General features: G+C 41.5%; 8 protein-coding genes and 3 non-coding genes across 15 annotated transcripts; 9 read left to right on the top strand and 2 right to left on the bottom strand.

Annotated features, from left to right (window-relative positions):
* Nucleotides 1-2,175: 2,175 nt before the first annotated feature.
* LOC117271052 (SH3 domain-binding glutamic acid-rich-like protein 3) lies at nucleotides 2,176-4,446 on the top strand. The gene is made up of 3 exons (XM_033649137.2): nucleotides 2,176-2,334; nucleotides 2,591-2,758; nucleotides 4,158-4,446. The coding sequence occupies exons 1-3, from the start codon at nucleotides 2,290-2,292 to the stop codon at nucleotides 4,218-4,220; spliced, it is 276 nt and encodes a 91-aa protein (XP_033505028.1). The 5' UTR covers nucleotides 2,176-2,289; the 3' UTR covers nucleotides 4,221-4,446.
* Nucleotides 4,447-10,981: 6,535 nt separating this feature from the next.
* rps12 (ribosomal protein S12) lies at nucleotides 10,982-15,814 on the top strand. The gene is made up of 6 exons (XM_033649336.2): nucleotides 10,982-11,090; nucleotides 11,214-11,259; nucleotides 13,228-13,344; nucleotides 13,553-13,655; nucleotides 14,811-14,912; nucleotides 15,727-15,814. The coding sequence occupies exons 2-6, from the start codon at nucleotides 11,246-11,248 to the stop codon at nucleotides 15,787-15,789; spliced, it is 399 nt and encodes a 132-aa protein (XP_033505227.1). The 5' UTR covers nucleotides 10,982-11,090; nucleotides 11,214-11,245; the 3' UTR covers nucleotides 15,790-15,814.
* On the top strand, nucleotides 13,057-13,132 carry LOC117271327 (small nucleolar RNA SNORD101). Its single transcript, XR_004502873.2, has one exon. It is a non-coding gene; the product is annotated as a small nucleolar RNA SNORD101 (small nucleolar RNA).
* Nucleotides 13,398-13,482, top strand: LOC117271332 (small nucleolar RNA SNORD100). The gene has a single exon (XR_004502878.1). It is a non-coding gene; the product is annotated as a small nucleolar RNA SNORD100 (small nucleolar RNA).
* On the top strand, nucleotides 14,630-14,712 carry LOC117271330 (small nucleolar RNA SNORD100). Its single transcript, XR_004502876.1, has one exon. It is a non-coding gene; the product is annotated as a small nucleolar RNA SNORD100 (small nucleolar RNA).
* A 2,035-nt stretch (nucleotides 15,815-17,849) lies between the features above and the next one.
* eya4 (EYA transcriptional coactivator and phosphatase 4) lies at nucleotides 17,850-97,973 on the bottom strand. Of its 5 annotated transcripts, none has more exons than XM_033648654.2 (20): nucleotides 97,569-97,973; nucleotides 91,829-91,889; nucleotides 59,346-59,395; nucleotides 55,553-55,674; nucleotides 49,832-49,915; nucleotides 48,032-48,109; nucleotides 47,269-47,335; nucleotides 46,994-47,136; nucleotides 44,815-44,958; nucleotides 44,490-44,572; nucleotides 41,598-41,772; nucleotides 40,279-40,415; nucleotides 39,932-40,015; nucleotides 33,585-33,674; nucleotides 33,057-33,115; nucleotides 31,740-31,900; nucleotides 27,647-27,761; nucleotides 27,027-27,148; nucleotides 20,965-21,065; nucleotides 17,850-18,714 (listed from the first exon to the last, which is right to left on the bottom strand). In XM_033648654.2, exons 2-20 carry the CDS (start codon nucleotides 91,859-91,861, stop codon nucleotides 18,634-18,636), a joined length of 1,929 nt encoding a protein of 642 aa, XP_033504545.2. In that variant the 5' UTR covers nucleotides 91,862-91,889; nucleotides 97,569-97,973; the 3' UTR covers nucleotides 17,850-18,633. The 5 variants fall into 5 exon arrangements, with proteins under 5 accessions (XP_033504545.2, XP_033504544.2, XP_078029902.1 ...); XM_033648653.2 differs by lacking the exon at nucleotides 20,965-21,065 and adding an exon at nucleotides 20,779-20,879 and having other exon boundaries at nucleotides 97,569-97,972; XM_078173776.1 differs by lacking the exon at nucleotides 49,832-49,915.
* A 16,548-nt stretch (nucleotides 97,974-114,521) lies between these two features.
* Nucleotides 114,522-118,469, top strand: LOC117270576 (zinc-binding protein A33-like). Its single transcript, XM_078173775.1, has 6 exons — nucleotides 114,522-115,347; nucleotides 116,596-116,691; nucleotides 116,771-117,001; nucleotides 117,107-117,129; nucleotides 117,347-117,465; nucleotides 117,637-118,469. The coding sequence occupies exons 1-6, from the start codon at nucleotides 114,943-114,945 to the stop codon at nucleotides 118,134-118,136; spliced, it is 1,374 nt and encodes a 457-aa protein (XP_078029901.1). The 5' UTR covers nucleotides 114,522-114,942; the 3' UTR covers nucleotides 118,137-118,469.
* Nucleotides 118,470-125,530: 7,061 nt separating this feature from the next.
* LOC144466527 (zinc-binding protein A33-like) lies at nucleotides 125,531-129,687 on the top strand. The gene is made up of 6 exons (XM_078173774.1): nucleotides 125,531-126,384; nucleotides 127,809-127,904; nucleotides 127,984-128,214; nucleotides 128,320-128,342; nucleotides 128,565-128,683; nucleotides 128,855-129,687. The coding sequence occupies exons 1-6, from the start codon at nucleotides 125,980-125,982 to the stop codon at nucleotides 129,352-129,354; spliced, it is 1,374 nt and encodes a 457-aa protein (XP_078029900.1). The 5' UTR covers nucleotides 125,531-125,979; the 3' UTR covers nucleotides 129,355-129,687.
* A 7,067-nt stretch (nucleotides 129,688-136,754) lies between these two features.
* On the top strand, nucleotides 136,755-147,904 carry LOC117270640 (E3 ubiquitin-protein ligase TRIM35-like). Its single transcript, XM_078173773.1, has 10 exons — nucleotides 136,755-137,598; nucleotides 139,023-139,118; nucleotides 139,198-139,428; nucleotides 139,534-139,556; nucleotides 139,774-139,892; nucleotides 140,061-140,239; nucleotides 146,040-146,270; nucleotides 146,376-146,398; nucleotides 146,616-146,734; nucleotides 146,906-147,904. The coding sequence occupies exons 1-10, from the start codon at nucleotides 137,194-137,196 to the stop codon at nucleotides 147,400-147,402; spliced, it is 1,923 nt and encodes a 640-aa protein (XP_078029899.1). The 5' UTR covers nucleotides 136,755-137,193; the 3' UTR covers nucleotides 147,403-147,904.
* A 35,681-nt stretch (nucleotides 147,905-183,585) lies between these two features.
* LOC144466473 (complement C1q-like protein 2) lies at nucleotides 183,586-185,639 on the top strand. Its single transcript, XM_078173535.1, has one exon. It carries the CDS (start codon nucleotides 183,876-183,878, stop codon nucleotides 184,611-184,613), a length of 738 nt encoding a protein of 245 aa, XP_078029661.1. The 5' UTR covers nucleotides 183,586-183,875; the 3' UTR covers nucleotides 184,614-185,639.
* Nucleotides 185,640-193,711: 8,072 nt separating this feature from the next.
* tcf21 (transcription factor 21) lies at nucleotides 193,712-195,478 on the bottom strand. Its single transcript, XM_033648357.2, has 2 exons — nucleotides 194,935-195,478; nucleotides 193,712-194,187 (listed from the first exon to the last, which is right to left on the bottom strand). Exons 1-2 carry the CDS (start codon nucleotides 195,355-195,357, stop codon nucleotides 194,098-194,100), a joined length of 513 nt encoding a protein of 170 aa, XP_033504248.1. The 5' UTR covers nucleotides 195,358-195,478; the 3' UTR covers nucleotides 193,712-194,097.
* Nucleotides 195,479-237,947: the final 42,469 nt, after the last annotated feature.

Below are 237,947 nucleotides of genomic sequence, written 5' to 3'. Positions count from 1 at the left end.
TTCGGTGCATCTGACGCCACTAAGTACTGCCACAGACTGTCCAGGAGCTCACTGATGCCCTGATCCAGGTCTGGGAGAAGATCCCCCAGGACACCATCCGCCGACTCATCAGGAGCATGCCCAGACATTGTTAGGAGTGCATACAGGCATGTGGGGGCCGTACGCACTACTGAGTCACATTAGGAGTTGAGTGATAAAATTCACACAAGTCAGATGAGCTTGTGATTTTGATTTTTTTACTTTGATTTTCGGTGTGATTTTGAAACCAGCCCTCAGTGGGTTGATGATTTTGGTTTCCATTGATTGTTGTTATGTCATTTGTTCTCAACAAATTATACAATGTACATCAGTAAAGAATTTCAACTTGAATAATTCGTTCATCAAGATCTGATGTGTGATTTAAGTGTTCCCTTAATTTAGAAACTTTGACCTTCAACCACACCAAGATGCCCCTACCTAACTCCAATGACATGGTCAAGTAAAATCCGCCACATGTGCTATTCATTAAAAAAGATCGTCCAACTTGGTGCCGTATTGTCTACAATGGGCGTGTGTACTTGCTTGATGATGGCTAGTCTAGCTGACATGGACTCACGGCGCCATCTTTAATATTTTATAAGTGACAGATATAGGACATAACATTGTGGCACACAATAGTATAGCAATTTGTAATTCCATGACACCTGGTAGCCAAAAAAAACATTCTGGTTTCACTCCAGAAAAATGTCTGGTTTTACTTTAATGTGTTTAGTCCTCATTTAAAACTACTACCAAGAAGAGGAAATCAACACGCCGGTTGACTTATGCGGCAAGTTCTGATACCAGTAATGCTTATGTTCAGTACTTGAGTAAATGTACTTTACAACACTGGTATAACGTGTGTGTGTGTGTGTGTGTGTGTGTGTGTGTGTGTGTGTTTGTGTGTGTTTATGCTTACAGTACACAATAGCCACACCTGGCAACAACAACAACATGCGGGTGGGTGTGTTCATACAGGTATTTAAGTGGTGTTAAAACCAGCACACCTTGTCTGCTGTCAGGTCCACACACCTGCATTTAGGACACTCCAGCATTTTGTCATTGTTACAGTTTTTGTGGTTGCTAAGGCACTTATCTTTGAAACCATGGGCTATTTTTTGCAAAAGTTCTTTACACCAACTACAAAACCTTGCACCAAACCAGCAAAAATTTATGCACCTCTTGCTAGGGCAAACGGTTCTTGCAAAACAATTAAGATTATTTTAATAAATTGTATTTGTATTTGTATTTTGTATTTGTATTTTGTATATCATTTGAATAAGAACACGAAGCACCAACTACACGCTTTCAGTATAACTGAAAAACACACAAGTGTGATATTAAATTGCAAGCAGTGTAAGCAGAGAACATGCATTCAGTTTGGCACATAGACTGTAAAAATAATACACAGAGCTACCATGATGAGTTTTTCATTTCAGCCGTCGCTTCAACCCTTTTGGAGTTAGAAGTGACCATGTTTAGGCAAAAGGCTGGGGCTGTGGAGGAGTGAGGGGCGGATCTGACTGAGAAGCTGAGGACACTATTGGCACATCGCTGTCACTCAAAGCGTTGTTGCACCTTAATTATGTGTAACTTTAAGCCTTAACAAAATGTAAATGAGTGAGTTGTACAAACAATTCACCCCCCTACAGTTGTTAGGAACAAGGATATTAGCTACGGAGACCAAAACCGTTTTTTGTACCAGGCTGGTAACATGTTTATTTCTGCATGGGAGTCTATGGGGACTGACTCAGTCTTTGAGCCAGTTGCAAGTGGCAATTAGAGGAAGTTTTTGGCACTTCTGTGTCAGCTTCATTTTTCAGCCCCAGAGGGTGCTGCTTGGTTTGGCACACTTAATAACTGCATTGGCCAACAGTGTTAATGGCGTCAGAGATAGTGCTATAGTGTGGCATAAACTTAAAATACTCAAGTCTTTTACAAGTACCTCTAAATGTGCAGTACATGTTCAGCACTGCAGTAAATGCAGGTAGCTACTTCCCACCACTGCTGATAGTGTGTGTGTGTGTGCCTGTGTGTATGTGTGTGTGTTTGTTCTTACACAATCGTCACAGGCGGGCCACAACTGGAATGGCAGTCATGTAAGTGGGTGTGTCCATGCAGGTTGTTAAACCGTGTCAGAACCTGCACAACTTGTCTGCTGTTGCATCAAACCAGCTCCACATACCTGTATTTAAGACGCTGCAGCATTCGGTCTTTGCTCTTCTCTCAGTCTGTCTCTAGATCAACGTGTTGTTGTTGAAAATAGCAGATATGCCGCTCACAGTGTTTTATAGCAGCGTGACTGGTAACCTGGAGGTACAGTATGCAGTCTTACTTGCTTGATTCTTATGACTTATGGGCATAGTGTTAATACATTGAGATAGTGGTGACATGTTGGATTCCATATATTAGGCTTTACTTCATAGTACATTTTCTCCCTGTAGACAAACTGTAGCTGCTGACTGTGGACGATGAAGCAAATTTTATTGCAAAGTAGAACTTGGTGTAAATATATGTCAACATCAATTTAATATTCTTGCAAGTGTAACTGATGAAATACTGTCCTCTCCAGATGAAGAAACAACAGCAAAGAATTGAAATGGTCCTGGACAGCAAGAACATCAAATACAATTATGTGGACATCGCTGCAGATGAAAACCAAAAGGCTTTAATGAGGGAGCTGGCAGGGGACCCCAAGGCGCTGCCCCCTCAAATATGCAATGGGGACACCTACTGTGGGGTAAGTCTCACAAAATGACTCTTCAAAAGTAATGATAAGATGTATTGACACTGTAACACTTTCTCAAAACTAACGGGATTGTAATTGAATGTAAAACATTCACACGCCTCCTGCATTTGGTAGACCTGGGTGTAGACACAGCCACTAAATAAATATTAACAGTGTATTACACACACAGACACAGACACACACCTCAGATATGCATGTGCGCACAGTTATGCACACACAGGTACTCTGGACACACCCTAATCACTCCCAAAACACACACACACTCCAGTTTGCTCATCATTCCATTCAAGCCCTGTTTCCACCGAGCAGTACGGTACAGTTCAGTTCAGTATGCTTTTTTTCTGTTTCCACTGTGAAAAGTTGTGGATGGTACCAATGGAACCGTTCTGTACTGTCCCCATTTTTGGTCCCCCTCTGTTGGGGTACCTAGCACACAGATCCGGTACTAAAAGATGGAGCTGTGAACACTGCAGTCTGTTGATTGGTCAGTAGAGGACGGTCACTCTGCTCAGGGCTGAGTTGTGGCTGGTTTTGAGGCTCATGTAACCACTGTTCATACTGTGGAGAGTTTTATAAGTGGACTGTAAGTGTAAAATGAAAGGATGTTTTGCTGCCTCTTGCAGCAGCTGGAGTCAGTGAAAAAAATTTCATTCACTGGGTCGACTGCTGGCGACTTGGTGTTGATTTAGCCAGAAAGATAAAGCTACAAAGTGCTTTGTGCTAGCCAAACGTATTGTAGTAGCAGCCAACGACTTTAGCGAGAACTTAGCTATTCTGCATGGCTGCTCGTAACGTCAGCTGATAAAGTACTTTGCAAACAGTAAGATACTTAGTTTCATGGGGCCCAGGGTTCAAATGAAATATAGGAACATTTAAGAAAGTAACATTCTCAGTATGGCTGAAATTTATTTTCTAGCCTTCTATCAAGAAAATGAAGGTCAGGCAAGGTCTAGTGTTCGTCACTGTTTCGACCAATGCCCAGGTGCTGGCTCAGTGCCACCGAGTACAAGCGTGAGCAACAGGATGCTGACTGCAGTTCACATAACGGCCTACTGGAGAGGTGTCACTAATAACAAGGATTTTCTGAAAGTTACATACAGAGCCTTTGAGAGGAACAACTCTCACAGAACCTATGTTTTTATCCCTTAGAAATGGACATTTTTAATGACATTACTCTAGGGATGGCCATGACAGTTGATCGTTGTCCACCACTTTGGTGAAGACTGAAATACCTTGACAACTGGATGTACAAACTGAAAATGTTGTGATCATATAACACGTAGTAAGATTTGTTTTTTTTTTAAAAAAAATCTGTTTAATAAGTACTGCCCTCTCTGTTTCTCTCTGTCTCTCCACATCCCCTCCACCCTCCTTCTTTTCTTTCTTTCAGGACTTCAAGGCATTTGAAAATGCAGTCGAGGCAGAAGAGTTAGAGAAGTTTCTCAAACTCTAAAAGGAATGGACATCACCTGTGAGATAATAATAAATCTATAAAGGACATATTAACATGTCTGTTTCTTTATATTTGAATGACTTATGATAGATGCTTTATTCATATTTTCATTCGGCTGACAATGAGGTTGAAGTGCTTGCCCTCTTTTCAGGAACAGGCTTATAAGAACTTTTGGAACTGTACATTTGAGAACTTTGCCTAAATAAAAATAAAACTTTAAAAACCATTTGACCTTTGCACTCATTGACTGTTGCACTCATTAGTATGAGCAGGGGTGCCGCCAGGAATTTTGGGCCCCATGAAAGAAAATCACATTGGGCCCCCCCTGCGCAGCTGTTGTCATAACTCTGAAGGCTTGCAACTGTCTTGCTTATTGTAATTCAGTATTACCAGTACAATATTTACTGCTAGTGAGTTGTACATGCAACAGTCTGCAATTCACTATTTGATGAAAGATTAAAAGCCGCCATAAAAAAATGTTTTACAGTCTAAATGTAATTTTTATTGTAAAATCCCAAAATGGAAAATTCTCTTAACATTAATTAATAATTAATAATAATTATTAATTAATAATTTAAAAAAAATTAAATATACATTAACTTTTCAATCAAAATAAATCAAGATTATCTCATAATAATGAAAACAGCAGATTTTTGATATCAATAAATGAACGACACTAAATCCTACAGATTTCAGCAATGATGCTAACTGGCATGTGTTGCTCACCTTCTTCATTGGGACGGGGAGGGGTAAAGTTATGGGGCGACAGGGCTGCTGCTTCTGACTCATCTGTTGTTGAGTCTGGTAAAAGGGGCAGGGACAACTGATTTGATATGAATATCTTGCTAAACATTTACCTGCACTGGTTAAAGCAGCTGTGCGGAACTTTTTACCATTTATAAAACTGTCCCTAGTTCGTATCAACCCCCTTGAAGATCTGCATATTTATTTGAACCCAACAGCGACAAAAAAGCCTTTCTCTATATGGCTATTTAGCGTAGCCTCACTCGGGTCGGACAAACAGCAGAAGTCAGCAAACCAGAATACAGCACCTGAGGTGGAAGTGATTCTGCTCGCCCGCAGCGGCCCGCAGCCATTAAACCACACAAGGAGCCGTGTTTACAGTGTTCTTCGAGTAAGCAGTACGCAACGGGCATTGCTGAACACATAACACCTAACAGTTTTACCAGAGATGTATCTCTGAGGACTTGGTTGTACTTTTGATGTCATGGCGGATAACGAAGGAGCATCATGTAAAATTATCTGTGACTGTGACCATGAACACAAATATACAGCAGGCAGTTGTCCTCAGTTTATAAGAAATTCAGAGCTACACCAGAACATTTATGAACAGGTCTTACTTTACTACTAATTTGTGTGTAACGTTAGCATGTTAGCATGTTTCCACTAATTACTTGGACTGACCTAACGTTAGTAGCGTTAGCTTTGCAAGCGAAGGCTGCAGGTAACAGCTTTGCTGTGTTAGGATTATGTTATGTCTTCACTGTGTATCTTCACATAAAAGAATACTCCGACGATTTGGGAGGTATGCCCTTTCTCTATCATTTTCATACTGAGACAACATGATCGATATCTTTTTTGTGTCTGTACGTCCAGTGGCTGGGTCTCAGCGTTAAGCATTGCGCTTATAGGGGGTCAGTACGTCCTGCGCTGTGATCCGCGGAGGGATACACCGGTGTACTGAGGTGTACAAGATGTACTGACCCCCTACAAGTGCCATGCTAACCGCTGTCTCAATATGAAAATGATAGAGAAAGGGCGTAACTCCCAAATCGTCGGAGTATTCTTTTCACATAATAATGCGGACTCAGCAGATGACTTGTTAACTGTTTATTCCTCCTTACACTGAACGTACACGGCTGCTCACACTACTACGGTAGCTTTAGTAGCTCAAAATACACAACAGATTAGATCAGAACAGAAACACGACAGGAGAATTTACTGAGTAATTTTGCTGCTTCCACTAATTACTTATTGGCACCAGTGGTGTGGCACTTGAGTGGTTTAAGTCATATTTGTCAAACAGGTCCTTCACGGTGTCTCTTGGTGATGCCTGTTCCTCCCATGCTCCCCTTTTGTGTGGGGTCCCCCAGGGGTCAATTCTGGGGCCCCTCCTTTTTTCTATTTACATGTTACCCCTGGGAAGAATTATTCAAAGGCACAACATAAATTTTCATCTATACGTGGATGACACACAGTTATATGTACCACTGAACCCTGGCTCTTCAGATGGTTCCCATGCTCTCTCATGCCTGACAGATATAAAAACATGGATGTCTAACAACTTTCTCCAACTAAACGAGTCAGAAACAGAGGTTATCATCTTCACCCCATCTAGCTCCAGCACCTGCAATCCTGAAAGTCTCCCCTCTACTTTTAACATCCAGAAAGAGGCTCGAAATCTTGGTGTCATCCTTGACTCAGAACTATCTTTTGATTCACAGATAACGAAGGTAGTACAATCATGTTTTGGGCAGCTGAGACAATTAGCAAGAATCCGACCGCTCCTCTCTTCCACTGACTTGGAGAAGGTTGTCCATGCTTTTATCTCCTCAAGACTTGATTACTGTAATGCTCTGTACTCTGGGATTAGCAAGGGAAACATCCGTCGACTGCAACTTATTCAGAATGCTGCTGCCAGGCTTTTAACAGGTACAAAGAGAAGTGACCACATCTCTCCAACCCTTGCTGCTCTCCACTGGCTGCCTGTGAGTTTTAGAATTGATTTTAAGATTTTACTACTTGTTTTTAAAGCCTTAAATGGTCAGGCTCCTGCCTATATCCGTGACTTACTTTTACCCTACAAACCTGAACGCTGCCTGAGATCCGCTGGCTCAGCTTTGCTTATGGTCCCAAGGTTCTGTCTTATCACAAAAGGTGACTGGGCCTTCGCTGTCCGTGCTCTGCAGCTGTGGAGCTCCCTGCCCGGCGATCTCAGGCAGGCAAGCTCAGTGGATTCTTTTAAATCTCTTCTAAAGACTCACTTTTGTCAATTGGCCTTCTCTTAATCCTGTTTTATTATTGCTGTACTGTATGTTTACTTTGTTGGGGATGGGTGTTTTTAAGTTAATTTTTTAAGGCCAATTTTATTTCTCTTGGTGGTTTTTTATGCTGGCAATTGTATTGTATGTGATATGTTTTATCTCTGTTGTACAGCACCTTGTAACTCGTTTTTGAAAGGTGCTATATAAATAAAGTTATTATAAATAAAGTTATTACTTGGACAGACCTGACGTTAGTTAATCCTCTCGCTCTCCAAAACAAATGCAAGCGGTAATTGCCAGCTGCAGTCGGAATTTTACGACACCAGGCTGTGGGTGTCATACCGCTCCGACCAAATGGGCGCTATAATCAACAAAAACGAAAAGTTCCGCACAACTGCTTTAAATGTAGGTTAAAAAGGAGTGAAGTGTAGGCTAACGCTAGTCTGTAGCTAGCTTATTTCACTATGGGCATTAACCTAACAGATTCATTTCTACCACTCACAGACTATAGGCTACCCACCTCTCTTGGAGAAAAACTGGCTCACATATTGACACCCTTTCTTTTGCCTCTCCTCTCTCTCCTTTCTCTCTTTCCTTTTGTAAAAAAAAAAACATATTTTCTTTAAGTACCAGGTAGCATGATGGTGCTGACTGCTACTAGGCACCATCACTGTCAGTGCGCTAAGGCAGGACCAAACCATTTCATGTAGATACAATTTTTGGTCAGTGGGGATATTTAACTTTGACTGGCAAAAACAAGTAAAAACAAGGAGATCATTCATTTTATTACTATACTTGAAAAAAAATATTCTTAATGATGGTTTAATAATTTTATATTTATTTTTACCTATTTTTGGGGCCCCTGTCAGTCAGGGGCCCTTAGAATCATCCTAACTTTTCTCTCCTATATGGCGTCACTGAGCTTAGGCAAAGATGGTGGATAATCCAAGACGGTCCACTGCGCGTCAGTTTCCTGTATCAGTGTCACGTGGGGTTCGCGACCACCACGCCCCTTTAGGAGACTAACAGCAGGTCCTGAGTCCATTGACTTCAGTGGGAGAAATGAACGTGATTACAGATTATTGCCGATTCTTTTGCCCCATAGTCACGGAAGCAAATATTGGACCCATTTATCACAAGCCACATAACTTCAGAACATTCCGACACCAAAATGGAAAATTTCAGACGGACAAATCAGGAGAAAATTTACTTTGTTCAAGACCTGTCTCTGTCTCAACAACACACTCTCGCAAGATCTGGCAACAGATATGTCCTCTCTGGTGCTGAAATCAGTGCAGTTTCACCAAAGATACTGGATTAAAAAAATATTTTTTCCAGCGGATATCTTAGTTACAACATGATTGAGCTAGCAAAGCAGTTTTGTGTTGCTATGTGTGGTACGATGTCTAGAAAGCATCAATGACTGCAGCTGACAGGGACAGCTAACAGCAGCAGCAAAGCTAACATCAAGACGTCATCTGTTAAAAGCCTCCGGTTGTCGGATACGACATGAAACTACTCCAGTTAGCTCAATTATGTTGTAACTAAGACATCCGCTGGAAAAAATATTTTTTTCACGGTCCGTTTATTTATTTAGCTTACGGCCAGTAAGGGTACACATATGTTGACAGAAGCGAAGTTGGGGATACTCGTCTTTGATTGGCGGTTCTCCATCATCTTTGATTGGGGTACGGGGGACAACACCTACTTAGGAGACCGGAAATGTATACCATTTCATACAATGGGAGTATATTGTAGGTGGGCCATCTTGTAGTAATCCAGTATCTTTGCCTTAGGTGAGGGTTGGGATGTAGATGGACCAGGAAATTGAAAGCTTTGCCTTCTGGCTCAGCTCCCTCTTCACCATCAATGCAGAAGCCACACCAAACTGCCGATCTATGTCACACTCCATTCTACCCTCACTTGTGAGCAAGAACCTGAGATACTTGAACTCCCTCGCTTGAGGCAGTAACTCTCCCAACCTGGGGAGAGAATGTGCAAAAAATGTGCTTAGAGTTTTAGCAGTCTGGAGACTTGTTATTGATACATGAGCTTTGAGTTTTCAGAATTGTTTGCATAGTTTCATTTTATTATGTGTATCCAATGGAGAAAAACTGCAATATATTATCAATTTTTATTTAGCTGCTGTGTCTACACTGAAGGCTACCAGAGTTAGGGTTAGGGTTTTTCTCCTCTTCGACATGCGACAAGCATGTAAAATATAATAGATCTGTAATTCCATTAGTTGCGAGACAGTGTTAAAGTGTCAGCACACTGTATTTTTACTTTTGCAGGTTACTTTGTGAGACTTACCCCACAATAGCCACCCTGGGTGTTCTTCTGGAGAGGACAGAATTTCATCAGTTACATTTGAGTATTAAATTCATGTTGACATATGATTAAACCATGTTCTACTTTGCAATAAAATTTGCTTCATCGTTGACGGTGATCACCTACAGTTTGTGATGTACTGAATCTGAACATACCTAATATTATTTTGTTAAATGTTAGCAACATCTCAATGTATCAATATGCCTATAGGTCATAGAAATAAAGCAAGTTAAGACGGCATAGGCTACTGTGCCTTGATGTTACCGGTCACGCTGCTATAAAACACTGTGAGTGGCATATCTGCTGTTTCAACAACACTTTGATCTAGAGACAGACCGAGAGAGGAGCAGAGGCCGAATGCTGCGGTGTCTTAAATGCAGGTATGTGGAGCTGGTTTGATGCAACAACAGACAAGCTGAGCAGGTTTGGAACTGGCTTAATAACCTGAATAGACAAACCCACCTGCATGACTGTCATTGCAATTGTGGGATCCTTCCCACCGGCGATTGTGAAAGCACAAACACTGCCATATTTTAGCACTATCTCTGAGGCTATTAATACTTGTAGCAAAATCTTTCAAAATGAAACAGTGATTCCAGAGAGAAGCAGACAGAGGGGTCTACAGAAGGACATATCCAGGATGTAAAACTGACTCAGCAGCAACAACAGGTTAAAAGACAAAGATAGTTAGAAGCTAAAGCCAAACTATAGGCTACAGATCACAGTGTAAAAGTGAACCACCACATCACTGCTGATCGCCACACAAGACAATGAATATAAAGGGAAACTTTGCTGATATTGAACCAGCTGTGTGGCATCACAGTGTGTGCAGATGAACAGTGTTTGGCCCCTCGTGCCACTGCCAGCATCCAGACCTCCGCTGCCGGACAACTTTCATTGAATAATATGTAAATAATTTGCTCATTATTTTAGCTAGATTTTATATTCATAGAACAAAATACTTGAAGAAACTGTCCTTGTATCCTGCTTTCAAAAATGCAGATCTAGATAATTTTTTACAATAATATCAAACTTTAAAATATGAAATAAAAAACTATTTATGCAAATTATACAGGTTTATAACTAATTCGGTAAACCCATAGTGTGTGTCGATGTGTGTGTTCTAACTACCTATTATAAGTAAAATATCGGTACGTATTCTTCATAAATACAGAAAAATGGGGTTGATTCTGCTATACATATTTAATAAAATAACAAATAACATGTTTCTTCCTCTAATTAACAGAAAATACAAGAACATTGAATTTCAAGTTTAAAACTCGACAGTATCTTTTATACTGGATATATTTGATGTAAAACTTTTAATATCTTATTGGCGATTATATTTTATATCTATGTTTTTATATATTTATATTCATATTCAAAGATTTCATAACGTTTTATTTATTTGAACACTGAAACTACAACAGGCAGTAGACTGGACGTCAAAATGGCGGGATGGGGCCTGGTGCTATTAAAGCAATGTCGCGGGCTGATGACGTCCTCTTCTAACTGCTACCCGAGCGGAGATCGGGTATGTGTCCCCGCTACCGGCATAATCTTTACGATTTATCAACCATCCTATTACACACATTCATTACAATGACTTTTTTACGATGTATAACAATTCTTCTTTCGTATCTGTTATTTATTTCAGAACTTTAAGTCCAGCATCCATCTTTTATCAACATGGCCGAGGAAGGGTGAGCATGACGCTTTTCTCTGCCGCTAGCCCTCACAGTATAAGCCGGGAAAACTAACTAACTAAACGGCGCTGACTTTTTGTGAAAAGAGGTGGCGGTGCTGTAACTTGAGAATATTTTGGGTAACTGTTTCCCTCAGTAACTGGTGTGGTGGTTAACATTTGGTGTAGTCTGCTACTCTGCCTGAGCTGATGCTAACTGGTTAGCTTAGCCGAGTGCATGTTTGCAGGGCCACTTGATATCTGAGTTTGTAACACAGCTATCAAGTTTAGGGACGTAACGTTAGTTATAACTTGTCGGGAAGTTGAGCGTCCGTGTGCTTGCTTGTACCCTTGCTATGCCCAGGCCAAGCCCCAAATAACAATGATAGCAACGATGCAATATGAAATACAGCAAACTTGTTCCCACTATAAGCTAACATGACTTTAACAGCACCAGAGCTAAATGAGCCTAAAGCACTGCAATTCAACAGCTAGTGCAGGTGCAAGCTTAAAATGTCTCCCTAGTAGGATGCATCAGATTCAGGAAAAATGCTCCACACAAAATGCAAGCAAACTAAGCAGTGTTATAATCTTCAAGGTGAATTATCAGTCCACTTAAAGAACAGCTAATGAGGAATGATAGTTAAAAAATGTAACAGTAACCAATGCTGATGATCTGATTTGGCTAGAATAAAATCCTCCTCCTTTTTGTATTAAGCTGCAAGTTTTCTTATGTTAAGGATGCACGATAATTTTTTTTTTTTGCTGATATCTGATGCTCTGCCATAACTAATTTGGCTGATAACCCATAACGAGATCCTGTCTTTCCACCATCTAATTTTAGTGGTCGTTAAGTCTCTCTTGTAGTGGAATCGTCATCATATGATGCATGCATACTTAAATCATGATGGCCCACCAGCAGATGGAGACATTAAATACGCCTTTTTTAATGTATGTAATATTCATTTGTAGTGCGAAACAAGAAAAAGCATGTTGGCCGACATTGAGATCATTTTATTTGTGGGATGAAACCACTCGTATTGTGACTCGCTGTGCGTGTGTGACACTCAAGGCTTGGACATCCTTTTCACTTTGGAAGGTGACAGTCAAGCACACACGGTTTTATTTACAGTATAATCGAGGGTTTGAGTCGCGTCAGTCCCCAGCAGTAAACAGAAGGGCAGAGAGGTTAGCTTACTGACCTGTTACTGCTGACATCAGGTGAAAGTGAGACTTAGAAGAAACTGCTGGCTTCTGAGCATGTTGTTGGAGTGAGGACAACACAAAATCAGCGGAGAAGCATAGAGTATACACACTATGTGGGTTTACGACAACAGAACATAATTTGCACTGACAGTTTTACTCTTTAAATACAAATAGGTACCATATAGAAGTTAAAAGCTAATCCTATTTTTGGTATCGAGCCTACTGACACAGGGATTGATATTTTGGTATCAATCTGCCCCACCCTGACACTATATTAAACAGACAGCTTAAAAGAATTGCACTTCACATTAGAGCTGGAACAATTCATCGATTAGTTGTCAACTGTCACACTAATAATTCGATAATCGGATTGACTAATCATTTTCGGACATTTTATAGACCAAGATGCAGACAGAATCACAGTGCACTAAAGGAGGAGAGCAGAATAACTAAACTAGTAGTTATGGATTGATAACTACTGATGTCTGTATTGAACATGACAGATTGGAAACACTACACTTAACACCCCACTGATTTTAAAGGGTCAGCTGTCCTGAGGAATACGACTAAATGCTGGGTGTGCCATTCCTCTTAAAGTGAGCTCTCTGGTGCTTGAATGATGACTTTCTTTCTTTTGTCGGATACCCCTTCACTCTACAATGAGTGAGATCCTCCTTCTGACATGCTGCTGGAAGCTCTGCTGGAATCTGCTAACTTGTCATGGCCATTTTTGTTTAACTCCAAAAAATTAAAAACATCTTGTCCCCCCCCTGTTTGATAGCGTCGCAGCTGGAGGTGTGATGGATGTCAACACTGCTCTACCTGAAGTGCTCAAGACCGCACTCATCCACGATGGCCTCGCCCGTGGAATCCGTGAGGCTGCCAAGGCCCTCGACAAGTACGTTGTAGCTATTTCACTTCCATCAGTATTGACTTGTGTCCTTCAGTTGGTGTATCGCTGATGATACCTTGGCTCCCTCTTCTGAACTGTTGTGTGGAAGTCTGCCATTGTTACCCAATTTCTGTCTGAGATGTGCCGTCAGATTTTGAAATGTGCAAATAGTGCATGAGCCATTACTGCGAGTTAATTCAATGTTCTTTTGCAGGCGTCAGGCCCATCTCTGCGCCCTTGCTGGCAACTGCGATGAGCCCACATACGTCAAGCTGGTGGAGGCCCTCTGTGCTGAGCATCAGATCAACCTGATTAAGGTAATGAGCCTGCTCATGACAGCACTGATTTGGGTTGTTGATAGGGCTGAAGCGATCTCTCAAAGCTAGAGTTATGCGATTGCTGAAAATCATTGCTCTGAATTATCTGCATCAAAACTTTGTTCGATACATATGAGGCAGGCTGGAGAAAATGACTGTCCAAACGTTGGGATCATTTCAAGCTAAAACAAACTCTGCATCTTTTTGTTAAAACCAGGGGTCTCATTCATGAACATTGCGTACGCACAAAACGAGGCCTGAAAGAGTTGTACGCTACTTCCCACGCAAAAGATGTGATCTATAAAAACAGACTGCATGGGAGAAACTTTGACCCATGCTAACGAACATTTTGGAGACTGAAAATTAGCGACGCCGATGGTGAGGTGGAAGCCTGACTGTAGAAATTGGCGTATTTTTTTGGCATGTCTTTTGGCCTTTGTCTGTACGTAAATTTTTAGTATGCATTCTCTGCGTTGTTTTAGAAATGAGACCACAGCTCACCACTATAGCTCAACATCAGAACTTTAGCATCTTGACAGAGCATCCAGTCCATAGAGTGGACCTGACAGAAGGTAGCAGTAATGTTAGCTTTAACATTAGCCTCACTTTGGGCTGCCGGCGCCCTCAGCTTCACACTCATCCACTGGATGAGCTCCAGGCAGCACAGAGGGAAGCAAAACACTGTTCAGAAATCAAAATGATGGCTGGTGAGGCTTTCACACATTGACAGCAGCGTTGAATTTAATGTTTATTGTGATGAGCAAAATTGGGACATTACTACAGGAAATAAAAAGACTGGTCAGTTACTGAAAGGCTGAGCTTCATTCCTCTACTCCCCTCACACAGATGCATTAAATATCCCAACAAACGAGCCTTCTTGCCAGTCATGTATAAATCTAGGCTTCTGGTGCTGTTTGAGATGTATCTGTGCACTGAAAGTGGATTTAAAGGTAGCATCATGTGTCATGTACTGCTGTATCACTGATGATAATTTGGCTCCCTCTACTGAATACTGTGAGGAGACTGCCATTGTTACCCAATATCTGTCTGAGATACAGCCACAGTACCCATAATGCTGCTGTCTTTATCTTGTTTGGTTGTGACCACACCTCGCTGCGCAGAAATGATCCTGACGCTGTTTTAACTTTGTTTCAGGTTGATGACAACAAGAAGCTCGGCGAGTGGGTCGGTCTGTGCAAGATCGACCGTGAGGGCAAACCCCGCAAGGTTGTGGGCTGCAGCTGTGTCGTCGTCAAGGTAAATGATGCCCTGTTGTAGGGTTTTTCAGTATGTCGATGAAAGAGATTGCTGTGGATGGAGGTGTTTACACTTGAGACTAGATCTGCCAGTCAAGTGCAGGTGCTGTGCCTCGTGCCACGCAGCTGTTGTTGATAACTCTTGGCTAGATGACAGCCAGGGTACGAGCCCCTTCATCTGCCTGTGGTGTCTGGGGTCCCTAAGAATGGCTACAAATGCGTGATAGCAAGCACTATGATTGACAGGTCATCACTGTCATTACTTGCTCCGCTGTGATTTGTATCTGTTCAAATTAACACACCCCATTTTGATTTCTAGTTCGCAAATATTATAATCAATAATTTGGTGGGGGAAATGTGTAAGATGATGCACAAGACAACTAGAATATTTCCACTTGATTTAAATGGAGCAGGAATTCAACATGGTGTATTTGTTATATTTTTTTAAATGAAAGCAGCATATGTTTACAGTAGCTTTAAAATGTTGGAACACATTTTCTAAATGTAAAAATAGAGTTCTCGAAGCTCCCCAAACAGTTTGGGTCTGAAATACCTATTGATAACATTTATGGTGGCTCAGTTCCTTTAAGTGTCCCAGTAAGGTATACCAATGAACCAGCATGCACAATACCAGGGACTCCCATTAGTTGAGTGCAGGTATCATTGTTGTTAAATACACCTGTGCTTTTCCTATGACTTGTAAAAATGTCTGCCATGAAAAAGGTCTGTCGGTCAGTAATACTGCCTGAGCTGTAATGTAGCGCTAAGTTGAGTCTCTAACCCGCTAATGTCAAACTGTATCTTTCTGTCTGCAGGACTATGGCAAGGAGTCTCAAGCCAAGGATGTGATTGAAGAATACTTCAAAAGCAAGAAATAAAATGCCAATAAAAAGTGGAAATGAAGCCGATGTCTCAAGTGTTCTTTTCCTATTTGTATATTTATCTCACCACTAACATCTCAATAAGAATCAGGGACTCCCCTATATCCTGATATCGATCTGTATCTGTTTACATGCACAAAATATTAATTTGCCCATATGTTGAAAAGGACAATATTCCCACTAAGCTGTTTCACTGGCTAATAAAGAGTTAATATTTCACTAATGCAGCTTACATGCAGCCGAATGTATTCCTGTTAACAGGTGGGCTATTATATAAAGTACATAAAGGTGGAACAACAGGAGCTGCTTGTCTGTGGTTCAAGTTAGGATATGTATTTTAGGTTGCCTACAGGTGGTGGACTTGCTGGCTTGTGTGTCAGTGTTGCAATATTTGCCTATCACCTGTCAGTTTTTCATAATGTTTAAAAATAGCTCCCTCTGGCCAGAAATGTGGGCTTGTTTTCTTGTGGCCATTTATCTCAACCCTAGCCTTGCAAACTGATGGCGAGTTGGTTGTTGTACTGTAAACGGATAAGAGGACATTTGTTGCAAACTCTGGTAAAACCCTAATTAAGACACATTATGAATGGCCTGTATACATGCCCAAATTATGCCATTAAAACCAGAATCGTTTCAGCACATCCCATGTCTTAATTGGAAAATGCTTAATTCAGAAAAAGGAATACGCAGTTTAAATTATCCATTTAATATTATTAGTAGTAGTGGAATATTAGTGAGCACGTAAATGTTGCCAGCATAGTATCTTGCATCAATAACGGTGGATGCTGTAAAGATGGGTTTACAAGGCTGACTCAGTTTCCACACAGCCTATGGGAATGTGAGACCAAACCTAAAAGTTACAGGAAAACTGTCTTGTCTTTGCCATCATGCTTGTAGAGTGTCATCATTCAGTCTAGTTCGCCTCATTTTCCAAGCTTTAGAAATGAAACCAGGCCATACTTGACCTCTTAGTACAACTCATCTTCATCAGACTGAAATAATTCGGCATTCTTGCTCTGCATTCTCACAAAGATGCACGCAGGTTATCATATAAAGCAGGGGTCTTCAGTGTCTTTCAGGCTGAGGACCCCTTAGCTCGCAGACAGATGAAGCAGGGAACCCCTGACTTAGCTTATTTAAGATTGAGTAAATGATCTGATTATTTTCTGGTCTCATGTCGTTTGCGTTTGCCTATAGCTGCTCACAAGTAGTGGGTTGGACCCTTTTTTGCCTTCAGACCTGCCTTAATTTTTCGTTGCAGAAATTCAACAAGGTGCTGGAAACATTCTTCACAGATTTTGGTCCATATTGACATGATAGCATCACACAGTCCATGATGTGAATCTCCCATTCCACCACATCCCAAAGGTGCTTTATTGGACTGAGATCTGGTGACTAAGGGGCCCAAAGTGTGCCAAGAAAATCTCCCCCACACCATTACACCACCAGCAGCCTGAACCGTTGATACAAGGCAGGATGGATCCATGCTTTCATGTTGTTTACACCAAATTCTGACCCTACCATCTGAATGTGGCAGCAGAAATCCAGACTCATCAGACCAGGCAACGTTTTTCCAATCTTCTATTGTCCAGTTTTGGTGAGCCTGTGTGAACTGTAGCCTCAGTTTCCTGTTGTTAGCTGACAGGAGTGGCACCTGGTGTGGTCTTCTGCTGCTGTAGCCCATCTGCTTCAAGGTTGGACGTGTTGTTGGTTCAGAAATGGTCTTCTGCAGACCTTGGTTGTAACCAGTGGTTATTTGAGTTACTGTTGCCTTTCTATCATCTTGAACCAGTCTGTCCATTCTCTTCTCATCTTTCTTCCCCATTCTGATGCTCCGTTTGAACTTCAGAAGATCGTCTTGACCATGTCTACGCCTAAATGCGTTGAGTTGTTGCCACGTGTGGGATGTCCAATTTCACACCTTTATTGTATTTACTAAATGTACTTTACCACCAGCTCACAGGAAACCTTGATACGTTTAATACTATCGGTACTGCATTTACTTTTGGTTTGATTCATCGGTCTTAAATTTCATCAGGAAAGACAGGATGCGTAGGTCATTTGGATAAGTTTTCTCCTTTATATCTACATACATAGACATTTCTGAATAAAGAAAAGACATTCAAACACATTAAGGCACAACACATCATGACGCACATCCTCAAATCCCCCTGCCCAAACAATTACAAAAATCCAGAGGAAAAAAAAAAGACCCCCAAACATTTTATTTCCTTGACAAAAACATCCACCACTGCCCCTTAAGTTTATTGTAAATAATTTACACAAGTTTCTGATGCAGACTGCATTGTATTGTGATTATTATACCACCAGGAAGTAAACACTTTAAAAAAAGCAGCTGTTATCCCCGCACATGTCGCCTGTACAGAGAAGCGGTCGTTGTTTGAAGACAGTTCGTCCCAGTTTGGGCGCTCCAGAACAAAGCAAACATCAAGGAGTTGCCCAAGAAACATCCTCCCAGGCCGAAGGAAGTCTTTTGCCTTTACAGGCTTTCAGTCTGCTACAGCTGCAAGGACAGTAGACAGGGGTTTTCACAGCAGTCCGTTCCCAGGGTCAAGGCCTCAAGGGCCGAGCTGGGTCGTTAAGTCATCTCTTAACCCCACTGTTGTTTCCTTAACCTCCTGTCACCTCTCCTTTGCTTCTTAAGACCGTTCAGAGTTTGTAAATCCAGACGTTCAAAAAGACAAGACAAAAAGAAAAAAAAATCACAAAAACAGTTGCAGTGTATTGTGTTTGTTCTTAAATAGTTATACAAAAGAAGGGGGGGCTGCCTGGCTGACCATGTCCGCGGTAACATTGCATGAGTCCATATTGCTATAATAGTTACAGGTACTCAAACTCCAGTGCTTGGTGTAGTGCCAGCAGGTCAGAGTGACTGGATATCCTCCAGAAAGGCATGTTGTGCTGTGGAGTGAACACACACACACATCATTAAAACCAGCGGGACTGTTGTCGTAGTTGCACACCGCCACCTTATGACATGCAAGCTACACTACAGTAGCTTGTAGCTGCTTGCTTTGCAAAAGCACTGCAAACAAAACCCATGCAACCCTAAGGCTTAAAGGAAGAGTTCAGCATTTTGGGAAATACAGTTATCTGCTTTTATCCTGAGAGTTAATTTAGATGTGAAAACACGGACACCACTCATGCCTGAGAGAAGTTCAAGAAGGCTACAGCCAGCAGCCGTTAGTGTAAACGGGAAAACAGCTAGCCTGGTTCTGTCGAGAGTTATAAAAATATGCCTTCATGCTCATTTTATTTGTTTAATCTGTACAAAAGTGGTTTCACAAAGGATGACTTAAGACTTAATTCGAAGCTAAGCTAACGGGCCTTTGTCCTCACCATGAAGGCGCCAGGCAACCAGAGTAATTTAAATTGCACATGCTGCATTCAAATGGAATATGTGAGCTCTTGGTTACCACATGGAAAACTGTACACAATATGCTTAGCGTAAAGTTGTAAGAGCACTACTGCTGGGCAACAGCAACAACTGTCTCGAACAGGCCCCGAGGAACGCAGCTAGGCCTTGTTTCCAATTTTTTTCCCAGTGGCCAATTGCGGTATTGCACACAAAAATTCCCTGCAGCCCAAAAAGCATTTTCTCCATAGACTCAAACTGTAAACAAGGTCAATTAGCTATGACTTTTATGACGACTATATATATGTATATATATATATATATATATATATGACTTATATGATTTTTTTATCCATTAAGGATTTGTGTTTGTAAAACTTTAAAAATCCTTTAAATCAGGTTAGTAAAGTCTCTGAGCCAAGCAGGAACTCGCAGACTCAGTAGGCCGCATATCAATGTGGTAAACCCAAAGCTAGGAACTTTTTTTGGGGGTATGCCCCACGCGAACAACTCAACTGGACTGGATTGAACAGGTGCGATCTTGAGGTCCAGTATGTAGTTACAATTATGTGTCTGTGGTCTAGAGGCCACCAAGGCTAACAATTTAGCAAGCTAGCGAGCGGGTCACACAATACAGAAAATACAAGGCGCAATAACATAACTGCATATGACTTAAATTCTAATATATCATGATTAAAAAAAAACAAACTTTCATGGCCTCCACCATTTCTGAAAATATCAGCAAACATGTCACAAATCTCGTAAACACAGTAAACAAGAGCCTAACTGAAGGGCACGTTAGCTTCCTGTAAAATGTGAAATTGTTTTCACATTGTGTTTTTTTTGCTTGAATTAAACAAATAATGTGTGACGTGTTAATTAGTGAGCTTTATAGATGCTGGTAAGCAGATTTTTTATCCTTTGGACAGGGATGAGACAGTGGTATCAATATTCTCATTTAACTCTCAGCAAGAAAGCAAGATATTTCCCATAATGCCAAACTGTTTCTTTAACAATCCCAGCACCCAGCATTATGAATGAAACCCAAAGCTGGAAAAGAGATGGGATTTATATTCACACTTATGGAAATATGTCTTCCTATACCACTACTTTTTTTCCAGTAAACTAACTTCTCTCTCACTTAAACTACACTACCAATGAGAAATCAGACTCCACACACCACTGGAAAAAACCCAGCATTACTGCTCTAAACAAATTAGATTGTTTAAAGCTTTTTCACTGTGTACATTTTGGCAGCCATTTATTTTCAATGTCAAATGTAACACAAATCAAGTTGAATTAGAGAAGCATATGATCCAGAGCAATTCATCTGATCTCACAAATTTGGTATATTTAACTTTAAAAAGTAGGTGCAAAATGTACAACATTAGCCAAGCCTCAGTCACAAATTTTTTTTCAACCCTGACAGTTGCAATAAAATCTCCCGTCACTCCATAAAAAAGAGGGGAAAAAAAGCAACAGCAAGTAAAAACAGAAAAAAGTAAACGACCAACACAAGTCCTCTACAGCAAAGAAAGGCAGGCTTCGTCCAATCAGAGCTCACACTGTGTGGAGTAGGTGGGGTCACGGTGAGGTTGCGGGTCCATTACCTTTTTGGCCGCCTGCTCCTCTTCCACACCGTCCCCAATTACAACATACACTACTTTCCTGCCAAACCTTTGCATTATGCGCTCAAAGCAACTCTCTTTTCCTGCAAAAAAACAAATAAACAAAGAGGGAAGGAAGGAGGGGGTCACAAGGTCAGAGGGGTCAAAGTTCAGAAGTCGTTTGTTTACCTGGCTGGCCGCATGCTCTTCATCCTTCCCATCGCCAATCACAACATATGTAATGTTAGTGCCAAAGCGGGAGACTATACGCTCAAAACAGCTCTCTTTGCCTGGAGACAAACAAATGGCTTTCACAGGTTTTTCCTTTGTTGTTTAGATGGAAATAAAACATGAAGAGGCAGAGCTGTGTGCATCAAGGGGGGAAGTGAAGGAGAGGAGGCTTTCACACACTTATACACACAAACACACACTCACACGTTCACTTAGGTCACTCTGGAGGACATTACATAGACTGACATGCATTTCCTGGAGACTGACCCTAACCATAACCACAACCTGCCCTAATCCCAATCATTTCTTTATATGATATAAAGGAAGAACGGTAAATCAGTAACACATTCTCAACCCTGATGACTAAATACATATTTCAAAGTATGTTTCTGAGTTTATTTTATAATGAGCAATTTTCTAGTGTAGGTTGAGAATGAAGTCAGACGGGGAAAGACAGGGATATCATGTACTGATGTTCTGGTTAAATGTACAACACACAGTTGCTGAAGACAAAAATTTAGCTTTGACTGGTTGTTAGTCATTACAGACACGGACAGTGCAAAGACATTTTAGAAAATGCTAGGTTAACATTAGTTAAATATTTGTTAAAAAATAAATCAGTATTTGCTAAACTGAAGGCAAAATACTTTCGAAAGAACCACCATTGGCGGGGGTCCATGTCATTGGTCCGACATCCCATTAGTCCAACGTCCCGTTGCTCCGATATGTGATTATACTAGGCTATACTGTATTTGTGTACCATAGAGGATCAGCAAACGCAACAAAAGTAGGCTACTGGTCGAGATACAAGTGCCATGGGCAGTTCCCGTTGGCGGTTAGCCACCTAGAGTAGCCACTGGGACTACCCACAGATGGTCTATGGGATTAATGGGCTGTTCTATATAGATCTTACCACTAGTAAGACGGTAGGAAAGACAGGTAGCTGCGCAAAATTACGCCGCGACACGTCATGACACGCCTCTTTGAAGCAGTTCTACCAGTAGCGGTCTCGTACGAACTCAGAGGACCACGAGTTTCGAAAGACTGACGAAAGCAAAGATGGCTGCTCCCTATGTGGCTGTGCTCTTAGCTATTGTTTTTACTGTTTAGCAAATTTGAGTCTTCATTTTAATTACTCATACACATTATAATGCCTTATGGGAATGCTTTATGAAGTGTTGTGTGTGGAATGTCGTGTATGTGTTGTTTATCCGTTGGTGTTGGTGAAAGTAGCTAGCAGTGTTGCTAATAATAAAGGCTTGCTACGTTCGAGGTGAAAGCAAACTGTGTGCCAGCATTTGAGCAGCAAAATCCAGGAGATAGTTAATTAATATGCTGAAGTTTTCGAACCTTGTAGTTACAGGAGATGACACTTTTGTGGATACAAGACCCATTGGGAGGGGGGTTCTAAACTATACGGGAGAGGTCTTCGAGGTGAAGCACCAACCTTTGTAGAAGATCTTTGTACTCCGCTACTGCAATAGCGACGACTGTTTTATGGAGGCATCCATCTTTGTTTAGGTCGTAAATGGTACAAACGCAAATGGGGACGCATACCGCCAATTTAAACAGGAAATTCCGACATTTTACAACATCATCTTGAGTCTCACCCAACGTAAATGAATCGCATGGTAACTAGCTTACTGCTACTTCCACTATCTCACAGGAAGTCGCGCACATAATCATTTCTACAGTAGTGCCCTCAGGAATAAGGTGGATAGGTACAATGGATACCCCTTTCACTCCAAGTACAGAAGGTTCCATCTAGGTTGGAGGGGACAAAGGTGGGATATCTGGTAATGGGCAGTACAAGGGATACCGGTTAAACATGAAAATTCAAACTTTGTATTTTAATAATTATTTTACATTTGTCATATTGAACACGAAATCATCTTTGGTAAATGAAATAAAAGAATGAAAAAAATAAAAATTAAATAAAAAATACACAGTTGTTGGTTATATTTGCGTCACACCTGGGGACGTATGCTCATTGGTCCGGTGCGTGACCTATGACCTGCTGGTTAGAGTTGTTGCCATGACGTCGAGAAAGTGCGGTCAGTTAGCTAGACGATGCTAGCATTTTTTTCACAGTTAGAGCAAGCTATTATCAGACTAAGAATGGATATAGGAAAGTGGCCACACGGTGCTGCCTCCTAAAACTCCATCTACGGAAGAGGGAGCAAACGCGCCCGGCCCCAGCACCGCTGCCTCCGAAGCTAACAAGCTAGCAATGCACCTGCTAGCCTACGTGCTACCCGTGGAATAGCACCTGTGGATGACCTCGAGACCGACTAGCCCAACCAAATTGGTACAGCAGTACCCTGACAGCATTGTAGGAACCGTCCATTTGTCCCTGCTTGGTATCACAACCGAGACTGGTTTGAAATAACTGTTATAGCATCAAAGCCGATAGAGTATTTTGTTTATGTTGTCGGCAGTGTAGCTAGCGGCCACCGTAGGTCTCAGACACCGGATGCTTTTGATAACATGTCGGAGGGAGGGAGCGGCCTTTTTTCTATCCTTACTGGAATATACGATTAAAAAGGACCCGGACTTGGCAGCTGTTGTGAAACAATCCCACACAACGCCACATGCACCTGTCACGACATGCAAAATGAACTCATAAGTACACGGAGCAGTGTGGTGACTGAGGCCACAGTGGAGGAGGTAGGAGACTCCTGTTATGTGACAGTACATGGGACCCGTGACCCCACAGGATGTGAGAATATATTGATTGTCATCAGATGGTCATATGAGGACACAGAGTGTCTGCTCACCATAGCAACCGCTGTTAAAAGTGATGCGCAGACATTACCAGACACCGTTTTGGCGGAGTTTAATGGAGCTGAACTGGACACATTAAAGATTCTTAGCCAGGTATTTGATGGAGCTGCTGTGATGTGAGGGAAACATGGTGGCGTCCAAAAGCTACTGCAAGAGAAGCTTGGTCGTGACATACCTTTTGTACACTGTCAAGCTACAGTTGGTGGTAGTACACGCAGTGTCACGCAGAGATTATTTTCATGTGTGTAATGTTGCTTTGCACTATCAGGGTGTCCACGTCTACTGGAACAGAGATGGACGTGACATCTCGCCACTGTGTCAGTCATCCTGAAATCCTTCAACGACCTGACATCCCTGTCGACTGAGACTGATACTGTACCAGCCTTTGGTGCAGAGGTACGGATGGAGGCTGTGACCAGCCCGGCGTCGTATTCATTGCTTACTTGGTGCACACAGTTCTTGCCCTGCTGGATCCACCAAAACAAGCTTCTTCAGAGAGAGGATGTTGACTTGATGATAGTGCAACAGCCTGTGTGCGGAAACTCCGCTGTGATGAGGAGTTTAAGGTATGGGATGACCAAAATATCCAAAAGGAGACGCAAAGCAGCCACAGATATAGATGAGTATGTTGTTGTGGGAACCACAGGATACAGGGATGATGCTGACAGAACAGAACTAAAGAGACTGTACTACAGCACGATTGATTCAGTACTTGGAGAAATGGACTGTACAGCACATCATCTCCAAGTACCACTCGCATCTTACCGCAATACCCAGTGTACTGACTGCCTTCAAACATGCTTTAACATTTGGAGCCTCCACAGCCATGTGTGAGAACTCACTCTCCACCCTGAGAAACATATTTTCAGACCACAGACGCATAATGCTCCACAAAAGCAAGGCCCACTCGGTTCAGCTGGCATTTGAAAGGGACTTAACCAGAAAGTGTACAACTGAGTGGAAGGACATTTGTTTCAGGAGGTTCAGCACCGCTGCTTGCAGCTCTTCGGTAAGACATGCATTTAATTCACTTATTGGCGCCAGCCTTGGCTTTCATTATACGCAAAATGTGGAATGTTTGGGTTTGGGTCTGTCTGAATCCAGTCAGTGAGATTGGAGATTCATCGTTTCAAATTATGTTGTTATGTAGCTTATGCAAGTGGCCTATGTCGTTGTGATAATTTATAGTTGTACGTCATGTGTCTGTCGCTCTGCAATTACATCTCCAAAATGTTAGCTTGAGGTCACTGTGTTGAGTTTCGGTGAAGTGCACTATAGCACCTAAACACACATAAAACATGGTTCAATAGAGTGTCCCAGGAATGAGTCCTAAAACCCAGAAATGAGTTAGCACTTTAGGCTACTATTTACTATTTATTATCTGTGAAATAAAAGTAAATTAAAAATTGGTTTCAACAGAGGGGAATGGTTCAGCTTACAGAAATAAACGGGAGGTCTGCCTTGCCGCGACATGTAGTTACCTTTCTGGGGAGGTGCACGTTAGGCTATGGTGTAGGAAACTCGTCTATGCAGAGCCTACATCCTAAGTACGGCATTAGTTCAACACAGAAGTATAAATCCTCCTTAGCTCTTAACCTAACTCTAACACTTACCACTAACCCAAAAAACTGGCTTTTACTGAAATGGTTGCACAGCTTTTGTCTCCAATTGGGTGAGCCGCCCCAGATGAACTGGTCTTGAGTCTGATTTGTGTCCCTAAAGGCAACTGAAGTCATACCCACACACACACACACACACACACACACATCAGAGACCCATAAGAGATCGCTCACACTGATTAATCCTGACACCCACGTGGTGCATCCTGAGACACACTTCAGATAAATATAATAAATCTGGTTGCATCAACAACTGAAAGTGAAGACGTGCTTGTGAGAGATGTCAAAAGTCGCACTTCATGTATCCGTGAGTCTATGCGATATGACATCTGACCTGAAATACCTCTGCAGTCTGCTTGTGTCTTAAAACCTCAGGTGGTTGCCATGGTTACGCACTGCTAAGTCTACTTGAATCAAGGCACAGTGGGGTTGAAATGGGTGTAACATAACCTCACAGACACACACACACACACACACAGTCACACACACACTTGGCTCTGAGCTTTCTTTCCTGAGTGTTTTGGCTCTCTACCCCCCAATCTGAGTTGTTTTGTTTCTCTCGCTCAGATTGATGTACGGTTGAATATGATTTAGTGTTGGCCACAGTTATGGTACATTGGCGTAACTGACTGAGGTTTGGGCTAATGGAGTCCATTCAGAGTGTGGGCGTCCGGCCTGGAAGATCCCACGAGTGTCAGAGTTGTTAAAGGCCAGATCAGGACCTCATGTGAGGTGAGGACGGATATAGTGTTGTTCAGGTTAGCGTGAGTCTGAGATTAAACGTGACATATTAAAGACCCTACACATCTACGCAGGTGCTTTCAATTATTACGACTATTATTCTGCTTGGGTAGAAAGTGGGTGGAGCTATGTTGGAATTTTGTGAGGTCACCGAACTTAATGAACCAATAAGAACAATGGCTTAACTTCTCTCTCACACCTGCAACAAGATTTACAGTCTGTGTATGCGTGCACAGTCTTTAGGGCCTGCGCACACATGAGCAAACGCAGGTGACCATCACCTGCCGAGGCGATCTCCGTTCTGAATGCCGGATTTGAGACACACAGTTTCCTAGCTAATGTTGGCTAGCTTGCTCATAAATACTGCAAACTATTTGTACACTTTCTTAGGGTGCTTTCACTCCTGCCCTGTTTGGTTTGGTTCAGTCGAACTCAAGTTCATTTGCTGCTTCATTTGGGCAGGTGTGAACACAGCTGTCGCACTCGGGTGCGCACCAAAATAACCAGACCAAGACCTTCTTGAATAGGTGGTCTCGCTCTCCGAGTGTGTTTGTGTTGTGTAACCAGCATGATCTGTTGATTTAATGTGAACTCGATTCAGTTTTACTTTCACTCACATACATACACACTCACACACACAGGGTATAAAACAACTCAAACATTCCTGACAAGCTGTTCAGTGTACCTGAGCCCAACTAAAGCAATAAGTTTAATATCTTAACAAGAAACAGGATATCAGTGACATATTGAGTCAATGAAAAAAACATCAAAATAACTGATAACCAACAAAATACATGTGACCTTTGAACTGTTAAAATACCAGTATGTAAAATATGTTGTTTAGTATTCATGATAGTGATAGTGTTTGCGTCTTACCTATTTTTGTTGCACTGTAAATGTTCTCGACGGGGAAAACAGATCCCAGACTATACAAAAGAACTTTAGCCAGCGCTGGTATGAGCTGCGTTGTGGTCACCAACACGTTTACACAGTTATTCCTGTGGGACACAGACAGAGAGCAGTGTGTGTGATGTAGAGGTAAAAGAAAGGATAGATGAAGGGATCGATGAGTTAAAGCTGGGGTAGGTGGTTTTATTTTGGCTAACAGACTATGTGCATATTGTAATTCAAGTGGTCTGAGAGAGAACTTGGCTGGCAGTTTTCAGGCTTTAGGAAATATAGCCCTTGACAGGAGGCTTTAGCCAATCACAGCTCATTTCAGAGAGAGTGCCTTCCTATTGGCTGTTCTACAAATGCAGATGTATGTGTATGTCCCTTCAGTGAAAGCCTGATTCAATAGTAGAGAATCCTGCAGACAAAGTTTCTGTTTCAGCATTGGCACCACCTGCCTACACTTTTCTAGATTGTTGCCAACACCAGCTTTAAAGTCCTTTGATGCAGAATATGGATCAGTTCCCACACTTTAAATCTTGACCTTCTTAATTAAAGGAGGGGAGGAACGGGAGAAAGAAAGAGTAACATATATAATGCGGCACCTGGAGCTGATGATGGACAGGGACTTGAGTGCGTGTGTGAGCCAGGAATCAGTCAGAGCCTCCACCTCTGCTCTGAGCTGCAGCCAGGCGTCTCTTTTAGCGGGACCCAGCAGACCTAAAATACAGCATGACTTTAGTAAACTGTCACAACATCAGACATCACACACACACTCACACACTGGTAAAAAGCAACAGTGGTAGACACAAAAAACTTGTAAGCCATAAGAAGAGTCCTCTAGGATTAGACCCATATGTAGCTGTCCTTGTTTGTGACTTTAATGTAATATCTTGTACTGCTTTTGATGTCATCTGTTACAAACTGTAATGATGACCGTTTAATTTCCTCATATAATTTGTGCTGAATGGTTTAACAGCTTTTGCTATATTTGCACAAAGTTGCTAAACCTCAATTACAGTGGTCTCAATGTCCTCCAGTCTAAATACTGTTAACGTACTAACGCCAGGTTCACACTACACAACATTTTTGTCTGTTCTGACAATCGTGGTCAGATTAGGGGATTGTGGAGTCATAAAATCGTGCCATGACCTGGCCGACAGACTGCATGTTGGTCCACGACCAGTTATCCCTGGTCATCTGTCACGACTTGTGTGATGTCATCAGGTTATTCATGTCCTATATTTTTTATCATTACTATTATTTAGGTCACTGTGTCTGTTCATATCCCAGCCAAAATGTTGTTGCAATAACGTATAAAACGCCACCAGGTGGCAGGAGCTCCATTTAAAGCACCGCATGTACCGCAAGTATTCTCTCAATTGATCTTATAAGGGGCTTTCAATTTTAAACAGCTACAGAATATGTTGAGTTTGAAATGATGACGTGATGCATTGACTTTAACAGGACAAACAGGAGCATGTTAAAAATGAAAATATGAAAATACAGAGGGAATGATAAATAAAGGCCCGTTTGTAATGTAGTCTGTTTCAAATGATGCTGGTACCCTCAGCAGTTGAGGTGAGTAAAAGCCCCGCCTCTATTTGTGAATTTCATTCCTTTATATCCTCCATTATGAAGAATATCTTTGCTAGCCCGATGCTAATGGCAGTACTCACTAGGTTGACAAAGTGCCTCTGCTGTTATACACCTTTTTTCCCTTTTTACTCTGTGTGGTAACATCCCCAGAGGAAAAATCAAAAAGGCTGGGGTATTGTTGTCGTCCAGTTGTCTATGGCAGATCGTTATTATTTGTCAAAGCGACTGCTGTGCTGGTAGAGGTTGTGAATGACAAAAAGAAAATCAAACATGCTAGACTTTCTGTAGGGACGTTGTGAGGCGTCCCAGAAGTGGTGTAGGTTGTTGTCTACTATGACACAATACACGAGATGAAACTGTGTGTTATCGTGTACAACACTTATTGTCATTCACGATCCAAGCTGACACCATACGACGCTCCGTTGGACTTATATCGTGTAGTGTGAACCCGGCATAAGATAAGTTTTCACTCTAGCATAATACAGAGAAGTCAAGAGGAAACTCTGACTGTATTTTTCATTTCGACCTGAAATTGGTCAAATAAAAATTAGGTGACATTTTTCTGAGTAGTCCACCCACAGATGGGTTATAGAGTATTTGTAACATTTCAGCAGCTCACTAGTTGAGATTCAACAATTCAACTGTTTCGCTTTCTCTGTAGATATTTAACAGAATATCGAGTACGTGTGAAAATATGAACATACCTAATGTTCTCTGAATAATTTAGCTGAACTTTAGCTTCCTGCTTTCATAAATCCACATTGATCCAAAAAAGATATAAACAGCTACATACAGTAGTTTGTGATTTTATAACGTGACTTGATTCTTAATTGCATTCATATGTATAGTATGCATATACTGTGTGTTAATTAGTTTTACTAGTAGGGTATTCATTTAATACTGGTCTCAGATTGTAGCTTCTGATTCCAGGTTTTCCACTCTTTTTTCCATCTTTTACTCGTCATTTGATGTATTTTAAATGTATGTAATGGTTGTGTGTATGTATGTGGACCATTTGAGTCCATAATAAAGATTATTATTATTTCATTAATGCCTTTAGAGAAGGTTTCCTATAACTCAAATCAAACTAGTATCTAGTCATATTACTGATAGACCATCCAATGCCTCAGCCTCTGTTGAGGGTTCATTTTCCTTTAACTTGGTCTGTAGTGTAGATGTACACAAAGCTCTCCTCAGGTTAAAATCATGCAAAAACACTGGTGCAGACAATCTTGACTCATATCTCCTCCGTCTAAGTGCCCCCTTCATGTGCTCTCATCTAGCTCATATTTTTAAGGATTCCAGCTTCATGGAAAAGTGCCAGTATTACCATTACACAAAAGTGGAGATGTCTGTGATCTTAACAACTACTGTCCAATATCTAAATTACCTCTCTTAGCGAAACTTCTTAAATCATTAGTTAATTTTCAACTACGCACCTTTATTGACTCTCTCAACCTACTACAGCCACAACAGTCTGGTTTTCGTCTGGGTCACAGCACCATCAATATATTCAATCAATTTTATTTATAAAGCTCAATATCACAAATCACAATTTGCCTCACAGGGCTTTACAGCATACGACATCCCTCTGTCCTTAGGACCCTCACCATAACAGCTGCAGCTTCAGTTATTGATAACATTGTCTCCTCCCTGGATAATAAACAATTTTGTGCCGCCCTCTTTATCGACCTCTCAAAAGCTTTTGATACTGTAGATCATAAAATCCTTCTCCATAAATTACAGTCCATAGGTCTCAATGAAGCCACAATTGATCGGTTCCACTCTTACCTTACAGAGAGAACTCAGACTGTGGTCGCTGATGGTACCTAGTCAAGCCAACTAGTCATCAGAAATGGGTTGCCACAGGGGTCTATCCTTGGCCCATTGTTGTTCACGTTATACATAAATAATATGGTTATTCCTAATCAGTACTTCAACATCCATTTTTTTGCTGATGATACTATTTTATATGCTTCAGGCTCCAGTCCAGGCAAGGCTCTGAGTCATCTACAGTCTGCCTTTGATGATTTTCAACAATCACTCATTAATCACAGACTAGTTTTAAATGCAGAAAAGACCAAGTTCATGGTATTCTCTACCTCCACCAGTGACTCGGAATATCCTGCCATCAAAACGTTAAATGGCAGCCATATTACTCAGGTTGAGTCCTACAAATATCTCGGAATTACACTTGACAGTCGACTAACATTCAAGACTCATATTCAACAGTTGACTCAAAAATTAAAAATCAAACTAGGCTTCCTGTACAGAATTAAAGGCTGTCTGTCTTCTTCCAGCCGTAAAACTATTGTGCAGTCAACCTTCATGTCTGTTCTGGACTATGGTGACATTCTGTATTGTCATGCTGCTCCATCAACACTTCAGCAGTTAAACCCTGTGTATCACAGTGCATTACGGTTTATCACAAATGATGCATTTCGTACTCATCATTGTTCTCTGTATCAAACAGTTGGATGGACTTCCTTACAGACAAGAAGAAATATCCATCTCATGTTATTTATTTTTAAAGCTCTACTGTTAAAGCTACCAAACTACCTCACATCTCTTCTCTCTTTCAAATCCAGTAACTACAGTACATGATCCAGTAACTACCTAACCTTAGATATCCCCTGCATGCGCACAAATGTTGGTAGATCTGGTTTCAGGTACTATGCACCTTTTAAATGGAACGAGTTACAATCAGCTCTCAAACTTGACTCTTGTTCCTCTTGGAGTTTTTAAAACTTCTCTATCCAATGTTTTTCATGATTCATGTAATTGTTTTTATTAATTCCTTGTTGTGTTGTTCCTGCTTGTGTCTGTGTGTTTTTGTTGTTATGGATGTTGCTTTGTTCTCAGGTCTCTCTTGAAAAAGAGATCTTGATCTCAATGAGACTGCCTGATTAAATAAAGATTAAATAAATAACTCTGTTTTCAGCTTCATATTCTTTTGGCACATGAATCTCTTCAGACACAACTTTACTCAGCAGTTCTCTGGTAGAGTATTTACAGGTTCCACTGCACAAAACCCTCCTGCTCTCTATCACCCCCCTGTCCGTCCCTGATATCCAGCAAACTCCCGTCAGATTGGCTTACCCCCCACATTGTTTTTGTACGTGCTATACAACTCTTTGACTCGTCGGTAGCGGAAGGCCAGTTTCCTCATCCAGTCGACCCCGCCGCGGACACCCGTAGCCAGGCACAGGTTGGCGCTGGTTGCAGCTGCATGGAAGCCATCAGTTGCAAAACTGTAAGTACTGTCGATAATAATGATATGTTTTATTTGAAAAATCTGCTCTGGTAGAACAAAAAGCTCAAGTGGTTAATTTCATTATTCAGTACTGTAAACACAACTGCCAGCATGTAGTGGTGAGAATATGATTTATTACTACCTTTATAATGCAAAGAAAGAATACACACATTTTACTGTTTTTGGTAAATGAATATATTATCATCCTTAAAAAATACTTTAAAGGTCCAGTGTGTAGGATTTAGGGGGATATATTGCCAGAGATGTTATGTAATGAGTATGATTTCTTTAGTGTATAATCACTTGAAAATAAGAATCATCGTGTTTTCGTGACTTTAGAATGAGCCATTTATATCTACGTAGGGTGCTGTGGTCTCATTTATAAAACAAATGTGTAGGATTCATATTAAAAATGTACGTACGGACAAAAGCCAAAAATGCTGTGTGCTAAAAATATTCAACCATTGATACAATCAGGCTTCCATCTCACTATCTGCGTCAGCAATTTCCTGTCTCCAAAATGTTTGTAAGCATCGGTCAAAGTTTCTTCCATCAAATCTGCTTTTGTGGATCACAACTTTTGCATGGGAGGTAGCGTACGCCTCTTTCAGGCCTCGGTTTGTGCGTACGCAAAGTTTATAAATGAGACCCCAGGTCTTTGTCATGAAGTCTGCCATGTTGCATTGCCATATTTCTACAGTAGCCCAGAACGGACAAACCAAACACTGACTATAGATAGAGTCATTTGTATTTTTGCGCTTTCGTAATGGTTAGCAGCCTTGAAAACCACCTTTTTTTTATTTTTTACGTGAAGCAGTTTTATTCAGTGTTTTTGCCACTTTTTAATCACGTGGTCTGTTTGTTTTGGAGAGGAAGAGACCTCCGCACATAATTCAGCACACCTTAAAAATATCCTGAACACTTAAGGAATTCTTAGCGGGAGTTGATGCATGGCACATGGAAGAAGTTTCACCTGATCGCAGTTTGCAATCCTGACTGATGGATGCCACTAAATCCTACACACTGCTCCTTTAAGAGCCAAACAACAAAAAACAAATACTGTAATTTGTGCATAATTAACCTTAAACGACTATAAATGAGCAACATCAACAAAGTTTACATCATACTCAGAAATAAAAAAATTTGAATTGTTAAACCCTCACCTTAAGTCCTGGCCATTGTCATCTGATGATACATCATCAATATGTACCTGATCACACTCCTGTACACACACACAATGGATTCATAGATGAGCAACTTAAAAAAACTGATATGCTTTATACATTATGAGCATTTAATATATAGAAATTAAGCATGAAAAATGAAATAAGACAAAATCAAATCAAATCAAATAAAAAGCGACTAAATACCAAACATGATAAAAATCAAAAATAACTGTACAGAAATATTTTTCAACATATTCTGGTCAGCAACATATACATTCATAAATCTTTTTACTATAACCAATATTATAACAAAACAGTGTGTACTGAAATGATGGTGTAGCCCTGACCACTAGAGGGCAGTAGTAGTATTTAACTGAATGTCAGCCTAGTTTCAAGGAACTTTTAAGTGTTTAATATTGAGCTTTGTGCAAAGTTTTAGTGCTGTGCACAAAAACTCCATGCCTTTCAACCTCCCCTTCATTTTAAATGTGTGATTGCATATGTGTCAGTCTGACGATGTCTCACCTCCAAGTCATTAAAGAATAAGTGTGTGTCGGCCAAGTTGAAGATCATCTCTTCCATCCTCAGACCCAGCGTTACCGCCATAGGAGGGTCCTAAACGGAGAGAAGGATAGTATCATTGTTATCATCGTGACATCACCATTAGGAGAAATTACTGCTTCCTCCTGTTCCCAGAAACCAACTTAGTTTTTACACACCTCCAACTTCTGCCCAATTCACACCCCTGACCCCCCATCCCCTCTTGTAGAGTTGGTACGCCCCACTCATCACAGCAGATGCTGACAGACAGGTTGCACTTGTTCTGTCCCATCAACATTCCTCATGCTTGCCGGTGGTGGTGGTGGTAGGGTGTTTTGGGGGGGGGGGGGTATTGCAGAGAGTGGGCACTCTCAAAGGGAGACGCTCGGAGTGTATGTGGTATGTGAATGGTTTGTGTGTGTGTGTATGTGTTAGCCCGGGGCTCAGCTGCAAAAACCATCATCTGTGATAGGTCAGCAAGGGACGACAGCTTGCCGTGCGATTCGCTGACGCCGTCAGACGACCAGAATAGAAAGAAACTAACAGGAAGGAGAGTGAAAGTGAGTGAGCGAAGCACACAGGCACAAAAAAAGAGACAGAGAGAGATGGACGGCATTCCCGGGTGTGGGAAAGAAACAGAATGCTCCATAAAGTGCGCAGAGCTCTCCAAAACTGACAGCTGCTAAAAGTGATAGCAGCAATTTTGACTGTAGTTTTTCCCCTGCTTCCCTGTCAATCACAGAGACAAGAGGCACTTAGGTTTGTCTCTCAGGTAATGATTATGTTGGCCGCCTGCCAGAGGAGAGTTACTGACATCGGTGTGTGTTGAAACACTCACGGCTGAAATGTGTTTATTCCCCTTTGAGCGGTTGGATTTGGCTGTTGCTTTGGGCTCCAGAAAGGCTGAGGTGGCTTTTTTGTTGTTGTAATACGTCAACTCAATCACCAGAAAAAAAAAATGTTGGCATCACGTTTCTGGAAACCATAGATACATTACATTTGCGCGGTTATTATGTCGATGGTATGTTAAAACTTTATGTTTCAGCAATGCTGTGGTTAACATGCAGTTAGGTTCAGGCACAAAATCCACTTGGTTATGGTCGGTGCCTGAACTGCACCAAAAAAGGTGCCAGCACCCTGATTCAGCAGTTGCATGACATGATCATCGCATGTGTCTTGGATTTATTTATATTTATAAGCATATCTTGGTAACTTATCCAACTTTAAATGTATTTGTAGACCTACATTACCTTCGACATATAGTTCCACAGTTTGTACATAAATGTGTAGTTTTATGTAGTTAATTATACAAATAAAATTGTACACATGGATAAGATTGCTCTTCCCGAAATAGTCACTTGGTCTTTTGTCCAGCAGTCAGGTGCACTGTGCCCATAGTGTGAAGTGTCAATGCCGAAGCAGTAGTTGGCAGCTGACAGGAGGGGCTCGATGTTGGTGCCACTACCAGTTCCAACAGCCTCTGAATTATTCGCACTGCAGGTGGCTACTGACAATGGAGTCAAGGCAGAATCAGCAGTCAGAGAGGAACCTTTGTCAGTTGCTTAAGTGTCTTCCTGGTCCTCTGTTTTTTTTTTTCTTTTGGCCTTTTTTGTCTATTTTATTAGCACAGTTTTCTCAGTGTTTGTCTAGCTATGTGTTTACACAGATACGCAGTTACATGGGTGTTTAGGGGTGCATGTCTAAACTCACAAATACCCCTTTTCCACCAAAATTAGAGTGTGTACACAGGTTTTTAAACAAGGGTAAAAGCCTTTGCACACTGAGTCAATTTTTCGGATGTGTTTTTTTGATCCAACATCCAAAAACAATCGCACAGAAACCTTACACACTGATTCCGATGCCTTTTATTGTTCTATTCATTGTGAAAGTTCTTAATATGTGACAAAATTAAAAGACACATTTCCTCCTTTGCATCTCTCCACTGGAGTTACCTATCTGGCTGTCACCACTCCCTCCCTGTCTTTGATTTGGTACGTAGCTGCGTGAACATTCTGTGTGCCGTCCACATCTTCCTCCTCCTCTTCATCATCATCCACCTGAATGTTACTATCTGACCTGAAATGATTCTATGTGCCCTGTTCCTCTGTCTTGTCACGGCTGTGTCCCGCCGCCACATTTTCTTCACTGATTCTCGGTCAGACGTGTCTAAAGGCTCTGACGGATGTGAAAAATGTAAAAAATCAAACCTATTCTGAAAATTTTAATGATGGATGAAAGTTTCGGACTCAGTGTGCAAACGCAATTGACCCAATGTGAAGTTGTATTTATTTTTAGACGTGTGACAATTTCGGACGAAAAAAAAAACACAGGCCTTAAACCCGCTAAAAATAGGCTATAGACTCCTTTCCCTTTGCAAGTAGACCAGAGCTGTGCACATCTTTCTGTGTGTGTGATTTTTTTTTTTCTTTCCCACAGACAGGCCTGAAAACAGGTTAGTAAACAGCAGAAAGCAGCATGGAGGCCTGTGAAAACTTTATAGTAGTTACTTCTTTTTAAATATCTCTTACTTAATCAGTCTCTCTTTCAAACTCAGTGCAGACTAATTTGGATCGATGTTTGGGCGCTGCTTGGGCAGAGACGGAAGGTATTTTGTGATGGTGTGTTACTGCATCTCACTGGTTAAGGGGCTAAAATTAACACATTCACCTGAGTATTGTGTTTCCATCAATGCCGATCAGAGCTGGAGCCGATAAAGACCCGAGACTACTGCAGAGTCAACCTGGGTGTGAATGCTGATTTTAATCTTTTACGTTATGTTGAAAAGCCAGATGTTTGTAGGTTTTTTGTGCAGTGGAAAAGGCGGGCAATCAGATGACAAAAATCAGAAGTTGTGTGGGGAAACACGTACATGAGCAACACAAAGCCATAGTTAGTAGAAAAGTAGTCACAGAAAAGAGCAGTTAGAATTATTCAAGATCCAAGAGAACACAGCAAAACGATTTTTATTAAGTCAGGACTATTGGATCTTCAAGATTTAGTTAAGTTACAGATACTTTTAGTTAGGTGTTTATTTTTGTTTCAAAGGACGAGGAGGGAAATTTCACTTTAAGCACCAGTGTGCTCGGACTACATTAAAGCAGATGTGTGCCTCAGTCATTGGCGTCAAACTGTGGAATTCTCTACAGAATGATTTAAAGGGTTGTATAAATATTTCTCAGTTCAAGAAAATGAAAGAAAGAATATTTAGACTGTATGAAATTGTCGGGTAGGATCTGTCCTCTTTGCTGAAGATGAATTATTGTGTATGGCTCACTTTTCTTTTTTTTTTCTTCTGAAGTTACTGTAAGTATTGGTTATTAATTACCTAATTGGCAGACCATGTGGTTTTATATTTATGTTCTGAGAAAGGGGCAGGCAAAATACGTTTTTTTCCCTCTCCCTGTTTGTTTTTGGTCACGAAATGTGTATTAGAGTTGTTTAGAGCGTGAATCTGATTTTTGCAAATTAACATGAGCAGGACAGATAAAAATAAAATGAAAGTGCTAGCACTCATTTCAATTTTACACACTGGTTATGGTCAGAAAAAGATCATGTTTTGGCTTTAAATACCCAGTTTGGGGGGCACAATCCCGGCAGGAAAAGCAGCGATGTCATGAGAAATCAAACCGCTTTTCGTGCTTAAAAAGCTGCTTGAAACACAGCAATGACTCGCTAAACCACAACTGGTTTTGTTGTTTGTTGACCTTGAACAGTGTCTTGCCTAGGTGTTACACCATACACCATCTCCTCAACCTCCTGATGACAAACATATTTGTGGTTAACATTTTCTTCTGGTGAATGTGCTGAATATTTGCCAGACAAGTTCAATCAATCACAGAAAATTACAAACATTACTTTTAGCCTGAAACGATTCCACTCTACACCTTCGCTGATATCATTTGAGCGCTGGAAACGTAACACTTCATAATGATGTGAACATCACCCCTGGTTATAATAACTCCTTGTATATTTATTAAAAAGTGAAACATCACTCAGAGCAGATATTAGACCCTCAAAGCTCATATAAGGAGGGTATGTAGGTCTTGTGGTTGCTATATCAACAGCGTAAACACTATTTTGGGCGAGGTGTGAACAGGCACAGCTGCCACCACATTTCTTGAGGGCAGCAGCAGCAAATGAGGTGAAAACTGCCCTTAGAATTATTTTCAATACAAAACATGACATATTATCAGAGGTAACACGAAACCTAATTTGAGGCATTGACAATGCTTCCTTTATTATTAGTTTGCGAGTCAGGAGAAATGCTTTCCTGCTTCAGCCAGGACTAAAATTGTGATATTATCCTTTGGTATTCAGAATTTCTCTACAATAAAAACAATGCAAACCGAGCTGAATCAACCACAAGGCCACATGTGTTCTCTTCCTCATACACACACACACACACACACACACATAAATTTACAACTCACCAGGGCCTTTCTTATAACCATTAAATCCCAATTGCCAAACATTAAATTCCACGACTAGGAAGTACATCAGTGCCCACAAACCGCTATCTGTAAAACGCCTGGGCTCCTATGGCTCTGTGTGAGTCTGGCTCCACATGGAGTGTGTGTGTGTGCTCGTGCCAGCTTTTGTTTGACTGCCAAACAAGAATATCAGAATGGACTCTGCAGGCTGCAGGAGTGGGACGCAAAGGCCTGCACAGGCATGCTGGTGGCTTATGCCGGTGCCTACAGGAAACGACATCACCCAATAAAAATGTGTAGCCTTGGCCACATAGGATGATCCCAGATCAGAGCCAAGAGCTATTAAAATAAAGGGAACTATAAACAGTGTAGCTGTTATGTGAGAAGGCAAGACCACCAAATAAGTTCAAAATGAAGTTTGGAATAAACATCAGTCTAAGTAAGAAATCAGCATGTTAAATTATGATTAAACTAATGTAAGAATTAGCAATTAATGGCCTTTAATGTATTTTTAATATGTACTACATTGAACGATTTTTCATTTATGCGATCATCATCATAAATTGACCATAACATTCCTATAGCAGCTGATGTAATGTTAATGTAATATACTGAGGGACATGGAGCTTATTTTAATGGGGTGCTCATTCTGAGTCGCATTTTATGAAACTGTGTAAAAGTCAGATTTAGAGATAAAACAAGTCCTCTAAAAAGTAAGGGTGTGAGTTTGGAGGTATTTCAGAAATGCACAATCTGCACTTAAGGTCAGGGCAAGCTTCACTGATAATGTTATATTTTCATTTTTATCTTATACTGCCTTATATTTGTTACAGAAGCGCTTTGCATTTACAAAAGAGAAAACTAGAATTGCCACGTTGTCCTACGCCCTTGCGTACCGGTCACGTTTCTCTTACAGTTTATATCCATGTCTGTGAAAATATGGATGCTTCACACACAATTACCCCGCTGCAGCACAGAAGATCTATACAATCAGAGCAGTTTCGAGATTAAAGTCACCAATTCAGTATCTGACAGTATCTTGCGCATGATATTATAATGTCAGAGTGAAGTTGACCTTTGACCTTTTAGATATAAAATGTCATCACCTCATCTTCATGTGCAATTAGACATCTTTGCAAAATGTTGTCTTTTTAGCAAACATTTTCTGTGAGGTCACAATGACCTTGACCTTTGACCACCAAATTCTAAACAGTTTATTATTTAGTCCAAGTGAACGTTTGTGTCAAAAGAAACTCCCTGAAGGTGTTCATGAGATAGCGTGTTTACAGGAATGAGACAGGTGCAAAGTCACACTGACCTTTGACGACCAAATTCTAATCAGTTCATTTTTGTGTCCAAGTGAACATTTGTGCCAAATTTAAAAACAATCCTGCAAGGTGTTCTTTAAAATATTGCGTTCACAAGAATAAGATGGATGGACAACCCAAACACAAGATGCCTCTTGCTACAACTATGGCCACAGTGGAGACAAGGTCACAGTGAACTTGACCTTTGACCTATGACCACAAAACTCATATCAGCTCATCATTTAGTTAAAAGAAGAGGTTTGTGCCAAATTTGAAAAAATTCCCTCAAGGCATTCTTAAGATATCGTGTTCACGAGAATGGGACGGATGGACAACCCAAAAACTTGATGCCTCCGGCTACAACTATCGCCGCAGCAGAGGCGTAAAAAATAGACACTTTGCCTTCTAATTCTGAGTTCATTACAAGATTACAAAGTGTGAAGATTCATCGCCTGCTATTAAATCAAAATCAGACCTGTGATGTCCCAGCTGTAACCTGGAATTCTACTTCAGCAGACAGAAAGAAAATGGATGGAGAGACTGACGCAGAATGGCTAAAGAAATCAAAACACAGCCAGTGAAGGCAGGATCTTACCTTGCCGTATTTCTGTGCGTAGGAGCCTGTGAGCAGAGAGTGGAAGACGATGATTGTCTCGTCCAGATCCCACACAAACACCCTCTGGAGAACAAAACAAAAAGTGAAACAATGAGAGATGTGCTTTACAAATGTGCATCTTTTTAGCCCATATGTGCACTCATGCTCAAGTGGACAGTGACATGGGTGGTCCTGCTCTCTATCAGCCTCTCCTCTGTTGTTCTGAGACTTCAGTGAGCGGCGAGGACGACGATCAAAGGGAATACCACATATCCACCGAGATTTGAATGGAATATTCAGCAAGTACTGTAAGTGCAGCGTCGAGTGGGTGTTTTTGGGTCCCTTACCTCCAGGTCGCTGTCGGGGGGAGGGGAGGGGTTGTTCTTGCGGCCTCTGCCCCGGGACTTGGACCCCCCACTCCGGCAGGCTCGGTCGTCCAGCTCTTTGATGGGTGTGGAGGGGCTCTGCACTGTATCAAAGTCCCCTGAGAGTGTATGCAAACACAGGCAGGGCTAAACATTTAAAATTTACAAATGATCAAATGTCTCTCTGAAACTGCACCAGCAATCACAAGCTATATTCTCCGCATTAAAGCAGCCGTAATGATGTGGCTTGAGCCGATCCCACAGGTGTTCTGGGGTTGTATCCACTTCAGGAAAAGCGATAACTCAGACTTCGTACAGCAATAAGCCATCTTGTCAGGCTTAATAATTCAATCTAATTGGCACAACAGATCAACTTAAAGACTACCGAGGAACCTAAACAAAAGTCCCGTTGCTGCTCTGACTGATTGATGATAACACGCGATGTAAGGATTTAACGGAGGAGGGGAGAGACGGAGCTGTGCAATAAATTAGAAAAGTTAGGTAATCTGATGCTTCTTGCAAAGATACAAAATTCGGCAGGAGCGCACACACATTTTTGCGCACACACACACCCTCCTAATGCCATATGCTCCCACTGCTGTGTGGTAACTAGAACCAGACTCTAGGCTTCAGCGCTCATATTGTTATGTCTCAATCAGGGAGAGAGGGAGAGACCAAGAGAGAGGGGGTGGATAAAGACTCGAAGAGCATGTGAGCGACCAAAAAAACCCCAAAAAGCAACAGATACCAAGTGTAACTCTGAGAGAAGTGAAATAGTGAGAAAAGCAACAAGAGGGAAAGTGCCAGTGACAGGAAGAATGATAAGCTCCTTTAATCAGGCTTCCTGAATTACAGCCAAGATAAACCAAAGGAAAAAAATGTGAAAAAAAGAAACAAAAAATAGAATATCGAGCCATATTTCTGTACATGTGGGTTTACTTGAGCTCTGTCTTATTTTCTCTTCTCTTCTCTTTCTCTGACTTGTCGGCTAAAGTGCAATATTTAACATAACTTCAGCCTAATCAAAGTCTCAGAGGCTAATGTAAACATATGCCGATCCTCCAATTAGCGGGTGCGATGCCAAGTAACTATGGCTACGGCCTGAAGTTACTTCCTGCTCTTCATCATGGGTGAAAGAGAGTTTTTGAACTCAGTTACCCAAACTGTGGTATTTTCCTACTGGAAACAAGATTACGGAGCCAGTATCAAGGAATGGTGAGAAATCTGACATTTGTTTGCGTATTTAGGAGGTTAGAAGGATTGCGGTTGAGCGTTGGTGCTGTTTCTTTTTTCATACAAACCTGGGTGAAGTTCAGCAGCCTGCCCGGTCATGGCAGGGGCGGGATCTTGCAGCTGGTAGGCTGCCGTGGAGCCCGTGCCATCCACGCTGTTGGAGGTCATGTAAGTCCCGTAGGTGGAGGCGGAATAATACTGGGCATACTGGTTTTGGCCAAACGTCGTATATGAGGGATAATCCTGCAGAGAACAACATGAATTGTGAGCACATAAGAGTACAAAGACAACAAAAACAACGACAAAAACTAGAAAAGTGCACCCAGTAAAGTGCAGATCCCCGGCAGGTGGCCACCTGAGCTATCCACGGCGACACCAGGCAATTCTTGTAATTTCAGAAGATGCATCCAGAAGCGTATGTTTCAGAAGCTACACGCCTGGTCGAATTTTGATGGAGCCGCAGCGTGTTGCACAGAGCAGATAGTTTTCCTGCTAACAGGTACTGTATGTTAAATATAGATACAATGTAACTGTGAGCATGAAGATATTTTTATGACTAAACAGCCAGAAATCTTTGATCCATGTCATTCATCATTCATAACTGGATTTTAAATCATATTAATTCAAGCCCCTTTCCCACTGCTTGTTCAAAGTGGGAATATTGCTCCGTTATGCCGCATTGCTGTGCTGTAAACAAGGTACGATTGCGGAATGGGGGGGACAGAGTGATCTTGCCTATGATCCGCCATGAGACTTAGTAACAGTGCTGGCACAGTGTCTGTATAAACAGGACAAGGACCATGGGCAGGATGGGTGTGATGGTTTGAAGACGTGTTATGTGTGCAACCACACCGAGGGAGATTTTAAAAGTAGCTGTTAGCATTAGTGGCTAACTTGAGGAAGAAGAACAGTGGCCATAAATGTCTGGAGCTCTGGAGTAGATTCTGGAGCCCCTGGAGCCACAATATGACAGGGATGGTAAATGATTGTTATTGCCATGTCATGCTGATGTGGTTGTTTAGGATGCACTACCGATGAATATGTCACACTAGAGGTTGACAGTGTTGGGTCACATGTCATCCCTGTTGCACCTCTTTTGATTTGCCGATGCCGGGATGCAGTGTATAATCACATACTGGAGTGGAATGTTGCCTCCATTGTTAGGTTCTGTGCAAAAATGCAAAGATGGCATAAATAATGGACTTTGTAGCGGCTCTATAGTGCAACCTATGTGTAAAGATGGCTTTCGTCTGGAGGCTTCAAGCACAGCAAAGTAGGAAATAACAACAATCAACCCAATGAAAACAGACAAAAAAGAAAAGCCTACTTACTCCTAGAAGCAAGGAAGAATGATCAGATCAACAAAATCTGCAAGTCTACACAATCAGACAGGTAAAACGCTCCACTTCTGGAACACTTCCGATGTGGTTTGACACCATGTGGAGGACAGAACAAAACAGTGTCACAGTTACGCCTGGTGGAATTGTCCCTTCCGGCTCCCTTACAGTTATGATGATGGTAAGGATATCAAAAACAAGGACTACTTCATCTCGTAACTTCCTGACTTTAGTGGACCGTAACATATCGGTACTGGGATTCATCTGCAGATGCTCCAGTTCAAAATAAGACCAAACTTCTCTATGAATGTCAGGCTTTGAAACACGACAAAAGACAAAATGTGGCCTGCAAAAGACAGTAAGGCTTGTTGTTTTTAGCTGAGGCAATTTTCAGAAAACTTGCGGCCCCTAGGAGTGAGGACTCAACAGTCATTTTAAAACAGTCAGTAAAACAAGTTTTTCAACAATCACGAATCACATTAACTAAGAGAGATCCTTGAGCATATATTCATACACGTGCACACAAAATATGAGGCTGATTGGTCCAGTAGTTTGTGATATTAGCTGCAGACAGACAGATACACACACTCGCCCACACACAACCAAATGCATGATCCCCTCCAGGCGGAAAAAAAAACTCAAGAAAATTGAGATGTTTCCCTTGTCTGGCGAGGTTCAGACTGACTTTTGAAGAGATATTTTACAAGTGTTCCTTCCCATTTCTCTAATCTTTTATTCCCTCCATTCTGTAGTTTATATCTCAGAAACAATTAAAGCCTTGTGTTGCTGCTTTTTACTGACCCAGTGGAGATGGGCGCTTTTATGAGTCAGCTCTCTAAACCTGTCACTACGTCCATCTCTACAAGTCCTTATAAAGTGGAGCACACCACATGAATGCACACACACACACATTCACCGTTGGCATGCAGTCAGCAAAGTGTGTACGCAAGCAGATTCACACATACTGTGCACACACAGACTCGCTGTCTATCAGCCTCTCTTTCCCCTTCCCTCTCTTGCTTGCTTTCTTTCTCACACACACACACAGACACACACACACGCACACTATATTCCCCTTAACCCACCCACACGAGCCAAACCTTGACTTTTCTTCCTGTAAACAGCCACATCTATCATAGTGGAACATTAAAATCCCCCTTTAAGCATTTTACTACCACAATGCAATTCATCATATGGACACAGAGAAATATCCAGAACAAAACACTCTTTCACAAAGACTAATTGTCTGTTTCTCTCCTACGTTTGTCCCCATTGCGAGGTCACAGTGTAATTAGGTTTTATTTCTCAAACGAGGAAAAGTTGCGTGGGAGCGTGACTGTGAAACCACTTCTGCTCTCAAATACAATCGCAACTGCACCATACAGAATCCTCATCTTCAGTTTTAGCCAAGCGCATAATGAGGAAAACGACATTCACTTGACTATTCAGACCAAACATGTTGCATGGCTGATCTGCTCTGGCAAGAACTCCTGTGGGAAATGGGCTTTCTTATTGAGCCTGGGAAAATGTGTGTTACTTAAGCTAACTTTCAGCTGGACTGTACCAGCGGTTCAGGTTTAAACTAAAGGACAAACGTATTACGGTATTAGGACAGTGAGGTACCTGCTGTGTGGCAGTGTAGTTGGCGGGGTTGGACACTGAGTTGTTGGTGGCGTAGAGGCCTGAGGAAGGAGTGAAACTGGAACCTTGGGACAAAAAGTAGAGGATGGAATTAGAGAGACCGCAGAGAGGAAAAATGGAGACAGAATACACTTAAAGTGTGAGCAAGGTCATAGCATTGAAAGGTTAAGATAATTTCAGCAAGAATGTAAAATACCGAAGATATTTCCTTCATTTTTTTAATAGGAAAAGATTATTAAATTGAGGTGGGAGTGACCAGTGAGTCATAAAATACCGAGGTGTTTGATAGTATATGTTTCCAACTGACCTGGCATCTGATAGGGTGAGTACGCAGTCTGTCCGGGCTGAGGCGTGGTGAAGCCGGGGCTGTAACTGAGGCCCGTCTGCAGAGGAGACTGACTCTGAGCCAGGCCGGTCTCTGTCTTAATGCCCGGCAGCATCACACCGAGGTCTGTGACAAGAAATAAAAAGATTATACAGTGTTTGCATACGTTACAGCATCAGGAAACTGCACTGAAAAAAGAGGAAGATTAACAGAATTTATTGTCTTGAAACAACATATTTTAAGATAAAAAAAAAGATAATCCTTTATTCGTCCCACAGCGGGGAGAGTGCAAAAAAAAAAAAAGATAAACAAAAAGCAAGATATAATAAATAAGTACACATTTGAAAAAGCAAAAATATAGTTAACAGACTGGACAGTTTCATTCAAATTATTGCACAAGCCATCATCATTTTTTAAATAATTTACTTGCACTGAGCTCTAGTTAGGTTAGGTTTATTTATGTTTGATTTGGCTTCCAAAGATCTCACTATGTCATGCTTGTAGAGATAGGAATATTGAATTTCTCACTGAGTATAATTTTTGTGTGTGTGTGTTTTTTGACATATTTTTGAAGTCAATTTTTGTTGGCTTGCTATTCATGTAGTCAAGTCACAACACTCAGTTAGAAGAAAAAATAAATAAAACGAGAAAAGTAAATTTTAATCTGTGTTTTTGCACGTCTGTTTCCTGTAATAACTTCACAAAACATGTCTAAGGATTTTTGTGCACCGTCCTCTTTATGTCAATGTCAGCTGGTCTTTGTAATCATGTTTAATTGCCTTTTTTTTTGCATTTTTATGGTTCACTTCTAGTATATATTAACATACTTTTGGGCTTTTCTTTGTAGCAATCTTATTTTGTGTTTTATATTTCTTGTTTTAGAGCTTTACATTTTTATTCTTTATTTTTGTACTGTGTTGTCTGTCTGTGACTTATGTTGCTGCCTGTCTTGGCCAGGACATTCTTGAAAAAGAGATTTTTAATCTCAAAAGGTTTTTCTGGTTAAACAGAAAAATAAATGAATAAGAACTTGAATTTTGTGGTTTTGTCCATTTATAATCACTCAGAAAACTTCCAACAATGTTTCCCTCTATAAAAGTATCCCAATAAGGTTCCCACTGAGTACATTTTTAAAGAAATATTTCATCCCCAAATGACCATTTGTTTATCAGTTACTCACCTTGTGTTAGATTATATTTGTGAAGAAATCGCTGTTTATCTCTCATGCCTATGGTGAACGAAGAACCCAAAAAATTGAGAAAATTCTGTATGAATTGAAGTCATAGGGGTCCACCTTTAACAACAGCAAACTAAATCAGAAAATCAGTTTACAAACTCTCACGTAACACGTGTAGTATAATCTAAATTTCAATCATCCAGTCGTATAAACATTTAAAAAAAATGTATCTAGTCTCTCTTCAAAGCCAGGCTCCATTGACAAAAGTAGTAATTTTACCTCGCTACACATGGGAGCTGCTGATCTACAGCTGTCTCAATCAGTTGGTAAGTTTGTGTTATTATGTGAATTTGGTGTTTTCAAATGATCAGATTCGCCAAAGTCACACAATAACACAAATAAACTAACTGACCAGTAGACCAGCAGCTCCTGTGTTCAGCAAGGTAAAATTACTGTTTTTCTCAATGGAGTCTGGCTTTGAAGGGAGCATAGACAAGTTTCACTTTCCGTTCAGCTCCCTGTTGGAAAGGGCTGTTTGTTTGGGAAGTACTGAGCATATGACTGGATAAATGAGACTTTGAACATACTGCATGAGTTGTGTGAGAGTTTGTAAACAGATGTTTTGATAAAGTTTTGCTGTTGTTTAACGTGGACCCCTATGACTTCAATTCAACAAGAACTTTTTTGTTTTTGGATTCTTCGTTCACCATGGAGGCATGTGAGAAAAACAAAGCCTTCTTCACAAATTCAGAGTAACACAGGGCGAGTAACTGATACACAAATAAACATTTGGAGTGTGAAGTTTTCCTTTAATGTGTTTTTTTTTGACACATGACCTGTAGTTTAACTTCAGTAAATCTTTTTAAGTGCACTGGACACTTTTCATTCTTATTTTGTAAAGTTAATTATAAAATAAATGTGCTTCTTAGATGTGTTAGGTGGTGTAGGTTTTGTGTGTCTTTGTAAATGTGTGTTTATTGATACCATAGGTGGACAGTCCGTATGCCTGTCCTGTCTGGGAGTACGCAGTGTAGACGGTCGACTGCTGCATGCTGCTGAACTGGGGTTGCCCGGCGTACGTCGGCATGGGAGGGGCTGCTGGTGTGGAGAGAATGTGCGGGTAGGGCCTGGGAGAGGAGAGGAGAGGAGATAAAAGACACATGATGACAGTATAAAACAACAAGGATGAAGTATAGCATTCGGTATGTTGATAAGAATTCTTAGAAAGCAGCGTCTGTTGTGTAAAAAGCTTGACTTACTTTGATGGGTAGAGGGGAGGGGAGTACTGGTGGGCTGAACGAGGGCTGTACCCGCTGCTGGTGATTACTAAAAACAGCACAATAATCAAAAACAACGAGGTTATGGATGGTGTCAACTCAAATCTTCTGTTTCCTTTCACATTCAACAAAACCACTCCTGAGCAGCACAATTCAAGGCCTCGGGCTTGTTTGAGTTGAAATGCTGTTCCAGTAAACATAATTTGAAGCATTTTGAGTGGAGACGAGCCAAGTTCTCCCCCTTCAGAGAGCGGTGAAACCCTTACAGTGGGCCTCAGAGTAAAACACAATGTCTGTTTGTGGTCATTGAGATGTCAGAGCTCAACACTGACAAACTCCCCGCTGCTCCTAAACCCTCGCTGTGTGTTGCTTAATGGTTTTGTGTCTCAGCGTATGTCTGTGTGTGTGTGTGTGTGTGTGTGTGTGTGTGTTTGGCAGCGTGAAGGAGCACGGGGTCGTGTGCGTGTCTAAAAAAAAAAGACAAGTGTAAAAATGTCTCTCGCGCTCTCTCATCCCTCTGCCAGCCTTTGATGACGACATCCAAGGACAGGCAATACTTCATGGGATTAAAGCTTTCAGCAGGCCTACTGCTGAGCTGAAATGGATGATTGTGTTTGTATGTGCGTCTGAGAAATCAGAGTGACATGGAGCCGACTACAAAGACATGCAAATTTGTTTTTTCCTCCAGATGAGAAAATAGTGCATGAGTGTATTTATGTGGGGAAGATGTGTATGTGTGTGTTACCTGAGCCTGCGTATGTGTCCAGTGCTGTGTCGCCTGTCGTAGTGACTGTATCGCTGTTGTTCATAGGCTCTGTTTTCACTTAAGGAAGGAGGGAGAAGATGTGTGTTAGGGGAGGCCAGAAAGGAAGTACCATCAAACACACACACACACAAAGAAGCTACCATGCAGTTCCAGTACAGGAGCAAATGCTGTGTGCAGGGTTCCCACTATAACTGATGTATAACCAATCCAAACACAGCCATGAGCTAGAAATTTGATTCTAGGTCATTCCTTCTTTTTGGCATTGATTAAAGGAACAGTGTGTAAAATTTAAGGGGATTTAGTGACATCTAGTGGTGAGCATTGCAGATTGCAACCAGCTGAAACTTCTCCAGGTTAGAATTCCTTCATTGTTCATTGTTCGGGATGTTTTTATCAGGAGCTGAATTTTCCGCAGAGGTCTCTTCCTCTCCAAAACAAATGGATCCAATGATTCAAACTGGTAAAACACAGATAAAGCAGTTTCAGGTTACAAATCAGTTCTTCTCCGATGCTGTTTGGTATGCCGGACGAACGCTAGCCCAGCACCTGCTAATGTGAGCTCACCTTTGTCTCTGATAACTTAAGATCCAGACATTCAGGAGATGTTTACTGGGAGCCGAATTATCTGCAGAGGTCTCTTCCTCTCCGAAATAAACAGACCAGGTGATTTAAACCAGTCAGAAAAATCAGTGCTTTTACAACGCTCTCGTTCTGGGGGGCGGCTAACTACAGTGGCCGATGCCAAACCGCGAAATCGGGATTGGCCCCATCCAAAACTGGTTGTTGTTGCTCAATCTGGACTTCTGTAGAAACATGGCGATGCAACATGGCGATCTCCTTTGATCAAGATCTGCGTCCTATGTAGATATGTCAGTGTGTGCAGATGAATGGTGTTAAGGTGCCCTCCCCATGCTGCCAGCTACTGGAGCTCCCTGCCCGTCCACCAGCCAAAATCTGCCAAATGACACATTCTGACTTGTTCTGGCATGTTTTGTCTGGCGGACATGTAGGCAAGGATTTAGTGGCATCGGGTGGTGAGGATTGCAGATTTCAACGAGCTGAAACCTCTCCCAGTAAGAATTCCTTCAGTGTTCACTGTTCAGGAGGTTTTTACTGGGCGCCGAATTATCCACAGAGGTCTCCTCCTCTCCAAAACAAATGGACCAAGTCATTTTAACTGGTAAAAACACTGAATAAAGCAGTTTCACTTGGCCTTATCTAGAGCCAGGTTTAGTTTGTCTGTTCTGGGCTACTGTAGAAACATGGAGGTGAATATGGTGATCTCTCATAACTTCCTATGTAGATATAAACGTTCTACATTCTAAGGTAACAAAAACACAACGATCCTTATTTTCAGGTGATTATACACTTAAGAAAACATAGTTATTATATTCCATTTCTGCCATTATATCGCCCTAAATCCTACACACTGGAATCAGTTTTAAAAATGTACTCATGCAGTGATCCTTCAGCAAGATCTCCTGATAATAACTTACTTCCCCAACACATTCATCAAAGTCCCGAGGTTCTCATAAATGTGTTGACTAGTGGGAACTCTGCAACTGTAAAGCAACTCCACACACACACTGTGATAAATCCAATGGGATCCAAAGAGCAGGGATCAGGGAACACTGCACAGCAAAATAAGGTCACTGCAACTCTGGCACAAAAACACATCAGACCTAGGACCAGTCTAAACTATAGAAACCCATTCCTTTTGCATTTAAGGTCACACTGTATAATTTCTGGCCTTGAGTTCACACACATGCACCTCTGTACCATAGTCCTTGGAGCCCGGGGCAGGGGGCGGGCTGCTGCAGCCCAACAGCCAATCTGCCGTGTTTAGAACTGTCATGTTTTCACCTAAAGGGGTGCAAGGTGGGAAGGTGGTGAGGATATGATGACACACTGAGAACCAGATGCTTTAGTCTCAGGTATATGGGACATGGTGCTGATCTTAAAAAGCAGACATTTGTATTGTAAAAAGTATTTTGAAAGAAATAGTTTGACATTTTGGGGGATAGGCTTATTTGTTTTCTTGCCAAGAGTTATATGTCAATACCACTCTCATGTCTGTATGCTAAATATGAAGGTGGAGCCAGGAAACTGCTAGCTTAGCTTAGCATAAAAATGAAAGGAGAGAGAAACAGTTAAGCCCAAGCCAACATTTGTATGTGGGCCCCCTGTAGGTAGTAAATAGGCTGGAAAATGGGCCTTATATTGGATTGTCCACATGTTCCATATTGGCCCTATGACATTTACCCACATGGGTCATGATTGGGCTACCACACATAGTGGGTATGGGTTCAAAATGAGCATCTTATCTGGGGCCCACTTGGGTAAACCCACCCATATGGGCAAATGTCATGGGGCCAAGATGGAACCTGTGAACAGTCCCATCGGGGGCCCATTTTTCAGCCCATTTACTACCCAAATGGGCCCCAGATACAGATGTTGGCTGGGGTCTGATTTGAGTAGGGCGCTTGACACTTTTGATGAGTGTGGCTCAACAGAAATTAAAAAGCAACGCAACGTTTTCAATTCATGCTTTGGCAAGAGGCTTCACTCATCTCCATGGTAACCAGAAGCTTGTTTAGTTACAATATATCATCCCGATTGGTACATCGTAGATTCTGAAGGCCATTTGTTCTGTATCTATATTTGTGCTTCGTTCTGTCCTTTTGCATTTTAAAAATGGAGGGATTGGATTATATTAGTGAGTTAATAAAGGAGGAGGAGATTTTAAAGTTACGTACAACATGAGCGCAAGAAAAGAGTGGTAAGCGCATCCATTGATCCATTGGTTACCAGCAGAAACTACAAGAAGTCACTACACATGACCAAGAAATCTAAAAACCATAACTTGTTTTTACACTTTGGTTTTAGTACAGATTTAACCCATAAAATTAAATTGTCCGTAGGTGTGAATGTGAGTGTGAATGGTTGTCTGTCTCTATGTGTCAGCCCTGTGATAGTCTGGCGACCTGTCCAGGATGTACCCCGCCTCTCGCTGAACATCAGCTGGGATAGGCTCCAACCCCCCCCCCCCCCCCCCCCCGTGACCTAACAGGATAAATGTTAACAGAAAATGAATGAATGATTGAATGAATGAATAGACAAGACAGGAGAAAAGTCACCGGGAGCAAGTGGAGTGGGAATCATAACAACAATAGGTTAGTTTTTATCTATAGAAATACGCAGTTCTAAAATGAATAAACGCTATCTCCTTCTTAACATAATTTGGGACAGGACAATTCTGTAACAGACTGTTCTATATTGCGTGTCCCTCTTGAGTTACCGTAGGGCATAGAAAGTTTTGGGGCAACATTACGTTGATTTAGTGGGCTCATGCATGTGTGAGAGTTTTGGTGTGAAGAAAATAAATGGGGATGAGGACAGTGTAACTGCTCGAACAGAAATCGCTGCCCATTTATTTTCTTCACACCTGCCCTACGGCAACTCAAGAGGGACACACACTATGGAACAGTCTGTTAAAGTTTTGTTTTTTTACTCTGTCATGGGATTGTGATGGGACAGGAGTAAAAATCCACTCCCATGTCACCTTCTAGTGTACAGTGAATTTTGGAGCTTTTACACTGTAAACGGCTGCCTGCTGAGGCAGGAAACTATTTTGATGAGAATGAAGCAAAAAAAAAAAAGCAAAGTCGTGGGCCGTAAAGCCAAAAACAATGAGCTGAAAGGTGCTAAAATGCTCATGTGAGTGAGGGGAACTGCAGAGTTGGACACCTTTTACATACAAGTAGTCATGTGATCTATTGTGTCAATAAATATACTGATTGTAGCTGCTTTTACAGAGATATGAGAGCGAAATAAGTCTTCCCATCTAACTCTGGACAGCAATAACACATATTTTCCAAACTATTCTTAAAAGAGAAGCACACCTGTTAACAGCCTTAACATCCTCCATGCTGTTTTATTAAGTTACTTTTCTTGTTTCCCTTTCTGAACATGATTAAAACTCATCATCAGTGACCATCTGAGAACTCCATTTAATTCAGGACAAGTTCATTAATCCCCTCCGGGAGCAATACGACCCATTGGACAAGCCCTAATGAAGACAAATGAGTTGCTATGGAGATGGCCCGCGGGCCCTAGCTCTGGCTGATGTCAGGTGAGGGGAATGTTGGGTATGTAGTTTGTTTTGGCTGTGAGCGTGTAGTCCCGGCTCTGTCTGCTTAAACCATTAACCGTGAGCTCATCAAAAATGATTTAACGTGCTCTAATATGGTCTGAATGCGCCGTTAAGTCCACTCCGGCTATATCTGTGACTGTGTGTGTGTTGACACATCAAGTCCACCAAAATGCAGTATCTCACTTTTTCCATTGCTTTAGTTTCCATCGCCTGTTAAATCAGCAATAGATCAAAGGATCGCCCTCGACAAAAGCGCTTACATCCAGTGCTATTACATCAAACTGCCCTGTCAAAAAATATTGAAGAGGACAGACGCTGAGAGAGGAGGAGATCAAGGGTGACAGAAGATGAGAGGAGGGAAGGAGAAACGCAGATGGACAGAGGAAAAGAAAAGGAAGAAAAAGACAAGGGGGAGGACAGAGAGGAGAGCGCTCACTGGTGTTGACATCTAAGAGAGCTGTGATGCTTTAATGCTCTTGTAGAGTGAATAGTTTCCAGGGGGATTTTGGGCTCGCACTCAAATGTATACAGTCAAACACATACATACACACACACACTTTGCTAAGCGGTTAGCGGAGGAGAGCAGAAGTGCTTCACCGTGTGTTTACACACATTCTCCAGTGGTTTGCTCAAGTCCTCATGCCAGCACGGTGTGTGTGTGTGTTTGCATGTGCGTGTTTCCTTCCGTCTCGATAAATTCCTCAAAAAGTACTTATCTCTGCATGTTGAAAATTTCTCTGACTGATGACTTTGCAATAGATTTCATTACAGTACATTACACTCATCGGTTTTGCCCAAAGTGATTTACAAGATGTCATAAAAAATCACAAGTGCATGTTTCCCAGATAAACATCACACAGCATGTGCAGCAGAAGTGTTCAGACTTTATGTGTTTTCTCATTTAGTTTAAAAAAATTACATCAATTATTGCGAGCATGGCATGTCGAGGTGTACTCTGAGACAATAGACGGGTTTCACAGTGACTCTGATATCCTGACTTTAAAGGCAACACTTACTCTTGTACCATTCTTGAAAAGATAGATTGATCTACACAGCACTCGAGGGAATTATACATTTTGGGAAATTCGCGTATTTGCTTTCTTGCCAAGAATTAGATGGGAAGATTGATACCACTCTGTTAATGCAAAATGTGAAGCTACAGCAGTGTTTCCAGATGTAAGATCATTATTGTGTTTTTACGTTATTTTGCCCTTTGCACAATGTATGATTAATAATGCCCCAAAGTGCCGTAATGCATAATAATTTCGGTCATTTCATGACACTTAAAATTAGTAATTGGATTTAGTCTGCTGCGTCTCATTTTAATTCTTTTGCTGACATGATCAGAATAGCAAATCTATTCTCACCTGACCTCTTTCCAGCCAATCATGCTTGGTGCAGGCTATGATAAACGTGACTCACTAACCTGGCTGTTGTTCTGGAGCTTAAAATTCTCACTAAAGTACACGGCAAAGTTCAAGTCACGTTGTTTTGAATGCACCAGGAAGCCGGGTTATTTATTTACCATAAAACTTCAATTAATTGCTCAGGCTATTATTCGCTTAAATCACTAAAATCAACAGGCCTATATTTGGGACAGGCCTTTAATTCCTTTCACACAAAACTGTTGCTGAGTTCGAAAGTGAGTTACAGCACTCGAGGATTATGCCAGCACTCTTGTATCCTGTTAAAACAATATTCACAACCTGGATTAATTTTTATGAAAAACCCTTTTGATTTTTTGGATCTGAGGACCCTTACGGACTAAAGGAATATGAATAACTTTCAGGGTAATCAACAATTGAGGTAGCCAACAACTCACTTTTATACATCCAAAAAAACCTATATAAAAATGAACTGCTTGGCAACCAGGCCTAAAATTGAGACAAGCCTTTATTTGTCAAAATGTGTAGCCGCACCGGGCTAGTAAAAGGACTGGGCCTTTAATTGGGACTAGGCTTTTAATTGAAGGTTTATGGTAATTAGCCTAGTTCAAGGCCTTAACTATTTTCATGCAGATTATGAACAGGCTTCCGGTCATGCTGTCTTGTAATTTAGTGGTCCAGTAGTAGGCTATTTCTAAAACTGTCAGATTGATGGACTTATGGACGTAGACCCCCTTCCATGCACCATATGTAGCTACATCACCTTGCTTTATAAAACAGCTGTATGTGGGTGGATTTTTTGGCATGTCAGAAAGTCATTTACACATTAAGGTCTATTTGTTCTCATTGTTGTGACTTGTGTTTGATAATTTTCACTCAAAATACTATCATTTTAAGCCTCTGTTACCATCATTTAATATTTCCTATCTGGCAGCTGCTGGTTAGCTTAGCTGGAAACAGCCTGACTCTGCCCTGAGGCAACAAAATTCACCCAGCTGCATCTTTTAAAGGTCCAGTGCGTAGGATTTAGAGGGATATATTGGTAGAAATGGAATATAATAAGGATGTTTCTTTGAAAACAAGAATCATTGTGTTTTCATTTGCTTAGAATAAATCGTTTATATCTACATAGGGAGCGGGTCCTCGTTCTCTGAGATTGTCACATTTACCTCCATCTTTACGTTAACATGATATTAGAGAAAATCAATTTATTGTGCTCGTCTGACTGAAACCGGACTTTAAAAATACATGTTAGAATGTTAGTCTGACTGAAATTGTACCAAATCCAATTTCTCAAAGCCGGACTAACACACCCAGATAAAGCGATTCCGCTGAATCCTCCTTAATCTTATACAGGCTTCCTTTAAAGCTCGCCCATGTGTCTGCCAGACCAAACATGCCAGAGCAAGCCAGAACCCGTCATCTGGTAGATTTTGGCTGGCAGATGAGGAGAGAGCTCTGGTCGCTGGCAGCATGCACACACACTGCCCACACTGCAGTGACAGAGAGCTGGTTGAAAATCAGCAAAGTATCCCTTTTAACATGTGTTTTATCCGTACAAAAGTGGAAACACTTTTTACATGAGTCGTTTTACCTTTCGACAGAGCCAAGCTAGCTGTCTTTGTGCTAAGCTAACCTAATTGGCTACTGGCAGGAGCTTCACATTAATTATACAGACATGAAAGTGGTATCAGTCTTCTCATCTAACTCCTGGCAATAAGTGTATTTCCCAAAATTTTGCGTAAGTGTCATTAGGTATATGAACAGTACATTTTGTCTTCCTAATGTTTACAAGTCTTATCAATGACTGAACACAAACTGATAACAGAATTGGCTTGAAGAAGAAAAAAAGGGGAAAAAATGAAGGGAAAAAACATATTTTAAAAACTAAAACTAACCTCTGTATCAAAGACACAACTGTTCATTCATTACTGCAGCACCCAACACATTCTGCCGTCTCACCTCCTGTTCCATTGGTGGTGATGGAGGGGCTGCCAAGGTTGTTCTTGTCCAGCTTGGAGCCCGTCGAATCTCCACCTCCCACACGGTTATGAGGACTGGCTAGGTCCTGCATTTCCATAGACCTACAGGGAGGGAGAGAGAGAGAGTGGGGGGGGGGGGGGAAATAAAGATGAACTGCGATTTTTGAATGAATAACAGATCAACAGCAATATGCTCTCACAGCTGGGAATCTCCCACCTCTATATATTACGTTGAGATCTCACCGAACACATTCAGTGACATACTGCATATCCACACAGGAACCGCACACACACATTCAAGTCATAAACTTAATGCTTCTCCGTACCAGTTAGCTTACACGAGCATGTGTTCAGAGGCGCTAGACATTGTCTGCGGGCCTGCTGGCTCTTTTATAGAGTGTGTATGCGTGTGTGTGTGTGTGTGTGTGTGTGTGTGTGTGTGTTTGTGCACTTCTGGGCTCCAATACAAACCCACAGCCTGCCAGCATGCTTTAGTTTTACAATGTGTTCCACATGCATGACTGGGACGAACCAGCACACAAGGTGGTAACGGCAAAATGAGAGTGTGTGTGTGCGCGGGGTAAGTGGAAGTAAATAGAGACATGACTGAAGACATGACTGAAGAATGAAGATACACATTTACGGCAGAGAAGAAGTCTGCCTTTCATATATCAGTGTTTATTTGGATCCCGATGAGTTGTTACCACGGCGACAACCGCTCACCCCGTGGTTCGTAACCCCCAGTGAGAGGTGTAAGTGTTTTTAATAAACTTTCATGCATGGACACTGTAAGAAAAGCAACATTAAACACTCGCTCATGACTCTTCATCACTGTCGCCACAAACCCACACTCTGACATGTCCTTTGGTGCTGGACATAGTTTCATGTTGAGTCAGTGTGTGTATGGACAGTACCTCATATGAACGTGTGTGTATGTGTGTGTGTGCCCTGACTCATGCCGCCCGCAGGTTGGTCACACTTGTGCTCTTGTGCGAGACATCAAAGTGAGACGTGACAGAGATGGAGGGAGAATTAAACAAATGCGGGCTGCCGTTCTCAAACTCTCTGTACGTGTGTGTGTGTGTGTGTGTGTGTGTGTGTGTGTGCGTGCAGTACATCTGTGTTGTGGTCTGGAAGCTGGCCATCGCAATGCTACGGGCAGATAGCATCGCCACACATGACTGCAACCCACTGTCAGACTGACAGGTATAAACATATAGCTTTCAGCGGAGGAGGAAAACACGGCTACAGGATGAAAAACAGAAAACGTGTGAAAGATAAACAACTCTTTTCTTCTATTTACACCTAAACAGTCATTTTACTCTCCTGCACATTTTGATCTGCAAACTCTGATCACTATTTTACTTTCCTATGGCCGAGCCTTAACTTCCAACAAAAGCCTAAAAATATCTCGGCCATACAATAACAGCTAAGAGCTTTCACAGATTATGTTTTTTTTCTCTCTCGTGTGTTTCAACACTCTTCATCCATCCTTTTCTTTTGTCTCTCAACAGCAGGAAATGATTCTGTCTCCCCTCCTTGTCCTTTTCTTTTTTTTTCTTCACTCTCTGTTTCACTCCTCTCGGGAGGCGATGGCAGGAGTTGGTGTTTCATAAACTCTTTCCTGGTTTTCGCATTATGTCTGGTCAGTAAAAAAATATCTTAATGCAGTGCACAGTGTTGTGTGTGAATTAGATTTTAGGCGCTTTTATTTTCACTATAGATTTAAAAGCTATTATTTTTTAATCAACTGGTTAATCTTTTACTGCACAAAACGGAACAAAATATCCATCTATATTGATAGAAATAATAGAAAAACGGAATTTCACTTTCTCAGAGCCCGAGGTGATGACTTTAAAGGGTAACTTTGGTATTTTTCAAACTGGCCTCTATTTTCCCATGTTTTTGTGTCTATTTGGACACCAAGTACATCAAGTTTTTAAACTGGTTCACTATTACGTGAGACGGCTGCAGCTAGCATCATCGAAACAGGCTGCAGTGTAACCACTCGGGGCATTTGTGCACCGTCAGTTTACGTCCACTTAAAGTTTTTGTTCTTGGCACTGACAGGCTCAGATTGATATTCTAATGTTGTGTTTACAACAAAGGCGATGCAAATTTTTGTGTCGCGTTACTTGCGTGAGTTTGAATGCTAGAATATTTTGTGTTGATTTGCTTCATACGTGCGAATAACTCAAGTCATACGCACGTGAAATTACTGACTTGATTAATGAACTTCCGCTGGTATGTCCTTGGCGTCACATATCCCCGGAGGATCTCAATGCTTATTGGCTATTGCGGCGCAAATCAGTCACTGAAGTTTAGATTTTGCAAATCTCGCAAATGAGCATATGACACGAAATTGCGCTACGCTACTCGCGTCATTTGCGTTGCATCCATCGCGCCTAATTGCATCTTGACATTGACTTTACATGCAATTCACTGGCTGGAATTGTTTGTTTTGTCTGACAACATTATAGAAAGGATCCCTAGAGAGATATACCTTTGGGTTAAAGAACAATATCCTTTTCGTTTAAACAGAAACAACCCTGAAATCGCCATTGCCAAACTCACCAGACTCCATTTAAATAAACATTTTAGCGGGTATAGAGTCAGCATATTTTCACATCTTACTGGGTGAGTTCAAGGGTTTATTTCAACCAAACCAGAGTTGGTGATTGTTGGAACAGTGGAAAGACAAACCAAGATGGCTTTCGTGAGTTTTGTTTTATTTCTGTTGACTCTGAATGAAGTGTGTCTCACTATGATAAAATGACTGTTTATTTAAACTGAGTCTGGTGGGTTGGGCGATAGAGATTTCCAGCCTGTTTCTGGTTAAAAGAAGCGCCTTAAACTATCATGCAAAGGTCTTTGTTGAGATCCTTTCCATGATGTTGTCAGACAGTTAGAGTAATAATCTGAGCCTGTCAGTGACAAAAACAAGCACTTCTATTGGATGTAAATTGACGGAGCATAATTTCCCATTGACATTACTTGCAGGCTCTCGCTCAATAAATGGACCACATTCAGAAACTGTTTCTCCCATTTGTCACTTAGACACAAGAACATGGAAAATATGCTCCAGGATGAAAAATACTGACATTACCCTTTATGTATCTTGATTTCTCTTTGGACCAGAAGTCCAAAACTCAAAGATAGTTACAGTTTACAATCATATATGACCAAGAAAAGCAGCAGCTGAAACCAAACCTTTTCCTCTGCAGTGCAGTGTGTTGTGTGAAATGAACACTTTAAGACACCACTATTTATCTGCTATTATTTTTTGAATTAATTTATTCATCTTTTACTGCATAAAATGTAAAATATATAGATATCCAAATAAAATTAATAATGAAAAAATAATCATCACAGCATCCAAAAGCCAAAGACATTTAGTTTATAACCATATGTAACAAAGAAAAGCAGCAAATCCTCTCACTTCAGCAGCTGGAGCCATTTTTTCTTTTCAATTAATTATTTTACTGTCAAGTTTATCAACTACCAGCTATAAATTAATGACCGTGTAGCCTGCAGCGTGCTCCCCTCACTTGTCCTTCGACTGGATCACTGCATCTTTCCCTCTGCCTGAGTGTGAGTCAGGCTCTGAGGTCTTGGGAAAGTGTCGATGAACTCATCATACCTCACAACTGCAGTGTAACCTCACCTCGCTGCACCATGACCAGAGAACTAGGACACACACACACACACACACACAGAGTTCTGAAAACTCTAACGTTGTTTGTCATATTACACAAACAGACACGTGAGCGTACCTGGCGTCCGGAGGGTCTGGAACATGAGATTCACTGTGTGATTTCTTCACCTGCAGAGAAACCAGAGCAGAGGAAGTGTAAACCAGACACACACTTTACTGTACATTAGTGTTTAGTGCATCAGAAACCAGCCTTGTAAACTTGTGTTTATGATTTATATCAGTATCAGGAACTGTTGTGAGTAATAAATGAATAAGTTCCCGCCCTCTGCACTTGAAGGAGAAATGAAATGAAAACGAGGGGAGTTGTAGTCTGGGGGGAAAGAGGGACTGATTGCCCAGGGAACGAAGTGGGAGGGAGGGCCAATGAAAAGCTGAAATGAAAAGTTTGGTTATGTTTGCAAGCTTTTTTTATTTCTAAGTCTTTACTGCCATAATTGAATTAAAATTGTTCAAATGAATCAGTTGAGAGACTTAACTTTGCATAAAAAAAAATCTCACCCCTTGCAAAAGACACAAAACTTTACTCCCCCTGCAGCTTCATCAGTATTAAGATGCTATTAATATTTGCTGTTAGCAAAAAAAAAAAGAGAAAACAATAGAAAAATTCAATATAGGTCCATGAGAGAGACATGGAAGTGAATTTGGTGCGACGGCCCTGCTCAAATTTGATGTTAAATTACCTCAGAGTAAACAGAAAATTCTGAATTCTGAATCCTCTTATAAACTGGTGCCACAACCTGGGGGTCTCAACCCCCATTAGGGGTTGCCAAAGCTTCGCAGGGGGTCGTGAGCCCCTCTTTGGGTGTTGGAAAACCTAAAAAATATATATATATCTCAGACCTATATCTCCGTATTTCAATTATTTCTGCAGGGAAAACTAAATAAAAATAAAAAAAAGTAAAAAAAAATCATCTCACAAGACAAGAAGACAAGACGAGCTATATTCACAGAGCCTTCACTTTGTGCATGTATAGGTCCTGCTTGTGCATGTGTGTGTGTCTTTCAGACCTGTGTGTTAATGACAAAAGAGTGAAAAAATTGAATTTCCCCTCAGGGGGATTAATAAAGTATATAAAAATAAAAATAAATCACCCTATTAAACAGCCTCGTCCTGCATTATAAAAGAATGCAGTTAAAACAACAGAAGAGCTATGGCCAAGCGTCAGGGAGAAGAAAACACTGACTTTATCCAAAAAAAGAAGCCTATTAAGTGTGCATGAGTGTTCAAAAATACATACACATAATACAGACAGACAGTCACATAAAAAGTCTGTAAAAATATTGGGGTAATTCATCTCTGATGCAATATGACAGGAAATACGCTGCTTAAATTTACTTAAACATCTGTATCTCTTATTGTGTTCTCTATTTGGGCTAATTATTCTGTTTATCAGATGTTCTGTACCGTTGTTTTATGCATTGACTATAATATGAAATATCCATAAAATATGTCACTTAGTCAGGGGGCGTCACTTTACTCAGTGATTAAAAGTGTCCCTGGTGGAAGGGGGTCGGGAACCACCTCTTCAAATGCTACTGAAATGCAGAAACCATAAAAAAATCAAAGCCCGGTGTCCGTAGCTGTAGCCACCACCGTGACAGAAGCGCTAACTGGCGTCTGAGTGACAGATAAGAACTTTCCCTTGTTCACCTGTGACCCCGGTCCACCCGCAGCTCAAGCCCCTTCCTCAACCCTTAAAGAGGTGAAAGGTCACGGCGGGGTCATGTTAGGTCACAGGGCTCACTCCTCACCCTCCAACATGTCACCGTAGACACTAAATCGAGCCTCGACTTAGGGCGGCGACTGAGCCATTTGCCGGTGTCAATCACTGCACCCTGGAACTTTTCCTTCATCATTGCAGGAAAAAAAAAAAAAAAAAAGAATTAAGAAAACACTTCAGCCTCAGCGCCTTTCCACCACAGCGTACACTCGCCGCGCTCACACACCGGCCGGTTTCATGTGTGTGTGAGGGTATGCGGCGCTCGACGGTGGACCAGCGGTTCTCTATTAAAATTCCTCTCTCTTATTTGGAACAGGAACTAATTAGGACAGTAAATGCAGGGCGGAGCGAGGGCCAATGTGTACCAGCTGCCCCATAATCACTGTGTCAACACACTGTCGAGGTGTAGGGCACGCGCGAGGTGCCAAACACACACACACACACACACACACACACACACACACACACACACACACACGGAAATGCACACACACACATACACAGTCAAATTCACCCAGGCAGCATATATTCAAGTCATTTGCACATTATCGCAATCACAGGTAAGTATACAGAGAAAGTGCTTGGCAAAGCAGACACTGAACTCCAGGTATTTGGAAACTAGGACATTTCTGTGTGTGCGTGTGTGTGTGTGTGTGTGTGTGTGTGTGTGTGTGTGTGTGTGGATGTGAGAGGGAGGAGTTCTGTTTGAGTTGTGGTGTTATGGTTCTGATTAGAGGATCCTGCTGAGAGCGAATAAGAAGCAGCACTTAGCTGTTTAAGACAGGGTTCAAAGGTTAGCCGGTGCCCTCGTATGGATCACTTTACACACACACACACACACGCACACGCGCGCGCAAGCCACTTTCATGTCACGTTTCATGCTTTACTGAAATTTAACAAGGCTGTCAGTCACGACATCAACAGCATGGCCGTGAGAAACTGCAATCCACATGTAACACACACGCAGGGCCACATACAAACGAGGGTGCGCACACACACACACACACACACACACACACACACACACAGCCCGTATATACACACACACATACACGCATGGAAACACACAACCCTGGCTGTTTCTGTCTCAACACGATCTGTGAAAACACAAGCACACGAGGGCTTTGATCCTGAAAAGCTTTTATCATTGTGCTTTATCCGTTGCACACTTTCTCTCAGAGTTGACCTCTCCGAGTCTCTCCCAATACCTCACCGCTTTTATCTTCGTCTATCAGAAACACTCCATATTTAATATAATTACTATAACACATTTAATTCGTTATCATGATTTTGACACAAAATTGACCCGAAACATTTTTTTTTTGCCAAGTGCTAAAACTTCTTTTCCTGTGATATCATTAATAGACACTTCCGTTAATGATCCAATGGAGACCCGTTAAAACCACCCTATTATACATATAAATATAAGGCTTTTAGGGCCATCTAAAATAGGGCTGTGCAATAAATAGATATTATATTGATATCGTGATACATGACTAGATGTTGCCATAGATTTTAGATAATTTGAATGTTGCCTTTTCCTGGTCTTAATGGTTTTATTACAGTAAAGTGATGTAATTTTCCAAACTTACCAAAGTGTTGTAGCTGTTACATGATTTGCTTTTGCCGACTTAGGGGCATTATATCCTCCTGAGACCCGAACTTTTGTTTGGTATACATTTTTAATTTCTCCTAGCTATTTGGGATTAGTAGGACCTGATAAACATAAAAAACTAAACATTGTCAATGATAATTAAGTCCCAGTGTCCTCAAATGAAACGATCATAAAGTCACAATGCCCTCAGGTCCCAATGTCTTCATACGAATACTTCCTAAATGACAGCGTCTTAGCCTGGTCCTGTTGCTAAACTTGGTCAAATTTGTTGCCATATCAAACTACAAACATTATTAATCCTGAATAAACTACTTTTAACCCCATAAAATGTGATCAGGTCTTTGAACTTGTCCAATTTTGTGTTGGGATCAGGCTGACTTGGCAGAGATAACTGCCATCTTATTTTTACATGGATTAGTATAATGTGCTCTTACCACCATTAGATGGCACAAAAAGTGTCCACGAATGAGGACAACAGGTCTAAGTTAAGTAGAATTAAGTCTATGGTCAAGTGAACCCAAAATGCGATGTCCTCATATGAGGACACAGGTTCTCAGGAGGATATCCCAACATATTCTCGCTTGGTCAGTGTGCCGAAAAGTCAAAACCACTCTGATTTTAGGTTTACTTTCTTAGGTTTAGGCAACAAAGCATATGGTTAGGTTTAGAAAAAACATCATGGTTAGGATAGGTTAAGATAAAATGCTGCTGTGAAACTGAGCTTAATTTTGTCTTGGGTGCATCGATACAATAGACAAACAAGAAAGGATGGCAGAGGAGATACCCGCACACCAATGTCACAGGGCTAAAAGGCCACAAAATGGTCCACCGGCTGAGATCAATTCAAAAATAGTCTTTTTATTTAAGACAGTGGTTTCAAACTTTTGTGCCCAAGACACATCAATGGACAAGACAAAATCTCAAGACACACTTGTATTTATATCTGTGCACAATAGCCTCTATAACGTGTGTTATCACTCTTATCACGACATAAGACAATAAAAATAAGAATAAATAAGACAGGTAGCTTTCATGATACTGACTACTGACTGTTTTTTAGGTCGTCTTCACTGGAGCTTTGTCGTAATTTGCTCCGTACAATAAAGCGATCCATTGTCCCACAAACAGCTTTCTCTGTTTAAAGGCAAATCAGGGCTCTTGATGTGTCGCAGACTTCTAATTCCGACACACGAACAGCGACAAATAGGTTCCCAGTGGAGGCTTTTAAAATTAAATTAAATTACATTTTTTAGCCAGAGTTGCCTCGTTATTAGGAAATGGGTGCACACAACATACTGATACAGTCAATTAAAAATTCATAACTTCTTGTACAGGCCCAGTTAAATGTTGCAATAATAATGTGTGGTTATCACACAACCCCTGATTTAAGACATCTGTGCATACCAAAAAGTGCTCAAAGTACAAAAAATTAGAGGCCTAAAGAGTCAGTAAAAACAGCCGCAAACATTTTAGTCCTCAACTATCATCAGTGCCACTGAATGAGCTGGTTTAAAATAAGTAAATTTGTTAATAACGTGATGTAATGTCACACGACATACGTCACTACTACAGCATCACAAACTGCACCGTTATTAAAATAATGAACAAACAAAACGAAGAGGTGTCTCCTGGGTGAAAGTCTGGAGTGTGTTTGACCCATCCACCTCACCTCCCGCCCATCCTATGTAGACTTTCTCTTTCTTTATGCTATGGCAGTTGCTCACAGCGTCCAAAAAATGTTGCCGCCATGTGCGTCTCATAACACCAATAGGTTGGCTCTGTGTGAGGGCCACTGACCAAGCATTGGTAATTGATGAATTGGGAGTGAGACCGGGTTGTATATCCACATCAAAAATCTCATTGGGCAATAGTCAACCCTACAACATCACCGCGATGTCGATATTGAGGCAATGGTTAAAAAACTGTTGTGATATTTGATTTTCTCCATATCCCCCAGCCCTAATATTAATATACGTAAATATACATGTCATAAAATCCAAGATCCAAGAGAACTCCTACGTCAACCTCCCTCTTCCTGTATGTTGCAGTAAAACACACCCAATTTCATCTCTAATAACAAAACAAAGGGCCTCTAAGCGTATTATTAGGCGGCCACGATGCCTGAAGGACCCATTTGTGTCATCTGAGCCACTTAAATAGGCGACCTTTGACCTGGTTGGCCAGGTGACTGCTCCGGAACACAACCTGCACAGCCCGGGGACTCCCTGAGGGATGAATACAGGTACCCCAGGTAATTAGCACTAATAACAATGATTTATTTAAGGGAATTACACACTGCTGCGTTTGTGTTGCCACTCACTCGATGACATTTATCATCTAATGGCTGCGATGATAACGTGAGGCCTAATGTGACCCTCAAAGGGCCGTAATAAGAAACAGTAGGTGTGAGTCAGAAATAAGCAGAAGCAGTCTCAGTTCTGGATGCGTTTCCTTGTTTTGTTCCGTTTTCGGCCCTCGCTGTATTTTTGCTTTTTAACGAGCTTGCTCAAGACTCGAAAATTCAACATGAAAGGTGCATCAACAGGGTTTGTGTTATTGTTTCTGGCAAACTGCGAGAGCACTGTGCAGGAAGAGAAAAACGGGGGTGAGGGAGAGAAAGAGAAGAATAGCGCTATGTGTTTCTGGTAATAACCCAACCCATCTGCAAAGGGTCATCCGATACCATGCATAGAGCTGCATGCACACACACACAAAGACACACACATACACACAAATGGTATACGAAGGCCTTAAAATGTGTTTCACAATTTTTACACTTGCGTTTAAGGATTTAATTTAGATTCATAATCAACTTAAAAAACATCCTATGAATAATTTGTAAATGCAGTAATTCCACTTTTTTAAAAAATTGCCATAGTTTCAATTAATTGTGCATTTCTCATTAAATTATTAATTTTTATACGGGAGATTTTTAATAAAAATATTCAAGAACAGAGCTGTAGACTTTTATCAAACCTCAGTGTTGCACAAATAACTTAGCAGAGCATCTAAAAATATTTAAATAGCAATTCAGAAATAAAACAAAACACTATTTTCTTATTTCAAAAGCATGAAGAAATTAGATTCCATTCATTTTACATTGAATTATATTTTGTTTATTTATAGAGTTTAGTAATTTAACTTGGAATGGGACCATGAAACAATTACACTGTTGTCATCATAACCTACTAACCTTATTTTCCCGGACGCTCTGAATTTTGTACCCATTCAGCCAAATTAAATGTATTTATAATATTGAATAGTCTTTCCTCTAAACACAGCAGCATTTATTCATTTTGAAGTGTGACTAGAATAATAAATATGAAATAAAATATCATATATAACTTTACAGAAACACGATAAATGCTTGATTAAATGAACTACAGCATTAGTTTGAGCATGAAACCCACAGAGTTCGAGCTCTTACCTCAGGGTGTAATCAGGTCAGTTAGCAGTCCTATACTTCCACAGAGCATTACAGAGCTGTACGATCCACTGGCTTCCCCTCAGATACAAGCGTGCTGGCCTCACACACAAACCGAAACACACACACACACACACACACACACACTCCTCCGAACACACTTCAAACACTCGTCTCAATCTACCTGCCTCTCACTTTGTGACTCCAGGTGTCACGTTTTTCTTGTTTTTGCTCTACGGGGAGAAAATGCAGCCTTCTTGTCTTTCTCTTTCACTCTGAGTGAACACGCAGCGGCTGGAGGAGGGAAAAAAAAAAGACGCAAACTTGCATAGAAACTACGCTTTCTCTCTCTCAGGTCAATCCATGCACAGCTCCTGTCTTCCTCGACTCCAGTAATGGGGAACATTTCAGTCGTCCTGTTTCTCTCTTCTTCTGCCTCCTCCCCCTCTTTTCCTCCTCTCCTCCCTCCCTCCCTCTCTCTCTCTCTGCTGTCACTCACTACAGACTCACTCAAGCTTACAACTAAAGCAAAAGAACTTTGTAAATCTAACAGATGTAGCTTTTTTTAAAAAATAAAAATAAACTGAATTCCACTGTAATCATCCCATTTTTGAAAATATAACATAACTCAAATAAGTCCCCGAAATTAAAAACATCCGTGTGCTCCGACACTAAATGGAGACGTGATGTGGAGGTCTTGCTGTGCAGTCGAAAGTACAGGCCAGACCATAAACTTCACACCATGCAATTGACCCCCCCCAACGCACACACACGCACACACCCTCCCCCATCTCACCCACACCACACAGAGACTCACATGTTCACCTGAGCAAACGAACACACACATTCAATCTGTGTTAATTGGAACCACACGGGCTGCACGTGTGCGTCATATGTGAGGTGTAGCTGAGCTGGGGGGAGAAGTTCGGGAGGCTGTAGTATCAACTGGGTGGATTCCCAGTTGCCTCGGTCTGAAGATGGCACTCTTTCACTGTGGTCGTCAAGGTGTTGTCAGGGGGAGGCACATGCCCAAACACACACATACGCACACTTAAACCAGGCTTAAACCAGCCTTGATGTCTGACACATCTCGTCCAAAATACCTTAAGTAAACCTCAACACACTCATAAAAATTTACAGGGTCATATTTTCTCTCTTAGCTCTGATGCTCTAACTTGTTTCTACAGAAAGTGTCCCAATTTCAGCTTAGTCACTAGAGGAAAATGTTGGCATGTACATGTCCGCAAACCACAGATACATTACATAGCACATTTCATATGTATCATATCAGTGTTTCTTAAGTCAGTGGTTCCCAACTGGTCAGGCCACAGGGTCCAGATTTCTCTGCAGTCATTAGTTCAAGGTCCGCACAGTTGAATAAGTTCAGTGCCATACTTGTGTTTGGCCATGTCTCTGTCAAGTAGCTATGTGTTAGTCAGTCACTCTGCATCAGGAACCGGCACTTCAAAATAAAAGCTCTGTGCTGGAAATTCACTGTACTTAATAATAAAGTGTATTGAGACATTTCAAAGTCACTTGTGGTCCATTCAGAATGGACCGGAGACCCACTTTTGGACCATGACCCACCAGTTGGGAACCATTGTCCTACGTATTTGTGATTACATATATATGAGCTGACTTTGTTGTCAGGAGGTGGAGGGGAAGGTGGATGAATGTCTGCCAAGCTGCAGCAGACCACTCTTTGAGATCAACAAACTACAAAAGTGACTGTTTTTTAGTGAGACATTGGTGGCATTTCCAGCCCAATTGTGCCACAAATATCGAGTATTTTAACCCCAAACATGAGTTTCTCAAAACCATGACCAAGTGTTTTTGTGCCTAACATAACCACATGTTAACCGCAGTGCTGTTGAAATAAAGAAACGTAAAGTTTTGACATATCTGCTACATAACAATGTACAAATGTTACATACTTATCTGTCGATTTGCAGAAACACGGGCCCCCATCTCTAAAGCAGAGGACGGGCCCTTGTGAGTTATTGAACTTGCCACCTAAGAAATACGCCTGTGTTCAAATAAGAACACACGCTAAAATACAAATGCTATTATCTGCTATATCTGCAAAGGCAAACCCATCTCCATCAATGAAGTAGTCAATAGCAGTCTATTGAAAAATTCTATGTTCACTTAACATAAATTATATAAACTATAGTTACTATTTTAAAAATCCATTTAATGAACAATTTCTTATTTAATTTAGTGTTTTGTCATATACACATTTGCAGTGATGACTGATAATATGTAGATTGATGTTGTCCAGCGTCGAGTCTATATTTGATCATGTGACAATACCATAAAATATATGGTAGCCGTTTTGAAGCAAAATCTGGCACTAGGGCCCATCCTATCCTAACTACTGTACGCCACTGGTTCAATACCAACATTTATTCTGGTGATTAAGTTGCCAGTTTTCATGAACTGTTTTCACTGGAGCTACTTTCTAGGCTACCTATGCAAACTGTTTTGTGTTAGTCAGAGCTACACTACCATGGTTACTAGTTGTGGAAATTAAAGTTATTACTCAGTCTTTCACACATGAATTGTATCTTCTTTCTGAGGCTACTCATCATTGTAAAGAGATTCTGACCCTACTCACGAATCTGATTTTAAACGCACATCAGAATAAAATGTGTTAGGCTATTTGGCTAACAGTAACCTGACAGAATGTATCTTGTTTAGATGGGATTTGCTGCTCCAAACATCCACGTTATGTTGGGGCATTTGTCGATAGATTCTGCTGATTTGGCTTTACCATACTGCTTTGAAGCACCACTCATTTGTCATTGTGCTGTTAAATGGCTGCAGCAATGTCACTAAGTTGTACTGATGTACTGTTTTAATATGGTCCAATTGTGTCAAACGTACCATATATCCTTTAGTTAACCTGGTAAAAGCCTGATCGAGAGATCGAGAGATTGAAGAGTGACCTGGAGTGACCAAAATATGTGTAAAGGAATGTAGGAAATCAAACATCTAAAACAACGTGTACTTTCTTTTTGTGTTGGTATAGCAATTCCATTTACCCCGGAAGTCAAAGATCAGAGCTGGGACTGATGTCACACCTGAGCTTACTGTGTTCCAGTGCAAGAAGTCGGAAAACAAAAATGGTGACGTAACAGTTGAGCAAACTCAAAGAAATGTAATGGAGCCAGAGACTTGTTTTCTACAATCAAGTCTATTGCCAGCAACCGGCACCTCATTATAATTCTTGGCGCGTGGTTCTTTTAGATTTAGTTCTAGATAAGTCAGCCATTGTTAAATGGTAACTGGATGCACTTGTATGGTGCCATTTTAGTCGTCCAACCACTCAAAGCGCTTTTACACTACAGAGCCACTTTCACCCATTCACACACACATTCATACACTGATGGCTGAGGCTACTGTACAAGGTGCTACCTGCTACTCTGTCAAACATTCAAACACAATCAATGATGCCATCAGGAGCAATTTGGGGTTTGGTATCATGCCCAAGGATACTTTGACATGCAGATTAGAGGAGCCGGGGATCGAACCCCTGATCTCCTGATAAGTAGACGACCTGCTCTACCTTTGAGCTGCAGCTGCCCCAACAAAACCACCTGATAAAATGCATTACATTGTATTAATGAGCCATAAATAAGACAGAAGTGCTTATTAACAGTATATTACAACAACTTTCACTACTATTGATGCATGGAGCAGACATCTTGGATTTTGAGGTTGGGGTTGGTGAAGTTCCTCGGACTTTCCAAGTTGGAAATCTGACTTCAGACTCCAGTTGAAATTTCTGACCTGGAAATCAGAAATTCTGACCTCTCAGCTCAAATGGAACACACCATAAATATCATAGCGTGTTAATAAATTTTTAATGTACATTTTGAGCTATGATCTAAATACTCAACCGGCAAAACAAACTAGAATATCTGCATAGCTGCAGGAGATACTGCTTCATTTGAGTTTTTAATTTGGGTGAGTGGAGCCTTTAACATACAGACCACTCTGAATGTTACTGTACATCCCCACGGCAACAGAAAACAGCTGAGAAGGGTGCCGAATGAACACAGGCCCGGAGACCAATTTGGAACAGGGCCACCATCTCCAACTGTGCACACGCCACCTTTAGCTCCGTCACCATGGCGACAGCATGCGGCCCTGTCCCACAGCATTTATCCCCCCCAACCCCAATAAACACCCTGATTGATAGACTGTCAGCGGACCTATGTGCATACATCAGTGCAAACGCCTGTCGAGAGTGTGCTGTGCGCGCATGCCGACATGCACTCGTGTGCGTGCGCGGGGCGTTTGAGAGCGCATGTGGAGGACTAGCTGTCAGAACAGATTAGGGTGTTGCCGAAGCGCTTGACAACTCAAGCACTTTATTATTAGCCGGGCCGGACCCCCATCGGGAGGGGGTCGTCCAAAAACATCCCCGATGAAATATTTTCACAGCAAGTGGAGAAGCGAGCAGGGGAGGCGTCCCAAAACACGCCTGATGGAATACAAAAAAATAAAAGACATACAAAAACAGTACAGTAGCGCGGCGTGGGCACATCAGAGCAGTGAAGTGAGAAAAGGAAGCAGGTAGTATATTAGACGGCTAAACGACTGGGTTTTTGTTGACTTTAGGAGGGTTTTAAAAGTGTCGGACGGAGGTGTCTCACTCCCTTTTAAAAGGCCCTCGAGAACAACTTTGTTCTTCAAGTGGAACAACAGCAGTTTATCTTTGACTTGGCAGACAGGGAGACAGGCAGAGACACACTGCTGCTCTGTGTCTCTTTTATTGTTGTTGTTCTTTTTTATGTAATCTGAAGTGAGACTTCTTCATAAGTTCCCTAGATCTTTAAAATGCATTTATCTGATTAATGATCTGCATTAATAAAGTGCATTTCTTATCACTTTATATCTGTGCTTTATAATTTGCCAATATAACTAATTAACTAAATCGGAGTTTAAACAAATCCCAGTTAACGCTGGTCGGTGGTGACAACATGGCCCTGGCCAAAAATGGTCACAGTCGTGCCAAAAACACTGCAAGGCGGTTATGAAGCAGATGGCCAGATGGTGATGTTGTTTCCATGTCCAGTTATGATCCAGTCAGACCCTTTCTTACAAACCAGGAAATATACAACAACGTTTTGTTGACAATTTATTGGTTTGGTTGTGAAATAGTTTTGATCAGACCACCACTCCAAGTCCAAAGACTCAACGCCTTTTTTTAAGAATATATAAAAAACACATTAATGGTATTTATATATTTCTACATGCAAAGGCTCTGGAATTCTCTGCCTGTGGAGATTAGTCTAGCTAGCACATTACCCATTCTTAAATCAATTCTTAAAATACATTTTTAAAGGAAAGATTTCCCTTGTAATGCCTGATTTGTACTTTTTGATTTGTACCTTTTGTGCTTTATTTCCTTTTGTTCTATTTTTGCCTCTGCACAAACTATTTTTCTCAGCTCTTAACATTTTATTTCAATATTGTATTGTTATTGTTGTCTTATTTTCATGCACTTTGTGAAGCACTTTGTTACCTTGTTTAGATAAGTGCTTTACAAATCAAATTATTATTTTATTATATTATAATTGAATTATATTCCTGTCTAATCTTTTTTAAGCCTGTGTTTCTAAGAGCCAAAAGTTTATATTCAATGTATATTCGATCACATGGGTAAGGTAGAATTTGGGGCTTTTAGTTGGAAAGTCAGGTGACGTAGTATGAAGAATGACAAAGTCTATGCAATTAGTCAGTTCTAGCGTAGTGGATGAATGGGTAAAGTGAAGGGGTTTCGTCAGGGAGGCTGGGTTTGAGTCCTTTGTGGGTCAAATGTCTTTATTATTTGGTTGTGTAGGTCATACTTGGATGATACTAAGATGCTAAGGAAGTACGTCCAACTGATGGCTAGGTAAAGTTGGGGCTGTCAGCTCAACTTTCATATCATAATAGAATATTTTGATTGGGGTTTCAGACAGCAGTTAATTAACAACTGAATGTTTGCTGGGATAGTTGAATATTATGGGAAACATACTTATTTGCTTTCTTATAAGGAGTTAGATGAAAAGACTAATACCAGTGTCATGTATGTTTGATAAATAGGAAGCTTAGCTTAGCTTAGCTTAGCTTATCTTAGCATAAATACTGGAAAGCAGAAAAAATAGCTACCGTGGCTCTGTCAAAAGTTTAAAAAATCTACAGCACCAAGTTTAAACCTCAACAATGAAGACATTACATCTTGTGTGCCTCATCTGTACAACAACTGAAGTGTAAAAGACTGGTTTTACTAGAGCCATGCTAATGATGTCCCAAGTCCCTCGGGAAAGCGGTGGCCACTTCTGGTATTGCAGCAAAAAAAATTACCTGTTGGTCGAAAAGAATTTTCCCCACAGACCACCACTAAAATAGAGAGTCCGTAAAACTGTTGACAGGACACTTTGAACTGCAAACAAGACTCTTTTTGCAAACATTACTCTTTCTATTCTAAATTTTTGATCTATGGATGTTTTATATTTGTAAAACTCGTCATAATGTAAAGTCCATGAGCCGAGCAGGAACTCACAGGCAGGCCCACCAGGTGAAACACTACTGTGTATATTTAGTGGACCGCACAACAAGGAAGTAAACCCAGAAGCTACAAACTTTTTTTTTTTTTTTTTGCATATGCACCAGACGAGCATCTCCATTGGACTGATTAGATGCCATCTTGGGTTTTTTAAGTCAGGAACAGACAGATGAGAAAGACATTATTTGTGTACCTGACACAGCAGGATTCAGAAAGTAAATAATAAAAATAGACAGTCTTTCACACATTCACAAACACAGGCACACACACACACACACACACACACACACACACACACACACACCTGTGCAACATGATCATCCAACCATGCTCCTCTCTGACATCGGCCGGTGTGTGTTGACCGCAAAACCCGCTCATGAAGGATGTTACTCACCACACCAACACAACCTCCATCTCTATCTGTCCTCCACATTCTCTCTCTCTCTCTCTCTCTCTCTCTGTCTCTCTCAAACCCACACACACACACACACACACACACACACACGCACACAGTCTCACACATTTACCTGTCCCCTGCCCAAAGCTCTCTGCTCTCCCCATTTGTATGAGTGGTTATCGGTGAGGTAACTCTATCCCCTTCCTTTCATGTAAAATACATTGTGCCGAGCCTCCTCCCTCCCTCCACCACTCCTCCTACACCCCCCAGTTCCCCCGGCCTGGGGAGGTGTAAAACTATCCCTCTCTTTATGCCTCCAAAAATGCCCCTTTTTCAGGTGTAGTAGGAAGCTATAAAAGAAAAAAAGAAGTGAGGGAGTGAAAGGGAAGAACAGGGTGAGTCTGTGGAGCAGGGAAGAGGTGGAGGAGGAGGTGTTTGGGTGAAAAGGTACTCTCCAAAAACATCTCTCTCTCTCTTTCTCTCTGGTTTTACCTGTTATTTTCAAATGAATTTGCCAAGAGCTGCTGAGTATTACTCACAATTTGGAGGACACAGAGCTGAAGGTATATTCACACACAGTTAAAGTATCAAATGTCTTTGAACCTTTGTCTTCAGATTGCACAGGGAGAGAAAAAGAAAAAGACAAAAATAGCGCTAAAACTAGACGCTGACCTCTACATCGAACCCCCGAGACAATATGAACAATCTGATAAACGAGAGAACAACACGCAGCACGGCCGCTCCAAGCTATATAACACAGAGATGTTACGCCATTCAGGACAAACAAAGGACTTACAGTGGATTTTAAAAGACTGATGTGGTGTGTGAGTTCATCAGCTTGGAAAGGAAAACACAAAACAAGAGATAACAGTGATTTTGTAGCATAAAATACACATTGCACTGTTCTCCAACCCATGGGACGCAGGTTGTATGTTATTACCCACTGATGCAACTAGGGATGGGTATTGTTAAGATTTTAACGGTACTACTACTCTTATCGATACTTTTTGAGGAAGAAAAAAACAAATTAAGATCATAAATTGCTTTATTTTCTCAATTCTCATTTTGCAACAAAATAGTTTTTTAACAAAACATTTTACTTTTTACAACTTGAAATGTAAAATACATAAAATAATAGTGTTGTCACGGTACCAAAATTGGGACCCACGGTACGATACCAGTGAAAATATCATGGTTCTGAGTAGTATCACAATACCACAGCAAAAATGAGGCAGATGTGCCTTTTGTCATTTATAAAAAGATAAATCACTTTTGTATAATACATCAATGATATTTCAATGGAATAAATTACTTATTGACATTCATACTTCAAAAACAGCATCAATAAGTGATTAACAAAGGGGGGATCAAAATAAAATAAAAAAAATGAAATAAAAATCAACCAGCCACCCTCCTCCCCTGACAGTCCCTTCATAAGTAAAGAACAGTCCCTAAAGTGCGGTGAGGTTTGTGGACCGTTCCCTGCCACAGAGAGTAATGTGAACGGCTCGTTTTGTGTTGGCTGCTAGCATAATGTTACAAACCTGAACTGGACGTAAATGAACTAGCTGTGCTCGGGCCGTCAAACCCTGTACGTCTGAATATGATGCACTTTCACAAGGTGTTTTGACAAATTACTTGCGTTGCCGCCACGCGCTGTGTCTGCATCACCTCTTGTAATGTAAAGCCACACTTTTGACTGTTTGGCTCTCTCCGCCATCGTTATCTATCTAAAAGGCAAGCTACGAGCTTGAGTTGGTGTGTGCGCTGTCTTGTGTGCGTGTGTGTTTGTGTGTGTGTCACTGGAACAACAGCCCCGTCCCCTTCTCTCCACTCACACACAGCAGGCAGCCAGGGTGAGCGACACAGATCTCTCATCTTCAGGAAGAATAGCGAAAATTATGATACAATGATGGATAATTGTTCGGTACCCATCCCTAGATACAACCCACAGGAGCACTTTCTAAATTAGCTCGCCTGGTGGATGACGTAAAAGCTCATGTATGACCATTAACAGTCGCAGGTTTAAACGCGTAGTTCAAGTTGTGAAACTGTCGCATCTCTACAAAAATTACTTGGTTAGCTTTAGAAAAAAGATCATGCTTAGCTTAAACTAAGTATGTTTGTTACTAATGTAACACAACATGACGTGTATGTCACATGTTACGTGACACGTGACATTCTACAACTTCAAAGTTGGGGAAAAAAAACTTAACATTGACTTATAGTCTCACGTTGAACATGACAACGCGGTCTCACTCCAAAGTCATCGAAATCCTGTGCTTGGGCAGTGACTTACGGCGTCAGACAGTGACGAAAAAAAGCTGTCCTTAAACGTTGGCATGATATGCAGGGGGTCACTATTACTATTATTTAACGGTGCTTGGCAGACTCAGGGAAACGCGGCGGGACAACAACGAAAGTTAAGGCGGCAAGTCCTAGTAGGGTAGGTAGGAGCGGTGGTGGATGGGTCCAGCAAACAAGGACTTTCACTCGGGAGAGCTGTATTAGCGTCCTGTAAGATTCTAAAGCAAAACCCTGTTCTTTTTTCCAAAACCCAACCATGTGTGCTTGTTGTTGAAGGAAAGAAAGACCTTCATTTTGCGGTGTTGTACTGATGTAGTGTCTTTATTTTGAAAGAGACTTAATGTAAACAGTAAGTATTTCGAAAAGAAGACAATGCATGTAACAGGCAGAACTTGACACAGTGTCAGAACGTCAGCAACCAACGCACCCAGGGTACCTTGCACGTTGTATGTGGACGTGGAAAGTAGGGATGTCCCGATCCAAATATCGGCCGCCGATATTAGCAAAAAACGTGCATCAGCATCGGATCGGACTGCTTGGAAAAATGCCGATCCAAGAAATCCGATCCAGTTTTTCACGGATTCCAATCCAGGTTTTCCAGCCAGCCCAGCACTCTGCGATTCAAGCAGTCCATTCCAGTGATCCGCTCCAGCACTTACTATCAATCCACCAGGCCAGCATGCAGACACACAGGAAACGGCAGCACCAGGCTGGCACTGACACTACTAAAATAACTGAAAAGGAAAGGCTGCATTGTTTGTAAAATGCCAACAATGTCTTGTGGTGTTAATCTATTTTTTATTTATTAGGGGGCCAAAGCACAAGTGTGTGGAGTCTTGCTGCTATTTTAATTTCAGTGTTAGACATTTTAAAGATTTCTTGTGTTAATTTATTTTCTATTTATTTGGGGCCAAAGCAGCCAAAGCACACCAGCTATATTTTTTATTTAATGTTAATGTTCAAGTTTAAAGTTTGTTTATTTAACCCTGTTAACAATAAACAGGTCAGTTTCTCATACCAACTGTTGTGGATCATTCTAACTAACCCGATTAAGTTGTTCTTGTTAGAGTAATATCGCTTGATCAAACCTTTTCTAACATGACTGACAACAAAATAAGTGAATATGTATAATACGCGCTTGGATCGGATTGGTATCGGTATCGGCCAAAACTCAAGGCTGTAATATCGGTATCAGATCGGAAGTGAAAAAGCTGGATCGGGACATCCCTAGTGGAAAGTCCATGACCAAATTTCGGAGTGTGACGAGGGCAGCCGCCTACTTTTCTGCGACCCATCAGATTCTTACACCTGATTCGGCAAATTCAGCGATATACGAACCCAAGTTGTAGAGAAAAATAGTCAAGCCACCGTTACTGCGGTCACACCTCACTAGTAAACCCTTTCTAAATTATCATTCATTCCTATTTGAGAACGCATTCTTAACAGCTTGCCGACCTCATACTGGCCATGTCTACATGAGGACAATGCTAGGTCATTTCTGCATGACCCTTGCTAGGTCGGTACTACGTTTCCTAGCAGAAAGTCCACATTTACAGTATCATATGGTTCTGGTATTCAACAATGAATTTCTTGTGATTACAAAGCAAGGAATCGTGACGTTTTATTAATTATTTTCATTATTCCTTCTGGGTTTAATTGGCCATCTTTAAAAATAACGTCTTGAGTTTTCATCTCAGCTATGGACAAAGAGTGGTCAGCGCACTTCACTGCTGTAATTTTAGAATCTCAGATTATTTGTATTTAATCAACTTGTAGTGAATCCACATTTAGGGAGGAAGAGCAGTAGAGGAGGAGAGGGACTAAGGCCTCCTTGCCGTCCTGGTGGTCTTCATATCTGCCATTTAAATTGGCTCCTCATTGTCTCAGAGAGTGAGGGGATCACAGACATGATTTAATGCAGCTTTACTCAATGGAGACAAATGAAAAGTCACTGATGGATGTGTGTGTGTGTGTGTGTGTGTGTGTGTGTGTAGGCCCAGTTCTGCACTGTTAATTGTGAAGCGTTTGGCCTCGACTGCCCCTGCTCAGCTAATCTGATGAGAGTGATTAAAAAAACAACTGGGAGAAACCTAAACCAGTCCACGGCTGACCAGGCGCACGCACACACACACACACACACACACACACACACACACACACACACACACACCACTCTAATCAGTGGCACAGAGAAACACACAATATGAAATGTCTAAAGATACAATCTACACATCAGTAGAAACAAAGTCAGACACAGACAGATAATCGTTAATATTTCTGTAACGTTCATCTATAACATTTTATAAACAATGTGATTAATCAATTAACTGAAAATCAGCAGCGCTAAATAATTGAACAGAATGATTCAATGCATGAATTCCAGCTCTACGCTGCGTAATGTGTACGAGTCAGAGCAGGAGCGCAGTCGCAGATTAGTCACCAAGGTAGAAGTTGTGACAGTATGGAAGATAATATTACAGATATGTACTCACCAAACTAAACCTGTTTGTCAACAGAGGTAATTTAAGTTGAAGGTTCGATTCAGAAAAAGATCAAAAAGAAGACGAAAAAGAAAAACAAGGAGAAGAAAAAGAAGAACTAGATAAAAAGAAGACAGTGAAGAAAACGAAGAAGGAAAACAGCAAGAAGCAGACAAACAAAGATGAGGAAGAACAACAACAAAAAGAACAAGAACAAGAAGACAAAAAAGAAAGTGAAAAAAACAAGACAAATATAAAAGAGAAGAAAACAAGGAAGCCTAAAAAGAAGAAGAAAACATAAATGAACAAGAGGAAGAAAAATGGAAGACAAGAAGAAGGAAAAGAGGGGGACAAAAAAAGAAGGAAAATAGGACAAGAAAATGGAAAAAAAACAAGTAGACAAAAATGAAGGAGAAAAAAATGAGGAAGAAAAAGAAGAACAAGAAAGAAAAGAGGGAGAAGACAAAAAGGAAAAACAAAAATACAAAGAAGGAAAAGAAGAACAAGATGAAAAAAGGAGAAAGAGAAGACAAAATAAGAACAAGAAGACAAGAATGAAAACAAAGAACAGAAAGAAAGAAATAGAAAATGAAAAAGAACAAAAAAGAAGACAAAGGCAGGACAAGGAAAAGGGAAAAAAGAAGAACAAGAATAGCAAGAGGAAGAAGAAGATGAGAAGAAGGAAAAAAACAAGAAGAAGGAAAAAAACAAGAAGACAAAAACAAAGAATAAGAATCAAGATATTTAGCACAAATTTATCTTTGATTTGAGCCATGTCAATTTGGCCATAACAAACTGAAACTGTGCAGCCAAACTTTATTTCAAATTCTACTGCAGCTGATGATGCAAACAAACCAAACATGTCGGGCTAAATTCTGGAGAAAATTAATATAAAAAGACACATAAGACATCTAAAATATTTCCATTTGATAAAATAATGAAATGCTGCAGGTACAAAATATCAGCCTGTTCCCTTCCCCCAGGTTGTCAAATACAGAGGCCTTGTCACACCCCTTGGCGTCTTTATGACACGCACCAGGCTTTAACTAACTTCAATGTAAACCTATCTGCGGCAATACTTGGGTCAAACAGGACAAGACTTTCACCCACGAGAACGCAACTTGTGTCCCGTCTGAAACCAAACGTCAGTGTCGTTTTAATGAAAAGTAACTGACCTACAGGTGTCGCGCACTGACGCCACTCACTTGCCGAATTTACTTAACGTTATGTTATTGCTACGTACTTACTTAAACCCAAAACATGACCTTTTTTAAAAAAAACCTGACCAAGCACAGTAGTTTTGTTGGCTAAACTTAAACAGCTGTGTCACAACATTAACCGTGCTTTACGTGCTTCAGTTGTAAGTCACATAGAGACACTAAAGGGTGCCCTGTGTGTCACTATGAGACACTGAGGGGTGTGACAAAGCATCGGTATTTGATGACGCTAAAATGAGAACAGATTGAGAATATACACTGTTAGAAAGTTTGAAATGAGATTATTTCAACAAAGTATGTAAATAAACGTTGAGAGAGGGTTGACTAACTTAAATAGGTTTTCCAAATACATCCACTGGTGTTTATGGACTCCATTTTTCGTGGCTGAATTCAACCTAATGAAATGGAGAATCGAGCGAGTGGACTAGAACAGTAAGAGCCCCTCTCTGCTGCTGTGTGAGACCTGGAGAAACTCAACACCGTCCTCCTGCAACCCCCCTCCTCGCCCTTCCTCATCCCCAACCCGACCGCAGCTACCGCACCCCCTGCTCGGTCCCCATACCGCAGCCTTCCCCCCTCTGAATCCACCAGCCCAGCCCCCCGAGCACCTCCACATCCCACTGAAATCAATGAGATGTGTGTGTCGGGAGCAACATCAGGTACGAGAGCGAAGAATTAAAAGCAAAAAAAAAAGTAACCATGTAAGTGTTTGTGTGCTGGAACTGAGAGTCTAAGAAAGTGTCCGTGGTAGTCATAACTGGAGTGTGTGTGTTTGTGAGCCTGTGTGTGTGTAAGTGCGTGTCTGTGGCAGCAGCAGAAGCATCAATAATTAAAGCTAATCTCATTAGGCCTCAGATCCCTTTCAGACGCTTTTAATTAAATGATGAATGGCCTCCCAGCTGCCTGTTAAATAATGCTGCTCATGACATCACAGCGTGTGTGCTTGTGAGAGGTACAACATAAGGTAGATATCCTCCAAAAAGAGACACATGGAGGGACATTCAGCGGACAGATAGGTATGCTCTCACATGCCATCTGCTCTCAGATTCAATACTGTTAGAAGTTACTGCTGCCCTGTGCACCGAGGAGAGCGTCTCCGAAGTCGCAAGCTGTTCCATCATACCAGGCCTTGAAACACTTCATATCATCTTCCTAATAAAATCACTCACTATACCATATGTCTGCAATGAAGGAAGGCCGCTTGAGGGAGAGGAGGATGTACGTAAGTGTGAAAGAGAAAAAAAGGAAGGGCAGGGAGAGCAAAAACGGGACAGCGTGGAGCTCGGGGGTGTGAGAAAGATACAGATAAAGGAAGACAAAGAGACACGGAGACTTAATCGGAGAATGAGAGCAACAGGTAAAGCAGAGGACAGGTAAAGGGTGCCAAAGTGCCCGGGGCTCCAGACAGCATGGACCTGGCTTTGAGAACACCCATAATCCCTTCTGTTTCTCTCCCCCTTCCCTCCTCCCTCCTCCCGCTATCGTCCACCTTCCTCCCTCCCTGCTCTCGGGCTGGCTCTGTATCGGATTGCTGACTTCACAATAGGCCCTGAATCATCACTCTAGCCAGAGAGACACAGGGAGAGACGAAGAGGCGGGCAGGCCGGCGGAGAAAGAGATGGTGGGACAGACAGACAGACAGACAGACAGACAGGCAGGAAGAATCAAGGACAGGGAGAATGTGTCTCTCTGGGCATCAACACTGGATGGATCCATTTCAAAGACACTCAGATGGACAAATGTGCTTCCTTAGGGAGTTTTAAAGGAATACTTCACCCCCCAAATGACCATTTGTATGTCCATTACTCATCCCGTGTTAAGTGGAATTTGTTAAAAAAAAAAAAAACATTGTTTTTCTCACATGCCTCCATAGTGAACAAATAATTCAAAATTCTGCCTTTAACAACAGCAAAACTATAAAAAATCACCTGTAAACGAACTCTCACAACTCGTACAGTATAATCCAATAAAAAAATATTCATAGCTTTTATTTTGAAGTGCTGTTTCCTACTGTAGAATGAGTGAATAACAGACACTTGTTGACAGAGACAGCAAACTAGCTCAACAACATGGTCAAAGTATGATGCGAAATATATTAAACTGTGTGGACCTTTAACTAATTAGTAGGAAGAAATCTGGACCCGTTGGGAACCAATGATCTATAATCAAAGACAGAAAAAAAGTTCAATATGCATATGTTAAAAAAGGAAAGGAAAAACTGAGTAACTGAGTCATCAAAGATAAAAAATAATCATTAGCTGCAGCTGCAGTCTGGAGTACTGAGGACAGAGACCCAGGTCACAGCCCATCTGGCCTCGCCGACCCCTCTGCTACCTCTCTGCTTCTCCGCTGCAGAGAGAGAAATCCAATCTCTCAGCAGAGCAGCAGAGGAAGTTCTCGCGGCAGGCAGGTTCCTCCGTAACCAAAGCATGATTGTTGCAATTTCATTTCCTTCCCAGCAAAATGAGGAAATATGCTCCTTTTTTTGTAACCAATGGCAGATGAGCGTTTGGCCAGGAGACTGGTCCGAACAAAAGGTGGGCTGTGCTATCAAGGGCTCTATTTATGGAAGTTACTTGGAACAAAAAAATAAAATGTTTTACTACTTTAGGACTTCCGTTCTTGTAATGATTTTCAGAGTTTGAATTCAGTGCCATTACTGGTGGAGCGTCTTTAAAAATCAGCTTCTCATGTTAAAATGCTCCGCAGAGAGAAATCTAACATCTGGCAGTAATGTGAATTTCCTTGAAAACTCTTTGAGTAATCAATAAAGTGAGGAATCTTGGCATGAAGAGTCAAGCCCTGATTGACTTCCATTAAACAAGCATGGTCACAATATGAGACCGTCTCCACTCAGATGACCTCAGCCATCCCACACCACAGAGACTATATGTGTATAACAGAGAAAGAAACACCTACACACACACATACTCTCGCACAGACACACACACGGCAGACACTAAAGCACACATATCATGTGGTTTCCTGTCTGGTGCGTTCCTCTAGAAAGCCCACGCTGGTTGCTCTGGGTTGCTAGATGGATTCTCCAGTCTGTTTGGGGGCTTTGACTCTGTCAGACTGCGATTGGCTCACAGGCTGTCTGTGACCTGCTCACCTCACACCTAGCTGGCGTTCCCTGTCCGGCCAGACTCTCACTTGACTCTCCTATATATGAGTTATAGATTATCTGAACCAAGGCAAGAACTGAATAGGTTTTTGTGAGAGACAGATGTTTTGGCTGTTTCAGGGACATTAAATAAAAGTAATATCAAAACAAAGAGGCTGTAGGAATTATTTTTCCATTTTTCACATGATCCTTTACCTACACTATTTATGTGCGTTCTCTTTGTTGATTAACCTAATACTTTGTTAAATGCCAGAGAAAACAGAAAACTTTATGCCACAGATAAAACAGTGAAGAAATAGTTTGACATATTTGGAAATACACTTATTTGCTCTCTTATTGAAAGTTAGATGGGACGATCAATACCACTTTTCTTGTCTTTCTGCTGAATACAGCCAGGAGCTGGTTAGCGTAGCTTAGTATAAAGACTGGAAGCAGTAGGAAACAACTAGCCTGACTCTGTCCTGAGGCTATTAGGTCTACCAACACCTGTGAAGTTCCCAAATTAAAAGTCAAGTGTTTTGGATTTAGGGGTATTTATTGGTAGAAATCATACACCGTATTCGTAACTGTGTTTTCATTATCTTATTATCACCTGAAAATAAGAATTGACATGTTTTTGTTACCTTAGAATGGGCCGTTTATATCTACATACAGAGCGGGTCCTCCACAGAGTCCGCCATGTTGTTCTACAGTAGCCCAAAACGGACAAATCAAACACTGGCTCTAGATAGGGCCATTTGCGTTTTTGTATGGCCACTGTAATTCTACATGCATGGCACGAATGAATAATTTCAGTTCTGCAATCTCACTGATAGATGCCACTAAATCCAACACACTGGACCTTTAACAGGTTATGCCGCACTTGTTTAAGCCGTGCTAAAAACTGAAATGTAAAAACAAAAAGTTGCGGTTTTATATGCCTGACTAGTTCTTGTGAGGGGTCTTGGGGTGTTGTACGTCCGCTGCATGTTTTGAAGTCAGCGTGGGTTTGATAAATTGGCAGCTCATGTATTTAATGAGACTGATGAGTGACGGATGTCAAAAATACTCCCTATGTGCATTAGCCATCACTCGTAGCAAATAAGCACAGAGGTAGGACCAAGTCGTTGTTTTGCAAGTCACAATTAAGTCTCAAGTCTTTGCACTCAAGCCCCAAGTCAAGACTGATCAACCCAGTCTCATTCCTGACTCACCACATACCGAGTCTGCATCAGACACAGATACACAGTGGTGGTACTTTGTGACACATCAGGCGATGACATTATTTGACGCTCCAGGCAACTACTGAAATATAAAGAGTGAGAAAGTCAGAGGGCAGGTGGGAGTGGAGGTGGACGGGTCAAACAAACTCCGGACTTTCACCAGGGAGCCTGCTGTTTGTGTCCTGTGTGACACCAAAAGTCAATGGAGTTATTTTACTAACAATGTAGTCTGCTAGTATGTGTGACATATATTTGTAAGAAGCGTACTTATTTTAAGCCAAACCATGATGTTTTTTCTTAACTTAAAGCCCCTACAAGGAACTTTCATTTTGAGTTGAATTTTGGCGACCCTGTGGACAAAAGCGGTAGTGTTTTGCCGGAATGAAGCCTACATTTCCCATGAGCTCTAGCGCATATTGTCGTAAAGACGCTTACCTGGCTCGCGCATGTGTTTGTTTTGGGGATGAATGAAACAACAAGACGGGAAAACTTTGCCCCCGCTCCTACTGGGGATCCCAGCTCACCTCTGCCGCGCCCCAGCTCCACCTCTCCGGCGTAAGCGCCACCGCCGCCGGGGTAAACGCAGCGGTCAGCTAGTAAGGCTGAAGGCCTGTTTGGCAAGCATTTCCACGGCTTCTTGGACTGAGTATGGAGCGGTGCCTCGCCTCTTTATTTCTCGGCACTCGCTGGACCCTGTCGACGCCTGGCTGGTACCTGTCGTCAACCCAGATGAGGTGTTCCAGTCCCGCGCCCCCTGGTCTCCTCATCCCCACTGCCGCAGGGTGAATCTGCGCAACCTGCGGCCTCTGTGTGTGGCTCAGACAGCTAACGCCGTGGACCCGCCAGTTCCTGCCAGGATTGGGCTGGTAAATGCTAGATTGCTAGCAAACAAAACGTTTATCCTGAAGGATTTCCTGACTTCCCGAGGACTGGATTTTCTCTGTGTGACTGAGACGTGGCTGACTGTTGGTGAGTCCAGTGCTTTCACAGAAGTTTTACCCAATGATTGATGCTATTTTAACTCCCCGCGGACGTCGGGTCGAGGAGGAGGAATAGCGACTATTAGAGTCACTATAAATGTAAGCAGCTAGGTAAGATGACGTGTGCCGTCTGAGTGCTGTAAATCGTTTCGTCCTGGAAGTGACCTGGGGCGGACCCGGAGACAGTTTCCTAAAGGTATGGATATACACTATATAGAAATAGCTTATCTTCACATCGATGGTCTCATTTGCTGTTGTAGGTCACACGCAGACATCAGCAGAAACGAGAGACTTTTGCATATCCAGTTAAAAGTTCCTTGTAGCGGCTTTAACCACGTTTTTTTTCCTGAACCTAAGGAAGAAAACCTAAAAACCAACTGCGTATCGACAATCCAAGTTCATTTTGAAATGAGACTGTATACATTTAACAAGCAGAAACTGTACATTTCCTGTAAAAACTTAAGTTTTTTTTTTTTTTTTAAAAGACACAACGCATGACCGAGCATAAATTGGCACGCCATCTGTGAGCATCTAAAACTGATGCTAGAGGGTACCTAGAGCCTTACAGTTTGACTTGTTGGGCCACCAAGTGTTGGTATTGGATAATCTGTGAATAAGAATGTTAGTCTGACATGTCCCAAGTCCTAAACTTTAAGTTTCGAGTCCTTAACAAGTCATAATGTACTCCTCACCAAATGTCAGGCCATTTTAACAACAGAGTAATAATATATCAAATTTACAAAAATCATAAATACTTTTCAAACATTGTACTTCTTTGTTTTAACAAGTTTGTTGAGAGCTGGTGTGATTCCATTGGTACTTTTCGACCTGCATGGTTGGTATACTGCAATGTGGTTTTTTTTTTCATGCTGTCGGATTGGTTAAATAATAAAGCGTCGACTTGCTCAGGCTGAATAGCGTTAGTTGATTTAGAAAATGAAGGGAAATGAATTGATTCGTGTCATGCTCTTGAAGTAACATACTTTTAAATCTTTGGGCTGTGGGAAAGGTATCAAGTATTTTCAAATCAAAAGGCTAAAGTTCAAGGGAAGTCACGAGTCATTGGTGTTGAAGTCCGAGTTGAGATGCAAGTCTTTTTTGATTTTTGAGTCTAATGTCATCAAATTTGTGACTTGAGTCCAAGCCTGTGACTCGAATCCACACCTCTGGGAAAGTGAATAAGCATATTACCCAAAAAACAAGAACATCTTCCCAATTTTGCCTCGTTTTCTAACTTGTCTGCTTCTGTCTGACTTCATCTCCTCCTTCGCTGCAGCTATCAGCCGTAATACAGTCAAGAATAATGGCTTTTATGTCATGAAATATCGTCCTAAATATTTTCTTCCCTCTGTACAGCTCAGACTGAGCAGCAGCCTCTCTCAGTAACACTCAGCTGTCAACTAAACATAAATCTTACAAGAATCACTGTACACCGAGCTGAAATTGAAGTGCACCCCGGTGCCACAACTAGGATGCCAGCCTACTAGAGGGATGCCAGGGGGTAGCTGTTACACTCCACACTCCTGTGATCCGTCCACATGCCTTGTCGCCGGGCAGATTTTAAAACTGACTGTCGATGACGCCAATGCAATCTTGGCAATCAGGGTTGGGCCGTGCTCGCATTTAGCTACTGCTGCTGCATGTAAGTTTGTGTGAATGTGTCTGTATGGGGTTGTAGGGGTGAAAGAGGGGTGCAACCTGACCCCTTTCCTCCTCTAACTTGGTCTCTCGCGCTCTCTCCGTCTTTCTGTCTCACACACACACACACACACACACACACATAGACTGGGACAGCTGCCATACTCGGGGCCTCTCCCAGCGCACCAGAGGAAAAGGCTACAGCTAAAAGAACCTTTTTTCCCCTCTTTTTTCATCCTTTTTTCCTCCTCCTTCATCTCTCTCACTTTTTTCTTCTGGTGGTCATACATTTAAATCCTGCAAGGCTCCCCGGGGTCAACAAACACCGCCATCCCCCCCCCCCCCCCCCCCAGCTCTCACTGCTTCCTCCACAAGCCAACAGACTGGAGACTTCAATCAGGGCTCTGTCGGATCAAGAGCCATTGAGGGAGTGTGTGTGGAGCTTGTGTGTGTGTGTGTGTGTGTATACTCGCGGACTCATGCTGGTCTGTCTTTACTAAACATCTGCTTAATACTAATACAAATTACTTCATTTATAATAAAACATTTGACGCAACCAGCATCATGTCTTTGTCATCACCTCACCAAGCATCACTCAAAGACAACAACCCCCAACAAAAAGCACTTATCACCTTTTTTTCCAAAGCTAAACAAGTAAGTGACAACAGGTGGAGCGAGACACTTAAACAGGCTAAAAGTAGCATTATGGGGCTAACCACTGCTGGCCAGCCCTGCCTTGGGCTCCTTCCAGCGCTCCCCGAGGACCCCAGACGGCAGGCTGGCCCTCGGCAGGCAGGCGGCCAGAGAGGACGCCTGACCATAACCCAGATGACGTGCGATGGATGTGGTGGGAAAAGGGCGGGGTGGAGGAAGTAAGGGACGAGGAGGAGGAGGAGGGGGGCACGTTAAAAGGGTAGAGGGGAGGGGTGGGGGTATCAGGTGTCAACAGACAACTCCCCGAAACTTTGTGTGTGAGGTCTGCCGCTGTTTTCTCAGTCACCCGAGACACGCCTATTTCAATGAAGCAGTGCGGGGAGAGAATTGGCCACTTTCAGTTTAAATATGAAAACACTTGAAGGAAATGAATTACAAATTATGACCTGCATTTTCAAGTGAAGTTAAATTGAATTTGTGAAAGCTGTCATACAGCTACAACAGTACTTAGAATTTGAGGTTTAGTTGTTATCAAAGTGAGACAATAAGCACTTAAAATGGTGAGCTACATGTTATTAAACCAGTAGTTAAAATACATTTTGCAGTAGCTTGCTGGTAATTTTACGACATTAATATTTGCATAAGGATTCAAGTAGTTAAATTACGTTTTTGTGCCATTTTTGTGCAGTTAACTACTAAAACTACAAACAATTGTGAGCCATAAAGTGAACGAAATTATCTTTTTACTCTTATATTGCCTCTCTCCTTATTTAAACCCCCATGGACCACAGCTGATCAGTACTGATTATTGCTATTTATTAGCAAATGTTGAAGTTGTTGCAGGCTATTTTAAAAGTGACCTGGTTAACTGAGTGATCCTGCTCGGTGCAACAGGTGTATAAACCCGAGCTGACATTTCTTGCTCTTTCTCTTTCTTTTATGGTTAACGTGTGACCTGTGAACAAGTGGGCACCCTTTTCAGTAAATTCAAAAGAGTGACATTTTATGCTGAATTTTTTGTGTTATATTTCATTATAATTTAATGTGTAATATCTGTATCTGTACATACTAACAGCGAAATATCAACACTCATACGTGCAATAATGTAAATTCTGCCAATCAGCTTGTCTTATTCATTATCATATCTTGCTTTTATTTTTTGCTGCTTATGATCTGCTTATGATCAGTCATCTATACTTCCATCGGTCAGTACTGTAGAATCAGCCCTCAGTCTGTCTCTTTATTATATTCTGCTTCTCTCTGATGCTTCCTTATTATATTGCTTTGTGTTTTTACTTCCTGTTTGCACTATCCCTTTGCTCTTGTCTTGTCTGGTCTGGTCTGGTCTGGTCTGGTCTCGGTCTGGTCTGGTCTCGGTCTCGGTCTCGGTCTCGTCTCGTCTTGTCTCACTTATACATTGTCAATTTGATTCATTTTTGCTAAGTAGTTTGAAGTATTTTTTCCAGTAGCTTTCATTAACAAAGCTACATTTCTCTTATAGGGCAGCTTTGCTGTAGATCAGCTCAGCTACGCTTTCAAAGTCGTCTTCCCAACTCTGACAATAAGCACAAAACTGCAAATTAAGTTTCAACTAAGAAGTAACTTCAACTGCGTGCATGCATGAATATCATCTTGGATTTGGTTATCGTTAAGACTGCAGAGCTGAAATGATCCACTGAGTCAATCACAGAAAATTACTTACTTACTTACTTACTTACTTTGATGTTTTAAGCAGAAATGCCAAATGGTCATTGGTTTCACCTCCACAATTATGACTGTTTCTGGTTTTGTTGATCTTCTCTGATAATAAACTAAACATCTTTGGGTTTTGGATTGTTGGTGTGACTAAACAAGATATCTGAGTATTTCAACTTTGGCTTTGGGGAAGCGTGATTCACTATCTTGATTTTTCATGGACCCAATGATTGAACCAATGCATGACTGAACATTATAACCCAATAAAGGTAGGACTTGTTGCAGGGCTGTTGTTTTAGACTGCATTCATGTTGCCTAGATGTGTCTAACAAGCGAGTGTACATCTATCCATAGGTGTAGATTTCAGAGGGGACGCAGGGGACACTTCCTCCTTAATATTTAGATCATAATCATTTTACCACCCAATAAAAAAATGAATGTAGCAGAGAAGTTTTATTTTGCCAAAATTAAAGACATTTCTACCATAAAGTGATGCAGAAAAATTTACCAGAATGCAGGAAATTACTTTCATATGTGAACCTCCCTGTAATGTTAAAACAAAACCTGCACCCTCGACTGTATCCCCAAAATGCAGATTTAAAAATAGATACACAACAATGAAAACAACCTTGATTCATCTCTATAAAGTGAACTTAAATATATTTCTTGTAAAAGGTTGAGACCAAACATTCTCAGCTGGGTACAGTAAGCTTATAGCTCTGTGTGGTATGATTAAAATCTCTGTCCTTGCACTGAGGTCTCATTTCCAACCTGCACGATTAATCAATGTCTTTGAGCCGCAGCTCAAATTCACATTATAAATGATATCACTGCCCTATTTAAAGCAGGTGAAGTAAATGTGGAATATGGACATCAATATTTGATATTTGGATGGCAGCGAGACAAGATGGATGCTCCTCTCTTCCCCTTTCTTTCTTTCTTTCTTTCTTTCTTTCTTTCTTTCTGTGTTTTTTCTGTGTGTTTTTGTTGTGTGCATGTAGTGTACTGTATGCGTGAGTGACAGTACTCCGCTGGGGTCAGCCCCGTAATCTAACCCGGGGCGAGTCTGACAGAGCAACACAAAAAGTGGGGGGAAAAACAACATACTTCATGCGCTCTGTCCCACTTTGTGCTATTATTACTGTCGAGGCTGGCAGGTCAGAGGGAGAGTGAGGGAGAGAGAAGCAAGCTTGATGGAGGAGGAGGAGGAGGAGGAGGAGATGAAATTACACCTGTTCTGGTGGCTGACTAACGACTTTGAAATGCGAGCGGACCTCGCTCGCCGCCAAAATCATTTTCCCAACAATACAGCCTGATCTTTAAACAAGCAGAACTGGGACGCCGCGCTGACATGACGCAGAGATGGCCTGCTGTGCTGAGACACTAACAAACCCTCAGGCTCGCTGTTTGTGTGTGTGTGTGTGTGTGTGTGTATGTGTGACTGAGCTCTAAAATATATGGCGAAGATTAAAAAAACCCTACATTTAAAATTTAGTTAATCAGTCATTAAAATGACTCTGGATTCACTTGTATTACATGCATTTACAGTGGTGTGCCCAAGGTGGGAGCAGAGGGGGCCATGGCCAACCTTATACAACTGCTGGTCCCCCACTGGCCCAACACATTCTCACTTCCAACTCGTCAAATATCAACGCTTCGTCAGTGGCTCATCACGCCAAAATACGACGCTCTAGGGAGCCCTCCTGCATTGGTTTTTGACGTTAAGATAGAGCAATTTACGCTCACTACATGCATCATCTCTTTTCAAAGTAAACTTCGGTTTGCACAGGGAATGTACAGTTTTTGCTTGTTAAATGCACACAGTCTCTTTCAAAATAAACTTAAAATGCAGATTAAAAAAACAGTATGGTTTTATTTAAAATAAGTTGGCTTGTTATTAACCTAATGTAGCACATCACTAGCATAGTTAACTGGTGACTCTAAATTGCCCGTAGGTGTGAATGTGAGTGTGAATGGTTGTTTGTCTCTATGTGTCAGCCCTGTGATAGTCTGGTGACCTGTCCAGGGTGAACCCTGCCTCTTGCCCAATGTCAGCTGGGATAGGCTCCAGCACCCCCCATGACCCCTAACAGAATAAGCGGTTACAGAACATGAATGAACTAGCATAGTATGCGACACATGCTAACACACTATGTCATTTTTAAAAAAACTCAACTGACATTTGGTTTCACACTGGACACAAACAGCAGGCTCCCACGTAAAAGTCCAGAGCTTGTTTGGCACACCTACCTCCTCCTCCTGCCTGCCCAATGCGTACTTTCTTGCTATTTGTACTACAGTAGTTGCCCAGCTGCCCAGATGGTCTCATACTGCCACTTAATTATACTTCTTTGCTTTGGTGTCTAGTGCCAATAGGCCACCGACCAAACATATGACATGGTATATGACAAGCTTGGAGTGAGACCAAGTTGCCCTGGCAAAAATAATGTGAGGCTGATATTACTGTCTTTAAGAGGCTGTGGCGCATTCATTTTTTAAGCTAGCTATAAACTAGACAATCTAAGGCAGTTGTTCCCAACTAGTGGGTTGCGGGTCCATTCTGAATGACCACAAGTAACTCGCGAACATGTCGTGTTTGTAAAAAACACACTTTATATTTTGACGTACAGTTGATTTCTGGCATACAGCTTTTATTTTGAAGTGCTGTTTCTTGCTGTAGAGTAAATGACTAACAGCTACTTGACAGAGACAGCAAACTAGCTCGATGACATGGCGAAACGCAAGTGGGACGCTGAATATATTAAACTGTGTGGACCTTGAACTAATGACTAAGGAGAAGTCTGGACCCCATGGCTGGACCAGCTGGGAACCACTGATCTAAAGCATCCAGTGGTACCAACCATGTCGGTATAGCTTGTTGAGATGGGGGCTAAATTACGCTCCAAAGTTAGACTAAATTTTGGCAAGGGAACAACTGGCATGGCCATTTTCAAAGGGGTCTTTTGAACTCTCGCCTCAAGAGATCTGACTCAAAATGGGCTCTACGGGTACCCACAAGTCTCCCCTAAACTTGAGGATTGTTACCAGTAAATGTTAAAAATGTTAACTAAGAAAAAAACAAAGTCTATCAGTATGCAATTCTTTAACTCTCCATACTGATGTTTAATTACCCTATATACTTTAACAGCATAGTCGAATTCCTGAAATTCAGTTATGGCCTCTGGTTTTGGTGTGCCACCCCAGGATTTTCACTGGCCCCATCTGGCCACCCCTATACGAAATTTCTGGGGTCTCCATCGTACACACCTCACACACCCAAAACAATTCCTAAATTGATGTCTTCATCCAGCACTGTTTCTAAGTCTCATTCATCCGGACCGCTGCCATATGGTTACTGTACACTCACTGAACCACATCTGCTGTGTGTTACCGCACACACACACACACACACACACACACACACACCTCTCCAATGCACCCATACCTCAGACTTGTGTGGCCGATACAAGGTATACTCACCCACCCACCCACCCACACACATGCATACAGTAGCGTTTAACTCACCATCTGTTCGTTGAGGTCCTGTGAGGCCTCCATGGCTTCTTGAGTTGTGCTCCGCCACACACTTGAGGGGCAAAATAAATGAGAAGATAAAATATGGGTAAGTGGGTATAAATGAAACAAAGACACCATTTTGTATTTACCTGTGCACAGGTTTAATGGTTCATCATCACCTGTACTAACTTCCAGGGATGTTGCTTGAACATTTCCTTGCGGAGGGGGTTTGCAAATTTAATCAGTTACACACATTGTGGATGAAACCACGCACCGTACCGTATTAATTTCTGCCTTTTTTTCACGTCTATGTGCATCTGTCGGTTAGACCTTCTGTCAGTGTGTTTATGTGTGAGCAACAGGAGACTGAAGGAGGGAAGCGGCAGCGGTAACTTCAGCATATCATCTTCAGCCGAGGGTGAAGTGGAGAGATAATTGCAGAAGTAAATATCAACAATGAAAATGGAGAAGTGTAAATGATACGGCTGCTTGGCTGGCTCTGGCCCACAGTCACAGTGGCTGGCTAGCACGCAAAGACAGTGAGTGACCCTATTAATACTAGACAGGAGACAGGTTGGCGCAGGAGTCCGGAGCGACGGAGAAGCTGAGGTGATTGTCTACAACTTAAGTGAGATTAGATGTTGCGATCAGAACGAGACACTTGTTTTTTTTTTTTTTGCCGCTGTCATACAGAGGGTGACGCTGTGACAAAAGGCCAGCTGAAAGAATGGAAAACAACAGCATCATGGCACAAAATGGCTCCCCTCTAGTATACTGTGCTAAAGTTTGACAGCTGAATAAAAGAGTAGGCTGCGTAGACGTGCACTCAAACACAAAAAGTCCTTCCCTGTCATTAGATCTGTGGTTCCCAGCAAGTGGCGTAAGGAGTGCCAGCTCATACAGCATTTCTTGGTATCAGAATAATCCTCAGTATTGGCCGATAGGCAAGTTTAGGGATCTGAATCGGTATCGGGAAGGAAGAAATGGTATAGTTCCTCCCTTGTCCCTTACATGACTCTAACAAAAGACATGTAAGTAAAACGTTTACTCTTCCCCAAACGTTCATCAGTGTTCAAAATGCCAGCTTTATATAGAAACGTCCCAAAATAACAAGTAAGAACATTAAATTGGTGTAACAGAAGACTTTTGAGTTTGTTCAGTCTGTGTGTGTGTGTGTGTGTGTGTGCGTGTGTGCGCCCGCTGTGGAGTTTCTGGCTCGATCTTTTAAACTAACTGGCATCCTTTTAATTTTTCATAGCGTTCAGCTCCTCCTCGCCTGAAACCGAAGACAATAATGCGTCTCTCAGGTGAATTGATTTGTGCCCAAGCCTCCCTCGCTCGCTCCCTCCCTCCCTCCTCTCTTTCTCTCCGTCTCTCCCCCTCTCACCTTTGTGGAGGACAGAAGCAGCCGTCCATCCGTTTGCATTTCACTCTGCCCATCAAGATTTTATTCCTCTTTAGAGAGAACGCAGCTGACAGTAAACTCATGTAAATATTATTAATCATTTTAGGAGTAGTGGACTTTATGGAAATAAAAGTGATACATTTATAACATATTTGACTCTCATAGTCATGGATGGATTACTGAATAGGCCTACCAGGCACAGGCCAAGGGGCCCCAAGTTTCAAGGGCCCCACTGGCCTTCATCTGCAAAATGTCACTCAAGTTAACACGTACCAGGAAAAGACTCAAAATGACCACAAATAGATGTGAAGGAATTGAAAAAAGACACAAAATAATTATTAAAGGGGATAAAACAACCACAATCAGAAGCACAAGAAAAGAAAAGGACACAAAATTACCCCCAAAAAACACAAAACAATCACAAGGATACACAAAAGTACCACAAAGAGACACAAAATGACAAAAAAACCTTAAAAAGATGCAAAACAATTAAAAGGAGACACAAAATAACCACAGAGACACTAAAACATCACAAAGAGACGTGAGGGAACTACAAAAAGACACACAATAACTACAAAGGACGCAATAAAACCACAAAGAGACACAAAATGACCAAAAGGACACAAAAAGACCAAAGATACAAAACAACCACAAAAGGCAAAAAATTACCACAAAAATTACCGTAAAAAGACCACAAACAGACACAAAGGAACTATAAAGAGACACAAAATAACTACAAAAGGAGGAAAAACAACCAGAAAGAGACACAAAATGACAAAAAAAGGACACAAAATTACCTCAAAGAGATGCAAAACAATTAAAAGGAGACAAAATAACCACCAAACCTCACAAAGATACAAAGCAACCACAAAGAGGCACAAAAGACCAGAGAGATGTGAAGAGACTACATAGAGACACACAATAACTACAAAAGGGGGAAAATTTACCATCAAAGAGACATGAAATGACCATAAAGGACACAAAATTACCTTATAAAGACACAAAACAATTGTAAGGAGACACAAAAAGACCACAAAGAGACATGAAGGAACTACAAGGAGACACAAAATAACTACAAAAGGGGGAAAATTTACCATCAAAGAGACATGAAATGACCATAAAGGACACAAAATTACCTTATAAAGACACAAAACAATTGTAAGGAGACACAAAATAACCACAAAGAGACACAAAAAGACCACAAACAGATATAAAGGAACCGCAACACACAAAACAACCACAAAATGGGGAAAAAACAACCACAAAGAAATACAAAACGACCACAAAGGGCATAAAATTACCTCAAAAGACACAAAACTATCGTAAAGACACAAAAAATTATTACAAAAAGACTAAGAAGAGACAAAAAGGAACTATAAAGAGACACCAGATAACTACAGAAGGGGGGGATAACCATAAAAGAGACATAAAATTACCCAAAAGGGCACAAAGTTACTGCAAAAAGACACAAACAATCACAAGAATGGCAACAAGAAGACACCAAAAGACCACAAAGAGATGTCAAGGAACTACAAAGACACAGAAAAAAACTACAAAATCGGGAAAAATAACTATTAAAGAGACATAAAATGACCCAAAAGGACACAAAATTACTCAAAAAGACACAAAACAATCGCTAGGAGACACAAAAAGCCCACAAACAGATATGAAGGAACTGCAAAGAGACAAAAAATAACTACAAAAAGGGTGCAAAACAATCACAAAGAGACGCAAAAGGTGCAAAATTACTACATGGAGACATAAAATTACCACAGAGAGACACTAAAAACAACAAAGAGATGTGAAGGAACTGCAAAGAGACACAAAATAACTACACTAGAGGGAAACAACCACAAAGAGTCACAAAATGACCCAAAAGGACACAGAATTACCTTAAAAAGACACAAAACAACCACAAGGAGACACAAAGGACACATAACAATTCATAAAAGATGCAAAAATAAAAATGAAAAATCAGAAAAAGAGGAAAACCATCACAAATTCTGTATGTTTTGAGGAGGTGGTGGGGCCTTTTGCTTATCTGTGCCCAGGGCCCCATTGTTTTACAATCCGCCCATGCTCGAAGTGAGTATCAGCGCTGGTCTTTGAAAAATATATATGTATAAACTGCTGCAGTTAAATATTCTCATTTCTTTAACTGTTTAATTGTGACCAACTGCTTCACCCACCTCTTCTGTGTGTTACACGCCACTACACATGACAGCCTCACACGGCCCTAAAACCAGTAGTTAACCTGACACTGCTCGGGGAATCAATAGCGCCTGCCATTTCCTTCAGCGTCCCAGCAGAGAGAATTAGATTTCTCACTATGACTATCGACAGAGGAAACACATATGGGACGGCGGAGGATTAGAAAGTGCACTACACGGCTGCACTGCGGTAATTTCACGCTATAAAAGCCGCAGAGAGGAGAATGTTGAACAAACCGCAGACTGCTGCTGGATGGAGAGGTCGGAGTGAGAAGGCACATATTCAGTTTGACTCAAACTTTATTGACTGAGCCACTTTTACGCACGGGTCGATTTTTTACATGACATTCCCCCCCTCAGTCGTCTTTATTCTTCAGATGTAACTCTGAGCTTTAATGGGCCACACGCACTATTTACAGCAGCAATACTGGGACACATTTATTCTTATAATTAATCCAAATTTGAAAAATAAATGCGTGATATGGGGCTGCGTATTTACCAAAATATTCTTTCAGGACAAAATGGAGCAAAAGAGGAAAGTACCTTGTAAGGATGTGACGATTTTCCTTTATTGATGGCACACAATTATAAAATACACTTTGATTAAATAATAATATAAAACAAATAATATAAATAGTTTTATTTTGATTAAATAATTTCTTATTTTATTTATTAGGTTTTGTACCCCTTTCTGCTTCAGGACCACTTTTTTCAAGTGTCTCGCAATAAATCTATATATTAAAAAAGGTGGTTGTAGATAACTATCCTGCAAAACTAAAAATAAATAAATAAAATAAAAAAAAATACAAAAAGAAACAAATAAAACATATGATATAAATATTAAATAAAAAGGATAAATTTATTGGGGCAATACAAAGCCTATCATAAACTGATATTCTATTTTTATTTATTTATATTTTTTAAATATAGGTTATACTTCATATGACTGAAAACGTGAGCAGGCTGTATTTCCTCATCATATTGCAAAACCATCTATTTCCGGTTTGTTTTTTATTCTAAATGTCCCAACTATTTCTTTTTTTCTTTTAAAGGCCAGAACAATGATTTGTTTCCATCCTCCGTGCGTAAAGGACTTTATCATCCCCCCCACCCCCTCCTCCCCCCCAAAAAAAATCTCCACAAACCAAATCCCATCCATCTCTCGCGCATTAATGCGCATTGGTTAAGTATGAGTCCTTAATGTGAAATCTAATCTGTATGGATTACGGCAGGGCCTATCAGATTTTGAGTCGGCGCGTAACTTGTCATGTTGTTAGGGGCAGGCTAATAGCCAGGGGCCATTCAAACCCTGAGAGCCCGGCCGTGGTATAAGATTCCCGTTTCCTACATATCAAATATAAACACAAACTCCACGTGGGATGAGAGGAGAGATGGGGAGGAAAAAGTGGAGGACGCGCGGAGGGATGCTGACAGAGCAGCCGAGGAGGGGGGGGGGGGGGGGGGGGGCGAAATGCCTCCATGTGTGATGAAATCTGGATATAAAAAAAAAAAAAAAACAAGATGGAGAAGCCACAGTGACCTGGAGTCAAAGATCATCAGTGCAAATAAGCATCAGGATAATTTCATTTATATGAATTCATTTTTTTAAATCAAAATAAAAGCTTCATGGAACAGGAAAATCCAAATTAATATAACATTAAATTACGCACGTGTCTACCTATAAAGGGCAACATCTTTGCAAATAAATAGGTAAATAAAATGAATTTTGGCGGGTTTAAGGTGCCGATTTCAAAAAGAATTGTGGAAAAAAGAACACCAAATTAAATATTACAATGACCTCCTTTGGCAGACATACTAACAAATATATAATTGTCTTAAAATAACAATTTACACAAATAAATTCATGATATTCTCATTATTGTCAACTGTGAAAATTAAACTGTTTATACTCAATTATTGGAGGATTAATCATGTTAAATAAAGCATGATTTAAAAGGAGCAATGCCTCAATGTTTCGCTTAATATTCAAGATTTAATTTAATTAATCAGCCTGAATCAAAGTCAGTATCGTCCTCGGGCAGCAGCCACCTCAGCTGTCACCCACCTGATGTTTGTCACAGTAAATCCACACATCTATAAGTGTCTCCTTATCAAAGAAACAAAGTCAACATACCTGTGTTTCAATCACTTTCGTCCCCGGCAAGAAATCAGCTCCCAGATTTCCTTCACTTCTCCCAGACGCTCATGATCTGATGCAGTGTGGTCGCCTCACAGCTCTCCCTGCTGTCTGCAGCCTGTCACTGACTGGGATCAAAACACTTCAGCCACTGCTGCCCATTACCAGTAACAGTCCCCCCTCAAAAAAACAAGCCCGAGGAGTTAATCACAACTTATTAAACTAATTTACAAACTCAAACCGGAGTCCCGGGTCTCGGTGTCGGTGGCGGGAGCGCTCACCTCAGTTGGAAACACCATGATTTTCAGTCCGCGTCCAAGTTTGAGCACCGGGCTGTTCTCAGGCATTAGGCTCAACTTCATTATTGCGGACCGCGCCGCTGCTGCGCATGCGTCCAGCTGCCATGCGGACACTATTGGGCAAGTGCCCAAAGGACTAATGGGGTTCAGAGGGGAGGGGGGTACCAAAATGACATTCTTATTAATAGTTTGGCCCAAATGACGTGCTCACAGTTCTATTTATCCCATCAGGGCGAAAACAACACGCACCCACTGACCAGCTAGATTCATATATTTAGGCTATGTTTTTTTTATCTATATATATTGTGTTTTTACAGATTATTCATACAGCTGCTCCACAGTTGCACTTCATATTTTTTTTAAATAATATTTTTAAGAAAATAACAATGAGGAAATCATGTCAATCAAGCACTTTCTTCTTCTTCTTTTTAAATATTATTTTTATTGATGATAATTTATTTCAACATGAACATACAAACACCAGCAAAAATCCCTACACTCACACACACACACACACACACACACACACACACACACACACGAAAAAAAGGGTTCTTGACACCTAAATTCAACATACTCAAGAGTTAGTAACACAGAAAACCCAGCCCATCACAGACGAGAGTACGCAGGAACAAGAAAACCATGAAGGATAAAGGGAAAACATTTGAGTCCAGATACTGTAAAAGAGGACCCCAAGATTTTTCCCATTTATATTCACATTTTGGATGATTAAATCACATTTTTTCTTCTTTTTAAGCTTCTTTAATGTCTCATTTGCTCCTTAAGAGTTCACTATTGGCTTTTGAACATCAAAGCAGGAGTCCTCAATGTTTTTCAGGCCAGGGACCCCTGAGCTGACAGAGGCATGGAGCAGGGACCCCCCACTACATAGGCCTATACAAAAATTGTCCTGCATATTGAACTGGGCCGACAATAAAGGGTAGGGCAGCCTAAAGTGCAAAGTATTAACATACTGTCACGGTGCATACAATATTAGACTATTCAATTATGGACAGATTCATATATTTATGCATCATGAATAAATTTTATAAGGATTCCTGGGTATTAGTTAGCCTGTTATCAGTATTGTGTACTGGAAATTAAATGTTTGTTTTTTTGTTTTTGTTTTTTTCACAAAAAGGATGATGTATTTTTGTGATTATGTTTGATTCATGTTAACATGTATGCTATTTTCCGACACATTTTAATTTGGGGGAAAAAATCTGAAAAAATAAAATAAAATCATAAAATAAATATAAATAATAAAATAAAAGAAGCAAACAATAATCCCCCCCCCCCCCATTTCTGATATAAAACAGGAAACTTAGATGAGGTTTGGTCAAATTTAAGGATTTTGAATAAGACTTTGTAATTTGGGTGAACTGACACTTCAACACAGAGACACACATTATATTTCCATGGATGTCTAAATGGGCCCACTGTGCACAGGCCCAGGCATCCAAAAAAATGACAACATTACTTCAAAGAGACACTAAAACCTACAAAAAGGGACAAAACAGTGGCAAAAACACACAAAACATTCAAAAAATGACGACAAAAAATTATAAAAAGGGACAAAACAATGGCAAAGACACACAAAACAATGGCAAAGACACACAAAACATCCCAAAAAATACATAAAATTATCGGACCTGTGTGTAATTGACAGCAAGAGTGAAAAAATTGAATTTCCCCTCAGGGGGATTAATAAAGTATATAAAATTAAAATTAAAAAATAAAAATTAAAAACACTACAAAAGAGACAAAGCGATTACAGAGGGAGACAAAACATCCAAAAACACACACAAAATTACTTCAAAGAGACACAAAAAAACTACAAAAAGGGAGAGAGTGATCACAAGAGACACAAAATGTTCAACAAAAGACAAACTTGACAAACGGGGAAAGCAACCACAACAAGGAGACACAAAGCTACTAAAAGAAGACACAAAATTACTTCAAAGAGTAACAAAAACATACAAAAAGGGACAAAACAATTGCAAGAGCCACAAAACTTAAAAAAAGACACAACATTACTTCAAAGAGTCACAAAAAAAACTACTACAAAAATGGAAAAAAAACAATCGCGAAGAGACAGAAAACTTACTTAAAAGAAACACAAAAAACTATAAAAAGGGACAAAATGATTGCAAAGAGACACAGAACATCCAAAAAAACCCACAAAAAACTTCAGAGACAAAAAATGACTACAACAAAAAGGGGAAAGCAACCACAACAATGAGATACAAAGCTACTAAAAAAGACATGAAATGACTTCAAAGAGACACAAAAAATGACATAAAGGGTACAAAACAATTGCAAAGAGACACAAAATGTCCAAAACAAACACAATTACTTCAAAGAGACAAAAATGACTACAAAAGAAAGGAACAACAACCACAACAAGACACAAAACAACTAAAAGAAGACATAAAATTACTTCAAAGAGACACAAAAAAACTACAAATAGGGGCAAAACAATTGCAAAGAGACACAAAATGTTAAAAAAAAACCCAAATAAATTCAAAGGTACACAAAATAACTACTAAAACAAAGAAAACAATCACAATGACACACAAAAGATCTAAAAAAAGACACAAAAAACTTCAAAGAGACACAAAATAACTGCAAAAAGGGGGAAAGCAACCACAGCAATGACACAAAACAACTAAGAAAAGACATAAATTACTTCAAAGAGATGCAAAAATCTCCATAAAGGGACAAAACAATTGCAAAGAGACACAAAACATCCAACAAAAGACACAACATTATTTTCTAAGAGTCACAAAATGTCTCTAAAAAGAGACTAAAATTAGCAGCTAGGAAGAGATGCAAAACAATGACATAAATTAAAAGAGGCAAAACCACCAATAAGTCTTTGTATCTTGCAGGAAACGTAGTTGAGTCTTTTGGGGCCCATTGTCTCGTAATCCACACGTACATTTCTACAACACTGTGGAGGATGCAGACACAGGCAGCTTCTTCAAATGATGTCTCATTCCACTAGAAACAAGCCCCTGACAGAGAGAAAATACCCAGTAATACATACATCAGAGCAGAAGTACAAAATCAAACACACATGCAGAGGAAAAACACGGTGCTGGTTAATTTGTATATACAGTTATACACAGAGAAATAGAGAGTAATTGTGCCAATAAAAGCCCAAAAACATGCTGGGTGTACAAAACAAAATAACAAACATGGCTCAAACACATCTTGTGCGAGTAGAGTCAGACAGCGCTGCTCCACAGTGGCCCCACAGAGATGACAGATTTGGCCACGGAGCGTAGTTTATTTGAAAAATTGGATGTTTGTTATGGCTTATGGATTCTGTGACTGTTGGATCCCGCTGGCCTCGGATCAGCGCTCTTTTACCATGCTGTCATTTATTTGGGATGATGATGTCAGCAGCCTCTCTGACTGATCCCTGATTGTTGGTTTCGAGATCCTGCTGACATCCACACACACACACCCACACTCACATATACGCACATGCATCTCACATTCTTTCCCCTGCTTTTCTGCCCATCTCATGTGCACAAAAGCAATTTGTTTATATGATTCAAAGGGCCTCTCGGAGCCAAGGTTTCCCTTGCATCACACACACAATTACAGACAAAAAAAGTTGTGTTCTTTGTGGCATCAGCTGGCAGAGAGAAAGAGAAAGTCACTGTCAAACTAGCTAAGTAAAGACTGAAAAGGAGGGATCTGAGAGAAGAGGAGGCTGTGATATTAATTTTCTTACTCGGTCCATTCATCTTCTTTTTCCACGTGTCTGCAGAAAAAACATGGATGCAGAATTAGTGATGTCACACAGTGGCTGCTCTCAACTTTGGGTTTATATCTTGTCATGATGTCATCACTTATTAGCAGCAAGACAATTCCGGGAGCTGAGGCTAGGCGAGGAAATGGCCACCACCATGCTGTGCTACGCAGCAAGTCCTGTTAAACAACAAAACACATCTGTCTCTGCCTTCTAGACCAACACAGAAGACTTTTCTGATCCGACACCCCTATTGGCCGCTCAGCATCGTTTGGCTGTGGCCGTCGCAAGTTGACACACGTCTGAAAAATAAATCTGTTTACCGACGTGACAGCATTATGGTTACAGTTTGGTTGAGGTACAAAAACCACTTGGTGAAGGGACAGCTTCATAGTTTGGGTTGAAATGAGTACTTTGGTAAGGTTGGGAAACATTCTGGTTTAGGTTCAAATGACAACTTCGTTAAGTGGAGCTTTGTTGTCATGGTTACAATAATAAAACATTTGTTTTAAGGTTGAAGACTGATTGTGGTCTTCCTAAAAACAAAAAACCCAACAACACTGACTGTTGGGTGGACACAGGAAATGAACAGCAGTCCCCTAGTTTGATGTTTCTGTAGCAGAGGACGAGTTAGTGCAGCGATAAGGACATGATCCCTCTCTGGCTTCCCGCCACATTGGAAATAGGTTTTTCTTGCATTTGGGTTTAGTGGGACTTGAAATACAGTGGATCATTGCGAAATATAGCTAAATATTAATTTAAAGGAATACTTCACCAACACAATTATCATTTCAGTCAGGAACACTTTTGTCAAAGAAAACTTTATTTCCATTTGCAGTTTTATATTTGGTGGCATGGCTCTGTTCTGGGGCCTCTGCCTTTCCTGGGGCCTACGCAGAAAGCCTCTTCCACACACCTACGTGGAAAGCCATAAGGCAGAGAGAGCACACCTCTCTGCCCTTCCACATGCAAATGAGGAAAGCCTGAAGCAGAGAGAGCACACCTCCCTGCCCTTCCATGCGCCTACGTGGAAAGCCTAAGGCAGGGAGAGCACACCTGTCTGCCCTTCCACGTGCAAATGAGGAAAGCCTAAGGCGGAGAGGGCAAACCTCCCTGCCCTTCCATGCGCCTACATGGAAAGCACAGGAGCAAAGACCAACCGGGAACAGAACAGAGCAGCATCAATGACAAACAGAAATGACATGGATAAGTCAGACAGACACATGAAAAGGAGGCGCTGGAGTGGAGGCAGGTTGCAAAGCGGCTTGCAGAGGAAGCAGCAACAGTAGGCAGGCCAGAAATTTGTGCAGGAAACGTTGCTTTTGTTGCATGCAACCACGGTAAACAATGAATCCCAAAATTGAGAAAATTCTTGATGCATTAAAGCAAAAAGTGACCGTGTTTAATGGCAGGTTTTCCTCACAAATGCAATGTACCAAGGGGAGAGTAATTGATATACAAAGGATCATTATATAGGTGAAGTATTTCTTTAAGACGATCAAATTCTTTTGGACAAATCTATGTTTTTTGTGTCCAGCTTACCATTCACACAAATATACCCCTCTATATTTTATGAGGAATTATTACCACATTTGCTACCAAGCCACACATACTGAGACTATACTGTACCTTGACCCCTTCACATATAGTGGCCACTACAGTGGACAGCAATTTAAAAGCCATCTTCTTGTACATGCATGGGGTTTTGATGCTGTAGTTGTTAAAGTCACTGCAGTGAACCCGAGTGTGTCGTGCCATACACTGTCACCCACTGGCCAGGTGTTGTCAGTGCAACACAAATCTCTCAAAACCAAGATGGCTGACAGATAGAGAAAATGTTGTGCAGCTCAAGAATATCTTGCCAATCCCTCTGTAATAGGAGACTCTGACAGGTGAATAAAATCTGGTCACATAAAGTAACATCTAAGGAGTGATACAGTTGTTAAATATTCCAAATATTGATTATATATTGCAAGGAAATTTGTTGTTCTTGAAAATACTTTTTTTGGCTGTAAATCAAATGCATGTTTAAGAAATGTCTTGCTGTGTTAAACTGATGCAAAAACATCATGCATGAATTATTACAACTTTGGTCAAGATTTTTTCTTGAAGTTCATTTTTTTAAAGTCAGCATGCAGCAGCTATGACAGAATGTATTTCTGAAGACACATCTGTCTCACCGTTTAAGGCATACTTTAAATGTGGTCACCTGGTAGAAGGCAACAAAGGACAGGGTATCCATTCGTCGCAAAAACAGGCTGACACACTCACTGTGTACTGCTCAGCTGCCTTTGGACCCTGAGATGAGACCTAGATGAAATTAGGGAGTGATGCAAATTCCCTGGTTTGTCTTCCTGTGAGGTGACAGTGCTTTACAACTGAGCTTTTCAGTCCCTTCTTACATAAGAACTGCAAAGTCATATGATGCCATGCGTAGTAGGCATGACATCACATGATGACTGATGTGTGTGTGTGTTTTGGCACAGCACGAAGAGGGTCAAATTCAAACCCTTGGCATGGCCTGTGGACAGACACTGGCATGGGAAACAGGGGCCTGATGCTGAGAGAGAGAGTAATAATCGCTGTAGTCATTGTCGCTAAAATGGCCAGTTGGGTAAAATGGCCTGAGATGCTCATCTGGAATCGTTCCATAAAGTTTATATGAAGTCCATCAAGACTGATATCATGTCCACACCAAGAAAGGGAACACATCAAACTCAGCTTGGACATGGATTTTTTTCCCTCATGTCTCATTTTAATAAATATAAATGTAGTATAAGGGTCCACATGATGAGCTGTATGCACAGGCAGCATATAGTCTTATCCTATGTGTCTCTCTGTCTATTGTTTTCCATTTTATGTACATAACTACAGAGATTGTGTGGGCTCTGAGGACTTCCATAACTTATATGACCTCCACACAGTACTGTCCCTGAACGCATCCCGTGTAGCCTCTGATGGAAAACTGAAGCTGCTGCTCTTGTGATGTGCTGCCTCTAGTATGCAGCCTGCATGGACATTGTGTTAAAGCTGGGGTAGGCAATTTCATTTTGCCGTTGTTGGGCAAAGATCTTGTAAGAAACGTGTTGTAAACCAAGTGGTTTGAGAGAAAACTGGACTTCTGTACCTCCTCTTGGCTGTTTTCAGACTATAGAAAATCTAGCTTATGACGGGACCAATCACAGGTCATTTCAAGTAGAGGATGTCCCTATTAGCTATCCTACAAATGCTGATCTGCACTTCCCTTCGGTGAAATCCTGATTCAGTGGCGGAGAATCCTGCAGAGAAAGTTGCCATCTGGCAATAAACAAACAAAGCATGTGTCAATATTGGCAAAGTGTTTTCAGAGATGAAGAGGAAAACCTGCCAACAGTTTAGCCTTCAGCTAACCAGAGCTAAAGACTCACTGCGCCTTCAACTTCATGTTTATGTAGCTAACGTGAGCTAGAGCCTTGAATCACAGTGTGTCCTCCGCCTCACTTTCCTCAGCTACAGACCACCTCACCAGGAGTAGACAGGAGCTCTGGAGATGGATCCCCAGTGAATGCAAACCCCAGCTCCAGGGGACCAGGCAGCCCCAATGCTTAGGATCAGCAAACTTTCTGTTGCTGCCATTACCCAGGTTAGTGCACCAAGCTAAATTGACATCACATGTCAACGTTTGGTCATGGACTTTCCATGTCCATATACGACATGAAAGGTACACTGGGTGCGTTGGTTGTTGACGTTCTGGGCCTTTTACATGCACTGTCTTCTTTCAAGATATACTTCTTTTTTCACAGGAAAACTTTGGACTTTGGAGTCGGTCCAGAGCAGCAAGGAGTGAGGTGGCAGGACCGTGGGGTGGCTAGCAAATTCTTGTTTCATTTGTGGTCTGGTAAACAGAGAGACGGTGGGGCAAGGAGGGGCTAAACGAATGACTTGTGCGCTACTCTACAGTGAAATAAGATTAAATAAATCCGTGTATGGGAAACACAGGGTTACAATATTATGCGTGTGCTTATGCCCGTGGTCGTGTGGTGGGAGGGGCTTTGGACTTCTGCTTTTTTTGCTTTTTGCCTTCTCAGATTTCTGCATCTGACATCTTTAAGTGACTCGTACACGCCTCTTATAAACAAATCTTTTTGTATTAATGGTTCTCTTGTGAGGCTCTTTACACCTGCCATCAATGAGCTTCACAAGCACAGTTAAAAAAAAAAAAAGCACCTGATCCCTCACTGGCTTCCCACTCGTTAAAAATCAATTTCCCTGTTTTTCAGTGCAGACAGCAAACTCGTAGAAAATAGTCTGAAAATGCTTAGCTGGACAAAAACCTTTGACACACACTTTGTGGGTACGGTCAGGAGGAGAAGGTTGGGTGAAGTTTACTTTCCGTCATAATATCAGTTTGTTTGAATCCTGTTCGACTCTCACTGTACGGCTTTACCCGTTGTGCCTTCTCCCTCTCCCTCCTGCCCGAGCCTGCCGCTCAGTGATTGACACATTCTGGCAGAATAAATTAAAACCTCAAGCTGTGACAGAGCCCGAAATAGCAGGAAGCTGTCGCTGACCTGCAGTGTCTAGTGCCACATGTCAGCAAGCTTAAAAAACTTGGCAGGACATTCTGCACAAAGGAAGCATGTACAGGTGTTTGTATGTTTCTGGCGCGTGAGTGTGTATACAGCACATGAGTCACAAGCGCTAATCTGTGTTGATGTTATAACTACACCTGCAGTGTCAGGAATTTGTCCTACAGATGGTTTTAAACAGAGCCAGTTCGCTAACGTTTGCTGCTTTTTACTAAATCAATTCCAACTTGTTTAATTAAACTGAAACCACTTTGGAATTTGAAGGCAGTGGCAGATGGATCTATTTTTTTAGCCAGCTGTTCTCTGGAGGGTGACGCTGGGGTGGGGGGGCTAAGCCCCAAGATGTTTAGTGGCGTAGGACTGCGGTTCCCTTTGCCAAGTCACAGAGCTCCTGGTTCTTGCCAAGCAGGGGGTGGGTGAGAGAAAATGCCATTTAGCTGGCCGGTATTTATAGATATGTGAGGAACTTGTGCTCAGGCTGGGCCGAGGTGCTGACGACGTAAAACGAGAGGACGCTTCCAGAAGTCGAGTGTCAGGGCACACAGATAAAAATACCCGGTGAACGATGGGCTTGGTCATTAGTGGCGCAGTCTGGCATGTGACATGGCAGCATTTCAGAGGTGATTTATGATTATTACTACAGCTAACCTATACCTCTCCCTTTCCTGCCCCCACCCTCCATCCCAAAATTGGTTTGCCAAATGGAATGGCGCATGGGGTTTATTTCAGGGGCACAGAAATTTAGACTTTGGCAAAGTGCCACGGTTGGGTTTCAGATTTTATCACAATATTGAAAGAAACACAAATGCAATATTTAATCAATCTTTTGTGCTAATTAAGATGGCGGTGCACGAGTCAAACGCATGCTGCTTTCATGTTTCATGCAGGTGCAAGGATTGTTTTTCATGAACATTTTAAAATGGTGCTGACTCCCTGCTGGCATATGAAATGACTTACTGTTAGTATCAATCAATCAAATAATTCTGCATAAAAATGATGTTCAAACTACAGAGGGAGGGATAATGAGCTCATTGCAGGCCGCTGCCTTCCCTAATTGCCGGAGCGAGCTGCCACAGGGAGGAACAAAGGAAACATTTAACACATCGTAAATTCCTGTAATGTCCTGCCGAGGAGCTGCCGCTCCGGTTACACTTACAACTTTTTTTTTTCGCTGACTCTCTATTAGTGTCTGGTGACAGAAAGAGACAAACATAATACAGTCAGAGACAGTTAAAGCAAAACATTAAGTTGGCTTTTTCTGCATGTTTTGGGTTTCTTTGTGTGTGGCCTCCTGTCATGACTACAGTAAATTCTCTGTTATTCCTCTGTGTTTGAGCCATCAAATGGGTGGACAGTGATTTTAGTATCAGGCGCTTCACGTGGCAGGAAGGCTGTTTCAATTTCAAATTAAGACATTTAAATTTTTAAAGCTTGACATATCACTTTTACACAATGATTTCTGGCATTAACATGCAACCCCCTTTCAGACATAATTGGAGCTATTTATCGTGTGGAGAACATGACTTATGTTTCCTTTCCTTCATTTTAAATACACTGAGTATCAGGTCCAGATTCAGACTTGTATAGTGTTTCTCCTGTTACACAGACGGGCGAGCTGTGCAGCTGAACGCTGTTAAAACACACAAATACAGCACTTCTCTCCAAGAGTCTGCAGAGAAGTGCTACAGTGTCTCGCTGAATTCCTTCCCAGTCTTTTGTCCCTCAAGGCAAATGATGGAGCATATGCCTTTCACTCGCTGAGATGGTGATCAAGTGTGTGAGAGCGGTTGAGGGAAGAGATGGAAAGACGGAGAGAGAGAGGGTGTGTGATTCTGTCCCACATCGAGCGTCCTCAGAGACTCCTCACTTGTGTGAAAGCATGATACAGTACAGCATGTGAGTTCCACACAGACGTGGACTCTGAGTGTGTGAACACAACACGTACTGCATGTGTGTGGGGGTTTTTGGAGGGGGGGGTGTGATCAGGCCAACAAAATTAGTTTACCATCAGCTGTGCTCTGGCTCTCATTCGGTCCCAGCCTCCGTCCAGTATTTCTTCCAGCTCCTTCCACCTAATGGCGGCTCAGGGCGGTTTTACTGCACCACCCTGGGGAGGCTACTGTGGCCAGATCCAGAACACTTGGCTTTATGTGGATTGAATGTTTTATGGTTATGGACATAATATTTAAGTATAGGAACAGTCTCACATGATTCCACCCCCGCACAACGATCCCCAGCCCTAATAATTACACCAGCATAGGAAAGGTAAGTGGGAAAAGTCTGTATACTGTATCAAGACGATATAATGAAGTTATGTAACTGTTAAATGATTGTGGAATGTACATATTAGCCAATTAATCAACTGACAGCAAATGAATTGGCAACTATTTTGATAATGTCTTGGCATTTTTTATGCAGAAAATATGTCATGGTTAAAGTTTCGCACATTTGAGAATTTGCTGCTTTTCCTTTTAATTATTTTAATCCTTCCAATTTATTTCTAATAAAGTAGAGGTTTGAACTGTCAGTTGGACAAAACAAACATGATGAAGGTGTCATTTTTGGTAATTACGTAAGAATTCCTCACTATTTTATGAATTTTTACAAACCAAACAATCAATCAATTAAAGGGTCACTTCAGTATTTTTCATCCTTCACCATACTTTCCCAGGTTTTTGTGTCTAAGTGACTAATGGGAACAACAGATTTTGAAATTGGACCATTACTGAGAAAGAGGGCTACAGATGGCAGCGACGAAATGGGCTGTAATATAATCATTGGGGCAATTGTGCATCGTCAGTTTACATCCACTAAAAGTGCTTGTTTTGACACTGACAGGATCATATTATTATTATCAGTGTCAGACAACACTATGGAATGATCCCTTCAGAGACAGACCTTTTTGTTAAACCAGAAACAGCCCCAAAATCAAAATTGCCAAACCCACCAGACTCCATTTAAATAAACAGTAATTTTATCATGTATAAAGTCAGCATATTTTCACATCTAACTGGATGAATAATGGTTTACTTCAACAAAACCAGGGTTGGTGATTGTCAGAACAGTGGAAAAACAAACTAAGATGACTTTTATGAGTTTTACTTTGTTTCTGTCTGCTTTGAATGAAGTTTGTTTTATGATGATAAAATTACTGTTTATTTAAATGGAGTCTGGTGAGTATGGTGATAGCAATTTCAAGGTAATTTCTGGTTAAACAAAAGGTCTATCTCTGTAGGGATCCTCTCCATAATGTTGTCAGATTACGTAAAATAACAATATGAGCCTGTCAGTGCCAAAAACAAACACTTTTAGTGGGGTTAAATTGACAGTGCAACCATGCCCTGAATGATTATATTGCAGCCCTCTCGTTCAATCCTGGACCTAATTCAAATAATGTCTCTATTAGTCACATAGACACAAAAACACTGGAACAAAGGGTCTGGGTTGAAAAATACCGAAGTTACCCTTTAATGGAGAGAATAGTCAGCAGATTCATCCATTATGAAAATAATCATTGGTTGCCGTACTATACAAAATAGTTAAAATCAGCTACAGCAGTGAAATCCTACTTTACATTAGTGCAGTATCAGTTTTGCCAATGCTGACTGGCTATTGCATCGCGAATTGGTTGCTGAAGTTCTGATTTTTCACCTCTTGTGACTAAGCGTATGACACGTAATCGCCTCAGGTGGAATTTATACTCCTGCTTCGAATCAGCGCCAAAGGCTCTGTGCCAGTGTAGAGACTACACTGTAGCCTGATGTGCACCTCCCCAGAAATGTAACCTACACGTCGCGGCAATGAAGACCTCCTGTCTGTTATTGTAAGCTGAAACCATTTCCCTCAGTGGAAACAAAGCTTTTATTTACTTTAATTTCACAGATAAGAAACAATAAATTGTGAAGACAATAAAGCCTCCACAAAAAAGCATTTTAAGTCTTTGATTTTTCCTGGCTTCATATGAGCAGAGGAAATCTCCGCTTGTCTGCTAATTTATACAATGTAAAATGCCATAGGCTTGTGCTAATAACATTAGCATGTTATATTTGTTTGGAAATGTATTTAGTATAAGACAGTTGTTTTGTCGGTGAACCTTGTGAGTTGTAATGGAGCCGAATTTTAAAACGTTACCTTTGTTAAATGTTGCTGTTGTCCCTGGCTTCATATGAGTACAGGAAAAGTCCACTAGCTGCTAGGCTAATTTATACAATGTAAAATGCCATAGGCTTGTACTAAAAACATTAGCATGTTGTATTTGTGGGGAAAATGTGTCCAGATTTGTGTACTTGTGTTTGAAATTGTTTCTATTAAGCCATGTTTAATGTGTGTTTAATGTGTGTTTTGAATCAACTAAACTTTACAGCACTTCACAGAAACCTCCACCACTGACTAATGTTTTGGAGGTGTAACTGCAGACTGACACAAACACCCCACCGCACAAGTATAAATGCTCACAACGGCGTAGGCCACGTGCATAGGGTCTGCCATGCAACTATAAACCCCCCTTTACTCACTTTATTTGTGCTGCGTAATGTGCATATTTCGCATCATTTACATTGTGTCCATCACGTCCATCGTGCCACCTGGCAGAAATTTGCATTTAAACGCGTCTTAACATTGACTTTACATGTAATTCACTAGTGTAAACTGTGTTATTCCCGCCCGGTGTGAACACAACATAATAGTGGAGGTTTTTACAAACCAAACCATATCAAACAGTAAAAGCTACTTTTTGGAAACTCGCAGTCCTTCGTTCTTACAGTTTTGGACTCTCATTCGTTCAAAGAGTATAGAAAATTACAAAATGCAGATATGCAAAAACTACAAAATGTTCCCCTCTGTCTCGAGGCAGTTGTATGTCTTAATAAAAAAAGACAAAAAAGAAATTAATTTCCTCATTTTGGTGCAGGAACAGTAAAAAAGTATATCCCACAATTAAGCTTTTATGTATATAAAGATGCAGCTTAATTGGAGCATCTTTAAAAGCTACACATGGTTGGTTTTTGTTGTTGTTGTCGACTTCAGGAGGAAAAAGGATAAATGAAGAAGGTGTGGAGAGTCAAGTCCCTGGGCACATATATCTCTGAGGACCTCACATGGGCACATAACATGAACTGCCTGATCAGGAAGGCACAGCGTCGATTATATTTCCTGAGAGCTCTCGGGAACATCAACCTGTCACAACCTCTGCTGCTGTCCTTCTATCACTGTTCTGTGGAAAGTGTTCTGACTCAAGAAAGCCCTGCAGAGAGTGATAAAAGCTACACAGAAAATAGCGCACACACACACATACCTACCTGCTCTGGAGGACATTTTCACCTCCCACTGTCTCCAGAAATCGACAAACATCCTGAAGGTATCACCTTGCCCACCATCTGCTTGACCTCCTGCCCCCAGAAAGACGTAATCAGACAATTAAAACACGCATCAGCAGACTGTTGAACAGTTTTTAACCCCAAAGCCATTACTACACTGAACGCTGCACTGAAATCACACAACCAGTGATATTTAATATTTATACTTACATTGTGTGCAATAACTTTATTTTTTTTATGTGCAATGATTTTAACTTATTTTATGTTCATGGCATATGTTGGCACTGCTTGTGTGCGCGTGTGTGTTTAGAGTATGAATGAATTATATCTTATCCCCTACTTTATTATTTATTTATTTATTTTATTCTGTGCATTTAATTGAATTGTATTCATTTACAATTACAATAAAAGGAATTGAACTGAATTGCTGCTGTTTCTCTTTTTTGAATTTTTGTTTTGTTTCTTTGAAAAGAAGAGGACACAGTTTGAACAGTGCCGGATTGATTCACGGTCCGCTCCGTCAGAGTCTGTGTGAGAAACAAGACAGGGGGAGGGGAGACAGAGAGAAGGTAAAGAGTATGTCAGCTGGCCACATGGTGGTGTGTGCTGTCATGTTAAAACAGTTAGCCTTTGATAGCTATTGCTGCAGCGGTCAGGGGGCAAATCACTTGTGATTTTCACTGCTGTGAACTCAATGTGTGTAGCTCGTGCGCATGTTAATGTGAATGAAAGAGACAGAGAGGGAGAAAGAGGGAGATGTTAAAGAAAATCTGTTTGTTAAAAAGTGACCAGATCTCTGTGCATTATCCTTCCATACGTTACCGCCTCAGAAACATCTTACATCATGTCCTGCTCTGAAGAATAGCCTCATAGTCGATGCTGTGTCATCAAGTTCGAGGACTGTTATCAAATCCTGTATCCACCTACTCCTGCAGCAAATTTGATATCATCCAATTGCACCATTATTAATGAGATATCTCACAAAAGTTGAAAACCAGGGATTGAGACTCTGGTATTTCATGGGCATTGTCTTTCTAAAATTTGTGTAAAATAAGCTGCAGACTGCTTATGCTGACACACAGAAGCCCTCTTCAGGCCTCATTAACACAACCAGACCAGTGTTGTAGAACTGCTGTGATTGCAGTAAACTTGTGCTGAAGTAAAAGTAAAAAATACCACAGTGTAAAAAAAGTACTCTGTTAAAACTAAAAGCCCTGAATTTGAAATTCAACTTGAGGAAAAGTACAAATGTGTTGGCATCAAAATTGAGCATAGCGGTAGTTCAGACAGCACACGATGTCAAGCTCAGCTCACATCCCAGCTACATCAGCTGATCTCAAACACCCAATCAATTGATGGAGCAGCTGATTCATGGAAGGGTCCAGCTGATAGATCACATCATTCCTTTCTACGCAGCCAATTGGTGAATCTCATTCAAGGCTCCCTATTTAAACTGCTCTGGCCGGCCGACTGTTGCTGCTTCCTCTGTATGCTGCTTTGCAACCTGCCTCCACCCCAGCGCCTCCTTTTCATGCTGTGTCTGACTTATCAATGTCATTTCTGTTTGTCATTGATGCTGCTCTGTTCTGTTCCCGGGGGTCTTTGCTGCTGCTCTCCCTGCCTTAGGCTTTCCATGTAGGCACATGGAAGGGCAGGGAGGTTTGCTCTCTCTGCCTCAGGAGGGGCCCCAGAACAGAGCCATGCCACCAAATATAATACTGCAAATGGCAATAAGTAAAATAAGTTTTTTCGCCAAAAGTGTTTCTGACTTTAACGTACTTAGGGTAGCTTGTGAATTTCCTCCCAGGGATCAATTAAGTTTTATCTCAGTCTATAATATTACATAATAATTTATTTGTTTATTATATTTTGTATTATTAAACTGGATTACAAATAAATGTATCGGAGCAAAAGGTACAATATTTCCCTCTGAAATGTAGTGGAGTAAAGCACTCAAAGTTCTAGGGCCGTATTCACGAAGCTTCCTAATACAGAGTTGCTCCTAGTGACTAGAATTTCCCCTTAAAGTTAAGAGTAGGTCCTTGTAAAGATAAATGTTATTAACAGAGCATCTTAGACCTTAAAAGAGCTCAGAAGGTGAAAACTGTTAGGAGCAGGGAGGAGAACTTTTAAGAAGCTGAAGAGTTTCTTCAGCAGAGGAGAAAATGGTGGAAACACAAAGAGTTTGGAGAAATATTCTACAAACACTGGATGATGATGATGAGTAAATGAAACACTACAGATTAGATCCTGCAGGGATAATGTGCATGGTTTATGTTATTAGGGATACGCACACATTTCCCACCTAACACATTAATGGCATTAATAAAATGATCACAATGAGATATTTGCAAAACTGGAAAAATGCAGCAGTGCAGCAGTGATGACTTGAGTCTGTCTCAACCTTCCATCAGCAGAGTGATCACACGAACAATGTCAACACTTTCACAGTCAGCAGTTCATTTCATTTCCACTGGGTGTCCACACCTTGCAGGCTCACAAAATGGTCTGTCTGTGACAACCAATCACACCTGTTAAAAGAATGCATCGTACCTAGCAACTGGGTCAACCACACCTCCTCACTAAGGTAAAAGTTTCTGTCTCTTCCTTGCTCAGAGCTGCTCCGAGAACTTTCCTAAGCTAGGACTCCTTACTAAAAGTTTTTAGAATATGTCAGGAGTCCCCACCTGGACCAAATATGGAGTATGGACTGGTAGCTGGAGAGGTGCCAGTTCACCTCCTGGGCTAGGTAAGGCACCAAACCCCAACCCCAACCAAACCCCAACTTTAATGTATAGGCCCTGGTAGTGCATGTGTGCATATTTCAGGTGTGTGTTCTCACACTCAGGATTTGTAAAGTAAATCTTCTTCTTCTTCTTCTTCTTCTTCTAACTTGAAACAGCTTTTTCCAGTGTTTTTACCTGTCTTAATCCCACTAAAAACCTCCTGAACAATGAACACTGAAGATACACATTTAGCTTAATGTTATACCTCTCTTAAGCCTGTGAAGGAAGTGTAACAGGTTGCATGGTCTAGTTCACCATTGTGTCACACAGAAACCAATCAGATAAGTAGGAATTTTTCTTTCCTCATACTTTGGTTGAACCAGATGAGTGTGTTTCTATTAACTGCACAGGGCAGGGCAGAACTGCATGGATAAAAAAACAGAACTCCTCCTTTTTCACACAAATGTCAGGAAGAAGTGACGAGACGTCCACACCTAAACCTGCTCGTGGTAATGTATTTGTACATTTGTGACGAAAATACGGAAGATAATTCAGTTAATCCGACGTTAAGTTACGTAACAGGGAATTCTTGAGTGTTTGTAGAAAGCGTTTGGAACTAAAAGTGCTGAGCCTGAGGACAGGCTGAACAAACACGAGCAAGTAAGTCAGCTGTCTGACAGCCGAACAAGGAATCAACAGAATGGCCTCCAGTGCATCACAGTCTGAGGTGGACTGTACCTGCCCTGTGTGCTGTGATATATTCACGGATCCTGTGCTCTTGTTGTGCGGGCACAGCTTCTGTAAGGACTGTCTTCAGCAGTGGTGGAGACAGAGTAGACTACAGACATGCCCTGTTTGTAAGGAAATATTTCCGATGGCTCAGCCTCCACGTAATCTGGCGCTGAGAAACCTGTCTGACACCTTGAGACGAAAGAGGAGTCAGAGAGCGAACTCAGGATCTGAGGAGATGTGCAGTCTGCACGGTGAGAGGCTGAGGCTCTTCTGTCAGGATGATCAACAGCTCATCTGTGTGATTTGTCGAGATTCACAAAACCATAAGAAACACAACTGCTTCCCCATCAATGAAGCAGCAGAAGCCTACAGGGTAAGCAAATATATATATTTATAAAACAAACAGAATTTTTGGTTTGATCATTTAAACCAGCTGTGCGGAACTTTTTACCATTTATAAAACTGTCCCTAGTTCGTATCACCCCCCTTGAAGATCCGCATATTTATTTGAACCCAACAGCAACAAAAAAGCCTTTCTCGGGTCGGACACAGCGGAAGTCAGCAAACCAGAATACGGCACCTGGAGGCAGAAGTAAGTCTGCACGCCCGCAGTGGCCCGCAGCCATTAAACCACAGAAGAAGAAGGAGCCGTGTTTACGAGTAGGATTTAAGAAACAGGCTAAATGACATGTAGTAGGGAGTAATGAATGATTACGGACACATTGCACACTCTTGTACAGTAGGTGGTGGTATGCACCTGGAAGTTGTTTGTGATCCGCCAATAAATTGAGAGAAGAAGAAGAGCTGTGTTTACAGAGAGTGTTCTTCGAGTAAGCGGTACGCAACGGGCATTGCTGAACACATAACACTTTTACCAGATGTGTCTATAAGGACTTGGTCGTACTTTCGATGTCATGGCGGATAACTAAGGAGCACCATCTAAAAGAAAAAGAATAGAAGAAGGCTAAACGGGACAGTGATAGGGCTCGAGCCCAAACGCGTGTAAACCTCGGTCGGGCATTCACCAAGTGGAGAGAGCTGAGAGATTTGAAAGGTTTAAAACTGATCCCGAGTTGGCCCTTTTCTTAATCGACAGGTATGTCATTTTTGTTTTTATTTAGAGAATATACCGCAACTTGTTAGACGTTGTTTCACTTCAATATATGACGACATGGAAGTTATAAGCAAGCTAAATGTAACGTTAGCTGATGTGAACTGCTTTTGTCTAGTGACGTTATAACAAACGCCACAAAATTATCTGTGACTGTGACCATGAACACAAATATACAGCAGGCAGCTGTCCTCAGTTTATAAGAAATTCAGAGCTACACCAGAACATTTATGATTTTCCTCTCGCTCTCCAAAACAAATGCATGCGGTAATTGCCAGTTGCAGTCGAGATTTTACGAATGAAGCCGAAGGCTGCAGTCGGAATTTTACGACACCAGGCTGTGGGTGTCATGCCGCTTCGACCAAAAGGGGCGCTATAATCAACGAAAACGGAAAGTTCCGCACAGCTGCATTAAGAAATAATTCATCACATTGCACATAGCAGGTAATGTGTGTTGTGAAACTAATCCACTGTTTACTATGCATTAAACATATGCGCCTTTATTTGCAGGCTGAACTCAAGCTTAAGACACTGCATTTAAAAACCAAACTGGGATCGTTTCAAGCACACAAACTCAACTATGACAAAATGGCCAGCCACATCAAGGTAGGTGACAAACTAAATGGTTTTAACACAATCAGCAACATGTGTTGTCTTCCATCATCAAAAAGATGTCTCTCCTCAGCTCCAGGCTCAGCAGACTGAGAAGACGATCAAAGAGGAGTTTCTGAAGCTTTACCAGTTCCTGCGAGCAGAGGAGGCTGCCAGGATTGATGCAGTGAGGAAAGAGGCGACGCTCAAGAGTGAAGCGGTGAACATCAGGATTGTAAATCTGACTGCAGAGATCTCCTCGCTTGAAGACAGAATCAGAACCACAGAGAGGGAGATGATGGCTGAGGACATCTCATTTATGCTGGTACTCAGTGACTTCCTGTGTTAATGAATATTCTGACCTTAACATTGAATATTTAACTAAACTGGAGGTATTCATTCATCACCCTGTTTTCTCTTTATTTGACAGAATGTCAGATCCACAATGAAGCGGTAAGTTGCTTCCTGTACGCTCTCTATTGAAGCACAGCTGAGTGATAGTCAGGGCTGATGGTAGTTTGAGTCTCATCCACTCTGTGGGGAAAAGATGTGGATGCATCTCATTAAAAAGTTTCAGGGAGAGGCGAGCTAGATCGAAGGTGGGGAAGTCCAATGTGGGCGTATTAAAAACATTTGACTGGTAATCTTTGGCTGCCTAATATTCCTGCAGATCCCAGTACAACCTGCCAGACCCAGAGACTCCATCAGGAGCCCTGATGGACGAGGCCAAACACCTGGGGAACCTGCTGTTCACAGTCTGGAGGAAGATGAAGGACATAATCCAATACAGTAAGCAAAGTGTTTCTGCCTGACTTTATTTCACATTTCAATCTGCAATGTGCAGATAACTGATCAACTTAATCACCAAACCACACCAGGCTGTTGTGTGAATACACTGTAATACCTTCAGTAAACCTTTAATATAACAAACCTTTTGTTTCTATGTGTTCTTCTCTAAAGCTCCTGTAACTCTGGACCCCAACACTGGCAACTCTATATTAACTATATCAGAACACATGACCCGTTCAACAGAGAACTTGAAGACTAAGCCGCTTCCTAGAAACCCAGAGAGGCTGCAGAACTCAGACGTTCTCGGCTCTGAAGGCTTTAGCTCTGGAAAACACAGCTGGGATGTGGAGGTGGGGCTGGACTGTTGGGCTGTTGGTGTCGCTGCTAGAACCAAGAATTCAAAAGGGTTCTGGGGCATCCTCAGACATGATGTGCACATTCTGTTAGAACATATTCAAGAGGGTTATGATAGACTTGACTTAGAGGGTTCAATGCCCCAAAAGATCAGAGTGCATCTAGATTATGACCAAGGGATTCTATCATTTTTTGACCTTGATAGGAAAAGACCTGTACACACCATCAAATACACTTTCACAGAAACAGTCTCTCCATATTTTCGTGGGAATGTGAAAATCCTCCCAGCTGTAGTGTCAGTGAAGATAAGACAGTAGGTGTATAATGTTTTCAGTGGCTGTGGAAGAAATTTCTTAAGTTTCTAAAAAATAACCCTGATGTCACTGGGTTTACCTCAGCTTGGACTTTCAACTTATCATTTTTAACAGCCTGAATTATGGGAAATATAGGATCCACTGCAGGGTTATAGAGGGAAGACTAAATATATGAATCTGTTTTTGAAATCATGTCATTTTATGATGCACTCTGAATGTATCCACTGTCATGATTTGATTTTATATATCAGATGTTTTTAATGCAAATGAAACAGAGTTTAATCATGTAAATATCTGTGATCAGACTTATTAAAATAATAAAGACAATTTTCCTGAGTTCTGCTGTTTCTGAACTGAGGGTGTAAAGACAGACAGTGTATAAACTGAAACAGAAATCAGTCAGATAAGAAGGGTTATTTAATAACACTTTAGACTCTGGTTGCATCATAGTGAATAATTCTTCCCAGTTTACAGTGTAGTTATTTGTACTAACAGTGTACCTGAATGTACTGATTTTTGCCATGCTAAAATTGCAGTTTACAGTTAAGTTGTGTGGCAAAAATATCTCTTAGATAACTTGAAAGAAGCGGTGCAACGAAATGTGCAAATATAAACTATGCTGCTTTTCAGATAAGCTGACCTTATTCCTGGATCAGAACTGCAGAGTGGCATTCAGTAGGTGAAGTCTAGGGAAACACTGCAGTATTTCAGTGGAGTAATAATTCTAACCCCTCCCGGGCTGCTACCTTGATGTGGTGGGGGGCTTGCGTGTCTCAAAGATCCTGTGAGCTATAACGGCAAGGGCTTAAGGTCCCTGGCCGGTCTAACCAAGACGGGCAGGTCATGGGGGAGAGTCCAGACAAAAAGCAGCAATGGTCCTCCAAGTTGGGGTTTGAGTGTGGGGCCAACAACTTTACCTCGGAAAACAGCAAGTGTTACAGAAACTGCAAAATACAAACCTGGGGTCCAAACGAAGCTGCAGCCAAACCACAAGCAGTACGATGGTAGCAGAACAAAACCCACCCCGGGAATGCTGTTGCTTGTAGAAGAGTCTCCTAAGACCCCAAACTATAATCCGTCTTGGAGCATGGAATGTTCGTATCATGTACAAAACATCAAAGACAGCACAAGTCATCAGAGAAATGCAAAACTACAAGTTGCACGTACTTGGTGTGAGCGAGTGCCAATGGACTGGTTCAGGATGCAAGGTGACAAAAGACGGCCCAACTATCCTTTACTCTGGAAAAAATGCTGTACAGTCCAGTGGTGTCGCCCTTATTGTGAGCAAGGAGACATCCAAATCTCTCACTGAGTGGGAACCCATCAGTGACAGACATCAGTGACAGCAAGACTTGACTCCAGATACTGTAAACTGACCATCTTACAGTGTTATACCCCTACAAACGAGGCAGAGGAGGAAGACGAGGGCGACTGGTACGAACAGCTACAACGTGAGGTCTCCAAAGTCCCACAACACAACTTGCTACTGATAATGAGAGATCTGAATGCAAAAGTAGTAAGTGATAACATCGGGAGAGAAGATGTAATGGGGTGGCACGGCTGTGGAACCATCAACGACAATGGAGAGAGGCTTGTCGAATTTTGCCTGAACAACAGATGCAAAATAGATGGAACCATCTTCCAACACAAAGACATCCATAAATTAAGCTGGAGATCCACAGATGGGCATACTGTCAGTCAGATTGACCACGTCATCGTCAACAAGAAATGGCAACGATCTCTCCTGGATGTCAAAGTTCATCGTGGGGCGGATGTTGGCAGTGACCACTATCTTGTGATAGCCAAGGTCAGGTTAAAACTACGAGCAACACCTAGTATCAAACAACAACCGTGCAAAGTGCTTAACATCAACAAGCTTCTTGCGCCATAAGTCCAGAAAGTGTTCAGCATCAAGCTTAGAAACCGCTTCAAGACTCTTGATGAAGGTGGAGAAGGAAATGGCAAAAAGAAAGAAGGTAAGAACAATGTTTAGAGAACGTGGGGCAACATAACAAAAGCATATAAGGAAACAGCAGAGATTGTCTCAGGCTTTAGAAAGAAAGGAGATAAATGATGGATAACACCTGAGACATGGACAAAAATAAGTGAGAGAAGGAAAGCCAAAGACAAACTACTGAGTGCAAAGTCACCTAGACTAACTGAACGTGCAAAAGAGGAATATTGGGCGAAAGACATGGAAGTCAAGAGGAGTGCCCAGAGGGATAAGAGAGCCTTTATGGAGAAACTGGCATGTGAATCAGAGATGGCAGCAGCTAAGGGACAACTCGGTACAGTGTATAAGATCACAAAACAGCTAAGTGGTCGAAGGAACATCTGCAATAAATTAGTTAAGGATAAACAAGGAAGACCGTTAACAACTGAAAGGGGACAAGCTGTAAGATGGGCCCAACATTTTGAAGAAGTGCTTAACCAACCAGAACCTGAAGAGCCTGTAGCTCCAGAACCTCTGGATAACATAGACGTGAACACCAACCCTCCATCCCATGCTGAAGTAGAAGCAGCAATCGAAATGAAGAAGGCCCCTGGAATTGATTTGCTGCAGGCAGAACTACTTATGCCAGATATCACCACAGCCTCCAGGGTTTTGACTGAGCTCTTTGCTAAGATCTGGGAGCAAAATGTCATTACAAAGGATTGGAGCAAGGGTCTCATATGCAGGCTTCCTGAGAAAGGAAATCTGAAGAATTGTAACAACTGGCAAGGCATAACACTTCTCTCCGTCCGTAGCAAGATCTGCTGCAGAGTTCTCTTTGAGAGATTGGAAAATGCCATAGATTCCAAGCTTAGAGAAGAACAGGCTGGATTCCGTAAAGGTCGAGGATGCATAGACCTGGGGCCTCATGTACAAAGACTTGCGTGGATTTCCTACTGAAACATGGCGTACGCTTAAATCCAGAAAACGTCGTACGCATAAAAATATCCAGATGTATGAATCTGTGCATACACATGAATCCAAGCACATTTCCTTTGTACATCCCAATCAACGTGGAATTGAGCGCACATGTTGGAGTACCCGGCCCCTCCCTGTCCACGCCCCTATTTAAATATGCAAATCATATTTAAATGAATCCTGCACCTAAAATTCCCCTCTCTGCACGATCAGAAAACTAAAAAGAATGAGTAAGGCGGGACAGAAGAAAAACTTCACAGAATGCGAATTGGAGACGCTCACTGAAGTGGAGGCGCACAAAAATGTACTTTTTGGCACGCTGTCCTCCGGCATCAATACAAAATGCAAGGTGAGTGAGTGGGAGAGTGTGTGTGAGGCTGTCAATGCTGTGGGGACAGAAAAGCGTACCCACGCAGAATTAAAAAAGAAGTGGTCCGACATTAAGGTGGACGTGAAGCGGAGGAGGGCTGCCCACCGCCAAAGTGTGGCTAAAACAGGCGGAGGGACAGGAGAGGAGGAGCTCACCCCATTTGAACAGAGAGTCGCCTGGGGTCAGTTGAAAGCAGACAAATAATTATGTGAACTGGATTTACAGTTTCCATGTGTTAATTTTATACACCACTTACACGGATCACACACTATTGTTGTAAATGAATGCAGAAGTGCACCGGGGAAAAGGTGTGGCTGATTAAGAAATGTCACACTTTACGCACGGGTTTATTGACATGAGTACTTTACACACAGAGACAATCAGGGGCTTGTTAGAAAGCTCTGAAGCTGTAGTTTAACCAGCAAAAAACAGCAAGTCACTAACTTTAACCACTGACTAGTACTGATGCTGTGAAGACAGGATAATATTTGGGGGTGCACATGCTCAGTGCGCATCGGGGGATTAATATTAGGACAATTAAACAAATAAATTACTTACCAAGAAGGCACCCGTCGCGCACAGTGCCAGCTTGTAGTCTGTTCCCAGCCATGCTGTTACTCAGAATGTATGAATCGTGCGTTAAACCAGGCCACCTCGCCACAATGTTGATTAATTGCAATTGCGCATCACATATGATCTGTACATTGATCGAATGAAAATGCTTCCTGTTGACATAAACAAATTCATCCTGTGATTGTGCTTTTATACTGTAGTCATGTGTGTGTGCAGTCGATAGCTCCAATAACGTTAGGAAAACTGGCTGTCGTTGCAAATTGCGCTTTAATGTTGGCCTGTTCAGCTATGGGAATTTGATATACCTGGCTGACATGCGGATACTTCCGTCCCACACAGCTGGCATGGCTCGGCTCAGGTTCGACTGGCACAGTCCCGATCGGTCGGCCAGCTCCCTCTGGAATGCCCCTGGAGCTAAGAACCCCAATGTGGTCAGAACCTGTATGGATACAGGCAGCGCATGGCTCCTCGCCGTGTCGCGCTGCCAGCTGTAGCTCTGCGCACAGTTCCAGGAGGATAGGCCTCAGGAACCTAAAGCAGCTGATGAGCCAGTGCCATCTGTCTCTGAACACACGCTCTCTTCGTATTGCGCCATTTACAAATCTTCTACTACTGCTAAAGCAGCCGTTGTTGTTAACGGTATTTGCGGCACCACTTTGCGCATGCTTTTATATCCACTCATCTAATTGCAGACACGCGGCTGTGTTAATTGTTCATCAGTGTTAATTGTTGATGTTTCTCTGATGTGCACATCACTTTGAGGACTAATTGTTTTCACATTTATTTATTCTAACAGCTTCTCAGCATCACCTCTGTGTTGCCCAAGGATCAACAGCTGTAGAAACGTGCGTACGCCAGCCATGAAGTTGGCGTGAGGCACCGCACATTTCCACGGCCATTTCACTCTTGATACATCTGGACTTTGCCGTGGAAAAGGACGTACACCATGTTTTTTTGCGTATGCACCCTTTGTACATGAGGCCCCTGATCTTTACTCTAAGGAACATCATAGAACAGTGTATTGAGTGGAATGCCCCCTTGTACGTCAACTTCAATGATTTTGAGAAGGCGTTTGATAGTGTTCACCGTGAGAGCCTATGGAAGATCGTACGGACCTATGGAATACCACTCAAAAGGGTAAACATCATAAGGACATTCTATGAACACTTTGAACGCAGTTTGATTCTAGATAACAGTCTGCCAGAGTCGTTTCCTGTAAAGTGTGGTGTTAGACAAGGTTGCATTCTCTCACCAATCCTGTTCTCAATCATTATAGACTGGGTGATGTGTCAAACAACATCAGATCGCCCCCGTGGAATCCAATGGACCCCATTCGCATTTATGGAAGACCTTGACTTTGCAGACGATCTGGCAGTCATGTCATACACACGTGTCCACCTCCAGGAAAAATCTGACCGGCTTAGCAATTATGCTAAACGAACTGGTCTGCACATAAACCAGAAAAAGACTCAGGTGATGTGCATCAACACCCCAACAGGACCTCCTATTACCATCGACAGAGGAGCGCTGAAATGTGTTGAATTTTCTATATACCTCGGAAGTCATATAAGCAGCGAAAGTGGAACACAAAAAGACATCATGGCATGCCTTAACAAAGCAAGAGGTGCTTTTAGCCAACTTCATAACATCAGGAAGTCTAAACAGTATAGCCTCAGAACTAAGATGAGGATCTACAACAGTAATGTTAAGGCTGTCCTGCTGTATGGCTATGAGTGCTGGAGAGTAACAAAAACTGACATGAAGAAGGTTGATGTCTTCCATAATAGCTGCCTGCGAAATGTTTGTAACATCTTCTGGCCAAACAGGATCCCCAACGAGGAACTGTACAAGAGGACAGGAAGCACCCTTGAGATAAAGAAAAGCAGGTTAAGATGGCTCGGTCATGTGTTGAGGATGCCCAGTGAAAGGTTGCCAAAAGTTGCCTTGAGGTGGACCTCGATTGGAAAGAGAAGGTAAGGCAGACCAAAGAACACCTGGCAAAGGACAGTGATGATGGAGCTTAAGGAGATGGGTCTCTCATGGGACGAAGCACAGGCCAAAGCACGAGACAGGGTTCAGTGGCCATGTATGATTGCGGCCTTATGCCCCAACCGGGACGAAGGGGATAAGTAAGTAAGTAAGTAAGTAATAATTCTAAAATATCCTGCTCTCACAACAGAAAGAAGTATTAGCCAAAGAATTAAGAATATTTAAGTATTAAAAGAATTATACACAAAAAATCCTTTGAGACTTGTTACCAAAGTCTGAGCAGTGTGTTAATCATTAGACTATTACGCCTACACAAAGAGTGACCTTTCCCCCTGATTTTTATTTGCACTTTTAGCGTAATGTAACTGTAAGGTTGTGTATGGTCTATAGGAGGATAGCACAGCGCATTTGAAAACCAAACTGGAGTCGTTTCAAGCACAAATCTCAATGATGATTAAAATGGCCGGCCACATCAAGGTAGCCCATTGCACAGAGCTCTTGTACTGCACTCAAGCATATTTCCACAGATGAGCCATAGTGCACTGTTTAGTGCAGTTATTGCTTTTAGATAAAATCTGTTTTTTAACCCATTTGTCCTTGATTTAACTGACCTGTATCTCCTGCCTGAGGGCAGCAGTTCAAACAGGTGGTGTCCTCATAGCTGTCAAGTCTCCCGTTTTGGCCGGGAAACTACCGTATTTTACCCCTCTTTCCTGACGACCTCCTGTATTAGTATTTTCCTGAAAATCTCCTGTATTATAATATAATTAAAAAAAAAAAACATTCCTCTGCCTCTCCAAACTGAACTCTGTCACTAGTCTCACGAGAACTGCCACCTACAGTAGCCTGGGTCGACAGCAGGTCTGGTTGACAAGTGGTTATTTTAGATTTCCTGTACACCTGTCTTAAAACGTAAGGGATACTGGAGCTTGGTTGGGGTGGTGGGATGGCTCGCGGCGGGCGCCGGAAAATTTCCATTATTTTCAAATCCAAAACTTGACAAGTATGGGTGTCCTGGGTCGGTTGCAGATGGATGAGGAAAAGTCCCAGATCTGCCAGTTAAAGCTGTGTGACAGAAATATGTTTTAGATAACCTGAAAGAAGCGGTGCGCGAAATGTGTAAATATGAACTATGCTGCTTTTCAGATAAGCTGACCTTCTTCCTGAGTCAGAGCTGTCGGGCTAACTGCAGAGTGACAGGTGACGTCTACGGTTAACAGTGTAATATATGATTCAAAAATCACCAGAAAACCTTCAACCTTAGATCTTACACGATATGCTGCTCTCACAACAGATAGACGTAATAGCAAAAGAATTAAGAATATTAAATTAATAAAAGAATTATATACCAAAAAAAGTCCTTTGAGACTTGTTACCAAAGTCTGAGCAGTGTGATAATCATTAGAATATCACACGTACACAAAGAGTGACCTTTTATGTTTGCACTTTTTTAGTGTAATGTAACTGTAAGGCTGTATATGGTCTACAGTAGGTTTGCCTTTTTGTTTCACAGAAACCAATCAGATGAGCAGGATCATTTCTTCTTTCCTTTTTGGCTAAACTAGAAGTGTGTGTCACTGTTAACTGCACAGGGCAGGGATTAAACTATAGAGATAAAAAAAAGAAGCAAAACTCCTCCCTTTCTGCACAAAGAACAGGAAGAAGGGACAAGAGGTCAGTAGTAGATGTGTGTGTCACGGTTAACTGCACAGGGCATGGACAAAACTGTAGGGCTGAAAAAACAACAACTCCTCCCTCTCAGCACAGAAAACAGGAAGAAGGGACAAGAAGTCAGTACCCAACGCTACTGGTGGTAATGTATTTGAAAACAAACCAAAAAAGCAAGACAATCCAGTAAATGGGACTTTTGTTGATAGAACAGGGAATTTATGAGTGTTTGGAGCCAACAGTGCTGATCCTGAACACTGGCTGAGCAAATACGACTGAAATTGTGAAAGTGAAAGTAAGTCAACTGTCTGACAGCTGCAGGAGAAACCAACAGAATGGCCACCAACGCATCACAGTCTGAGGTGGACTGTACCTGCCCTGTGTGCTGTGATATATTTACGGATCCTGTTATCTTGTTGTGCGGTCACAGCTTCTGTAAGGACTGTCTTCAGCAGTGGTGGAGAGAGAGTAGACTCCAGACATGCCCTGTTTGTAAGGAAATATTTCCGATGGCTCAGCCTCCACGAAATCTGCGGCTGAGAAACCTGTCTGACACCTTGAGACAAAAGAGGAGTCAGAGAGCGAACTCAGGATCTGAGGAGATGTGCAGTCTGCACGGTGAGAGGCTGAAGCTCTTCTGTCAGGATGATCAACAGCTCATCTGTGTGATTTGTAGGGATTCACAAAAACACAAGAAACACAACTTTGACCCCATCAACGAAGCAGCAGAAGCCCTTAGGGTAAGAACATATTTATGGTTTAAAGCAGCTTCCGTTTTCGTTGATTATAGCGCCCCTTTTGGTTGAAGCGGCATGACACCCACAGCCTGGTGTCGTAAAATTCCAACTGCAGCCTTCAGCTTCATTCGTAAAATCTCGACTGCAACTGGCAATTACCGCATGCATTTGTTTTGGAGAGCGAGAGGAAAATCATAAATGTTCTGGTGTAGCTCTGAATTTCTTATAAACTGAGGACAACTGCCTGCTGTATATTTGTGTTCATGGTCACAGTCACAGATAATTTTGTGCCATTTGTTATAACGTCACTAGACAAAAGCAGTTCACATCAGCTAACGTTACATTTAGCTTGCTTATAACTTCCATGTCGTCATATATTGAAGTGAAACAACGTCTAACAAGTTGCGGTATATTCTCTAAATAAAAACAAAAATGACATACCTGTCGATTAAGAAAAGGGCCAACTCGGGATCAGTTTTAAACCTTTCAAATCTCTCAGCTCTCTCCACTTGGCGATTGCCCGACCAGGGTTTACGCGCGTTTGGGCTCGAGCCCTATCACTGTCCTGTTTAGCCTTCTTCTGTTCTTCTGTTCTTTTTCTTTTAGATGGTGCTCCTTAGTTATCCGCCATGACATCAAAAGTACAACCAAGTCCTTATAGACACATCTGGTAAAAGTGTTATGTGTTCAGCAATGCCCGTTGCGTACCGCTTACTCGAAGAACACTCTCTGTAAACACAGCTCTTCTTCTTCTCTCAATTTATTTGTGGATCGCAAACAACTTCCAGGTGCATACCACCACCTACTGTACAAGAGTGTGCAATGTGTCCGTAATCATTCATTACTCCCTACTACATGTCATTTAGCCTGTTTCTTAAATCCTACTCGTAAACACGGCTCCTTCTTCTTCTGTGGTTTCATGGCTGCGGGCCACTGTGGGCGTGCAGACTTACTTCCGCTTCCCGGTGCCGTATTCTGGTTTGCTGACTTACGATGTGTCCGACCCAAGCCAGGCTACGCTAAATAGCCATATAGAGAAAGGCTTTTTTGTCGCTGTTGGGTTCAAATAAATATGCGGATCTTCAAGGGGGGTGATACGAACTAGGGACAGTTTTATAAATGGTAAAAAGTTCCGCACAGCTGCTTTAATAAAAATAACTGAATTGTCTGGGTGGGTTGGTGGTTTCCATAATTTAATTAAGCAATATCACATGAGAGGGAGTGATGTTATACTCGTATATCGTCACGGCTGTGATTTGGTCATAGGCAGGAGGCAGAAGGCGGAAGCATCATCCATTAATTCCTGATAATGGACACCTCGTCGGGCATTAACCCTTACTTAATCATATTGCACATAGCAGGTAATGTGTGTTGTGAAACTAATCCACTGTTTACTATACATTAAACATATGCGCTTTTATTTGCAGGCTGAACTCAAGCTTAAGACACTGCATTTAAAAACCAAACTGGGATCGTTTCAAGCACACAAACTCAACTATGACAAAATGGCCAGCCACATCAAGGTAGGTGACAAACTAAATGGTTTTAACACAATCAGCAACATGTGTTGTCTTCCATCATCAAAAAGATGTCTCTCCTCAGCTCCAGGCTCAGCAGACTGAGAAGACGATCAAAGAGGAGTTTCTGAAGCTTTACCAGTTCCTGCGAGCAGAGGAGGCTGCCAGGATTGATGCAGTGAGGAAAGAGGCGACGCTCAAGAGTGAAGCGATGAACATCGAGATTGTTAATCTGACTGCAGAGATCTCCTCGCTTGAAGACAGAATCAGAACCATAGAGAGGGAGATGATGGCTGAGGACATCTCATTTATGCTGGTACTCAGTGACTTCCTGTGTTAATGAATATTCTGACCTTAACATTGAATATTTAACTAAACTGGAGGTATTCATTCATCACCCTGTTTTCTCTTTATTTGACAGAATGTCAGATCCACAATGAAGCGGTAAGTTGCTTCCTGTACGCTCTCTATTGAAGCACAGCTGAGTGATAGATAGATGAGGGCTGATGGTAGTTTGAGTCTCATCCACTCTGTGGGGAAAAGATGTGGATGCATCTCATTAAAAAGTTTCAGGGAGAGGCGAGCTAGATCGAAGGTGGGGAAGTCCAATGTGGGCGTATTAAAAACATTTGACTGGTAATCTTTGGCTGCCTAATATTCCTGCAGATCCCAGTACAACCTGCCAGACCCAGAGACTCCATCAGGAGCCCTGATGGACGAGGCCAAACACCTGGGGAACCTGCTGTTCACAGTCTGGAGGAAGATGAAGGACATAATCCAATACAGTAAGCAAAGTGTTTCTGCCTGACTTTATTTCACATTTCAATCTGCAGTGTGCAGATAACTGATCAACTTAATCACCAAACCACACCAGGCTGTTGTGTGAATACACTGTAATACCTTCAGTAAACCTTTAATATAACAAACCTTTTGTTTCTATGTGTTCTTCTCTAAAGCTCCTGTAACTCTGGACCCCAACACTGGCAACTCTATATTAACTATATCAGAACACATGACCCGTTCAACAGAGAACTTGAAGACTAAGCCGCTTCCTAGAAACCCAGAGAGGCTGCAGAACTCAGACGTTCTCGGCTCTGAAGGCTTTAGCTCTGGAAAACACAGCTGGGATGTGGAGGTGGGGCTGGACTGTTGGGCTGTTGGTGTCGCTGCTAGAACCAAGAATTCAAAAGGGTTCTGGGGCATCCTCAGACATGATGTGCACATTCTGTTAGAACATATTCAAGAGGGTTATGATAGACTTGACTTAGAGGGTTCAATGCCCCAAAAGATCAGAGTGCATCTAGATTATGACCAAGGGATTCTATCATTTTTTGACCTTGATAGGAAAAGACCTGTACACACCATCAAATACACTTTCACAGAAACAGTCTCTCCATATTTTCGTGGGAATGTGAAAATCCTCCCAGCTGTAGTGTCAGTGAAGATAAGACAGTAGGTGTATAATGTTTTCAGTGGCTGTGGAAGAAATTTCTTAAGTTTCTAAAAAATAACCCTGATGTCACTGGGTTTACCTCAGCTTGGACTTTCAACTTATCATTTTTAACAGCCTGAATTATGGGAAATATAGGATCCACTGCAGGGTTATAGAGGGAAGACTAAATATATGAATCTGTTTTTGAAATCATGTCATTTTATGATGCACTCTGAATGTATCCACTGTCATGATTTGATTTTATATATCAGATGTTTTTAATGCAAATGAAACAGAGTTTAATCATGTAAATATCTGTGATCAGACTTATTAAAATAATAAAGACAATTTTCCTGAGTTCTGCTGTTTCTGAACTGAGGGTGTAAAGACAGACAGTGTATAAACTGAAACAGAAATCAGTCAGATAAGAAGGGTTATTTAATAACACTTTAGACTCTGGTTGCATCATAGTGAATAATTCTTCCCAGTTTACAGTGTAGTTATTTGTACTAACAGTGTACCTGAATGTACTGATTTTTGCCATGCTAAAATTGCAGTTTACAGTTGTGTGGCAAAAATATCTCTTAGATAACTTGAAAGAAGCGGTGCAACGAAATGTGCAAATATAAACTATGCTGCTTTTCAGATAAGCTGACCTTATTCCTGGATCAGAACTGCAGAGTGGCATTCAGTAGGTGAAGTCTAGGGAAACACTGCAGTATTTCAGTGGAGTAATAATTCTAACCCCTCCCGGGCTGCTACCTTGATGTGGTGGGGGGCTTGCGTGTCTCAAAGATCCTGTGAGCTATAACGGCAAGGGCTTAAGGTCCCTGGCCGGTCTAACCAAGACGGGCAGGTCATGGGGGAGAGTCCAGACAAAAAGCAGCAATGGTCCTCCAAGTTGGGGTTTGAGTGTGGGGCCAACAACTTTACCTCGGAAAACAGCAAGTGTTACAGAAACTGCAAAATACAAACCTGGGGTCCAAACGAAGCTGCAGCCAAACCACAAGCAGTACGATGGTAGCAGAACAAAACCCACCCCGGGAATGCTGTTGCTTGTAGAAGAGTCTCCTAAGACCCCAAACTATAATCCGTCTTGGAGCATGGAATGTTCGTATCATGTACAAAACATCAAAGACAGCACAAGTCATCAGAGAAATGCAAAACTACAAGTTGCACGTACTTGGTGTGAGCGAGTGCCAATGGACTGGTTCAGGATGCAAGGTGACAAAAGACGGCCCAACTATCCTTTACTCTGGAAAAAATGCTGTACAGTCCAGTGGTGTCGCCCTTATTGTGAGCAAGGAGACATCCAAATCTCTCACTGAGTGGGAACCCATCAGTGACAGACATCAGTGACAGCAAGACTTGACTCCAGATACTGTAAACTGACCATCTTACAGTGTTATACCCCTACAAACGAGGCAGAGGAGGAAGACGAGGGCGACTGGTACGAACAGCTACAACGTGAGGTCTCCAAAGTCCCACAACACAACTTGCTACTGATAATGAGAGATCTGAATGCAAAAGTAGTAAGTGATAACATCGGGAGAGAAGATGTAATGGGGTGGCACGGCTGTGGAACCATCAACGACAATGGAGAGAGGCTTGTCGAATTTTGCCTGAACAACAGATGCAAAATAGATGGAACCATCTTCCAACACAAAGACATCCATAAATTAAGCTGGAGATCCACAGATGGGCATACTGTCAGTCAGATTGACCACGTCATCGTCAACAAGAAATGGCAACGATCTCTCCTGGATGTCAAAGTTCATCGTGGGGCGGATGTTGGCAGTGACCACTATCTTGTGATAGCCAAGGTCAGGTTAAAACTACGAGCAACACCTAGTATCAAACAACAACCGTGCAAAGTGCTTAACATCAACAAGCTTCTTGCGCCATAAGTCCAGAAAGTGTTCAGCATCAAGCTTAGAAACCGCTTCAAGACTCTTGATGAAGGTGGAGAAGGAAATGGCAAAAAGAAAGAAGGTAAGAACAATGTTTAGAGAACGTGGGGCAACATAACAAAAGCATATAAGGAAACAGCAGAGATTGTCTCAGGCTTTAGAAAGAAAGGAGATAAATGATGGATAACACCTGAGACATGGACAAAAATAAGTGAGAGAAGGAAAGCCAAAGACAAACTACTGAGTGCAAAGTCACCTAGACTAACTGAACGTGCAAAAGAGGAATATTGGGCGAAAGACATGGAAGTCAAGAGGAGTGCCCAGAGGGATAAGAGAGCCTTTATGGAGAAACTGGCATGTGAATCAGAGATGGCAGCAGCTAAGGGACAACTCGGTACAGTGTATAAGATCACAAAACAGCTAAGCGGTCGAAGGAACATCTGCAATAAATTAGTTAAGGATAAACAAGGAAGACCGTTAACAACTGAAAGGGGACAAGCTGTAAGATGGGCCCAACATTTTGAAGAAGTGCTTAACCAACCAGAACCTGAAGAGCCTGTAGCTCCAGAACCTCTGGATAACATAGACGTGAACACCAACCCTCCATCCCAAGCTGAAGTAGAAGCAGCAATCGAAATGAAGAAGGCCCCTGGAATTGATTTGCTGCAGGCAGAACTACTTATGCCAGATATCACCACAGCCTCCAGGGTTTTGACTGAGCTCTTTGCTAAGATCTGGGAGCAAAATGTCATTACAAAGGATTGGAGCAAGGGTCTCATATGCAGGCTTCCTGAGAAAGGAAATCTGAAGAATTGTAACAACTGGCAAGGCATAACACTTCTCTCCGTCCGTAGCAAGATCTGCTGCAGAGTTCTCTTTGAGAGATTGGAAAATGCCATAGATTCCAAGCTTAGAGAAGAACAGGCTGGATTCCGGAAAGGTCGAGGATGCATAGACCTGGGGCCTCATGTACAAAGACTTGCGTGGATTTCCTACTGAAACATGGCGTACGCTTAAATCCAGAAAACGTCGTACGCATAAAAATATCCAGATGTATGAATCTGTGCATACACATGAATCCAAGCACATTTCCTTTGTACATCCCAATCAACGTGGAATTGAGCGCACATGTTGGAGTACCCGGCCCCTCCCTGTCCACGCCCCTATTTAAATATGCAAATCATATTTAAATGAATCCTGCACCTAAAATTCCCCTCTCTGCACGATCAGAAAACTAAAAAGAATGAGTAAGGCGGGAAAAAAGAAAAACTTCACAGAATGCGAATTGGAGACGCTCACTGAAGTGGAGGCGCACAAAAATGTACTTTTTGGCACGCTGTCCTCCGGCATCAATACAAAATGCAAGGTGAGTGAGTGGGAGAGTGTGTGTGAGGCTGTCAATGCTGTGGGGACAGAAAAGCGTACCCACGCAGAATTAAAAAAGAAGTGGTCCGACATTAAGGTGGACGTGAAGCGGAGGAGGGCTGCCCACCGCCAAAGTGTGGCTAAAACAGGCGGAGGGACAGGAGAGGAGGAGCTCACCCCATTTGAACAGAGAGTCGCCTGGGGTCAGTTGAAAGCAGACAAATAATTATGTGAACTGGATTTACAGTTTCCATGTGTTAATTTTATACACCACTTACACGGATCACACACTATTGTTGTAAATGAATGCAGAAGTGCACCGGGGAAAAGGTGTGGCTGATTAAGAAATGTCACACTTTACGCACGGGTTTATTGACATGAGTACTTTACACACAGAGACAATCAGGGGCTTGTTAGAAAGCTCTGAAGCTGTAGTTTAACCAGCAAAAAACAGCAAGTCACTAACTTTAACCACTGACTAGTACTGATGCTGTGAAGACAGGATAATATTTGGGGGCGCACATGCTCAGTGCGCATCAGGGGGATTAATATTAGGACAATTAAACAAATAAATTACTCACCAAGAAGGCACCCATCGCGCACAGTGCCAGCTTGTAGTCTGTTCCCAGCCATGCTGTCACTCAGAATGTATGAATCGTGCGTTAAACCAGGCCGCCTCGCCACAATGTTGATTAATTGCATTTGCACATCACATATGATTTGTACATTGATCGAATGAAAATGCTTCCTGTTGACATAAACAAATTCATCCTGTGATTGTGCTTTTATACTGTAGTCATGTGTGTGTGCAGTCGATAGCTCCAATAACGTTAGGAAAACTGGCTGTCGTTGCAAATTGCGCTTTAATGTTGGCCTGTTCAGCTATGGGAATTTGATATACCTGGCTGACATGCGGATACTTCCGTCCCACACAGCTGGCATGGCTCGGCTCAGGTTCGACTGGCACAGTCCCGATCGGTCGGCCAGCTCCCTCTGGAATGCCCCTGGAGCTAAGAACCCCAATGTGGTCAGAACCTGTATGGATACAGGCAGCGCATGGCTCCTCGCCGTGTCGCGCTGCCAGCTGTAGCTCTGCGCACAGTTCCAGGAGGATAGGCCTCAGGAACCTAAAGCAGCTGATGAGCCAGTGCCATCTGTCTCTGAACACACGCTCTCTTCGTATTGCGCCATTTACAAATCTTCTACTACTGCTAAAGCAGCCGTTGTTGTTAACGGTATTTGCGGCACCACTTTGCGCATGCTTTTATATCCACTCATCTAATTGCAGACACGCGGCTGTGTTAATTGTTCATCAGTGTTAATTGTTGATGTTTCTCTGATGTGCACATCACTCTGAGGACTAATTGTTTTCACATTTATTTATTCTAACAGCTTCTCAGCATCACCTCTGTGTCGCCCAAGGATCAACAGCTGTAGAAACGTGCGTACGCCAGCCATGAAGTTGGCGTGAGGCACCGCACATTTCCACGGCCATTTCACTCTTGATACATCTGGACTTTGCCGTGGAAAAGGACGTACACCATGTTTTTTTGCGTACGCACCCTTTGTACATGAGGCCCCTGATCTTTACTCTAAGGAACATCATAGAACAGTGTATTGAGTGGAATGCCCCCTTGTACGTCAACTTCAATGATTTTGAGAAGGTGTTTGATAGTGTTCACCGTGAGAGCCTATGGAAGATCGTACGGACCTATGGAATACCACTCAAAAGGGTAAACATCATAAGGACATTCTATGAACACTTTGAACGCAGTTTGATTCTAGATAACAGTCTGCCAGAGTCGTTTCCTGTAAAGTGTGGTGTTAGACAAGGTTGCATTCTCTCACCAATCCTGTTCTCAATCATTATAGACTGGGTGATGTGTCAAACAACATCAGATCGCCCCCGTGGAATCCAATGGACCCCATTCGCAGACCTTGACTTTGCAGACGATCTGGCAGTCATGTCATACACACGTGTCCACCTCCAGGAAAAATCTGACCGGCTTAGCAATTATGCTAAACGAACTGGTCTGCACATAAACCAGAAAAAGACTCAGGTGATGTGCATCAACACCCCAACAGAACCTCCTATTACCATCGACAGAGGAGCGCTGAAATGTGTTGAATTTTCTATATACCTCGGAAGTCATATAAGCAGCGAAAGTGGAACACAAAAAGACATCATGGCATGCCTTAACAAAGCAAGAGGTGCTTTTAGCCAACTTCATAACATCAGGAAGTCTAAACAGTATAGCCTCAGAACTAAGATGAGGATCTACAACAGTAATGTTAAGGCTGTCCTGCTGTATGGCTATGAGTGCTGGAGAGTAACAAAAACTGACATGAAGAAGGTTGATGTCTTCCATAATAGCTGCCTGCGAAATGTTTGTAACATCTTCTGGCCAAACAGGATCCCCAACGAGGAACTGTACAAGAGGACAGGAAGCACCCTTGAGATAAAGAAAAGCAGGTTAAGATGGCTCGGTCATGTGTTGAGGATGCCCAGTGAAAGGTTGCCAAAAGTCGCCTTGAGGTGGACCTCGATTGGAAAGAGAAGGTAAGGCAGACCAAAGAACACCTGGCAAAGGACAGTGATGATGGAGCTTAAGGAGATGGGTCTCTCATGGGACGAAGCACAGGCCAAAGCACGAGACAGGGTTCAGTGGCCATGTATGATTGCGGCCTTATGCCCCAACCGGGACGAAGGGGATAAGTAAGTAAGTAAGTAAGTAAGTAAGTAATAATTCTAAAATATCCTGCTCTCACAACAGAAAGAAGTATTAGCCAAAGAATTAAGAATATTTAAGTATTAAAAGAATTATACACAAAAAATCCTTTGAGACTTGTTACCAAAGTCTGAGCAGTGTGTTAATCATTAGACTATTACGCCTACACAAAGAGTGACCTTTCCCCCTGATTTTTATTTGCACTTTTAGCGTAATGTAACTGTAAGGTTGTGTATGGTCTATAGGAGGATAGCACAGCGCATTTGAAAACCAAACTGGAGTCGTTTCAAGCACAAATCTCAATGATGATTAAAATGGCCGGCCACATCAAGGTAGCCCATTGCACAGAGCTCTTGTACTGCACTCAAGCATATTTCCACAGATGAGCCATAGTGCACTGTTTAGTGCAGTTATTGCTTTTAGATAAAATCTGTTTTTTAACCCGTTTGTCCTTGATTTAACTGACCTGTATCTCCTGCCTGAGGGCAGCAGTTCAAACAGGTGGTGTCCTCATAGCTGTCAAGTCTCCTGTTTTGGCCGGGAAACTACCGTATTTTACCCCTCTTTCCTGACGACCTCCTGTATTAGTATTTTCCTGTAAATCTCCTGTATTATAATATAATTAAAAAAAAAAAAACATTCCTCTGCCTCTCCAAACTGAACTCTGTTACTAGTCTCACGAGAACTGCCACCTACAGTAGCCTGGGTCGACAGCAGGTCTGGTTGACAAGTGGTTATTTTAGATTTCCTGTACACCTGTCTTAAAACGTAAGGGATAGTGGAGCTTGGTTGGGGTGGTGGGATGGCTCGCGGCGGGCGCCGGAAAATTTCCATTATTTTCAAATCCAAAACTTGACAAGTATGGGTGTCCTGGGTCGGTTGCAGATGGATGAGGAAAAGTCCCAGATCTGCCAGTTAAAGCTGTGTGACAGAAATATGTTTTAGATAACCTGAAAGAAGCGGTGCGCGAAATGTGTAAATATGAACTATGCTGCTTTTCAGATAAGCTGACCTTCTTCCTGAGTCAGAGCTGTCGGGCTAACTGCAGAGTGACAGGTGACGTCTACGGTTAACAGTGTAATATATGATTCAAAAATCACCAGAAAACCTTCAACCTTAGATCTTACACGATATGCTGCTCTCACAACAGATAGACGTAATAGCAAAAGAATTAAGAATATTAAATTAATAAAAGAATTATATACCAAAAAAAGTCCTTTGAGACTTGTTACCAAAGTCTGAGCAGTGTGATAATCATTAGAATATCACACGTACACAAAGAGTGACCTTTTATGTTTGCACTTTTTTAGTGTAATGTAACTGTAAGGCTGTATATGGTCTACAGTAGGTTTGCCTTTTTGTTTCACAGAAACCAATCAGATGAGCAGGATCATTTCTTCTTTCCTTTTTGGCTAAACTAGAAGTGTGTGTCACTGTTAACTGCACAGGGCAGGGATTAAACTATAGAGATAAAAAAAAGAAGCAAAACTCCTCCCTTTCTGCACAAAGAACAGGAAGAAGGGACAAGAGGTCAGTAGTAGATGTGTGTGTCACGGTTAACTGCACAGGGCATGGACAAAACTGTAGGGCTGAAAAAACAACAACTCCTCCCTCTCAGCACAGAAAACAGGAAGAAGGGACAAGAAGTCAGTACCCAACGCTACTGGTGGTAATGTATTTGAAAACAAACCAAAAAAGCAAGACAATCCAGTAAATGGGACTTTTGTTGATAGAACAGGGAATTTATGAGTGTTTGGAGCCAACAGTGCTGATCCTGAACACTGGCTGAGCAAATACGACTGAAATTGTGAAAGTGAAAGTAAGTCAACTGTCTGACAGCTGCAGGAGAAACCAACAGAATGGCCACCAACGCATCACAGTCTGAGGTGGACTGTACCTGCCCTGTGTGCTGTGATATATTTACGGATCCTGTTATCTTGTTGTGCGGTCACAGCTTCTGTAAGGACTGTCTTCAGCAGTGGTGGAGAGAGAGTAGACTCCAGACATGCCCTGTTTGTAAGGAAATATTTCCGATGGCTCAGCCTCCACGAAATCTGCGGCTGAGAAACCTGTCTGACACCTTGAGACAAAAGAGGAGTCAGAGAGCGAACTCAGGATCTGAGGAGATGTGCAGTCTGCACGGTGAGAGGCTGAAGCTCTTCTGTCAGGATGATCAACAGCTCATCTGTGTGATTTGTAGGGATTCACAAAAACACAAGAAACACAACTTTGACCCCATCAACGAAGCAGCAGAAGCCCTTAGGGTAAGAACATATTTATGGTTTAAAGCAGCTTCCGTTTTCGTTGATTATAGCGCCCCTTTTGGTTGAAGCGGCATGACACCCACAGCCTGGTGTCGTAAAATTCCGACTGCAGCCTTCAGCTTCATTCGTAAAATCTCAGCTGCAACCGGCAATTACCGCATGCATTTGTTTTGGAGAGCGAGAGGAAAATCATAAATGTTCTGGTGTAGCTCTGAATTTCTTATAAACTGAGGACAGCTGCCTGCTGTATATTTGTGTTCATGGTCACAGTCACAGATAATTTTGTGCCGTTTGTTATAACGTTACTAGACAAAAGCAGTTCACATCAGCTAACGTTACATTTAGCTTGCTTATAACTTCCATGTCGTCATATATTGAAGTGAAACAACGTCTAACAAGTTGCGGTATATTCTCTAAATAAAAACAAAAATGACATACCTGTCGATTAAGAAAAGGGCCAACTCGGGATCAGTTTTAAACCTTTCAAATCTCTCAGCTCTCTCCACTTGGCGATTGCCCGACCAGGGTTTACGCGCGTTTGGGCTCGAGCCCTATCACTGTCCTGTTTAGCCTTCTTCTGTTCTTCTGTTCTTTTTCTTTTAGATGGTGCTCCTTAGTTATCCGCCATGACATCAAAAGTACAACCAAGTCCTTATAGACACATCTGGTAAAAGTGTTATGTGTTCAGCAATGCCCGTTGTGTACCGCTTACTCGAAGAACACTCTCTGTAAACACAGCTCTTCTTCTTCTCTCAATTTATTTGTGGATCGCAAACAACTTCCAGGTGCATACCACCACCTACTGTACAAGAGTGTGCAATGTGTCCGTAATCATTCATTACTCCCTACTACATGTCATTTAGCCTGTTTCTTAAATCCTACTCGTAAACACGGCTCCTTCTTCTTCTGTGGTTTCATGGCTGCGGGCCACTGTGGGCGTGCAGACTTACTTCCGCTTCCCGGTGCCGTATTCTGGTTTGCTGACTTACGATGTGTCCGACCCAAGCCAGGCTACGCTAAATAGCCATATAGAGAAAGGCTTTTTTGTCGCTGTTGGGTTCAAATAAATATGCGGATCTTCAAGGGGGGTGATACGAACTAGGGACAGTTTTATAAATGGTAAAAAGTTCCGCACAGCTGCTTTAATAAAAATAACTGAATTGTCTGGGTGGGTTGGTGGTTTCCATAATTTAATTAAGCAATATCACATGAGAGGGAGTGATGTTATACTCGTATATCGTCACGGCTGTGATTTGGTCATAGGCAGGAGGCAGAAGGCGGAAGCATCATCCATTAATTCCTGATAATGGACACCTCGTCGGGCATTAACCCTTACTTAATCATATTGCACATAGCAGGTAATGTGTGTTGTGAAACTAATCCACTGTTTACTATACATTAAACATATGCGCTTTTATTTGCAGGCTGAACTCAAGCTTAAGACACTGCATTTAAAAACCAAACTGGGATCGTTTCAAGCACACAAACTCAACTATGACAAAATGGCCAGCCACATCAAGGTAGGTGACAAACTAAATGGTTTTAACACAATCAGCAACATGTGTTGTCTTCCATCATCAAAAAGATGTCTCTCCTCAGCTCCAGGCTCAGCAGACTGAGAAGACGATCAAAGAGGAGTTTCTGAAGCTTTACCAGTTCCTGCGAGCAGAGGAGGCTGCCAGGATTGATGCAGTGAGGAAAGAGGCGACGCTCAAGAGTGAAGCGATGAACATCGAGATTGTTAATCTGACTGCAGAGATCTCCTCGCTTGAAGACAGAATCAGAACCATAGAGAGGGAGATGATGGCTGAGGACATCTCATTTATGCTGGTACTCAGTGACTTCCTGTGTTAATGAATATTCTGACCTTAACATTGAATATTTAACTAAACTGGAGGTATTCATTCATCACCCTGTTTTCTCTTTATTTGACAGAATGTCAGATCCACAATGAAGCGGTAAGTTGCTTCCTGTACGCTCTCTATTGAAGCACAGCTGAGTGATAGTCAGGGCTGATGGTAGTTTGAGTCTCATCCACTCTGTGGGGAAAAGATGTGGATGCATCTCATTAAAAAGTTTCAGGGAGAGGCGAGCTTGATCGAAGGTGGGGAAGTCCAATGTGGGCATATTTAAAACATTTGACTGGTAATCTTTGGCTGCCTAATATTCCTGCAGATCCCAGTACAACCTGCCAGACCCAGAGACTCCATCAGGAGCCCTGATGGACGAGGCCAAACACCTGGGGAACCTGCTGTTCACAGTCTGGAGGAAGATGAAGGACATAATCCAATACAGTAAGCAAAGTGTTTCTGCCTGACTTTATTTCACATTTCAATCTGCAGTGTGCAGATAACTGATCAACTTAATCACCAAACCACACCAGGCTATGTGAATACACTGTAGTAACTTCAGTAAACCTTTAATATAACAAACCTTTTGTTTCTATGTGTTCTTCTCTAAAGCTCCTGTAACTCTGGACCCCAACACTGGCGGCTCTATATTAACTATATCAGAGCACATGACCCGTTTGACAGGGAGCAACAAGAGTCATCCGCTTCCTAAAAACCCAGAGAGGCTGCAGAACTCAGACGTTCTCGGCTCTGAAGGCTTTAGCTCTGGAAAACACAGCTGGGATGTGGAGGTGAGGGATTGGTGGGCTGTTGGTGTCGTTGCTAGAACCAAGAATCCAAAAGGGTTCTGGGGCATCGGTACACACGGTGTCGACGTTCTGTTAGAACATATTCAAGAGGGTAATGTCGGAATTGATTTAGAGGGTTCAATGCCCCAAAAGATCAGAGTGCATCTAGATTATGACCAAGGGATTCTATCATTTTTTGACCTTGATAGGAAAAGACCTGTACACACCATCAAATACACTTTCACAGAAACAGTCTCTCCTTATTTTCATGGGAATGTGAAAATCCTCCCAGCTGTAGTGTCAGTGAAGATAAGACAGTAGGTGTATAATGTTTTCAGTGGCTGTGGAAGAGATTTTTTAAGTTTCTAAAAAATAACCCTGATGTCACTGGGTTTACCTCAGCTTGGAATTTCAATTTTTCATTTTTGACAGCCTGCATTATGGGAAATGTAGGATCCACTGCAGGGTTTTAGAGGGAAGACTAAATATATGAATCTGTTAAATGTTTGAGTTTTTGAAATCATGTCATTTTATGATGCACTCTGAACTACTACTTTAATCATGTAAATATTTGTGATCAGACATTAAAATAATAAAGACAGTTTTGCTGTTTGTGAACTGAGGGTCTAAAGACAGACAGTGTACAAACTGAAACAGAAATCAGTCAGATAAGAAGGATTATTTCTCTCCATCTCTCTGTATGGAATTATGACACTAAATCATTGTAGAGTCAGTTTATTATAATTCACTGAATGCTGTAAGTAGATTGTAGAGCTGAATATATGAATTTGTTGAAAGTTTGAGTTTTTGAAATCAATTCTAGTTTAATTTTATGATGAACTCTGAATGCATCCAGTGTTATGATTAAATTTCATATATCAGCTGTTTTTAATGCTGATATATGAAACAGACTGTTAGAGTTTTATCATGTAAATATTTTGAGATTAGACTCATTAAAATAATAAACACAATTGTAATGTTTCATCAATGTTTCCTCATTTTTGCAGAGTTCTCCTTTGTCTGAACTGAGGGTCTAAAGATAGAAGCTGTACAGACTGAAACCAGTCAGATAACAAGGATTATTTGCTAACATTTTAGATAACGACCTGCATCATACAGTGTAATTCTTGTCCATTTACAAGGTAATTATTTGTACTAACAGTGCACCAGTCACCAGTACATACTGATACATACATGTAGGAACAAGGGAAAGAATATGAAATTAGGGAACAAGAGAGTAAGAGTCTGGAACAACAGATAAACAAGGATAAATTCCTCATATATATATATAGCTATGTATATATGTGTGTGTGTGTGTGTGTGTGTGTGTATACTTACCAGCCACTTAAGCCCCTTTTACACTGCCAGATTTTCTGCGAATGTTGGGCTGTTTTGCTGGCAAGCTGTGAGCGTTTAGACACACAGAGCTGGATTGGCGAGTTGATCCGAGGTGCCCAATTTTCCGCCTCGTAGGGTAGACATATTGGCGGAACCTGTTTGGTTTAAAAAGAACGAGGCGTCCTTCCGCCACGGGAGGGGCTGTTGAAGACTTGTGGAAGGAGCTGTTGATGACTGAAGGACGGGCCAACTTACGAGAGAATTGCCGAAGGACTGACCAGCCGCGGCTTCCCTCGGAGCAAGGCGCAAGTCATTAGTCATACGTCACTATTTACATCACTCGCTGAGCTACACATTTTCTTACTTGCTCACGCCCCCCATTGCCCTGAAAAAGGCGCATTCTGTATAAACAAAAGTAGGCAGGCGGCATTTTGCTGCACTCCCCAATTTTGTTTTTATACTGCCAATGCTGAAAGAAGACTGATTGGGCTTTCCTGCAAATTTGCACAATTCCTATCTAAAAGGGCTTTTATTGGGTACACCTTGCTGTTGCATGGTACTATTGGTAGACCTGTCTTAATTCTTGGTGGCATAGATTCAACAAGGTGCTGGAAACTTTCCCCAGAGATTTTGACTTGACCAAGATTGACATGACGTACGTCACGTCGGTACAAATCTCTAATTTATAGAAAATATAATTAGAATTTAATGAATATATAAGTGTGTATATATATATATATATATATATATATATATATATATTTAATAATTATAATTTGAATAATTATAAATATGTACAAATAATTTACATACTAACTTAATTTAATTTCATTTAATTATTTATTTATATCTATATAATATCTATTTAATATACTCTATGTGTATTAAATTCATTAGGCCTAGTTGAATATTGCAATGATAATGTGTGGTGATTACAAAACCCCACGGCACATCTGGATTGACATCATGGCACACCATTTGAGAACCACTGATCTAGTGGGCCGGATTGGCCCTTTGGCGGCCGGTTCTGGCCCACGGGCCGCATGTTTGACACCCATGGAAGAGGTGGGAAAAAAGGCCGTTCCTTCCTCTTTCCATGGAAAACAGGAAATATTGAGTACTGTGGTGTGATTATTGGAAACCAAAACTCAGAAAGCAAATCCAGTTAATACGACGTTTATGTATGTTTTATGAGTGTTTGTTTAAAGCGCTCGGAGCTTATAGCGCTGGAGCTGAGCAAATACGAGTCAGTCTGTGAAAGTGAAACTAAGTTAACTGCGTAAAACCACAGGACAAACCAACAGAATGGCCTCCAGTGCATCACAGTCTGAGGTGGACTGTACCTGCCCTGTGTGCTGTGATATATTCACGGATCCTGTGCTCTTGTTGTGCGGTCACAGCTTCTGTAAGGACTGTCTTCAGCAGTGGTGGAGAAAGAGTGGAGAGCAGACATGCCCTGTTTGTAAGGAAATATTTCCGATGGCTCAGCCTCCACGTAATCTGGCGCTGAGAAACCTGTCTGACACCTTGAGACGAAAGAGGAGTCAGAGAGCGAACTCAGGGTCTGAGGAGATGTGCAGTCTGCACGGTGAGAGGCTGAAGCTCTTCTGTCAGGATGATCAACAGCTCATCTGCCTGATTTGTAGGGATTCACAAAAACACAAGAAACACAACTTTGACCCCATCAACGAAGCAGCAGAAGCCTACAGGGTAAGAACATATGAATAGTTTAATAAAAACAACAGAGAAAGTTTTTGGCATTGGTGTTTTTCATGATTTTAGAAATAACTCTTAATATTGCACAACAGGATTTAACGCCTTTATTTGCAGGCTCAACTCCAGCTGAAGATCCTGCATTTAAAAACCAAACTGGGGTCGTTTAAAGCACAAAAACTCACCTGTGACAAAATGGCCAGCCACATCAAGGTAGGTCACACGCAAAACTGTTACTGAAGCAGAGAGCAACATGTGTTGTCTACTCTGAGTTTACAAAGAGATTCAAAGTCCAGCTGCATTTTTTCCCCCTAGATAAGCAAATGTCGACGATACAGTAACAGTCAACTTTTATGTCACGGTAAACCTCGAAATCGGTATATTGCTGCACCCCTAGATGCATTACTTTGGAGCTCAGTGCATGACGTGATTGGCTAGTTTGCGTTACATCCAGTGCTGTAACAGTAATAATACTACTTTTCCATTAACAAGTAGTGGACCTAATAAAATTTCAGTGATAATATCACAGTAACTGCAAAAACCAAACAACCTGTTACAACACTACTTTTGTTATCACATCACTGCTGACTTTAAATACAGCATCACATCAGTGGAATCATTTTCAGAATCATCATGCTGCACATGCACATCACAAAGCAGCGAGCTAGTTGGAATCATTCCCATCACCTTGATTTTGTCAGGAGGAGAGATGACAAGAGCAAAGTTGCTGCAGGTAGTTGGACTAAAACTCTTTACACTGCAGAAAACATGTCCGGTCTGAAACACCTCGGCTACTACGACTGACAGCACGAAAACGTAAAGCTTCAGGAAATACACCCCACCAAAGGTGAGCCCTCTGCGGCTGTTGACATCGGCTGTATCCCTACCAGTGGCGATTGCTCTAAGACTGCAAGGGAAGCTCAGCTTCCCCTAAAATGTCAAAAAATAAGTGGTTCAATATGTACTGTTGTGTTTACATTTCATTGACTAAATATGCGCTAGAACGCGTTCAACTTTTGTTCAGAATCAGCTACTTATCACAGGTCACTGACACGACTTTCTTCTCATTCATTCCTGTAGCGTCACAGTGCATTAAACAGTGGAAGCTCAGCGTCCAAAGACTTCACTGGGGAAGCATAGAGTGGGTTGTTCCACTGCAGCGAAAGAAGACAGTCATTGGATAAATGCTCGGTTTTGTCCCGCCCATCGGACGCTCAGCGTCTCTGGGGGTCTATGGGGCAGTGGGCTGGCCTCAGCTGGCCTGGACGCTGGGCTTCTGCATGATGATTGGATGATCTGTCTGAGGCTGAATCCCTTTTTGATTGACAGCGAAATGAGCGAATCAGCGATCTTGAAATATAAACCACCACCGGAGCATTTTTCAAGTTTCATTCCGTTGTTCCGAGTTGATCTGGAGACTTTTCCAATCCTCTTAGTGACTTTTTCTTTGTTAAAAACGACTAGCGACAAATCTAGCATCTTTTTCTGGTGTTATTGGAGACTGTACTTGTGTTTGGAGACTCTGACTTCTGTCGCTCTGCAGTTACTGTCCCCAACGAGCAGCAGGTGTAGCTGTGAGCCGCTCCACCGTCCCAAAGCACTCACAGGCGGTCACACTAGCCTTGCACAGCAGCCCCAGAGGGTAGAATTTACGTATAAATAAACATTTTATGATGTAGGCCGAAAATGAGCTTCCCCTCCTTGAAAGACCAGCAGCCGCCACTGATCCCTACATGTATGTACTGGACACTGGCTGAATGGTAGTCTGTCTTCCACCCTCATCCATAGCCCTTTTTAAACAGGAATTGTGCAAATTTGCAGGAAAGCCCAATCAGTCTTTTTTCAGCACTGGCAGTATAAAAGCAAAATCGGGGAGTGCGGCAAAATGCCGCCTGCCTACTTTTGTTTATACAGAATGCACCTTTTTCGGGGCAATGGGGGGCGTGAGCAAGTAACAAAACATGTAACTCAGCGTGTGACGTAAACAGTGACGTGGGAGGAAAGCCACGGCTGGTCAGTCCTTCAGTGATTCTCTCATAAGTTGGCCCGTTCTTCACCGTCCCCGTCATCTGGCGGTTAATGGCCTCTTCGTTTGCGAGGGCAAGGAGGGCGTGCAATTCCTTGTCTCCCCAGTTGCTCATCTTTACAGTGTCAGGTTTGCGTTTCCCTCTTGCTACTAGCTTTTCATTCCTGCTATCAGCTGTTTCCTGTTTATCCACCGCCAGTGGGTCGCACGTGCGGCGTCATCAACAGCTCCTCCCACAAGTCATCAACAGCCCCTCCCATGGCGGAAGGCCGCCTCGTTCTTTTTAAACCAAAAAGGTTCCGCCAATATGATTACCCTACGAGGCGCAAAATTGGGCACCTCAGATCAACTCGCCAATCCGGCTCTGTGTGTCTAAACACTTGCAGCTTGCTGGCAAAACGGCCAAACATTCGCGGAAAATCTGGCAGTGTAAAAGGGGCTCATGACTGTCGAAAAGGGGAACATGAAAGAAGTGTGACCCACAATGATTTGGCCTCTTTAACCTGCTCAATAGCTGCCTCGTGCAAAGAGTTGTACACCTGCCAAATATCAGCCCCTTTAGCCTGTTTTCAGATACCCATTTCAAAACCAGCCTCATCTCTTCTTGAAGTGTTTAGTTAAGCTCCTTGGCATTTTTCACAGATGCATGCATTGTAGTGTCCCTGTAGTGTAGGGTCCTAGGCATCCTGGGTGCACAGAGCCTCTGCTAATTATGTCTCTCCTCAGCTCCAGGCTCAGCAGACTGAGAAGACGATCAAAGAGGAGTTTCTGAAGCTTTACCAGTTCCTGCGAGCAGAGGAGGCTGCCAGGATTGATGCAGTGAGGAAAGAGGCGACGCTCAAGAGTGAAGCGGTGAACATCAGGATTGTAAATCTGACTGCAGAGATCTCCTCGCTTGAAGACAGAATCAGAACCATAGAGAGGGAGATGATGGCTGAGGACATCTCATTTATGCTGGTACTCAGTGACTTCCTGTGTTAATGAATATTCTGACCTTAACATTGAATATTTAACTAAACTGGAGGTATTCATTCATCACCCTGTTTTCTCTTTATTTGACAGAATGTCAGATCCACAATGAAGCGGTAAGTTGCTTCCTGTACGCTCTCTATTGAAGCACAGCTGAGTGATAGTCAGGGCTGATGGTAGTTTGAGTCTCATCCACTCTGTGGGGAAAAGATGTGGATGCATCTCATTAAAAAGTTTCAGGAAGAGGCGAGCTAGATCGAAGGTGGGGAAGTCCAATGTGGGCGTATTAAAAACATTTGACTGGTAATCTTTGGCTGCCTAATATTCCTGCAGATCCCAGTGCAAACTGCCAGACCCAGAGACTCCATCAGGAGCCCTGATGGACGAGGCCAAACACCTGGGGAACCTGCTGTTCACAGTCTGGAGGAAGATGAAGGACATAATCCAATACAGTAAGCAAAGTGTTTCTGCCTGACTTTATTTCACATTTCAATCTGCAGTGTGCAGATAACTGATGAACTTAATCACCAAACCACACCAGGCTGTTCTGTGAATACACTGTAATACCTTCAGTAAACCTTTAATATAACAAACCTTTTTTTTCTATGTGTTCTTCTCTAAAGCTCCTGTAACTCTGGACCCCAACACTGGCGACCCGCTATTGATTATATCAGAACACATGACCCGTTCGACAGAGAACAAGACTAAGCCGCTTCCTAGAAACCCAGAAAGGCGGCAGACCTGGGACGTTCTCGGCTCTGAAGGGTTTGGCTCTGGAAAACACAGCTGGGATGTGGAGGTGGGGCTGGACTGTTGGGCTGTTGGTGTCGCTGCTAGAACCAAGAATCCAAAAGGGTTCTGGGGCATCCTCAGACATGCTACAGACATTCTGTTAGAATATATTCAACAGGATTATGACAGAATTGACTTCAAGGGTAGAGAGCCCCAAAAGATCAGAGTGCATCTAGATTATGACCAAGGCATACTGTCATTTTTTGACCTTGATAGGAAAAGACCTGTACACACAATCAAACACACTTTCACTAAAACTGTCTTTCCATATTTTCGTGGGAATGTGAAAATCCTCCCAGCTGTAGTGTCAGTGAAGATAAGAACGTAGGTGTAATGTATAATGTTTTCAGTGGCTGTGGCAGAGATTTCTAAAATCTAAAAAATAACCCTGATGTCACTGGGTTTACCTCAGCTCGGACTTTCAGCTCATAATTTTGAACAGCCTGCGTCACAAGCTGGAGGGATGGGGTTGGAAAGGCATTTAGGAGGCAATGAGGGTCTGATGGAAGATGCCATTGGAGAGCATTCTGGGAAATGTAGGATCCAGTGCTTTTGGAGGTTGATGCATGCTAGGGACTAAGAATCATTTATTTGAACCTAGCTCATGTGAGTTCCTCAACTGTATAGAGGTACAATCATCTTATTAACATCATTCAGTGTATGTTTTAGTTTGGGTTTTCTAGTTTAATTTTACAATGTACTTTAGATATATTCACTGTTATGATTCAATTTGATGTATCAGCTGTTGTTCGTGCATATTAAACAGATTGTTATAGTAAAAGCATGTAAATATTTTGAGATCAGACTCATTAAAATGATAACAATGATAACCAATGTTTCCTCATTTTGGGGAGTTCTTTTTTGTCTGAACTGAGGGTCTAGACATAGAGGCTGTACAGACTGAAACCAGTCAGAAAACAAGGATTATTTGCTAACATTTTAGATTGCGACCTGCATCATACAGTGTAATTCTTCTGCCAGCCCGTCGTGGTGAAGAGGGAGCTGAGCCAGAAGGGAAAGCTTTTGTTTTATTGGTCCATCTACGTCCCAACCCTCACCTATGGTCATGAACTCTGGGTAGTGACCGAAATAATGAGGTCGCAGATACAAGCAGCGGAAATGAGTTTCCTCCGTGCAGTGGCAGGGCTCAACCTTAGAGATAGGGGGAGGAGTTCTTATATCTGGAGAGAGTTCGGAGTAGAGCCGCTGCTCCTTCGTGTCGAAAGGGGTCAGTTGAGGTGTTCAGGCATCTGATCAGGATCCTCCTGGGTGCCTCCCGCTGGAGGTGTTCTGGGCACGTCCCATTGGTAGGAGGCCCCGGGGCAGACCTAGAACACACTGGAGGGATTACATATCTCATCTGGCCTGGGAACGCCTTGGGGTCCCCCAGGAGGAGCTGGAAAGTGTTGCTGGGGAGAGGGACATCTGGGGTGCTGATTTCTTCCACCTCTGCTCAAGGTTGGTCACAGTCACAGGCCCTGTATTATCAAAATTTACCTGTTAGAAAATACCTACAGCATAAAGTCTTTTTGAATTGAATTGAACTTCAAGCCTTGTTTCTTTGTATCTACATGTATGTTTCAGTACAAACTGCACTATTGTGGGCTGCAATCTAAAATGATACTGATTATTTTCTTTATTCTTTGGCTAAATCAGATAGATGTTTGGGAGACCAGAGGCAATTGTAACATCTCAACTTGCACCAATAGTTAATGAGATGGAACCATGAGCAGTAGGGTTCAGTTTGGTACACTTTTTTTCTGTTTCCACTGTGAAAAGTTGTGGATGGTACCAATGGAACTGTTCTGTACCGTCCCCATTTTTGGTCCCCCCTCTGTTGGGGTACCTAGCACACAGATCTGGTACTAAAAGGTGGAGCTGTGAACACTGCAGTCTGTTGATTGGTCAATAGCCTGTTTTATTTTGTTCAGAAAATGTCGCCGTGCAGCCTCGTTCTGTGGACGTAAACGAGGCACAGACTGATGAAGGAGCACAGTGATTGCTGGACAGAGCAGTGAGTGACAACAACCCTGCCCACATTTAATCTGACATCTGAGAACGCAGGGTTACTCGTGGTCCCTAAAGTCTCCAAAAGCAGATCAGGAGCCAGAGCCTTCAGCTATCAGGCTCCTCTCCTGTGGAATCATCTTCCTGTTACGGTCCGGGAGGCAGACACCGTCTCCACATTTAAGACTAGACTTAAGACTTTCCTCTTTGATAAAGCTTATAGTTAGGGCTGGCTCAGGCTTGCCCTGTACCAGCCCCTAGTTAGGCTGACTAAGGCCTAGTCTGCCGGAGGACCCCCTATAATACACCGGGCTCCCTCTCTCTCTCTCTCTCTCTCTCTCTCTCTCTCTCTCTCTCTCTCTCACTCTCATCCTATTACTGCATCTTGCTAACTCGGCCATTCTGGATGTCACTAACTCGGCTTCTTCTCCGGAGCCTTTGTGCTCCACTGTCTCTCAGAATAACTCATACCGCAGCGGTGCCTGGACAGTGTGACGTGTGTGGTTGTGCTGCTGCCGTGGTCCTGCCAGATGCCTCCTGCTGCTGCTGCCATCATTAGTCATTAGTCATACTTCTACTGTTATTATACACATATGACTATTGTCACACAAGTATACTGTCTGATATTAATACATACTTTCAACATATTGTACCACAGTAGCCAGAACTATAACTATAATATTATTACTTTCATTAATGTTGTTGTAAGCTACTGTCATTACCTGCATCTCTCTCTCTCTCTCTCTCTCTCTCTCTCTGTCTCATTGTGTCATATGGATTACTGTTAATTTATTATGCTGATCTGTTCTGTACGACATCTATTGCACGTCTGTCCGTCCTGGAAGAGGGATCCCTCCTCAGTTGCTCTTCCTGAGGTTTCTACCGTTTTTTTTTTTCCCCGTTAAAGGGGTTTTTTTTGGGGGAGTTTTTCCTTATCCGCTGTGAGGGTCTTAAGGACAGAGGGATGTCGTATGCTGTAAAGCCCTGTGAGGCAAATTGTGATTTGTGATATTGGGCTTTATAAATAAAATTGAATTGAATTGAATTGAATTTAAAGCCACAGTGTGTAGGAATTTCTCCCATCTAACGTTGAAATCATATATTGTATTCAAACAGATGGCGCACTCTAGTGCCTCACTGTTTCAAACACGTATTGCAACAACTGTAGCCGCTGTGTACCAAAAAGCTATGATAACACTGATGAAACCATGTCATCCGATACTACATGGAGTATTCATTCAGGCTCCTACACAGACACACGTGACGCGAGTTGACAAACCCCCTCCTCACCATGCTGGCTGTGTTTACAACGTAGGACTGTTGGGGCAGATGTAAATTGAAACAAACCAATCACGTTTTGTCCTTTGACAACTGACAAGTGGCTCAACCTCACACACCTCATCCCTCTCCTCGCATTACTGCGCCGCTAACAGCTGTTAGTGGCCAGCGGCACTACTGCCGCATAACAAAGTCCCACTCTTTGAGCATAATGCAGGATCATGTATTATGCAGCATCACGGGAGACGGAATCCTCGTCGCCAAGAAAGTGCAAAAGGGAATTAAAAAGGCAGCGTGACCGGCGAATTCAAAAAACAAGGGTCAGCACTGGGGTTGCCTTTCCCAGGTGGAGAGAGCTGCTGAAGGAGAAAGGTAATACAATCACAGGCCAGCGCTAACAGCAACTAACAGCGGCTAACAGCTAACAGCGGCGCAGTGATGCGAGGAGAGGGATGAGACTGTTAGCGACTGGCCGCTAACAGCGGCTAACAGCCAACAGCGGCGGTGGCCTGTGATTGCATTACCATTCTCCCTCAGCAGCTCTCTCTACCTGGGAAAGGCTACCCCGATGTGGGCCTTCGTTTTTTTAATTCGCCGGTCATGCTGCCTTTTCTATTCCCTTTTGCGCTTTCTTGGCAACAAGGATTCCGTCTCTCATGATGCTGCATATGCATGATCCTGCATTATGCTCAAAGAGTGGGACTTTGTTTCATATTTGCCAGGGTAGTAGCGAAGCGCCTCTTGCTCCTCTCCTTCGGCTCCTCAGTCACGCAGTGCTGGCCTGGCTCTCAACGAAAACGCTGAAGGCGGTGCTGTATGTCCCTTGCTGGCGGGTGTATTCTCAAGATGGCGAAACGTAATGGAACCCCACAGACGACTTACCCGCACAATGTACAAACAAATCCGAAATTCTCCTTTTATGAGAATAAGTCAGATTATTGGTGGAGGTAATAGTACACCAGTGATGACATATTTATGAATGCAGACATCAATTTTTGCCAATAAACAACTGAAAATGTTACACAATGTCCCTTTAAGGGTACGGTTTGCAGTGGAAATGCTAGGGTCTATAGCCTGGAAATCCAGACTCAAATCTAGAAAGATCTTGAGTCTGGCCCTAACCGATACACCCTTCCTACCCAAGGGGCGGCACTAACTGAGGCATATTAAATGCTGCCACACACAATTGGATAGCACGATAGCCAATCAGAGCAAAAAACAAGGTGTTCATTGCAGTAAGCCCCATTGGTTTGCCGAACAGTGGGGCTAACTGATATATTATGCTTTTGCTGTAGCCCGTTGGCAAACCGGCAAAAACGTCCTTCCTGGAAGCGAAGAATTCTAGTGCAGTCTTCTGTTCCTCTCTCAAGGAAAAAGATAAGTGTAGTTGGCTTAGCCTTTCTTCCAAAGCTAAATTGAATGGACGCGGCCCTTCGCTAGCTGCCATCTTGGCTGTTTACTTTTCGACTCCTACGGTGCATCATGTTGCACCCGCCCAGAGCCCGCCTCTGTCAGATAGACTGATCTGATTGGTCCGATGTTGATTCAGCGGGCTCTGCTCGTCGGGGTCAGATCCCCATGCAGAGCAAATTCGAATTTCCTAGGGGCAGGGCATCTGGATTTCCAGGTTATAGGGTCTAGGTACCATACTGATAATGTTTGGTGAAAACGGGACATTATTATACACCTGGTCTGTGTTGATCCCTCTCTGCCTGCCAAAGGACAAACTAATGTCTCAAATGTCTTACACTTGGCGCAAAGCAGTGCACAGGACAACACAACTGTTCTACTAAGTTTCGCACCAAAGCAGGCACATTGGCACATCTGGGTCAACTTCAGCCTGTTACATGCATTGTGTCTTTTCAAAATACATTTCCATTTTCACAGGACATGTACGGTCTCTTTCAAAATAAATGTACTAGTCAGTATACAACACTGGGACTTGACATGTTTTTCCTTCAACAACAAACACACATGGTTATGTTTAGGCAATGAAATGTGGTTAGGTTTTGAAAAAGATAACAGGGTTTGGCTTTATATTCATACAGGAAGCAAACACCAGCCTCCTGGAAGAAGGTTGGTGATTGATGGACCCATCTAGCACCCCTCCTCCCTGCCTTTCTAGGACTTCTGCCCCCTTAGCTTTCGTTGTTGTCCGGCTGCATTTCCCCCTGACGCTGTCCGCATATCATGCCCAAGTGAACAAATACATTTTTCGTCAGTGCCTTATGTGAAAGTCACTACCCGCGCACCAGTATTCAGCAACTTTGGAATGAGACTGGGTAAGTAAATCAACTTTTTTAAGGAATTAGTAGGTATAGCTATTGGATAGATGGATGTTTTTGAGATAAATTAAATATACTTTTAGAGATGAATCATGTAAGTAAGTTATTTTCTGTTTTCATAATGCTTTCATGTTTCCCTGTTTTTGAGAGTCTAAAGACAGAGAGTGACGAAATGTGTGATTTAGGGCTATATTAATGACAGTGACTTAACTTGTTCATGCTTCAGAAACAGTCAAAATGTTAGGGCTGCCCCCCGAGAATTTTCCTAGTCCACCAATAGTCATCATTTAGGTCCGTTAGTCGACTAGTCGCCTGCATGTTTAGATATTAATTTAATTATTAAATGATATATTTTGGGCGGGGCAACACAATGGTTTGAGTTGAAGGTGTGAGAAAGAATAGTATCAGTAACATTGTTAACACTGTGCTACATTACAGAGAAATACAAAACCGTACTAATGAACCTTCATTAATATAGGCCTATATTTTATCTACAAGTGCACGTCACACACTGAGCGAGCCGCCTGTTAATGACGCTGTGGGCTAATGGGCATGTAGCTACTTCCATGTTTCAGATGATACGTCATGTTTGTAGTCGACCAATGAAGATGAGTTTACATATCACCTTGGGTTCGTCCTTCACCTTCTCAAAATGATCCCACACTTTGGATTTCCTGCCTGACATGTTATTAACTAGCCTGTGGAATAACCGCAGGTACCAGCCCTGGAAATTAACCTGACTCCTGTCTGACTGCTGAGCGTGGACACTTCCTGTGTCTGTCCTTTCAAATTAAATCCCCACATGGTCCAGTCAGAAAGGTTTTGATTTATTGTGACAAGGCGCAGCTCCTAATAGAGTTTCATTTGTTTTTGTTTTTTCTGCTACTAAGCGACCAATGAAATCTTGCTGACTAATGACCTTTGTGGTCGACTAACGTTGTCGACTGTTAGGGGGCAACCTTACCAAATGTACATCGAGTCAGGTGATTTCTAAGGGAGCTCTGGCAGCTGTTGTGCAATGAAGAAAACTGTGCTATGGTGCAATTACCGATCATGCATGGAGGGTATCTGCACCAACACGGCTCTTCTGACTGTAATCAAATAAACAAAAATGCAGCTCTCAACCAGTCTGAATGTCTTCATTAGGAACTTACAGTATTCCCAGAATGCCCCTGTGTGGCAGACACGTCTGCCTACATTCACGCATAGCACAGGGATGAATCATTATGAGGCAATGCCTAATGTCTCCAGTGTACTGCCATCTCTCCAAGTCTCTCTCTCTCCGACACACTCACACACATGAGCCTGAATCCCCACACTGATACTGAATCTCAGTGGTATTACAGCTGGAATGCCTGCTATGTTTTTTCAACTAATGAAAGAATGAAGAAAAACAAACAGACGGGCCAAATTAAAAGAGGAAAAAAAAAAGCCAGAGAGAAGAAAACACACTGAGGGGAAAAGAGGAAATAGAGAGAGAGAGAAAGAGTGTCTCGTTTAATTTGTATTCGTCCACACGCTTTACATGATGAGTCTTCTCAGGGCTGATGAAGGTTAGAGATCAGAGTCTGACTGACACAACATTTGCTCAGATGTGGTCACGAGGGGATTTTTTTTTTATTCCTTTCCAATTACCCAAGATAAATCTCAAACTTTATATGTCAGTCGTTAGAGAAAGAGTGTCAAATGTGGGGTCACTCATCTGTGGATTTAATTAGGCCAAGTGTACTTTTCAGGTTTGATAATTACATTCAGTATTTTGTTCAAGAGTTTGGCCGCTTGGCATGAATGTGTCATTTAATAAGTGGGTGTTTTTATGGGGTTTGTAGTTATCAGTTGATCCCTAAGTGTGCATCTGAGAAATGATCTGGCAGATTTCACATTTTGGAATAAAAATCCGTCTCAGCTCTTTTATTTCTTTGCTCTTCTCTCTACAAATCATCATTCTTCCTGTATAAACCATTACTTTAGCTCAGAGGAATGACGCCAAACCAGCGTATCCAACTTTTTTTTTCTTTTCTCAAAATCCCCTTTGAACGATCAATCATTTGATGTTGACCAGAGAGCACAGCGGAGCCACTGAGCGTTGTACGTCAGATGTTATTTTACCAAAAGTCCCATTTTTCTACTAATCAGATGAAATAAACACATTAATCTGAGGCATTTCAAAGCGCTCGGCATTGTTTTTGTAACCATGTGGAAATTATTTTTGTCCCGAAACATCACAGAGAGAATTAATCACGTCTAACATCAGTGATTTTAAGTAAACTGTAAGGCATACATTTGTTATGTGTATGTACTGTACATGGGTGTGTAGGTTCTTTATGTGACGGTGCTACTCATAAATCATACGTGTGAGGGAAGGCTGAAAATGAATGAATCAGGATGGAGAGATCAAAGGCGACCGTCTCCTGGTGATTACAGGGGCGGATGATGAGACATCAGGCTCCAGGGCAAAGATATGCAAAAGGCCCCACCACCTCTCCTACACAGGAGCAAGAGTTTTTAGTACCTTTGTCTCTCTCTCTCTGTCTGTTTTTCTATTGTTTATCTCGTTGTAGTTGTTGTGTCTCTTTCTGGTCATTTTGTGTCTTCTTGTGGTTGATTTGTGTCTTTTGTAATCGTTTTGTGTCTCTTTATTTTTGTTTTGTGTCTCTTTGAGGTTGTTTTGTGTCTTTATATGGTTGTTTTGAATCTCTGAGGTAATTTTGTGTCTTTTTATGGTTGTTCTGTGTCTTTTGGAAATTGTTTTGCGTCTGTTTGTAGTCATTTTGTGTCTCTTTATTGTTGTTTTGTGTTTGAGTTGAAGGTGTGAGAAAGAATAGTATCAGTAACATTGTTAACACTGCGCTACATTACAGAGAAATACAAAACCGTACTAATGAACCTTCATTGATATAGGCCTATATTTTATCTACAAGTGCACGTCACACACTGAGCGAGCCGCCTGCTAATGACGCTGTGGGCTAATGGGCATGTAGCTACTTCCATGTTTCAGATGATACGTCATGTTTGTAGTCGACCAATGAAGATGAGTTTACATATCACCTTGGGTTCATCCTTCACCTTCTCAAAATGATCCCACACTTTGGATTTCCTGCCTGACATGTTATTAACTAGCCTGTGGAATAACCGCAGGTACCAGCCCTGGAAATTAACCTGACTCCTGTCTGACTGCTGAGTGTGGACACTTCCTGTGTCTGTCCTTTCAAATTAAATCCCCACATGGTCCAGTCAGAAAGGTTTTGATTTATTTTGACAAGGCGCAGCTCCTAATAGAGTTTCATTTGTTTTTGTTTTTTCTGCTACTAAGCGACCAATGAAATCTTGCTGACTAATGACCTTTGTGGTCGACTAACGTTGTGTCTCTTTATTTTTGTTTTGTGTCTCTTTGAGGTTGTTTTGTGTCTTTATATGGTTGTTTTGAATCTCTGAGGTAATTTTGTGTCTTTTTATGGTTGTTCTGTGTTGTTTTGCATCTGTTTGTAGTCATTTTGTGTCTCTTTATTGTTGTTTTGTGTCTCTTTGTAGTTGTTTTGTGTCTTTTTATGGTTGTTTTGAGTCTCTTTGAGGTAATTTTGTGTCTTTTTATAGTTGTTCTGTGTCTTTAGGAAGTTATTTGGCTTCTCTTTGTAGTAATTTTGTGTCTTCTAGTGGTTGATTTGTGTCTTTTGTAATTGTTTTGAGTCTCTTCATAGTTGTTTTGTGTCTTTTAATGGTGGTTTTGTGTCTCTTTTAGGCCATTTTGTGTCTCTTTGATGTCATTTTGTGTCTCTGTGTAGTTATATTGTGTCTTTTTATAGTTGTGTGTCTTTTGGAAGTCATTTTGTGTCTTCTTGTGGTTGATTTGTGTCTTTTGTAATCGTTGTGTGTGTCTTTATTGTTGTTTTGTGTCTCTTTGAGGCAATTTTGTGTCTTTTTATAGTTATTCTGTGTCTTTTGGAAGTTGTTTTGCATCTCTTTGTAGTCATTCTGTATCTTCTTGTGGTTGATTTGTGTCTTTTGTAATCGTTTTGTGTCTCTTTATTGTTGTTTCGTGTCTTTATGGTTGCTGGGTGTCTCTGTGAGGTAATTTTGTGTCTTTATAGTTGCTCTGTGTCTTTTGGAAGTCGTTTGCGTCCCTTTATAGTCATTTTGTGTCTTTTTATGGTTGCTGTGTGTCTCTTTGAGGTCATTTTGTGTCTCTGTAATTGTTTCATGTGTCAGTGGTTGTGTCTGTATGGACATTTTGTGTCTCTTTGTAGTCATTTTGTGTCTTGTGGTTAATTTGTGTCTTTTGTAATCGTTATGAGTCTCTTTGTAGTTGTTTTGTGTATTTTTATATGGTTGTTTTGTGTCTCTTTGTAATTTTTTGTGTGTCTTTGTAGTTTTGTGTCTCTTTGTAATTTTTTGTGTGTCTTTGTACGTTTTGTGTCTCTTTGTAGTCATTTTGTGTTTTCTTGTGGTTGATTTGTGTCTTTTGTCATCATTGTGTGTCTTTTTTCTAGTTGCTGTGTGTCTTTTTGAGGTCATTGTGTGTCTCTGTAATTGGTTTGTGTGTCTTTGTAGTTTTTGTGTCTCTTTGTAGTCATTTTGTATTTTCTTGTGGTTGATTTGTGTCTTTTGTAATCATTGTGCGTCTCTTTTCTAGTTGTTTTGTGTCTTTATATGGTTGTTTTATGTCTCTTTGATGTCATTTTGTGTCTGTTTATAGTTTTTGCGTCTCTTTGTGGTCATTTTGTGTCTTTTAATGGTTGTTTTGTGTCTCTTTTAGGTCATTTTGTGTCTTGTGGTTTATTTGTGTCTTTTGTAATCGTTTTGTGTCTCTTTATGGTTGTTTTGAGTCTCTTTGATGTAAGTTTGTGTCTTTTTATAGTTGCTCTGTGTCTTTTGGAAGTCGTTTGCATCTCTATAGTCTTTTTGTGTCTTTTTATGGTTGCTGTGTGTCTCTTTGAGGTCATTTTGTGTCTTGTGGTTAATTTGTGTCTTTTGTAATCATTATGAGTCACTTTGTAGTTGTTTTGTGTCTTTGTTATGGTTGTTTTGTGTCTCTTTGTAGTCATTTTGTGTTTTCTTGTGATTGATTTGTGTGTTTTGTAATCATTGTGCGTCTCTTTTCTAGTTGTTTTGTGTCTTTTTATGGTTGTTTGTGTCTCTTTGATGTCATTTTGTGTCTCTGTGTAGTTATATTGTGTCTTTTTATAGTTGTGTGTCTTTTGGAAGTCGTTTTGTGTCTTTTTGTAGTTTCTTTCTGTTTTTATATGGTTGTTTTGTGTCTCTTTGAGGTAATTTTGTGACTTTTTACAGTTTTTTTTCTTTTGGAAGTTATTTTTCGTCTTCATGTAGTCATTTTTTTGTCTTTTTTTTATGGTTGCTGTGTGTCTTTTTGAGGTCATTTTGTGTTTTTGTAATTATTTTGTGTGGCTCTGTAGTTGCTGTGTGTCTCTGTATGGTCATTTAATGTCTCTTTGTAGTAATTTTGTGTCTTCTTGTGGCTGATTTGTGTCTTGTGTAATCGTTTTGCGTCTCTTTATTGTTGTTTTGTGTCTCTTTTAGGTCATTTATTGTCTTTTTATGGTTGTGTGTCTCTTTGATGTCACTTTGTGTCTCTGTAATTGTTTTGTGTGTCTTTGTCTTTCGTAATCGATTTGCGCCTCTTTGTTGTCATTTTGGGTCTTTTGTGGTTGTTTTGTGTGTATTTGTAAAGGTTGTTGTCTTTTGTGCTCATTGTGTGTCCAGTAACTTTGTGTGTTTTTTGTTTCTCTGTAGTCATGTTGTGTCTCTTTTAAGTAATTCAGAGTATGAGTTCATTTTGTGTCTCTTTGGGACACTTTGTGCTTTTTGGGTTTTTTTTGTGGTTGTTTTGCCCCTTTTTGGTAAATTTTTGTCACTTGGCAGTTCCCTTGCATCGTTGAGGTCTTTTTGTGCCTCCCTGTAGTCATTTTGTGTTTCTTTGTAATCATTAGGCCTATATGTCCATTTCAGCTTATTTTGTGTCGTTTTTGGTCTTCTTGTGTCTATTAGTGATCTCTTTTTGTCTCTTTGTGTTGTTGCCCTGTTTTGTAATACATTTCTCTCTCTTAACAGTTCCCTTGCATCTCTTTGGGGTCTTTTTGTGTCTTTCTGTAATAATTTTGTGTCTCTTTGTGGTTGTTATTTGCCCCTCTTTGTAGTAACTTTAAATTCTCTTACTTCGTGGTCCTTTTGTGTCTCTTTGTGGCCATTTTGCGTCTATTCCTGGTCGTTAAATGTTAATTTAAGTGACATTTTGCAGGTGAAGGCGGGCGTCCTCTGACACTTTGGGCCCTTGGGCCTGTGCACGATGGGCCTGTTCAGTAATCCATCCCTGGGTGATCAGAGTCATAACATGGCTCTGAACTGGAGCCAAAGCAGTGAGCAGATATCAAGTTAAGAGACAAACAGAAAGAATACAAGATAGATAAATGGAGAGATGTTCCAAATGGCCTGAAGCTTCGAGACAGAAGACATACTGTACAGTAACTGTCTGTCTGGACCAGCACCTTTGCAGACTTGGCTTGGCTTCTGACGAGGAGATGGTGTGTGTGTGTGTGTGTGTAAATGTGTGTGTGCTGAGGAAAGATTTGCGAACATACATAACATGTAACCAAGAAGGAGCATGACATGTGTACGAGCACACGATTACAGCCTAAGTGAGTGCAGTGTATAATTTAATGTATAGATACAAGAACACACGCATGGAAACACACACGTGCACTTTTATGTGGGTGTTTTTCCATCTGCTCCTTGTTTTCGGGTCCCTTTTGGTCACTTTTTGCTCATGTTTTTGTGGTCTGGATATCTTCAAGAAACAGACTCCAAGTATATGATGTTGTCATTTCTCTCCCTCTCGAAGGGTTTATTGTTTTGTTTGGCATTTCTGTTTCGTTTGGAGGCAATCATTGAAGAATTTGAGCAGCACGTGTCCTCAGCAATCATAATCATGAAATCCCTACTGGTCTCACACACACACTCATAGGCCTGATTACTACTCAGTCTGGTCTGTATAATGTTATAGAGGCAGATTGAATGTGTCAGTCAGGACCTCACAAGAGGATATTGGGAGAGATGGTGAAGGAAGGAAGGAAGGAAGGAAGGAAAGAAGGAAAGGAAGTTTGCTTTTTAGTGATGAATGAAGGTTGAAATATGTATGAGTAAAACGAGCCTGACAGTTGAGATCCTGTTCGTGTTTTCTACAACATATCTCTATGTAACAAAGCGTTTTGTTAAAGCTCCATCTTCCTCTCTCTAGCGCACAAACACACACACCGGCGCACACACACTTGCACCGGCCAGCCTCGATGGTCAAGTGCTGTGATAAAGTGCTGTCTAGTGTTCTCTCACTCTCTAAGCCCCCTGAGAGTGGATCAATACTCACTCAGCATCAAGTTACCGCTAATGTCTTCATGTTTTTAACCAGGCAGTGTGTGTGTGTGTGTGTGTGTTGTTAGTGAGCCAGTGTGTGTGTGTGTGTGTGTGTGTGTGCGTGCCCCTGGTGTGACCCGAGTTATAATTATCATTAAATGTCAATGAAGGCGATAGGAAGAGCCGGACTGCAGATAACTCCCACAGCCCTGACTCACAGCGCCTCCCAAGGACATTTATTAGTAACTGCAACCTCAGCAAAGTCTGTGAGAGACAAGAGGGGGGGAATTCAGTGATGTGGCAAATCTACGGAGATGGATTTAGATCAATATAATTTCCGTGAGTTACTGTGTAATCTAAAAATATAAAACACCTTCCAGATTTCCAGATTTTTGAATTAATGTATATATATACTGTATATATATTGCCAGTATAAAATAGATCTGCAAATACACAAACTCCACAAATAAGAAAATATTTGTGCATACATTTAATACATTTACAAATAAATAAAAGAAAAACATTTGTTAATATCTAACATTTACAACATTTTATGAAATATTTTTGAACGGATTTGTATGAGGCTTTTTTTTTTCATTTTTGGAATTTGTGTATTTGCAGATCTGTTTTATATTTGCAAAATATTTTTTTGAGTTTACAAATCTTTTTTTATGTATTTGTGGAATGTGTTTCTATATTTACAGGTTACACATTTACACAAAGATTGTCATTCTGTTAAAGGGGAACTAATGTGTTTTTCAACCTGGGCCCTATTTTCTGATCTATTATCTATTAAATAATAGGGCACTCAGACAGCGTCAAACAACGTCAAAATACGTCCACTAAAAGTGCATTTTTTTCACACAGATAGGCTCGGATTGTTAGTATAATTATCCAACAACATAACGGAAAGGAGAAATGAATCTGTGTGAAAAAATGCACTTTTAGTGGATGTATTTTGATGTTGTTTGACGCTGTCTGAGTGCCCTATTATTTAATATAGCGCGCGCTCACAAGCCCTAGCTTCTTACTGGAGAAATTTCAAATATTGAACATCCTATCACTCATTTAGACAAAAGTAGATCAGAAAATAGGGCCCAGATTGAAACAAACATTAGTTCCCCTTTAACCCGTCCAAATTCCCCATCCATTCCAATGGAAATGACCTTTCTAGGGTGTCTAGATCTATGGTTACTCTCACCTGACTCCACCCAAATGCACAAACTTATTTGATTGGATGTCTGTAAGCCAATCACAGTGCTCCACATCATCTAAAGTGGACTGCAGTAGAGCCACACCCCTTTTTTCAATAAACATGGCTGACTGTGAGGCCAGGAGGAAACATAAGGTACATTTTAATTGATTAATCATACAGTACAAAATCTTTGTTCAAACTGTGTTTAAAGTTGTCTTAAGGTGTTATGTTACTTAGACATGTCAAAAAACATGTAATAGATTTGAAGCTTTTATTCAGGATTTTTATTTTTTTTGAATATCCATCTGTTGGAATGGACACTGGATCTGAATGTCACTGGAAAATGAACTGGGGAAACAGTGTGTGTGGGTACTCCAGCTTCCTCCCACAGTCCAAAGACATGCAGGTTAATTGATAACTCTAAGTTGTCCGTAGGTGTGAATGTGAGTGTGAATGGTTGTTTGTCTCTATGTGTCAGCCCTGTGATAGTCTGGTGACCTGTCCAGGGTGTACCCTGCCTCTCGCCCAATGTCAGCTGGGATAGGCTCCAGCGCCCCCGCCACCCTGACCCCTAACAGGATAAGCAGTTATGGAAAATGAATGAATGAATGAACTTCAGAAATTGAGAGTATTTTAGGGTGTGATGATGAATGCAATGCAACATATTTACATATGTATTTTAAAGCATCACTTTATTTCACTGATATGACTTAACCATTCATAAAAATAAATAATCTCATGTTCTTTTGTTGAAAGCTAATTTATTATCATTTTTATTTAATATTATTTTTGTAATTTGTTGTCAAATTAGGTGATTTCTGCATTAAGATTCTTCGTCCATTGGAAAGAATTATTATTTTTTTATTTTTTTATTTATTCATTTTTGCTAATAATTTATGAATGCATTTAGTGTAGAAATCCACCATATTATATATATTTTTATATATATTTTTTTGTGTTTGGAACATAATTGGACTCTGAACGGCTGACACAAATAATATTGAGACAAATCTGTCTCTGTATAAAGTCATGAACCATACTATGTGTGAATCACTACCTTCTGACCTGCAACATTAATGAGAAGAAGGCCTTACCTCATATATCCCCTCAGCCTCCATCCAGCTACTGTTTCACATCCACAGTTATGTAGCTGAGTCATACGGGATACTTAACACATTAATAATATATATCTGTCTTGCTGAATCAACAGGTACACATTAACTTGAAGAGATACTCCAGATAGTGATCAGTGTGGTTGGTGGTTTGCAGGATTTAAAAATGTGTGTATGTGTCACATCATGCCAGTGCTGAGTTAAAGGAACATTCTGGTTCATTACAGCTTGGCACTTTTGGGCATCATTTCTATCTGATATGACTGATGATGATATGATTAGAACCATAAATATTTATCATGCTTTAGTTTGTATAAGGGTGGATATTAAAGGGAGGGTCAGTGTTTCAGTGTATTTTGCAACTGTGCAAATATGCTCATTAAAATCATTTGGTGCATTTGCTGTTTGGAGTGGCTCCCCAGGGTTTCAATTAAAGCTTCTATGAACATCTGACTTCTTGTGTGACTTTGGTGCAGCAATGTCCCCATGTTCCCAGATCTCAGCAAATCACTGAGTGACAATCTCATTATTACTGAGGAATGATGACCAAAACTGCAAATGCAAACCTCTGTAATACTAAATATTTAAACAAAAAGGTTCAGAATACAGAAAGAAGAGATGAAGGTCAGACAAAAACAGACCGACTGAATAAGAGCTTGACATGAAAGTACAGAGGTGTAAATACATACAATGCTGAATACACGAGCATACATCACTATAATCGAAGTTTCACCCCATTCCACCCCGTCTGTCTCTCACCTCCACCTCTCTTTATCCACTCCCTCATCTCTCCTTCCCAATCAATCTCTCCCTCCCCCCTCACTAATGCACTCTTTCATGTGCTCTCCTATTTCTCCCTCCCTCTCTGCCGCCCTCCCTCCCTCACCCTGATGTCTCATGGCCCTTCTGTAGGCCCTCTACATTTTTGGGGGTAATGTGATCTCCCCCATTTCTCCCCAGGGTGGTCCGCTCCTCTCATTCAAACAACAAGCTCGGGCTGAATGGAGCTGGCAGTGAGAGGGGGAGATGGAGAGAGAACAAGGCTGAGGGAAGGTAAGATAATGGGTATGTAAAACAGCCATTAAATCTCATCCTTGTTCATTCATATCTTACACCGACAGGTGGGTGTGCATACCTAATGCATCACATCAGGCAAATGGATACTGTGTGTGTGTGTGTTTGTATCGTACCTGTGCCATCTGTTTGGTCACATTCAGCAGCTGCTCCTGTGTTCAGCCCACAATATCAGGACTGACTCAATATCACCTCAAAGCAGCATTTCCATCCAAATCTATTTTGCTTTTGGCGTATTAAGTGTATTCAAAGAGATACGTTTTGTTTTGTCAGGAATTATGGAGCAACATTTAAAAAAAAAAAAAGTATTATTTTTTAATGGCACTTCAAGTTTCAGATTTTCAAGGTAGGAATGTGGGGCTTTTACTTTGGAATATCTCTAAATACTGGCACAGTGAAAATACTTGAGTTTTGTCCTCAACATCAGGAATAATCTTTTTAATTTTTATTTCCAGCAACCCAAAAATCAAAGAATAAAGACATTTCCCTCACAAGTTAGAGGTGTTTACTTTTTAATTTATAAGGGACACTGGTAATTAATTTTGCACTTCTTATATAAAATCCAAATAATTGAATTTCCTTAATGTTGTTTTGTAACACCTTATTTTGAAAACCCAAACATATTCACACATCCTTCCGCTAACTTTGCTAAGTCTGTTGCTAGCTCCCCATCAGCTCAATCTGGGCTGTTTGAAGACATTATTCAGTGTAACACATATTAATGTCATTAGGATGCACTACAGTTGTAGCGTTAGCTTATGTCACCATGGAGATTAAAGCGACTGCCGGCTTGAACACAGCTCATACTGCTACATTACTAAAGGTACTGACGAGCTGTAGTGAGGTAGCTCCCTTGCTAACACTGCAAACAGATATGATTAGCATGAGTGACATGACAGCTGTCAGCTGCAGAATGATATTCGACTTTTGCATATATGGAATCATTGTTTGTAAACTTTCCAGCAATGTATTTCGATGACAGCGCACTCAGTTCCCATCATGTCTGTCTAGCGCTGTTCTAGTGTTTTATTTAGTAGTTTAAAGTCCTGTTAGGTCTATATGCTCCAGAATGCAAATGTGACTTTGTATAAATACTAAGTCACAGTGTTTATGGTGCGTCTGTTAAGAACATGGTGACTTACGTTGATGGCTGTCATTTTTGTGCTGCGTTTAGAGTTTCAACCATTAGTGAGGTGGCTGTTACATTTTTTGATGATATTTTGATGTAGCATTGATACAATAGCCCTTTTTAAACAGGAATAGTGCAAATTTGCAGGAAAGCCCAATCAGTCTTTTTTCAGCATTGGCAGTATAAAAACAAAATCGGGGAGTGCGGCAAAATGCCGCCTGCCTACTTTTGTTTATACAGAATGCGCCTTTTTCGGGGCAATGGGGGGCGTGAGCAAGTAACAAAACATGTAGCTAAGCATGTGATGTAAACAGTGACGTGGGAGGGAAGCTGCGGCTTGTCAGTCCTTCGGCGATTCTCTCGTAAGTTGGCCCGTTCTTCACCGTTCCCATCATTTGACGGTTAATGGCCTCTTCGTTTGCGAGGACAAGGAGGGCGTGCAATTCCTTGTCTCCCCAGTTGCTCATCTTTACAGTGTCAGGTTTGCGTTTCCCTCTTGCTACTAGCTGCTCGCTAATTCCTGCTATCAGCTGTTTCCTGTTTATCCACCGCCAGTGGCTCGCACATGCGGCATCATCAACAGCCCCTCCTGTGGCGGAAGGCCGCCTCGTTCTTTTAAAACCAAAAAGGTTCCGCCAATATGACTACCCTACGAGGCGGAAAATTGGGCACCTCAGATCAACTCGCCAATACGGCTCTGTGTGTCTAAACGCTCACAGCTTGCCGGCAAAACGGCCCAACATTCACAGAAAATCTGGCAGTGTAAAAGGGGCTACTGATTGAGTGACCATTTAATCAAGTGGCAAAAAATGATCTGTGAGACTGATCTGTTGATGGCTCATGAAATTGGCAAACAAGATTATCAGAGGTACAATCATCTCTTTCATACATTCATCTGAAGGGTCAGATGAGATTCTCTGGGGGCCGTTTCTGGCCCCAAATTAGTCCCTGATTCAGACAAAAGCAAGACAACTCTAGGTCTGAAAGCACCCTCAGTTAAAAGAATTCAATGCTAACTTTTGATTTTCACAGGACTTGAACAGCAGTCTCCTGGGTGGAAGTCCTGTGTTAGTTTGACCCATCCAACCTCTCCTCCCTCCTTCATATGTGGACTTTCTCACTCTTTACACTGCATCATTTGCTCAATGTTTAAAATTGCTGTAGACGGGTTTACAATGAAGTTCGTCAAAAGCCTGGTGCATGTCATACAGATGCTAAAGAGTGTGTGTCGGTATCAGACGCTGACCAAGCTAAGGGGAAAAAAAAACCACTTAATATGAACTTTTGGACTATGTTTCCAAACTTATCACAATAGTATAGGACGCCCTGTTTCTCAGGTGTCAAAGTCATGTTTTCATTTTTAAATCTGCCGTTCAGCTTAATTCCGACACATTTTCCCTCATCTGTTGTTGTTTTATAGTTGACACGTCATCTTTCTGTTCTTTTGTCCTCCTCATCATCTCCGCTCTCTTTCATGCCCCCAATTTCATTTCACCTCTTTTTCTGCCTCAGGTGGTCAACCTCTTTTTCTGTCATCCCTGAACCATCGTGTTTCCTTGCCAAGACACACACACACAGAAATACACACAGAAATACACACACTCACCTATACATACCACTGAGGTGCCCCAGACAGCCCTCCACAATGTGGATGCCCCAAGGGAGCTTGGGTAACTTAGTCCCCTCTATCTGCCAACTGCTGTGTCACAAAGAGGCTTGCATTACACACACACACACACACACACACACACACACACAATTAAACACACACTCATACAAGCACATACTCAATATTTAGGCATGCAAATACAGTCGATTATATCACACACACACACCCACACACACACACTTTCAGCAGATATCAAGCCAAGTCTCTTTCATTGCCAGCTCCAAACTGAAGCTTATAACGAGGGAGAGAGAAGATTAAGAGAAGAGGAGGGAAAGAGTGAAACTGAGCTAATGTCCTTACATACCGACAGGAAAGCTTTAAGGCCTCACACACGTTCACTGTTACACACTCACTCACACAACCCAAAAACACACATTCACTCTCCAACAATGTGCGCTGACAAAGTTGTTTCAAGGACACACTCATTTTGCCGCCCTGGATCTGGTGACTTTTTCATCAAATATTTAAATAAAAGACATGTTGAATGAAAATCATTTTATCCTCACTTGTCACCTCTCTGAGTGCAAATGTGTTTAACCATGTCAGTGTTTGCGAGTGTGTGTGCCTGCACGCTTGAGTTAGGAGTTGTTGTTATTGGCTGCAGGACCGAAGTTCAGCTCCAGTTTGGCTACGAGCTACAAACCTCAGACCTCCACACACACACACGCAGTGGTTTGTTAAAGTGTATGGAGGGAATGCTGTGGTCACACCTGGGAATGCTCTTTCAGCTAACCTGCCTAACATTTTCACTCTCTCCATCATTTCCTCTCTCAGGAGGTGGAAAGAAACAAATTACATTTATTTAACTTGTGTTTACCTCTCTTAACCTCTTTACCTCTTAAAGTGTGAGTGTTCTAGCTTTTTGATAGGATTACACATTTTTGATTTTCAAAAACCATCCATAAAACTGATTAAAACCTCTATAAAAGCAGATTCATTTTTTTACACTGATATGTGACATCTTCATTGAAATCACATGTACCTAATTTGTTTCCTATTAAACACTGCAGTCTGTTGATTGGTCAATAGAGGACGGTCATTCTGCTCAGGACTGAGTTGTGGCTGGTTTTGAGGCTCATGTAACCACTGTTCATACGTTGGAGAGTTTTATTCGTAAACTGTAACTATAAAATGAAAGGATGTTTTGCTGCCTCTTGCAGCAGCTGGAGTCTGAGAAAAAGTAACTTAATTCACTGGGCCGACTGTTGGTGACTTTTAAGGTGGAACATTAAATTGTAATGTTACTCAATGCATGAGTTGACGACGTGAATCCATCAGCACACCTTAAATTTCACTGTGACAACTTTGACCATATAATTAGTTTTTATTGTCTCTCTTGGATGATCGACTTTTAGGCAGGGTGCGTTCCTGTGGGCTCCGGCAACACTAAACCCCTGAGCTTGCCTGAGAAGGACTAAATGCACAAACCCGCTATATATCCCACGGAGAGGAGACTCTCACTGCAGCCTGTTTGAGTTTGTTCTGAAAATGTTGGTGTGCAGCCTCGTTCTGTGGATGATAAACCAGGTGCAGACTTCCATCTGTGTCACTGGTGATGAGGAAATACAGTGAGTGCTGGACGGAGCAGTGAGTGACATCAACACAGTGGACCTAAGGTCTAAGTACCATTTCTGAAGGGTTACTTTTGGTTCCAAAGGTACCATACTGAAAGTGTTTGGTGGAAACTGGGCTTACTTACATGTAACACATTATATTCGCAATTTGAGGTTAGCTATCTGCAACAGCTTTTTCTTGGGCGAAGAGAGAGCCAGGATAACTGTCTCCCCCTATATCAAGTCTTTATGCGGAGCTAAGCTAACCAGCTAGTGGCTCCAACCTTATATTAAGAATAACATGAAAGTAGTGCCAATCTTCTCATCTAACTCGCCAGTGAGTATATTTTTAATGTCAAACTATTACTTTAATTTCCCCTGTGTTACCTGTTATTGTTGTACAAGGCACTTATCCATAATCACTGTGTAGAGACTGCCCAATGTTCCGATGGCCAAAAATTCCAAAATTCGGTTAGTCTGAAAAATGTCCTATTGGACTGAGAGCCCATTTCTCCAACAGCCCGTTATCCCAAAAACCAATGCCCATTGCTTCAAAGTCTCGTTTCTTCAAAAATACACACTCTCTGCAGTTAAACATTCTAATCGCCAGAAAAGCAGTTTGCATTGTAGGTTGCTGTAAACCACAAATACCTTAACATTTGTCAACAGTGCTGTGGTAAACTTGTGGTTAGGTTTAGGCACAAAAACCACTTGGTCATGGTTAGGAAAAGTTCATGTTTTGGCTTAAAACACCATCATTTGGTGGCATAAAAGTCAAAAGCAGAGATGGGTCAGTGAAAACTATCCCCGGTGGCTGGCTCAAACATGCTGGGAAACGCCGTGAAGGGTGAATAAAAACACCCAGGATCAGTGGCTTAAAGATCAGCTGGGAAATTTCACTAGTGGTCGGTAAAACGCCTGCAACTGGTGACTTTAAGTGCCGCTGAGAAACTGAAACCAACTGCAGGGAGTGTGTATTTTCAGAGAAGTGGTTCTTTGGAGGAATTGGCTTTCTTTTTGGTTCAAGGCTGTTGGAGAAATGGGCTTTCGGTCCAATGAAACATTTTTGAGGGGAGGCTGTGGCTCAGGAGATAAAGCAGGTCTTCCACCAATCAGAAGACCAGCAGTTCAATCCCTGGCTCTCCCAGTGCATATTTTGATGCATCATTAAGCAAGATATTGAACCCCATATTGCTCCTGGTGGCTGTTCCATTGGTGTGTGAGTGTGAAAAAAGGCTGTATAACAGTTCGGCCACCACTGTGTGAATGGGTGAATGTGACTCATAGTGCTATACAAGTGCAGCTCCATTTACTATTTACATTTTTCTGACTATGCCCACTTTGGGCCAATGGAACAGTAGATGGCAGTCAGCGTGCCCCCAGTTTGGAGAAGCAGGCAGGGTGCTAAAACGGAAGCCAAGCAATGTACTGCTGTGGATGGGGATAGCAGCAAAATTAATTTTTGCCACCAAAAAAAAAAAAAAAAAATCAATCAGTTTAAGTGAACATTATATTTGGAATATTTTCCCTGCTGTAACTTTAATAACCCTTTTCTTTGGCACTACATTGTCAGGGGTTTATAGACGAGACAACAAATACAGGAAAACAAAATAAAGAGCCATTTTGACAGCAACGACGAAATGCTGTTCACTGTGGTGACAGAAAAACCTTCGCAGAGGGTGAGTGAATGAGCCGAAAGAGAGCATTGTGAAGGAATATAGTTGAGAAAATGTAGAGCCAAAGGAAAGGTCTGTGTGATGACACGGTAAAGCAGTAAAAATATTCTCTATGTGGCATCCACTTAAACCGATATTGATTTTTTAAGGTGGCTAAAATAAGTTTTGCTGCTGCCCTCGTCCACAGCAGTACATTGCTTAGCTCCTGTGGCTGTACTCCTGTCTGCTTCTCCAAACTGGGAGCGTGCCGACCACCATTTATTGTAGGTAATGCACTGACTATAGATGCGAGAACCTCATATAACCCCGCTTCAGAAATCCAAACTATCCCCTTAAGTCTCCATCCACCTCACTTCCTTTCGTTCCAATACTATAGTATTGGAACGAAATACTATAGTTTCTATTAAGGGATCACACCATCCAGGGCAAAGCCAGCACAAGAGAGATTATAATGTAACGTTATCACTCGCACACACATAGTCAGACAGTTTAACACACAGCAGGCTGCTGTCACAATGTGTAGGATACACATAGTCTCACAGTGTGAATTTTAATTCTGATTTGATTGGAATTAAAGTGGTTTTAAGCCAGAGTTAATGGGTTTAGACTGGCTCTAATCCTGGTTTAATGAAGACCTTGGTGGGCTTCTTGCCTCTTTCATCATCCTGGATGTCGGCCCATCATAATCCAAGTGGTGAATTAATCAACCACTTTATGGCGAGTGTGGCATGTGTGTGTGTGTACACTGTGTGTGTGTGTTTTGTAAAGCAAACGCAAGATAAATGCATGGTTTAATAAGGCTGTCGATATGCATTTTTGGAAATATCTGGTCTTTACGCACGCAGAGTACAGCCGGGTCATTCTTCACTTTCTTTCTTGGTCATGTCCATTGTGTATGTGTGTGTGTTCATTCTTCCCCGTGCACACTCGGGTGCGTGCTCGCTCCCTCACTCCCCATCCCTATGTAACTGGAGCCAGCCCTCCCCTGTCAAAAATAAAAATCATTTGTCCGCTGCACGAGTGTGTCCATTAAAAATGCATGGTGGAGGGAGCTGGGGGCCACTGGGGAAGAAAGCTGATACTCGGCTCTCCGGAAGGGCATCAGAGTACCAAGGTGGACAAATGGCATCTAGAGAGAAAGAACGGGATGGAGAGGGAGAGTGAAGTGAATGGGTGAGTAGGTGGGTGTTGTGTTTTTTTGCCCGCCCCCCGACAGAGCGCCTTTAACATGCTGATGCAACTCTCAACTTGTGGGGTCCAGTGAAAGTGACTCTTTCTCTCATCTGCTGACCCCGACATACACATAAATATATTTAAAACCTCTAGGCCCAAAGATCTATCATGGTGTGAAGTTTAGGCAGTGATACAAGAGAAGATGCCACAAGACACGACATAGCTTCTTTGTTATGAGTATAATCACGTGGACGCCAAACCCTCAGATTATTCCTTGCCTTACAAAATCTTGAAAAAAGACATTATGGAGTTGACAGAAGGCTTCTGCTGATAAATGTATTTTTCATTTACCATTTCACTTAAGAGACGTCTTTCTTCCACGCTCTTAAGGCCTGGTCACACCAGAAAGTGACACAGCAATCTGCTCGTCTTTACAAAACAGACGATGGTAAAGTTTTAGTGTTAGACCAGACACAACACATTCTCACTCCGACCTTGTCACATGTTGACGTTTTGGTCATGGACTTTCCACGTACAGATATGACGTGCAAGGTACCCTGGGTGCGTTGGTTGTTGACGTTCTGGGACACCGTGTCAAGTTCTGCCTGTTACATGCATTGTCTTCTTCCAAGATGCACACATTTGTACAACAACGCAAATTTACGTTTTTTTCCTTTAACAACAAACACACATGGTTGAGTTTAGGAATAAAGAACAGGGTATTGGCTTTAGAATTATGGGACACAAACACCGCTCTCTCGAGTGAAAGTCGGCGTTTGTTTGACCCATCCACCACCCGTACCCCAAGCCCCACTCAGACTTTCGCCGTCTTAACTTTCGTCCTTGTCCTGCCACGTTTACCCCTCTTGCACCGGGTGCCATTAAACTATACCAGCAACTGCCCAAGTATCATGCCGACATTAAAGGATGCCTTTTTTTGTTGGTTTCTTATGCTGCAAGTCACTGCCCAAGCGCCGGATTTCTACAAATTCAGAGCGAGACCAGGCTCTTAGACAGCACAGACTGTATATAAAGATGGACGACGTGTCTCCACTTTCACCCACTGTACAGATGTGAAGCTAAAATACCCCAGATATAGTCGCCGCCATCTTGCTCTGGTGACGTCATTCGGAGCCAAAGTCTGTGCGGTAGCAACCTCCACGGTATCAAACTTCCTATCTATACACCCGTCCGACCAATGACGACCAGCGCCACTGAATGCAGGCCCACCAATTCGCTCACACGGTTGTCAGTCATGTTGTAAACTCCCCGTTTTATAGCATTAAATAGCCAATTAAAAGCAAACGGACACGTGAACAAACAGCAGCGGGATGAAAACTACCTTAAAAGACACAAACCATCTTTGGGAAAAATTTATGTGTACTGTGAGTTTTTAATGTGCTTCATGTCCCATTCACTAAAGCCTAGTTGACAAACACGATCTTGTAGTGTGCACACACATGTCGTAACGCAGTTGGCAAGACTCCCGCTGACAGAAACACACGTCGCTAGGTATGAACACTCAAAAGATTACGATAGTCTCTGCAACACAAAATCAGGGTGAAAATCGTGTAATGTGAACTAGGCTTAACCTGGCGAGGGCAGGCTTTATGATCTGTACCGCAGCCAGCCACAGGGGGGCGATTGAGATGTTTCGGCTTCACCTCTGGGGAGCTGCTATGTTGTCCATCTTTATATACAGTCTATGGTGGACAGCTTTAAATATCAAAATGTTGCTGACAGGAAATCGAGAAATATATAGATTCTTTATTTATTGGGTTTTCAGATAAGTAACAGCTAACAGTGTGATGGTGGAGATTCTCAGTCATCCAGGTCATGGTAATCTTGAGTGCTATATCATAGGCAACAGGACTCGCTTGAGTTTCTTGAAGATGTTTCACCTCTCATCCAAAGCTCTTCTTCAGTGAAGAACTGATGTGTTTCTATATATTTTGTGTTTCTAAATCTAAAGTTTTATTAATGACATGTCATTTTTCCAGATGCTGTGTGGTCTGTATTGCCTACTTTTTTGGGGAAATTAATTTAATGGCTTTCTGATCCTCCATATCTGCCAGTCTTTCACTTTCCTTCCTTCCCCTGCTCCAAATGTACAGTAGTGTTACACTTCTCCTCTCATGGTGGCCTCTCAGAGCTGTCACTGGAAGCCAAGTGTTGTTGTGAGTTGCGTCACTCCACTCACCAGATAAATCTGTCAAAATACAGGTGCGTGTGTGTTCTTGTGTGTGTGAGTATGAGTGTGTGGAGATTAGTGGTTTTTCACTGTGTGGAACTTGTGGCCCCGCATGCTAAACTCATTAAGAAAGTGTGTGATCAGAGTATACCGTTAATAACCGACATGCTGTAGCTTCATTCTTGCATTTGCACATTTTGATCAGTAAGTTTGAGACGGAAGAACATTTTGTCTTTTTCCTCATATTCTCTCATTTCTTCCTGTCATACTAACTCTGTCTTTATTCCACTGCGAGCCTTTCTCTTTCTCTCTTATGGGACTCACTGTTTTCTTTCCTTGGTCTCGTCCATCTGCTTCCTATAACACTGGGGCAGTCTGATCTGGTTTTGCAGAAACCCCCTCTGAAAAATCTGACATTTATTCACGTACAACCAAAATAGTCACGTTTTTTTTTCCTCCCCAACAAAATAACCCCACTAAAAAAACTGTCCCGGCCCTGTTTCAATAGGGTGGTCGAATCTGGACCCAATTAAAACGGGGACCCCCTAAATTTCCTTCACACCCAGCTTGAGGAAGACCCCAGATTAGAGGAATATTTTCCTTATTGCCGACTTTACTTTTTGCGGAATTCCTCGGGATAATAATTGAGCCCATGTGTGCTCAGTATTCCGAGGTGTTCTCATTTTTGGTGGATAAAAATGGCACGTTGTTACAGCCATCAGGGCGGGCACAGTTCTGATTCCCCCCTCTTCTTCTGCGTTTTACCACAATCCTTGGAACACTGTTTGGAATTATTAGAAGAAGGGATTTTTTTTTTTTGTTGGTCAGATTTCCATATGGGAAGAGGTGGAGGCTTAATTGAGATCAAATAAACAAAGTCACCTGTGAGTGATTTCTGCTCATAATGAGACACATGTTGGCTGGTTCAAATGTGCACACACAAGGCCGCACATACACACACTCAGTGCCTCGGTTTGATAAGCACTGAAGCAGGTGTTTGTATCACTCCCTCAGTGAAATCCTGCGCATGCCTCCGCACAAACACACTGGCACTGGCTTTTTTTGTCCCAACACATACACACACTCACCAAGGATAAGCCTCTGCTTCTCATAAACTCCATGACTCAACAGTGAGAGCCTGTGTTCTGCTCCCCTATGCAGTGACCCATCATCCTCCTGCTCCCTCTGGCTTTGTGAGTGCTCTGCTCTGACCGTGAATGAATAGCCGCTTGTTAAATAAACCCGGGACGCTGCTTAGGTATCACAGTTGTCTGCACGGTATTATTCTAAGTGGTAATAATAAGAAAGGCATCAGAACGCGGTCTGACTCTCCGCCGCTCAGCTGACGGCTCTGAGCGGTCTGCGGGAGTCTGACTTTGATTCATGTCTTCCTAATTGTAACAGACCTGAATCCTCTAAAAACAGCATGTGGATAATTCTTATGCACACACACACACATGCAGAGGCTTGTGTGCACGCACCCACAGGAACACACACACACACACACACACACACACACACACTCTCCACACACAGGTAATTGTGCCCACCTGGGAAAACATCATTTAGTCAGGCGCCCCTTCCTTCTACTAACACTGCTCTTACAGCATGGATATGTGTGTGAGTGTGTGCGTGTAAATGTGACCTCCTTTACCCTTTTGCATGCTCTTTGATCCCAAATTGCATTCGACTATCAACACTCCCTAAGCCCTAAACCATCCAATTACAATACTGTATTTTATAAGCTTAGCAGTTCAAGGCTTTTAGGAGAATGACGTGTTGTGAAGTCGACCAGCAGTCTCCCAGATATCACATAAATACTTAATTCAAGCTGAGAAGGCGAGATGTATGCAAATGAAGTAGCTTTATTGTCTCTTGCTTTGTAGAATCAGTGGCCTCGAGGTGCAGGTGAGTCCATATGTATTAGTGATTATAATTATTGTAATGTAATCACCAAAGTGTGGGCTGACAGCCACCATGTTTAGGTCAAATTCCTTCACAGTCTGCTGAACGTGAAGTACTTTAGGCTACATAAATCTATGTGGGCAAGCGAGTCCACTTCAAGCCTTCCTTAGGACACAAACATTTCACTGTAAAATTTATTGTTTTTCACTAATGTGCTGTATAATGGCTCCAGAGGAGGAGAATAGTTGAAACCACCCAAGCAGTGATGGATGTCTGTTCTACTCGTCTGCATAACAGTTGTGTGTGTGTGTGTGTGCGTGTTGTGTTTTCTGAGCTTTGATCTGACTTGCTGCGGCATCGCTTTCACCAACACATTCTCAGTCCAACCTTGTCACATTTCAACGCTGGGTCATGGACTTTCCTCGTACAGATATGATGTGCAAGGTACCCTGGGTGCATTGGTTGACGAGGTTCTAGGACGTCATCAACGTCCCAGAACGTTACATACATTGTCTTCTTTCAACATACACTTCCGTTTTCACAGGAAGTTTATGGTTTACATACAGTCTCTTTCAAAATAAACGCACTACATCGGTACAACAATGCAAATTTAGGTTTGTTTTCCTTCAACAACTAACGCACGTGGTTATGTTTAGGAAAAAAGAACAGGGTTTGGCTTAATAATCCTACTGGACACAAACACCGCTCTCCCGGGTGAAAGTCCTGTTTGTTGGACCCATTCACCGCCTCTCCCTCCCACCCAACTTGGTCTTTCATTGCCTTAACTCTTGTCCTGTCACATGTCCCACTGACACTGCTGAAGGCCGTTAAACTACAGCTGCGACCGGCTGTGTACCATGTGGATGTTAAAGGGCGACTTTTTTCGTAAGGATCTGACGTTGCAAGCCACTGCCCAAGCACCGGATTTCAAAGACTTTGGAGTGAGACCAGGTTGCTTTTACACTTAAACGCATCACCAGTTGTGAGGTGAGACACTACAGGTGAATAGGGTAAAATTTTAAAATGATAGATATCATCATGAAACTTCCTCAGCTGATTACTTACAATAGTATGAAAAAAAAGGTATTACAAGTTTTTAAAATTTTAGTGTTTAATTATGCAAATTAGGCGTTATCTAATTAAATATGCACTAATTTGCATATATTTTAGGAAGATAAATCTGAACATCTGATAAAGTCAGGTGCAAAATTCTTTTTTCATTTTGTTTACACATAAGATGAAAAAAAAAATTACAGAGGGATTTAAGGATATCTGCTTTCATTACCTAGAAAATCAAAATGTACTGTCCATTTTTCGCCATATTTTTGGGAATAAAATGTCACATAAATCAGGCTAGGAATGATTTATTAACAAATCCCTCTGTAAATATCTTCAGAATATAGCAAGGTGTATAACTGGAAAGTTTGGAGTGTATAGGTGCAACAGAGGCTGAGATGTTTGACTTGGAGTATGACAAAAAACTCATTTTGAGAAAACGGCATTCAAAGATTTACATAAGGGAATTTAATACATTTCTATTAGAAACAGTTGCTCACAAACAAAATAAATGTTCAGGCCCTTAGTAATAATAATATAGTATATTTCAAGCTGATGAAAATTGATCATTTAATAACATGACAGGCATATAAGGCCTACAACTATAGTAACCCAGCCAATAAACATATTAGCCTACACTGCACAATGCTAACTTTTTGGTTAATTTGGGAGAAACTTACTGCCACAAGTAGACAAAATGTAATACAATAAACATCTAAATGTATAATTTAAACGTTTTCTTTATAGCAGATTGAAAGAATACATATTCAAGGAGTAAACTAGCCCAAATTCTCAAAATTGACCACTGCATGAAAAATTAATGTTTTTGCCTGCCATAAAAAACAAACTCAAAGCTTGTGAGTGAATTCAACAAAATCACCAGAAAAAAAATGTTGGCAATCTACGTTCTTGAAAACCACGGACACGTTATAGTGGATACGGTGAAATTTTCTTCACACTTCCACAATGCTATGGTTAACGTGTGGTTATATTTAGGCCCCAAACCACTATGGTTAGGTCAAGATTATGTTTCGGCATTAAAATACCCACTGTTCATGCTTTTGTTTCCAGTCGTCTTGACTACTGCAATGCCCCATACCCTGGCCTACCTAAAGGTGCCATTGCAAAACTGCAGACCATTCAGAATGCTGCTGCTGCCAGGGTTTTAACAAAAACCAACCTACAATGGCTCCCAGTATCCTTTTAAAATCCTTCTATTGGTTTTTAAGGCTCTTAATGGCATCACCTCCTCCTATATAATAATATAATATAATATGTTCCCTATCACCTTGAATCCCTCCACGAACCCTGAGATCCTCCGCAGCTGCTCTTTTATCTGTCCCTACAAAAACCTTTGGGGATGCTTCATTTGGCTACTACGCCCCAAAAATATGGAACACCCTGCCTTTAAGTTTTAGACCTGCTGGCTCAGTAGACAGTTTTTAACAGTGACTCACAACATATCTTTTTAATATAGCCTATAACTAGCAGCCGTCTGTTTTAATATGTATCTTTTTAATATTTGATTAAATCATTCTTCTTATTTCTCCTTGAATGACTGTGTATAGTTGTATGATTTAATTTCTTTGTAAAGCCCTTTGTGCTACATTCTGTGCATGAAATGCTACATTAATAAAGTTCATCCATTCACTTTTCGTGGCACTATCCAAGCTGGAAATGCATCAGTGTCTCAGTAAAAGGTAAAAGCCTTTTGTGGCACTATCCCAGTTGGTCAGTTCCATGTGCTAACATGTCAAAATATTCCTTTAAACGTGCACCAGTAACTCCCATACTCCATGCCTCTTTCCCCTTAGATGGCACTGTTTTATTTTAACAATTTAATTTGTTTCCTCTGCTTATGCAGCTTCAGTGATAGACCATAAACTGGCAAAAGGTCAATAAAGGCCTGCAATTAACATTAAGAAAACATGCCTTCTACATATTAAATCAAACAGATAAAGTTTGAAGGTATAGCTATATGCATACCATGATGTATTGCTGCACAGATCCTTTTCCTTCGCACCTAATCTTGTGAGTGGGAGGGTCAGGAAGTCAACAAAATTAAAAGGGCTTTTGCCAGGGGAGCAGCTGTTTTCTTTGGGACTGTTTCTCCAGTGAGAAACCTTCATGGTGAGGTTTGTGGATTCGCCTGAGTAACTAAGGAAAAAAAGATGTTCTTTCAATGCTCTTAGCAGCACAAATACAAATACATCCTGGAGAGAGGGCAGAAATACATTTTAAATCCTTTGCAAAATCAAAACTACCTGCATGGCCTGATACAATCAGTGGAAAGATGTTGTTTTTTCTTTTAAGTTATCTGAACTGATTAAGTCAACTTCTGGGGCAGAAGGCAATTTTTTTACAAGAAGAATGAAGGAGATAAAGACAACACGTTCTTGCTCCGACTTTGTCACATATCGACATTTGGTCATGGACTTTCAACGTCCAGAAACAAGGTGAAGGGTACCCTGGGTGCGTTGGTTGATGTCCTGGGATGCCGTGTCAAGTTCTGCCTGTTGTGTGAATTGTCTTCTTTCAAAATACACTTCTGTTATCCCAGGAAATTTTGGGTTCTCTTTCAAAATAAACGCACTACATCAGTACAACACTGTGAATTGATGTTTTTTTCCTCCAACAACTAACGCAAGTAGTTTCACCGCTCCACTGGGTGAAAGTTGGTGTTCGTTGGATCCCTCCCACCCACCCTACTCTGACTTTCACTGCCTTTACTTTCATTCTTGACCCGCAGAATGCCGTTAAACTATAACGTCGACCGGCCACGTATCATGCCGACGTGACAGGACGTCTTTTTTTGTCAGTGTGTGACACCAAAGGTCACTGCCCAAGCACCAGATTTCGATGACTTCGGAGTGAGACCGGGTTGATGAGGACAGAGTTTACTGAATCAATGACGCAAAGGCCAGAGGTCTCATAGCAGACACCTGCTGTGCTCCTTTTAATAATCCCAAATTGATGCCAACAATCACACACACACACACACGAGTGAGCATGCCAGTAAACATGGGTAGGTGATCTGGGCAGGCCCAAGCTATCTTTGGCATCTCCTCTGCTCTGGTGGCTGCTGTGCCAGGCTGCCCAGGCTGCCATACCATCTGATACAAACTGACACCACCGACAGCTGTTCCCTAACCTCAGTCATTTCATATATCTGGCAAGTTTTTTAAATGCATGATGAGCGTGTGGCTTCAAAGCTGCACACTGACATCCAGCGCTCACTAATGTTCAGAAAGCAGAAGAGGCAGACCGATCAGGGCAGTCAGCACTATTCTACCAAATCATTCACACAATTTGAACGACGCCCCCTCATTCCTCCACAACCCTGACCCCTACCTCAGCTCCAGTGTGTCCACTTGTTCCATTCAGTTGCTGCACACTGTCATCATCTCACAGTGTCCCCAGATATTCAAAGGTCCATGCGATGCATCCTTATTTCTCTGCTCTCCCTCCTCTCTGTCTCTTGCTCTTACTGCTTTTGTTGAAGTTCACTATAGGGGATCCTCTGCTGCCACCTACTGGTTTAAATAGATACTGTCCATTAAGTTTCATCCCTTCACTCACTCCCCTGCCCAGCACCTATAAATGATGTGTGCAGTACTGTCCTGCTCAGAATGCCTGGTCATATAATGTCAAGTCAATATCATAAAAACTTAACAGTTATTTGAAATGATAGAGGACTTTTATTTTAAAGATATTTCTACCATATATTGATGCAGGACAGGTACAAATAGATGCAAAAAATTCACTACAATGCAGGTTTGATGCCCCAAATTTTCTGATGGAGGACCCCCAAACCATCTATCTATCCATCCTTTTTTTATTCGCTAATCTGGGGCCGGGTCGTGGAGGCAGCAGGCTGAGCAAAGCACCCCAGATGTCCCTCTCGCCTGTGATGCTTTCCAGCTCGTCCTGGGGGATCCCAAGCCGTTCCCAGGCCAGATGAGATATATAATCCCTCCAGCGTGTTCTGGGTCTGCCCCAGGGCCTCGTACCAGTTGGACATGCCTGGTACACTCTCATCAGATGCCCAAACCGCCTCAGCTGGCCCCTTTTGGTGTGAAAGAGTAGCAGCTCTACTCAGACTTCCCTCCAGATCTCTAGGTTCTTTACCCTATCGCTAAGGCTGAGCCCAGCCACCCTTGTATCTGTGATCTCAGTCTTTCGGTCACTACCCAGAGCTCATGACCATAGGTGAGTGTTGGGGCATAGATGGTACGGTAAATCAAAAGCTTTGCCTTCCGGCTCAGCGCCTGCATCACTGCAGATGCTGCACAAACTGCAAATCCATCTCATGCTCCATTTTACCCTCACTCATGACGAAGACCCCGAAATACTTGAATTCCTTCACTTGGGGTAGCAACTCTCCCCCGACCCAATGGGACCAATCCACCATGGTCTCAGTCTTGGAGGTGCCGAAACTCATTTAGACCGCTTTGTACTGCAAACCACCGATGACACCAACAGAACCACATCAGTTGCAAAGAACAGAGGAGACATTTGGCTTGGTTAGCTTCTTTCCACAGAGCAGTGTTAAGCTGACCTTCAACATGAGAGCAGCAGCATGTGCTTTTGATAAACAATTTGGCGGTGTCTCTAATTAAACAGTACAAACCGGCACACAGACTGATAAAGAGAAGCATGGGAAAAATCACAAATGGTGTTGGGTTTAAAAATAAAAGCATCACATTGTAATAAACAGTAGGAACACCATGTTCAATAAAAAGGCCAAAGCCATATCTACATACTGTAAGTATACAGGTGACAGCACCTTCTTAACCTGTATAGTATGTTTAATTGGTAATATGAACGCAAGAACTGGCACCAACAAAGTATTTTTCTGTGTCCTGTTGCTTATACTTTCTAGAAGTCATATCATTAATTTAGGATATCAATAGGCAGAAAAGGTTGCACGGTATTTGATGCCGATGCATTAAACAGAAGTCTTCAACATTCTTCAGGCCACAGACCCGTTAGCTGAAAGAGATATGGTGCAGGGACCCCCCCACTACATATGTAAAATTGAGTTGTATATTAAACTGGGTCTACAATAAAAAAAAAAAGTGTTGGGTGGCCTGTATTAACATATCATTATATGGTGCATACCATACTAAGTTATTAAAATAATTTATTGACAGATTCATATATTTACACACAATGGATTCACAAGGATTTATGGGTAACAGTTAGCCTACAACCAGTGTTGTGTACTTTAAATTATTATTATTATATCTAGATAATACTACTACTAATAATAATAATTTCTCCTCGTTTTTTTTTTTTTTTTTTGTTTTTTTTTTACAAATAGCTGATTTAACTTTGCAAATAATATCTTTAATTCATGTTAAAGGTCCAGTGTGTGGTATTTAGGGGGATATTATCAAAAATTGATTTTAATATCATACATTTTTAATGATAATAATAATAAGAATAAGAATACGAATAATAACTAGTCCATACCCATTGGTAGCTTTGTCACCTTCTACCTATGCCAATCCTCAATGCCTATGTGCAGTTTCACATAGATTGACCATGTCAGTGAGTAGAAAAACGTGGGACAGACAGAATGACTGACTGACAGTTTCCGTGATTATGTACAGCATACCATACCATGACTTAGTCATACCAAAAATTTGAAAAAAAAAAACAACATTCAGCCACAGGGGGAGCCACAGCGATCGGTCACATTTTAGCCATTTTTAAGCATTTTTCTGTTGTTATAGCGCCACCCAGTTGCCAATTAGAGTTAAATTTCTCCAGTCACCTTGAGGCGTCCTGTTCTACATATCTACCAAGTTTAGTAAAAATTGATATGGCAGTTAGGCCTAGATAAGAAATTAGCTCTCTAGCACCCCCATTTTGTTTGATGGGGTCAATAATGGAGGGGTCCCCTCAGATTATGTGTGGTCATATGCCTACAAAGTTGCGTGGTGATCAGTGGAACCCTTGAGATGTTATACACCTTTATGTGATGAGCCACGCCCTCCGCAATATTCATTGCCTTATAGAAGCTCAGTTTTAGTAAGTTTTCCAACTTTTGCCAAGAAGGAACTTTAGATATTGGTCCCTAGATTATGTTCATCCAGTTTCATGCCGATCGGTCAAACTTCCTAGGAAGAGATCGATTTTAAGTGTTTTTCAAAAAATTCAAAATGGTGGAAAATCTATATAACCGGAAGTTATGGGTTCTTGAGGCAAATGTGTTCCTCATGAGGAGAGGCATCTCTGTGTAAAGTTTCATGTGTCTACGACATATGGGGCATGAGATATGCTCATTCAAAGTTTGTAATTTCACTCGGTTGCTATAGCGCCCCCCTTTGGCCAATTGATGTAATATTGCTTCATTCACATCCTCCCATGACCCTCTACCACTGTGCCAAATTTCACATGGATTGACCAAGTCAGTGAGGAGAAAAACGTGGAACAGATACACACGCAGAGTTTTCGTCATTATAGTAAGATATGTTTTTTTTAGTGTTTAATTACCTGAAAATAAGAATAATACTGTTAATGTTTCCTTGGAATTAACTGTTTATATCTACATAGGGTGGTGGCTCATCCATAGAGGCCGCCATACCGAATGGACAAACTAAACACTGGCTCTAGATAAGGTCACTTTCGTGTTCGCATTTTTGTGTTTTCACGTCGGCAACCGTGGTTTGCAACCCCTCTGTGACAAGAACGTCAGAAAAACACCATTTTTTCAATATGAAACTTGTTTATTCAGTGTTTTGACCGGTTTAAATCACCTGGTCCGTTTGTTTTTGAGAGGAAGAGACCTCTGCAAAATAATCTGACTGGTAAAAATCCGCCTGAACTTCTGGATCTTAAATTATCAGCGAAAAAGGTGAGCACACGTCAGCAGGTGCTGGGCTAGCGTTCCGTCTGAGACATGCCAAACGTCTGCGGATAACTTCCTGAACTAACTAACTAACTTCCTGAACAATGAACACTGATGGAATTCTAACCGGGAGAAGTTTTAGCTGGCTGCAATTTGCAATCCTCACTGCTAAATTTTATTTTCTATAGATGTTTTGCCAACCTGGTCTCACTCTGAAGTCGTTGAAATCCGGTGCTTGGGCAGTGACAGGAACTGATGAATAAACACGGGGAAAGAACGAAAGTTAAGGTGGCAAATGTCCAAGAAGGATTGGTGGGAGGGGTGGTAGATGGGTCCAACAAACACCGACTTTTACCTGGGAGAGCGGTGTTTGCGTCTTGTAAGATTATAAAATCAAACCCTGTTCTTTTTTCCTAAAGCTAACCACATGAGTTTGTTGTTGGAGGAAAAAAAGTCAATCCGTTTTGTTGTACTGACATAGTGCGTTTATTTTGAAAGAGACTGTACTTTAACGTTAAATTTCCTGTGAAAACAGAGGTGTATTTTCAAAGAAGACAATGCATCTAACAGGCAGAACTTGACACAGCGTCCAAAAACGTCAACAACCAACACACCCAGGGTACCTTTCAAGTCCTATCTGGACGTGGAGGGTCCATGACCAAACGCCGATATGTGACGAAAAATGCTATACTCAAATAGCAATAAAAAACCCCACAACAAACATTTTTGAATAGTTAAACATGTTTAAAGTGTTCTAAATACTGAGAAGCTGCCCCAAACAACCCCAGCACAGCATCTACCCTCCTCAGTAAAGCACCATCTGGGATTTCTCACATGACCTTGTAGACCAGTCTGCTATTGCTAGCATGTGCCTCGGTTTATCTTTGCACCACCAAAAGCACATGCTGCAACTTTCACAACATCAGCCACCTGTTTGCTTATAAAAAGAAGGGAACCAAGCACCTTACATCTCATCTCGTACATGGTTCCTGACGAGGCATCACCAGCCAGCAGAATGAGGGCAGGTCTATCTTTGTTAGTTTTGGGGCCCTGCCTGTTGGTTTCATGCGCTCTTGAAGTGCAAGCAAGTGAAGGAGGGGAGACCAAACTCTACGATTTTACTCTTGACCCCGAAACCACAGCTGATCAGTCCAGTGACCAAACCAACACCAGCCTTGACATTTGGGCGGAGGTGAGAATGCTGAGGGACATGGTGGTGGAGCAGAAGGTGGAGCTGAGGAACATGGAGGCCAGGCTGAGGGAGGCAGAGGTGCAGGCAGATGAGCAGAAGATGGATCCTCACTAAAACCAGCCTGGAGGATCTGACAAGAGATCACGCCGCCACAGAGGACAGACTGAGAGCCAGCGAGAAACAAGTGGAAGAGCTGAAGAGAGTCAACATGGAGCTGAGGGCTGATCTTCAAAGCCAGGCAGCTGAACTTTTGTCCATAGAAGCCAGAGTGACAGTCTGTGACAGTAAGCTGCAGCTCCTAACACGCAGGATGGACGACCTGCAGGCTCAGAGCACAGCTCTAGAGGCTGAGCTTACATCTGTGATGGACAGGATGAACACTACTGAGAGCCGAGTGGATAGTCTCATCAAAGAGAATGCTAAGGTGGCATTCTATACTGCCTTGACAGACTCAAAGGGTGTAGGGCCTTACAATAGTCAAACTGTCCTAAAGTTCAGCAAGGTCTTTACCAATATTGGTAATGCCTACAGTCCAACCACTGGCTTCTTCACTGCTCCGGTGAAAGGAGTGTACTATTTTAGATTTACAGTATGTGGTCATACAGATGAAGGCAGTATGGGAGTGCAACTATTTCATAACGGTAGATCCATAGTGTTTAATTTGCAAGGCAGGCATAATTTGCATTTTGAGTACCTGTCAAATGCTGTAACTCTAGAGCTGAATGTTGGTGATGAGTTGCACTTGGTCCTTCCACAAGGCTTGGCAATCTTTGATAATGCAAACAATCACAGCACATTCAGTGGCTTCTTGCTTTTCAGTATTTGATGCCAGCCATTGTGAGCATTTATACTGGTTCGGTGGTGTGTCTGTGTCACTCTGCAGTTACACCTGATTTAAAACACACCCCAAAACACACATTAAACATGGCTTAATAGCGTAACTTCCAAACACAAGCACACAAATCAGCTTCACTGTAACTCGCAGCATTCACAGACAAACACTTGTCTTTATTTGGACACATTTTCCCTACAAATACAACATGCTAATGTTATTAGCACAAGCTTATGGCATTTTACATTGTATAAATTAGCCTAGCTGCTAGCAGACTTTTTCTCTTTTCATATGAAGCCAGGGACAACGGCAACATTTAACAAAGGTAACGGTACAAAATTAAGCTTCATTACAACTCACAAAACATGTTTTGCAAACAAATAAAACATGCTAACGTTATTAGCACAAGCCTATGGCATTTTACATTGTGTAACTTAGCCTAGTGACATTTCCTCTGCTCATATGAAGCCAGGATAAATCACACACAAGACTTAAAATACTATTTTAGTGGAGGCTTTATTGTCTTCACAATTTATTGTTTCGTATCTGTGAAATTAAAATAAATAAAAACTTCCTTTCCATTTCCTTTCCAAATCGTTTCAGCTTACAAAAATAGACATAGCCCTTTGAGCACCACAAGCTGAGTGCCATTTAATTTCATTATATTGGAGAGAAGGCAGACATCTTAACACACACGGCAGCTCACACAAACATAATCTAGATTGATAGACAGTAAAGATATGTGTTTTTTAATTTGGGGTGAACTGTTTCTTTAAGTTATTAATAGAAATCTACTGCTAGTACCGAGTGGTATTAATGCAATGTGTGACTGGCTGACTACTGCAGCAGCTTAAACCCATACAGTTTGTGGTGTGGTGAGCACAGCGTATTTGTCAGAATTGGCAGTTTAGTGTGCCAATGTGGCATCAAAACCTTTGACAGTATGGCTGTACAACACACCTGTGGTGTCTGATAAATTCATGATTAATCATATATCATCATTTTTGAATGGTACCCAGCCCTACTAATCTACTGTAAAACATTTCCCATGTTCTGCAATTGTCAGCATGTCTTTACAATCATCCAAAGAAATAAACGTTATTTATCTCTTGTGCAGTGTGAATACTGTCATTTTTTTCCTTGTGTCTTTCAGTGTATTTCTCACAACTACAACAATTGCTCTAACTGTGGTGCAGACTTTGACATCAAATATAATACCATACCAACAGTATGATTGTTAAAAGTAAAGGAGACAGAAAATGAGTATTTCCTGAATTCTTTTTATCTGGTGTTGCTCTTAAAGTGTGTAATGAGGTTAATATCTTGGTCATTATTGTCAATGATTTATCTGATGACAAAGATATCCACAGACAGCGTTGCAAGTTGTATGCACAAGCTAATACTCTTGCTCGTAAATTTAGCATGTATTCAGTTAATGTGAAGCTCGCTCTTTATAGAGCATTTTGCACTCCGCTGTATACTGCCCTCTTGTGGCGCTCCTATCGGAAGAGCAACATGCAAAGACTTAAAGGCTCTCTAAGTCTTCCTAAGCTTGAAAGGTTTTTGTCACATACAGCAAACATCTCCTCATGATCTGCTAGCTACATGTCCTCTGAATATGATGTGAAAAAGTCCGGTCTCTGTAGGCAGCCCAGGCTCCGCAAATGGCAACGAAAACACTTCACTGCTGTTTACGTTCAACAGTGTTATCGAACACAACAGAGCTAGCTCTCCTTTTAGCCTCATTGTAGCCCGTAGCTCTAACTGCCTCTCTGGCAGCGTTGCCAGGTGGGAAATGTAGGATTATTATATATATTATATATTACATATTATAGAATTATCGTACCAGAGACTATTTTTGAGGGAAATTATCGTACATCTGTCATAACCAAAATAACAATCCTACTGATGTGCTATAGGCAAATATAGTCACTCTAGTGGTTTACTTTTTTGGTTTACTTTTTTTTCCATTTTCCTTGCTTCTGTTTTTCCTCCTCTACTTCTTCTTCTTCTTCTGTTTTGAATCTCATTTTTGCTCAACTTCCTGATTGGTCCTAGGACCTCGTGGGGCAGGTACAGCTGACCATTCAGCCAGTCATGCTAATTGTTCAGAGACAAACATCACCCGTATCTCATGCTGAGCAAACTGCGATTGGCTGGAAACATGTCACAGGTGCCTTCAGGGCTCACAAAAAAAACTCTGGCATACTGATTGCGACCACACATTCATAAAATGGTCAAATTATGGTACATTTGGCCTTTTTTGGGATTATTGATCGTACATCGTACAGAGGGCCAAATTATCGTACAAATACGATAATTATTGTACAACTGGCAACGCTGCTCTCTGGACACTGCATTCACGTATGAGCGCTTGCGCAAGCCTGTGAGACATGGGCACCGTGTTCATGTGTGTGTGCTTGCTTTTGCTGGTCTCGCGCTGGCCGGTTGGTGCAGCCTGGACCAAAATGTTTTTGTTGCCATTTGCAGAGCCTTTGTTGGAGACCCGACTTTTTCACAGCATATTCAGAGGACATGTAGCTAGCGGATCGTGAGGAGATGTTTGCTGTATGTGACAAAAACTTTTCAAGCTTAGGAAGACTTAGAGAGCCTTTAATGTGGCCTATAATGACGACATGAGACTGCTTCTAAAACTCCTATGATGGTGCTGTGCCAGCCAAATGTTTGTAAATGTTGGTGTGCCTGCTTGCCCTTCTTTAATATGTAATCTTATATATCGATATATGTGCAGGCTCTTTGTCTCAGAAAATGGTATCATCCAGGCCTTGGCCAACCCTGAGCTGAGCTCTGTCAGGTTTTCATCTGGACTGTGGGGCCACTGGCTCTCCAGCTTGTTTGTAAGTGCAGTTTATTGAATTTTGTCCATTTTTATGAACTTGTACAATGAAGTGTTGGGTATTTCTTGTCTATCTATATATATATAGTATCTATTATATTATATTGTTGTACATAGATGATTATTGTTTATATCATATATTATTATTATAGCCTAATATATGATTGTTGTTTATATCATATATTATTATTATTATAACATGTTTAAACTAGGGTTTATTTTATGTATCATATAGCAATATGCAATACATGTTAACATGTTGTGGTATTATATGGATGTGTGAAGTGTGATTGTCAGGTCCCAAAATGTCCCCAGAAACACCCTATATTTTGTCCAGAAGATGGCAGTCTTAGGATGCGGCATGCACTGATAAGTGTGTTAGAGTGAGGCCTGGGGGGAGTTTTGGGAGAGTAATGACATGAGATGTAGTGACGTAACATAAAAGAAGGAGTGTGTTGTTTTCTGCAGAGGGCTTCAGAATAAATAACTTTTAAAGTAGCTGTATACGTCTCTCCATTGGCTGTCTATCTGTCCAGTATTTATGGATAGACAGACAGACAGAGACATTGGAATGCACAGTATAAACTGTTGATTAAAGCCTTCACACTATTATTCTGCATTAGCCAAATCACTCCTAAGAAAACAGTCATGCCAATATAAAGTGAGTGATCTGTGAGGGTGGATGGGAAACATGATGGGATCAGCTGGAACACAGTGTGATTTCTTCCCTCCCCTCAGTCCGTGGACCTTTTTCACATCACACTTTGGGCATCCGTCCAACAAAACAATTAGCAAGTATGGGAATCCCAGCCCTGCTCTCTACAGACCCCTCCCTCCCTTTCTCTATCTCTCTTCCTCTCCCGCTCTCTGCAGCTGGCCCCAGGAGAGAGGCGGCCAAGTTTATTTTCTCCACGGTGGTCCCTTTGAGGTGGCGGCGAGGCCCCTGCCACGCCGCCGCTGATGTATTAGGTGAGGGTCCTTAAAGAGATGTCGGTGGGACTCTTTTATTACTGCAGCACTCAATCTTATTGTTCTTGTTACAGAATACTTGGTGCTGTCCTTTTCACATGGGCAGAGTGACGAGAAAGAGTGAGTGTGATTAAAGTCAGCTACATCTCTCCTGTTTGTCACTGAAAAGTAGTTCTAATGGCGAATAAAGCTAAATTAGCTCATTAGTCTCAAAAATATGTAAATATCTACATGACGACTGAAAATATTTGTTGGCAAAGACCATAAGATATGACTGCATGCTGAGAAAAGCTAGTAAGTGGACCTTAAGTGAGCATTATGTTAGCTCAATACTCCAAAGTCATGAATGAAATTTAAATTCATTCATTTATTCATTTTCGATTTATACTTCTGCATTGAATCAACATTGTGCCCTATGCTGTAGCCTGATGTCCACCTTCCCAAAAATGTAACCACACATCGAGACCTCCTGTCTATTTCTGTAAGCTGAAACCATTTCCCTCAGTGGAAACAAAGCTTTTATTTACTTTAATTTCACAGATAAGACACAATAAATTGTGAAGACAATAAAGCCTCCACAAAAATAGCATTTTAAGTCTTGTGTGTGTGTTTATCCTGGCTTCATATGAGCACTGGAAATCTCCGCTCGTTGCTAGGCTTGTGTTAGCATGTTAGCATGTTGTATTTGTTTGGAAAACGTGTTTAGTATAAGACAGTTGTTTTGTCAGTGAACCTTGTGAGTTGTAATGGAGTCGAATTATGTGCCGTTACCTTTGTTAAATGCTGCTGTTGTCCCTGGTTTCATATGAGTAGAGGAAAAGTCTGCTAGCTACTAGGCTAATTTATACAATGTCAAATGCCATAGGCTTGTGCTAAAAACTTTAGCATGTTGTATTTGTGTCCAGATAAAGACAAGTGCTTTGTCTGTGAATGCTGTGAGTTATAGTGAAGCTGATTTGTGTACTGTGTAAGCCACGTTTAATGTGTGTTTAATATGCGTTTTGGGTGTGTTTTGGATCAACCAAACTTTACAACATTTCACCGAAACCCTGCCACTGACCAGTATTTTGGAGGCGTAACTGCAGCTGACACACCACTGCACTAATATAAATGCTTACAATGGCGTTGGCCATGTGGGTAGGCTATGGTTGAGGCTCTACATAAAGCTGACGCACAAGTATAGATCCCGCTAAAGGGGTCGCAGGGCCGCTGGAGCCTATCCCAGCTGACATTGGGCAAGAGGCGGGGTACACCCTGGACAGGTCACCAGACTATCACAGGGCTGACACATAGAGACAGACACCCATTCACACTCACATTCACACCTACGGACAATTTAGTCACCAGTTAACCTGCATGTCTTTGGACTGTGGGAGGAAGCTGGAGTACCTGGAGAAAACCCACGCTGACACGGAGAGAACATGCAAACTCTGAAATTTAAATATTAAACATTAATTGTTGAATGCGGATAAATTCAATCAGTTAAACTGTTTTTGTTTTGTTTTGCGTTTTTGTACTCACCATTGGTGGCAGACTGGTAGTGTAGTGGAGGGTATGCCCACCCCTTTTTCTGTCCATTTACAGTATAGCCACCTGTCAGCCAAAACTAACTAACATAACTATACCCACTTCCTCCTCTGTAATCGCACCTCATCAACCACCACTTCACCACAGGCAGACGTATTCTCTAAAATACAAGTAAAAGTCCAGCATTCAAAGTTTTCCTGAGTAAAAGTACAGAAAGAGTTATTGGTTTATTTTTGAGGCATTACTGTGTGCAGCATTTTAATGTTTTAGTGCACAACTGCGACATAACCAGTGAGGACACTGAGTTCATGCTCTCTGTTTTTTTCCTATTTTTCTGTGAATTTGAGGGTTTTACTGCGGGAGTTTGCACTACAAGTTAAAATAACACACTGGGCTTATTTTAGGCTGATTCCTGGATGGAGAATAAATGCAAGAATTTTAAATTGGACCACTAGGCTCATTCCATAATCTTCATGGCTCTGCCTGTGACCTTGCAGGATTTATGAATAACAGCTATAGCTGACCGTGGGCTAGCTACTTCAGTGGACAGACTGCTAAACAAATAACCCCAACCCACCCTCCAAACAACTAGCACTTAGGCCGTGAGTGCTAAAATATATATATATACATATATATATGTATAAAAACAGTGCATTATTGCTTGTCTTTAAAATAGTACTAATTTGTTTTTCATTAGAGCATTGGTGTCAAATATACGGCCCGCAGACCAGAATCAGCCCGCCAAAGGCTCCTATCCAGCTTGCTGGATGACTTTGCACACCTGATATTGATGCACTTGTGAAGGCTGAGATGTGCCAGGTTTCAGGAGCAAGCTGAACAGTGAGATGAGTGGCCTACTTCATATAAAATGCTGCCTGACCTGAATACAGTTCCCTGAAAAAAAAACCCCCACAATGACTACTTTTGTGGTCAAATTTAAAGATACTGAACATTATGCAAAATATTAGCAGCTGTATCAGACTTCTATCTTCAAACAATATGGGTGAAACCCTGCTGCTGAGGAACTGCCCAAACATTTGGTTTGTTCTAAATGTTCCTGTAAAGCAGAGGATAATTTACCCTGCTTCCTCCATTGAAATGTAATGTCATGGCGAAGCAGACGTCCTGTCTATTTCTGTAAGCTGAAACCATTTCCCTCAGTGGAAAAAAAGCTTTTATTTACTTTAATTTCACAGATAAGAAACAATAAATTGTGAAGACAATAAAGCCTCCACAGAACATTTTAAGTCTTGTGTGTGATTTATCCTGGCTTCATATGAGGAAATCTCCCCTCATCACTAGGATACAATGTAAAATGCCATAGGCTTGTGCTAATAACATTAGCATGTTTTATTTGTTTGCAAAACGTGTTTAGTGTAAGACAGTTGTTTTGTTGGTGAACCTTGTGAGTTGTAATGGAGCCTTATTTTGTAACGTTACCTTTGTTAAATGTTGCTGTTGTCCCTGACTACATATGAGAAGAGGAAAAGTCTGCTAGCTGCTAGGCTAATTTATACAATGTAAAATGCCATAGGCTTGTGCTAACAACGTTAGCATGTTGTATTCGTTTGGAAAACGTGTTTAGTAAAAGACAGTTGTTTTGTTGGTGAACCTTGTGAGTTGTAATGGAGCTGAATTTTGTAACGTTACCTTTGTTAAATGTTGCTGTTGTCCCTGAATTCATATTCACAAAATAGCCTGTAATATTAATTATGCTAATTGTGCTAATAACATTAGCATATTGTATTTGTGGGGAAAAGACAAGTGCTCGTCTGTGAATGCTGGTAGTTATAGTGAAGCTTATTTGTGGACTTGTGTTTGAAATTGTAGCTATTAAGCCATGTTGAGTGTTTTGAATCAACTAAACTTCAGAGCACTTGACAGAATCCCTGCCGCCAACTAGTGTTTTGGAGGTGTAACTGCAGCAGACGCACCACCTTACAAATGCTCACAATGGTTTAGGCCTAGGCCATGTACGCAGGCTATGGCAGAGGCTCTGCGTAGACCTGAGCACAAGTATAACGCTTTAGGGGTTGCGAAGAGGCTGGAGCCTATCCCAGCTGACATTGGGTGAGAGGCGGGGTACACCATGGACAGGTCGCCAGACTATCACAGTGTTCACTTTAGTTTGGTGTGGTGATGCCAGCATCACACAGGAGTGGAAATGTATGAACATGTGAGTAGTGACTGACTTCTTGTTGAAATTGCACTTATCAACCTGGAGGTCAGGCTGTTCATCGTATGTTTTGTAAAATGATTTTCAGAATGTGCTTCCTTACATTAAAACAAAGGGACATATTTTGAGGTGTTGTTATTTATAGGTTAGTTTCCAAAGGTTTTACAGGTCTGGCACTTGAAACCAGACTGGGCAGGTTTCCTTTCTTAGCATTTAACCAGTGAATGCATAGAGTGTGATGTACAGAGATAGAAAGGGGGGAGAGAGGAGGAGAGGGATTCCATGTTTAAAAAAAAAAAAGACAGAGAGGCCGCGTGTCAGACTGCATAAATAACTGTCGGCATGATGTAAACACAGCGGTCATAACCCGAGCGAATTAAAACAACTGGTCTGGGCGGGATTAAAGCTCAGCCTGCAGCTTTACTGCAACTTTCAAGATGTCTAAAATGTCCTCTGACCTCCGGCAGCTCGCGCCGCTCCGCTCCTCGCTTCTGATTGGCTGAATTCTAAATCGTCTATCCAATCAATGACAGTTAATTTGCTTTGCTTAAACGTAAAAATGTCAGTTTAAAATAACATTTGAGCCTAATTTCGTAGTGATATTGATTCAGAAAATTACTTAAAAAGTTATTTTTATTGCTAGTCTTAATAATTAATTAAGCTTAATAATTTATGTCCTAACAATGTTAAAATATTAATAGTAATAAAAAGCAATAAATTGTTATCATTAAACTGATAAAATAATATTATATTAAACTAATTAAATGATAATAAATTAATATATTATATAGAGAACATCAATTATATAGAAAATATATTATTGAATCATACTATTGATATTATTTATTATTTATATATAATATTTATTATTTATTTTTATTATTTTAATATTTTATATTTAATTATAAAATATGTTATACAAAATTATAAATATAATAGGCCTGTTATAATAACATATTATATGTACATATTAATAATGATGAAAAACTCTTATCATTAAACTAACAAAATAATATATTAAAAGAGTAATAAATGAATATATTATATAGAAAATATATTAAAATAAATATAATTTATAGATAATGTTATATTTTATATATCTGTATATATGCAATATATTAAAATATGTTTCTATTAAAATATTTACATTCATTTTAATATTTATATTACAATTTTTTTAAGCAGTATTAGCTTATTAGAAATTTATTTATTTCTAATAAATTATTTTCTTTTTTTGTTTGTTTTTTTAAACCTTTTATACACAATGAAATTGGCAGGGAGATAAACTTGATTTGACTTGTTTAAACTACAAGAGGACGAACTGCTTTCAGGGTCCCAAATAATCTTTGAAGGCAAAAGTTTGTTTATGTAATGACAACCACGTCCATTGTTATCTGTTAGAAACAACAGAGAGAGAGACTTATCTGCTCTGACGCTTGGTTGGTGCTCAGGTTCTGCTATTCTGAAGGAGTGCAGTGATAAGAGGGGGTTAATAGGTCAATGCATTGGCCCACACACACGAATAAAACACATTAACCTTTAAAAAAATCAGAACACAAGGTGTAAAAGTGATACAAATATATTTTATATACATGTAATCTGTACAACCATTTGAGACAGTGGACACTTTAAATGTGCACATCCATCCATCCATAATGCGGCCGCCAAAACAGGCCTGCACGAGCTACAAATGCATCTGCAGAGTATAAAAAACAATGTAAAGCACGCAGTTTATCTTTGAACCAGCAAAGACAATAATAGGTGACAGGATGCATTTAAATAAAAAAAATTCAACTCGTCTTTACGGGAACAAAAGGAGAGCGGATCTCCGTTATTCCCACTCAAAGTCTGCGGAGATGAGGCGTGCAGTTCAGTCACAAAAACATTTATTTTTTTCCCCTTTGAATAAAAAAAAAAAAAAAAAAAAATCAGTGTCCGCTTTGGTTTCGTCATGACGCAGTTGTTCCACATAACCTTGTTGTGTTGAGCATTTCTTTCAAATCGTTGTCCGGCTTACCTGCAACCATGAAAGGCCACGTCTGCGGAGGGAAACACATACATCAGTTAGGACCATTAATTTATCAAGCAATTACATATAAGTCACACAAAAATCTCAGACCTATTATGCGCCAATGAATCAGCTGCAAGGATCATGTGAATACAGTTAATATCAGGCATGAGCTAAGGACTATAACCAGATGTTTGCACTGAATTTAAATATCAATATACATCAATAATAAGCCTATTTGTGTCTGTTATATTACATTCTTAACATCATCTGGACATCTGCTTTAATATTTGAGATATTGCACATTTATTTAAGTCATTTTCATTTCATAATTTAAGGCCCAGTGTGCAGGCCTACAACATTTCTAGTCTATTTATTGATATTGAATAATTCATAAATGGTGATGCTTTCTCTGAGTCTGATTTTTACCTGAACACTCATCATAAACAAGAATTGTTTTTACCCTTTAATGCACCTGCTTTGCAAAGCCATCACCCTCATCTGTCACCTTGGTGCCAAGCATGAGGCCTGCCAGAAGTCTGGTTAAAATCCTAATAAATGTACAAATTCAACTGGTGTAGCTTTTAATAAAAATAATGAGTGATTCAAATTATGTTGGGCACATAATAAATTTAACAAAATTTAATTCGGCATACCTTTTTTTTTTTAATTTAGGCCTAACTTTAAACTTAAATTTTCCCTCACTCTGAATTTTTTCCTCCTCAATAACATATTAAAATGTAAGCTGTTTCCCCTCCTTTATATGCCCCAGTCTCACCAGGTTAACGGGGTGGATATATCCGTTTTCATATTTGTCGTTGGCCAGTATCTGCCGGAGGTGCGCGATGTAGCTCGACGCGAGGCGCAGCGTGTCCAGTTTGGAGAGCTTGGTGTCCGCCGGTACCCAGGGTAAGGTGGTCTTCAGCCGGGAGAAGGCTTTGGACAGGACTCGCATCCTGGCTCTCTCCCGAGCGTTGGCCGCGTTCCTCTGCACATGCTTGCCCTCCTGCTGTGCCACACCCTTGGGCGCCGTTTTCCGGGACGCCGTCTTCCGTTTCTTGCCCGGCGCGTCGTTGGCGCAAGTGCCCTCGCAGTTGGAGCTCTCCTCCGTGCTCTCGTTGGAGTCTTTACCGGAGGAGCCGAACTTCAGGATGCCGTCCAGGAGCTCGTCGTCGACATCGCTGAGAGACCCGGTGGACATGGTGAACTGTCTCCGAGCGGAGCGGGCTCAAAACATGGGAGCAGGACGCAGAGGGTGGACGGGAATGGACAGGGTGGACGGAACACGCGCCTGGAGAGATGTGGTCATCAGCTGCTGACGGTGCGTGGACGGAGCACAGAGGAACAGAGTTTTTATCTTCATGGCTTGAGGGCGTTACCTCATGCTGGGAGGAGACACTGGTGCTGATCTAACATGCTGGTCCCCCAAAGGGTTCGAGGACCCCAAGGGACCTGATGGGCCCCCAGTGAAATACAGAATACAGTTTATTTTAGGCACAATCTAACTCACCAAGCATCCATTCCCTTTATTAAAGAAAGAACTGCAAACAGATGGATTAATACTGATTTTTTTTTAAATCCCTTCAAGGCCTGGGGTCAGTTGCACAAAACACCTTAAGTTAAGATTTCCCCTAAAGTCCATGTTAAGGCTTTCTTTAAAAAAAATCAGTTGCACAAAACACGTCTTCCCCTTCGGGTTACTTTCAAATTTTCACTTTAGTAGGCCTATTTAAGGTTTTCTCCTTATCTTGGACTTATACTTAAGGAATCCCTTAAAGTTATTTAAACCATTGCGCAAAAGACTTAAGATATCACAAGCCTGAGCGCAGCAAACACATGGTTACCATGGAAACTGTATTTTACCACTGTAAAATCTGTCAACGCAATAAATGTCTTAACATTTTCACGTAACTAAGGAAATCTTCCCAGGGATTCTGTGCAGTACCCTTAAGTAAGTCCCTTAGCTGAGGAAAAATTAAGTCACAATTAAGTCACAAGTGTCATACTTTATATTTTATTTATTTAACCTTTATTTAATATTTAAATACCTTTATTTATTGAACAAAGTGGCCTCTCAAAAAAATAAAAACAGGCACATGTCTCTGTCACCACATTCTTTCTGATGCCCTTAAATCCATCGATGGATATAAGGAGAAAACTTAAGGTGTTTTGTGCAACTGGCTCCTGAGCTTTACTTTGTGAATTACACAGAGGCTCTATCTGTAAAATTCAGGTTTCAGGATTTTAAGCTTTTTAACCTTGACCGCTGTTGAAAAAAATAAAATAATAATGATAATAAAGTAATTAAATTTCCCCTTGGGAATAAATAAAGTATATCAAATTAAATAATAATACTAATAATTTGGGAATGATAGCAGGTTTTAATGATATGTTTTTAAGTGGCAGCAAGGCCCATTCTTTGTTGTGCTTTTAAAACCTGAAGAAAAATGACCTGAAATCAATTTTTTTTTTCAAACTTTGGTCAGTTTTATTGTTATGTATCCTCTTGTAGATATAATTGGCATAACAATGTTTATTTTTAGAACCTGATAACAAGATGATAACAAGACTGTAAAACCATGTTCAACACGGCGTGCAGTCTCATTTAGCCTCTTATTAGCAACTACCTTTTTTGAGACACATCTTCAGAGTTTATAAATGGGGTGTTTACTGACTCATTTGATGTCTGAGAACAGAATGTTAGTCTCTTAAGCTTAAGAAAATAAGTGCAATTTCAACAGTGTGTCTCAGTTTTTCCACATTCACTCAGTCTACTTCTCACTGTCATTATATGTACATTTATCCAGACATTTCCTGAGACAGATTCTTTTGAACTGAGGCTGCTGATTGACAATATTTGGTACAATGTCTAATATCTTTAAACATGGTCACAGTAAGTTTTCATTGTTATATCAGAGAATTGTATCCTGGTTGGGGTGGAAAAGCCTCTGTAGCAGAATTTTACATAGGTGGACTACTTAGTGCTTAACTTGCTCCTGAAACCTGGCACCTCTTAGTCTAGTCATCTAGTGGACCAGTTTGGGCCCTATGGCGGTCCAGTTCTGGCCCACAGGCCGTATGTTTGACACCCCTGGTTTAAATGCTCGTTTTCTGCAGTATCAACACAGATATCTTTTTCACTCCCTCTTATTGTTAATGTTTATTACAGTCAATCTGCTGCTCTCTGCTATTAACAGTGGCGGACCCATTACATTTGGTGCCCAGGGCAAGCTTTCCCTGCCCACCCTCACCCCCCAAAATTATTACCGTATTTATCACAAACAAGAACAAGACCTGATTAGAAAAAAAAACAACAAAAAAAACTTTTAAAAAAGTATCTTTAAATTTACAAATTTCTCCTTTTTTTCTTCTTTTTTTATACTGTGCTCGCCTTTTCATTTCTCTCCAACACATTCTCACTCCAACCTCGTCACATATCGACATTTGGTCATGGACTTTCCACATCAACATCTGACGTGCAAGGGTCCCTGGGTGTGTTGGTTGTTGACGTTCTGGGACATTGTGTCGAGTTCTGTATGTTACATGCATTGTCTTCTTTCAAAATACACTTCTGTTTTCACAGGAAATTAATGTTTGCATACAGTCTCTTTCAAAATAAAAGCACTACGTCGGTACAACGACACAAACTGACTTTTTTTTTCCCTTAAAAAAAAAAAGCATGTGGTTAGGTTTTGGAAAAAAGAACATAGTGTGGCTTTATAATCCCACGGGACACGAACATTGCTCTCTTGGTGAAGGTCAGTGTTTGTTGGACCCATCCACTACCCCTCCTGCCCACCCTACTTTGACTTTTGCCACTTTATTTTCGGTCTTTGCGGGGTGCTGTTAAACTATAATGGCGACTATGTGCGTATCATGCCAACGTTAAAGGACGGCTTTTTACGTTGGTGTCTGATGTCGCAAGTCACTGCCCAAGCGCCAGATTTCGACGACTTCAGAGTGAGACCGGGTTGTTTTCCTCATGCTTGTGCTCTCCACATACGCTCCACTCAAACATACCTATTAGTGCTCTAGCATTAGATCCTTTTTTATTCGATTTTTTATTCGATTATATGTATATATATATATATATATATATATATATATATATATTAAGAAAAAAAATGGAAGTGAATGGATTCTTAAACATGCTTATTTCACCTATAGGAATATCCGTCGCTGGCTACTAACCAAGAAAAAAAAGGTGCCACTGTTGTGTTATAGGTTTGTTATATTTATCCTCTAATAAAATTAATATTTTATGCCCTCAGTGTCATTGTTACCCTGTGGTATTGAACGAATATCAGTGTTTTTCATGGTATTGTATCGCAGTTAGAAATTTGTGTATCGCTATAAATCTAAAATAGTGTAGAAAATATGCTATTTTCTTCAATTAAATAATAAATCCCTAACCATACATATCAATTGTCAATATTGACGACTTTACAATTAAAATTTCAAACTGTTTGGTATTAGCCCGATCCACTCACAGGACCCACGTAAGTGTCAACACATCTCACCAGTTAACAGGATAAAGTGCAAGGACAGGGGGGTGTCATGTCTCAAATGGCAAACTGGCGCCTTGGTCCCCTCTGATGTAATGGATACCCGGCACCCACAATCCCTTGTTTGGCCTTCCACATCATTCCACACCGATGCTCCCCACACCGGTCCACTCAGGGCCAAGTCCACACGACAAAGTCTCTGGAGCTGCTTTAAGTGGAAACGTTGCATCAGGAGAGCAGCGACAATCGTCATTTGCATCTTGCTGACTTTCTTTTTGTATGAATTGCTCATTGTGAGTGAGACTGAAATATATGTTGTGTGTGTGTGTTTAAAGCAGCATATTTGATCCCTATTTTGCTGGGATGCAGGATTATGTGTGTGTGAGAGGGTTTATGTGTGAACACACAGCTTTGCCTGCACAGCTGAGGCGTGTGCAAGGATGAGAGGTGTGTCTCTTGAGAGCTGACCTTTGGCCCCTTTGCTTCCGGTGTCACAGTGCATCTAAACAGGCACCGGCGCTACGTTTAAGCCTCTAGAACTGACACAATGCAGAAACACAGTTAATGTGGAGCTGCATTTTGATCCAGTTGGAAATAAGTGACATTTAAAAAAAAAAAGAGAGAGAGAGGATATTTTGGAAAGAAGTTCACAGGACTGATGCAGCATGAGAGATAACGCTACACAGAGCAGAGAGAAAGAAATTGATAGGTGAGACGACGGAGGGAGAGGAAAGAGAGGAAGGAGGGGACTTAATCTCCTGGGTGGGCTGGAAATCAAAGCACTTTGTGTAAAAGTAATAATAGAGTCTGCTAGATTGATGATCACCTCTGAGATACATGGATCCACCAGAGAGTAACAGAGAGAGTCAGGGAGAGGGAGACGAACAAAAATAGCTCATGAAACACAGCACAGCCCTTTTACTCCCCCCTGTGCGTCAATAAAACACAGACCCTGATGTAATAGCATCATAACTATCATTTGTACTTGCAAAAACTAACGGCTCTTCACATGAATGGTAAAACAATGCACCGGAAGTGTTTAGAAAACCTTTTTAGTGACCGTTTTTTTCCCACTCCGAGTCCCGGTCGCACACAGTGACATGAGGCAACAGGTGGAGAGCGGGTGGGGGGGTTGGTGAGAAAGATGGAGAGAGAAAAAAGAGGGGACCCTGGCAGTTATGGAGGGACGTGGTGCTAATTAGCCGGTTTGGTGTCAGAGGTTAGGCTGGGTGTGTGATGTCACCACGAGGGGACGGGTTCCAGATGTTGCTCGCAGGGCCACCGAGGGGGACACCTGATGCCTCGGGTCATTATCATTTCTCTCTCTGTCACACACACACACACACACACATACGCACACAAACACCTTTGTTAAATTGAGAAACTGTGAACCGACCATGTGAAACTGCTGTGTGAATGTCCTGCAGGAGAACAAAGTACAAGCTACTGTATCTGTAACGACTGAGACACTGGTGATAGGTTAGGTGTGCTCACTAGACCCCCTGCTCCCTGCTTTCTAAGGCCTAGTCCCCCATGTGTATATTTATGGTATGGGTATATTTTTTTAAGGAAGCTGAGGAGTTTCGATGTAGATACTGCCATCCGGGCGGAGGTTTTGCCTCCCTAAATGCATCACCAAGTGTTACAGATCGTCCTTTGTCCCATCTGCTTATCGCTTATCTTAACCAGCAGTGACCACCTATTGTCCATGATTCACCCCTGACAGTGTGTGATACTGGATTCTGTGTGTCATGTATTGCAATGTCTGTATCTCAAATTGCCCCTCAGCAACATTAAAGTTTTACCTGACGATACCTTATTTGAAAATGTAGCTTTTTCTATGTGTTTTGGACGTTCACATGCAAACTGTGTTTTAGTCCTCTAACACACCAAGCTGATGGTCGGCCCCTTGTCAATTTCGGTGTCTGTCACCCATTTTTTTACAGTGTGTTCCACACCGTTGCCACAAGTTGGCCCTTGTCACCTGTTTTTTAGAGGATTCAGCATGTTGAATCGGCATCAGAGTTTGCAAAGCCTGTTGGTGAGTGAAATCCTTCTGATTGGCCGTTCAGCTCAATGCACGAGAAGAGAAACATAAGTGAGGAAAGCAAACAAACGGCTAAAGTTAAAACGTGAGGGCATGAGCTCTAAACAAACTTGGTCTGTTAGGTAAGATTATTTTTTTAGGCATTAAGCTCTTCAGGAGAAACAGTTCATAACTGTTTGGGTTATTGACACTAGTGCACAGTAAATATCATTTGTTCTAACTGGCTAACTAGCGTCTTGAATCCATCCTATCGATCTTCCGGTCTTCCTTTTTGAATGACGAATACAGACCACTGCTGTCTGCTGGTATGGAGAGTTATTTCCTCTCACACCATTGCTGAATGTATGTGCTGGTTGGCTTTTGGCTGTCGTCTTTGTGGTGTGTTCAAGTGCATCTTTTATCAGAGATGTTTGACTTTGGTTTGGTGTGTCTGAGTCTGGTTTTTGGCTTGTAATATCGGTGTGCACCGTTACAACTCAGTCTCACTCCGAAGTCGTTGAAATCTGGTGCTTGGACGGCGACTTCCGGCATCAGACACTGATGAAAAGAAGCTGTCCTTTAACATCAGCATGATATGCAGCCGGTTGGTGCTATAGTTTAACGGCGTCAGAGGGAAACACGTTGGGACCAGAATGAAAGTTAAGGCGGTGAAAGTCCGAGTTGGGCCAGCAGTGTCCAACAAACATGGACCCAACCACATGCATTTGTTTCCTAAACCCAACCATCCGTGTTACTTGTTGAAGGAAAGAAAACATCGATTTGCGGTGTTGAACTAACGTAGTGCGTTTATTTTGAAAGAGACTTTATGCAAACTGTACATATCCTGTGAAAACGCGAGTGTATCTTGAAAGAACACAATGCATTTAACAGGCAGAACTTGACATGGTGTCCCAGAACGTCAACCACCAACGCACCCAGGGTACCTTGCATGTCATATCCGTACATCAAAAGTCCATGACCAAACGTTGATATGTGACAAGGTTGGAGAATGTGTTGGCCGTTATCTACTTTGTGAGGCCTCACAAAAGAGGCAACATTTCGCACAATAATGGAGATGGCCAAAAAAGTTAGTGCCTCTAACGTCACTAACAGGACCTTTACATGTTTACACATTAATGTAAAGTTACTTAAGTGTCAGAATGCGATGGAGATCACTGCTCAAGGTAGCCTGATGGTGGGCCAGTTTTTTTTAAGTGTCTGATCGTCCAACTTCTTCTTCTTGTTATTCTTTTTTCTCATTTCTTGCCTTCGTCTTGGTCTTCTTTTCTCTCTTCTTTTTCTCCTTTTTGTTTTTCTACTTGCCCTTTTTTTTCTTGTTCTTCTTGTTCCTTTTCTTCTCATTATTCTTTTTCCTCTTGTTTTTTTCTTTTTCTTGTTCTTTGTTTCCGTCTTCTTCTTCTTCTTCTTCTTCTTCTTCTTCTTCTTCTTCTTCTTCGTCTTCTTTGTCTTTGTCTTCTTCTTTGTCTTCGTCTTCTTCTTGTTCTTCTTTTCCTTCTTCTTTTTTGTCTTCTTCGTTTTTCTTCTACTTCTTGTTCTTCTTCTTCTTCATTTTTTGTCTGCTTCCTGTTTTTTTCTTCTCCTTGTCCTCCTTTCTGTCTTCTTCTTTTTCATCTTCTTGTTTTTTCTTCTTATTCCTCTTTGTCTTCTTGTTTTTCTTTCTGTCTTCTTGTTCTTTTCCTTCTTCTTCTTCTTCTTCTTCTTCCTTGGTTAGCTTCAAGGTTATGATTATCTTGCTGCCTGTTGATTAGCATGCTCTTGATGGGGCTTCATTTGTGTTTTTGCAATTCATTTATACAGAGATATTTCATAACAGCCCTTTTGTGGACAGGATATGTATTGACAACAAAGGAGGGAAAAACCTCATTTTCAAAAATACCCATGTGTGGACTAGGCCTTAAACATGTGTGATTACTCTGCAGACATTGAAATGAGCGCTCAAATCATTGCTATGTCAGCAACATTAGCAAGCTAGGCTTTTTAATTGTGAAGAAGAAGTTCTTTGGATTTATAATAGAAAAAAGCTAAAAATAGACACTGAAACCAAAGAAAGCTGTAATTGATGCTTAAAGCTACTGTATCTGTGACATTAGGTTATCAGCAGTGCGCTGTTATTCACAGTATTTAACTTGGTGTGAAGATGAAGCTTCCCTTTGACCTCTATCAAGTTTTATATTATAAATGGACATTCTCACAGCCAGATTTCACTTTAATAAACTTTAGCAGAAACTTTTCTTGTCTTCTTTCCTCACCCAATTTTTCCACCCATAACTGAAGAAGACAAAAAATGATGGGGACAAAACAATACAGAGCGGAACGGTTGAATAATGAGAGAAAGGGAGCGTAATCTGAAGCAAAATATTGTTTTATTTACTGGCAAAACATTCCACTTGTATTTTTCTGTGACACACATACATATGAAAACTGAAATAAAAACAAAAAGAGAAATGGAAAAAAAGAGAGTAGTCGCTTGGTGGCTTTAAAGAGCCGAATGAGAAACTGTAATCTTGGAGTGAGGCTCGGGGTGAGAAAAACATCATCCATCTATGTCTAAGCACTCCAGTTCCCTGTCCCTTATCACAGCCATACTCCCCCGACACACACACACTCGCACACACACATCCACACACGTATGCACAATTTGGTTTCCGCCTCAGTTCAAGTACCTCTAAAAAAAGAAGAAGAAAAATCAAAGCAAAATAACTAAAAGAGAGGTTGCAGAAAGTGCAAAGATACAGCAGGGAGTGGAGAAAGCCGGGGGAAAGGGATGTGACGGACAAACTGGGCAATAAGAGAGAATTATGAAGATGTTTATGGGAGTGGAAATATCATATTATATTTCAAAAAGACTACAATCCTTTGATATTCGGTGACAGGAACATCCGGGGGGAGGCAAACAGTGATTCTCCAGAATAAGACTGATTTTCTGTCACAGTGTAGGTTAATGACCTGGAAGTCTTGTCCTTACAGTGTGAGGGAGTCGGGGTGTTTTTGTCTCTGGAATGTGTGCACATTATCTGCGTAAGTGTGTGCATCTGTGGTAAATGCGTTGGATTTTGCAATGTGTGTGATGGATGGATATGGATGTTGTGGAACATATGTGAAGATATCATGTGGTATGTTGGAGAATGTAAGGAGCTGTAAAGTGCCACTGCAAGGCTGCTTAAATGTTCCTCTCCTCTCCTCTCCTCTCCTCTCCTCTCCTCTCCTCTATCCTATCCTATCCTGTCCTATCCTATCCTATCCTATCCTATCCTATCCTATCATTCCTCATCCTATCCTATCCTATCCTATCATTCCCTATCCTATCCTATCCTATCCTATCCTATCCTATCCTATCATTCCTCATCCTATCCTATCCTATCCTATCCTATCATTCCTCATCCTATCCTATCCTATCCTATCATTCCCTATCCTATCCTATCCTATCCTATCCTATCCTATCCTATCCTATCCTATCATTCCTCATCCTATCCTATCCTATCCTATCCTATCCTATCCTATCCTATCATTCCTCATCCTATCCTGTCCTATCCTATCCTATCATTCCCCATCCTATCCTATCCTATCCTATCCTATCCTATCCTATCCTATCCTGTCCTATCCTATCCTATCCTGTCCTATCCTGTCCTATCCTATCCTATCTTTCCCTATCCTATCCTATCCTATCCTATCCTATCCTTCCCCATCCTATCCTATCCTATCCTATCCTATCCTATCCTATCCTTCCCCATCCTATCCTATCCTATCCTATCCTATCCTTATCCTATCCTATCCTTCCCCATCCTATCCTATACTATCCTATCCTATCCTATCCTATCCTATCCTTCCCCATCCTATCCTATCCTATCCTATCCTATCCTATCCTATCCTATCCTGTCCTATCCTATCCTATCCTATCCTATCATTCCTCATCCTATCCTATCATTCCCCATCCTATCCTATCCTGTCCTATCCTATCCTATCCTATCCTATCCTATCCTATCCTATCCTATCCTATCCTATCCTATCATTCCCCATCCTATCCTATCCTGTCCTATCCTATCCTATCCTATCCTATCATTCCCCATCCTATCCTATCCTATCCTATCCTATCATTCCCCATCCTATCCTATCCTATCCTATCCTATCCTATCCTTCCCCATCCTATCCTATCCTATCCTATCCTTATCCTATCCTATCCTTCCCCATCCTATCCTATCCTATCCTATCATTCCCCATCCTATCCTATCCTATCCTATCCTATCCTATCCTTCCCCATCCTATCCTATCCTATCCTATCCTATCCTATCCTATCCTTCCCCATCCTATCCTATCCTATCCTATCCTATCCTATCCTGTCCTATCCTATCCTATCCTATCCTATCATTCCTCATCCTATCCTATCATTCCCCATCCTATCCTATCCTGTCCTATCCTATCCTATCCTATCCTATCTTTCCCTATCCTATCCTATCCTATCCTATCCTATCCTATCATTCCCCATCCTATCCTATCCTGTCCTATCCTATCCTATCCTTATCCTATCATTCCCCATCCTATCCTATCCTATCCTATCCTATCCTATCATTCCCCATCCTATCCTATCCTGTCCTATCCTATCCTATCCTTATCCTATCATTCCCCATCCTATCCTATCCTATCCTACCCTATCCTATCATTCCCCATCCTATCCTATCCTATCCTATCCTATCATTCCCCATCCTATCCTGTCCTATCCTATCCTATCCTATCCTGTCCTATCCTATCCTATCCTATCCTATCCTATCCTATCCTATCCTGTCCTATCCTATCCTTATCCTATCCTATCCTATCCTTCCCCATCCTATCCTATCCTATCCTATCCTATCATAGGAAGATGTGATTAGACACGAAATTTGAAATTGCAATGAGTTCAAAACGTGTCAGCTTGAGCTAAAAAGTATACAACACTTGGAGCGTTGATATAGCAGCAAACCACTAATTACTACCTAAAGATATAATGGAGTAATGGCGTCCTGAGGAGAGTTGCGCTACCTCAGAGTGTGTTGTAATCTGAGATTCTCCGTGGTTTGTTGTAGTAAGACAGTCAGGCCCCGTGTGGTGTATCCCATCAGCTAGCTCATTGCCGCCGCTTTGCAGTGCGCTCATATGGTGGTTACCGCTGATATCAGGACAGCGTCATCATGGAAACATTGCTCCCATCCTCGCCCCTGTGGTTAACACTGTTAGCTCTGTCAGCACTGTTGCTGTCAGCACTGTTTCTGGAGTTAGCACTGTCAGCTGCTAGCTCTGTCACCTTGATGATGAAAACTGTATGCAGACAACTCATAATAAACACAAACAGTACAGCCAGCAGTCCAAAATTTGCTTTGCACTCTGTCTAAACACACTTTTAGTATGCCTCTTATTAGAGTTTGTTCTAAAGCCATGTTTTACAAAGAAAAGAAGACACATCACAGACAGACAGATGCAGGTCAGAATCATTTCAACCGTGGGAAAGAACAAGAGACAGAAGCAGACAAGTAACACAGTGCAGCCTGCAGGGAAACCAACAGAGACACTAACATCATTTTGGACTGACTTTGTGGCTGAAGTGTCCAACAGGCACTGCTGCATTGATGGCTCAGCTCAGAATACACACACACACACACACACACACACACACCGTTACTTAAGTTGTATTGGCTTGAACTTGAATTGGCAGAGTGCCCAAAGTGGCCTGTCGGAAGTAAGTGAGACATGATGCAGCTGCAGTTTGAGTGTGTTTGTGTGTGAGCATGTGTTCTGCTACAGTGTGGCACTTTTTTAACCTCTGCTGCAACCTCTGGTCTAAGTCGTAGCCCGCTGATCGGATGCACAGATAACAAGAGTGTGTGTGTGTGTGCGTGCGTGTGTGTGTGTGCGGCTTCACTTGTCAGCACAGGGCAGTAGGGCAGTGTAGGACAGTGCTGGGTTTCAGAGTCAAAGGTCTGGTCTCTGTCACTGTGAGTGAGGCTACAGTTTATAAACAGAGAGTGGGACACTGTTCAGTTTCCTATCTCACAGTGGTACCGTTTGGATGTGTGTGTGGTTTGATCTTCCAACAGACCAGAACTCCCGGCACCCTTCTAAATCCTTCACAGCAGCCCTTTGGTCTTTCCCCCCTTTCTTCCTCCGCCTCACCCAGTCTCCCCCACCCCAACACTGTCCCCACTGCTGACTCCACTCTCTGTTGTTGGATGTCTGGTCAACTCCGTCTAGCCAAAACAAATAGAGTCAAAACAAATGAGCAAAAACAAGCTTTTCAGCCAAGATGCAGCCGAAAACAACCCTCTTTCAACACTAATACCTGTATTTCAAAGTGGCATTCAGCTTTAAATCTACAGGCCAGATTAAAAAGAGATGTGGCTGCCATTAGTTCGGTATTTTTCAACCTGAACCCTTTTTTCTCATGTGTTTGAGTCCAAGTGACTAACGGGAAAAACAGTTTTTGAAATCAGTCCAGTATTAACAAGAGCACAGCAGCTGACAGAAACAAAACAGGCTGCAATGTAATCACTCAGGGCATGTTTGCACCCGTGTACGTCCACTAAAAGTGTTTGTTTTTGTCACTGACAGGATCAGATTATTATTCTGTGTCTGACAACATTATGGAAAGGATCCCTACTGAGATAGACCTTTTTGTTAAAGAGCAAAATCCATTTTGTTTGACCTGAAACAGCCCCCGAAATGGCCATCACTAATTCCATCAGACCCCATTTAAATAAACAGTCATTTAAGCAAATAAAGAGCCAGCAGGTTTTCACATCTTACTTGGTGAATTCAGGGTTTATTTCAACTAACCGGAGTCTGTAATTACTGAAACAGTTGAAAGACGAATTGAGACGGTTTTTGTGTGTTTTATTTTGTTTCTGTTGACTTTGAATGAAGAGTGTTTTACAGAAATAAAATTACTGTTTATTAAAATGGCGTCTGGTGGGTATGGTGATCATGATTTCAAGGCTGTCTCTGGTTAAAAAAAAGGACCTTACTCTTAAACAAAAAGGTCTATCTCTGTAGGGATCCTTTCCAATAATGTTGTCAAACACTTGGAATACCAATCTGAGCCTGTCAGTGGCAAAAATTAGCACTTTTAATGGATGTAAATAAACAGTGCAAACATGTCCCAAATGGTTACGTTGCAGCCTGCTTCTCCTCTTCTGTCTGCAGCCCTCTCGCTCAGTACTGGACCAATTTCAAAAACCATCAGTCACTTAGACACAAAAACCTGGGAAGTGTGGTCCAGGCTGAAAAATACTGAAGTGACCCTTTAACTGATTGTTTGTTTGGTTTGTAAAATTTCATAAAATAGTGAGAAATTCCAAAGTTGTCCAAAGTTACACCTTCATAATGTTTGTCTTGTCCAACCAACAGTTCAAACATCTAAAATATTAGTCCCTCAACACTGGACCAATTCCAAAAATGATTGTTCCCATTATTCATTTAGACACAAAAGCATTGTAAAATAGGGTTGAAAAACACTCTGCATGCCCTTTACAACTCATACATTAGTAAAACCTGCCATTAAATACATTCATTTAATTAATTTTCCCATTTTCACCTTTATCTATACAAGTTGTTCCAATGAGTTTTTCACTGTAGTTTGCATGGGTGTGTTGTGTACACAGGACAATAAAAACAGAAGTCCAATTAGAAGGACAAAGATATTAAAACCTGTCAAGGAATGAGAAAGTTCTTGGGGACATTTTCAGTATACAAAAATAATCACAATAGAGTCACTTAATCTTAAACCAAAAATTAAAGCTACAGGTAAAAATCGAGTTTAGTTTAGTTTAGTTTAATTGCACATACATGTATAGAAAAGACAGGAAAAAAGAAATTTAAAGTTAATACATTGTGCAGGAGAGGTTAGAAAAGGCTGAAATAACAACAATTATACATAAAAAGAAAAAGATAAAAGCAGATATTGAACAAGAATTACAGACTAAGAAGTAATACAAAATTGTTACAGTACAATTGACAAAAAAAATAAATAAAAAATTACATGCACATTACAAATGAATGGATGCAGTGTTAAGAGTCTTTGCAAATTAGAGTCCAAAAATATCTTTAAATAACATTTAAATATCTTAACCATGCTTTCAAAATGAAAATCAGAAATGTAAATGTGCCTTTTACATTTTTAACACTACTTTAAGAGACTGCATATAAGATTTCAGATTAAGAGAAAGAATGCAAAAATTGCTGGGGTTCAAGTGTTGAGTCAAATATATCCAAAGTTTGGTTTATCCAAGACAAAAATCATTTGATATCTTTACATCTCTGACTAATCTCTGTAAATGAAGGGAGATATAATGTCAAGATTATCATTACACACACCTAATTTGTGGTGTAATGCTGCACCGTCGCTGATATTATTCACACCTGATTACTCAGGCTGTTGTTAACACCGAGGGCGATGATGGAGAGGGATGATAAACAGTGCTGCGCTCTTATTGGCTGGATCAGGTTCTGGGCTTTTGATCTTCTTCCTCCTCATTACTCAGGGGGGAGCGACAGGTGTGTGTGTGTGTGTGTGTGTCTGTTTATACATGTGGAAATATTTGTAACACGTATAATAAGGTGAAGCAGTTACCAAGGAAAAAATCTGTTTGCGGAGTTTTCTGTGTTTTATTTATTATCAATTATTTCACTCCTTGTAAATGTTCAAAGAGCAGCACCTTTGTTTTATTTTGAAAAATTAAAGTTGTTTCCTTTCCAAGCAGATGAAATGATCTCACCACATCATATCTGCTCTGTCTCAGCCATCCGGTTAGCTCATAGTTGCACACTCACAAACAGACCACTGATACACACACACTGATTATCTATAACTTTCTATGGCATTCAGTGGTAATTACCGTAGCTCATGGTGCCGAGGGACACCAAGTATTATCAGACCCCAGGAAGACAGATAGGAGCAGTCCCTAAAGACAGTAGTGTGTGTGTTTTGCATTTATGTATTTTAATGCATGTGTTAGCTCACTCTTGTCCACAAGAACAAACTCCAGGCTTGACTACGATACGCCCACATAACCTGCTGATATCTCCGGATAAACCATCCAGGACTGCTGATAGCCAGGGACGTGTTGACTGCCCCGAATGCAGGGGAAACCTCTTCCTTCCTGGGCGAAGACATTACGCATACCCCCTTCCTCCCCTGGCTGCTTCCCCTCCAGCCTACAATCTCCCTCCAGGTCCCACGGGGAAGTGTCAGCCCCCACCAGGCCCAGCGTTAGGGCTCCTCCTGGGCTACTCCGCTGATACTCCCCTCCTCTAGGAGTGGGCCTGGTGTACAGGGAGGAAACTTGTACAAACATTTGACTTACAATCTCTTACACACACCCTCACACACTGTACACCAACAGAAAGCCAGGCATTGAATATACAACAACAAATCTCCTTCGCTTGTGGAATATAAGCATGAAAAGCATCGGTTGTATTTATGACAGAGACGTGGAACTGGAGGGAAGAAAAACTAAAATAAAGGACCAATCTCATTTCATATTTTTACCCCAACCTTGCCCCTCAGATCAGAGTTACAAGGTGTAGTGGTTGAAAGCTTCCTCTGTGAAATAGGACAACCCTTCAAGACCCTGATACGTCATCTGCATGCTGGCATTGACCTACACAGACGTGACGAGTGTTGCCGGACATTGCGTATACCATCTTCTACTGTGATTATTTCTCTTGCGTGGGCTGTAGAGTGCTAGAGGGATTTTTTGTAGACTGGATTTTCCCATTGGATTTTGGATTATTACAGAAGATAGGCTCCATGGCAAATGAGAGTTTTTGATACTTACATGTTTTCTTCAGTAAGATAATCTTCACAAATTACCATTATGATTTTTGAAGCGTAAATGCAATCTCCAGACATAAAAACCTAACATTAGGCTGTAAACAAACTGCACTACAGTTGCATGACCTAATGTCACCACCACAACAAGGCTGTAAAGCCACGGTCAGTGTGATGACGTTCTGTAGTCTCATATAGCCACTTGTTAATGACTGCATTTTTTAAGAAGCAAAGGTCCAAAATTCACAAAAGGTGTATTTAATGAGGTATTTTATGTCGTAGAACAAAACGTGAAAGTCTCTTAAGCTTGTGTTAACCACAGACATTTTTTTCAGCATCTAATTTAAAACCCATTGACGTTAAAGGGAAATTTCGGTTTATTTCAACCTGTCTCCTATCGTCCTAAATTTGTTTCAAGTGACTAGTGACATAGGAATAATAGTTAGCATGTTAGCCGTTAGCCTAGATACAGCCGGGGCGCATAGTAGCATCAGACCTGTTAAAACGTAAGTGAACAGGCATACTTCAAGTGCAAAGTTGGTCCACTAAACAAGCTTTTTTCCACAAAGACCGCCTCATATCGTTAGGATAAATGTCAGAGAACATATAGAAAATGACATGTAAACGTGTTGTCTTACCTTACCAGTGTGCTGCCATGTTTGTTTACCATTTAGCTCTGCTTTCCAAAGCACGGCCGAAATATCGCGAGAACAAGCAGCGATCTCATACCGTGGCTGAAATCTCGCGAGAACAAACAGCTCTAGATAAAGCCCGGCTGGATACTACTCCAGGTGGAGGGCATTACCGGAGATTACAGGCAACAAGTCGGAGAACAGTTTGGCAAAGTAAAATGGTTCGTAAGTTTGCATTTCCTAATTGTGAAAACAAAATGTGGTGGTATGAGATCGCTGCTTGTTCTCGCAATATTTCGGCCGTGCTTTGGAAAGCAGAGCTAAATGGTAAACACAGCAGCACACGGTTAAGATAAGACAACACGTTTACATGTTGTTTTCTATATGTTCTTCTTCTTTCTATGACATTTATCCTAATGATATGAGGCGGTCTTTGTGGAAAAAAAGCTTGTTTAGTGGACTAACTTTGCACTTGAAGTATGCCCTTTCACTTACGTTTTAACAGGTCTGATGCTACTATGCGCCCTGGCTGTATCTAGGCTAACGGCTAACATGCTAACTATTATTTTTATGTCACTAGTCACTTGAAACAAATTTAGGACGATAGGAGACAGGTTGAAATAAACCGAAATTTCCCTTCAAGATGATGTAACGGGGAATGCTAAAATGCTAACTAATTTCCAGAATGTAGGACTCATTCCTGCACCACTCTTTCGGCAGCCTTTTGCAGTTGTCAGGATTTAGTTGTGATTTGTTCACAACCTAAGTGTCGCGCTATCAATCAGTCAAACAAATCCTCATACTAAAAAGAACACTGTTTCATTAGCTGCGCTCTGTAAGCTAATGTTAGCAGCCCATATTTCTACTCTTCCAGTCTGCACTGATATTAGAATGGTGGTAACAAGTGCAGTAACTTTGCTGTTGGATTTAAGTTAAATTTTGAGCATCATATGCCACCAAAGGGGGGAATGCAGCATGGATATGTGTCAAAATGAGGGAATGCCATGCACAAATTGAACTGGGTCTCCCAACTCGTCAAACTGCGACACAGCACCACACAAAGGCACCCTTTAGCGGTGGTAGCATAACTAGCAAGAAAGTCCACACTGGCCCAGGTGGGAGGGGAGGTGGCTGGGTCAAACAAACTCTTAGAAGAGTTTGTTTGACCCACTCTTTGTGTCCAGTGAGAAACCAAAAGTCAGTCGAGTTGTTTAAATAACGACATACTATGCTAGATTGTGTAGCATACTATGCTAGTAACATATGTCATGTTACATTAGTAACAAGCATAGGCCCTTATTTTAAGCCAAATCATGATTTTTCTCTTAACCTAACCTGCTTTTGTTGCATAAACCTAAGGACGTAAACCTAGAAGTTTCAAACCAACGTTGTAAATTTGTTTTGAAAAAGTAACAATGCATGTAATGTGGGTAAACTGACATGCAGCTGAACAACCAAAACTGCGCAGTAGGGCTACCTAGCATGTCACATTTTGGTGCAGCGGGCCATTGACCAAGCATCAGTATTTGATGAGTTGAGAGTGTTGAAAAATCAGCAATAACAATGTAGCGTTAGCTAGCTAGCAGTTAAACTTTGGAGACATCTGCAAAACCAGCATTTTGTTATGCTTGTTATAAAGAAACGGACTGTAATACAAAAACAAAGTGATGGTTATCATAAGTTTTAAATCTTTATTAATGAAGATAACAGCTGTGGGTTACTTTTATTGTTTTGGCAGCCATCTTGATGATTTCTCAAAACACAGATATGAAATGTGCCTCTGAAAAACCTCCATTTTAATGGCCATGTAGCCCTAACACTTCGTCATACCCCTCTATCCCAACAAGAATCGAGACACCCTGATGTGACTGTGCAAAATGGAGGGGTGGGGTGAAGTGGCAGGGTCAAGGGGTGTGTTGGAACTGGGGCAAAAGAGTGTGAAATTATCAAGTGATTTGACATCATTCAACTGATGGTGTGTGTGTGTGTGTGTGTGTGTGTGTAAGGTTAAGGTAGTTGACCTTTCCACATCTCATTTCAACCTAATCTATGTTTGCGTTGCGTGTGTGTATCAGTTCTCCCATGAGACGCAGACATAATGCTACCGGAGGCTAACAGGAGATGACCAAGAGGTGAGATCTGAGTTGTGATTAAAAACCAAGAAAGCCCCTGACACACACACACACACACACACACACACACACACACACATGCAAACATCCAACATCAAATCTCAAGAGACCCTTAAGATCCTCTGAACCCAAAGTCCCAAGGCAGGAAGCAGACAAGTGTGTCTGTGAGTATTAGCTGATTAGTGTGTGCATGTGTTTGTTTTTGTGTGTGTGTGTGTGTGTGTGTGTGTGTGTGTGTGAGACCCAAGCTCCGGTGCAGCTAACAGACACGTCCACTTAGTAGGAGAGGACAGACACAACAGCACCTTACCTTTACGGCGTAATGACAAACAGATGTCTGCTGACCTCTCTGCTAAACGTTAGCTGTAACATTTAATTACTGGAGTATCATGCTAAAAACAGAGTGCATGCTCTTGCATATTTCTCCGATGACACCGCACTGTAGGCAGTTATGAGAAAACTCAGCCCAAAACTATCTGTACGCTATTGTTGCCAGATTCACTGACATTTTAAAGTCATTAACATTTGAAGAGTGAACACCGTTGCAACAGTGCACAACATGATCATTCAGAGAGATATCCAGGAAGAGATATCCATCTCAGCAGCAGATCATGAGACAATGGGCCCTTGGGCACAGACATGCAAAGGGCCCCAGCACCTCTCCTACGTAGGAGCAAGACACTCGGACACGGCTGTGCAGTTCGTTTTGAAGATTTCTCCACGAAGCCCTCGCCGACAGAACCCCAGATAACGCGGTGACGTCACCAAACTATGTTTTTTTTAACTTGGAGATGACACATCGTAAAGGCATGGATATTCTTCCCAGTGTTGAATCAGATCTGCCTCCAGGGCCTGGGTCCAAACACAACGCGCTCCCCGTGAGCCTGTGGACGCCGCCATTGTTGTTGTTGCTTGCCGGCGGCTCATCAGTGTTGCCAGATCTTGGGAAAGAAACAAGCAACCAGGGCTATGGAAACAAGCCCAAAAGAAGCAATGGATATATATAGAGAGAAAGGTGACGTTTAGAGAACAAGCCCAAATAAGCAACTCCACTTTAGAAACAAGCCCAAAAAAAAGCAACTCACGACTGCCAATATTTGTAAGCGACTTTACAAAAAAACAAGCCCAAAGTTGTGGCTAATAAGTGGACCTGGCAACCCTGCGACTTGGACTCCTCACATTTCTTCCGTCCTCCTGCGTGCTGATGTGGGACGTATCCCGCCTCTCATTGGCTGATGCTCTTTGTCAGTCGTGTCAGACTTCTTCAGTTTTCTAGCACCAGATATCCAGTCCTAGTCACAGACGAGGGGGCAACTTGCTCGTAGGCTTGTTCACACATGAGGACTCGTCGTGGCAGACTATCTGCCGACTCACCACCGACCCAAGGTGGCTCTCAAGATCTTCTGCGACTTCAAAATCGTGTAACTAGGCCTTAGTCATTGGCTGTAGTCTTTGTCACGTGTCCAAGTGTGACTTTCTGGCCAAGACACTGGCGACGTGAGTCGATGCAACAGTCAGCCTTCTTTACGGCTAGTTCTTTGATGTCTGTTTGGTGTCTCTGAGCCTTAATACGGACACCAAATACTGCCCTTTGTCTCAATCTGTCCTTGGCCTTATTTTAAAAGTAGAAGGAAAGGTTGCGCAGAATGATCCTTCACTTCCAGGTCGGATTGATCAGTTGATGCTCTGCTCACACTGTGAGGGTTCTGACTAACAAAAATAAGTGTGAGCAGCTTTGATCATTATGAATGTGGGAATTCCCTTTCACTACTTACGCTTACAGTTCTGTCCTCCCTTGTGCAAGTATCAAATTCTGCACAAATGCGCTCCTGTACGCTCTCAAATGTGACTTGCACTAAAAATCAGTTTTGTGCTCTCTCTCCTTTGTCATCAATATACTTCCATATTTTTCCACTGCCCTTTATTCTTTGTGAACAGTGTGTTTATATTTCTCACTCCCTTCTGCTGTCTTTCTTCTTGGTTTTGAAAAGATTGTTGAGTTGTTTAGGTTGCAAAGAGGTGTGACAGAAGCTATTCCATCAAATTATCTCATATTCCAAAGAAGTGCTATTGCCTCTGAAACACACACACACACACACACACACACACACAGATCTGTCACTGTGCTGTATCAGCTGTTGTCCAGCTGTTTGATTTGTATTTACTTTTTGGCTTATTTATTTGACAGCAGCAGCCCGCGTCTGAAGAGGTGAGAAGTGTGTTTGTGTGTGTTTGTGTGTGTGTGTGTGTGTGTGTGTGTGTATGTGTGCAATTGTGTTACTCTTACAATTTCATCATCATCATCATCACTGTTAACCTTTTTTAATTAATGTTTTATAGGCTTATGTTAATGCCTTTTTTGCTTTAAACTTCATCTCTGCTGTTTTGTTAATAACTAAATTAGTAAAAATCCTTGCAGTTATCATCGTTGCCATCATGTTGTGGCACATTTGATTGCTGATTAAACATATTTCTTCAATATAAAATTGGTAAAATGTCAATGCTCAACATTCCTGTGTTATGAAAACCTTCCCATCAGCATTTGGAACAGTGAAACTTTAATGAAAATCAGTTTATCTAACTGAAATCAGTGTTTCCAGAGGATTGAAAAATAAGTATGTTTAACCCCATTTCCACCAAACACTTTCAGTATGATCCAACAGTAACCCTTCAGACATGATACCTAGACCCTAGCGTTTCCACTGCAAACAGTACTCTTAAATGAGGGCGGGGTTTTGGTCACTCACTGCTCCGTCCAGCACTCACTGTATTTCCTCATCAGCAGTGACACAGAGGGAAGTCTGCACCTCGTTTATCATCCACAGAACGAGGCTGCACGCTGACATTTTCAGAACAAAATAAAACAGGCTGTGTTCAGGCTGCTATTTAAAAATAGCGGGTTTGTGCATTTAGTCGTTCTCAGGCAAGCTCAGGGGTTTAGAGTTGCCCACTGGAAAGACGCTCCACAACACTTTTTTTTCCCCTCCAAGTGAGGATTAGAATATATGTAGTGCACATAACCCGATTGAAATTAATGTATATAAACCCTTGAAGATCCACTCATTACTAAAACTGTATGTCATATAAAAACTAAAGTAATGGTCAAAGTTGTCACAGTGAAATTTAAGGTGTGTTGATGGATTCACATCATCAACTCATGCACTGAGTAACATTACAAGTTAACGTTCCACCTTAAAAGTCGCTGGCAGTTGGCCTAATGAATTCAGTTTTTTCTCTGACTCCAAGAGGCAGCAAAACATCCTTTCATTTTAGAGTTACAGTTTACTAATAAAACTCTCCACAGTAAGAACAGTGGTTACATGAGCCTCAAAACTGAGCAGAGTGACGTCCTCTACTGACCAATCAACAGACTGCAGTGTTCACAGCTCCATCTTTTAGTACCAGATCTGTGTGCTAGGTACCCAAAATGCGGATGCTATGCAACATTTCCATTGATACCATCCACAACTTTTTCACACTTGAAACGGAAACAAAGTGTACAGAACTGAACTGAACTGAACCTTATTGCTCGGTGTAAATGGGGCTTTTGTTACAACAAATCGTAAATACATGCGTGACAACTGTACTTAAATTGTGTAACTTCAAAACAATATTGACTCTTGGCTTCACACAGGACACGAGGTGAGGGAGGGGTCGGGATGAGGGGGTTAGTGGCTTATCTAGGGCACTGAATGCGCTATGTCAGGCACTGGTCTCCCAGATGAAAAACCACTTTTGTTTTAGCCATGCAGCTCCCCTCACTCACACTTGGGGTCAAGTATTACAAAAAGGTTTCACTGGACTTAGTGACAAAGCAGTGGTATTTGACACCCAGGCAGTCAAAATTAACTGAATTACAACATGCCGGTATTTACTGGAGATACAGAAAAGCCATCCGCGTTAAGGTAAAATAAAGGTATATCTTGAGGCATGTGGACTTTTCCAGGACTGATGATTCCTCCCTCTGTTTTTCCTGCATTGTTAAAACACTCTTTCTTCTTGGTTTGGTGAAAAAACACAGAGCAGATCCATCAGCGAAATGGTGGTCCTTATCTATCTCTTTCCCCCTGGATGCTAATTAAAGATAATAAACCTTGCAGATCATTTCTCTGCTGCTCCAAACTCACCGTCACCTCTGCTCCTCTCGCACCTGCACTCACATGGCCAGATGGGGCGAAAGCACGCGCACACACACACATACACCAACTCGCCTAAACACATGGCTGTTGGCTTGTCCTGAGGCAGCAGGTGTGTGTAAACTAAAATGTTGCAGATAGTCGCATAGGCAACACTGAGACGCATGTTTAAATAAGCATCGAATGATAAAAATAGTGTCAAGGGGCTTTTAAATACACATAACGCTACATCTTTCAAACACACGCCTGCATACACATGCATGCACACACAGATTAATTTCTTTGTATGTCTAAGTTTAAACCCCTCGTTTATCTTTGCTCCACGCCTTAAACACAGGTGTTTGGAGAGCTCGCAGATGAGAGTGTGATGCCAGAAATCATGATATCATATAACTATGTTCAAGTCCTCATTTTCTCTCTCTCACACACACACACACACACAATTGTTTCCCACAGAAAATTCCCCCCTCTACTTCACTTATCACAAACACACAGACTCCTCTCAAACGCTTCTCTTTTTCCCGCTTACCAGCTCGGTCCATGCGCAGATATTTATTTAGCCCAGAGACAGAGAGTCTCATGAGCAAGAGATTTTTATTGAGCAAGAAGATAAAACGGAGAGTTCTGCTCTGTGTCCATTAGGGCGAAAATGGCCAGAAGATCGTCTGATGAAATGGAATAAACTGTTGTGGTTATCTTCCCTGGCTGCTGCGGTGGAAGAGAGCCAGAGAGAGCAAGAGGGACCACATATGTGTGCGCATGGAACTACACAAAACACACACACAAATGTACCCCTCCTTGGTATTGCCCAGGTCTGTATTTATCCCTAACCATAACAGAGCAGGCAGATAATGGCTGATGGGACTGTCGTAAAAATAACCTGGCACACGTCTGTTTGGATTAACCCCGTCTCCTCACTCCTCCTTTCTCCTTCTCTATCCCTCCATCATGTTTTATTACTCTTCTCTTTTCTCACCATTATCTATCTATCTATCTATCTATCTATCTATAAAATAAGCTTTAAGAACACCAACATGAAACACACATTCTCGTCTTGCCCTTTTACTAATATGTTGCATATTTATTTTGGAAGACTCTTATCAACAGAAAAACCAACGGGGGCTGCTTATTTTCCCTCCAAACTATCCTCTCTGTTTGCGTAAGATATAAAATACTTGTCCAAATATGTTAAAAACTGATTGTGAGAGGGGGGAAAAAAACAAGACAGAGAACAAAGAAGCAGCATGTATAATCACAAGCACTTCCCTCTTGGTGATTTTGGGGTGGGGGTGGGGGGGTGGGGAACTGCACCCACACACAAACACTGTGCATAAAATGTTAACAAGACGTTAGATCTGGTATTGAGTAATAATAAACTGACATATTTCCAGTGGTGTTCCCCCGCAACATGAGTCACTGTGTTGACTCTTATCATCGTTGGGAGAACGTCCACGTATGCAACAGAAAGTGAACATTTTTAACTTGCATTAGCTGATTTTGTTGTATGCAGAAACAAGTTGTAAACACAACATCAGCATGTTGTCAATGGTTAGCAGACAGTTGTCTGATTTACACATCCAGCAGACGTGTCATCTTTTAGCTCTGGTTTGTTCTCCACCAACTCCTGTCTGACTCTTTAGCTGCTAAATGTTCTCTAGCTCGTCAACAGTGTTGGGCTCGTTACTCTTTTCAAAAGTATAATATTACTCTACTTATTACTCCCTGCCAACAGTAATTATTTACGCTACTTGTTAAAGTACTTTTACATTACACCCTATAAAATTGGTGACTGTGTATCTCCACAAAATTCAGGTGTGTGCCTCTGTGTGAATGTCAGGGTAATCACCGTAAGTGTAGCTAAGGCTATATAGCCTCTATTTCTGTTGCCTGTAACCAGTATTTTCCTAAAACTCTGCCCGAAAGACAGGACGGAGCAACATTTCATCCACCACATATCAAGCCACAAGCTTCATCACTTCTTTGTAGTTGCAGCTAAAATCCAGTTTTGGTTGTTTAGCCAGTGTAGGGCTACAGCCGACCTCCGTGGCCATGCAGGGCTCACCTTTGGTGGGGTGTATTTCCTGGAGCTTTGCATTGTTGTGCTGTCGATTGTAGTAGCCAAGGTGTTTCAGACCGGAAATTTGAGGACATGTTTTTTGCAGTGGGAAGAGTTTTAGTCCGACTACCTGCAGCAAGTGTTCTTGTTGTCTTTCCTCTCGACATAATCAAAGTGATGGGAATATGTTGTGCTGCTAAGAGTTTCCAGATAGCTCACTGCTTTGTGACGTGCTTGTGCCGCACGACGATTACTAAAATGAGTCCTCTGATGTGACTGTTGTATTTCAAGTCAGTAGTGATATGATAACAAAAGTAACGTTGGAGTAACTGCAATATTATTACTCAAATTTCATTAGTAATTAGTTACACTACTCGTTACTGGAAAAAGTAATCTTATTACTGTACATTCAAACCAACAGCGACCAGAGCTTCCAAAACGGCGGAAATAATTCATTTTAAATGAGAGCCCGGCGACTTGGGCGACTAGGGCAACTTGGGCGACCTGGTCGTTAGCCGCTTGTCTTGGGCGACCAAAGTAACTGGAGCGGTCTGGAGGGCAGTTAAAACACGTTTAACTTTATGGTAATGAGCTCTGATGCGGTTCGGCAGCAACCAATTGGAAAGCTGACGTGCTTCGATGAAGCGGGTCCCTGAGAACAAGCCATGTAACTTTGGTTCCTACAACACACTTGTTCTGACAATGGATATCGAAAAGTTTATTACTTGCGTTCGCGCCCACCATAAAAACAGTGAGGCTTGGGACCGCGTCACGCAGGTAGCTGGTTGGTCTGGTGAGTTTTAAAGTGTGTAATGTTAGTAATAGAGGAGAGAATTGCAGACTAATGTTGCAACAAAGCATGCAAGTCTTCCTTGCTTGGTTTAAATGGGATGACATACGTTTTCTGTTTTCATTGACCAAACATAACTTTCTGTAGGCCAACTATGAGCTTTTTGACTGGACAACAGCAAGCAGCAACTACGCTGCTTTCACGCCAGTAGTCCGCTTTGCGGCTCCTTTAAATTGACAAGCACAACTGAACGTTCAATGATTCACGTGATGAGCGACTAGAGCGACCAAAGCTACCACAAATATTTTTGACAGTCATGCTTCTTTGGGCGTCTGCGAGAGACTTTGCCTGTTTGGAAGCTTCTGGTTTGAATGTACAGTTACTGTACACAACTCGTTACTGCCCAACACTGCTAGTCACGAACATTGTCTGTCTGCTGGACACAGGTGTAGATTTTAGGGGGGGAAAAATGTGTCCCCCTCAATATTTTTAGAACATGTGCATTTGTATCCCCCCCCCCAAAAAAAATGAAAGTAGCAAAGAACTTTTATTTTGACCCAATTAAAGACATTTACACCATAAATTGATGCAAAAAAGGCACAAATTGGTGCATAAAGAATCACCAGAGTGCAGGAAAAATTTTCTAAAAGAGGAACCCCAAACCTCCCATTTAATGTGTCAGCCCCTCCCATGAAATGAACCCTACGCCCTTGTTGCTAGATGTTGGTGGTAAGAGGGTTGAGATGTAACATAGTCAATTATACAGCAGTAATATGTGTAATAAAGTCAAATGTACATTTGTAATATTAAGTGTTATAATTACATAAAATTTGGTTCAGTTGTATTTACCTGACATGCTTAGGCCTGCTCAGGCAATATGTGGAACGTCTGATACTTAGTTTCTATACCTCTATGTTCGCCTTTGGGGGTACCCCAACTGTAAAGAGGTTTTATGCTAACATATTCCTGTGTCACTCAATTTGTGTAGGAGCTCAAGTGAATATGGTCATAATTGACAGAGAATTTTGTTTTAACCTCTTGCTGTCAGAGTTGTCAGGAATAAATGGAGATCGCCATGAAAGATATCCACAGTCTGGGCCTCTTCATATCAACACAACGCAGCCAACACTAAAGTCCACCAGTTACAGAGAGATTAACAAAGTGAAGAACGAGCTGAAAGACACTTAAATATGGCTACATCATATATACTAGTCCATACCCACTGAGCGCACAGTTGCCCACGTACAGTTTCACACGGTGTGTGTTTGGGATACAGGTCATAGGAAATTGCAGATTAAATAGTCAACTGAACCCATTAAGAAGAGCAATGTATTCAGACAGAGTTTTTGTGAATTTGATAGTACGATTGCAGCCACAGTGATCGGTCGCATTTTAGCCATTTTTCTGTTGTTATAGCGCCACCCAGTTGCCAATTAGAGTTAAATTTCTCCAGTCACCTTGAGGCGTCCTGTTCTACATATCTACCAAGTTTAGTAAAAATTGATATGGCGGTTAGGCCTAGATAAGAAATCAGCTCTCTAGTGCCCCCATTTTGTTTGATGGGGTCAATAATGGAGGGGTCCCCTCAAATTATGTGTGGTCATATGCCTACAAAGTGAAACCCTTGAGATGTTATACACCTTTATGTGATGAGCCACGCCCTCTGCAATATTCATTGCCTTATAGAAGCTCAGTTTTAGTAAGTTTTCCAACTTTTGCCAAGAGAGAACTTTAGATATTGGTCCCTAGATTATGTTCACCCAGTTTCATGCAGATCGGTCAAACTTCCTAGGAAGGGATCGATTTTAAAGGGCCAGTGTGTAATATTTGGCATGGTTTATTGTCAAATCTGAATCTGAATCTGAATATTCTGTCCATTAATATGTTTATATAAGTGTATAATCGCTATAAAATAAAATTCGTTTGGTTTTCGTAGCGGGCGGCACGGTGGTGTGGTGGTTAGCACTGTCGCCTCACAGCAAGAGGGTTGCTGGTTCGGTCCTGGGTGTGAGAGCCCTTCTGTGCGGAGTTTGCATGTTTTCCCCGTGTCAGCGTGGGTTCTCTCCAGGCACTCCGGCTACCTCCCACAGTCCAAAGACATGCAGATTGGGGACTAGGTTAATTGATAACTCTAATAGGTGTGAATCTGAGTCTGAGTGTAAATGGTTGTCTGTCTCTATGTGTCAGCCCTGCGATAGTCTGGCAACCTGTCCAGGGTGTACCCTGCCTCTCGCCCGATGTCAGCTGGGATAGGCTCCGGCCCCCCTGCGACCCTCAAGAGGATGAAGCGGTTAGAAGATGGATGGATGGTTTTCGTAGCCTTATAATTATGCTTTCATATATATAGAGCAAGGGCCTTGCTTTAGAGAGGTCGCCATCTTGCGCCACCATGTATGTAAGGCAGCCCGAGTGGACAATCCAGCCAGCCAGAGAACGCGTTTCGTGTGTATAAATAAACCAACGAAGACAGCGGAAGGAAGGAAGAAGGAGGAGGAAACAGCAGAGAGTGTTAGTAGTTCGTCGATAGAGAGTAGTGAAAAGTTTTTTTAGTTATAAAGTTTGCGAATGGACCACACTTACCACGCAACAGGAGAGAATGAACCCGAACCGTCATCTGTGAGGAAAAGAAGACGCAGCTTCACTCCTTGTGATGCACTCTCTGCAGCGCTTTTCCTCCTGATGATATATCTCCCCAACAATGTCAGCAGTAGCACCGAATCCCATTCTGTGCATTCAGCCTCTCTTCTCGCCCGCTCAGCGTCAAACACATGGAGTTCCTCATCTGTGTGCTCCGGCTCAAACAGGTATGGCTCTGGGTCTGTGTCCACTGCAAGAAACTCTTCAAAATCGCGTTCAAACTCGTCCATTGTAGCTACTATAGTCCGGAGATATTGCTAGGCTAAATAAACAGCTGAGCACTGTTTACAGGCTACGCTGTCAGTCAGTGTGCGGGCTGGAGATTGGCGGAGCAGAGAGGGGAGGGGGTACCCGCTAGGTACTGTAAACGAGTATGTGTGTATGAAGAGTGTGGATTACGCTAGAAGAGTCAAAGTTTGGGATGGAGTCTTTTACCCCCTGGAGTGTTACCGGAGTTTTTGGAGTGCTCAAATAAACGGGCCTTTTTCCCGAATGCTACTCTGGTCTCCTGCTCGTGAGGAATTCATTACAATATCGTAACATGGTTTAGATTTCTAAATAAATATTCACCTCGTTGCTAGATAGACCTACTCCTGAAAAACTCGTGTCTGCGCAAGGCTTTTTGTCCCTACGAGGCCACCATCATTTACCCGACTTGAGGGGTGAGCGAGTGAGCCCTGCAATCTAGAATTTGACCACTGATGTCACAAACTGGTCCTTTAAGTGTTTTTCAAAACCTTCAAAATGGCGGAAAATCTTTATAACCGTAAGTTATGGGTTCTTGAGGCAAATGTGTTCCTCACGAGGAGAGGCATCTCTGTGCAAAGTTTCATGTCTCTACGACATACGGGGCATGAGATATGCCCATTCAAAGTTTGCAAGTTCAATCGGTTGCTATAGCGCCCCCCTTTGGCCAATTGATGTAATATTGCTTCATTCGCATCCTCCCATGACCCTCTACCACTGTGCCAAATTTCACATGGATTGACCAAGTCAGTGAGGAGAAAAACATGGAACAAAGACACAGACAGAGTTTCCGTTATTATAGTAAGATATATATATATATATATATATATATATATATATATATATATATATATACATAGGATGGATAATATAATTGCAGAGGTGGGTGATCCCTGCCCATCTAACGGTAAAGGTCCAGGTGCTGACAGTTGTTTGGTGTTTACGTGCCCCCTAGTGGCCAAATTCTCATTAAAGCAGCTTTAAGTTTCACAGTCAAGGCTGAAAACAAAAAAAATACAACAGACAACAAACTTTGTACAAGACATCAGGACCATTCCCAAATCAAATTAATTGTTCTTTCTAGTGGTTTCAGAACAAACTTGAAGACCCAGTGCTGCAGTTACTGACTTGTTGAGACGAACATTCCCACATTAAAAACCTCTGTGTTACCCAGGATGCCCCTTTCAGATGAGTCACGCTCAATAAAACCGGAAACAATTATGCTGAAAACCAACAACAAGACAGTTGATAACTTCAGTAAACTCTCTGAACTCCAAAGGAGGACATGGTGAGCCTATAAAATGCTGATCCCCGTGTCTGATGAGAATGGGAGGCCAATATTTTATATCCCTGCTGAGGACGGGGATACAATATATCTGACACAGCTTTATTGGCTTACTCTTTAATGACTTCCTGCGCAGAGCAAGGCTGAGGGAGACGGAGGGAGTCGAACTTGCTGAGAATCTTTCTTTTTTGACTCTTTTGTTCAGTTTTTTGGACTTTCTTTGAACTGTGCATGCGCTTTACCTCATTACCTGTGTCTCTGCTCCTCACGCCGATGGCCGATTCCCAATTTGCTTCTCTCTATCTACCACTTTAATCGTCATTTACAGAGACTGTAAAGTAAATGCCTCTTGAACATGATAAGTATATGACCTTGTTCGTATATTCCTCAGTGTACCTCTCTCTGTCTCTCTGGATGGCTAAGATGGGGTTACTAATGAGCACATGTTCTGATGATGAAGCCTTTTTCCAAGAATCTTTTCTCCCAAACGCCCGTGGCCTTTGGATGACTCCCCAAGGAGACCATTAATTTAGATATCAGTGTGTGTGTGTGTCTGTGTGTGTGTATGCGCGCATCTGTGTGTGTGTGTGTGTTGCTCGCATATGAGTGGGAGATTTTTGTTGCTTTGTTTTATCGCACACAGACACAAGTATGAGCAAAAGCAGATCAATTAGAAAGTGCGTGCACGTCGGCAAACATGCAACAACAGCACGTACCGGACAAAATGTTACTCCCAAACTCTTAGCCGCTAAAACACAACACCCCCCTTATCACATATCCCTCCTTCCTATCATCATTCTACACCTTCACCCTGACTCGCTCCCCAAACGCCACCCCAAAACATCCTTCTATGTCAACACCTCCCACCCCCCCAATTCCACCCGAATGCAGACCCTCACCAGCACAAAGTTTAGGAGACGCTTCACACACACATGGAGATACAGCAGAAGAGACAGCTTTGGCACCCTCCCTCTCCTCCTACGTGCATTAAGACAGTGACAATGGTGCATTTTACTCCTGATAGCAAACACACGCACACTTTATCTCAAAAGGCAACCAGGTGTGTAATTGAAGGGCGTCCTCCTCAAGCTAACACACGTGTGGTTTTCCTCCGCCATTGTTAGGTGCCGTTCAGACGGACTCCTCCACGCTCTTACAGCAGTTTGTTTTCTAAAAAACTGTGTTTTTTAGTGAGAGAGGAAGAATCCACTCCACAAGACTTACAGCAACTCCTTCTCTATCCAAACACTGGCTGTCTGAGTGTCTGAGGTGCTGACAAAATGGCCAGCGGGCCCCCATGTTCACGGTGGTTGGTGAGGAGCCACAAAAAAAGGTTGTGACATCAGGGTTTATCATGTAATTCCAAAAGCATTGGTTTTATGCAGCTTTTCACAGCTTAGCATATCCATTATATAGATATATATACATATATATATATATATATATATATATATATATATAAAGAAGATTGTACAGTAAGTAAATGGCAAAAATAGGATTTTCTCATTATGTGTCCTGTTTGTCTGCCCCGGATAAGGCATCCCTTCTCTGTTGTTCTTTAAGGCTGATATTGATGCAAATCCTAAGTATATCAGAAATGATAAAAATAGTTGTTTTTTCAGTTTGGGGAGGTCAGTGTATTGTTTTTTTTGTGATTGGCTTTGGATATACTGCATTGTTACTATTACTTAACCCGTAAATGATCATAATGAAGTGTCACCTCATGTAAAAACATTCATGATCTCACTTTTCATGTTGCAAGTTATAGCAGAAATGCACAAGCAGAGACAACTGGATTGCTTTCCATTTTCCTCAGAGCTGAGCAACTCAAACAAGTCACCAGAAAAATGCAGACACTGGACTTTTCTGCAAACTACAGATATATTATTATATACATTTGCACATGATTGTGTAGTGGATACGCTGAAATGTTTCAACAGTACTGTGGTTAACGTGTAGTTAAGTATAGACACAACAACAACTTGGTTATGGTTTGGAAAAGATCATATTTTGGCTTAAAATACCTGTTTTTTGGGGCACAGTTCCCGCAACAAATGCAGCAATGTCCTGATAAATAAACAACAGCTTTTCATGGCACTATCCCCACTGGAAAAAGAGAAGCAGGTCACAAAAAACGGGTCCATGTCATTGGTCCAACAGCCCATTGGTCCAACATCCCATTAGTCTGACATCTCGTTGTTCCGATTTGTGATTATACTAGGCTATACTGTATTTGTGTACCATAGAGGATCAGCAACGCAACAAAAGTAGGCTACTGGTCGAGATACAAGTGTCATAGAGAGGAGAGAATGAAACACCATAACCTCCTGTTGTTAACTCTGGGGTCCGGGTTGTGTGGGGAGCTCTCCGCGGTGCTGAACGACTCCTGGCGGGCATATTTCTGCCTTGATGGTGCGCCGCGACTGGCTCTGGGTCAGCTGGGAAAGGCTTGAGGCGAAGCAGGCTCACGGCTTATGTGTTTGCCACTTTCTTTTTCATTTTAACCCACACCATGATCTTTTCCTAACCCTAACCAAGTGGTTTTTGTGCCTAAACCTAACCAGACCTTAACCACAGGGCATCATGATGATTTCGGAACAAAGGGACTTCGGAACAATGGGTTTAATATGGTTGGAACATTGGGCTGTCGGACCAATGGGTTGTCGGACCAATGGGCAGCTCCCCAAAAAACATCCACATTTGGTGACTAAAAAGCCGCTGGAAACACAGCCTTGGGTCGCTGAAATACAACTGGTTTTGTTGTTTGTTGGTTTCAAACTGTGGGCTGTGGCTTTGCAGGTTGAGACTTTAAGTTTCTTACTATTTCAACAACACTGTGGTTAATGTGTGGTTATATTTAGGCACAAAAACCACTTGGTTATGGTTAGTAAAAGATTGTGTTTTGGTGGCACAATCACGTCTGGAAATGCAGCGATGACTAAAAAACAATAAGTATGCTCTTTGTTGGTCTCATAAAGTGGTCTGCAACTTTTCGTCTTGCCTAGGTTACAAACGATCCACCATCCCCTTCACCTCCCGATGACAAAGTCAGCTCATATACTACGTCACTTGGAAATGTTAATATGCAAAACATTCTCACTCAGACCTCGTCACATATTGAGGTTTTGGTCATGGACTTTCCACGTCCACCTACGATGTGCAAGGACCCCTGGGTGCGTTGGTTGTTGACGTTCTGGGACACCGTGTCAAGTTCTCTTCTTTTAAGACACACTTCCGTTTTCACGTGAAAGTTAACGTTTACATACAATAAAATGTCAATAAAAACACTACGTCGGTGCAACGGTGCAAATTGATGTTTTTTTTTTCTTCAACAACAAACACACATGGTTACGTTTAGGAAAAAAAAACAGGGTTTGGCTTCAGAATCTTACGGGACGTGAACACCACTCTGTCGGGTGAAAGTGAAAGTTTGTTGGACTCGCCTGCCCCACTCGGACTTTCGCCGCCTTAACTTTTGCTCTTGTCTTGCCTTGTTTCCTCCTGTTACCACCGGGTACCATTAAACCATAACGGCAACCAGCCATGTCCGCTACTGGGGATAGTAACTACAAAGAACTTGCATTAGTACTCCTTGGTAACTGGGGATAGCTACTGGGGAAATATTCCTGTTTTGGTTTGTTCAATGGTTGACACATTTTTTTGTGCCGTAAATTGAGCCCTCATTTTCCTGGGAGATCGGACACAGTGGCAGACAGAATTTCATAGTGAAAGCAAGGCTGATAGGGAACAATGTTGATGGTGTCACTCTTCTATAGCCATTGCATTGTGCAATCAAAACTTACTTAATTATGATAAGTTAAAGCAAAAAACTTGCCTATTTCCACTCTAAAGAGGGAATGTAATAAAACAGCAGACCAAATCAATTGAAAAAATACAAGTAATGTGTTAAACCTAATTGAAAAAGACTGCCATTCCTCGCTCTTCTGTTTAATAAATAAATCTATCTATGAGAGACTTTAGTTCATCCTGACCCAGCTTCTTCAGCATTATTTCCCTTCACTTTTCCTGAAAAAAGCAGGTGCTTTCTCTGCACACTGGAGTCGCACCAGATAATGCTCACAGCAGTGTCATCATTTCCAAAACTAGTCTAAACATGGCTTACCAGGGAACTCCAAAACATTTATGCAGGTGCTGTTAATGTTAGGCCAGTAAATCTGGCATGATGAGAGCTGGAGTGATTGTCTCTCTGTCTGGGCTCAGCCTCGCCTCTGGAGCTGTGATGGCAGACTGAGAGGATTTTACTTCTTTGTAGAAACTCCTTTGTGTTGATGGATGTCAAAGTTTTTTTTCTTTTGGCCTTGATTTGCTCTGAAGTATATGTTAGACTCCTCGACATTTAGGTGAGTGAGTAGACAGAATGTTGGGTCTGCTGACACACTGGGACATCCTTTATATTGCCCGACTTCAACAGTGTGAAAAAGATGTTGATTAACTGTTATATTTTGTGTCTAAGGAAAGGTTTAGATTAATCATGTGACTGCAAATAAAGATTCTCAGTAAATCAGGTATTTTTTATTGTCCTTAGACAAAGATGCTGATTTTGTTTTGCATTAAAATCTCCAACGCTATTTGAGGCTACTGCTGCAATGTGTTGTTTTGTTAAATACAATGAATTTTCCTGTGTGTTTATCAGCCTAAAAAGATGGGTAAACTGACTCTAAGTGGGTTTACATAACCCAATTGCAAAAAAATGTTGGTATTGTACGTTTCTGCAAACCATGGATGTGTTAAATTTGCATGTTACTAAATAGCAGATACATAAAAAAACACTGCTGTGGTTAACGTGGTTAGGTTTAGGTATAAATTAGGGTTTTGGCGTAAAATACCAAGTTTGGGGGACACAATCCCTGCTGGAAAAGCAGCCATGGCTCAATAAAGAACAAACTTTTTTTGTGGCACTATTCTGGCAGGAAATACAGTGACATATCAGTAAAAAAAAACACCCCCTTTTTGTGGCACTATCCACACTGGAAAAATGAGGGGTCAGTGAAAAAGTACTTATGTTTGATGCCTCAAAAGCCGATGGAAACATAGCATTTACTCACTGCTATCCCAACAGGAAATGAGTGATGTGTGTGCAAAAAACAACCATTTTTCATAGCACTATACTTGCTAGAAAAACACAGACAGGTTGTTAGAAGCCACCTACGTTGGTGCCTAAAAATCTGTCTGGAAACACAGCAAATATTTAAATAAAAAAAAAAAACAGCTTTTTGTAGCACTACCCCTGCTAGAAACACAGGGACGGGTTGCTAAAAAGGACCCACGTTTGGTGCCTAAAAATCTGTCTGGAAACACAGCAATGATTTGCTAAAAAAACAGCAGCATTTCACAGCACTATCCCTGCTGCAGCAATGACTCGGTAAAAAACAACAGCTTTTTGTAGCACTACCCCTGCCAGAAAAACAGGGATGGGTTGCTAAAAAGGGAACCATGTTTAGTGCCTTAAAATCCGCTGGAAACACAGAAATTACTCACTAAAAAACAACAGTCTTTTGTAACACTACCTCTGCTAGAAACACAGGGATGGGTTGCTAAAAAGCACCCACATTTGGTGCATAAAAATCTGCTGGAAACACAGCAATGACTTGCTAAAGAACAACAGCTTTTTGTAGCACTACCCCTGCTAGAAACACAGGGATGGGTTGCTAAAAGGACCCACATTTGGTGCATAAAAATCTGCTGGAAACACAGCAAATATTTGTTTAAAAACAACAACTTTTTGTAGCGCTACCACTGCTAGAAAAACAGGTATGTGTTGCAAAACGCACCCTCTTTAGATGCCTAACTGGCTGCTGGAAAAACAGCAGTGACTGTTTGTTGGTCAGGAACAGTGGCCTGCAGCTTAGCAGGCATCATGTCCAGGTGACACACTATCCACTATCCCCTCCACCTCATATGACGAAGTCAGCTCAAAGAATACGTCACCTCAGAAACATTAATATGATGTGAATAAAACATGCAAATATAATGCATTCATAGTTTGCAGACCCACAATGCCAACATTTTCTTCTGGGTTGGTTTTCGTCCATGTTTTGATGAATTGGTAATTTCCTCAAACACTATGACTTCATGAATCTAGGATTTTAGGATGATGCATTTATAAACACACTGGCTTACGTGTAATTTTGTATATGCAACGCTATACATGTGGGTGAGCATGTATGCACATGACGCCGGTGTGTTGGCTGTGCCCCTGATGCCTGGCTGACTGGTCCCAGTAAGAATGGGAGCTGATATAAACAGGCTTGGTCGTTCCCACGTCTCTGTTTACACTGGGAGACCCCAGAGCAGCACTACCAGAGCACTGGATTCCCTCCGCACGGCGAACTCACACACTATCCATCTCTGTCTCATGCAGAAACACTCACTCAGAAGTACACACATGTAGTATGTGGGCATGCAGATACAGTATGTGTGCATCTATGCAGAAATGCAGCCATCTTATCTCCTTCCCCTTACTTTTATCATTCAAAGCCATTTCCTCCTGCTCTTATTTTTTGTAATTTGTAGCCTTGTGCCTGGCTTCATCATCTCCCCATCCTTTTCAACCCCTGCAGAAGAAACTCAAACTGATGAAGCTTTAGCAATCTGACACAGAGTTCCCACAAAGCCATCAAACCAGTACTGAGCTCAGTTTTACAACACTACCGCAAAGACTCTCAAAAGCTTTAACTTTGCGCTCTAAGTCCTTTTGAAAAAGGCCTGTGATGTACGCCCAACATAAACAGAACACCAGGGTCCTGACAAACACGCCCAGTTTACAGGCAACAGTGAGGTCACCCCAGCCGAACATCTCTGCAAAGACGCATCTGCTGACACGGACAACTCAAGGTTTTAAAAGGAATGAAATCGTGTTTTTGGAAAGCTGTAGATGCAAAACCATTTTGTTTTAGTATGTTTCTAAAAGTTCCACTTTGTGTCTTTGGGTGTTTGGAGAAAACTGTGTGACCTTTTCAGCTTTTTGTCATAAGAATACCAAAGTGTCCACATCATCCAGATGCTCAGAGGGAAACACACCTCTTGGGGCCAGGGGATGTATACATATGCAGCCTCCATTCACCCTTGTTAGGTTGATAATATTGTTCCACCCAAAAGCAAATATTTGACTTTTATTAATTATTTCTGTGTCATGTTTAAAGTAAAAAGTAAGAAATGTTATGTAAAACAGCCAAGTTAGCCAATAGCCAATCAGCCACAATTAACATCAAAATTATTGTTACAGACCATAGACCTTTATAAAAAAAAAAAATAAAAAAAAAGGCTGAGCAATTGTGATGTCCCCCACTGGTTTGTGGACTCACATTTTGAAGCCTCGAATTTGGCATTTTGGTTGTCACCATCTTGGATTTTTGGAACCAAAAGTGATCATATTTGGATGAGAGAGTGAAGCAGGACCTCAGAAATGCAACTTAGCCTTCCTTCCGATTTTTCCCAATGGCCACTTGTGGTATTGCACAGACAAAAGATCTCCTGTGGCCCAAAAAGTATTTTCCCCATAGACCACCATTATATCCACCTTATTTTTCACGGAAACACGGAGGCAAAACAGAACGCAGCCAGCTTCCGTTTTTTTGTGCGACACTTCCGGTCCAGCACTCTTACCACTGTGTAAATGGGAATCCCCTTGTTGTTTACCTTGCTGAGTTTAGCTATATATATGTATATATATCACATTTTTCACGTCACTATATCACCGTTTAGACTAATCTGATGTTTGTAAAGTCTATAAACACAATGACTGAACAAACATTAGTATTTTCTCTGTGTGTAATTAATAACATGGTTATCGTAGATTAGCTGGGCTAACTGTTAGCTGTTAGTCGTTAGCCGTGTCTGTAATAACTCACTAAACTCACAAAGTGGCCCGTGAAAAAATTATTTTCTCCAGCGGATGTCTTAGTTACAACATGATTGAGCTAATTGAAGTAGTTTCATGTCGTATCCGACAACGGGAGGCTTTTAACGGATGGCGATCCTGATGTTAGCTTTGCTGCTAGTGTTAACATTAGCTGTCCCTGTCAGCTGCAGCCACTGATGCTTTCTAGACATCGTGATTTCCCAAAACTGAATAAATACCACACATAGCAACACAAAACTGCTTTGCTAGCTCAGTCATGTTGTAACGGCTGGATGGTTGATGCGTACATGCTGATTCAGGTGCTATCAGAGCCGATCCGCGCATCACTATGGCTTAATGATCAACTCAGTCAATTAAAACAACCCGTCCTGTGTTAGGAGTGTATGTCGCTGACAGAAAGAAAGAAAGAAAAGGGAAAAAAAGATAGAAAGCAGCGTACACCTCACATATTTATTTCTCACAGTTGCGCACACATTTGGCTGGCATGCAGAAGCACCGTCTGTGTGTCTGTGTGTCGAGGGTGCGAGCTGCAGCTTCAGCTGCTCAGGTAGAGAGGCTGTGTAGCCCGGTGTGTTTTTTCGCTGATTCGGTTCTGCAGGTTCTCTGCTGGTACACTGGAGACGGGGATCAAGCAGTTTGTCTCACTCGGGATAGATTGTGCTTTTTTGGTTCATAGTTTATGATTGATGTGCAATTTATTCGCGTTTAGAGAGAATAAATTTCTGTCATAACGGAAACGTGGGCACAGTTATCTATATAAAATACACAGACTAACTAACTAACTAACTGATTGACTAACATAAACAACTAAAAATTGAAAAAAACATAGCTTGCACCATTAGCTCCGGTAAGGGAAAGCATGAGGGAAAGCGGCTGACCGGAAGTCACGCACAAAAAAACGGAAGTTGATCACTATTTACTTCCGTGTTTGAAAATAAGGTGGATAGGATCGTAAAACTTTCCTCAAGCCAAGAAAAGTGTTTAAAAACCTGTGATGTCATCACAATATAAAGTCTGTGAGCCAAGTGGGAACTTGCGGGTGTGGCTAGCGGGAGAAACACTATTGTGTATGTTGTCAGTGAAGATTCTCAGTCATCCAGGTCATGGTAATTGTAAGCTCTTGGATGAGAGGCAAAACATCTTCGAGAAATGCAAGCAAGTCCAGTTGCCTACGACATAGCACTTACGACTATTGTGTATATTCAGTAAACTCAGAAGCTAGAAGCTTTTTTTGGTGTATGCGCCAACCGAGCAACTCAATTGGACTGAATCAATGCCGTCTTGGGTTATGGCATCTAGTTATTATTATACACCTATGGGGTGGAGCTGTGCAGGAATGAGGGGTGGATCTGATTCATAAGCCCTTTAGTGCCACTAATAAGTCCCCTCTTTGTGCTGCCTTTGCATTTTTACACAGCACCAAAGGACCGCAGCATCATGCTGCTCCAGTGTGTGATTTTAGATAACATGGACATCATGGAAGTAAAAGAGGTGTGAAGGGTGTGACAAGTAACAAAACAGTGTCGGCCTCTGGTGTGACATAACATACGCATCAGGGGCGCTTTCTAAACAGTAGCAATGGCATTAACATCAGTTACCATTCTTGTTGTATGGGGACTGATCTCATCCTCTGCTTGGAGGGTTAGGAGCACGTGGACCTTATTGTTTTCCCAATTTGAGGACATTTTCGGCCATTGTTATTCTTCTTTGAGTTAGCTGCTAACTGCTAACAACCAGTTTTAATCCTCTTGTGGTGGGTCACACATGCAACATGTTGCCAAAACATCAAACCCATGCTGCCCACGATCCTAACCTGCTGGCTGTCCGATTAAGACAGAGATCATTTAGTTTAGTTAAGTTTATTTTGGTCATTTTCCAACTTATAAAGCTCAAATATACTGTTATAGACAACACATAAACATTAAGTTAATTTTTTAGCATAAAACAAAATCACAAACAAAGGACTGAAAAGGTGGAGGCTGAAGCCTTAGCTTATTACACCTACCCTTTTAACTTTGACTGTTTTTGTCAGCTCCCTTTTTCTACCCCTATTCTCGGCTCAAAGGCGGGACAACTCTGTCTCCTCTGCGACTGTACCTTTTATACAGAACTGCGAGGCGGAATAACAGCGTGAAATTACCGTCTTGAAAAGGCACTGTAAAAGGGGCTATAGACTGTGGTGACGCCTTGCAGACATCCTTTCACTCAAGCTGCCTCACCCTTAAATATGTGTAAATTTAAGCCTTAAAAACCTGGTGTCACTGTGAAGTCTTCAAAATCTGGTGCTTGGGCAGTGACTCAGGGCGTCAGACACTGACAAAAAAAAGCTGTCCTTTAACGTTGGCATAATATATGGCTGGTCAAAGAACAAAAGTTAAGGTGCCGAAAGTGTGAGTAGGGCTCGTGGGAGTGGCAGTGAAGGGTCCAACAAACACCGACCTTCACCCAGGAGAGCAGTGTTTGTGTCCCGTAAGAATGTAAAGCCAAACCCTGTTCTTTTTTCCTAAATCTAATCAGTTGCTTTTGTTGCCTAAACCCAACCACATGCATTACTTGTTGGAGAAAAAAAAAGTCAATTCGCATTGTTGTATTGATATAGTACGTTTATTTTGAAAGAGACTGCATGTAAACGACAAATTTCTTGTGAAAACGGAAATGCATTTTGAAAGAAGACAATACATGTAACAGGCAGAACTTGACACAGTGTCCCAGAACATCAACAACCGATGCACCCAGGGTACCTTGCATCAGGACATTTTGGTCCATAACCAAACGTTAATATGTGACAGGGTCAGAGTGAGAATGTGTTACTACAGTTCTCATGATTGGGAAAATTAGCTATAGAGACCTTAACCGTATTTTTTATTAGGCTGTAAATATGTTTAATTCTAATGTAAAGTTGGACATTTTTAAAATGTGGATTGACTCATTTACTGAGCCAACCTCAAGTGACCATTTGATGAGCTGTAGTTTTTGGCATTTCCACGTTGGCTTTGTTTTTTAGCCCCAGAGGTTGCTGCTTGTGATACACACACACACACACACGCATACACATATTCATATGCACACACATGCAGGCACACAAGTACATAAATTTCCCAGAAGCATGAAAAAATGATTTATCTCTCACTTTGCCTCAGTCACTCTCTCTTTGACACACACACACACACACACACACACACACACACACACACAGAGTAGTTACAGTGATGGACCGTCTATTTATTCTTAGACATATCTGCATCTATTAAGCCGTAAGTGCTCACATCTGTGTGTTTACATGCCGCATCTTATGACCTAATGAGAATAAGAGCATTGTTCCCCTGGGAAGAGACTGCCCCAGTGATGTGCAGCCCAACAAACTGTAAACATACTCCTGCGCCCTGCGTCAGCCGCTTCGAAACACACACACACACACACACACACACACACACACACACACACACACAAACATACTCACGCCATCAATGCTAGTGGTCTGACTTTTCCTAACCTGCTCTAAATCTAAACCTTTATAGTAAACATCTTGGGACATCCGAACAAGGCTCTTGTGCAGAATGGATGTGAATTACAAGGCTATATTTCACCAGGAGAAGCCCAGGAGGATTAAACGAGAGGGGGGGAAGAGACAATTTGGTAACCAGGGAGGAAGAACAATAACAACAAGGCTGAATCATAAAGAAGTTATTTTTCTGTTTTGTTTGGGCGCAGGCCAAGAGACAGAAGTGTTTGCAGCGGTCCAAGTGGAAGAGCTGGGTTACAGGACACAATGCATAAATGTGTATATGCAAGCAATAAGTCATGGATATTAACACGCAAATGTGCACACATACACACTCAGACTCATGCACAGAAATCTGTGTTTAGTTTGAGCAACATTATTTCATAAAGATGATCATTCTTAGCAGTTTAACTCTTGTGCAGTGTTGTGCAAAGCTACACAAAGAAGAGCAAACGAGCTCAAGTAACTTTTACAAGCACAAAATATCGTAAAGTCATGACCAGTCCACCTAAAGGTCACCATCACAGCAGGATGTGACAGTGCGCAGACACCTCAGGACAGCATCCATTCACCGAATTCATTCATGAGCCACGGGAGCGGCTGTGAACTCTCTCATTGATAACACAAACATTCCCAACCGCCTCCAAACTTTACTCCTTCTCCTCTTTTGTAGCCTGTCCAGAATTCCCCGAGGAGCGTTTACTGACCAGATGTGCTCATTTTCCTCGGAGATGTTCTAATCCATGCAGCTTAAATGTCAATACTCCATAAACACTGAAAGAAAGTAACACATTGTTAGCTGGGAAGTGTGTTAACATAAGACTGTTAAGTGTTATATTGGCAGACGCTGATGATCACAAAGGCAGATCTGTGGACACAGAATTTGGCTGCAGTCAATAAGCATTTTAACTCTTACGTGGACATGCAAATTATACTATTAATGGCTCAAACATCATTTATAAGATGTTAAAATTATTAGCTCATGCTGCAGGACATGGTGTAGAAAACTGAGCTTTTCTTGTTTCAAATTATGTCAAAGAATATATTTCTTTCCCACTAAAACAGCTGTCAGTGTCCACATGGTGGCGCAAGTTACCAACTTTAACTCACTGGTTGCTGTTCAAGGCCATCTGTGCAGGCAGCCAGAAATATTACAGTAATTATGTTCTTGATCTCAGTGAAGGGTCTGTTTTATCACATGAACAGTTTATGGTTAATTAGGATTTTTCTTTGCAATTCATTTTAACTAGTTATTTATTTATTTTAAGATTACTTTTGGGGCTTTTTGCCTTTATTTGATAGGACAGTAGTAAATGTGAAGGGAGAGGAGGGGGTATGACACACAGCAAAGGGCCGCAGGCTTGAATCGAACCCAGAGCCACTGCAGCAAGGACATTGCTTTTGCACATTGGATGCCCGCTTTACCCACTGAGCTACTGGGAGCCCTTTAACCGTGTTATAAAAGCAGTTTCACAGGCTTTAATGCAGTTAACTACATGTCAGCTGGAGACATGTCAAGTCAAGTTGAAGTCTATTATAGCCAGATATCAAAAAGCATCTTGCAAAGGGCTGTAAAACAATAATGAACATTAGCAAAATATATAAGAATGTAAAAGCTGAGGAAAAAATACATATACTGTAAAACACTGTCACAAAACTTTTGAAATATATTTTTTGAAAAGTGTGCTAAAATAAACAAATACAAAGTATGCACATGAACATAACCACATAGAAAAATGTGTAACACATACAAAACTATATTAACATATACGCAACTAGTGACATATACATAAACATAGAGACATCTCTCTCTCCACTTATTAGAATTAATAGAATTAATTAAGAATTAAAAAACTATACAAAAAAAAAATCTCCTGATCTTCACAGAGTAGCCTGCACACCACCAGAGAAATCCCTTAGATCATCAAATAAAGGTCTACTCATTGTACCTAAAATCAAGTCTCAATCAGCTCATGGTGCTTTTCATTATGGTCCTACTCTCTGGAATTCTCTTCCACCTGAACTATGGTCTGATGTAAGTGTTTTTTTAAGCAAACTAAAAATGTATCTTTTACCTCAAGCTTTTAGTTAGGATTTTAAGTGTATTTTTATTTGTTTTAGGGTTTTATTTGTATTGCTATAATTAAT

Source organism: Epinephelus lanceolatus, chromosome 13 (genome assembly GCF_041903045.1).
Source record: "Epinephelus lanceolatus isolate andai-2023 chromosome 13, ASM4190304v1, whole genome shotgun sequence".
Classification (NCBI taxonomy): Eukaryota; Metazoa; Chordata; class Actinopteri; order Perciformes; family Serranidae; genus Epinephelus; species Epinephelus lanceolatus.
The sequence above is the reverse complement of the archived record's forward strand: the minus strand, read 5'-3'. Positions and strand labels throughout refer to the sequence as shown.

Bases quoted from the DNA above. Each gene is read 5' to 3' on its own strand.
- LOC117271052 (XM_033649137.2), top strand. From the start codon at position 2,290: ATGCCGCTCACAGTGTTTTATAGCAGCGTGACTGGTAACCTGGAG. The intron at 2,335-2,590 runs GTACAGTATGCA...TGTCCTCTCCAG, and splicing joins GCGTGACTGGTAACCTGGAG to ATGAAGAAACAACAGCAAAG. The intron at 2,759-4,157 runs GTAAGTCTCACA...TCTTTCTTTCAG, and splicing joins ATGGGGACACCTACTGTGGG to GACTTCAAGGCATTTGAAAA.
- rps12 (XM_033649336.2), top strand. The intron at 13,345-13,552 runs GTACGTTGTAGC...GTTCTTTTGCAG, and splicing joins GCTGCCAAGGCCCTCGACAA to GCGTCAGGCCCATCTCTGCG. The intron at 13,656-14,810 runs GTAATGAGCCTG...ACTTTGTTTCAG, and splicing joins ATCAGATCAACCTGATTAAG to GTTGATGACAACAAGAAGCT.
- eya4 (XM_033648654.2), bottom strand. From the start codon at position 91,861: ATGGAGGCCTCACAGGACCTCAACGAACAGATG. The intron at 55,675-59,345 runs GTACGCTCACGT...CCCTCCCTGTAG, and splicing joins CCAGACCCTCCGGACGCCAG to GTCTATGGAAATGCAGGACC. The intron at 18,715-20,964 runs GTAAACAAACGA...TTCACTCCACAG, and splicing joins AAGAGCATGCGGCCAGCCAG to CACAACATGCCTTTCTGGAG.
- LOC117270576 (XM_078173775.1), top strand. From the start codon at position 114,943: ATGGCCTCCAGTGCATCACAGTCTGAGGTGGACTGTACCTGCCCTGTG. The intron at 117,002-117,106 runs GTACTCAGTGAC...TTTATTTGACAG, and splicing joins AGGACATCTCATTTATGCTG to AATGTCAGATCCACAATGAA. The intron at 117,130-117,346 runs GTAAGTTGCTTC...ATATTCCTGCAG, and splicing joins GTCAGATCCACAATGAAGCG to ATCCCAGTACAACCTGCCAG.
- LOC144466527 (XM_078173774.1), top strand. From the start codon at position 125,980: ATGGCCACCAACGCATCACAGTCTGAGGTGGACTGTACCTGCCCTGTG. The intron at 128,215-128,319 runs GTACTCAGTGAC...TTTATTTGACAG, and splicing joins AGGACATCTCATTTATGCTG to AATGTCAGATCCACAATGAA. The intron at 128,684-128,854 runs GTAAGCAAAGTG...TCTTCTCTAAAG, and splicing joins GAAGGACATAATCCAATACA to CTCCTGTAACTCTGGACCCC.
- LOC117270640 (XM_078173773.1), top strand. From the start codon at position 137,194: ATGGCCACCAACGCATCACAGTCTGAGGTGGACTGTACCTGCCCTGTG. The intron at 139,429-139,533 runs GTACTCAGTGAC...TTTATTTGACAG, and splicing joins AGGACATCTCATTTATGCTG to AATGTCAGATCCACAATGAA. The intron at 146,271-146,375 runs GTACTCAGTGAC...TTTATTTGACAG, and splicing joins AGGACATCTCATTTATGCTG to AATGTCAGATCCACAATGAA.
- LOC144466473 (XM_078173535.1), top strand. From the start codon at position 183,876: ATGAGCAGAAGATGGATCCTCACTAAAACCAGCCTGGAGGATCTGACA.
- tcf21 (XM_033648357.2), bottom strand. From the start codon at position 195,357: ATGTCCACCGGGTCTCTCAGCGATGTCGACGACGAGCTCCTGGACGGC. The intron at 194,188-194,934 runs GTGAGACTGGGG...TTCCCTCCGCAG, and splicing joins ATATCCACCCCGTTAACCTG to ACGTGGCCTTTCATGGTTGC.